We start from the raw sequence: 284,459 nt of genomic DNA on the forward strand, positions 1-284,459 counted from the left end.
GGCAGCCATACACTGTGTGCACGTACATTTGCAAATGCATACAAAAATAAGCCAAATTTGTGTCCCGCTATCATGCTACAGTCATTGGGCATTTTATTAGGTACACTTGTTCAACTGCTCATTAACACCATCTAATCAGTCAATGACAAGGCAGCAACTTAATGCATTTAGGCAAGTAGACATGGTCAAGATAGCCTGCTGATCTTCAAATCGAGCATCAGAATGAGGATTTTGAACATGGCATAGTTGTTTGGATTGAGCTGAGTATTTCAGCAATACCAGATCTACTGATCAACCATCTCTAGGCTTTACAGGCAACAGTCAGAACAAAAGAGAAAATACAAAGTGAGTGGCAGTTTTTGGAGTGGAAAGACTGCTTCAAGGCGATTACCACTCCCTACAGCCATGGCATGCAGAAGAGCATCTCTGAATGCACAACGTTGAAGCAGATGAGCCAAATCAGCAGAAGGCCACGCTGGCTGCCACTTGTTTAAGATAAGAACAGAAACCCGAGCCTACAACTCGCACAGCCTTGCCAAAACTGTTCAACAGAAGATTGGAAAAATGCTGCCTGGTCTGCTGAGTCTTTTATTCAAAAATAGGGCCAGAATCTCAAATATCAGTTTCTATTTGCGTATTTGATGCTTTTATTGTTAGCTTGGCCTGTATCAACTAATTTTTGCAACATATTGTACCACTCTACAGCCTAGTAAAACCACATTTACTGCTCGGTGGAGCTCATTTGCTGTCTGACCTACTGAAGAATAAAGAACTTTTTCACTACCCAATGGAGGCTGTATGTGTTTGAGTTTATGTGTACACACACGCACAGTGGAAAAAGACAGAGGAAGACAGTTGTGAACTTGTCTCTTTCTTCTGTGTCTTGTGTAAGTGTGTGTGCACTCATGTGCATGTCTGCATGTCTAAATTCCAGCGCAGCTCCACACAGGCCTCACATTGTTCTGGAGGAAACCTGACCTCTGAGCTCAGTATGACCATGATACATCTACAGCTCGTGTGTGTGTGTCTGTGCATATGTAAGTGTCTCCCAGTCTGTGTATGAGTCTGTGTGTGTCGTGTGTGACCTTGATAGGGGTCACCAGCTGTGGTGTGGATGTAGGAGAAAGTCTATCTTAAACAGCTGACAACAGACCCCCCCCCCCCCCCCCCACACACACACACACACACAGAACATTCAATTAGTCATCATTAGATTATATGCATTTCCTCCTTCTTATGCCTTTTTATCAGTGTTTTAAAGGTGCTCTGTGTCATGGCAGGAAGAACTGCATCATATTTCAGTTCATTTAATTACACACAATATAGAAATTGACACAAAAAGCCCCGTACATTGTAACACACAGGTGCACCATGGAACTGAGGCACTCAGACAAAGCAGGATAAAACATTAACAGCATTAGCTATGATAAGGTGACAACTTTAATACCCTGTCTGTCAGTATGTGGGCTGTAACTCTGTCAATAGGACACCAATAAAGGAAAAGAAGAAAAAACTGAAAGAAGAAGGGAGGGATTTAGAGAGACCTTGAGGCACAACTGACAGTAGACACTCTGACTCCTGCTGAGGAGGCTTCTATAGAGAGTGTCAGCTCATCAGAAAGGGGGGATAAGGTAATGCATTGAACAACATACACAATAGAGCTATGTGAGATGCTGGGAAGATGGCATGTGAAGGTGAGATCAGGATGACTTAACAATTCTACAGTGGGCCCCATTAGTGAATAAGCATGGTTGGTCACACACAGGGCGTAGCTTTCTCACCGTGGGTAGTTGGTGCAGTACTGGGTATAAATGTGGAACTCCTGACTCTGTAAAACACAACAACAAAAAGAGCAAATGAGTCGATGCAGCTTTGTAACATGAAACGAGACAGACTGAGGAGTGTAGAGGAGAAACGTGTCAGACGGTATGATGTCATGTCACACTTGTTGGCACTGTATCTTAGTGGATGCATGAAGGTGCATAGCAAAGCGAAAGCACAAACCTGTACTTTGAGTTAAATGCTGGTGTTGATAATGGTAAGAAGCCAACAATAAAAATGCTAACACAGAGCAACTTAGCAGGTGTAAAGTCCACCATGTCATCAACAGCCGATGGGAAAGTATATAATTTTAGAGGTATTAACCAAAGCTGACCTGATGATTATACCAGATGAAAGGGGAGGGGAATTAATGCCCGGATTTTATGGCACTGGCAACTGCATAGTTGTTGAGATAGTGTGGAGTTTGCTTTGACTGTTTTTTTGACACTTTATTATGTGGTAGCGAAATATCTTGTAAGTCTGTGAGGAGAACAATCACACCTCTGAGCATTTGGTCTGGATTTGTGCAATTTACTAATAATATCATGTCTGTCTGCCCAATTTTAGGTCTTTGAAAAAAGAATTAGCTGGCTCACAACAGTCACACGAGGTCGGCATTTGTTTTTGTCAGTGTTGCACAACTCCTTGGTGCTATTATAGTTTTATTTGCAGACTGTGCTGCTCTGTTTTCTCAGAGCAATAATTTCTCTGTGAAAATACAGATTTTAAAGCAAGATAGTGATTAAAACAAAAATCTTGTTTATGCAGGGCAGAAAGTCAAAAAGCAAAGCTTGTTGAGGAAGACAAGGAAGATGGCTCTAATGGGTTTTCATATCATGCAGATTGATATGATTTGAAAACACACGACGCAAGAGCGAATACATTCAAATTAAACCCAGCAGCACTACTAGCCAAATTATTAGCAGTAACTTAAAGTATGTGCGGCTGTGATTAAATGGGCTCAGACAGGAAAGCTGTGGTACTGCATAATCCCTTACAGGTCAATATGTATCCACATGCTTTTTCGCCTGTTTAATCAGTGGTTATAATACATCTGCAGTGGATTGTGTCCACTTTGATGAATTGGGTTATTTCATGTTTACTTAAAGCCCACAGACAAGGCTTCCACTCTTCCTTCGTTCACTGATCCTAATTTAACCTCATCCCTGTAGCTTATGATTAGCTTCCATCCTGGCCTTTAATTCTCTGTTTATCCCAACAGCCCTGAGCACTCAGATTAAATATCCCCTCGTACCTTACCCACCTCCCTTTTAACTGAGACTTTTCCCACCTCGCATACCTCCCTGAACATCAAAGACATCAAAGACAGCATGAGTTATCAAAGCTAGTCTAAACCTCTTTGCTCTCATCCTCCCATCATCCCTGCCTGCTCCCGACGATTATTTCTACAACACATTTTGATATCTTCTCTTCACCAATCTCTTATGGATATTCTCTTCTCCTCGATCCCTCCTTTCTCCCTGCAAGCGCTTCCTCTTCATCGCTCCCCTTTATCATATTCTCTTGGAGGCCTTGTGATAAACTCGTTTCTCTTGCGTAACGTGAGAATGTAACTGAACTCCATTTGTGTCCGTAATCACTAGTAGGGTGCAGGATGTGTACAGCTTTCAGGAAGTGTTAGCATAAACATGCAGAAGAAGTTTGCTCTGCATGTGTGTGAAAGAGTGCACATTATGAACCAGGACAATGTGATCGCTGGATTCTTAATAAACTTCGAGCACGTACCCACTTTGGATGTGTGCGTGTTTTGATTTGAACTAAATACGACGTCCAATCAGCTGGAAGCAAAGAGTCAATCCACCTCATGCACACAGTATATCCCACCAAAATATACTGAACAGAAGAACACGTACATAAAGACACAGACATCCTCCCATGATTTGTTAGCCCGAGGTGCTTCGTGGGAACCTTTCTTAATTGAAGAGCAGAGCTCTTCTCCACGTCTCCAGCAGTCTGCCGCCACAGACCAGGCCTAAACACAACCAGATGTGCCACCATCGATTTCTGATGACACAAACCAACACACTCCTAATACACACTCCTAATATCCTCCTGCACTGTGAACACAAGACCACAAAGTGCATAACGTCTGCTATATAATATAAATTTTAGAGCGCACGCATGAGCGCAGACATGCCAAAAAACACCCGTCCGTGCACACTCTTTGAACCTAACCAGGAAACCAGAAGGCCTTGAAATAACTCATGCCTATAATACACTATCCTTTAAAATACATATAAGCTATCTTAAAATCATATACTCATCATGTCAAAATATCCAAAAGTTATTAACTTTAAGCTGCTTCACATCACGAAAAATAAACACACCTCTCTGAGAGATCAAGATTCAAATTACACAGAAAAGACTTGTACTTATTTGAACTGCGGCCACTAATCGGTATGCAGGGAGACAGAAAAAGTTTAAGTTTGATAGATGGCTACGCGCCCACTCATCACTTTAATAGCAAGGTAATAAAGCTGCAGGTTTTATTGTTACGAGACCGGACTGGTCACAGTGAGTCATCAGGTATGCGCTGAACTCAGAGGATCATTAGGACCAAAAAAAATTCAGCGTAATTGTTCTCTCTTTGCTTCAGTCAGCATGTAGCAACCCATAAAATGCTTTAAAGGCTTACTCAACACATAGCACAGCGAAGATTTAGTCAAACAGAAAAGAACATGAGGATAGATAGCCAATTATCCAGAAGGGAGAGACGGAGATTTACAGCTAGATCTGTCTCCTCTTCAAACATTGTGCTTGCATGTGATCCTTGGCTGCTGAGACTAGAAAGGTATTAGCAGTGTTTGTGTGCGTCTCCGAGTGTGTGCATTTCACTGTAGATAGCGAAAGAGAGGTTTAGGAGTTTTCCAGGGTTTTTGAAACCTTGACTAACCTTTTTTTTTTAGCAATAAAGTGGAATTTGAGCTACAACCCGTTTACCAGAAGCCTGTGATATCATTAAGGACACATGCACAAACACAGAGCTCTAACTGTGGCTTCTTAATGTTAGAGTAGTGGGTTGGTCAGTGGAGACTAAACATTTCCAGGTGCTGGTCCAACTCTTGACCACCCCCCTATACAACTGTATTAAAGCTACTTGATGACAAATCTACACTAAACTAAATCCTTTAAAAACAAACACACACTGAAATCCAGACATGAATAAATATCGGTAACAAGCGTTTTGAGCCACTCGCAATACAAATATCACTAAACAGAAGAGCCTAATGTGAGACTGTTAGCGCCCGGGTTTAACTCTAACATCAGGTGTGCAAGTTCATTGCTAGTTTTAGTCCCTTCAAGGTGAAAATATAGTGCTTTCAACCTTTAAGGCTTAGTAACAGGGTGTGAAACTATAACGCACATACACATTTTAAGAGAAACCAGTTGAATCAATCAACCAGTTAGATATGAGCTGGAAATTTCTGGCGTTTTGTGAGAAGAAGAGGAAGCTTTACATATTGCCGTACAACTATAATTAAACCGTGTTCAGAAATGCTGACAGCAAGACGGGGCAGGAACCTGCTACCACTTCCAGTAAAAACAGAATATTTTAAATGGTTTTAATGGGTATCTGCGAGTCTTACAAGAGCAGTACGTCAGCAGTACGGATGTGTTTTCAGAAGCCCGAGGCTTGCTCTCAAGCTGGCTGTCTCCCAATTTATCCACTGCACAAACAACCAATAAATATCGCACGATTTTTTGCACATTGCAAGCGGTACAATCGTCTGACACCAAGACATCAACAAAAAGCTTCTTTTCCCTACATGAATGCCATTTTATTTTGAGACCTCTTTTTGCTAACTGTAAGATTAATCAGCTGGTTTCAAGATGTCATGAGGCTGGTTTGTTTATAGCTCTCAGTTAATTATGCAGCCATAAAACCAGCTTGTCTCAACAACAGTTGCTGCATTTAGAGAGTCTGTGACACTAACTGTGACTTTTTTTGTGTGTACATGGTCAGACAGTTGCTCTGCGGTTTTGGGTGTAATTGCAGAAGGAAAGGGAGGGAACGCAAAGTGTTTTACACAAAGTGCTGGTATGCAGCACTTTATAATGGGACATAATCGTGCCACCAGTTTGTAGGGCACCGAGAGACAGAGCAGGAGCTGAATCATACAGAAAAGAGGACCTCTGACACCGTGAGCAGAGTCTGAGTCCATTTTCCTTGATGAAAACTACAATTATCCCTCTTAAGCAAAAAGGTGATTAGGTGCTGTCATTCCTCCCCGCCCTGCTGTTCCTTTTAAAACTGACATTCGCACTGGCACAATAATGCTTCTTACCTCAATGCACTTTCTAGGAAGTTCATTTTAGCAATGTCATCACCTGATTTGAGGAAGGTATCGATAATTTCACATTTCTAGTTTCTCATTTTCTGTCTCGTTGATGTTGTTCTGTGTGCGTGTGCATGTGTCCAAAGCAGCTGTATGGACAGGTTTCAACAAGCAGAGGAGGAGAGCCCATGCAAGCAAAGAAACAGACAGTACAGGGTAGTACTTAGGACCTTTACTTAAACCTATAAAACTAAGCAAAAGTACTCCACTGCAAGTAAAAGTTCATTCAAAATCTTTAGTTTTTCCACAATATTCTCTAATATTAGATATTCTGTTAAATAAACAACAGTTAAGCTTGGCTCTCAATGGCTATATAAATGAAAGCATCTGAGATATTCAGAGGACAACTTCTAAAGATCTGAATTGTGACATTGTTTCTTTGTATAAGCCTAAAAAGCATTAAACTATTACAATATGTTGCATTTGCTGGAAACTAGCAAGTATAGCTGTTAAATAAATACAGTGGGGGGTAAAAAGCTAAATATAAAGTATTATAAAATGTATGTACTCAAGTACCTGAAAGTGCAGCACTTGACTAAATGTATTCAGTTACTTCCAGTACTGTGAACAGTGAAACTGATTACCTTGGATACAAAGCACTCTGCGATGGCCACGGGGTCTGCGTTGCACTTCTCAAGATCATGAAGAAGATCCCTAAAGCAAAAAAGTTCACAGCAGTTAACACTGTATTCCCGGGATTTACATTTTATACCTTCTTTTGTTTCTTCCTTGAATACACACACATATAAATGACTCTCCCGTGGTTCATTGTTCCAACAGTTGTGCTGAATTTCACGAGTAAAATCTCGGTGTTCAAAATGAGGTGATAGGCCACTGAACAAATTCAGAACTTCCATGAATTCAAACAGGGAGCAGCTCCTGTTGTGCAGCTGTAAATTCAGTGTAGGGACAAAAAGAACGAAAGAAACAGCCACTCCTGAAGTTATTGTTTCATGGCTAAAGCATGAGGTCATTGTGACCTCTTTTAACTGCTTTTATGTTTCCGTTTACTGGCCAGTTTGACTGTGTGGGGCAGCTGAGAAATGAATAGGTGGGAGTGAATGTTTGTGTCTCCAGACCACCATGACTGATGCTGGACCTGCCATCTCATCTGAATACAAAACTCACACACTGAAACACACAGTCTGGAGCGGTACTAGAGGTGACAAGCATGCAGACTGGGACTGATTATACACACACACACACACACACACACACACACACACACACACACACACTAGAGGCCTGGCTGCTGCAACAATGCCTTTCATAGAACAACAACAGGTGGCACAGTCCATTTTCAGTGTTGGGGAGGCTGCTGGCACATTATGCTCACCATCCACTTTATTAGGTACACCTGTTCAGTTGGTCTTTAAGGCAAAGAGGTCATAAAAAGAGCCAATCACATGGCAGCAGCTTGGTTCATTTACATATGTGGACAAATGCAAATAGACAGTGGAAGATCGGAAAATTGTTGGATGGTAGGGTCAGAATATAATGTAATCCGCATGAAAGCCTGGATCCATCCCGTCTTGTATCAACAATTCAGACGGACAGTGATGTAACAGTTTAGGGGGTCCCTTAAACCTATTTGACTTCTTGTTTTAAAACCACCACAGCCTACCTAAGTACTGCTGGTTTCATGACCATGACAATGAGTTCACTGTATACAGTCCACAGTCGCCACATCTCAGTGCAGTAGAGCACCTTTGCTCTATAAGATGTAGTGAAACGGGAGAGTCACATTATAGACGTGCAGCTGACAAATGTGCAACAGCTGCGTGACGACATCATGGACCAAAATTAAGGCAGTTCAGAAGGGGGTTCAACCAGGTACTAGCAAGGTGTACCCAATAAAGTGACTGGTGAGTGGAGAGACAAAGCAGTTTAGAGAAGCTTTGCGGCAAATCCAGGTTGATTTTAATGTCTAATGTCATTCTATCCCAACAGATACTGCAACATTTTGCAGCTGATGGATGATCTTACAGCTGAGTGAGAAGCTGGTTATCATTTTTAGACCACGATGATGCTTATGATATTTCATTAGCCCTTCGGAGAGGCACCAATTAAACGTAATTTTCCATTAAGACCATAGCGATGCCATAACAAAAAGAGTAGATTTAATAGAGATATTTTATAATATTCTCGATATTAGAATAACATCTGTGGCACAAACAGATCTGTAACTCAGAACTCAGTAACAGAGTGAAACTGAATTTCAGTCAGGCAACTCACATTTTAAATGGTTTATTGCAGTAGCAGCAAATAGTTAGAGTCACAAATCTATTATGGATGGAAAATTGGAGTGTTGTGTATTTAACCCCTGAATATGCTGTCAAACATGTTCAGGAATAGTTGAAATTACACCAGCATATCCTGGGAATTATGAGAGACACAATTAATAAAGTAATATACACCTCTCATAAAAGTACAAACATGAAGCGAAAATTTAAATGAGCAGAGCTGCTAATGGATGCATTAAAATAACACAGACGGTTATACCTGTGAGGAAATAATATATTTTAATGTAATTTAAAATGATTTTTTTTTTTGCAATATTTGGCTAATGAGTCATTTTAGTAAAGATTCCCAATGATATGAGAAGAAATTAGAGCCATTTAACCAAGACTGGGTGTTATGTGAAATAAGGAAACACAATAATTTAATATCCAAATTATTTAGCGACACATGATCTCCGTTTCTGATCTCCAAAAATTCAGAAACCAACAAATATAGGAAATCTGAGTGTCTTTGCTTTATGCCACACAGTCTTATTCATTATATTATATTTTCCTGATTATGTCTGTCGCTCTGTGTTGTACCTGTTAAAGTGGTAGATGTCCTGGATGTTGCCAAATAGTGACTTTTTGTCCTCAGAGCTCAAGGCCAGTCGAGACTGGTTACTTATGCACTCCAAGTAGTCCTGCAGAGAGAAAGAAGCAACAGTCTGTTAGGAGGTTGGCGTCTTGATTGGGACCAGCCTCGGCACACATACAGCAGCCCACCCACATAAACTCTTGCAGACACCGGAAGCTTTCAACCTCCCCTGGACGGCTGACTCTGGAAACAGAATCATACTGACAACATCCAGACACACTCAGACTCTCTGATCTTTATCTTTAGAGTGGATCTTATAAGTTATAGGTTTTGTTTCATCATTTTAAGAAGCCTTTCCAAAAAAATAAATAAATAAAAAGGGTTGTTGGGGAACAACTACACCTGCTAGGAAAACCAATATTAAATCCATGACTGAAACGAATCTGATTTGTTTTTAAATATCATTCTTAGGTTATCAAAAAATATGTTTAGGAAAGATTTTATGAACTATGTTACTTTTGCAGAATAAAGGCACACCGTTATGAGCCAATGAGTGATGGGTAAACTGGGGGTTCTTCATAATCAGTTTTTTTAATGCCATAATCCAAAAAACAAGAAAACAAAACAGAAAACTTACTTTTAAACGATTTAAACTGCAGTAATATAGTAAAAACACTTAACCCTGGTGTACTATGTTCAACTAAAAGCCAATTTCCTCTGTTGCTGATTCGTGTCAACACTTTGATAAGAGGATAAAGCAGGTCAACAGCTTGTAGCCCTGAAACTGTCTGGCTGTTGCTGGGAAGAACAGTTTTAAAACATAAAAAAAAAAAAAAAAATGTCGCCTCAGGAAGCTTTAACTCTGTGGCGCTTATCACCGCCTCCATCAGTGACATTAGTGATGAGTGCTCATATGACTGCTATTAAACAACAGCACTGCCAGATATCCATCTGGCCTGAAGAAAGAAAGAGAAAGGTGAGCGGCGACCGGTAGCTGGGAGCAGCAGCATTGAATGGAGCTGTGTGTTTTGCACGGGGACTTTTCACTGCTTTTTATACATTTCAAAAGAACAGAACAAATAGATCAACTGATCTTGCCCGTTCTGCAGGCAACTAAAAACCAACACAACACTGCTGCAGTTACTGAGAAGTGCAGTGCAAATAAACACAAAAGATTTCATCTAGAAAAGCGACAGTTCAACCCCAAATCAAATTTATGCATTTTCCTTTTGACCTGCCCAGCTTTGGCAAGGTGTCTTCTTTTGTATACAGTGAAATGACATCTCCAAATTCGAGAAAAAATGTATTTGAAAAACACAAAATGAATCTAAAAGAGCCTCTTGCTTGTGACTGAGTTACAGGATTTAATCTTTAATGGTGCTCCATGTTTCCTTTGGCTGTTGGGCAAAAGACACGCATTTCATTTTATTTATTTTCTTTGGTGCTTTGAGTAACAGTTTAATCCGTCTCCATTAAATCCAGGAGATGGCAGACATTTCTACAAACAACATCTCAAAGAAGGCCGCTAAAACAATATAGATTGAATTGAAGGGGAAAAATATATTAACTTGTTTTTGGGGTGAACTGTCCCTTCAAGCTACGAGCACATAGAAATAGAAAAAGTGCTTTTAAACCACATTACTGTCTGAAACTGGGAAAATCTTACAACACTGAGAAAAGCGCCAGGCTGCCTTCGACATGCACAAACACAACTCGCCATTTCAGTGCAGACAATACTTGTGTGTTTTTAAGAGACCAAAGACAGGGAGGGAGAGGTTGGTTTTTTGTTTTTTTAATGTTCTCTCCCGTCGGCCTAATTTGCAGTCGGTTGCCAAGAGTTTCTGTTCCAAGTATTGTTTTATGCATTTATTCATTATTAGTTTAACTAGCTCAAGTCTGAGCTGCAATCCATTAAACTGTGTTTGGTTAGGCAAAGGCATAGAAAAACAGAAACAACTGGAAAAAGTGATCTGAATGTAAAGAGTGTACAAGTTTTTGCAAGAGCTTTAGGGCAACGTTTTAGGGCAAGGATTTGAGATACAGAAAGAAATCGTGCTTAAAAGGGAAGGCGGTGATTATGTCTAAGGTCACATAAAGAGGTCATGTTAAGATTTTGTTGATGTTGGCAGTAATGTGTAAACTGATAGTTTATTAGCCACAGGGTCAAAGATCTGACCTGGCCTGACCCGCTCACTCATCACACTCAGCCAAAGCCTCTGCAGGCTCAACAACGGGAAGCGTTCACAGACACACACCTGAGGGTTCACTTCCTGCTAAGCATCAGGCTTCACATGTGCAAGCTTAATAACTTTATTGTGTTAACCATTAATCTCCTCAAGCACACACTCCTTTTCCACAATCACACGCAAAAAAAAAAACAAAGTTGTCCTTCTGCCCTTCAGTGGGAAACCGTTTCTCCAGACACTGATGAGGGCAAACGACAGAAAAGGGATGTTCCCGGATCATTTCCGGATCGTGACATTGTTGGCTAATGAGGATTTAGGCTCATGCAAACAAACATCATATTCACCAATTTAACAACACTTAAGGAGCATTTTAAAAAAAAAAAAAGAAAAAAAAAAAAAAAGAAGCCTGCAAAGTTGCAGAAAGATGAAACACAGTTGAGCCCAGGGGAGTCTGGGTAAATATTTGTGTTAAGGCCGTCACACCCTCCTACAGCAGCATTGGATTATTGAAATGCAAGATGGCTAATGATGCAGGACAGTGCTGAATACTGATGAGCTGTTGCTGTGCTTGTGGTGGCTGCTAGCTGTGCTTTTCTCTTCACTGTAGGTTAACTGTGATGTTAAAAGCCCTTTTCACACATATACAATCAGTGCAATCCATCCCCGATGCACTCATTGAAACAGTCATTAAAAAGGTAAAGTAAGGCTGAATGCATGTGTCTTTTCCAAAGTGCTAGTGACAAATTAGCTTTCTTGAAATGCAAGTGTGGTTGAGTGCTGGGTGGTCTGATCCACTGATGGCAATCGGCGGGCTGCAGTAGTAGAAGCAGTAGAGGGTTATTAAGTGCAGCTTCTAAGCCCTGTTCAGTGTTTTCTTAACCTACTTAGGATACTGTTATCTTGGAGCTAAATCCCTTTTCCTATTTTCACCCTCTATCCCATTTCCTCACCTCTGATAGGAGGAGGAGGAGGAGGAGAGGGTGGAATATCAGGAGTGAAACACCAAAAACACATATCACAAAAAAAAAAAAAAAAAAAAAAAAATAATATGTGTGATGATGGATCCATTGTGCACTCCAAAGCCAAAATAACACAACCTAGACATACAAACACATGCACAGACACTTTGGCCTATGAATCGACAGCTCGCCAAGGGCGGACAATGTGGGAAAAAGTGGATGAAGATTTCAAGCCACCACTTTATAATAAAGCTGCAGGATACAACATGCACCACATACATTCAACACAGTGAATTTTTTAGTTTTACATAGAGCTGAATACAGAAACCAAAAGGCAGGAGAGGCCAAAGAGAGCAACCTTTGATAAAAAGCTCTACACCCAATCCTTAACAAAGCCACTCAGATACTGACTACAGGCAAGGTGTATCCTTGCAGTTCAAAGCCAGCCAAACACACAGACACACACACAAACGAGTGCATTAGCTCGAGTGTGTGTGCATACAGTATGTGTGTGCCTCTGTGTGCAGCACAAAAGGCGCTGGTGTCATGTAACTCGCCCAAACTCTGGCTGGTGACCTTATTGCATTAAAGTTTTCCAGAAGGCACCAAGCAGTATGCGTCATGTGCATTAAATATGTATTATCTGGCAATTTAAAGCCTTCCTGAAGAGATCAGGGTCAGGCAGTCACTGGACTGACATCCATTTAATGATTGCCTGTGTCAGGAGGCACTTCTTTCACTCAATTCCCTATTCTCTGCTTTGCTGTTATTCTCTCTCTACTCTCCTATCAAAAATAAGTCTAACAACGCCAAAAATACATCTTAAAAATGTGTTTTTTTAAGTAAAACTACATAAAATTTGTCCTTTATTTGGCTTTATTCATTTCAGGACCCCTGAGATCGCCTTTATAATCCATTAAGGTGGCTGGATCCCTTGGTTTGAGACCAGAGACATAAATTACCTCGCCACCTTGAGCAACAGTAAGCTTGAACATGTCTGAAAAGGGAGAAATCGGTAAAAACTATCTAATAATAATCATTTTATATATAATTGATATATATTTTAGTAAGACACACCAATAACTTGCCACCCCCCCCCAAAAAAAAGTAGTTGTAGTCTTTCTAACTTTTTTCCACATCTCTCTCTTTGTTTGATGTTCTGCCAAATATGCTAATACTCTGAAGCTTTGAAGTTTCTGTGCATGTGCAGGATCCTTCTGTTTCCAATTTCCTTCACATGTCATGTTGTGTAGCCAAGTTATATATTATTTGGAATTCTAGTCCCTTACCTCTACAATGCTACGTAGGTCCTGTACGTAGGTTCTCTCTGTGTCCAGTATTTCCTGCACCACCCGGTCCACATATGTTCTTGGTCCCTGTTTCGCCCGCTCCCCTCCTTCTGGGCTCAGCTCAGGCTCTGAATTTTCAGTTGGAGTCTGTCCACTGCTGTATCTTCCTTGCCCTGTCCCTGTGTCCGTTGCTCCATCATTTCTGTCATCTTCCTCTCTGCATTCCAGTTGCCTCGCAGGGACCAGCTCCAACCGAATCGCCCCAGAGTCCCGGTCTGCGGTCATGGGGTTACAGTGCGGGGCAGCGACAAGAGTTGTGCGGCTGCCCAACGAGCAGTGACTGTCCCTGGAGGAGGCAGAGGAGGATGTGGAGCTGTAGCTGATGGGCCTTTCGGCGCTGTCGGGAGAGGAGTCCATGCTGAGGGCGGAGCAGTAGCGAGAAGAAGCGTGGCGGAAGGCTGGGTTGCGGAGGCAGCGAGCTGGGATGTCAACGGAGCTCAGGACTGACCCGGTGTCCGGGACCTCAGGAACAGGAGGCAATGCATCAGGTAGGTAGCTGTAATCGTCTGGAAGGAAAATCAAGCAAAGGAAGAGATTCTCATTAATTCACCAGTGCTAAGATTACATTCATATTGCTCTGTGTTCATGTCCTAGATATTGGCTTTGCCATAATAATACTAATAATAATAATAATGATGATGATGATGATGCCCCCAAAAGAAAAAGAAAAAAAAGAGTGAAATACAACAAGGACAACAACAGTAGATCGTACACACACTCACACACTTCCTCATTTATTACAATCAAGCCCCTGACTTGGAAGACTGCTGAGGGCTCCATGGAGTCTGGTTAGAAAAAAAATACTGAAAATGCCATGGTTTAAGTTTTATGGCATTGCATTGTCAGTGAGTTGGCCAAAGATTGTGGTGCAAATGGGTTGAATGCCTGATCGAAATTACATTTTGGGTGACTTTCTATTTATCCTGGACAGAAGAGAACCAGAGATGTAAAAGCTAGACATACATTACATAAACCACTGTACTTTGTCTTGGTGTTTAATAATACAGTTCAAAACTGCACGTCCTCATTTGTGTATCATCATCCGTCTTAAGTAATCTATGGTAACACAGCCACAGCATTGAACAGGTCGTACAACATGCCCCAGCATAAGTCACACAAAATAATCAGATTTTATTTTCATAAACCAAGATAGCACACTCTGTGGTCTTCACTTCTTTCCAGCATACAACGTCCTCTTTTCGGACAAAGATTTTAAAAGAAGAATCTCAATCGGAAACTTTAAGCCACAAGGATGGACATAATAGACACTATACAGAAGAAGTTCAAAAAAAACTGTCTAAATTAATATTCATGGGGAAAAAAACTCAATCGCTGACCTACACTAAAATTCTGATTATATTCACTCAGTTGAAAGGCTGTGCTGCCCTCTTTAAACACTTAACACTACGACTTTTATACTCTTCACAGTCTCCGTTTAGCATCCCGATTCCTTACATTCCTACTGACCACGGGCCAACTGACCACCCATCACCAACCTTCACAGATTTGCCCCCACTTGTATCCAAAGAAATGCTTTGACTCACAAGGAGCTGACAGTAATTCCAATTCCAGATGAGAAAACATACACAACCACAGGAAACACAACCCTTTGAATTCTTATTTATTTGCATAGACGAGGATTTTATGTTTGTGTGAGTAGACATTTTTGCAAGAATACAAAAAGATTACCAGTGTAATGCTGAAAGCACGCCACTTACAGTTATGAATGAAACCCCTATTTCCAAGGCAGACAAGTTTGTGTGTTTGCGTGTACCTACAGGAGTCTACTTGGCATCCAGCACATGCCAAACTGGCTCAAGACCTTGTGTTTGCGTTAAAGATATGATTACCAGCTCCCAAGGCCCCACAGTCAGGGCAGCTGAAGTGAAACCACAAATGCAGCGTATCAGACAGAAGCCTTCCAAGTTTCCAAGGTCTTGCTTCACAGAAAGGCTTTGATGGCAACAACCGAGAACAAATGTGATGAAGCAAAGGGAAGAACAACGTGCAAGAGCCTTATAACAGCTCTGTGGGGGTTTGACACCATCAAAGCTAGAAGCACCAGTGAACCGGCAGCTGCCATGTTGTGGCAACAATGATATCCAGCGCCGTTCAGGACAGCGTAGCTCGCTTGCTGCCAGTAGCACCTACTCACCCTAAGCCCATCTCACTTCAAAGGCTCAGAGATCACAGGTTCAGGTTCAAAAACATGAAACGTGAACCTGAGAACAAGCTCAAAGAATCCTGGTAAAAACCCGCTCTCTCACCTTTCACACAGGTACCTCGGACGCTTTTAGTTACAGCGACAGCTTTTTTTTCCCCCCTTTGGTGGCTGCACACTAGTCAGACTGGTCCCGTGATAAGAAGATCACACTGGAGCAGCTTTTATAACATCAATACTGAACCTGTATGTAACTTTACTGGATCAAGGTTCAGATTTTTTGGACACATTTTCCATTTGCAAGATAAATGTCTGTACGCACTTCTGAAAGCCATCCAGTTCTGTGGGGACTTTTAGCTCTAAAATTTAGAGCTAAAAGTCAGTTTCATTTAGCAAGAATTAGATAACACACACTCTGCAAGAAATACATTGGGCATGGATGGAAATAAAAGAGATAGCCTAGCTATGAGCCGCTTCAAAATATATCATCCGTCATCTCTTTATAATGATCTCTAATTGGGAGCAAATTAATGTTTCTGCCTTTCAGATTTTCAAACACACATCAAATGGGAAGTGTGATCATCTGTCACCGAAAGTTTCAGACGTCCAACATTGTGTACAGACCTTACCCCCCATACAGGTCTGAAGGAATCTTTCAGTTCCTTGAAAGGAAAAAAAAAAAAATTCCTGGGACTGAAAGTTCGTCAGAATTTACCTGGAAATGCAACTGAATAAGCACATTTGCTTACAGAGTCCTGTGAAGCTGTAGGGACTGCAAGGTCTGCTGATAATGTCTCATAATGCTTGCGACACACCTTTCCCGTGACACGTTTATCTGATCCTTTATTAACAGATACAAACAAGAGCTTTAAGTCAGAAAAATCACTTAAGCCATGCGATATTATCAGCCATATGTTTCCTCACGCTGTCAAGCCAGTTTTCTAAATCCACCTCTCAAAAAAACCCAACAATGAGATCTAATGAGCTCCATCATATCTTTCTCTACTTTTAATTTTGCTCCGCTAGTGTGCCAAGAAAAACAGGAAGGATCTGGAGCGCCCAAAAACTGAAGGAGCATGAAACTGCACTTCCCTCAGACAAGTTTGGAACAGATTCCCTGTGCATGTGTGTCCATGCAAATTTCTGCAGTGCCAAACCTGACTCCCCCCCCCCCCCTAACGAAAACATCAGATAGTAGAAAAAGAATTTGCTGGGCAAAAACAATTCACAGAAAAACCAAAGGGCCTTGGCTTTTTTATAAACAGCGCCCTGCTTTCAAGTTACCATACACAATGGCCAAAGGGTTGTATAACACATCTCGCCATTAATAGGTAACAGACAGTTTTCTTTGCACTTTGACAAATCTGTGATACATCGTTTCTTATCACAGCTGCTAATGTATGTGTATCTATAATGTGTGTGCATGTTTCACACAAAATGCATTAGGTTTATCACTCCAAAGATAAGACTAACTAAGCTCATAACTTAATGGTCCTTACACCAGCCATTGCAGCTAGATATGGTCAGGCAGTGTGCGCACACGTGCAACCTACACCCATACACACAGACGCACGCTCATGCGCAAACATACAAAGAGAGCAAATACAGAGAAGCCAAGCTTGGAGTGAAACCCAAACATCACAGAGAAGATTGCCCCATCGTGTGTTTGCCCAACCCCTCCTTACCACCTCCCAGCTTCATGTTTGGGGCACACCCTGTCCGTTTCCTGGGTGAAATGGCTCTCTCACACACACACACACACACACACACACACACACACACACACACACACACACACACACACCAATGATGGCCAGTCTTTAGTTACCTCCTGTCCAGATTATGTTCAACTTGATCCTTGTAAATGATCTCTAATTATGGTCCTAAGCATGCAGGTTGGGACTGTGTCTCCTCTGTGTGTGTGTCAAATGTCTGTGCATATGAGGATTAGGCTAGTGTGTGAGGGCCAAGTTTCCTGCCAGAGCAGAGGGAGAGAGAGTCAGTGAGTGCCGGAGCAACCTGGCTTCAATCTCTGGCTTTCATTTAAACTTTGTAAAGCACCCTGGCACAAGAAGCTGAGGGGTGCTTTACAATTCAGCTATTCTTAATATGTTGACCATCACACCCATCTGTAAGGCAGACAGCAACAACTAAAAGGAAGCAGACCGAAAACTGTGCAGACACAGTAAAAAGAAACCGTGGTAAAAAACAATGAGTCGCATTTTGTGTTTTACTGTTTAAAGAATGCAATGGTGGTATTATAAAATGATTAAAAACAATCCCGTTCATCTGGATTTTATTTACATTTTTTTCTTCACATGCAATTTAGTGGTGAATGAGCCCCATATAAACTATTAAACTTATCAGAAATTACTGACCATGAAAATAGTTTTTCATGGTCAATCTCCACCTCAACCCTGCAGAAACTTGGGAAATGGACCATCTCAGTCTCTCCGTTTCTTTTCAGTTTCTGCAGGACAGAATGAACTGAATTTGACATAATATGTCTGCGTGTAGCAGCGCATGCAAAAAGCAGCTTATGTTATGGATAAGTATGACTCTGTGAGACCAAAACAATGACAACAATGGAGAGGGAACCAAGTCAGTAACTTGGAAGTCAGAAGCGAAACAAAGAAGAGCCTTTCTTAATCGGTTCTGCTCTTGAAGATCAGGTAAACTTCACTAACTCATTGTTTCATAGAACATAAAATCTACTTTTACATATCTGTTAAATATTTTATGGCAAGCAACCATATAACTAACTAAACAGTCTCAATAATTATTTTTAACAAGCAATACTGAGGAAGATGTAAATCTGGATAGCATAACTGCCTGTTGTCTACTTTGTAAAATGCACTGAAGTGGTCAAAAACACTTTACTCCAAAGTATAAAGGAGTCAACACCACTTCTCCTCATTAACGTGCATTAAGACCATTTAAAATCCAAATTTGTGGAATCAATCACATTCACAAGACTGCCACTAGCACACATCAAAACACAGAGTGTATTCACATGCTCATGACAACCCGCCACAGCGCCAGTTTTGCTCCATTTACAAAGTTAGCCAGACAAGCCTCACTACCAGTCCAGCTAGGTTTAATGACTCATGCGGCACTCAACTTCAGTAACACACTTTATGGTCACCTGAAGTGTTCTTTGTTCTGGAGAGGTCAGTAAACAGCTGTTAGCAACCTTCTCTCTTTATGGCCCTCAGGATCCTTACAAGTAGCTCAGCAGGCACAAACAGCTATGTGAGTGCTTTGTAAAGGACATGTGAACCTCCAAGGGGTAAACAAGTTGAAAGTATTATGTCATCTTCAGATTCTGGAGTGAAAAACAATTCACATTGTTTATTTTAAGTTAAGTGGTATCCCTAATCACTGGGTTTGTACACGAGTAGTTAACTGAGCGCAGCAGTTTGGGGATTCCAGAAACAAAGCCGCCATGCTACTTCCAGGGAGGATCCCTCAGCAATAAAACACAGGCATGTGAATACGAAAGAGGGGATTTTTTTTTTTTTTTTAACAAAAAACTGGACATATGGAAAATACCCACTTGGTATGGCTAGCTTGGTTTGGTGTGAGTTAAAGCAATCTTACAGAGTGAGAGGGGGACTCACGTAGGAGGGGAAACAAAGTGCCAAACAAAAAAAAAAAAAAGGCAGGTATGCTGTGAATTAGGCCACATGTGCACAAAGATCTGTTTATGCACACACACAGATGTTCACAAATTTATTTCTGCATGCAAGTCCGCAGCAATATTTCAACAAATGAGACCCTTATGGGAATGCAGAGGCAGAAAGTACAAACGGACTTCTTTAGAAAATGAACTAAACTTCTGAAAAGTCAAAAATAAATTCACCAAAAACAGAATACGGTTTTGAAAACAAATTAAGGTTTGTAGTAGCTTTGTAGCATTCATCCCTTTCCTCTTTCCTGACAAAAAGTATCCCGATCAAACCACCTTCCTTAGAGCCAACTTGAGCCAAAACTCATTACAAGCAAAGACAGCCACTTCACAACCCTCAAGAAAATGCTCCAAGCCACCTGCTTTATGAGGATGATTCAAAGGTTAAAGATTAACACAGATAAAAAGGCATCAACATGGTCATTTGCAGCATGACAGCATGGAGAGACTGGGCATATCAATAAGCTCAGGCTGCATCCCCCTCCCAACCCTCTGAATCATTCCTGCTTCCATTTGTTTGCTCACTCCTTTCCCCCCCAATTTAGGTCATTTTCACCAAATTCTCACAACTATCCTACCCCTCTCCTAATTCCGGCCATTTTCTTTCTCCCTTCCTGTCATTCTTCTCTTCCCTCCTTCTATTATGCATTGAAGCTTTGAATGTGTTTGGCAGCTCATAAAATAAGTCGGCCAAGTTCGCTGTGTTTAAATATGAGCTGCACATTACATTCCTACAGGCTCAAACCATGCTTCTGCAAGTATATACTTTACTATGTAAAAATACACATTGACCAGCATGCATATAGCACATGGCTGCAGACCACCGGGGCTCATATTTGCTTTTGGAGCGCATGTGTTCATAACACTTGCCTTTCACGCTCAGAGCACTTATACTCCGATAAATGCAGCTTTCCTCTTGTATAGCCAAGACTATATTCCAACCATCGTACTGTTGGAGCTGTGGGAGGGTTTAAAATGAATCTGTACAAGTTCACCAGAAAAATATTTACCTGTAAAGAACCAGAATTTGAAGACAGGAGTGAGCGCACCAGACATGACTTGACCACACACTTTGCACATCTCAAAAAGCCTTCAATCAAAGCTGTTTGTTCGTGTGTGTTCTTGTTTATTCTTCACCAAGCCTACCAGATGGCAAATGAGTTCAATGCCATGCAGTCTGTTGCTGACGTTGCATTTTTCTGGTATCCAAGGACTTTAAAAACGTAACTAAATCCAGGATATGCTATGATGAGTGACGAGAATGTAAAAGGCAAGATGGAAGTAAAGCAGCCCAGTGGTCTTCACTTTGGCAGCATCTTTGTAAAGTCGTCAAGCAATCAGACTTGTGCGACTGCAACAGAGTGAGAAACGAGGAGGAGAGATCCCAGAGGAATGAAAGTAGGAAGAAAAGATGAGAAGAGAGGCCAAAGGTCGAAAAACACCCACTCCACTGCTTTTTCTCTTTTCCATTTCCCACTCTCGCTCCCATGTTGAATCCTGCCTTTTGTGGCACTTTAACCAACACATTTTATCTCCATTTTAAAACCAATCTACCAAATTCTTTCATCTTTTTTACAGGCTATGGAGAGGTTCCCGATCTTCCGCTGCGTCCACTTAAGGTCAACCTCTGTTTCTGATAGAGACGTAGACTTGATTTCAACTGACACTAAGGACCTTAAAGTGTCAGCCTGGATTTCACACTGCAGTCAAACAAATGTAGAGAGCAGAGGAAGAAAAGGGGTGGGGGATTGCAGAGGTGGGAGAGACAGAGTGAGGCGAAAGATGGGATTTGAGACATGGGGTGGGGTTTCCACTGAACAGCTTCCCAATGGACCAACAATGACCAGGACATGTGTTATAATGCAGACACTTTGGAGGATTGATGGAGGAAAATGAAGCCTTCTTTCTTCAATGTGTTTCTGTGCACATCCGCCAGCCAGATTTAAAACATCACTTTGCACGTTATCGCTGGTAAAGCCTGAAGCTTGAACTCGATCTGTGACTCGGCAGACCCCTGGGGTTTCATGGCCTCACGAAAATGGTTAAAGTCAAAGTCAACACACACAGCTGGCAGGATAATTACAAACAAATGCCTTCTTCTTTCACGTAATTACATAAAACCCTTTAAATGATTAAAACAGCCACCACACATAGGTTCATTTACACACATTATGTACACAGATTAACACATTGTATCTCCATGTTTACAAGATGCGAGTTAAAAGCCGAGACTCTCTGTTACCGACACTGCGGACTTGAGGAATGTGCAGTGTGCTTTTAGTTGACAGCACCGGTGTTTAGCTGTGGGAAAAGCATTCACCAACAACCCATCCCTATTTTCAGACACTCAGTGTCGCACCCACTCCTGGGACACTCACGCGACCCTTTGCCGCACACGCCCTTCAACTCCCTATGAGAGTGACACACTAGCCTCATTCTCTGACCTAGCTGGATTTCAGCCTGCTTTCTGCAAAGATTCATCAGTTCTCAATCTCTTTCTACATGAACCGTGAGATCTCATTTGTTTAAATTGCCCCGAACCTCCACCCGTCCAGCCGCTGTGTGCCTCTAGCGCCTTGTGCCAAGTGCTCATGATTGGATGGGGGCAGATGTCTGACCAGATGACTGGACAAGCAGGGTGCAAGGAGGACGACGGAGGGGTCCATTGTCTCCTGCACCTCTAAACCAAAGAGTTTGCTCTAAACAGTAATTATTCCCCCTCCTCTTCCTTTTGCCCATTTGTAGCCTCACCCCCAACTGCTGTCTTCAAGGCTCTAATTTGGGTCACAGGCTGTAGAATGGCATCTCAACACTCAGTCCAACCTACACCCGGGGTCAGAGGACACTGAGACATGTGTTGGCTTTCAGAGACATGAGGATATACAAGCAAAGTAGAAAATGATTTAAAAGGTAGTTTACATGTGGATTTGAACTGATGCTTTGAATGTAGCTACCGGTGAAAATCTACTTTGGTAAATAAACACACAAAGTTTTGTAATGTTCTGCAGCAGCAGATCTCTATTTGTAATTGCCAACAAGTAAATACAATTTCTAACCACTGTAAAAGAACACCAAAGGCTGTGTGTGTGTGTGCGCACCATCACCTCAGCATCACAAGAAGTTTAACTCAACACGTCTGCGAGAAAACAAACATGCTTCACTCAAAGCCAGAGGTGAGGACAACAAGCAGAAGACGGCGTTAACTGAACAGCGCTGACAAGAGACCAACGCTCCAAATACACTTCACGCAGCGCTGTCAGCTGTGGACAAATATTACACACACCCAGTAAAAGACCCAAGAGCATAAACAAGCAAGCCTTCAGAGGCCAGTAAGCATACCTTGTAATCATATCTCGCTGTCTGATGTTTGACCAGTTGCCACTTGAAAAGGGCTGCTGTTATACTTTTTGAGTTTGCTGACCAAACAAATGTTCACCACAGATTTCATTTCACCAAATGGAAACATAACCCAGATATTCTTCAACAAGAACGTGGTTTTAATTCCCGTCAAGAGATGTGCAGATGTGAAAATCCCATGCAAAATCCAGTCCCATCACTTCATAAATAAAATAATAAAATAGATAAACTCTTGGGAAATGTGTTTAAGTTGACTTAGAATAGATTAGACATGAATAATAAAAAAAGAGCTGCTGCTTACCAGTAGGCATTTTGATTTAGCGCTCCCTTTAACAAAATGCAAGTGAATGAGTTGACAAATGGGTTCAGAAATGAAAGAAGGATTTCCAACAAGAGTCACATATTCAGATTATTCCAACAGTATTCCCAGCACAGTCTGGATTTTTTTTTTTAATCTCCTAGTTTTCCAAATTTTTCCCAGTCATTGTGAATCTTTTTCCAGGGATCCAACATGCAGTCCGCTCCACTAAAACACACAGAGGTACAAACACTGAGGTTGGATTTTCTCCTGAACACACTCCTCAGGCTGATGTTCTTTCTTTTCTTTCTTCTAGTTCAGCTGGCCGAGGATCTCTGCCTGCCCTTCTGAATGCCTCTCTCCCTCCCTCTATTCTGTGGCAATGCATCTATTTTGTTCATGTGTGTGTCTATAAGAGTTCATGTGTGTGCCTGCATATGAGAGAGTCTGTGTGTGTGTGTCGGAGTGAATGGCCTCTGCTCTCCTGCTCCCTCCCCGCTGGGTATTCCCCTCCCCCTGACTCCTCCTCTCCCTTGCTTTCTCTCTCCTGCAGCAAATTATAAGGAGCTGGGAGTTCCACATTAAGTGCCTCCTCTCCCCTTTTCCTTCTTTTATCTTTTCCCCTACTTTATTTCTCCCCGTTCTTTTACACTTGTACTGCAAAATAAAACTTTTAGCATGGTCCGCAATGCATTGTAGGCCAGGCGGCACCCTTTTTGTGTGTGTGCGCGCGTGTCCATCACGCTCAGCGGGCAGCTGAACTGCTGTTGTTAGTGCACAGCTCCACAGATCACACTCATATACGCACGTTACAAGGAGGGGGGAGGGGGTTACGACTGATCAATAGGCTGCGAGCCGGCTCAGACAAAAGCTCCTCGTCCACCGCACGGCTCATTGTGCCCAGATTAGAGAAAGGCTGGAGGGAACGAGAACACAAAATCTCAGAAGAGGAAGGATGTGGACAGTGGATGCCATGTTAAACTTGATTTTATACTTTTCCACTCTATCATGTCGTCTGCGGGCTGTGAAGCAGTCTAAAGTTTCTAAAAAGTTTCTAAAACTTTAAGATCGTTAGGATGAATATGTTTTGGGTATAACAGAAAGCCTTCATATCAAACTGCAGGTGTGTAGTAGTTAGTAGGTGGGAGGGTCTTCTTAAAAAAAAAAAAAAATCTTTTGGATCTTAGACTTTTTTTGGACTGAGTAATGATTAGGGGCTAAAGCAAATGATATCATTAATTTTAATCATTCACATTAAGTCTCCTCAACTGTATAGCATTGTCATTTTTAATGGCTGGAATATCCTTTTAATGTTGCTTTAACACAATGGCTGAAAAAGGATGTTTTTAATAAAAATCTATTTCAAAATGCTGGAATATTTGGTTAAGGATAAAAGCTGGAGTTGTGTTTCTGTGGACATACACAAATGTTTTTGTGAAGTGAAAATAACCCCCTTCCTTCCAGGAACTTAAACATTTATCATTCTCTCATCTAATTTAGAGGGACACTCCAAGAAACACACGTGAAAAATTGAGAGTAAATCCTGCTTCAGACTATTAAAACCTCATTAATCATTAGATGACAAGTGTTGAGGCTTAATACACAGCCGTATCTAAAAGGAACATAGTGTTAGTTTAGGCACACCACCAAGTCAGAGTCGGCTGCAAACTGAGAATCGGTTGATCTCCTTACTTATGGCTCTGTCGATATCCTTGTACACATCCAATTGGTTAATCTCCAACAGCCTGCTCCATCCAGCGCACAGTTGGTGCACGACTGTGAACTGCTTTGCCGTTTCTGTCAGGGCTTCAAGCTGTTTTCCACATGGACACAATAGTTTCAGTTTGTTTGGTTAGCTTTTTCTCCCGTTTTCCTGCCTTACATTTTTGTAGCTTTCTCTCCTGCAACATTGTGACCACTTTCTCCACCTCGTCTGAACGGGAACATGTTTTCTTATGTAGGTAAGGAAATTGGGTTCAGCAGTATTCAGATAGTAGGTATTGTACACAGACTGCAAAGCCTGTTCGTTTGGAATGATTCTGATTTGTTAACATAGGCATGTTAAGAAGAGCTAAACAGGCTGCTGCACACGTTTCGTAAGTCTGACAATAATTTACAAACTTTGGTTTTTTTGCTCTGTGTAAGAATGTTTCCATACACATTTGTGTTAGAGGTTGTGACCAGCAGATTTAATGTCTTATGGGAACTGATTTGTTTTCCCCATCATCTACTTTTAAAAGATCTTTAATCTTAAATTTAATAAAGGCTTTGCATAACAAACAACTTTTTAAAAGCAGAATTTAGTCCTTTTTCTTGCCTCCTTAGGATCCCACAGATTCATCATGCAACCCTTGTGGATGTCACAACACTTAGCTTGGGAAGTTCACAGGACGCTTATAAATCAGGACATGCCGTGTGTCCCATCAGGATGGCACACGTGAGACAATGGACCATCAGTTTCACACACTAAAGCAAATATGTTGCCTATTTGTTGTCCCTCTTAAATGATAAGGACTGGTCCAAGCAGCATGGGGTCCTGCTAACGGCCAACCTCATCTCGTCACAAATACTAGAATAGAGACCCCCTTGGACTTTTCTCTCTCTCTGCTTCTCATTCTCACACGCAAACACAAACACACAAGGGCCAGACCTAAAGAAGCACGACCCCTCTCTCTAATGACTTGAGGGATCGTTGACCCACGAAGCCCCTGAAGCTCCACTCTAAATCCAAAACTATCCACCTGCCACTCCCCCTCTCTGCTACCTTTCACCCCTCACACACACAGTCCATGACGAGCACTTCCAGCTTGGCAAACATGCAGCAGGAACTTCGAAACTCCTCAGTTCAGCTAAGCACGACTTGCTGATGACAGAAACCTACAGCCGCATTGTTCCTTATCTGATGCCCCCCTTTATGCTCCTCCCTTGCGTAATGTTAACTAAAAAAATAACAGTATAACTTTTATAATAAGTGTGATTATCACTGGAATGTAGACATCGCTTTTAAGAGGAGATGTAAGTATTAAAGTTTTTGGGGTTGCCAAGATAATTCGAGCCATTGTGCTGTAGTGGTCACTATGGCAACCTCGAGGTATCCATCTCCATGGTTGAGCGGCATGTGGAAAGACAGTGAGAGAGAAAGAAAGGGGGAGGAAACGAGGGAAGAAAATGCTTATTGTCAATAAACCGTTCCATTCCTCATAACACTTGGGCAGTGCAAACACTGGAGGAGGGCACAAGGTTCGTACACACTCTTATCAGCTTTTACTGCCACACACACACACACACACACACACACACACACACACACACACACACACACACACACACACACACACACACACTCTATCATAACAGCACTGTAAACTCATGACTTAAAAGACCGGAGGCACTTGAAAATGTTTTACTGTGTGAGTGTGTAATCAGAAATTTTAAAAAAGCAAAAATTCCAAAACCTCTTTTGCATGTCCTGGAGGGAGGAGGAAGGACTGCAGGCGGAGAGAGGCGGACAACTAATTTGATGGCTGTTATTTCAGTGGGCAGTGGGTGACTGAATTTGTGCTTGCATGTGTGTGAAACCAGGTCCAATCTCCAACTCTGATAGCCTGACCGCTTCTTCATTTTCTCAGCTGTTCACATTTTAAAGTCGGGGAGGGGGGGGGGGGGGGGGAATGTTTCTGTGGTAACGAGGAAATGTAAAGTGAGAATACAGCGGGAAACAGATTCAGAGGACGGGAACGACCGTGATTAATGACAGGAGTTAGTGGGTGGAGAGGTCATTCATATACAGTTTCCCCCTCCCTGTGTGACCCTGTCTGTCTTTGTCATTACTGAGATGGATCATCAGCAGACACATATACACAGTCTTTTCTTCCACTCACAGACTCTGTCATAAACACTTAAAGCCTTTGTTCTTGCCGCCAGAGCTATTCATTAACCCTTTAAAAAGACAGCGTTGTCCCTTTTCACCCGAAAGGATGAAAAAAAAAAATCTTCTGTCTCTCATCATCTATTTTGTATCCAACATATCTTCGAAATTAATATCCAACAGAAGCAGCATCACTATCACTTAAAACACGTCTTCATAGGAGACCTTTGTCATCACAGTTCGAATAACAAACCATGTGGTCAAAGTAAGGGAAACATCATTTCCATGGATTGAAAAATGTTTACTCACAGCTGGAAATAAAGGAAATGGGCAACGTGTGTCCAAAAGTTGGTTGAGCTCTCCTGACTTCCCTTTGCTGTTCGGGGGCTTTGTCACATGAATGTAAACAAAGGTAATTTGGAGGCATTTGCAAAACATCTGATGCCTTTGTTCGCTGTTTTAAGTTGTTCCAGATGTTATGTTAATGTTTATATTGATTCAAATCTTGTTTAACCTCTCCATGTAATAGCAGCTGTTCAATAGGTCCAATAAGCATATAGAGTTGTGAAGCAAAAACTTGTTGGAAGTGGACCTAAGCAATCAGTAGCGAGGATAATTTAATGTTCACAGGGAAGTTAAAGTAATGGCTCCAAGAAGCGTCAGTATCTATCAAGGAGTAGATATGTAGGCAACAAATACTATATTGGGAAATTCTGTTTTAACAGACCTTAAGGGGGCAATCTTGGAAATCTAATGTAGCTCAGTAACAATAAGATCCCTTCCAATATAATCATGAAAAATAAAGCTGCACCCAGCAGATGATTAGTTTAGCTCAGCAAAGACACCAGAAACAGCAGAACCCGCCTTAAATCAAGATAACAAGCCAAATCCACCTACAGTGCCAGCTCCTCCACACTAGTGTATGCTTAATGTTAAGAAACAACAAACAGGAACTCAAAGTGGTTACATTACAGTTGAACTTAACAGTCAACGCATGATATCGCCGGTGTCGGTGTTGTTCCTGTTCCTACAGCATCAAAGTGATGTTGGTCCAGGATCACCATTGCAACAATCATATTAGCATTAGCCAAGAAGCTGGCTAATGATATTAAAAACTACCACCAGTGAGCCAAACTAAATTTAGGTTAAAGCAAACCTAACTTGAGAATATATTTATGAAGTTGCACAAATCACATAAAAAAGAAAAACACTCAAAATGCAGAGTATTTGTCCTTGAACAGCGTTTTATATAAACAAGAGCTTTTGTTTCTCGTTTCCCCGCATTGCAAAGCTATGACATCACAACAAGATGATTGGTCAGCTGCAATGTTGATCCTGGACCAACATTATGATGTTGCAGGTTGATGATGATGATGATGATGATGCAGGAACACCACTGACACAGGGATATCAGATTCATCTCAGTCAACATTCAGCAGCTTGTACACAGCTACAGCCATCTGATCCATGTGTGTTGCCAGTTTTCTGTTGCTGCTTTTCTGGCAAATGCAGTAACTCTTTTGGTATCGACCTGGACTGTTTGCCTGCATGCTACCTACACGGTCAATATTACATACAAGTGGACTAAAAGCAGATAGAAGGCTTGATGTTGTCCCCTGCAACATCAACATGGGGAAGAGATTACTGAACGTTACTGAAAATTACTGAACGTTCTCACACATGTGAACTATAATTGAAAGGTATACAAAATAAAGTTGTGACAATTTGAACCAAGCTTAGCTGAACTGCATGATTTTGCAACAACTGACCCACATGCATCCCAGTTAAGTATTTTGAAGTGACACAGACTGACTGTTCTTAACACACCACCTGTGATGTGAGAAGTTGTTGTCCTGTTACTGCCTACGGTCTATAAATCATGAACAGATGTATGGAAATTCTAGCATTTGTTGTGTTAGGACTAATTTTGTGAAACAGGAAAGCAGAATCTGCGATCCCGATTATCTAAAGTGATGCGGTGATTTTCCCCCCACTTCCTGATTTATAAGTCTTTCTGATTCTCGGATGGTATTCCCTCAGGCTGCAGCAGTCCATTCTCGGTGCCAGAACAAGTTCAGGAATTTCTGCCTCATCCCAGCCAGAAATCTGACTTAAGCAGCAGATACAGCTTATATAAGAGTAGGAATCCCTCAAAGTTGGCCAGAGAAGGAGCGTCCAGGAAAGCAAAGGAGTGTCTTCGCCATTCCAGCAGACAAAACAACAACAACAGCGACACAGAAATAACTCAAGCATTTACGTCAAGAACAACAACGTCAACAGCAACAGCCGCAGCTAATGATAGAGCTGGGTGGCACCAGGGGCTTGAGCAAAACTCTGGAAAAGTATTTATGATAGGAGGGATTTTCAGTATGTTTGGATTTTCATCAAGAAAAGGCAGATAAATGAAAAGAAGCAAGATTTGTTGAGCGATCTTTCACAGGAAAATTATACTTAAAAATGTGACAAAGTATAAAGCTCTGAAACAGAAGAGAGAGTAATGTGCAGGGCCACAGTGCGTGTGTGTTACATGTATATACACAGAGTTATTGTGCGTTAAGCTAGTATGAGAGCATGTGTGGCGGATATCAGGAGGAAGCGGTGTTTGGCCTCAGATTAAAATGCAGGACCTGGGGGTCCTGCCTCAGGAAAGGAGACCAGACAGGGGGATTTTTCTCACATTAGGGAAACACATGACACAAGCCTAATAATATACACATATATACAAGCGATCCACATATACAAATTTAAATAGAAGTTAATGTATTATTGTTGAACTATCAAAAATGATCTTAGAGGTACTCTACTGCTAAACAGATTTAAACAATATTTAAAGTCATGCTACACATGCCAGAGATTTTAACTGTAACTTTATTGGGTCAGTTCACTTTCTTCTGGGGGAAAGCAAAAATATAAGTCTAAATCTGTGCCCATCAGAAGCTGGGTGCTCCAGTTAGGGCACCTCAAATGAGGACAAACCACAAAGGAGAACACACGAGTATATGCTCAGATACACACGCACACCCACATACACCAAACACTGTGGCGTGTCTGTGTTATTGCATCGCAATATAAAGTAACAATGTTTCACTTACAAGCTGTAAAATGTGATTTATGTTGTATTTAAAGCTGACTGTCAAACACTCACTGTGTCCACATCTTTTTAAGAACGCATTTCTAATCAAACTGCTGTGAAAATGATGACAAATCTATTATAATTGGATCTAGTGGCATTTAGAAGATAGGGGAGAATAATACAGCAAATTCAGGATCACAGATTTAAAAAACACAAAAATAATGGTCAGCATCCCTCAAGCAGAAACAGAAACTAACTACAGCGGGCTGCCATGCAGTCTAATTAGACAAGTTGGCAAAACGTGCTATTAGAGTCATGCTAAATTGAAACTTTGGGATGTATAATTGCCGGCCAGACTGGGTTTGGAGGAGTAACGTCTGCAATTATGATTAAATAAAGACCTGGGCTTTTAAAAAGGAGGAAACGACACAAAACGTGGTGTTCTGTAATGTCTGAGAGCAGACACACTGAGGCATAACCTTATTTACAGTAATTATCAAAGCAGTTCACGCAGCCAAAACCAGAGGCCAAACTCTATGCCTTGTCAGTTTACTGATCCACAAAGAGGCTATGATAACCTGTCACTCACCTCAGACAGACCATTTCTACGATTAGCCTTTCCTGAGCTGCTGGTATCCCAGTATCCTTTCACAGGTTAGATCCATTTAGAAAGTTTCACACCTTCTTAGAAACGCTGACACGAGGTAGGTAAGGCTTCGCGTCAAGGCGGCCCAGTCCGTGGTCCACACTTCTACAGTATGAGGTCAGTTCAGAGAGAAAGATAGACACCGAGTGTGAAGAGGGAGAGCGAGGGCGGGTGTGGAGGGGGGGGGACAGATGGAAGCAAAACGCAACGGAACTGACTGCCCACTGGGAGGGGAGGGAGTCGGGAGGGAGTGGGGGGGAGACTGGGAGAGAAGAGCTCGTAGATCCAAGCAGCCCACTTCCTGACCAATTACTGCTGCAAGACTGGTCGCTCTCCCTCTTTCCAGCCGGGCCCTCGCTCTGCCCCCTCTCTCACTTTGCGGTGTGGAATCGCCGCAAGAACTGGAGAGCTGCCAGCGCTGCAGGCGACACATGTGACAGAAATTGGAAAAAAGCGAGCGGTGCCGTCAGTGAAACTGTGACAACATGCCTAGAGACCGAACAGAAGCAATGGTGATGAGGTGACTGGGCAATGTGAAATAACAATCGGGAGTGTGGGTGGGCGACATGATCCGATGCTCAGGGAGAGAGGGAAGAAAAGAAAAGAGGGCAGCCCAAGGATGAGCTGCCTCATCTAACCCCAAAAAACACACCAACAAGTGGGTCACGTCGCATACAGCAGCACTCTGGAGCCTCGTGTTCTGCCCCCTTGTTGTTCTTTACTCCTTGGAGTTACTTTCAACGGTGCAGTTTATGGGATGCTCGAGGTCAAGGTCAGGGCACAAAAAAGGTAAAACTACTTAAAAAAAAAAAAAAAAAAAGGTCAAGAAAATATATTTCATGGTTTAGAGCTTGAAGTGCAACCTGCTGCGAACAGGTCTGTATGAGCACACACAACAAATATCCAAGCCAGTGGTCATGGTGTGTGCGTAAGTCATTTGGTTATTGTTCTGCATCCTAACAGAGCAGGATGGAGGAAAGTCCCTTTTCTGGAAGCCAGTGACTGTTGTTCCTGCCTCCTGGTAGCGAGGCTTCCTGGGATTGATAAAGCAGGTCCAACCAGCACACACACTTTCTTACTTCCACATTTTTCTTTTTTACTGCTCTGAGATTTTCCAGGAAAAACAAAACTGCACGTGGTGCTACGGCAGTCGCATATGGTGGTAAACACTGACCTTTGATAAGAAACCAACTAAAAACACAACTCTAATGACCTTAATCTTCTGAAAAATACATTTGAGTGAACACTGGAATGTGCAGAAACTACTAGCATACATCAAACAACCCAAGCAATTGTTTTAACCCTTATCTGTGACCTACTGTAGCAATGACCACACAAACAGGACTGATGTGAGTCACTTAACTGGCTGCCATTATTCCAACCAGGAAAACACACAGACACTGTGCTAAGCCCTTGCAACTGAACACCACACCTTGCACTTTAAAACCTGAAGAGACAATGACACGTTCGAGCTTTTAAAGCTTTTAATTCTACTTCGATGGCTGAAGTGTTGGGCAGCTTCTCAAACCCAGAAAAGTAGACTAAAATAACTGAAGTCAGTAAACTAATAATTAAAATCTGGGATTAATGGTCAAAACAGTACTTAATAGTTAAAGTAATGCTTGCTTATATGCATTTTACTTTGATACTATTAACAAAAAACATTAATAACAGACCAAATATACTTGGAGTATCTTAGTTTTCTTCTATGCAAATGTATAATGTCTCATTTACAAGAGAGACCTGTTCCAGACAAACATTAAAATTACAACAATAAAAGAAACAATAAAAAAAGCTAAATTTGTCTAACGCGATGCTAATATGTTAATAATGACAGACCAAAAAAAGTAGGTCCAGTTAAACTATGTATCCTGTGTGAAGTCGTGGGTGTTATTCAGCCGTGTGATTATTCAAAGGAAATAAGTCATATCCCACTCCCCAATACTGGGCATGCCTGTCCACAAGCCAGGAACACTACATTAAATTTATGTTTCTTGTGGACAACGTTAAGAGGTCAATATATTTTGGTCTGGAGGGGCTAGTAAGAGATTATTAGGTGTTGTTGAGTGGATATTCTGAGATGCAGGGACAACTGCAACAGCAGGAATGTCCCTCCCCTCCTTTCCCGCTACCATTTCCTGCTTATCTTAAGCTTCTTGTTTACAAATGAACAAATTAAACAGGATGTGATGTCATTATGCAGGTGATTCACACTCATGCAGCTTTTCCAGGGATTTCCTCCGGTCATGTAAGTGAAGGAAAGTACATGTTAATGAGATCATCATCTTTTCATTTTGTTTGTTTGGTGGCCTTCCTATTCTGATCTCACTCTGAGTATGTCTCAATGTTACTTTCGAGACAGACACGTCATTTCAGACACGTCATTTCTTCTGTATTATTATTCTGTATTCACAAAACCGTGAAAACTACTCATACTAAGAATGAAAGTAACCAATTTGTTAAGTCATCACCACTTTACATGGGCAGCTGTAAAATACACAAAGTTAGAGTAAAGTTTTTTTGCGGGACTTTCACTACGAGAAACTGATACTAGGCCCCCTGCTATAAATATGAATGGGACATCTTAGCAAGTACATGTGTTTGGGATTAAGATTAAAAGCTTTAAATTACAGTTCGAAACCGAGCAGAGGCCACAAGTCAGCCGCTGGGCTGCTCTCGTCAGAAGTACGAGCCAAAACACGACTGCTCGGACGAAGATAAAGGAGGGGTGAGGAAAGCTGTCTGCATCTGACTACAGCTGATGGTGAAATGCTGATGTGTGTGCAGGCGCCACAATCTGTGCGTCTGCCTGCATCTGTTCAGGCATGCGGGTTTGTGAAGGATAAAGAGCCATGAGTGTGTATTGGCTGGATCGCTTTGACCTGTGGAGGCTTTATTTTCCCTCATATTCATATTGGGCTAATACACAGTGCCAGTGAAAACCCTGGAAGCCGAGCCCTCTCCGGCCCTCTTCTCTCTTAGGGAACCTAAGATGTCACTGCACACAAAAGGAGCCATGAAAGCCGTCCAACTCAAGCAGGGGCTATTATTTACAGTACCAAAAGAAAAATCGCTTCTCTGTCAAACGCTACCCCCCCTCCGCCACAAGCGTCAGCCGTCTGTCTCCTTGTAATGCTTCCCTTTTTTTGCCCTTTTCCAGTCCCTTCATTTCTCTTTAAGTCTTCTCTGTCTTCCTCCTCTTTTCCTTCAATCAGCCCTCTCTCTCTTTATAGCCCTCTGTCTCATAACATAATAAAGTAAATTGTGGGTTTTGCAGCCAGTAAGCCCAAAATTAGGCGTAAGCCCCAAACTGAAAGCTTTGCCAATCTTCACTGAGCCATTCAAAGCCAACAGAAAAATCCTTCCTGATCATATAAATCCCTCTAAAGAGAAGAAACTCCACTTGGTGAAGTTTGCTTAAAAAAAATAAATAAATAAGTAAAAGCTTTCCATAACAGCTTCACTTTTCTAAACTTCACAAATCATTTGAAACTAACAACAATTGCAGATTAGGCAAATTACAAATTTCAAAAGCAGCTGGGTCTTTTCATGCCACTGAATGCATTAAATTAGCCGTATCCCATCTAAACTAAACAAATGCTTCCTTTGAAGTGTGTAACAAATAAAAATGCTTTGATACTATTAAAAAAAACATTAATAACAGACCAAATATACTTGGAGTATCTTAGTTTTCTTCTATGCAAATGTATCATTTACAAGAGAGACCTGTCTGGAACAGGTCTCTCTTGTCTGGAACAGGAGACAATACAAATACAAAAAATTTTCCCCTAGCAACAGGCATTTGCTGAATGTGTGACTTTAGATGGATCTCATCCCACAACGCTTGCTTCATCTTCATCCCCCAAACACCCAAATGGGAAATCTCATATAAAGCATAGGCAATACATCTGCAAGCCACTTTGCAACCCTCCTATGTCTGATTCAATCTCTTTCATCAATCTGTTGTCATAAATGTTTGCTCTGTTCTGCACCGAGGGAGCTGCTCCCCCACTTTCTGTTTTATCATATAGGTAAATTTAAGAAAAAGACAACCCTGAACAGAACATACAATACGAGTTACCGCAGATTTAAACTACAGTCTTCAAATAATACTGGTAAACTGGCACTAGACCATCTTCACACTATCCCCATTTAACTTAAAGTTACACAGTACAGATGAGTAATACACATTGAGTGCGAGTCCTGCTCATGCGTAGGAGAAGAGATCAGAGAGATATTCATTTCTGTTATTTGCATGGCTGGTTTCTAATGTTGCTTAGCAGCATTATCCTCAAATCTGTTGTGGTATCGACTGGGCAGCCGACTCCTGTTTCAACTTGTTGATTGGAAGCTACTGTATGAAGAGTAAACTGTGGTCCAGTTACTGGCTCAGTGTTACTGCCGGTTGTGCTGACAGAAGAAAAAAAAAAAAAGTGCTGAGGTCACGTGCTACTTAATAACAGCTAGAGAACAAGACTAGAAATATGTGACAGTCTGACCAAAGAACATTTTCAAAAGGATGTGGAACAAGAAAAGTTTCTGCCCTTGTGTTTACTGTAAGCACAGATGTTACTGACAGGTCCTAACTTGACACAGATGTGACGGAGAGGGCCCCAAAAACATGGCAGCACCCAAAAATATCCTGACACAGCACTGAAGGAAAAAACAAAAATGAAGAAGCCAATGTGCAAAAACAGCTAAAGTCTCAACCTAACATTGTGCAAATAGTGAAGTGAATAACACTCATTATCCTTTCAGGTTTGGTAATTAAAGTTGCCATGGAGAAGTTTATTATTTGGGTTATCTGCAGAGAGTGCACACAGACTATCTGATAGAAGTGACTGCACAACAGAAAGATGTTAGCAGTTTACCGTCTACAGTATTCGTCTACATGTGCAATCATTCTACAGTCTCTACGGAGTTAGATTAAGAAAATCTTATCACAAGCTCCAAAATCAGCAGCTATTCTCTATATGCTGACAGAATGCATGTTTGTGTTGCATTTAAAGTTATAAACTATCCAGCTCCCAACATATGGAAAGATAAGAGTGAAATTCAGGCACGAGCCAAAAGGCGTTAACCTGGAGATACTCCACTAGATTTTATTCTATTTTATCTCACATCGTCACTGTAATTCTACCTTTAATTATCTCCTACCCTCTTTCTCTTGTTATCTGCTGTGAGGCTCGCTGCAGTATTTGCCACCTGTATAATGTTTCAGCGAAGTGTGCTGTTAATATAGGCCAGGACTTCAATGACAACACCCAGCCGCCCGAGCCCGGGCCAGACCCTAAACCTGCAATGCAAATGCACACGCAAGCACGCGCACACACTTCCCCATGGAGCTGTAACAGAACTCAGGATCTAGGACATGACAGAGAGGAGAGTGAGAGAGATAACATTAGATAGAAAACAGCTTAAAACTGAAACCATCAAAAGGAGATTTACTATTTACATAATCATTTATGCAAGATAATACACTAATAGAGTCAATACAGTTAATCTTACTAATCGGTGACTCATCTTAAACAGCGCAGATTACAGTAGGTTGTTTGGAACCGTTTGTTTTTCTCTATTAACAAAGGGAACAAAGATGATTATTCTTGTATCCTTTTGTTCACTTCATAGATTAATGACTCAAGCCATAAAATAACAACAGTGCATCATAATAGGACGTAAGGTAATGTGTAACAATTCTGCTTCTAACTGCTCCAAATTTCAGATATTATACCCAACTATTCTACTGCACTCTCATTCTCCACTTTATTAGGTATGGTTGTTTAATGCAAATATCTAATCAGCTAATTATATGACAGCAACTTAATGGATGTGGCAGCTAGACATGGTCAAACCAGCCTGTTGAAGCTGAAATGGAGTATTAGAATGGGAGAGCAAGGTGATTTAAATGCCTCTGAACGTGCCATGTTTGTTGGCAGCAGGTGAATATTTCTAAAATACCACTCCTGTCAGTTAAGAACAAGAAACTGAGGCTGCAATGTGCACAGGCTCAGCACATAACCACTTGTAAAAAACAAAGGTATGCAGAAGAGCATTTCTGCATTCAAAATAAATCAAACCTTGAAGAAGATGAGTTACAGCAGCAGAAGACTACACTCAAGACCCCCCTGCACTACATCCTTCATGAGGGCGTGGGTGCTGGCTGTGATAATCCTGACCAAAAAGGACAAATGAATGAGAATGAAAACAAACTCTGCATGAATGTGCTTGTGATGTGAAATGAACCACAGAAAGGTGCAAGTCTGTCTGTTGAGAGGCTACAAGAGAGACGAAGGGAAAGCTAGATAGAAGAGGGAGTAGGCTTGTTTATTTTTAGCACCGGTCCCCATGTGCACTTATCACCAGGATGTGATTTAGAGACGAGTTTCTGAGCTTCACAGCTCATTATGAGCTGTCTGTAGGGGCTTATAAGGACCTGCAAAGTTTTTACACAGCACTGATGAGCCTTTTAGTACTTACTGTGTGTTCTCAGGTGAGAATCACTCAAAAGAAGAGAAAAACTCTCCAAAAACAGACACACCGGGCATGAAATCAAAGCCATACAAAATACTGATGTTCTGGGAATGTATATAAAAGTCCACCAAACGGCACCTGTGGAGCGCTCGACAGTGCAACTTCCTATCGTACATTTCAGTCACATCAAACAGGATCTCACAAACACACGGAGTCCACTCATGCAGACGTAAGAGGCTATTTATACACCACTTCCTTTTATTCACCCAGCTCATTGTTCAGACCACATCTGCTGAGGACCAAGGGCACAATGGCCAATCCATATATGTAACACACACACACACACACACACACACACACACACAAGAAATATTGACAGGCCTTGTTCAGGATCCAAATAAGAAAAAAAAGCCGATGCCACCTGTTACACAGAATGACATTCTTGCACTAGCACTCTATACGCGTGCACAAAGCCGTACTCCCGGATACCAAACCCGAATTAATTCATATATGCCTGCATGCAAATCAGCACAGACTTGCTGTTCTGCTGACTTCTCCTGGCATAACTGGACACCGGGTTAAGTGCTGAAGATGTCATCTCGTGACACAATAGAGCCCTTCATTCTCCAGCAGCTGTGTTAGGCCCCACGTCTTTGTAGGGCCTAACACAGCTGCTCCTAAACAAAATAAACGAAATGCATGCGCAATAAACTCTGATTCCCCAAATACTATAATACCTCAGCCCTTTCAGCAAGTTACTTCCTATGAGCACAAGAACTGCTCAAAAAGGCCTCTCCAGTGTAAACAGCTTAGACCATTATCTTCCCAACCCTCCACCAGCAAGCCACAGGGCTACAGTGGTAGGACAGAGTAGGGGAACAGGAAACCGGTACGGCTTCATTTTCAAGCCACTAACCCACCATCCTCACCACAGAAACCCATAAATCAGATCCAGGTAGACAATAATATAAATTAAAGTAGTTAAAAATATGACTCATAAATTGACATCAGCCACATAAACACATGACCTATAATGTGATTTTCTAACCTGGCTTCCAAAATGTAGAAGAACACCAGTTGAAATCTAGTGATTTGCTAAATAAAATAGAATAATTCTGCATTTAAAAACAGAGTAAGACCTATGGGAAGAGACATCCAACTCGAGCTCAACAGTACCATCAAGTGCCAAAAAGAATCTGCCATAGCAAGAAACAAACATGCACGCATACACACCACAGGAAGGTGGTTAGAGGATAAACACACATCCTTAAGTTTTCATTTGGGGGCTGTACTTGTACTTTTTGGCTGGCACTGTTGGAATGAAAGCTGCTCCCGATTCCCCCTCCCTCTACATATTTTCTCCTCGGTACAGGAAACAGTCGTTTGTCAACACCACAAATAAATTGTTGTTTGTTTCCTGTCTTGGACGGGGGATTTCTTTTTCCTCCTTTTTTGGACCAGCTTTACAGATCTTGATCTGCTGTCTGTCCGTGTGTGCTGACATGTGATACATGTTTTTCCTAAGCCAAGCAAACCAGAAAAATATGGGACTGAGCCTTTTATTTACAGAGAAAGTAAAACATACAGAGTCAGCAACAAGGGTTGCAATTTAGGCTCAAGAGATGTTTTTCCTCACTCACATTAATCACAGGTTCATTTGACTCAGTTACAAAAAATAAATAGATAAAAAAAATGAGTGGACTACATTTTCACAACAAGTGCTAAGTGTTGAAAAATGTCCAAAACTAACCACTTAAACTCATCATAAAGCTCATTTAGAAACCAAATGCCCAACTGGCTCCACTAATCCTTTGCTTATTTGGGCATCCACAATGTTACACCCCAGTGCTCAGAGGGAGTCGGACCCCTGCCCCACTCCAGACGGGGGTTTCCCTGCCAAACGCTGCGCAACAATAAAACAAAGCCATCGCACTGGGGCCAGAGGAGGAGGAGGGGGAGCAGGGTGGGCATGCAGGGATGCGGGGTGGGGTGGAGGGAGGGCGGAAAGTGAGAAGAACAGCTGCTGAGTGGGAGAGCTGGATGAGGGGGGAGCATAGGAGAAAAAAAAAGAAAGCTGGAGGAAGGGAGGGGGGGCTTCTCTCTTTTCTATGTCAGTGAAATAAATTACTTTTATATTTGCAGCCTGTTCAGGCTAAGCTATCGTTAGGAATAGACCCCCCTTGCTTCACTTTATGGGCCACCTCTGTTCTCTTTAAGCATTCGCAAATTTACAAAAGATGTAGCTCATAGCCACACTATTCTCTCCAGAATATTGGATTAGTGTGGAAAGTCCACATCTGCCATCTTGTCATGCACATACTCTTTTTTTTGCACTTTACAGATAGTCCTATACCTCTGTGTGAGGAATTTTCCATATTACAGTCAGTGTGTCACTCTGTGGTTGAAGTTGCTGAGTGCTGAAAGATCAGCTAAATACAGGAATGGAGATGAAAACTAGGAACTGCTGTTAAGTCAAGAGCTAGAGACCAACTGTGTCTGTGTGACAAGCTTTTACTCGCCAGGATTGAACCTTTGCCCTTCTCTTATATCAAGGTTTAATATCTGGAGCTAATAATTAAACATACACTACAGTTATTTGCAATAACCATGGTGTTTTTCCCCCAAAATTGTTTTGCCCATCTTCATTCTTCTCTTGTAGGCCAGACAACTCAGCTCCGTGACGCTCATCTGTTTTTGCTACTGCCACCTAAAGTGACCAATCACAAGATTAAAACAACTGACAGATGAAAAACATTGATTCTGCTGTTGAATTCAGGTGTTTTCGGACCTGTTTTATATAAGTGTATAAACTCATGCACCTAATCATGCAGAAATTAGAGACATTTATGAAAGAACAGGTCTATTAAAAAGTAATCAATTAATTTGACTGTGAAAATGCAAAAGGATGCCACAACTGCAACAACTCAGTTTGTGAAATTACTTCTTGTCCAGATAGTCCACCATCAACTGTATCATTAGAGTAACATCAGCATAAAAACTGTGCGCCAGGAGCTTCATTGCATGGGTTTCTATGTGCAATGTACTGGTACTTGGTACTTTTTGTCCAGTGTACCAGTTGTAATTTCTGACAACTAGTGGTGATCTGGAGGCAACGATGTGATAAGACTCATGAAACACTCACGCGTTGTTTGATACAATGCCCTGGGAAAAAAAATGTAAAAGTCAGAAAAGTACAGTCAGCTGGACAGATAGTAATTCTTGGTTTTTTTGTTTCTGTTTTTTTCCCCCCAACATTCTTTTGTTACTTTCATTTGCCATTGTAGGCCAGACAAGTAAACAGCATACTGAAACACCACGAAGCTCATCAAATTCAGCAGAAGCTGCACATTCACAAACCGAATTGTTTACAACTACACGTGACAATGTTGGCTTGAGGTACCCTGAACTCTCTTCCTGCACAATAAAGTGATCACTGACTACGTCAGGCCTGATTACGCTGTTAGAATGCAACAAGAGAAACCTTATATTCTGGTATTCATGTGGAAGACTGAGACACACCGCTAACTTAAACACTGCTCTCAAAAAAATAATAAATGTCTTTAATCCTTTTCCAACACTACATGGAAAGAGTTGTGTTGCTCTCAGAATAGTTGTCTTTATGACAGCAGACACATGTTGATGTCAAAGGGCAATTCTTAGAAATGTTCTCATAAATTTACAGCATAATGCACTCTGATTGTTTTAGTACTTTATATATATTCAGCAACACATCATAACCTCATTTTCAAAGTCCATTTGACAGCCTGCTGTTAGCTACTCGAATGTTTTGAAGACAAAACAATGAGGCACAAATATGTGAGTTGCACACTTTACACACCCTTCTGGATCACCTGGTTCGATCCATAGGTCACACACCTGATGTTCAAGTTAATACAGCCACTGGGAACATCCGAATATAACCATTCACTTCACTTAACCTCCCGTAAAAACACAAGTAAGCAAATGAAAACTTTCAGATTTGCAAGTGTAGCCCCAAAACAAAACGTATTTGGGATATTTTGGCCAAATAAAAGGAAGCTGGTTAGTCTATAATTTGGCCCATAAGCTTAAAAAAGGTTTGTTAGTTTCAATTTGCCAACTTCCTTTCCACAGCTTTCCATTTTTTTCCTCAGCATTTTTTAAACAGACGCACTCTTTTTCTTTTGCTCTCCGCCTTAGTCAGCTGGCAGTACTTTTCACATGTACATTAAAATGAATACGTGCCAGAAATAGCGCAGGGTATTTTTGGGGTGCGACTGAAGACAACAAAATCAGCAGGGAAAGAAGCCAGGCCACACAGAAGGGGACATGAGGAGAAGGGAGGGAGGCACTCAGCCCAACAATGGCACACATTCATTTTCTGCTTTAGCTGGGTGTCATTCTGTAGTTGTTAAGTGCGACACACCACACAGAATAAAATTCTGATAGGATGTTAATATAAAAAAGTGCTAAAGTCTAAAGCTAATGTGCAAAAGGATTTATTCTCTAAACAACAGAAGGCCGACTAATTGCTTGGATTGATAGCACACCGACTACTCAAACTCTGCCTTTATTTTCTAGTATAAAATTACACCAAGTAGAAAATAAGTAGTCATGTTATTTGCCTTATCCTTTCTCCCACTTCCTTAAAATAGCCTTATTATCACATTGTTGGGTATGTCTATAGACTCTGAGGTACCACATCTACTTATCACAGGGTTGGCGGTTGCTCTTCCAGCCCACACGACAGCGTTTGTGATGATCAAACAGAAATGAGTCAAATTACGTTTTTATTTAAAGTCTGTCAATTTTATCATTTCAACTATTGATAATTAGTCTTTCTTGTTTGTTTTTTGAAATACAGACAAGCTTTCTTCTAAGATGGGAAGCAGAAAAATAAACGGGTAATCGTGAAAAACTTGATGAGAAATGCAACTAGTGCGGCACATGACACAACACAACCAAACATTCAAAATGTTTTATTCACTGAGCCATTGAAATAGAAAGTATAATCTCCCAACAAAACCACCCTTGTCACTTGCATAGCTTTAACCTCAGTCATCAGACTTTAATCTCTCTTATTCATACCTGATGAAATCTCAGGTTTTTTTTAGTAAAACATTGACAGACATAATGCCCAGGAAAATTAGGGGAATGCACCAATATTTTGAAAGGTGCCGTCACAATCACATTGATTAAGTGAGATATTGAATAAAGACCATTAATGTATTAAAAAAAAAAAAAACCTCAAACACTTACAAACCATTTGAAATGTAAAATCGGGGTGACACGTTTTATTATAACACACCAAATCCTGGCAAAATCCTCGTACATGACCAGTTCAGAAAGTTGGCACACAGGTACACACACAGATACTGACCTTTGAATCATTCAAGCATAAAAAGGAACCCAACTCAATGGGATGAACCAGTGTTATTGTGTTACACATAATAAACAACTTGGCAAAGATACCTTTATGAACTTGTGTGGAGTGTGTCACAAAAACAATTTGTTCCCATTTCTTTAGCCGAATCTACAAAAAATGATGCCATTCTTAAGGATGGGAAACATTTCTAATGGGTATTTAAATGTAACCAGAGGAATTCATTTTCTACCACAGCATTTATCTCTGCATAGTTTCCCAATAAGAGTTCCAAACTGATAAACTTAGCAAGAATATGCCCGCCTTCTTTTTAAATACAGATGAACATGATAAAGTTTGAAGAAAACGCCTCATGGGGGTTTGTTCTCAGGGCTGAGTGTGGGAGCTTGGCTTAATCCTGCACTAAGACTTCACCAGTTAGAAAGCAAACAGCTACTCTAAAACTGCCTCACCCACTCAAAGGTTTGCTTTTACTGAACATCACCTCACATCCTACACTTATAATTTCAACTTGCAGGCCTTTCTTTCGTCACTCCGCTGAGCAGTATGGCATGGCCAAAACTGGATAAACTACACATGTGGCGAGACGATAAAAACATCAAAATACAAATATGTGTTAGGCAAATATGTATAAACACCTAGCTGTAGAATAAACCTTGCATTTTTAAAGATATCTTATGTAAATAATTATTGGTTGATTGGATGGGAGTGCTGTGATTGCTGTGTTTTTAATGGATGAATAAACTGAACCTTGAACCACCAATGGGGTGAAGTAGACACACACACACACACACTTGCACACACCACAAAGGACAAAGTGCCATAATTACCCACTTGATAAGCATGTATGTTTACATGCCCTTATTATAGTGAATTAGCTCTCTACTGCCACACACTGAGTGCAGACCAGGACACAGATGGGACTTGAGACGCACTTAGTAAGAAATGCAAACCAAAACAGTCAACCCCTGATAATGTATACACACCCTTAGCATGCAGTGATAGTGTCAATGTACAATAAGTGAGTATATGGATGGAGCTCCATTCCCATATATGGACTTCAATCAGGATTACTTTCTTACAACCTGTAATTAGACTCCTTCATTTGGAGCAGCATTTCAGCAAGTATTTCAGTCTCACCCTGGCCCTGACCTCCAACCTTTTAGCCTTTGGTTTACACGGTACAATCAGCAGGGAGCAATGGACTGGGACGTGCAAGTGCATAGGCGGATCCTTTGAAAAGCCGGCGCAGTGGACACAAGTGTACAGTTGCTGTCAGTAAATTCAAATAGTAATTCTTTCATATTTAAGATGTGGTGTAAGTGCATCCGGTGAGTTGTTTGTACTGAATATTTTAAGTACTACTCAAGCTTCAGAAAGCTCAAAGGTCTTTGGAAACTGGTGCATGAAAGTGTGTGTAGCTTTACACATATAATAACTTCATATTTTGCTTCCAAGGAGCCAGATTTTATTGTATTTTTATTTAAATTTTGGTCTTGAGCAACAGTACTGCAAGACTTTTTCACTTTCAATTTCAGTCTAGCTGTATATAGAAGACATTTTTCATGTTTGTTTGAAGTCACTTAACACTGACCTATAGATCATTCAAGCATGAAAAAGGAAAATAACCCAAGAAACAAACCAGTGATGTTTCTACATATAAGCAAAGCTGGCAAAAGTACAGACTTCCTTTACTTAAGTAGAAGTACAGATACCAGCGTGAAACTACACTCCAGTAAAAGTTGAAGTACCGAAGCAACTTTTGTACTCAAGTAAAAGTGAAAAAGTACAGGCTCAGAATTGTAATCAAAATAAGAAAGTAAAAAGTAGCTCCTTGAAATTCAGATTCAAGCTAACCTTTTTGACTGTGTGACTTTCCCTCCACACCTAAACAGTAATCAGGAGTCACAGTGGGATTTAGCAGGTGGGGAACCCAACAACAGATGTTTGACAAGCTGTCATTGCCGATGACCATTCCCTACACTGACACTATACTGTTTTTACACTACACAATATAAATTTGGAATTCAGTTAATTAAAATAAGCATATTCACCTTAAATGGAAATTCATCTCTGCTATGCTTGATATAACCTCTAACCTAAATCTAACCATGAGCATCACAGCCACTGTTCAGCAGTCCAATATATTGCTTTACTGTGTATTCACCACAGTACTGCAGACTAACCTGATTATCTCCTGTCTTATCTTTGTTTTCTTACTCCATCTCTCAGTGAAGTTAGCTCTCAGTCAGGCAGAACCCTTTGAAGTACAGCAGCTGGAGTTTTAGGTAGCATCACACTGTGTGACAAACTGCACACTGTATAAAAATGTAGGGAGTAAAAGTAAAAAGTTTTCAGACAAAAATACTCAAGTACAGATACCTGAAAATTCTACTTAAGTACAGTAACAAAGCATTTGTATCTGTAAACTTTGTTACTAGCAATGTGTCAGAAAAACAATTTGTTTCTATTTCTTTCATCAAATCTAAAAATCTGCAAAACATGACAGAGGCTCTTAGATGTGAGGCTGCATTTGAGCCAGTGGTGTTCGAGATCTTATGAAACTGATGACATTATAAATGCAGAAAAGTACCATGAAATGCAATCGGGAAAGCTGATTGGTCATTCTTCAGCATGACAAGGAACCCAAACCCAAAAAAGACGGTCAGACCAAATATCAACTTTCAATTTAATTAAATTGTGAAAACTTGCTTTCACTCACTATGAAACTGTGTTTGCTTATGTGCTGTATTTCCATGTATGTTTGCACATGTTTCAATAAATTGCTGCACACATGTCCCAAATTTCTAAATATAAAGAAATAAGGGTGGCACAACACTTTTGTACAGAACTTTATATACTATACTTCTGTTCTATACCAACCAATATGAATTTTTAAACATTTAAAATTAAATTACATATTGGGGTCATCGGCTATTTTACTATATGTCTACCTTCATCCATGGTAATCTTTCTCTTAACACTTCTTATTCAACTAGGTGGGTCTTAAAGTTGCTGTGAAGCCACACTTAAAGTATTTTCATACTTGCACCTCATGCCAAATACTAAAGTCAGTGGGCCAAACTTTCCCTCTCCCCGTCGCAAACCTTGTAATTAGGTAAAACATGTTTTTACAGCATATCTCTAAGTACTTTAAGTAGTGGTTAGTAGTATAGAAAAAGCTTGAGCAGACACACGCACTTAAATCACAGACTACAGGTATGTCTCCTGGAATGTCTTTGCCTGCTGAGCAAATACAGAAACCCATCTCTGTTATCAGATGCACAGAATGGTTTGTGACACACAGCGAATTTACACAAATAATCCCAGCCACGCTTCATTTAACATGTGAAGTAGATGCATGAAGTGTGCAAAGGGGGCATCATTTCTATATGTGCTCCTTAGACTGCTCAGGTAAAATGATGCAGTTTGTAATCCCAGTGTCTCTTTTCCTCTGTGTAACAAAGACGGACACACGCAGTCTCATAAACATCTAAACTAAAAGATCTAAATAATACTAAGCTATTAAGATGCCATACCAGTCTGTCTATATTGCACAGTCTGACAGTGAACACGACTGTTTTACTGTGTATACATCATTAATTTAATTCCTTTTTAATAGTTCAATATCCTTTAATTCAAAATTTAATGAAAAAAACAAAAACAAACTATCTCCATTAATGAGATCAATTGCATGATCAATTTTGGACAAGTTTTAGCTGTTGAACAAATGTCACACATGGTACTTATGGCCAAACAGCTCTTTGGTCTTGTCTGTTCAAACGACATTCACCATCATCAATCAATCAGCTCAAAGTTTTGCATGTCTGGTATTTAGCACTCAGATAAGGAGGTTAGCCCAGTTTTATAGCTAGAGAAAGTCCTGACAGCGGACAGTATCCTTTTTAACTTCAAGAGAATCTTTCATCCTCAAATCTCAAGAGTACAGTGAACTATTTTCCTGCAGGTGTTTCCATGAAACCACCTGGTCGCTTTTTCCACTGTCAGCACCTACTACAAAAACACTTTATGCAAAGCTCTACACTATGAATAGAAAGATGGAAGTCTGGTGGTAAACAGACAATCCAGTAACCCAGACCAGAGGAATAATAATAATAATTTAAAAAAAAGTATATTTTGGTTTTGAAAAGGAAGTTTAAAAGTTCTCTGTCTCGCAGTAACAACAGTCCAAAAATATCCCGGTTCAACACAAAGCAGGTCTCTGCATGTCCAACAGCTCTTGTCAGGGGTTGGACGTGGAGACACACACACACACCTTCCTATAAAATAGGAAGCACATGGTGATATCCATCAACCTTTTTGTGGACTGACATTCACGCACACAGACATACAGACAATCACAGGCATTTTGGAAATTATAACAGGAAGCTGCAGTCAGAGCAGCACAAGTTCATCCATCAAAGCAACGGGACGACATTTTTAAAAACACACAAACATGCGCGGGGGCGATCAGAACTTGTCCAAATAAACCAAACATTCATGTGCGCCCTTCTCCTTACGCAGCTTTGCATGTGAAAGGACATGCTTTGCATTTCAGACAAGGCCAACACCACTGTTTGCATCTCCACTCACGGCAGGAAGAGTAAAAATGACAGGCATTTGTTCTCGGTTGTTGTTATTAAACACTTCACAGATGAGCACCTTTTGATGGAAAAGTGGTGGTAAAGCTTTTCATGTTTTTTAGTAAAAGGTTGACAATACTGCCTATAATTTATGCTAAATTTAAAGATTTTAAGAGTGTGCACTTTGTATGTCTCTACAAAGAAGTTTAAATTAGAGCTGGATGTGCTGTTAGCAAAGCTCATTTCCTTTTCCTGTATGACAAGCAAGAAAGGTCATTCAGCTGTGCAGCTGAAGCCCACGTTGCCTGATTAAGACAAAGTCAGGTGATGATGGAAGCTGGAGGCCTTTTGTTGCTTATTTCACCAGTTTTCATCCGCTCACTGTTGTAGCAATCTTCATGCATACTATATACAGAAGCCATTGCTGCTTCGAGTTCGAGGGTAAAAATGATCTATAAACAACAGTGAAGAAAGTTATTGAAAGGTCAAACAGCTGACGGGTAAACTTTTTGCCTCATATTTTTCAACCTCTTCTCTTCACATCTTCCTTTGAATCCCCTTTGTCAACTCCTTCACGCCTCAGCTCCTACATGTGACCTCCCAGCAGGGAAGGTCGCCAGCAGCAGGTGAAAGATCACGACCCCCAACACAAAGACTCGCTGCCCTCTTCCTCGGCTTCAGCAGAGACTGGAAAAACAGCAGCCTATCACATCTCTCAACACTGACAATTTACCAGGAACAATTACAAAATACCAACAACAGTAGCCTTAAGCAGGGAATGGAGATTCAACAAGTCCTAAAATCGAACTGCTGTGAAATTGCATCTATACTTGAGGTTGTTTAAAATGAAACAAAAGGAGTGGAGATGAAAACAACAGTGGACAAAATAGGTCATTTCCTGTTTGTGTTTTTAATCAGCTCTGCTTCTGTATCGGTCTCCCAGAATGCACAGTAGCAGCTCTTCTCATCAAGAATACATCACATATGTGCCAAGGCTCCTATGGAAGCACAACTGAGTCCTTTCCGCCTGGAGCGCGTTTGAACTCCACATGCTATCTGGATCTGCTTCAGGCAGAACAGAGATAAAAGTGTTGGATTACAGTGGACATCAGGAAGGTATGAATATTATCCTTAAACGCAGCCATGTGTACGCACACAGTCGCCACACATTCAATCTTTCCTATAAACCATCATGCATATTTCGAGCGCACATCACCTGGACCTTAGTTTAAATGTGGGGTGATTTATGATCAACTTTGTGAGAAAGAAACTGGATACAGCGTGGGACCGAAGGCATTCTCTGGAGCCATCTGTCTGAAGGTACTTTGGTAAAAACATCACTCAGAGAGAAAGCTACTTGACAGGTGCAGCTCATCCTAAACTCAAAGATAAGATGAGCTACATAAGCCTACATATTTTACAGTCTGATTAGCATTTTCATCCTTCGGTCTACGCTAACATAGATCCCTATGGCGGCGTAATACGTAATCTTAGGGCCACAGTGTTATTAGACAAGCAGAAGACAGTAAATCAGCAGGACTAGATTACAGGATATGAGGTCCTGTCTTTCCTGGGTTTAACATTACACGGGGGGTGAAGGTGCTAAGGTCACTAAATCTCAGGTTACATTCTCACGAGATTTAGAATAGCACAGCACCTGCCGTCCTCCTCTGACTGTGACGAAAGAAGGCAACACGGACGGCTTAACTGAATATTTCCACGTGACTCAATTTTGCTGTTATGATATTAATAAGGGATGTGCATTTCTGTAAAAGATTATATCTGTGATCAAAATATCAGTTTTGCTGATACCTGATTTTTTTTGTTTATCTTGCGCTCGTTTTCATTTGTGCCTGAGAAACAAATGAAACAAATGGATAAATCGGGGATCGACCCACCGACCTTCCACTTGGTATACAACCCGCTCTATCACAGTCAAACATAGCAAGCTATGAACTTATTAGAAAAAACTGCAAGATTTGATAGCCACATTTTACAGTACAAAATTATTACAGGTAAATAAACTAACATCATAAATGACTGATTCTCTGCAACGACGATTTAGTGTTACTTGGGTAAACACAACTGCTTTTCAGAGATGTGCAGATACCTGCTGCTTTCTTTGTAGACAAATACTAACGGGTGGCTGGTCCATCCCCTTCCCTCCCCCTCATACTGGAGGTGAGGGTACAGAACAACACCAGGGAGACAAAGACCATTAATTCAAACGCGCAGGTGCCATCTTTAAGTCCTGTATCCATTTTTCAATAATGCATCCATGGGGGCAACGTGTTGCATCAGTAACATGTTGGTTTCCTGGCAGCTGGAACAAAACTAGCCACTTCCCTCATTTCCCTCAACCCGCACATAAGCAGCAGCGGTATCAAACCTTTCATCTAACCCTCAACAAGTGAGCAAACATCCCCAAAACCTAAACTATCCCTTTAATCCAGCATACAACAGCAGGAACAGTCACAGTGATGACAACAGTGCCTTGTCAGTCAAAGCTGCAAAAGCTTAATATGTTATTTGTGGTGATGTTCTGCATTAATCATTATTTATAAAGATTAAAGTGATTCAGTGTGAAAGTCACCTGTGAGTGGCAAAAAGAGAGAAAAACACTGTGGTGACATTTGACTTCCTTCAGCCATCTGCTGGCGTTTCATAAGAGCCTGGAGTGTGTCCAGAACTGTCAGCTCTTTCTTAGTACAGAGAGCATCAGTTTTTAGCAAAACCGATTCTTTGTAAGATGATTTTTTTAAAGATCAAAGACCCAAACATTGTTAAAAGCAGAACTTCACCAGACACATAGCTTACCACTAGCTACATGTCATTACATAACCGGTGTTATTGATTCATAGTCATTCTCATGCAACCTGTTCCGCCAGCAGTCTCTTCCTTATCTCCTATCAGCGTTCATCTGCCAGCAATTATCTTCCAGTCCTGCGATCTGACCTGCAGGCTGTTCACACGCACAGTAACTCCTCTGCGCAGCACACCTGTTTCTGAAATCACTCCGCTGATAACAGCGCGGGATCCGTGTTTCAACTTCACCTTAGGGCAATTCGTTAGACTCACGGGAAGGGATTGATGGGGGACCTGCTCGAAAAGTGCACCGAGGCAGTTTCCGCTCGCTGTTTTCTGTTGCGGGTGTCTTTGCAGAGGGCACATGAGCAAATCCTCGTCCTCCTGCAGCCACCGGAGACATGTCAACCTTGAATTGGAGCGCTGAAAACCCTCCTCGACACTTCATTAAATCGCAGCCACGCTGGCTCACCTGTTCACTTTGCCAGCGCCCTCGTTTACCTGGTCGTAAAACCTCAGTGACGTTACCTTTGCGTGGCGTCATTTTCCGGCTCACTTTATCAGCGTCGATACTCAACAGTTAAACTTTTTTGGACTTAATTAAAATAAATAATAAATAAAATGAGCTGTTTAGATGTAAAGGTGAAGAAATATATTTATAATTTTAAAAAAAATTATTTAAGATTTTTGTGAAATTTTTTTCATTAGTTATGTATTTGTTTGTGTAATTTTGTCTTTCTTATTCATATAACTCTACATCAATGAACATGTTCATTGCTTACCAACGTGATCGGATAATGTTTAAAGTCACAGCCCCCATTTGACAGTTTCTGCTATGAAATAGGATTTACTGTTAGTAAGAAGGAAAACAGGCCATCTATGTAGGTTTCAACTTCCTAGAAGTCGCATCGTTCTACTTCAGGAGAGGTCTCGGGTTTGACTTCTTGGGAGACAATCGTTTTATTTTTTAATCTGCACGTCAAATATTATAGAGACCTACAGTTGCTCTATTTCATTAAAATGAAAATACTGTTGGCATTTTTCTGTAGTTGTACAGTCATTTGAAAAATAAAAATTTTTACACTCCTATCAAAAACTAGGCACTAAGATGCATGTGCAACCACCTTCAGCAACAATAATTTGAAGCAATAATTTTCTCTATGTATTTATCAGTCTCTGACATCGTTGTGCAGGGATTCTGATACAGTCTTTTTATGATGTTGCTTCAGTTCATTGAGGCTTTGTGGGCGTTTGTTTATGCACAGCTCACTTATAGGTTCCACCACAGCATTTCAATCAGGGTGAGGTCTGGATTTTGACTGTGTCATTGCAACACTTGGATTATTTTCTTTTTCAACCATTCTGCTGTAGATATGCTGCTGTTTGGGATCATTGTTATGTTGCGTGATCCTTTTTTATCTAAGGTTTAGCATTCAGACTTTAATCTAGACTCCTTTGGTTTACAGAGGAGTTTGTAGTTGAGTCAATAATTGCAAGATGCCCAAGTCCTGTGGTTGTAAAACAGGCCCAAACCATCACCCCTCCTCCACTGCTTGACAATGGATGTAAGGTGTTAATGGTGGCATGCTGCGCTTGGATTTCTCCAGTCACCGTGCTGTACATTATTTCTTCAGTCTTTCTCTAATTGTCCTTTTATTGGCCCTTTTAATGAAAAACATTAAGCAACCAGTAGTTTGATGACTTCAAAACACTTTATTTTAAATCTCTTACACATTATTTATAGTGACTGTCTTTGTATTTTGTACTGGGAAAACCAAAACTAACCTCTTATCTTCCCACTGTCTATTGTTGGGCATAAAACAGAATGCGGGATAGGACATATCTCTAACAGCGTTGTGGTTATTTCTCACATTCCTGCCTTTCCTTACTGCTTACCTTGCTGACAGACAGACGGTAGTTTTACATCTGTAGCTTTTATGTGACTCACTGAACAATATTCTTTTGTCTGTACAGTTTTGATAATTCTTTTTTCATTTTGATTTATAGGTGTCATGCTCTCTGGTGAGTATTATCTTTGTCACTGGGGAGGTCATGGCCTGAATGATTATTCCACAGAGGACAGGCTTAGCCACTGAGCTTTTCTCTGTGATATCAGCTTTCTCAGAATAAGATGACTTCATTGTCAACTGAAACTGCTGAAGTCCTGAGAGTGAGGAGGATTTTCCCTCAGGTAAAAGCTGACAAACAATGCCAAAGCTGTCTATTTACATTGCTGTCCTTCTAGTATGTCAGTGTCTAGTTTTCAGTGGAAGAAAATATAGCTTGTTAATTGCTGTTTTTCCCTGTACATGTAGAGACATGCCTGATCATTTTTAGCGTGGAAATCCCTTAGTCCGTGGAAACAGACATGCACCTAGCTATAGGGCAGATTGAGAACAATTCCTACTATGCTGATGGTGACAGATAAAATCTGTTCCTTTGGTTTCATTTTGAAAGCATACACGCACTGATGCTGCTCAGCTTTTGATTTGACAACATGATTTTATCATTTTCAGAGTGAACGCCACTTTTAAGCACCGAAATATTAAAACAGCATCTGATAAAAATGTGTTTAATCTCGTTTCACATTACAGGCTTCAAAGCGACTGATGTGTTATGTGACATTCTGTGACACGAGAAAATTATGTGCTGTTCAAAACAGAAATTTATCTCAGATGACTCTGGGACACTCAAAACGACTTCCTGACGACCTGATAAAGATTTCCTGCATTTAACATTGTTTATGCGTTTTAATTATGTGCATACATACAGATGTTGTTTTATTTTCGCTGTCCGGCCATCTATTTTTACCAGTTGTCTTTTAAACATTTTTTCTTTCACTATTTTACATCATTCCTCACGCAAATGTTTTTTAACATTGCAGCTGTAACCATTAAATCTTAAAAAGTTAAATTACAGAGAAAGGTTCTGGTAACGCATTGGCCTGAATACCATATAATTATAAAACAGAAAGATTTTGTTTATTCACAGAAAAATGTCATTTTTTCTCACTGTGGATCCATTTGAACAAACAAACAGAAAAAGGAACTTTTCTGTCATTTAATTGTTTATTTATAACTTAATTACTTTGTTGCAGTATGAGTGGTGTTAGGGTGGGGTGGGGTGTCTTTATCAGTAGGAAAAGCTGTAAAATGTAAATACAGTTAAAAGTCCTAATTGGAGTCTTCATCAGGCCAATTCTGGTCTTGTTGCCACTGATGAGCTGTCCTGTACTCACTGGTGATACTATGATGCTATCTGATATGAGGAGTTTGTCACAAGGCAGGATGCAGGGTACACCCTGGAGAGCTTTCTTGACAAAAGCCTGTTGCTTTTGTCAAGAAGCTGGAGTACACAGAGAGAACCCACGCAGGCACAGAGTGAACAAACAAGCTCCATACACAAAGGCCTTGGCCAGTCACTGGATTTGAACCCAGGACCTGCTGCCCGAGGCCCTTCTGCATTGAGTTTGCATGGTCTCCTTGTACCTGTGGTACGAGCAGAGCCTTCTGCAGCTCAACGTGGCAAAAGACCAAGGAACTGATTGTGGACTTTTTAGGAGGACCAGGAAAACCTTCACCCCCGTTTCAATCCAGAGAGGTCAATGTGGACATTGTAGAGGACTATAAATACCTTGCAGTACACATAGACAATAAACTGAACTGGGCTAAAAACACCACTGCACTCTACAGGAAGGGCCAGAGTCGACTCTATTTTCTGAGGTGGCTGAAGTCTTTCAACATTGTTGGACAATGCTCAGGATTTTTTGCGAGTCTGTTGTGGCCAGTGCTAGCCTCTATGCTGTTGCATGCTGGAGCATCAGGTTGAGGGTCCCAGATGCCAACAGACTGAATAAACTGATCCGCAAGGCCAGTAATGTTGTGGGGATGGAGCCCACCCCTTAGGGTGGTGTATGAGAGGCGGATGTTGTCCAAGATAAGGACAATGTTGGATAATACCTCCGCCCACTCCATGACGTGCTGGCCAGTCACAGGAGCACGCTCAGTGAGGCCATCTCCCTGTACTACAACTGCATTTAATACACTGTAAACACTGCAATAGTTACACCCTTTTGCACATATTCTACAGTAAAATAACAGATGACAAAGTTCACAGGTTAGAGTCAAATATATCACCTCTCTAATATTCTCACCTTGTATAGATTAGTGCCATTTCTTAAATTTGTAAAGTTTGCAATATATTGTATTATTTAACCCACATAATAATTTACATAATTTCCTTAGGGATTATTAAAGTATTCTGATTCTGATTGTCCTTGAAACAGAATTGCGAGTATACATCATTTTCAGAGTGCCGGTCCCTGTATTAGTGAGTGAATTGCATAATAGTCCAGTGAAATGGTTAATTAAATGCTTATCTGTGGCAGACTGTGGAGGAGACATGGGCAAGAGTGCTGTTGATCTGAGTCACGCAATAGGAGATAAATGGTGTCTGGTGTTTGTAGTGTCAAAGGGCAGTGTGACAGATGAGATGCCAAAAATAGACTAGGTGAGTTTGCGCTCATATAGACAAAGGCAATAAATGAAGGCAAGATGAGGGCAGCCATAACAAACATCATTATAGACCTGACTGAGATGTCATCATCCCATTTAGGATTAGAGAGCATATACAAACAATGTACGTTTGGAATATCTTTTCATTAAGCCTTGCAGACACAACACTACAGAAAAATGCATTTCAGGATCAAACGCTCAAAGCCGATAGTTTTAATCTTAGCCCTTCCTGTTTGACTAATACGGATATTTTCAGTGTAAAACACTTTGGCATGAGTTTCACAATTCCCAGACACTTTTTTCCCCGAGGGCAGAACTGTATACAGTGTTTTTTCCCCTCATATGTGTACACACAAGTCATGGGAGACACACACAAGGGAAAGCTTATCTCCACCATCAGCTGAGAAATACTGGGCGACCCGCTCTGCTGCTTTCAGTCCAGAGCAACGACTGTGAGACAGAAAGTGAGAGAGAGAGCGCCTTTGTGTTATCAGACGCTGGGACAGAAAAAGCTGTCGAGTGTGCCAGGATTAATGGACATTAGCACATGAAGCCATGAAGAAAGCAGGAAACGCCACAGGAAATGCCTCAGAGGGTGTGTAATGCCAACTCTGATCACTGTCCGTGTGGCACCCGCATTATGTATGCTGATGCAGTGGGAAAATACTGGTGGCTTTTGTACTTACAGTAGCACATGAGTGGGAGTGCTAATTATGTTTAAAAAAAACAACCTCTGAGATGCTTTAGAAAGAAAGTGATTGCAATAAGAAAAATAGTATCACAATGAGTGCCAGAGTAACAATAACGTAATTAACTGTGAGGATGAATCAGATGGATTGGTTACTTTTTTATTAATGAATGGCAGTTTTGAAAATTAGATTCTGCATGTCTGTTACCAGTTTGAAGTTCAATTTAAAACTGAGGAACTTCCTTAAATTATAAATAAAATATCCTCATGTAAGAAAATGTAACTATCTACATTTTACACTAAGTAATAAAAAACAAAAATAGTTTACTGTGTAAAACTCGACCCCTGGTTTATTTATCTGTTGCTGTGTGAAAATGGGAAATTTGGCCAGAGCGAGCATGACATCTCTTAGGCAAGCTTTCTTGTTATTTCTTGTCTTCAGGAATAGTTCTCAAGGTTTGAAGGACATTGAAAAGCTCTTTGAATATTGGCTGCCTCTTGTTCTGTTCTCTGTCAAGATGATCCCACACTGCTTCATTTAATGATGAGGTCTGGGATCTGGGGAGGCCAGTCCATGACTACTGATGTTCCATTGTGTCTTTTCTATCCAGGTGTGCTTTTCATGCACTGGCAGTGTTTTTGTACAGTGGCGCCCAGAGACAAAGCACGTGCAAACTCCAAAACACAACGGAAGTGCTCCAGGACGCTAGGGTCAGTGTTGAGCTTTTGTTACCTATAGTGGCTACACAATTAATTATTTGAATATATATGAGTGTGGTTGTTCTATCCTTGCAGGTGTTTTCCACCAGTGTTTGCAACAAACTTGCTGTTTATTTTGCAAATCGAGCTCAACACTGATCCTAGCGTCCTGGAGCACTTCCGTTGTGTTTTGGAATTTGTACGTGCTTCGGAGTTTGTACGTGTTTTGGAGTTTGTACTTGCTTTGTCTCTAGCGGGCCACTATATCTTCTCTTTGATGCCCTTTCTTAAGAATGGCTTCTTGACACTGAGACTATTTCTGATGAGGCTTCAGTGAATAGTATCAACTGATGGGTCAGATGCATCTTTCAGCTCCTGTGTCATGTCTTTGCTGGATTTTCCACCTTATTTCTTAAGGACATGACTGTCAGAAAATTTTCATTCGTTATAGAAAAACTTGGTTGTTGTTTTAATTTTGCTTATCTGTCCTCCACACAGTTTCCTCACTCTTTTAAGGACAGAATACACACAATGCCACTAGATGTAAAGTTTTCAGCTAACATGTTTCACTAATAATTCTAGCTCCTTGGAAGCAAAACACAAAGAAATGAGGGGCGTCAAGACTTTTGCATAGTACCATATCACTAATTATACACCTATTATATTTTGACATGTCTCCAGAGCAGTTTTTGGATTTTTGTTCAAGTCAAAGTCCCACCTGTAAGACAAACAGAATTTCCATGCACTTTGGCTGTTCACTTTTTATTTAGATGATTTTTGTATGTTTCTATGACATATGAAAAACAATCTAAATAATTTCAAAAACTTTTATTGCCAAATAAATAAAACCCAAACTTTTGGCCACAACTGTAGAAAAGATAAAAGATGAGAGGAATATATCTGTACAGTAGGTATTTTTATTTAAGCTGATTATATTTTTCCCTTGACTTAAAGGTTCATCATCAGGAGGTAAACAGGAAGCCAGATCAGACGAAAAAGTATGAATAATGCATAAAAGAAGTCATTGAAAACTAAGTTGATTTAAATGGATTTCTCTGGGATTTGAGGTGGGTTGAGCTGTGCAAAAGCTGCTAATCAGTGGCTGAACCCAACCATGTCAACAGTGAAAAAAGAGAATGAACAAGCTGCTATCTAATCTAAATAACTGCAGGTGGTCTGTCATCACCATCTTTAACCTCATCGAAATCCCAGGAAATACTCTGAGTTTACAGTTTTACCATTCTGCTGAATTCACCGATTAACGATGAAACAGCAAAACTCTTTTCTTTCTGTTAAACCAACCGTGAAAGGCTGGATGTAGAAGCGGGTGGCCCTGAGGTCCCAGCATAAACCGCATCTCACATTATAAAGGCTGTAGTTATGATACCAGGATGTTGATGAGATAATTTCCAGAACATGTTTTTATGAAATGTCTGTGACCAGTTTGTCCTTCCGTACCAGCCAGAAGTTTCCATCTCATATATAACCGGAGATGTGTTGCCCACACTTGTTCTGTGACCAACAATGGAGAATGATTGCAGAAATGATTCCTGACTTGTGCTGTTACGTAAAAACCATCAGCGTGAGAGGAGCACAGACACACCTGCAGCCCCGCAATCCATTAGTGTCTGACATTCAAGAGAGAACTTTTCTGCAGACTGCTGTTGATTCATGGGAAGAAAATGAATCACTCTTTGTCGCCTCTCTTTTCTTATTCTTTATTTTTATTTATTATTCCTGCGTGGGCTCTCTCCACATACTCCAGCTTTCTCCCATAGTCCAAACACATACACGTTAGGTTAATGAATGATTTTAAAGTGACTTTGGGTATGGCGCAGATTATAGTGTATAGAAATAATGCACTGTGCTATATGGATATACGTAAAAACAAAAAACCCAATGCACGGTAAAAAAACAAACAAAAAAACAAACACTTGAGGTGCTTAGTGAGATTTATTGCACTATACTAATGCCAGTATATGTACATTTACCTTCTCACAAATTGTCCAAAGTTGCACACAGGGGTTAATGGGTAAGGATAGTGACAATTTGTAAAAAGCAAAACAACCCCCCTCCAAAAAAATGCATTTTAAATGTGGGAGTGCAGGTAGATTAACAATTACAGAAACATAAAACATCATTTTGTTAATTACCAGTATTATAAATTAGAGGAGCGGTAGCATTAGCCTTACATTGGGTGGTGGCTTAAAAAATGTTTTAAGCACTGTATGTGACTGAAGACCAAATTACAAAGACTTCTTTATTTCCCCTTCCTTTCTATGCTTACCTCTCACATCCCTTATCTCTTATATCCCTTATATTTGTTTAGTTAACATTGGCTTCCCTTGCTCGTTGTCTGGGGTCAAACAAAAACCGCTACTAACAATTGCAAATTTAATCCTCGGAGTTCCTTTCGGTGTTCTTCGGAGGGGATTTTGAATATCTCTCTTTAATCCATTCATGAATCAGTAAATGTTGTCAACAGCCAGAAGTTTTAAACAATAAAACACCACATAAATCTGGATGTTAATAACACAAATGGGCTGGCCAAGTATAAAGGTGAGGTTTCCAAAGTTATCGAGCTGTCAGCATAGCCGATCTTTAAATAAGGTTCCACTTTGCTTTGAAACAAACAGAAGATTTGAGTTAAGTTTTTCATTGTGATCGGTCTGCAGGACAAAAACCTTTGATCTCTGATATCAGCCATAGCTCTTTTTAAAAAGCTGCTCATTTAGCAGCAGATGTGGACATTTTAGCCAAGTGCCTCTTTTTTTTTCTCTACATGAACTTGACAAGTTCACTTTAATCAGAAACTGAGACTCAGTCTACCTGTACTGAACTCTTTCAGTGTGACAACCCCATATAACTTTCTACTCAATTTCCCAGAAACCCGATCTACTACGAATACGTACAAACATACATTCCCCCTAATCTTGCTCCATCTTTCTTTCTCTCCACTGTCTCTTGCATTTTAGTTGCCTTACATATCACATATCGGGCAGAGGAGAGCAACTCTATCCGCCCATTTAACTTCATTGCAGACACTCTGGCTGTCACAATCCTCTTGGTTGTTGAAAAAAAAAAAGGTGGAAGATGGGGAGGCCGTTGGAAAAGGGAGCCTGTTTTCTTCATCAGCCTTAACCTTGAGAAAGAGATTAGGGGAAGTCTAGGTCATCAAATCTCAAGAGCTTCTGGTTCACCTCAGACAAACTTTGCTTTTGTCTGCCAGAAAGGGAGCAGTGTTTAAAGCCTCAAACAAGGACCATTATTATCACAATCTGAAACTTTTCCATCTAAGATTTACTGGCAGACGGAAGTGCTTTTTGGATTTGCCTTCTTTATACAAACTTGTGAGTTGCAAATGCTATAACATGCCCGCACAGCTAAATGAAAAAGCCACAAACTGTAACGAATTCAAGAACTGAAATACTGATAAGTTAAAAAAAAAAATTCCCCTTCCCCACAATTTCCTTACTTACGTCTACTGGTGTTTAGCCATGCTGACATACTTTTATTTGTACAACTTTCTGAAACATCTTTAAGATATGTGCTATCATCTGAATGCAATAAATCCATTCAATTATGCAATTCAGGATTGTGGAGGGAATTAATCATATCCCAGCTGTCATCAGGCAGAAGGTGGAGCACACCCTGAACATATCACAAGTCTACTGCAGGACTAACACAGAACAAAAGATAACCATTCATACCTATTGACATTTTAAAATCATGGGTTAATTTAACATTCATGTCTTTGGACTCCAGGACAAAGACAGAGTACACAGTGAGAACATCTAAACTGCACTCAGAACAGACCATGCCTGGATTTTTTTAAATCCAGGACCTTCACACTGTGAGGTGATGGTGCCAACCAATACATCCCCTAATGTCCCTAATGTCATAGTCTTCAAAACATTGATATTAAGTATTCTACCATTTTCCTCAACTCCATTTCATGCTAAATATACTGACTGTAGTAAGAAGCGCATCTGTGATAAACTCCAAGTTGTTTTTGGACATTAATGACAACATAATTGGTGATTTTACACTTATGGAAATGATGTATTATGGAATGGGTGTCCTTCTGAATATCCACACACTCAACATCAGCAAATATATTTTGACTTAAATCAACAGCAAGCTTTTCCTGGAAGTTTTCCAACGCTTGGCGGAGGTGTGTTGGTGGCCAGGGAAGGAACGTGCCCTCCGGTTGTTGCAAGTGGCTGCCATCAGTCTCTCCAGAAGACCATCACAGCAACTTTCATGGGGCAAATGGGGCTGGAGGACCAGTCCTCTGCCTAAACCAGGTGGCTGCAGCCTGGCCCCACACTTAGAAAGGCTGGATTGCTGAAAATGGTAGTGCTAGAGAAATTTGTGGGGGGGGGCTACCGGCCAGGACAGTGAAGTGAGTCTGCTATCACTAGCCGGTGAACCTCGAAACTGCCATCACCCTGGCCAAAGACCAGCTGGCGACCTGTCCGGCTCAGTCATGGATATTCACAAATACCCCATAGTACTGGTGGAAATGAAAGATCGGGGGGAAATGCATAGAGTAACGGCTGCGGTTAGCTGGCGGCTAGCATACCCCTTAAATCTCAAAACTGATTGGTTGGGGTTTGGTAGCTCAATAGGGCAGTATGCAGGGCTGCACACACAGCCAATAGGGACACGTGGCGTTTGGGCCGCGTTCAGCTTGCCGGTTCCAGCAATTCGCTACACAGAAGATAATGGCACTATGCAATTCGCCCTTTGATCAAATGATGAGAGCTGATAGTCAAATAGTGCGCCCTGACATTTCCACATTTTGTAACGACAGACCATGTTGAGCGTGTCGTGACACTTGTAAAATGGAAGAACACATCTACTTGTTGGTCGCAGAAGAGCCACTGAGAAATGATTTTTTTAGGTGGCTCGTTACAACTCGATGGCTGGTCACCTGGAATAAGATAAGACTCTGGACCCAAAAATTGACCGATTTTACTGGCCAAGAATCTGTTTGGATGTGCGCTGATGTTGTGCGTCCAGTGGTGTCAGCTGGTGAACCAGCTGGCCATTCCAAAAGTGCCTTTATGCCCTTACTGCCCTTAATGGAGGTACCATTTGAGCACATTGGCATGGACCTCATCTGACCATTTTATCGACGAGAAAAAGTAAATCTTTCGTTCAGCTGTTGTTAACTGATCTTGACTTTGTTAATTAAACGTTGTAAACCTGCTTTCAGTGTGTCCTGTACATGAGTTCTTTCAGTAAACCACAGCACGGTGTGTTTTTTGAGCTGATGAAGTTAAGCCAAAACAAGAAACATGCAGCAGGAGACAGTAACTTGTTAAAATGTTTGTGGCGAGAATAAGGCACGGCGGGACCACGGAGTATCATTCGGAGCCATCTTTATTTACATCTCACCACAACAATCCCCAAACCCCCGAGTCCCCGTGTTTTTAACTAGGCGGGCGTGATTAAGGATGCCGTGCAGGTGCGTCCGCCCTCCCTGCACGGCACCGCAGACCACGCCCCACCACATACCCCCATCGCCTGATTGAGGCTGGGGAGCCATCCGGCCGAACCTACTCCCCCACCGCCAGTGGGAGAGGGAATCAGCCCGGACAGCTGGCGCCCCCAGGCCCCGGCCAAGCGACGGGGAGGTGCGAGTTCAGGTGGCCGCCTGCGAATCCAGCGGTGCAGGCCAAGCTGGTTCGGAAGTCGGACGCGTGGCGTGTGCACCCGGCGCGGCCGGCACAGTCGTGAGCCCCAGCTCACAGGTGGCTGGGCAGAGGTGTGGCGTGTACTGGCCTCTGGTGGTGGTGAGGCCGATCTGGTGAGCACGGCGATCTCAAGCGTGGCACACGCCTCGCTCGCCAGTTCCACTCGAGCAGGCTCCCCTGGCACGGGGACCTCCAGCTCCTTGCGCGGTCCATCCGTCACTGCCGTCGCTCCCCGCTGGAGCAGCCCATCGCGCGACTCCTCCGTCACTACTACTCCCTCCGCCGCCGCCTGCTCCCGCTGGGCGGCCGCCATTTCGGCCACCATCTGGGCCAGCTCCTCCATTCCCTGGCTCCGATACGGACCCGCCGTGCTGCCTCCTGGGTTTCGGCACCAATGTGGCGAGAATAAGGCACGGCGGGACCACGGAGTATCATTCGGAGCCATCTTTATTTACATCTCACCACAACAATCCCCAAACCCCTGAGTCCCCGTGTTTTTAACTAGGCGGGCGTGATTAAGGATGCCGTGCAGGTGCGTCCGCCCTCCCTGCACGGCACCGCAGACCACGCCCCACCACAATGTTATAAAAGGTACAATTAAAGATTTTCATGGATTTTTCAAGGATAAATGTCTAATTTGATCAAAAGTTCTATATGCCATTTCTGGAGAGAGTGCAGTGGAAATGTTGTCACTTTTGGACTTTGCTACTTGCAGCTAAACATTTGCAGCTAAATAATGTATAATGTAAGCAGAAACTGCAACTGAATGAGGGAATATTTGTCTAAAAACTTAAACTGAACTAGAAGGGTACCAGTGCTCCAGCTTACCATCTTTACCTGAGTAAATCTGTTTGTTGAACAATCTAAATGGTTGATTCAGAAACTTCTGTGACATCAACTTAACTGAGACTCATTACAAATTTCACAAAACACAGTTGAATACTTAGTTAATTAGTTTTTATTAGTTATTTTTGTTTTTGTTGTTACGTTAATTTTAATAAAAAATAAATAAATAAGTAAATAATTGTCATGGTCCCCGTGCCTGCCCAGCCGGCCTCACAAGGCTACACTTGTGTTTTTTTTCTCTTTCTCCCCCTATCTCTCTGCCTGGGCGGAGCTCACAGCTGGCTCCCGCCCTTGGCTCTCACAGCTGTTGGCGATCAGCTGATTATCCGTCTTCTATTTGAGGCTGGGTCACAGATCCTCTCATCGCGGGATGATTGCGCTACTGACGTTAGTCTACCTTTCCAGCTCCCGTGGTCTTACACCTTTATGCCTTCGTGATTTGTGAGTGATATCTCCCTTTCCCTGTTCCAGCTTATCTTCCCGGACCTGTGACCTCCCCGCGGTACGAACGTGTGTGAGGATGTGAGCGAGCGTGAGAGAGAGAGAGCCTTCCCCTAATCCCCTGGAACCCTGAATTTCCCGTCACTGTATATATTATTGCATGGGTGTGTAAATAAATTGTGTTTTGAGACATCAACCTGCTCTGCGCTTGAGTCCCTGCTTTCAGCCCGTGACAATAATATCTTTATTTTATTTTATTATTAATTTATTTGTTGTTCCCAGAGAGCAAGCCAAACACTGGTCCTGACTATCTCTAGTAGTGGTGCACTACTAGTGAATGACCGGTGAATGTGGGGCGACGGTGGCAAGAAAAAACTCCCTCCTGGAGGAAGAAATCTTGGGAGGAACCAGGCTCTCTGGGAGGACCCTTCCTCCTAAGGGCAATACTTACCAGCGGTCTGAGACGACGGTTGTTCCTTCTCAGCACGATGATGGCTCTAACTTGCTTCCACACCCTGTTTTAGAATGAAGAGAAAAATGATTAACAAGGTAATAGGACATTTCAAAATTCTCTCAGCTGCTGTGTCTTCTTACGTTTCTCTTGTAAAACAGGATGTAGGCAGACTGCTGCTGTTCCTCAAAAACTGCCGATCCAGTTGTGTGGAGCACCCGTGCATCATTATAGGTGAGCCAATGATCTGATGTAGACTGTGGGCTCTCCTCAGGATGCACAGAATGACAGATGTAGTGTCCTAAGATCACATTAAGACAAATGAATCCAACTTCTAAAAGTCAACTGATTCAAGCAAACAGTGGTTTGGACTTAGTGCTTCTTAAAACATCAAAAGCTTTTGTGTGTGAGTCCTTCACTCAAAAGTAGCATTTTCTGTTTGTAACAAGTCAGTTGTTTTACCTGATTCTGTGCCTCCATAGTGACTAATGATGCTTATGAGTTCATAACGGCCATCACCCTGAGAAGGAACAAATCCAAAGATCAGTTTCATAAAGTCTCACATCAGTGCGATAATTAAGCTGATTCTCTGAGATGTTCTGCAGTCTGTTTTTACCTGTTTGGATGACACCACCAAGTCCCTCTGCAGCCTGACGGGGTCATTCACCTTCTGAAGCTTGTGGGTTTTTGTAAAGCCAAACCTCTTCAGGTGAAAGATGAGAACTCTGGCAGAAAAGAAAAAAAAACCCAAGGTACAAAATAAGAAGAATGAGTGTCAAACACAAACCGAAGATGGGAGAAAATGACTGCTCAAGTGTTGTCTTAAAAACTCTGATGTTTAGTGCGCCACAGTTTGGAAATCAGGTCAGTCGATCAATTCTGATGTGACCTTACTCACCTTGGCAGTGTATCAAAAGACTGCTTCACTTCCGAGGTCGTCCCTCCACAGTCACAGGTAAATTCGATTTTTTGTTCCTAAACAACGGCAAAGAGAAAACAGGCTTTATGGTAGAAAAAAAAATCACAACCTATGCGCACACACAAGATCAGTGATACTACATCTCTACTGGAATTTGTGATCTTACCTTCAAGTATGTCCCTAACATGTCCTCAACAGACCCCTCTGGAACCAGGTCAAGGGACAAGCTTGTAAATTCCTCCTGTTGTGATGACTGGTGACTGCAGCTACACATTTAAGGAGTAACGTAGTTAAAGTAACGATCAAGTAGGTGGAAAAGAGGTATATGAAAATGTTGCAATCAGCCCTGTGTTTCTGAAAGACTGGCTTACCTCTTGCATGTCCTCATGTTTTCCATTTTGAAAACATGATGGTCTTCTACTGGGCAGGTATAACTTCGGCCCAGGAGAGCTGCTTCCCTCTTCAGGTGAGGTGAGAGGCTTTTCACCTCATTGAGGAAAAAGGTTAGGAATTCATGAGCGTCCTGAAAGAAAAACACAGAGGAGATTTAGAACATAAACATTAGAAGGTAAAGCAAAAAACAAAATGTCCAAATAGCTGACGCACTTTCTGTGCACTGCCTTCGTATTCAGGAACCTGTTGGCTGAATGCCTTCTTAAAAGACATTAGGCGGCGTTTTTTAAGGTCATAATCTCTTGATTGATGACAGTTCCTGATGTTCATGAGCCTTCTGTAAAAAGGAAAGGGTAAACAGACATTTCTGGTGTTAGATATCTTTGTTCTTCAGGTTTCTGAAGAAAGTAGAAGGTTGACGTAGCGCACCTTAAGAGCCGAGCTTCTGGGACTGCTCTCCACAAAGTCTCCTGACGGCTGACATCTCTAATGAACTCCTCATTGTTGAAGAGGCTCTGCAGGCAGGAGTTCATGTAGCAGCTGTTTACAATGTTTGGAAACCTGCCACACATACACAAAGTTTACACTATCAGTGTAAAATAACTCATTTCCACTTTGACAAAGAGAGCTTTGGTCCTCGTGCACCACGTGTACTCACCCGAAGCGGTCCACAGTCTGAACTTTATTTTTCTTTTTTTTTCTATCCTTCAAATTTTTCCCTAAACTATTGCAAAAAGGTAAAAACACAAACACACAATTAGGAAAGATGTCAAGAAGCTAAGCAGTGTATGTGCATGTATGCATGAGCTTTGAAGTTTAAACATTTTGGAGGACGTTTTTCTCTTACATGTCAAACACCTGCTCCAATCCATCCTCTTGTGCCAGAAACTCCATAAGCAAAGTGTCCCAACTCAGGTCTGATGGCTCACTATGTTCAGTGGTGTTTCTAACCTGGTTGGAACTTTCACCACATTCCTTATGGGTGCTGCTGCATGCAGAAAGAAGAAAGGAGTCAGGGATGCATAGCAAGCACAACAGGACAACAAACAAACATTGTCTCTCTGGAGAAAAGCATTCAAACATCTAATTCTTATTGTGATCAGCAATCGGCCAAAATATTAAAAGCACTTACCTGGGATTGTCTGTAGTTATGACCTGTACTAGGTCCTCTGAACTGTTCAGTGGAGGCTTGATGTCCAGTTCTTGGCCTTTTGTTTCTAGGCAGTCTTCTTTTGGTGGTGCTGCCTCAGCAAGTGTACAGTCCTGCTGCAGGTTCTTTAATCTGCAAAAATATACAAATATATAGAAGATTAAGTATCAAATCTGCAACCAGAAGGATCCCAAAAGAATTTTTCTTTAAAGTGAGAAGATTAAAGTTTCCCTTACTTGTCACTCTTTTTATCAGGTTCCCCTGTTGTTTCTGGAGCAACCAGTTCTCGACCTTTTGTTTCTAGGCAGTCTTCTTTTGGTGGTGCTGCCTCGGCAGGAGTACAGTCCTGCTGCATGTTCTTTAATCTGCAAAAATATACAAATATATAGAAGATTAAGTATCAAATCTGCAACCAGAAGGATCCCAAAAGAATTTTTCTTTAAAGTGAGAAGATTAAAGTTTCCCTTACTTGTCACTCTTTTTATCAGGTTCCCCTGTTGTTTCTGGAGCAACCAGTTCTCGACCTTTTGTTTCTAGGCAGTCTTCTTTTGGTGGTGCTGCCTCGGCAGGTGTACAGTCCTGCTGCATGTTCTTTAATCTGCAAAAATATACAAATATATAGAAGATTAAGTATCAAATCTGCAACCAGAAGGATCCCAAAAGAATTTTTCTTTAAAGTGAGAAGATTAAAGTTTCCCTTACTTGTCACTCTTTTTATCAGGTTCCCCTGTTGTTTCTGGAGCAACCAGTTCTCGACCTTTTGTTTCTAGGCAGTCTTCTTTTGGTGGTGCTGCCTCGGCAGGTGTACAGTCCTGCTGCAGGTTCTTTAATCTGCAAAAATATACAAATATATAGAAGATTAAGTATCAAATCTGCAACCAGAAGGATCCCAAAAGATTTTTTCTTTAAAGTGAGAAGATTAAAGTTTCCCTTACTTGTCACTCTTTTTATCAGGTTCCCCTGTTGTTTCTGAAGCAACCAGTTCTCGACCTTTTGTTTCTAGGCAGTCTTCTTTTGGTGGTGCTGCCTCGGCAGGTGTACAGTCCTGCTGCATGTTCTTTAATCTGCAAAAATATACAAATATATAGAAGATTAAGTATCAAATCTGCAACCAGAAGGATCCCAAAAGATTTTTTCTTTAAAGTGAGAAGATTAAAGTTTCCCTTACTTGTCACTCTTTTTATCAGGTTCCCCTGTTGTTTCTGGAGCAACCTGGTTTCTTCTCTGTAGAAAGAAACCAAAAGACAGGACATAGCTGTGTGCTTCATTGCTCTTAATTGCTCCCATTTCATTGTGATGAATAAATGCTTGATGATAGTGACTCTTTCCATAAAACATACCTTCCAGAATTTGAAAATAGACCAGCGGGACTTTTTCTGTGGCTTTACAGTGGGGGTCTCTGCCTCTGTATCGCTGTCAGTTTCCTGTAGAGAACGAACAAACATAATGTTATTAAAAAAGAAAAGTCACTTAAAATTAACAAATACATTTTAAGGAAAATATGCATTTCATATGTCTTCTGTAAAAGCAAACCGAGAAACAGCAGAAGAAGTGTCTCCATTTTATTTTCTTCTTCTTCTTTATACCATTTTCATGGTTAGGTGTTGTGGCAGCAACAGAAGCATCCGGGACGCTGATCGAGGACAAAAGTGTAAATGTTATTTTTCAAAGTGGAAATTTTTAACAAGGAGCGCATCCTGGATATTGCAAATAAAAAATAATAACTGTTATGAAATACCAAAATGAACAAAATCATGTATTTTGTACATTTACACTCTATATTTTCAACTAATCTCTGAATCGATATAAATAATAGACAAAACTAGAAGTAGTAAAAACGATATAAACACACAAGGCGGAAGAAAAACAACAATAAAAGGGAAATAAAACAGCTCACACTAAACCACTGCTATAAATATCTCCGGCAACATTGGATTAAAGAGTCACATTTCTTTACCTCTGTTGAGACGTAGAAGGAATTTCCTTCTCTGCCACGTTTTGGTTTTTTGATCTCTGTTTAGAAAGAAGAAAACCAACATCAGTAATGGCATAAAACAAACATTCCAAGGGAGGCTCTACATGAAAAGTGTCCAGTTAGAAAATTTGGTATTATTTTAGATTATTTATCAATTTAGTGAGCTATCGACTCATGAAGTGGACCGATATGAATATGTTTAAATAAATTAAAAACAATTTATTCATGCCTCAATTTGAGTTTTAAAGTTTATGGTATGAAATACAAAATACTTCATTTGGTTCAAAATTCAGTTTTTACAAAAATCATCTATGAAGCTCCATTAAAAGCTTCAAAATGCTTATTTACTGTAAGAAAATATACAGAGAAATGTGCTACAAGTCTCGTCAAACTTACCTTTCTGAGAAAAAAGCGTTTGAACATCTTTGAACCTAATTTGATCGCAGTGAAAATCTTCTGTGCTATGCAAAAGTTCAACTGAAAACAAGTTCAATAGTTGTATATTTATAAGCTTTCAGCATAGAATGTTCATACCCTGAACATATGTCATCATAATGTATGGGGCTAGTTTGCATATTTTGGAATGTATGCTCATTGGAACTGTGTGGTACTCGTCTCCAAGCAACCCCACTGTACATGCTTGAAATGTACAGTGCAATGTGCAAAAAATTGCAAAAATAAACAAGACAAGACAGTGCAATGGATATGTGCAAAATGCTGAGTATTGTGCAAAAGTAACTTGGTGTGTGTGTGTGTGTGTGTGTGTGTGTGTGTGTGTGTGTGTGTGGGGAGCAGGGCGATATGACCAAAAATATTTATCACGATATACATTTGAAAATTTGCGATAACGATATAACTGACACTAGACAAAATACTTTACAACTCCACGACTTTATTAGTGCAAAAAAACCATCAATGTATTTTCACTTAAACAAGCAGCTGTTTTTATGTGCATTAAAGTTATATAAAAATGTAACAATGCAAATTCCTTGCTGACAGTTTAACCAAAAGGCATTTCCAGTGGAAATTGGCCGACATATCCTGAGCATAACAATGTATAATATCCACTAAACTTAAAAAGAGGTTATACACACACAATACAGTAATATTATGTTGAAGCACAGTACGTATCACTCCGCGAGGCGCCTGCCTAATATAGCCGTAATGCTCCACTTTCGCTCTTCTCATTCTGTGTCGCCGCCATGTGCGTATGTAAACATAGGCACTGCGCATGCGCGTTTTACCCATATTCTATCACGATATTTCATTTTCCTATCGTTGCCCAAAATTACACCGGTATTACCGTGAACGGTATGATATAGCCCAGCCCTATATGTGTGTGTGTGTGTGTGTGTGTGTGTGTGTGAGATACTGCAGATAAGTGCTTGGTAGCGATGTGTGAAGGTGTGTGTGTGTGTGTATCAGTCCAGTCACTGAGTGTTCAGGAGTCTGACGGCTTGCTGGTACCTCTTTCGAGAAGGCAGCAGGGTGAAGAGTGTGTGAGGTCCTCCATAATGCTGGTGGCTTTGCGGATGGAGCGGGTGCTAAAAGTGTCCATGATGGAGGGGAGAGGGGCTCCAATGATCTTCTCAGCTGCTCTCACTATTAGTTGTAGGGTACTGCGATCTGATACGGTGCAGTTACCATACTAGATAGTGATGCAGCTGCTCAGGACGCTCTCGATAATCCCTCTGTAGAAGGTGGTGAGAGTGGATGGTGAGAGATGGGCTTTCCTCAGCTTCCGCAAGAAGTAGAGATGCTGTTGGGCCTCCTTAGTTATGGAGCTTGGGTTAAGGGACCAGAAAAGGTTCTCCGCCAGGTGGACATCAAGGAATTTGGTGCTCTTGACGACCTCCAAAGAGGATCCAGTGATGTTAAGTGGGAAGTGAGCTCTCTGTGCTCTCCTGAAGTCAACAATCATCTCTTTTGTTTTGTCCACGTTCACAGACAGGTTGTTGACCCTACATCTCTACAGATGGCCCCTAGCGCAACCCTTCAGCCTACTAGTAATTGCACCTATTGTACAAAAGGGTTAGGGTTGTGTATGGGATTTCCTATGCCCCCTGAATGCACCATCGGGGTGCATGTCCGCAACTTTAGTTCAGAGACAAACGGCAGCCAAACAACGGACAGTGTGTGCGTTCATAAGACCGTAAGTTAATGTTTTACTTCACTCAGTTGTGTTGGTGTTCAGCCATGAGTGTATTTGATGACTTACCAGCAGTTTCTGCTTCTGTTTATGTGACATTATGTGTGTTGGTGGCCAGGGAAGGAACGTGCCCTCCGGTTGTTGCAAGTGGCTGCCATCAGTCTCTCCAGAAGACCATCACAGCAACTTTCATGGGGCAAATGGGGCTGGAGGACCAGTCCTCTGCCTAAACCAGGTGGCTGCAGCCTGGCCCCACACTTAGAAAGGCTGGATTGCTGAAAATGGTAGTGCTAGAGAAATTTGTGGGGGGGGGCTACCGGCCAGGACAGTGAAGTGAGTCTGCTATCACTAGCCGGTGAACCTCGAAACTGCCATCACCCTGGCCAAAGACCAGCTGGCGACCTGTCCGGCTCAGTCATGGATATTCACAAATACCCCATAGTACTGGTGGAAATGAAAGATCGGGGGGAAATGCATAGAGTAACGGCTGCGGTTAGCTGGCGGCTAGCATACCCCTTAAATCTCAAAACTGATTGGTTGGGGTTTGGTAGCTCAATAGGGCAGTATGCTGGGCTGCACACACAGCCAATAGGGACACGTGGCGTTTGGGCCGCGTTCAGCTTGCCGGTTCCAGCAATTCGCTACACAGAAGATAATGGCACTATGCAATTCGCCCTTTGATCAAATGATGAGAGCTGATAGTCAAATAGTGCGCCCTGACATTTCCACATTTTGTAACGACAGACCATGTTGAGCGTGTCGTGACACTTGTAAAATGGAAGAACACATCTACTTGTTGGTCGCAGAAGAGCCACTGAGAAATGATTTTTTTAGGTGGCTCGTTACAACTCGATGGCTGGTCACCTGGAATAAGATAAGACTCTGGACCCAAAAATTGACCGATTTTACTGGCCAAGAATCTGTTTGGATGTGCGCTGATGTTGTGCGTCCAGTGGTGTCAGCTGGTGAACCAGCTGGCCATTCCAAAAGTGCCTTTATGCCCTTACTGCCCTTAATGGAGGTACCATTTGAGCACATTGGCATGGACCTCATCTGACCATTTTATCGACGAGAAAAAGTAAATCTTTCGTTCAGCTGTTGTTAACTGATCTTGACTTTGTTAATTAAACGTTGTAAACCTGCTTTCAGTGTGTCCTGTACATGAGTTCTTTCAGTAAACCACAGCACGGTGTGTTTTTTGAGCTGATGAAGTTAAGCCAAAACAAGAAACATGCAGCAGGAGACAGTAACTTGTTAAAATGTTTGTGGCGAGAATAAGGCACGGCGGGACCACGGAGTATCATTCGGAGCCATCTTTATTTACATCTCACCACAACAATCCCCAAACCCCCGAGTCCCCGTGTTTTTAACTAGGCGGGCGTGATTAAGGATGCCGTGCAGGTGCGTCCGCCCTCCCTGCACGGCACCGCAGACCACGCCCCACCACATACCCCCATCGCCTGATTGAGGCTGGGGAGCCATCCGGCCGAACCTACTCCCCCACCGCCAGTGGGAGAGGGAATCAGCCCGGACAGCTGGCGCCCCCAGGGCCCGGCCAAGCGACGGGGAGGTGCGAGTTCAGGTGGCCGCCCGCGAATCCAGCGGTGCAGGCCAAGCTGGTTCGGAAGTCGGACGCGTGGCGTGTGCACCCGGCGCGGCCGGCACAGTCGTGAGCCCCAGCTCACAGGTGGCTGGGCAGAGGTGTGGCGTGTACTGGCCTCTGGTGGTGGTGAGGCCGATCTGGTGAGCACGGCGATCTCAAGCGTGGCACACGCCTCGCTCGCCAGTTCCACTCGAGCAGGCTCCCCTGGCACGGGGACCTCCAGCTCCTTGCGCGGTCCATCCGTCACTGCCGTCGCTCCCCGCTGGAGCAGCCCATCGCGCGACTCCTCCGTCACTACTACTCCCTCCGCCGCCGCCTGCTCCCGCTGGGCGGCCACCATTTCGGCCACCATCTGGGCCAGCTCCTCCATTCCCTGGCTCCGATACGGACCCGCCGTGCTGCCTCCTGGGTTTCGGCACCAATGTGGCGAGAATAAGGCACGGCGGGACCACGGAGTATCATTCGGAGCCATCTTTATTTACATCTCACCACAACAATCCCCAAACCCCTGAGTCCCCGTGTTTTTAACTAGGCGGGCGTGATTAAGGATGCCGTGCAGGTGCGTCCGCCCTCCCTGCACGGCACCGCAGACCACGCCCCACCACAATGTTATAAAAGGTACAATTAAAGATTTTCATGGATTTTTCAAGGATAAATGTCTAATTTGATCAAAAGTTCTATATGCCATTTCTGGAGAGAGTGCAGTGGAAATGTTGTCACTTTTGGACTTTGCTACTTGCAGCTAAACATTTGCAGCTAAATAATGTATAATGTAAGCAGAAACTGCAACTGAATGAGGGAATATTTGTCTAAAACCTTAAACTGAACTAGAAGGGTACCAGTGCTCCAGCTTACCATCTTTACCTGAGTAAATCTGTTTGTTGAACAATCTAAATGGTTGATTCAGAAACTTCTGTGACATCAACTTAACTGAGACTCATTACAAATTTCACAAAACACAGTTGAATACTTAGTTAATTAGTTTTTATTAGTTATTTTTGTTTTTGTTGTTACGTTAATTTTAATAAAAAATAAATAAATAAGTAAATAATTGTCATGGTCCCCGTGCCTGCCCAGCCGGCCTCACAAGGCTACACTTGTGTTTTTTTTCTCTTTCTCCCCCTATCTCTCTGCCTGGGCGGAGCTCACAGCTGGCTCCCGCCCTTGGCTCTCACAGCTGTTGGCGATCAGCTGATTATCCGTCTTCTATTTGAGGCTGGGTCACAGATCCTCTCATCGCGGGATGATTGCGCTACTGACGTTAGTCTACCTTTCCAGCTCCCGTGGTCTTACACCTTTATGCCTTCGTGATTTGTGAGTGATATCTCCCTTTCCCTGTTCCAGCTTATCTTCCCGGACCTGTGACCTCCCCGCGGTACGAACGTGTGTGAGGACGTGAGCGAGCGTGAGAGAGAGAGAGCCTTCCCCTAATCCCCTGGAACCCTGAATTTCCCGTCACTGTATATATTATTGCACGGGTGTGTAAATAAATTGTGTTTTGAGACATCAACCTGCTCTGCGCTTGAGTCCCTGCTTTCAGCCCGTGACAATAATATCTTTATTTTATTTTATTATTAATTTATTTGTTGTTCCCAGAGAGCAAGCCAAACACTGGTCCTGACTATCTCTAGTAGTGGTGCACTACTAGTGAATGACCGGTGAATGTGGGGCGACGGTGGCAAGAAAAAACTCCCTCCTGGAGGAAGAAATCTTGGGAGGAACCAGGCTCTCTGGGAGGACCCTTCCTCCTAAGGGCAATACTTACCAGCGGTCTGAGACGACGGTTGTTCCTTCTCAGCACGATGATGGCTCTAACTTGCTTCCACACCCTGTTTTAGAATGAAGAGAAAAATGATTAACAAGGTAATAGGACATTTCAAAATTCTCTCAGCTGCTGTGTCTTCTTACGTTTCTCTTGTAAAACAGGATGTAGGCAGACTGCTGCTGTTCCTCAAAAACTGCCGATCCAGTTGTGTGGAGCACCCGTGCATCATTATAGGTGAGCCAATGATCTGATGTAGACTGTGGGCTCTCCTCAGGATGCACAGAATGACAGATGTAGTGTCCTAAGATCACATTAAGACAAATGAATCCAACTTCTAAAAGTCAACTGATTCAAGCAAACAGTGGTTTGGACTTAGTGCTTCTTAAAACATCAAAAGCTTTTGTGTGTGAGTCCTTCACTCAAAAGTAGCATTTTCTGTTTGTAACAAGTCAGTTGTTTTACCTGATTCTGTGCCTCCATAGTGACTAATGATGCTTATGAGTTCATAACGGCCATCACCCTGAGAAGGAACAAATCCAAAGATCAGTTTCATAAAGTCTCACATCAGTGCGATAATTAAGCTGATTCTCTGAGATGTTCTGCAGTCTGTTTTTACCTGTTTGGATGACACCACCAAGTCCCTCTGCAGCCTGACGGGGTCATTCACCTTCTGAAGCTTGTGGGTTTTTGTAAAGCCAAACCTCTTCAGGTGAAAGATGAGAACTCTGGCAGAAAAGAAAAAAAAACCCAAGGTACAAAATAAGAAGAATGAGTGTCAAACACAAACCGAAGATGGGAGAAAATGACTGCTCAAGTGTTGTCTTAAAAACTCTGATGTTTAGTGCGCCACAGTTTGGAAATCAGGTCAGTCGATCAATTCTGATGTGACCTTACTCACCTTGGCAGTGTATCAAAAGACTGCTTCACTTCCGAGGTCGTCCCTCCACAGTCACAGGTAAATTCGATTTTTTGTTCCTAAACAACGGCAAAGAGAAAACAGGCTTTATGGTAGAAAAAAAAATCACAACCTATGCGCACACACAAGATCAGTGATACTACATCTCTACTGGAATTTGTGATCTTACCTTCAAGTATGTCCCTAACATGTCCTCAACAGACCCCTCTGGAACCAGGTCAAGGGACAAGCTTGTAAATTCCTCCTGTTGTGATGACTGGTGACTGCAGCTACACATTTAAGGAGTAACGTAGTTAAAGTAACGATCAAGTAGGTGGAAAAGAGGTATATGAAAATGTTGCAATCAGCCCTGTGTTTCTGAAAGACTGGCTTACCTCTTGCATGTCCTCATGTTTTCCATTTTGAAAACATGATGGTCTTCTACTGGGCAGGTATAACTTCGGCCCAGGAGAGCTGCTTCCCTCTTCAGGTGAGGTGAGAGGCTTTTCACCTCATTGAGGAAAAAGGTTAGGAATTCATGAGCGTCCTGAAAGAAAAACACAGAGGAGATTTAGAACATAAACATTAGAAGGTAAAGCAAAAAACAAAATGTCCAAATAGCTGACGCACTTTCTGTGCACTGCCTTCGTATTCAGGAACCTGTTGGCTGAATGCCTTCTTAAAAGACATTAGGCGGCGTTTTTTAAGGTCATAATCTCTTGATTGATGACAGTTCCTGATGTTCATGAGCCTTCTGTAAAAAGGAAAGGGTAAACAGACATTTCTGGTGTTAGATATCTTTGTTCTTCAGGTTTCTGAAGAAAGTAGAAGGTTGACGTAGCGCACCTTAAGAGCCGAGCTTCTGGGACTGCTCTCCACAAAGTCTCCTGACGGCTGACATCTCTAATGAACTCCTCATTGTTGAAGAGGCTCTGCAGGCAGGAGTTCATGTAGCAGCTGTTTACAATGTTTGGAAACCTGCCACACATACACAAAGTTTACACTATCAGTGTAAAATAACTCATTTCCACTTTGACAAAGAGAGCTTTGGTCCTCGTGCACCACGTGTACTCACCCGAAGCGGTCCACAGTCTGAACTTTATTTTTCTTTTTTTTTCTATCCTTCAAATTTTTCCCTAAACTATTGCAAAAAGGTAAAAACACAAACACACAATTAGGAAAGATGTCAAGAAGCTAAGCAGTGTATGTGCATGTATGCATGAGCTTTGAAGTTTAAACATTTTGGAGGACGTTTTTCTCTTACATGTCAAACACCTGCTCCAATCCATCCTCTTGTGCCAGAAACTCCATAAGCAAAGTGTCCCAACTCAGGTCTGATGGCTCACTATGTTCAGTGGTGTTTCTAACCTGGTTGGAACTTTCACCACATTCCTTATGGGTGCTGCTGCATGCAGAAAGAAGAAAGGAGTCAGGGATGCATAGCAAGCACAACAGGACAACAAACAAACATTGTCTCTCTGGAGAAAAGCATTCAAACATCTAATTCTTATTGTGATCAGCAATCGGCCAAAATATTAAAAGCACTTACCTGGGATTGTCTGTAGTTATGACCTGTACTAGGTCCTCTGAACTGTTCAGTGGAGGCTTGATGTCCAGTTCTTGGCCTTTTGTTTCTAGGCAGTCTTCTTTTGGTGGTGCTGCCTCAGCAAGTGTACAGTCCTGCTGCAGGTTCTTTAATCTGCAAAAATATACAAATATATAGAAGATTAAGTATCAAATCTGCAACCAGAAGGATCCCAAAAGAATTTTTCTTTAAAGTGAGAAGATTAAAGTTTCCCTTACTTGTCACTCTTTTTATCAGGTTCCCCTGTTGTTTCTGGAGCAACCAGTTCTCGACCTTTTGTTTCTAGGCAGTCTTCTTTTGGTGGTGCTGCCTCGGCAGGAGTACAGTCCTGCTGCATGTTCTTTAATCTGCAAAAATATACAAATATATAGAAGATTAAGTATCAAATCTGCAACCAGAAGGATCCCAAAAGAATTTTTCTTTAAAGTGAGAAGATTAAAGTTTCCCTTACTTGTCACTCTTTTTATCAGGTTCCCCTGTTGTTTCTGGAGCAACCAGTTCTCGACCTTTTGTTTCTAGGCAGTCTTCTTTTGGTGGTGCTGCCTTGGCAGGTGTACAGTCCTGCTGCATGTTCTTTAATCTGCAAAAATATACAAATATATAGAAGATTAAGTATCAAATCTGCAACCAGAAGGATCCCAAAAGATTTTTTCTTTAAAGTGAGAAGATTAAAGTTTCCCTTACTTGTCACTCTTTTTATCAGGTTCCCCTGTTGTTTCTGAAGCAACCAGTTCTCGACCTTTTGTTTCTAGGCAGTCTTCTTTTGGTGGTGCTGCCTCGGCAGGTGTACAGTCCTGCTGCATGTTCTTTAATCTGCAAAAATATACAAATATATAGAAGATTAAGTATCAAATCTGCAACCAGAAGGATCCCAAAAGATTTTTTCTTTAAAGTGAGAAGATTAAAGTTTCCCTTACTTGTCACTCTTTTTATCAGGTTCCCCTGTTGTTTCTGGAGCAACCTGGTTTCTTCTCTGTAGAAAGAAACCAAAAGACAGGACATAGCTGTGTGCTTCATTGCTCTTAATTGCTCCCATTTCATTGTGATGAATAAATGCTTGATGATAGTGACTCTTTCCATAAAACATACCTTCCAGAATTTGAAAATAGACCAGCGGGACTTTTTCTGTGGCTTTACAGTGGGGGTCTCTGCCTCTGTATCGCTGTCAGTTTCCTGTAGAGAACGAACAAACATAATGTTATTAAAAAAGAAAAGTCACTTAAAATTAACAAATACATTTTAAGGAAAATATGCATTTCATATGTCTTCTGTAAAAGCAAACCGAGAAACAGCAGAAGAAGTGTCTCCATTTTATTTTCTTCTTCTTCTTTATACCATTTTCATGGTTAGGTGTTGTGGCAGCAACAGAAGCATCCGGGACGCTGATCGAGGACAAAAGTGTAAATGTTATTTTTCAAAGTGGAAATTTTTAACAAGGAGCGCATCCTGGATATTGCAAATAAAAAATAATAACTGTTATGAAATACCAAAATGAACAAAATCATGTATTTTGTACATTTACACTCTATATTTTCAACTAATCTCTGAATCGATATAAATAATAGACAAAACTAAGTAGTAAAAACGATATAAACACACAAGGCGGAAGAAAAACAACAATAAAAGGGAAATAAAACAGCTCACACTAAACCACTGCTATAAATATCTCCGGCAACATTGGATTAAAGAGTCACATTTCTTTACCTCTGTTGAGACGTAGAAGGAATTTCCTTCTCTGCCACGTTTTGGTTTTTTGATCTCTGTTTAGAAAGAAGAAAACCAACATCAGTAATGGCATAAAACAAACATTCCAAGGGAGGCTCTACATGAAAAGTGTCCAGTTAGAAAATTTGGTATTATTTTAGATTATTTATCAATTTAGTGAGCTATCGACTCATGAAGTGGACCGATATGAATATGTTTAAATAAATTAAAAACAATTTATTCATGCCTCAATTTGAGTTTTAAAGTTTATGGTATGAAATACAAAATACTTCATTTGGTTCAAAATTCAGTTTTTACAAAAATCATCTATGAAGCTCCATTAAAAGCTTCAAAATGCTTATTTTACTGTAAGAAAATATACAGAGAAATGTGCTACAAGTCTCGTCAAACTTACCTTTCTGAGAAAAAAGCGTTTGAACATCTTTGAACCTAATTTGATCGCAGTGAAAATCTTCTGTGCTATGCAAAAGTTCAACTGAAAACAAGTTCAATAGTTGTATATTTATAAGCTTTCAGCATAGAATGTTCATACCCTGAACATGTGTCATCATAATGTATGGGGCTAGTTTGCATATTTTGGAATGTATGCTCATTGGAACTGTGTGGTACTCGTCTCCAAGCAACCCCACTGTACATGCTTGAAATGTACAGTGCAATGTGCAAAAAATTGCAAAAATAAACAAGACAAGACAGTGCAATGGATATGTGCAAAATGCTGAGTATTGTGCAAAAGTAACTTGGTGTGTGTGTGTGTGTGTGTGTGTGTGTGTGTGTGTGTGTGTGTGTGTGTGGAGCAGGGCGATATGACCAAAAATATTTATCACGATATACATTTGAAAATTTGCGATAACGATATAACTGACGATATAACTGACACTAGACAAAATACTTTACAACTCCACGACTTTATTAGTGCAAAAAAACCATCAATGTATTTTCACTTAAACAAGCAGCTGTTTTTATGTGCATTAAAGTTATATAAAAATGTAACAATGCAAATTCCTTGCTGACAGTTTAACCAAAAGGCATTTCCAGTGGAAATTGGCCGACATATCCTGAGCATAACAATGTATAATATCCACTAAACTTAAAAAGAGGTTATACACACACAATACAGTAATATTATGTTGAAGCACAGTACGTATCACTCCGCGAGGCGCCTGCCTAATATAGCCGTAATGCTCCACTTTCGCTCTTCTCATTCTGTGTCGCCGCCATGTGCGTATGTAAACATAGGCACTGCGCATGCGCGTTTTACCCATATTCTATCACGATATTTCATTTTCCTATCGTTGCCCAAAATTACACCGGTATTACCGTGAACGGTATGATATAGCCCAGCCCTATATGTGTGTGTGTGTGTGTGTGTGTGTGTGTGTGTGTGTGTGTGTGAGATACTGCAGATAAGTGCTTGGTAGCGATGTGTGAAGGTGTGTGTGTGTGTGTATCAGTCCAGTCACTGAGTGTTCAGGAGTCTGACGGCTTGCTGGTACCTCTTTCGAGAAGGCAGCAGGGTGAAGAGTGTGTGAGGTCCTCCATAATGCTGGTGGCTTTGCGGATGGAGCGGGTGCTAAAAGTGTCCATGATGGAGGGGAGAGGGGCTCCAATGATCTTCTCAGCTGCTCTCACTATTAGTTGTAGGGTACTGCGATCTGATACGGTGCAGTTACCATACTAGATAGTGATGCAGCTGCTCAGGACGCTCTCGATAATCCCTCTGTAGAAGGTGGTGAGAATGGATGGTGAGAGATGGGCTTTCCTCAGCTTCCGCAAGAAGTAGAGATGCTGTTGGGCCTCCTTAGTTATGGAGCTTGGGTTAAGGGACCAGAAAAGGTTCTCCGCCAGGTGGACATCAAGGAATTTGGTGCTCTTGACGACCTCCAAAGAGGATCCAGTGATGTTAAGTGGGAAGTGAGCTCTCTGTGCTCTCCTGAAGTCAACAATCATCTCTTTTGTTTTGTCCACATTCACAGACAGGTTGTTGACCCTACATCTCTACAGATGGCCCCTAGCGCAACCCTTCAGCCTACTAGTAATTGCACCTATTGTACAAAAGGGTTAGGGTTGTGTATGGGATTTCCTATGCCCCCTGAATGCACCATCGGGGTGCATGTCCGCAACTTTAGTTCAGAGACAAACGGCAGCCAAACAACGGACAGTGTGTGCGTTCATAAGACCGTAAGTTAATGTTTTACTTCACTCAGTTGTGTTGGTGTTCAGCCATGAGTGTATTTGATGACTTACCAGCAGTTTCTGCTTCTGTTTATGTGACATTATGTACAAGTGGTAGTTCGCTAGCATAACAGATTTGTTTACTAATTAGCTTCTAGGAGAGAGATTCGTTGTTATCGTGTTGTTGATTCTGTGCTCCGTGTAACAGATGATAAACCAATGTACAGTTGCCTTCAGTGCATAGTTGTATGCGGTGTGTTAATGCATAATGTCTGACTTTAAGTTTATGTAACCAGGCTGAAGTATAATGTCAGCTTATTTAGCTATATACTGTACTTGAGTACACCTCAGTTGTATCTTTATGTTTATTATGTAATCTGATTCCTAATTGATTGTATTATTATGCTTTGTCTGCAGAAACCACACATACACACACACACACTCTATCTCGCCCAGCTGCGGGCACATTCTCAATTGAAAATACAAAGAATGACAACTTTATTCCTGGACTCTGCCTGTTTGTTCCTCTCACATCTGAACATTTGCAAGTGTCCTGACCCGACACTCTGAAGTGATTGCTGCCAGCTCAGATTTCTTTAACCCTTCTGAACACCTATGGTACAAATTTGAGCAAACTAGGTGACTTCCTTCCTGTCACCAAGTTGTAACATTCACAAGATTTTCAGAAAACTTGACCTTTGACCTTGAGGTCAAGGTCACTGATATTCAAACTGAATATCAGTAGATGCACCATTGGTATTAATTCAAAATCCTATGCCTCTTGTTCTGGAGTTATTATCTTGACCAAGCTGAGTATACAATTATGAAAGAATTATTTTCCATTTTATTTCACTATCTGTAAATACGGCAAATAAACAGTATTTGTGACAATTACTAGTAAAGCGGTTAGTGAGAATCCACATCTGATTACAGTATAATACACTGCTTATTTATGTAAAATCATCATCAATAAATGTGTTCAAAACAGAAGCTACACTGGCTTTAAAAGTTTTTGTTAACTCTGGCTAGGGCTAGGGCATGGCATATACCGTTCACAGTAATACTGGTATGATGTTGGGCAACAACAAGAAAATGAAATATCGCGATTAGGGATGGGTACCGGTGTTCTGACATAAACGGTAGTAACCAGACCGAAAAGCAGCGCACATTTCGGTGCTTTATTTCGGTGCTTTTTTTTCCTGAGCTGTGATACACTTCTAGCCAATCATTTTACGTTTCCAAGGATAGTAGGCGGGGCCAGGTACGTACGTTCTTTTATGCAGAGCTACAGATTAAAAATGTCCAAGGCGAAGCGGTCAAAAGTCTGGCTGTACTTCATAGCAAAATATGCAAACTCAGCAGCCTGCAACAAGTGCTTTAAGCTGATACTGTGATACTGTCAAAGGAAGTAACACCTCGAATCCGATGAAACACCTGGCGACGCGTAGCGTTTTTTTTTTAAAAGCCGAGAAATGCGCCGTATTTGATGGCAGCAGCAGCCGTTCTTCTCTGCGTGAGTAGCTTAATGTTGTTTGTGTGTAATTTACGTTGAGTAGGCTAACCACGTTATTACATTAATGCATGTAAGGTGAAGTAGCAAACATCATCATAGCTACATGCGGCTGTCTTCTTGGTTGATGGCAGATACTCCCTTCACCCTGGCCAAAAAGGCTAAAATGACCAAAGAAAAAGAGGGAAACAGCTAAACATGAGAGGTTTTTGGACAAGGTTTGTATTTTTTCCATTGTTTAAGCACTGCTTCCAGCTAAGAGTGATACCATATATGCCCCAAAGCTGCAGAAAAGGCTAACATTGTTATCTTTTTACAAAAAACCAGCTGAATATGAGAGGTTTTTGGACCAATTTTGTGTTCTCCATTCTTTAAGCACCGGTTTGAGCACCGTTTGAGCACCGGCACCGTTTCAAAAGTACCGATTTGGCACCGGTATCAGATAAAACCTAAACGATACCCATCCCTAATCGCGATAGAATATGGGTAAAACGCGCATGCGCAGTACCTTTGTTTTCATACGCACATGGTGGAAAAAGCGTGCTGGCGACGGAGAATGAGAAGGGCGAAAGTGGATCGCTGAATGAAACGGATGAACCAGAATTGGTTTGTAAAAATGCTGCAACCTCAGTGGTGTGGAACTGGTTTAGCTTTCGTCCATCAGATACACAACAAAGCACATTTTTGGTAGAGCATGCTAGCAGGCCGTCGTTATTACCGTGTTTTTTGGAAAATACGGCACACTTAAAATCAATCCTTTGATTTTTCTAAAAATCGACAGTGCCCCTTATCATCCCGTGTGCCTTATGTATGAATTCTGGTTGTGTTTACTGACCTCGAAACGATTTTATTTGCACTGTTACATTTTTATATAGCTTTAATGCACATAAAAAACAGCTGCTTGTTTAAGTGAACATACATTGATTGGGTTTCTTTTGCACTAATAAAGTCGTGGAGTTGTAAAGTATTTTGTCTCGCGTCAATTATATCATCAGTTATATCGTTCAGGGGTTCAAGGGGGTTCAAGGTTCTTTATTTGTCACATGCATAGTTATACAAGTATAACACACAGTGAAATGTAGCCTGACACGCTCCTCGACATGTGCAAAAATTGGGGGGGGGGGGGTGTAGAGGAAGAACATTATATATATATATATATATATATATATATATATATATATATATATATATATATATATATACATATAGTATGTGCAGTAGTAGCAGCAAGCAGGTGAATTCTGTACATTAATATGAATAGACATCTGACTATTTTACAGGATAGACAACATAAACATATTTAAAATTAAAGGAATTGAAATGTACATTGTGCCTTGGTTTAGAGTGTCTGGAAGAGAGTCCTGTCTCAGTCAATTATAGATGATGTGAGAGGGCGGGTGTGTGTGTTTAGGGCACGGATGGCTTGGGGATAGAAGCTCATTATCGCAAATCTTCAAATGTATATTGTGATAAATATTTTTGGTCATATCGCCCTGCTCTAACTCGGACTACCTGTCCGCTCTTACCTGTTTCTTTTGCTCTCTCTGCTGTCTTCATCCTACATCCAACTTTACAGCTATTGTTTGGGATGATATGATGAAACTGAAGGGTGGCTGGGCACCTGGAAAAAAAAAAAAAGAGGTTGGATGAGGCTGCAGCTCGTGTCCCAGCCTTACTGGCATTGCCCCTCAAACCTGCTGCACCACCCCTTCCCTGCAGAAATGACAAGAAAAGAAATGACAAATGATGGGTCTCTGATGGGCAAAGACAGACAGACAGACAAAGTCCCTAGAGACACAATTTCAGTCAGTTCTATGCCAAGTTGTTGTGAATAAGGGTAAGTATGGAATTGAGTGCCTTTTTTATGTTTGAATAATTCATGCTGGTGTTACAGGGCTTAGTAAACAAAAACTAATTTTGATGAAAGAAGCCAAGTACAAGGACCTCAAAAAAGCCTACAATGAGGTGTGCCTTTTGGAGAAAAAATACAAAGAAAGTCAGGTTGGCTCAAAGCATTTGTACAGTACTGTATCCGAGGAAATCGATGATATTAAAGCCAAGTTCATAGAAACTTTATATAGCTTACAGTGAAATTATCAAAGAAACCTCAGCTACTTACCTGCTTTTGACTAACAGTTCTCTGAGTTTTGCTTCAAAGAAAGTTTTTTGGTTTATTTCAGCTGTTTTCAATTGATATTGACTTTGTTAGTTAAACATTGTTAACCTGCTTTCAGTGTGTCCTGTACACGAGTCCTCTTAGCAAACCATGACATAGGGCTGCTCGATTATGGCAAAAATGATAATCACGATTATTTTCACTGAAATTGAGATCTCGATTATTTGACGATATTTATTTAACCCTTTAAGACCTACTATAGAACCAAGTCCGCCAGAGCTTATATTATTTTTTTACATGTTGTAGTGCCATTTGTGGGAGCATTTCAAGTTGCTATACAACTGTTATAGCCCATATTTTAATAATATGTATGCATTAAGTCCATAGTAACTACATTAATTGCAAAAAAGTGCAATAAACTACAAAAAAAAATTGAAAATCGTTTTTGTTTGTTTTTTACATATATTTCTACTTGGAGAAATTTAAGAGGCTTAGCCCTCAAAACTTTAAATACAAAAAAGTTGCAAAAAATAGTTTACAACAACAGGAAATTTATTTTGAGTGTCTTCAAAGTTTTATTTTGGAGATACAGCAATTTTTATATACACTGCAGGAAAAACGAAAAAACAATCCTATGATGCAAATTTGCAAAGAAAACAGCAGGTGCATCAAAATAAACTATTTCCAGCAGCGCAATTCGAGTTCTAAGCATCCCAGGAACTATTCCGAAGAGTCAAACATGACCAGTATAGGCTTTTAAGGCCTACAAGTAAAAAACTACATTTTCCGCGAAAATGATGTCACTTCCGGTTTCGGCCAGGGAATGGCGGACATGTGATCGTTCGCGCTGACGTCTGTTTCACTGTGGGAAGTGTTACGAACAGCTGATCGGATCGGCAAAGCCTGTTTCTGGAATATTGTGTTTTTGTTCCTGCAAGCGCTTTTTATGCAGTTTTTGCAAAGCTTTATGTGGAAGGAAACCGTGACCGAGGACAAGCTGATGGCATCAGATGTAAGTACAACTCCTCTGGTTTCATATGTAAAACAAATTATTGCGCTAGCTTACACGGTTCAGGTTCTACAGGGATTTAAAAATAGTTACACAAAACGGAGCGTGCTGCTCTGACCGGCTTTAAAGGGTTAACAATGACTTTAAAAAATAATATAAAATAGTGTGCAACACCACTGAAGTTTTTTTTTTTTTAACCTCTCTTTTCAACCAACAGCAGTCACTCTCCTCTCCAAATAACTTCTGCTTAGCTTTCCGAGCTTCCCTCAGGTCCTCTTAATCAGCGGTCTCCAACCTTTTTTGCGCCACGGACCGGTTTATGCCCGACAATATTTTCACGGACCGGCCTTTAAGGTGTCGCGGATAAATGAGGGAGGGGCTAATAATCGGCTCAGTCATTTTTAATGATCGTTGAAAGCCCAGATCGTAATCGTGATTAAAATTCGATTAATTGAGCAGCCCTACCATGACATAATATCTTTTTGGAGCTGATGAAGCTAAGCTAAAAACTATGGAGGACCACAAGAGCCACGCGCATCGAAATAAAGAATTCTGTGCTTAAATATTGAATTGTAGAATAAATTCTCCATTTGTAAATTCATTTTTGAATTCCAATTTAATAAATTGCATTTCAAAATCCATTTTTGATTCCTGTTCGCTCAGGGATTAACCTTTGGATTAGCTGTTGGATTAACAACTTCATTTTAAAAATACTGCAGCTATTCAAATTTGCCACACTGTGGGATGTAAGGAGCTCTCTGATTGGTCCATCTCTGAGGCCGTCTCTCCTGCATGAAGTCCAGGCGCTGGTTTTCCAGTGTGTGCATCTGTCACACCATCAATGGCTGCAGTATGGAACAGATGTGGGTGTGTCCTCATCTCCCAGAGGAGTCCAAATCATCATCAAACAGCCCTACAGACAAAAACAAGAGGAAATATAAACAACCAGACTATCAGCAGTGATTTAACTACTTTAAGATCTCTGAGAAAATCATTTACAGTATATATCACTGAATTTAAGGCCTTTAAAATCACAGAGCATACAGAAAAAAGTACTAAACTGAATCAATTTCAGCTTTTGTTTTTCATGATGTATATTGTATTAATAATTAAATTTCATTATCTGTGTCTTTACCACACATTTGCTACACAGGTTTAGATACTGTAGGTTAAGTGAATGCTTAAATTGCACTGATTAGAATATACTGGACATTCAAAGCTAAGATTCAGCGCACTGTGTTAGAGGCTGGGATTTGATGAATTTATCATATATACAACCTTTGATCATCATTTATGTCCAGTTGAGAATGAATCAGTGCACTCACATATTAAATGAACTGAAATCAGTAGTGTGATCTCCAGTCTTGATATAAGGAATGACAGAACTGACAGCTGTTATTTTAATCCGCCTGTCTCAGTTGTTTTAACTCTAAGTATCATAAAGTAATGTGGTAACATCTGGACTGACGAGTTTACTGTCAGCATTTTAATCGCTAGTTTAAAGGCTGTAGGCTGCAGCCATTGCTCTAACACTGTATAAACGTAACAGGCCTCAGTGCTGGTTCTAATAGTCTGAGCTGCTTCCAGCTTTATTTGTGAAGAGCACAGCAGCTTACAAAATCACGTAGCTAGCTCGTACAGCTGCCACGTAAAAATTTCATAAGCTAAGATGACCTTAAAATAATGGGGCTAAGTGCGGTGATGCTAGCGTTAGCCATGTTAGCACGTTACCTTCAACAGGTGGTCAGACTGCATAAACAGGCACTCAGTCAGAGGTTGCGCTCATTTTGCTGCAGGGTCCCTTCATTCTTCACATATCCGTGTTGAGCCGAGTGTAAATCCCGAGGCTGAACGGCCTTTGTACAAGTACACACGCTTAGCATGGCGAAGCTATGAGCTAGAAAAATCCAGGCAGACAGCCTGTGTCTGTCCAACCAATCAGAGAGCTCCTTACATCCCACGGTGTGGCTAATTTGAATAGCCACAGTATTTTTAAAATGAAGTTGTTGATCCAACAGCTAATCCAAAAATTAATCCTGAGCGAACAGGAAAGGGAAATGGATTTTGAAATGCAGTTTATTAAAGTGCAATTGGAAAAAGGGTTTTGAAATGAAGTTTATTACATTGGAATTCAAAAAGGTTTTTTGAAATGAAGTTTTTAAAAAGTATTTTAAAAATCAGTTAATTAAATTGGAATTCAAAAATGAATTTACAAATGGAGAATTTATTCTACAATTCATTATTTTTGGCTCTTGTGGTCCTCCATAAAAAACAGTCATCATGTAGCAGGAAGCATGAAGTTAAAATCTTGTAAGTGGTACAATAAAGTTTTCATCCTGAAGTGATATCATTGTTCCAGGATAAATGTCTTGTCTGAACAAAAGTTGCCACTAGTCAGGGAGATGCTAACCAGGTGCTGGGTTAGTTCAAATCCAGCCTAGAGCATTTCTATGTGAGATTTGCATGTTCTCCCTGTGCCTGTTTGCTCTGTGTTCTCTGGTTTCCTCCTACACAAATTATTTACAGGTTAGGTAACTGGTCATTCTAAATTGGATGTAGGCGTTCAATGCTTGTCTGTCTCGCTGTTTTATCTCTGTGACATGTGTACCGGGCTTGCCCCATGACATCTAGGTTAGGCTACAGCTACTCTGTGGGGGAAAATGAATGGATGGTCTCGTCTAAGTCATGTACCCAGATTAATTTTGGGGTAAATTATATAACGCTATTGTTTTTCTCAAATTATGGAGCCAAGAATCATAAGGATGATCACCATGTTAAAACTGAGGCTTCAGACCACATTACATAGGTGGTCCATTTTATTATACAGTATTTAGTTCAGCCACAGTTAAACAGAGATGACAGATCACATCAGATTTTCCTCAGTCCAGCATATCACTGATTTATAAAGCTTTACTGAATGATTTCTCAGCATAAAATTATTTATTACAACATAAATGTTTATGCCACTCTGTCTAAAGATCATTTGCGCCAGACTGGATCCGGTTACAGGCTTCCCAGGTGAGAGTTCTTGTCAAAAATTTCTAAAAAGAGCTAGAATGTCACCAATACGCTCTTCTACATCTCCCTCCCTACTTTATACATAGCGGACAGATGGAACTAGGCTATCGGTTTGCTAAAGTTAGCCACGCAATTAGTTCACACACTAATTAGCTGTGAGAGGCAGAGGCACACCAGATTTCCCCAGTGTCTAAAACCCGTTTCCCAGCCTGAAAAAGAGTAAATGAGGTCCTGGCAAAGACAGCAGAAAATATCCAGAAAGAAAAACATGGCAGCTCATACAACAACATTTATCAAAGAGTGGCGTTGTTATGGGAAATGTGAATGGAAATTTTAATCCTTCTTTGTGGGAGAAACAAATATTCCACATTGCCTAATCAGGAGTAACTCAAACATCTATATCTGTTTTATATAATATCATAATATATATATCAGCGGGAGAAAAAGAAAGAATTTAGATGGTGTCTAAACTTTCCATGAACCCTCCCCCACTTTTGTTTATCACCAAATAATCTTGTAAAAATTAGACCATCTTAGGGCTTTAATTTCATGTAAATATCTCTCATCCTGCCCTCCTTGCTGCTGGGATGAACTGTGGTTTCACTTTAGGGCCAGGGGTTCTTTAAAAAGCCAAATTCCCACATGCTTCTATTTGTTTTTACTGCTAGCCAAATGTTTTACTTCACTGGAAAGAGAAAATAATGTCTGGTGAGTGTTCCTGCAATGTGTGGGCATGTGTGGAAGCACATGTGTATGAGTGTATACTGAGGGGAAACTGCACGCCCGAGAATGTGGAAGAAATACAAAACAATTAAAGCTCTGTTAAGAGAGTGCAGTGCTGGCAGGCATCTCATATCAGGTGCAGCAGAGACCCAACAATGGAATGCTCTGAGGTGGTGAGCAGATCGATGTCAGACGTCTCACTTGTCATGAAAAAGGCCCAGATGCTTCACTTGATGGACAGTCTGGACACATTAGCCATTCAAAATGGACACAAGTCATGAGAAGGTCAACTTGATGCCTTCAACCTTGCATGAAATCCCTGCAATTTCCCTGCAAAGTCTTTGATGAGAATCATTACTGTTTGCTCTGATTTTTTTCTGGCCTGGTTCACTGATCAGGTCACGCAGTAAGAGCCAGTTTTATCATTTCTATTTATGGTAATGCCTCCAACAAGCACAGCTATAGTCTTTAAACCAAATCTCATTTTCATCAATGGCATCATCTCAAAGCACATTACTTTTCAGTTTCAACATTTGACAAAAGTAGCAGAAATCACACATTTTCATCATCTGGGCCTTTTGTTTTAGGCAAAGAAGGAGGGAAATATTTGAAGCTTCCCATTCCAGGGAACATTTTGTAACAATCAGGTTTCTGAGCAGTGTCCAGCAGACTTCACATTGTTTCTCTAAGGGGGAGAAAAAAATTCTCTGGCATCATATGAAAGCGGGGGAGGCCTGATTGGAACATTAGCTATTCATGCACTTGTACTTCCCTGGGGGGACGGGATCGGGAATCCCACCCATTTACCAGAAAACGAGAACGTCTCAAGGAAACTGATCCCGATCTGATGGATCTGGGTGGAGCTCTGTTAAGCTGTTTTTCCTTTCACTTTTAGACCAAATCTTTTTCAGAATGTAATATTCTAAAAAGAAAAAAAAAATACTTCTTTCTTTTTAAGATATTTAGCTGAAACTCCTTTACAGAGCTGACTGACAGTTGACTGACAAGTCAAAATTTAAATTAAAAGAGAGAAAAAAGTTCAAATCTAGTTCTTTTCCCTTCTTGATTTTTTTTGTATGATCATTTTCATCTACAAAAACCTAATTAACCAGCCGATACATTAAATAGTCTGTGAAGACAAATACAAACAAAGCATATATTTAGTATTTATTCTGTTTCTATCCCACACATCAAGCGAGCACAGAGTAAAATGAACATTCATTCAGGGTTGGGCTCTGGATGTACCTCTGTTTCTCTTTTTGGTACTGCGCATGTTTGCATGCATACGAGTTAATCGGGGCATTTACTGTATCCTTCTTCAGTTGCTTGCTTGTGAGTTGTTCATCATTCAGTTTTGTAGTCAGTAACTGAAAAGCATGCTCTGTTGTGTTGAGATCAGGTGATCCACTTGGTCACTGAAGAATATATCATTTCTTTGTCTTGAGAAACTCCTGCTTTTGCGGTATGCTTTGGATTGTTATCCATTTGCAATGTGAAGAGTTGTGTTCTGTTTTGCAGCATTTAGCTGAATGTGAGCAGAGTATAACTCTGTACATGTCACAATTCATCGTTCACATCATCAACGGCTGTTTTATCCTCTTTGCAGACCTCTTTCCATTCATGAAGCCTTCTAGATCGTAAACTATGATATGTTTAGCTCCTATAAAGCATTCTTGATTTGTTGTGAAGCAGTTTTCCTTAACCATGGAAATAATTCTGTCATCATCCACGTCTGAGGTATTTCAGTCCTTCTGGTGTTGCTGAGCTGACCACTTCTTTTTAAGAATGTAGAAGATTGCTGATTTGGCCGCTACTGAATCTTCCAATGAATAGCCATGAAATGCAAGTTCAATATGTGGAATCACCTCCATTTCTTTTATCTGCCTAATTTGTCATGGAATAATGAGAGAAATTGCCCCTTTTGCCGTGAATTGTCTAATTACATGTTAGCCTCTGAAAAATGGGCCCTATGTCTAAAAATGGCCATATATTTCTGGCCCATTTACACCAATGAGGTGCCATAAATAGTGTAGGAATTCTGTGTGTCAAAGACCCTGAACCCTACAAGGCCCTAAGGACTGAAGGCATGCGTGAGCCACTACCTCGTAACTTTCCTTTTTCTTCAGTGACAGAGAGCCTATTTATGCCCACATTTTGAGAATAAATCACATTTGGGAAACATTTTCATGAAACTTTTTCTTCCTTTATGAGCAGTGATGATAGCGGCCTCTCTGAAGGCATATGCAGACGAATCCAGAGTTTGTGTTCAGATTGTTTGTGCAAATCCAAGCCAGTGAGAGATAAGGACAGAGACAGAACGGCTGAGACAAATGTGCGTCCACATAATCCACGTAACTGTTTTACCTAGACTGAATTCTAGACAGATAGATGAATGAACAAGGTGCCAGAAAGTCCCAAGGTTTTGAAAACTGATATTATCACCACCACCTTACTTGATAAACCTCAGCCACCTAATGCTCAAGGTAAACAAAATCAGCCTTCAGGAATTTCCCCGTTCCCATAAACTTATTATTCAAACCAGATCAAATCCACTTTTTTGTTTCTTCCTCTTTTATTTTTTGTTTTTTAATTTTAATTTTAATTTTCATAGTTTCTTTGTGGTTTACTTGCAATTAGTGCGCTACCAATCCGTTAACATAAGCCACATACAAATGCTATGTTAATTGATACATTTATATACTGTTGTAAAGAGGGGTTCAGCCACGGTCAGACATCTGAAGGGTCAGGGGGTTGTTGCAAGTAAGTTTCTGTTAAACCTCCAAGAGTGATTCTATTTTCTGAGGCACCTCTGACACTCATCTAGACCTCAACAATGCCCCCTTTCTCCTGTCTGCCTCACGCTTGGCTGGCCTCTCTGAATACGACCCAGGGTGAAATAATCCATACTCCTGATCCCCCACACAGCACTTACATAAAGAGCACCCACCTAACCACAAATGCAAAGCTACACATTTTAGTCCTTAAATGTTTTTAGGAGCTCATTGAAACACATGCATAACCTGTATAGAGTTGGCAGCCGCCTGCAACTTTAAACCTCAACAAACTATAATTGAGAATTCACATTTGCAAAGGACAATAAATAAAGCACACATAAAAAACGAGTTGGTGCACATAAAAGATACAGAAAAAGTGTATCTCAACCTTCCTAGCTTCCACAGAAGTGTATGGAAAACTTAGCTAAAAGCGCCATCATGTGGAAATGTTTGGAAATACACAGGCTTTACCATCAACACTTTCAGCATTACACACACACACACACACACACACACACACACACACACACACACACACACACACACACACACACAAAGAGAGAGATAGATAGACCATAGTATCTAGTTTCTTTGGATTATTGTAAAGTAAAAAAATAAATAAATAAAGGTGAGGGTGCATTAGCGCACGCAGCATGGGTGTCTTACACATCTGTGATGTTTCATTCAGATGACATTACCAAGCCACTTTCTGCATGCATTACATTTTTATGGCTCCAGAGTAAGGATCCGGGTGCTCTGGAGCATTATATGAAATGCCAAAGGAGACCTGAAACTCCTGAGCAGCTGAAATCTTACACCAAGCAAGAATGAGAAAACATGTTACTGTCAAAAATAGAGCTTAGTATTTCGCATTAACAGTTACAGAAGGGTTTCAACATTTCATATGCTGTCCCATTTTAAATATAGGGATCACCGGAATTTGAAATCATTGCATTAAATTTCCACAAACCATTATGATTTTACACGGTCCCAGCATGTTTTGAAAATGTGGTTGTGAATGAAGAAATGAACTAAAATAAACTGCAACATGTTCATCATGATGTTGCCTCTGAAAAGTAAAAGGTATCTGTCCTTTACAACTAAATGTTCTGCGTTGATAACGTACAGCAGGGTTTAGCCCTAAATAGCACCATTGTGGGCATCATAGCACAGAGGGAGTGAGTTAGGAGGAGGGCAGGCCTGCTGCACTCTGGCTGGGATCCATACTTAACACATAATCTATATTATCTTTAGTCTGCATGTTGACACATTCCGGATACGCTCAGTAAATAACCACAGAGACAAGTAAGACTTCATTTTCTTGTATTTCGCTGATGGGAAATTTTTAAAGTTTATTGATATGTTTTGTTGAATACTATAATGAATACTTTGCTTGATTTTTGTTTTATTGATCGGTTTTTGTCTGGTTTTGTCTCTTCGTGCTTTAGTGAAGAACTGATGAGGGTCTTTTTCCTCCTGATCTGTCATACCAGTATTTTTTGTGAGCTTTTGCTTTGAAAAATTAAATCTGCCACCTCATAAATACGAAGCAATATTTTTTGAGTAAAACGCAACTCAGATATTCAAATACATGAAATTAAAGGTTTATTTATTCAAATAATTGATCATTAAGGCAACTGTACTTGGCATAAACTGTATGTGTACAAGTGAATGTAATTCGACCAGATTCCATTAAATGTAACATTTTATATTGTACTTATGCAACAAAATTACATCAGTACAAAAAATTTACATGTAATGTAACTGCTTAAAGTCTTACACACACACACACACACACACACACACACACACACACACAGCTGCTGTCTTTGTTGTCTAGGTAATGTGTCCTGAACCGATTCATTAATAATTCATTACTTTTCTTTTGAAACTTACACCCTTGTATTTTACACCACTTTCAGAGTAAGGGTATCCCCCTGACATTGGCCTCCATCGAGCAAGTTGTCATGTTTTGATAAGAGACCGAGGGTGGTGAGGTCATCGTCTAGACTCCTTATCTTTACAGCCATTTAAAGGGTAGGAACCTTTGGTGGCTCTTTAACACATTTTTGAAGATTTGGATTTTGTCACTGTTTTAATGCATTTAACTATTTAATTCTTTAAAGACTTTAAAATTGATTGAGTGTATATTTTAAAAATCGAATCTTTTAAAAAATTAAAAATAGGAAAGAATACTTTTTTTTTTGTTTGTTTTACAGCACTAATTGAATATAAAAATATTTTCGTATCCAAAGTCCTATTATTACTTTCCTTGTGTTTTCACCTGTCTCATCACTTTTCCCTCCCTTTTCTACGTAGCCCTTGTGGTTTCCCGTTCTTTTCCCCGTCACCTCTGTTTATTGCCAGCATTCTTTGGATCTTCTCTGACGTTTGCGCCAGAAAACTCCGGGAAGATGATTATACACTGTTTTATTTTAGGCTGTTTATTTTTGGGATAACCAATGTAAAAGAATAGTGGCGATGTCTTTGGTCCAGGCTGTGAAACGATCACTTTACACTTTTAGAGAGGTCCCAAAAATTCATTGCATTGACAGCACGCCGGTGCATTAGTGCATACTGTTGGCCTGCTCATCTGTAAAGTTTCCATTACTACTGAACAATATGCAGTTGTTAGAGTAACTGCTGGCATTTGCCTGTAATTCCTTAATGTAAAAGAATGGGCCAGCCACATTCTGCATTTATCCAAATGGCATGTGACATTTCAAACTGACTTGCAGTAGTATAGCTCCACGTGTCTTCAATAGTTCAGCTTATATTATAACATGCATATGACTGTGTGCATGTGTGTCAAGGCAGAGGACGAGGTTAATCCATCTGCTCAGACAGCCGAAGGAGTAAATAGTCTCAATTTGGGAGGAGGGAAGAAACACATAATCTCATGTCCCGCCTGCCCCTCATCGAAGCCGGCAGTAATTTGGACTAGGGGGTGTGGGTGGAGTAGGGGGTTGTAGCTTGGTATAGCCATGTCAGTGAAAGGGCACTTGGATACACATAAAACACATACAACTATACACACATACACCCAGGGCCGCCTCCAGAAATTTTTCATAGGGGTGGCCATATAGGAGTCACTGAAAATATTGGGGGTGGTACACCAAAAATAGCATTTTCAGTTTTATTATGCTGTTGTCAAATATTAATTACTTGAAAAATATAGCAAAAAACAGAGTAAGAAGATAATGATATGCCTAGTTAATTTCCTGCTATTAAAGTTGTTAGATAGAAATGCATTTTTCATTCCCTGTGAAGAGCTTAGATCTGCATCTTTGACATTTCTCACCCAAATTGAATAATTTCTTTGCAGTTGAACCTATCACAGCTATTGGCTACAGCTAAATGCTTCCCTTTTCTTCCAGAAAACTGCTATACTGAAGACTGACTTGAGTATCAGGTGACTGAAAGTTGCTACAACACGAGGATGGAGACAGAACCAAATCCAGAAGAAGGAGCCAGCGCTCCAGACAATTCCAAGGAAGAAGGAAGTCTGGACACATCAGGGTTTGAAACAACTGCTGAGCGTCTGGTGGAGCTGATAAACAGCATGGAGGTGATGCTTTTGGACGTGGAGCAGTTGAGGACCACCTGCAGCGAACAGGTTTCTGAGCTGACGCATGCGGCAGCAGACCTCAGGAAGCAGCAAGAGGACCTTAAAGAGAGCTACTCCGAGCTGTCCCGAGAAATACAGGAAATCGTGGAATCAATGGACGACCTGTTCAGCACCAAGAGTGCCTTTGAACCTCAAGAGAAGCAAACAGAAGCTGAACCAGCAGCTTTGAGGGACAAAAAGTGACTGGCAGATTTAGCTTCTCTTTGTATCGTGTTTGGGATTGTGGTTTTGAGTTTGGATGCTTACATTTTGAATGGATGGGTCGGTGATGGGGCGAGATGCTGAAGTTTGACATCGCTGAATCGTGCTTTATTGTCTTTGTTAAGGTTTTTGTCATTGATTGCTAAGTCTAGCAACAACAATATTTTTTCTTATTTTTATAATATAATATCACTGACTTTATGTATATATATATATATATATATATATATATATATATATATATATATATATATATATATATATATATATATATATATATATATATATATATATATATATGAATGCTGGATTTTCCCTTAAAATAATAGTTTCATTCAAACATTAACAATATGAACCCAACAAAGGCACAGTTTATTGCCTTTCTTTTTTGTTTGATTGCTATGTACTTGCATCTTAAAGGCGATGACAAGAGACTATAACGGCTCCTCTAGTATTGCAGCTCATTGGCACAGGAACGTTGATGTTCACTGATTCCCGGTGTTCCTTGTCCTCCATGCTACGTTCACATCCAGGCCATGCTCCACTGTGGTTTCTTGCTAAAAATAAAACTAAATAGAGCTTTAAACCTATGTTTACCTCCCACTAGCTCCCCTGTTGTGATTTACTCGTCTGTATTTAGTGGTTACAGGATGTGTGAAGGAGACAATCAATGGTGAGACACTTCAGAAAAGGCAATCAATGGAAAATTCTCTTTCACACTGAGTCACGTTTTAGTGCGCTTCGCAAATAATACAACTTTAAGATATGTTGCAGAGACGTATTTAAATTGCACGTGATGACACATGTAACCTCCTTTATATTATGAAATGAACCAAACTTTGATGATGTTCCATTTCTGCATGAATCTATACATTGCCTCTACATTTGCATAATTTCTGTACCTCCAAAACATTTGTGTGAATAAAAAGACTTGATGTAAATTAACAACATGAGTCTCGGTACGTGGAAGTTCTAACTTCAGACATTCTGCTCCAGCAAGAAACATATTTACGATCAAAACAGAACAAAAAAAATAGAAAACCAGTGTTTCTCTTAGTGGTTGAAATCTGACACTTTATGGGCTGTGGTGTCAGTAAGCAGTGAGAGGGTGATGGAAGAAGAAATGCTGGGTGTCATTGCCTGCTGTCACTGCTGAAGTGCACATCCCACCGTGCAGCTTGTCAGCAAGCTGGGAATTCACTTCAATCAGGTAATTCAGTAATAAGATTTTACATGTTTTTTTTATCCAGCTTTTCATTTGTATTTGCATGGAATAGATACTTGTTAAGACATTAGCAGGGGTCCTGAGGGACTCAGGTTTCATCTGATACACGTTAATCTGTTAATGGATGAATGAACTGCACGCACATCATTTGTGTTAAATGGAATTTCTTGCACTGTAAGTTGCGTTAATTAATTGCTATCCTCGTCAGTAGTTCAGCAGTGGCTTCAGGTGAACATGAATATCCTGCAAGTCCTGGGACTCCTACAGCTGCTGGCTGTACCTGCTTTTACAGTGAGTTTTTTTATGTTAACAATATTAATAGTATTGTATTATTACAGATTCATATCAACAGTACCTTATGACACAGGAAAATATTCCTTTGATTTTTTTTTTAAGTGGTAAATGATTTATTTTCTGATGTGCAAGCATGATTAGTTCAATGTGTCACAGAACAGGTTTGTAAAAATGTTGTGTAATGTATAAGTGTTAGTTTGTGGCTAAATGCTATATTTTTTTAGTGCGTCTTGCATGCGTTTAGTGTGTGAGTTAGGGATTTGTGTCAGGTCCTGATGTCCCATGTGGGAGCACAACATGTTCCAGAGCCTGACTTTGAGTTTCTCTTATTTGCTTAGTTGACACGTTCGACCCACGACTACTGGGGTGAGTTTGGAGCCTATGGACCCTGCAGCCGCAGCTGTGGCACAGGGGTGGCAGTGAGAACCAGGAAATGTATTACTTCAAGGTAGGGCAAAGAAATGCATGAAGTAAAGAGCCTCATATTTATATTCATTGCTATTGTGTTTTGAATATGTGAACTTAAGGTAATTTTGTATTCATTTGTAACATTACAAAAGACTCTTTGTTAAGTCTAATTGTTGAATGTTGCCATTGTGTTTCTTAAATTTGTACAGTCTTAGTTCAAGCAGTAGGATCAAAGCCATTCCTTTAATCCTGACCACCTCTCCAACCACTCTGTGCTGGGGGAGGTTTATTGTAGATACATCCTATCTGAAAGATCTGTTTCTTTTGATGTAAGCTTCCTGGGTTTACGACCCTTTGGTCAGCAGGAGGTCTGACACACACACACATTCTCACATAACACACACACACACACACACACACACACACACACACACACACACACACACACACACACACACACACACTCTTACAGAAGTTCACACATATACATAAAATGCTTTGTCTTAGAACCAAGGGGGCGTGGCTTTGTTCTGACGTGTTTTGTGTGAACTGTCTCTCAATAAAAGGTAGCAGGAGGAGGTCAGATCTGGGGGTCATTTTCGTGGTGGACACAGACGAGGCCTCCCTTGCGCAAATAATCGATCGATCGACTGTCTTGTTTTCTTCATGATGAATAAGTCTCTAGAATTAGCGGGGCTTGTGGAAACACAGACCCAACACTCTTCTTATATCGTTTTTAATTTGTGTCTTTTTTAACACTTGAGTGTGCAAATGCCATTTATTTCATTTCCTTCTGCAGGACAGATGGTGGACATAACTGCATAGGATCCTCCAAATCATTCCGCACCTGCAATACACATGTAATTATCCTTTAAACCCATTTAAAAATACTTTCACAAAGAGAAAACGGATAGTATCTTGTTTAAATGTTCGATTTCCTGTCATGCAGGAATGCCCAGTGAGCTCAAGGGATTTCAGACAGGAGCAGTGCTCCCAGTTTGACAGAATGGACTTTAATGGCAAACGCTACACATGGTTGCCTTATTGTGGAGGTACATGTACAATATGTACAACAATATTTAAGTGTTTTTAGGTTTGTGACTCCCTAACCTTTTCTAGCAGCTAATCCATGTGAGCTCAACTGTGTCCCGAGAGGAGAGGATTTCTTTTACCGACACAGAACTGCAGTGGTAGATGGGACCCCGTGCTATGTGGGCCGCAGTGATATCTGTGTGGATGGTGTCTGCAGGGTGAGATTTGGAGCTGCAGATTAGACCTATGCATGTGACTCTTACTTAGTTTGAATATTTGGGTTTCAATGTACCAAATAATCCAAGAGCAGGGTGTGACGCTAGAATAGAGCATAAAAATGAATCTAAATAAGGTTGAAAGATCGCCTGTATATTTTTTACTTTTAAAGATGCAGATTGTTCAAAGCAAAGAAGTTTTTTCTTTATTGCTAACTCTTGTTTGTCAGCCAGATTTAGAAAAAAAGATTGTTGAAGTTAAAGGTAGAAAAAGAATACATAAGATATTTCTGTTGTTATCCTCCCTTTCTTTGATGCAGTCTTTTAGTTTTGTTTTAGTCATAGAGAATTTTACTCTCCTAAAAGGCGATTTATAGGACTCTTTTCACTTTTGTAATACCTGTTGGTTCTTTTTCTTATAGTTATTTCCTAATAATTTGTCTTTTTTTTTTAGATACTGACCCGTGGAGAGTTTATGGGCTTGGATGAAGACACTAACTCAGTACACTCCTCTGCTCCAGTTGTTGTTGCTGCTCCTCGTCCAACAGAGACATTCACATATGTCTATAGAGCTAGTGTGTTTGGCGAGTGCTCTGCCTCGTGCAGCGGAGGCATGCAGCATCGTAGTGTGGAGTGTGTAGTTGAGGACTCAGTGAACCCCCATGTGGTCGACGAGACTTACTGCATTGCCCAGCGCCTGCAAAGGCCACCGAGTCAGCAGGCCTGCAACATGCATCCATGTACTGCAGAGTACAGCGTGTCCAGCTTCAGTGGAGTATGTCTCCTACGGTTAAAAACTATCATATTTGAACTATCCTAATGATATGAAACAGTTATGTCTACTTAGACCATCTTTGCCATTTTAATTTTTTTTTTGGCTGATACAACACCTATCTTGGATAAAGTATGACCTTGTTCATATGATTGTTACACTGCTTGTATTTATCAACTCAAATCAGTTAAAAATATTAACTAAATTGTTGCATTTGATGGTCAGTGTTCAGCAACCTGTGGAGAAGGACAGCAGACAAGGGAAGTTGTTTGCGTTGGACCAGGAGGCGAACATCTGCCTGATCATGCATGCAGTGGACTGGTTCGACCTCCTTCTGTCCAGGCCTGCCGCAGACCTGCCTGTTACACACGCATAACCTGGCATATGACAGAGTACGGCCTGGTAAGGGAACAGAAAGCAAAAGAAAGCTTTAACTGTTATTTTCCTTTCAGCGTTACTAGCTTTGTTTATCTCGCAGTGTTCGAGAAGTTGTGGTGGTGGTGTGAGGGAGAGGAGAGTTGCCTGTTTTGACACTGATTTGAACCCCTACCCTGAAGATCGTTGTGGGTTAGCTCACAGACCACATTCTGTGGAGGAATGCAACACGCAGCCCTGCCCTGGGGTGCAAAGTGAGTTACATCTGAATGCAGCAAGTTCTGATCATTTTTACTTTTATTTATTTATTTTATATTGTCAACCTTGTTTCTTTTCCAGCGGCCCCAAGTGTGCAGGACCCAAGGCCAGGTGGAAGCACTATTAGAGGATTTGTGCCCCATATTCCAGAAGAACCTTCAGGTATGATGAGTGCGGAAATGTTACCATCTTTCTTTGCATGGTTGAGCATGCAATTTCTTTATATGTGGCACTACAACATAAGATCACCCTTGTGTGTAATAGAACCTCATAGAATCATATCATCCCAATAGAGCACTTTTCTCTCAGACTGCAGGCTTGCTTGTAGTTTCTAGAGATTTTAAAAGCAGAATGGGAGGCAGAGCCTTCAGCATTCAGGTCCCAGTTTGGATTTGGGGGAAGTTTACTTTAAAGACTAAGCTCAAAATGTTCTTTTTTTGATGAAGCTTATAGTTTAGGCTGGGTTGGCTGACCCTGAAGCAGATTGTAGCTATACTGCTATAGGGCACAGACTGCTTCAGGAACTTGTCTACTCACCTCTTTTCATTGCCCACATGTTTACACACCACTGCAGCACCAAATCTTTGTCTTCTCTGTCCCGTAGTCTGTATTTAGTCCTGTCTCTATGCTCTTACCCACTATTGCAAAATGGTTGTTCATATGGGGTTGTTTGATTTTTGGGGTTTGCCTTATAGTACAAAGCTCCTTCAGGCATTTTTTCTTGTGATTTGGTACTACTGAATTGAATTGAACTAATTTGAACTGAACTGATATTACAGTGCTGAATAATGAATTAATGAACATTTAGAGACACTCACCCACACAGACATAGCAGTGTTTCACAACTCAGAGTGCATTTTATATATGTGAAATCAAAGCCACTGTAAAAAAACAAAAAAAAAACAAACGTTTCTTAAGACGACGCAGACAGTAATTTTAGTATTGTAACACAGTTGAGGGTTCTTCACGCAATAAAGATAATGTACGCTTTCGGCATGTTGTAATTGTTGCTGTCTAGACTATGACTGTGCTGCCCTCCCATTGCCTTCTTGTATTTCATAGACAAACAGAAAATTCCAAACTTGTTTTAGCCTAATTTCCAACTTAGATAACTGGAGGTAAGCCACAAGCTCAAACACAGCCATTTCTTTTTCCTTCTACGAAGTGTTTTCTGTATTATAAAAGCTGTTTTTTTTAACTAAAAACAACAACAACAAACTTTTCATGACTTATCTTTTATTACCTACAAAGATGACTGAGAACCTACACAGACTTATTAAGAAATGTTATTCAAAAGCTTTTAAAATTAGAAAGGAATGCATGCATACAGTATATTTGACCTCATTTGTTTACTTGCTTTAGTTTCAAGGCCAGCTACAAACAGTGTGTATGACTCTTACCCTAATGAGGTGAGACCTCACTGTACGCAGTCGCCTTACGGCTGCTGTCCTGATGGCCGTACCTCTGCCACGGGGCCCAGGAACCTGGGATGCTCACAAGAATGTGTCCGCACTAGGTAACATGAGTACCTCTAAACACTATTTTGCAGAAAATGATGTGAAAGTGTAGAGAAATCTTTTCCCCATTTTCAAACTGAAATTAAAAAAGAAAAATCATCGTCTCTGTTTTAGGTATGGCTGTTGTTTGGATGGGGTGACACCCGCTCAAGGATTCGGACAGGCTGGCTGTCCTGAGTACCAGACTGTGGTAGGAATCACATTATTAACTAATTTTATGAGCCAGTCACAGTTAACCTTTCTGAATAATATAACAGCTGTGTATATAAATCTAGTGATGACCTTCACTTAGTAACAAAGTATTTGCCAAGTTTACTAAATTTGAGTGTTCACCAAAAAGATATGGTCAAATAGAAGCACCACAGGGATAAAATATCATGTGTTTTTAGAGCATTATTCACAATAACAACCATAAGAAAGTATCTTTGTCTCTGCAAAACAATTATATAATCATATATGTAACGCTTAATATTTCTTTCACCATTTAAAATGTCTAACAATTGCAGCTCTTTTTCTGCAGACCACACTACAAATATAATGTATATATTGCTTTGTTTTCTCCTATATCAGCAGCACCCATCACCCACTCCTCCATCCACTGGCTATTTGTGCTCCCTGCCTCGTGATGAGGGCCCCTGTGAGACCTGGACGGTCCGGTTCTGCTATAATCCTGCCACTGCCAAGTGTACCGAGTTCTGGTATGGAGGCTGCCAGGGCAATCCCAACAACTTTGTGTCCCTGGAGGCATGCCAACGAGAGTGTGGAGGTGTGGCGAGGGTGCCTGTATCCACATCTCCAAGAGAAACTACAAGGAGAGCGACACTCAGGGACCTTCTGAGAGCAAGGCCATAACCACACATGTCACTGATATCTCCAAAAGTGCCCAGTCATGCTCTCTGTTTAAAGAAAATCAAGTGATTTTGGTACACAAATGTAGCCTATAGTATACACACCAAATAAAGAAAAAAAGAACAACAAACCACATTACATATTTCATTTAAAAATATGATTTGCCATCACAAATATTATAGCTATTTTTCCTGGTTTCACTGTCTTTCAGTTTGTTTTTGTGATCTCCACTATGTCAGTGTATGTGTTGTTGCCCTGTAGGTCGGGATTCAAACAAAAAATTATTTCATTGTAATTACTCAAATTAAATCATATATCCAATTAATAAATGTTCAGCTATGTTGTAATTTTGAAAAAAAAATGCTTTATTTGCATCTTCATTTCTTGTAGGGCATCATTACTGACATGTCAATACACGAGCAGGATAATAGTAAAAGCTACTCAGAGGTGCTCCCAAGTTCACAAGGGGTCACCACAACAGCTAGCTCCACTTGTATGCTGGATGTCTTTCTTGATGCAGACCTGAAGGGTTTTGTGTGTCCTCCCAGGGATGAACCAGAGATCTCTCTATGTTAAGTGAATGTGTAAACAGCAAAACAATATAATGACAACAATTTAAATTTACATTTTCCCCCATTAAATAATCAGCAAGTGAGTTCACAAACTCATTAGAAAAGTAATTTATTGGGGGGCCGTTTTCCCACAAACTTCTGTACAACTAGAAGTCTTTTATGCAGGAGCCTTGCAGGGGCTGACAAAGCGTTCAGCCCCTACTGGCTATTAAAAGTAAGGCAGCTTTAGAGCGCTTCTCTGCTGGCTACACTTTTCAGATGCACAACCTGGGTCCATTTAAATAATGTCTATGATAATTAAAAAAAAGAGAATTTAGAAAAAATAATGTGTACCTTTACAAACAAAGTCTGCTGAAAAAAAATCACATTTTAATCATTACTGTTGCATTATCGGACTTTTATTTTGAAGCAAAAATTATACTTTGAAGGGACTCGATTTTACAACCGGAAGAGGTCTTTTTCACTTCCCCTAAATTACTTTTAGACCAAACAGCTACATCGCACGGGGTTCTGAGAAGTTACACCGAATACGAGTTTTTTCAGTTTTGCATAGCCAGTAAATAGCGAGGCTTTGGGTTGAAAACAGAGATGGTAAGTGTGTTTTATTTTACATCTAAAGAGCTAATAATTCTCAGTTTAGGCCACAACTAGCTTGTGCTAATCACACACAGCTAAGCTAATAAGCTTCGAGGCTAACGCTTTGCTATTCTTATCAAACACGCATTTTTGCCCACCGCTTCGTTGTTTCTTAAAACTTAATTTCACCATCTAATCAAATTACATATTTCTATTAATGTGAGATGTGGCTGAAGTAACGTTATGGTGGATGTTTTGTAAAAGACTGATGAAGTCGGTGGTCTGCAGCTGAATGACCATCCTTACACTGGTGTTGGAAAATGTCTGGGCAGAAGGTTACACAAGTCTCAAAAACTCGCAAAAAACTCGCATCAGCTGCCCAATTAAGGTGCTTTGGTTTGACACAGAGAAACTACGTGGTGGTGTGTATTAAACATTATCAATCATTTTACAGTCGCACACAATTTTGCTTGTCCAACCAACCAAGAGACCAGAGGGCCGCACATACGCTGACTATGAGTCAGTTAATGAATGCATGGAGGGTGAGTCTGTTTAATGTTTTCATTCATAAATCATCTCGCAGTTTTTTTAAATATTTACTTTCAGTGTAACTAGTAGTAGCAGCAGATGCAATTTTATTGAATTCATCATCTATTGTGATTCCTCATTCTTTTAAAGGATATTTTTCTCATAGTAAATACATACGAATGATAGGCCAGTGAATAATAAATTAATCCTGGTACCAAGTATTGTCTGTGTATGGGATTATGTGGTTCATCTTAATTTGTGGAGAAAAAAACAAAAACCCAGACTGACAGTAATCACTTTCTAGTTTCTGGAAAGTAAAAAAGAAAACATGAGAAAAGACATATATATTAATTATGTGACTCTCTTTAAACTATGGACTCAGGAAACAAAATTCTTTTATGTCAACTAGGGCTGGGCCATATTATACCGTTCACGGTAATACCGGTATAATGTTAGGCAACGATAGGAAAATGAAATATCGTGATAGAATATGAGTAAAACGCGCATGCGCAGTTCCTTTGTTTTCATACGCACATGGCCGATTGTTGAGTGAAACAAATGAACCAGAATTGGTTTGTAAAAAATGGTGCAACTTCAGTGATGTGGAACTGGTTTGGTGTTTGTCCGTCAGATACACGACAAAGCACATTTTTTTGCAGAACATGCAAGCGGCTGTCGTTATTGTCGTATTTGTCGGACTAAGATGCTCTTAAATCTGGGAGTAATCTGTGTCCTAAACTCCGTATACTTCAGGTCAAACAACACTGCAGCATCACTGAGAGTTAAAAACTGTCTAAATTCTTTCATCTTTAATAAAACGATCAGCATTGCTGCTTTACCAGGTGTAACTATGAAGTTTAACTTCCAGGCATCCATGAAAACAAAATTTATTACATTTAACGAGTTAGAAGTTAGCAGGAAGTTAGCTAGCGGAAGTTAGCTCGCTAGTTTCGCTAGTTACCTAAGCATGATATTGCATGTTCTGACTGAGAGATTTCTGAAAAAATTCAAATGTACAGCTCTGCTATCACTTCCAACATAAATGAAGACAGGAAACTAAACAGCAGTGACATTTGTAGGGTTACTGAAGTTGGGCTAGCTGGTATATAATGATGTGCTACGTGATCGCTAGCGACACAGCTATGTTAGCATAACATAAACAGTGAAGCTGGAGGACGAACACTAACACTTTTCCACTTATAAAAGTTAACGTTAAGGTTCCTGATAGTTAGAGACAAATTCAGTCGCATGGCAGGATGCTGTAAACGGACCAAACTTCAGTCAGGAGAACAACTGAGATAATCCATCCGCAATACGAGGTTAGTCATTAATATACTGCAACAACATGGGAATAGAGCAGCTGCCAGAGAATTCAACATTAATGAATCAATGGTACAGAAGTGGAGGAAGCAAGAATGAGTTGAATAAAGTTTGATTTATCTGACTGCTTTGTTTTGCTTAATGTGCCTTATAATCCCGTGCACCTTATGGTCCGAAAAATACGTACTGCACACTGCAGTTTAATGTTGCAAAGCACCTCTTTTTAACTTCAGTGGATATTATACATGGTTATGCTCAGGATATGTCAGCCCATTTCTACTGGAAATGCCTTTTAGTTAAACTTTCAGCAAGGAATTTGCATTTGCACTGTTACATTTTTATAAAGCTTTAATGTACATAAAAACCAGCTTCTTGTTTAAGTGAAAATAAATGGAAGGTTGTCTTTTTGCGCTAGTAATGTTGTGGAGTTGTATTTTGTCTCGCATCAATTATATCCTCAGTTATATCGTTATCGCAAATTTTCAAATGTATATCGTGATAAATATTTTTGGCCATATCGCCCTGCTCTAATGTCAACATCATTTTTATATAGCACAAATAACATGTAAACTTGTGCTTACTATAAAAGTTTAAAAATAACATCAAAAAAACTTAGTAAAAAAATAAAGAATTCAAAGGTTTTATACCTGTTTTTGAATGTTGACACAGCTCTAATTGACCTCAGGTCAGCAGGCAGCTTGTCCCAAAGAACAGGGTGACTGTGACTGAAAGCGCTCTCAGCACACAGACTAAAAGTATACACTGGAAACCATTTGCTTTACATTAATGGGTTTTGAACTGCAGTTGAGCTCTATTGAACAGAGATTAATCAAGGTTCACTTACACAAAGAATAATCATTAGTATGATATTCAGAACTGACTGCGATTAAAAATACGTACATTTACTCAAGTTATGCATTCCGTAGTAATGGGGTTATCATATACCTTTTAATGCCTTTATTATCTGTAAAGTAAGAGGTGTTTACAATTGTGTTGTGTGTCTTGAACTGCAGTATACACTTTTCAGATTCAGACTACTGTATTAATCCCAGAGGAAATGATGTGGTCACTGTTGCTTCAAGACAGTAAGACCAGTAAATAACAGATTAACGTACCAGTTAAATATAAGGTATTTCAAAATAGCTCTAATAAATACAGATACAAATACAGAAAGTGACGCCAAAGGTTTGTTTGTTTTCACTTATTACTTTATTCCCTTTATTAGGGCCTCTTTATTTATCTTGTCTTTCTCTTTCAGTGATTACTGCACACTGTAAAGTCTATGTAAATTACGCTTGTTTTTTGCTGTTTTAGCTTTTTCCTGTGGATTGCATTTTGTTGTTGTTGTTTTTGCTTCCATTCAGCATGTCATTTGCCTCTTCCCCAGGTGTTTGCAAAATGTATGAAGAGCACCTCAAGAGGATGAATCCAAACAGTCCCTCCATTACTTATGACATTAGTCAGTTGTTCGACTTTATTGATGACTTGGCAGATCTGAGCTGTCTTGTGTAAGTATAATTAGCTGTGTATGAATTTGAATGCAACACAACATTCCCTTTGGATGCATTGGTCACGTTTCAATAAAATATTTTACTTTTTATACAGATACAGAGCTGACACTCAAACATATCAACCATACAACAAAGACTGGATTAAGGAGAAGATATACGTCCTCTTACGGCGTCAGGCTCAGCAAGCTGCAAAGTCAGTTTGACAGGGGGAATTATTTCATATTGTACCAAACATGAGGAAGAGAGATTGGGGGGGAAAATTGGGGGATGTGAAAAAATTTGGGGATTTTCTTTTTGGAAATGTCATCCTTGGCAGCATGTGTTTGTAATTTTTAACGCAAAGCCCTTTTCAGACATGGTTCCACCACTGTGCTTAAGTGACGGCACTTTTTCCATTCAGGCCACTTTTTGCAGTTTCATTCAGACACGTAAGCTCTTTTCACATGTGCACTGCAGCCTGAAGTCTTTCTTGACATTACCTGAGAGAGGTGCATGTAAGAACACAAAGGTGTGATGCAGTTGGATTGGACATTGAATGGATTTCAGCCAGGAACAAAATTCATGTAATTTGCATAGGAACTTAGTCATATTATAGTCATATTGTGTCCTTTCTATAGGATCATGCAGCTCCCTCACCTAAACCACATGGAAGGCTTGCTTTTGTGTTACATGTGAGAAAGAAATTTACACAATGTCCTGATGTGCCTGTTCCAACATTTTAAGTTTGTGTGTGAAAACAGCTATACTGGCAACTGTGGCAAAAGTGTCATTGATCTCGCAGGACATTTGCCATACATGAATTCATTCGTATTCATTACCTTTTGGAAGTAGTACATAAAAAAATCTGATGAGGTTAGTAATTTAATTATGAATCTGATGTGTGCCATCAAAAAAGACTACATGTATGAAAAGGGCTTCTTTTCTTTTTCTTTGTAAAGACTGCATTGCCCATTTTAACAAAGGGAATGTTTTCACATTGTTTTCATTGGCAAAAGAGGTTTGGAATAATTGGGGTGAAACTACATTTTGGGCTTTATACTGAAAAATTGGGTCATGGTTGGGAACCTGCATGTTTAAGTTGTTACACTATGATGGGAAGAATGGAGAAATACTCCACGAGGTAGAAAAACTTTTTTTTGTGTGTGTTTTTCAGTTTCCCTAAAAGTTATGTGAATTTTATTTCATTTTTTTTTCCTATGTACATTTTCCTGGGTGGTTGAATTTCAAGACGTTGTGGACTTTGAAAGCAGCCGTTTTATTTTTGAAGTAGATCAGTGGCTGAAGACTGATGATCACATGATGACCCAGGATATTTTTTACTATAATTAATGGACGTTTTTGAGTTTTCATTATGTTTTAAAAGCCCACCATTGTGATATAAAACGTTTTTGTAATTCTGCTGTGTTGCATAACAACTGATTTCAACTCTGCATTTCTGTTTTCTTTTATTGAAACAAAATAAACGATTGTTTCTGACTGGTGTCCACTCGTGTATATGCGACCATTAGTGCGATGAACACTGAATTTTTATACACAATGATAGTGTGACTGGCAGGTGAGTATCGCAAAAGTTAGACCCATTCATGCTGGACGTGGCCTCAAATACAGTTTATTTTCTCTGTTACTGTCTCTTTAAATGTGGCGGGCTGCCCTGTTGTTGCCGTGCTGGAAACCCCGTACTGACTGTGAAGGGACCCAAGATGGCTGAATACTCACGGGGGGCACTTAGCAATTATCTGAGCAAGACATCGGCAATGAATGGCAAATAGCAGTATAATGTAAAGCGTAACCTTCAAGTAATTATACGACTCCAGTTTGTTGGTTTGCACAGTTTTGGGGATGCATGAGTAAGAGTAAGGAGAGAGTGGTCTCTCCGCGGCCCCGAGCCAGAACATGGCGGAACACTTGGGAAAGAAATAGCAGCTAACGTTAGCTAGCTGGCGTATTATTTAAAGAAGAATAGAAACATTGTTCCAGGCTTAAAACGGGTGTCTGTTGTCCGCAAGTATAAAGTAATGTTATCGACAGCTAACTCTATAGTTAATCTGCTTCAAATGGTAGTTTAACATTGGATATGTGGAGCATAGGTACTTAGCGTACTAGCTAGCGAGTTAACTCGTAAGGGTTGATAGCTAACGTTACCTGTAAGCGTACAAACTGTACATATAAGCAGGAGTGTTTCGTGAGCCAGTCCTCGTAATATCTGTTTCTTTTTCAGTACTCTGTTCTCAGCTGTATATTGCAGTGACATTCGTTGTTTTGTCGTTTAACGCGTAAGATAACGTCCTCCGCTCTTTAATTTTGTCGTTAGCTTCCTACAATGGTTTGTACGCGGAGTCTGCGTGGCGCCTTGCCTATAGCGCTGGCAGTGTAAGTTTTGAGGCAGCTCGTCAAGAAATGCGAGATATTGCAGTAGTAATTTTAACAATTATTGCAGAATCCTGCTGGAAACTTGTTGAGGCGATCCACTTTTAAGTTGCTTTTAGAACTTATCCTAAGTGACCCCCCGCCGATTCATATTTAGTTAATACTCTTGTAGAAGTGAGCAGCTGTAAAAAGTGAATTGAAGTTGTGGCGTTACTAGGTGAAGAAAGCACCCCGTAAAAGGCCCGGAAGGGGAGAACGGGTTACAAGAAACTGCCAGGATGACGGACACTCGTCGGCGAGTCAAAGTCTATACCCTCAATGAGGACAGACAGTGGGATGACCGTGGGACCGGGCACGTCTCGTCGGGCTATGTGGAGCGCTTGAAAGGCACGTCTCTCCTGGTGCGAGCAGAGAGCGATGGTAAGCGAACGCAGGAATACCACACGAAGATTGTAGTAGCTCAGTTATTACTACAAAAACAAGACGTTCCGCACTCATTTTAACCACCTGTATCACCTGAAATTTGTACACGTATTACTTATTTGAAGCAAATGCAGTAACCTACAATTTTGGGCTACCTTTGTTTTAAACCTGACAGGTTCCCTTCTGCTGGAGTCCAAAATTAACCCAAACACAGCCTACCAGAAACAACAGGTCAGTACATAACATGATGAACATCCAAAACTGATTTTTTCCCCCCCCATTCTGCTCTGTTTATTGTAAATTGGCTTTGTTTTTCTTTTGAAAAGGACACATTGATAGTGTGGTCAGAGGCTGAAAATTATGATCTAGCACTCAGTTTCCAGGAGAAGGCTGGCTGTGATGAAATCTGGGAGAAAATATGCCAGGTTAGTGTACTTAATTTGTGTGGGTTTGAGTTTTTCATCTCCATTAGTTTGTGGGTTTGATGCTATTTGTGTTCCTGGTGATCCCTTATGTAGTTACATCCTGAGGTGCTAATATGTTTGTCCGCACTTGTGTTTTATTAAGGTGCAGGGAAAGGACCCTTCAGTTGACATCACACAGGATGTGGTGGACGAATCGGAGGAGGAGCGTTTTGATGACATGTCATCCCCAGGTTTGGAATTACCACCATGCGAACTGAACCGTTTGGAGGACCTGGCCGAGTTGGTGGCCTCTTCTCTCCCATCACCACTGCGGCGTGAAAAACTAGCACTGGCTGTGGAGAATGAAGGCTATATTCGCAAGCTCCTGGAATTGTTCCGTGTTTGTGAGGATTTGGAGAACAGAGAGGGACTGCACCACCTGTATGAAATAATGAAAGGCATCTTCCTGCTGAATCGTACTGCACTCTTTGAGGTGATGTTTTCTGATGAGTGCATAATGGACGTCATTGGTTGCCTGGAGTTTGACCCAGCACTCCCGCAGCCAAGGCGGCATCGTGAGTTTCTCACTAAAACAGCCCGGTTTAAGGAGGTGATCCCCATCTCTGATCCTGAACTGCGTCAGAAAATTCACCAGACATATCGGGTGCAGTATATTCAGGATATGGTGCTGCCCACGCCCTCTGTTTTTGAGGAAAACATGCTGTCCACCTTGCACTCCTTCATCTTTTTCAACAAGGTGGAGATTGTGGGCATGCTACAGGTGAGATAAGCAGACATGTAGTAGTATGATCTAACAGTATGGGGTTGTTGTTTTTACTTTGTATAAACACTACATTTTAAACAAATGGTTTAATTGAAGCAAGTGTTATAAATAGGTAAACTTGTGAATATACTGTAATCCTCACAAAGGAGAATTTCTTTTATGAAATGTTAGTGAGCCTCAAATTACAGTAATTATAGGATTGTACATTGGTTTTATTTTTGACTGATTGTACTTTTACCCTGTCTGAGATTGTCTGGCACCCTTTTATGATCATGTGACCTTTGTGTTTTTATCCTGTGTCAACTCAGCATTGTTTATGTATGGCTGTCTCCATGGAGGCACAGTAGTGTTGTGTAAATCTGTTATGCTGCGCTAGAGGAAAACTGAAACGGGCACATTGTTGACTCTGGTGTTCTTTGCTATATCACGCTCTGAAGTCAAACACTACAGATATGAGTCTTTGCTTCCTTAATTAGCATAAGGCAGGCAAGCTTAAATCAAACCGTTCACTAACCAAGGTTTTAAAAAATATTTAAAGTGGTAGTAGATGTCATTGAATGAGATGGTGTTTTCAGCATAAACATATCAAAAGTATTTTTATGACCAGATAGATCACATTGTTTATGCTCCAAATTTCTCATTGACAAACATGATGCAATTCACTTTTGTTTTCTGTGTAATTATGTTGGACTTGTACTATTGTAAACCAATAACAGCTTTGTAACTTGTGAAAATTGGGTGTCTGTCATACATTGACATATTAATCATACTCTTAATACTGACTTCTAAAATCTCATCTCCCTTTTTTGATGTCAGGACGATGAGAAGTTCCTGACAGACCTCTTTGCACAGCTAACAGATGAGGCCACAGATGATGACAAAAGACACGAACTGGTATACCAGAATTTAATAATTTATTTATTTAAAGTTGTTGCAGTCACAAACTCTTAAGATCTTTGTTTTGTTGACCTCTCTTTGTTTATTCCTTTTAGGTAAACTTCCTAAAGGAGTTCTGTGCATTCTCTCAAACATTACAACCTCAAAACAGGGATGCTTTCTTCAAGACATTATCAAACATGGGCATTCTACCTGCACTAGAGGTTATTCTGGTAAGTCCAGTGGCATTAATCTCAGATGAATAGTTTTGTGGTTTTCTCGCACTAAAATAATTTGTCTGTTGACGTCAGTAGCTTTGGTGATGTTGCAGCCTTTTGCATTTTGATCATGGGTGATGCCTTCAACTTTCTGATGCAATAAAATTGAATTAAGGGACATACTAGTAGTATGTCCCTTAATTCTATAACAACAAAATCTTCTTTTTTTGTTATAATGATCTATAATTATTCTATTAAAAAATAACTGGAACATGCTAGTTTGCTCATTACATTTATTTTTTGCTGAACAGTACTTGAAGGTTGCCAGGGCATACCACAGGAACACCTAGTTGAGAAAGCAGAATCAGACTCCAGCATGTGATATCTGTAGCATTAAATGTGTTGTGACTGAGAAGATAGCACATTTCTTTTGTATGCATCCCTTGTCAAAAATAAATTTCAATTAAGTTTTATTTTTTCTTTTAGTTAACTCGTGTGTTTAACTTCTCACATGGAATTTGAGTTTAAATGGGCTTAAAAGAAGTGCTATGTGATAAACACTGAGGCTTAACATACATTGAACATGCATGCAGTTAGTCATCAAAGTTGTGGTTTCAGGGCATGATGGGCTTTTTGGCTAGTAAGCTAATAAGATTTTTTTTTTTTTGGTGGTGGTACAATTCATATTATCTGCTTGTAAAGTGTATGTGAGGAAGGTCAGGAAAGACCTTCTGCTCATATAGCCATTGGGTTAATGGGGATTCACTGTCCAAAGAATTTGTTAGACATTACAAGAACTACTAAAGTGCAACCATGAGTCAAACTCGAGCTTAATGATTACTATTGTGAGTTAAAGCAAGGTCAGGCACTAAAGCAGAGAGATTTACAGATTTTAAAGTGTTTTCTTGGGGAATGGGGGAAAAAAAGGGGGGTGGGCAACTTGATTAACTTTACATGGGGAAACCAGTTTAGCACCTCACAAAATGGCAACAATAATGCGTAAACGTGCAATTGAGGTGTCCTTTCACTGTATGGGTCTTTTCTCTATAATTTGCCACTGACCTTTTTATTTTTGTTATGTTTAAATCGATAGTTTTTGTTCTTGAAATCTTGAGTTGGGTTTTGAATTGTTTGCTCTCACTATATCGATACAATTACATGTACTTCTTAAACCTGTGCACACAAGCTGATTTTGAAGCTGATCATGACTTTTGTTTTCATTATATCACTCTTGATTTTATCAGAGAGAGAAACAACAAAGGTTGTTCCTTTTTTAAAAGTTATTACTTTTGAACAATTTTAAAGTACATTTCAAAATTTCCTGGCGTGCAAATCAAAAATCTGCTGATAAATATAATAAATAGATTTATTTTGAAAAGGGAATGGACGATGTTCAGGTGCGTGGGGCAGCCACAGATATCTTCTCTTATCTGGTGGAATACAACCCCTCCATGGTACGAGAGTTCGTCATGCAGGAATCACAGCAGAATGATGATGTGAGTATATACACAAAGGCAACATGATAAATAGGAATGATGTCCATTTATCACAATGATGCACATAAACTAAAACTTATTTGCCTTTCAGGACATCCTCTTGATCAACCTGATCATAGAGCACATGATCTGTGACACAGACCCAGAGCTTGGTGGTGCAGTGCAGTTAATGGGTCTGCTGCGAACTCTGGTGGATCCAGAGAATATGCTTGCTACTGCAAATGTGAGTGTGAATGCTGCTTTTACATAGTTTCCACTATGTATGTATGTACTATTTACACTGACTGTAAAACAAACCAAAATCTAAACAAAACAAAATAAGACCATTGCGCAGATAAGAGTTGGCTTTCAAAATGTGTAAGTGCTTAAATACAAAAGAGAACAAATGTTATGTCTGTGGGTTCTTGCGCTTTGGACAAAGACAATAGTCCTATCAGTAAAAAAAAAAAAAGAAGGCAGATTTCCTTGTTAATCAAGTTACTGTCTAGTAACTGAAAACATCACTGCCACCAATTCAACAGGTTGGCCAGGATATCTGCAGCTTCACTTTCTTGCTTGTAATTCTTTTGAACTGGAGTGAAAAGCTCAAGTACATTTTAAAAATTTAGCAATTCAGCAAAGTATCTGTTTCCTTATTTTTATTTTATTTTTTACAGAAAACAGAAAAAACTGAGTTTCTGAGCTTCTTCTACAAGCACTGTATGCATGTTTTATCAGCTCCACTACTGGCCAACACCACGGAAGAAAAACCTAGCAAAGGTACCGAGTTTTTGTTAGATTTCTTTTTTTTAATCTACAAGTTTTTATGTTGCTAGCTTTCTCACGTTCTTTCTTTCCTCCTTTAGATGACTTTCAAACATCCCAGTTGCTGGCCTTGATTTTGGAGCTGCTAACATTTTGTGTTGAGCATCACACCTATCACATCAAGAACTACATCATCAACAAGGATATTCTCAGGAGGGTATTGGTGCTCACAGCCTCCCGGCATGCTTTCCTGGCTCTATGTAAGTCACAGTTCTTCCAACTATATCTGTCAAAGTAGAGAACGATACAATTAAAGTCTGTTTGACAAATAAGGACATCTATTGCTTAATATTGAACATTGTGTTTCTCCCTGCACAGGCGCCCTGCGTTTCATGCGAAGAATTATTGGTCTAAAGGATGAATTCTACAATCGCTACATCATGAGAAATTTTCTCTTTGAACCTGTCATCAAGGCCTTCCTCAATAACGGCTCACGCTACAATCTCATGAACTCTGCTATTATTGAGATGTTTGAGTATGTTCGTGTGGTGAGTATTTTTCATACCAAAATTTAATAGGTAAACAACAGTATATATTTAACACAAAAGAACCTTGAGCGACATGATCAGCATATAAATGATGTCAGAGCGCCATAATAGCGGTCTGTACATCTCATGGTTAACTTGGTTTGGGAAGCTGGAAGGAAAAATATGTTTGGTTTCACTTGTGTTACTGATTTTTGTTCCTGTTTTTTATTGCTTCTGCTTCTCACATTTGAAGAGCCTGAAAAACCTGTACTGAAAAAACTGGTCATGTCTTACAGGTTTAAAAAACCAATGTATGGCTAACTGATGTGCAAACATAGCTGTAATTATTTGTTAGGCATTAAAAACGTATTCTCTCTATCTTAAGTGATTTTATATTTAATCAGAGGAACTGATATGTGTACGATGTCAAACTAAATCCCTAAAAGTTTACAAGTATTGAGTCCATTCAAACCAAACTGTGACGTGTTTTAAGGTTGTTTGGTTCTGACCAAAACAACCATGCCCAAGACTTTTGAGTAGATGGTGGTGAAGTTAGCTTGGGGTTTTGTCAATGCAAAAACAAAGCAAACAACAGAAGAAAAAGCTACAGGTTTACAAACTCATCACCTGATTTAGACCAGAGTAAAGGAACTATAGGTCTGAAAATGCTCAGTCCAGTTGTTATGTGTGCATTCATTAGAATTAGTTCTAATCTGCCTTTTGTATTTCCCTCATTGGCTTCTTTCCAACTTTTTTTTTCCCCACTCTGCTTTATCGAAAACTGTAAACTGCCCATCTTTTTCTCTTTCCATACTTTCCCCCTCTGCTACCATTTCTGTGTTCTCCGCTCCCGATTGCCATTGCTCCCAGGAGGATGTGAAGTCTCTAACGGCTCATATAATAGAGAACTACTGGAAGGCTCTTGAGGATGTGGACTACGTCCAGACATTTAAAGGCCTAAAACTGCGGTATGAACAACAACGAGAAAGGCAGGACAACCCCAAACTTGATAGGTAAGAAGATTTTGTCTTGACTGCTGCCTTTATCTAATTATGTATTGACAGACAATGTTTGTCTGACACTAAATGGAAAAAGTGCGTGTGACATCTTGAATGACTAATTTTGATGAATTTTTTTTTTTCATGAATTGTTTTTTTCTGAAGGCAGCTTTGTTGAGTCATAGTGCTATTTTGAGCTGCTGTGTTGTAAATCGTGCCCAGTTTATATTCTTTTGAAACGCATCCTTACACTTGTATTTCACCAACTGTACAAAAGCAAGTTTCCACTTATAGAGAAGGTTTTGCAACTTAACGCAGTCTAACCGTTTATAGTTAAGCAATAGACCAGTTGATCATCTATGACTCTTAAAGCGAAACTGGATGGGTTTGTTTTGTTAATCTGTAATACTTCTGTTAAATTTCATGTTATAAAATATCGACTTAATTTTTAAACGAATGTGGTGTATGTTTTATAACAGCTTCTTGGGCTATGTGTATACTTCATGTGTATGTGTATACTAATGCAAACCACATGTTTGTGGATTACATTAGTTCTGTAAGAGGAAATTTGACTAACTAAGAGCTTTCAAAGAATAGAAAATCTTTTTTTTTTCCTGATTGCTGAACTGTGCATTTTCTTTGACAGCATGCGCTCCATCTTGAGGAACCACCGCTTCCGACGTGATGCACGGACGCTGGAGGATGAGGAGGAGATGTGGTTCAATGCAGATGAAGATGACCTTGAGGATGGCGAGGCAGTTGTTCCTCCCTCTGATAAAATGAAGAGTGAGGAAGACCTCATGGAACCAATTAGCAAGTTCATGGAAAGAAAGAAATGTACGTGCAAGGAAACTTGTGATGTTTGGTGGGAAATTGGGGTTGGAAAGAATCCATTCCTTTTGTTAATTATATAAATTAATGTTACTAGCTGATTATTTCTGAAAACGAAGCCCCTGTAAATTTGATACAAGAATAGATTTTATAAAGGGTATTTCAGGGTTATAGATGTAATGGCAAATTTTAGGTGAAAAATACATTGTAATTGGGTTGTCTCAGTTACATTGATAGCTTTAGGTGTAGTCATGGGGAAATCACCAGTGTATATGGTTCTTACATTATTCCTCCCCAGATGAAAGTTGTTTGTTGTTTGTCAGCAAGAAGCAAAAACTACCAAACTGAATTTCCTGAAATTTGCTTGTAAGGTGTTGCAGAGCCAAGATAAGTTAATTTTGATTTTTTTAAAATGGTGCATTGGGCTTTGCACATAATGTGTTCTGTTATTGTCTTGTATGGCATTTTGTAAGGATTCACTCAAAGAAAACTGTTTTCATTTGGTTCAACATAGCGGTGCCACTCAGAACCAGTTTTTACATGCTGGCTAGGTATATTTATAAGTAGTGAGAGACGCCTAAGAAGGAAAATATGTCTTGCAAAAGCCTGTCCTGATTTCTGAGGAGACAATTATATTCACCCCTCCAAAATTTTAAAGAATTTTAATGAGAGAATGACCTTTTCTTTATCACCTCATCATGTTGACCCACAGTGAAAGACTCAGAGGAGAAAGAAGTATTGGGAAAGTCGAGCTTGTCGGGCAGACAGAATCCCAGTTTCAAGCTTTCCTTCTCGGGCTCCACTAAAACCAGCCTCTCCAGCCCTCCTTCATCTGCCTCACTAAACCCAGGTTCTCCAGGATCGCCAGGGTCTCCAGGCTCTCCAGGCTCAGGCGCACGGAGCTCACCCTCCACCACAACTGTAACCACAAAGGTACCTGTCAACATTTTTTTTTTTTTCTTAATGAGCAAAGTTAAAAAAAAAAAAAAAAAAGATTTGCACAGTGTTGGCAATGCTTTAAACACTTAAGTGAAGGATTTAGTAAGAAATGAGATTTAGCTATGAATCTTCACACTTATACTGTTAAATTTCTCACAACTCCCCCTCTATTCTTGTTATATAATACAAAAACTGGACATGATAACCATTGTGCCACTGGACTAGGATATTTTTTTCTAGCTGACTTTATTTACATGGTGGAAAAATAGAGGGGGGATGGAGATTATCAGAAAGTGTGTTATTTATGGATTTAATAGATTTCTAAAAATGGAAGACTCGCTGCACAAAATCAGGACAATTAACACCAAATTATATACAAAAATGGGGGGAAAAAATGCAGTGAGTTTAGTAGTTGTGAAGAATTGCATGCAATATTGACATGTATGTGTAATGGGCATATGATTGCTAGTTATAAAGAAAGCAGTGTTGAAACATGTCTGCAAATAATAATTGCAGTTTCTGCAAACTGGGTGTCTCGTTTCTGCTTCAGGGAGGTTTGGTGGGACTTGTGGACTATCCTGATGATGATGATGACGAGGAGGAGGAAGAGGAGGAGGATGGAGAGAGTAAAGAAGACCCTCTGCCACCCTCAAAGAAGTCCAAGCTGAGCTCCTAAAGAAGCGTCACTGTCTCAGCTTGTGCACCGCTCAGGCAGTCTCAGCGCATAGACTTTACACAGGAACGATCAAACTTGTAAACAAATTGAATGAATGAAAACCACCGCTCAGTGTCAACGGGTGGCCACATGAGGAGCAGACTGTGAATGGATCTGAAGGCTCCTCACACTAGTCCAATTCATACAAGTGCCAATCAGGAGACCAGGAGTGGAAAAACCGTCTGAAAATGGGAAGAGACGATTGAAAGTTTGGAGAGGGGAAAAAAATTTCACTCAATAAATCTTCAACGGACTCAAACAGTATGAGCCATGAGTTTGGTAATTTAGCAACTGGAGGAAAAGACCACATACAACACAGACAGAAATCCCAGAGAGCTCGCGGGCTTGGACCATAACCCACTGACCCCCACCTGCCCCCCACTCAGGGAAGGACATCACAGTGGCCCAAACGGGTCGGCCAATTCAGACCTAGAGCCACCACTCGCACCCCCGTCCCCTCCTCAGAATCCACTTCCTTCCTGTTCCTTTCTCCTTCTTTTCTCCCCTGCTCTCTCCCTTCTCTTTGTCTGTTGCTTTTTCTCCCTTTTTAAGTTAGCATATAGGACCAGATGGGAGGCAGCATGTGGCAAAGCGCTGTCCTTGTTGTCATTTGATGATGTCATCAGTGTCGCCGTTCCTCAGCGGACGTTGTTTCTCCGAAGAGGAAAAAAAGCCAGCAGTTTCTTCATTATTTTCTTTTATGTTCTGTATTTGTCACAGTCTTTTTCTTTTTTCTTTTTTTTTTGTAAATGACTACAAAAAAAAGACCTGCCTTTAAATGTTCAGGACGTTTTCAGTCACACTTGAACAGGTTTTTAAAGACCTCAGTAGGTGAGCTAGTTTTACCCTTTTTGCCCTTTGAAACTGCAGATTTTTTGGAGAATTTGTAATCCCGTCTTGATTAAAGATTGAGTGGAATTCTAGATGTGATGAATTTTGTCATATCTTTTGTTTTTCCTTTCTTTTACATGAGTGTACACTAGTTGTTCAGAAAATTTGGGACCATTAAAATGATCTTTGCTGTAAGATGTCCTACTACCCTTTGTTCTAGTAATCAAGTGTTCCTGGCTGCATCTACTTTACTATATATTACAGTTTTTGGCTCCTTGCTAGAAGATGGGTGCCCCTGTTTCTGTAGCGCAGACAGTTCTTTTTGGTTCACAATGGTTCCACAAGCTAGAAGGTCAAACTGAAGAAAGATCTGTAATTCCTGGGACTAAAGTATTACCATTATGTTCCAACTAGCAGACAAGGTATCCCAAGTTTTTTGGGGGTGTACTTGGTTGCTGATCTCCTAATAATCCACCAGATGGCATCCTTGGTCCATGAGAGAATCAACTATGTGAATTGTGGGTTATTTCAACTGTGCTTTGCAGTCCTTACAGAAATCAGTCATTAACTCCTCCACAGAGAAAGTATTAATACCTTGCTGTTGTTTTTAAAATACTGTGTATTACATGTGGCATTTTTTAACTTCTTTGTTGAGACGGTAATGGGTGGAACATGGGTGCTTGATATACCACACTGGGGACAAATTGTTAAAGATGTATTTAAAATTATGTATTTAAAAGCAAGGTCAGATACACAACTGCAATTTTGCAAGTAGACTCCATTAGAACATGTTATCCTGTTGGTATTATACCAGTATGATTCATTCTGCCAACTCATATAAGTGACTAATATGAGGTTATAATTTCTTTAATCAGTCTTAGAAGAGGTATTGCTAATCATCTTCATAACTGAAAGCACTTTGCAGCACTTGTAGCCATGCAAGTGTTTTGTTTTTTTTGGAGTGGGGAAAAAAAAGTTGATGAAAAATGTCAGCACCCTCCCGTTTATGTGGTCACCTCAGTGGGAGTCTGAGTACAACTCAAAAACAAACAGCATCAAGGCCACCAAGAAGTCACTGTGTTGTCCCTCCAAGTGCATTGTGGCCTTCAAACATTGTTTATTAATTAAAACCCAACAGAAGAGGATCACTCGGTGCTCAGCGGGCAACGAGAGCCGTCGCACAACGCCTATTAAGGCCTCCATTCACATGAAAGCCATCTCCAGACAACAGCAGCTTTTGAAGAGCAGCCCTCCCTGCCAGCCTCCGTTTGCTCCTCAGCAGGAGTGTGGCAGAGTGTGTGTATATGTGTGAGATCTCCCTCTTTGCCACTGGAGAGGCCAGCTTGGTCTTGGTGCCAGCCACTTCTTCACCAGAATGCCAGCTCCACTTCCAGTGCCAAGTCGTTCACCCGGCTCTGCCCGCCTGTATGTCTGCCAGGCTGAAGAGCCCCCATCAGGGACGCTGCTGTCCAGCTTCCTACTGGGCCAATGAAAAGTCTCTTTGACAGCTGTCTTGATCAGCTCCACTCCTAAAGCATACTGTCTGCCAGTTGTCAACTTTCTATACATTGATCACATTAGTATATATCTATGCAAATGCTAAAAGTAGCAGAACAAATGATAGTATAGATGAGGCTCACTACTATACTGTGTGCATACTTTCATAAGAAACAAAAAAAATGGTGTATTTCAAACAAGGTTGAAATTTATGAGTTATACTTCCTGCCACCAAATATATACCTCCCTGACAATGTGGTGGTTTTGATCTGTAGTGATTGCAATCTGCTTTTAATGCTTCGCTTTATTCCATCTGGCCTCACATAACATTTGTTTTTTGTCTGTACACATACCTGTTTATAGAGCTTTTGATCTTATCACCTTATTAAGTTTGCTCAGCTGCTCAGAACAAAATGTCCTACCTGTCAAGAACCCTGGAAACGTGTCCACCAACTCCCTGTTCTGCAGCAGTGAACATTTTTATTACAACTGATGCAGATGCTGTGATACAATCAGGAGCATCAGAGAAACAAGCAGTGGAAGCAAGGGAGGGAAGTTACGAACATACGAAAGTCACGTTATTTTCAATTAAAACGATCAATTTAGTTTATAGCCTAAGATAGCTATTACAGACCACTTTAGCAGCCAGTTTCCCAAAATGGTCCAGAGCATGCAAAGTGCAACTTTTGGACACTCTCAGTTATAAATAGCAAGGTGTCTGACATTTATGGCTCTCTTTTAGGGCTATGATTTCTTTGCTTTAACGAAACGAGAGCAGAATCAGTAGGGGGCGGTAGAGACCACTTGTGGATGCCAATCAATGCATAGATTTATAAACGTAGAAAGGTAATCAACCTTATTATGTGCACACGTGTTTGGTTTCCTCCATGCCATTTATTTATAAACAGACTCATTGTTTTTTTTTTAAGTTTTTGAGAAGCACCTTTAATTGTTCAGTGGGGGATGGGGAAGGAAAGGGGAGTTATTTTATCCCGTGTAATCCTGGTAACTACATCAGGATATATGAAAGAGGAAATGTGGCACACATGCAGTTTTTGGAAGCCTGGCTGAGCTTGTCTAAACACTCACACAAAGTCCACCTTTATGTCTCCCTACCGGCCCGGGCGTCGCGGCAGACAATGACCTGTATTTCCCGGCACAAAGTGCTCTCTGTGTCCGCCGGAGCTCCCCCGCTTTAATGGAGGTGATTGCCCGTGTTCAGTGCAGCGCGTCCTCCGCTGTGCGTGATTAATCACTGTGTTAAACGCTGGAGCTGGGCGTCCCCCGGGCGGAGAGAGGGCCGGTAGGCCGACGTGGAACCCCGGGGGCTGGGGGGCAGCCGGGACGGCCTCGGGTCAGCATCCGTCGGCAGCGAATAAAAGAGTGGAGAAAAGTCCTCATCCGTCACATATGGTTTACATTAAAGCAGAGGTGAGATGCAGTCACAAACAGAAGTCCAACATACTGTGACCTAAATGTTTCTGAAGTGGTGGCAGAAAAAATATGAGGTCTCCAAAGTTACATCTATATATCAAGATCATTTCAAATAACGGACTTCTTGGAGATTGTCCCTCCTCTCCTCTGGATCATGCTAACAAGCTTGCATATTGCTGTAATGTTATTTACCCCGAAAACTCCATCTAGAGCTGACGTGTTGATTTACAGTATAGTGACATCTGCTGAACCTGATGATGATAATCTGATCAAAGCCCATAGTGTTTATTGTAGTGTTATTGGTATGTTTTGGGCCAAATATTGAAACGGGTAATTTGTATTTTATTGTGAAGTAATGAAAACCAATGACCTCTACATGCAGTCTTCAACTACAGTAGTTATTTTCTGTCATCCTGAATGATTTAAAGCAATATCAGGAGGTGAAAGCATTTTCCAACATAAATTTTAGACTAAAGCATACATAAATAAATAAACTTTTTTGGCGTAATTGCTCTTTAAATCTCTTCTATGACCCATGGACTCAGGTCGGGAATGCTTTCCACCCCTCAGGTTGGAAACTGCTGTCATATTCCTTCTGTCTCTCCTCATAACTTGCATCCACTGCAGCTTAACAGTTAAGTTCAGTGCAGCTAAAATGCCTTCTAAATGTGCACCATAAACCAGCAGTAAGCCCGTGCTTCCTTTGTTTCTCGGTAGCAGACCGTGGCCCCTTCATAATTCTTGTCACTCTAAATCAGAGATAAATAATGAGCTTTCCCATGGAAGCGATGGAAAGTGGAAGAATTTGGGGCTGATCTGCTATTGCTAAATGTTAAGTGGTTGTTATTGTGCCTCGGCATGGGTCACAGGAAACATGGATGTGAATGTACGAGCTGCTGGGCTGCGTGTTAAATGGAAATGTCACAGTGATAAAGAGCGCACCTTCCGCGCCCAAGAGCGTGTGCTTGTTTTTGTGCGTGCATGCGTGTGAGAAGACTTGGTGGCATACTTTGCAGGCGCACTGTAAATCCACAGCATGAGCTGCAGATAGCTGCACGCTCACTGACACACACGCACACAAACACCCACACTTGAATCTATTCCTACTTTCCAGGAGTTTACATCTAATGCTGCTCCAGTAATGTGAGCTCACACGTCGGAATCTAGCAGATAAAATCCCCACCCGCATAAATTTCTGACCCTATTAAAAGCACGTAAAACTCACACTGAATAAAATAAAACCGACTTCACCGGCCCTCTGGGCACGTATAGTGTCCCAGACTGAAGGTGTTGAAGAGAAATTAGGCTGAGCAGCAGAGCGCTGGGAAACACAGCAGTTTCTGTGAAGGAAAACGCTGGGAGGCGCAGACATCCAACATGTAAAAATCACCCAGGGCAAGGAGGTGAATGGGCCAATCATGATGTCTGAGATATTGAATTTACCTCACGTAATGTGGCATGAATGAAGCCCTTAAAGGTATCAGTTTTCAGCCAATAAACAGGGAGAATCAGACACATGGTTCAGTTGGAGTTGAACATGTGAGGCCAGTCACAAACACCCACCCACCCACACACACACACACACACACATATAGCCAATGCCCCGGTCACCCAGTCAGGCTGCTACTGTGAACATTAAAATCACCATTCGACTTAACAAATCAAACCTTTCGCTATATGTTAAGGTCTTGACAAGCTTTGATTTCTGTCCGTAACCCAAAATTAACCAAACAGAACTGTTCCAAAATACAGTAGCAGTCGAAATCATGCTTGACATTCACTATTTGAGTCCGCTTTTGTATTTCCACAGACTGAAAGCCTGTGCATTACCAAAACGCTTATGTTTTTTTCTGCTTCTTCTTCCTCCATTCAGCCAGGCCTGATGGCTCCTGCTGCTGGAGTGTCTGAGACTTTGATGGCGGCTCTGTGTCGTGTGGCGTTGGCGTCCGCGCTGTGCCAGGCGGCGTGTGTGGTCAACAGGCAACCGAGAAGCTGCGGGGAAGCGAAAGGGCTGTGGGTCAAGGCAGAAGCCCCTTTGGTTCGAGACAGGGCCTCACCATGTATCTCTTCTCCGTCCGCTCTTCACGCCTTCTATTCATCTTCAGATTTCTGTGTCTGTCTCCCTGGCTGACCTTGAATAACTCATACCTACAGTACGCATGGCATATGCCTCTTTCACAATTTTCTGCATCCTGCAAAGACTTATTATATCCTTCTCACACACTTACACCTCATCTTTCTCTCCTCCCTCCCTCTGTGGCCTAGGGGCATATGGTTTGGCTGGGCAAGAGATAAGAGAGACGTGTCAGCATGAGGTACTGAACAAACACATCTTTCATTTCTTCCTTTCTTCTCTCCTGCTTTAAGTCCACTTCCCTGTCCTAGTCCTTTCTCCTCTCCTCTTTCGTCCCTCCTCTTCTCTCCCGATCTCCTCACCTCCTTCGTCTCTGTGACGGCTGGGTACAATTAGGAGCAGAAAGCCTTTCGTCTTGTCAGGGAGAGACTTTTGTTATATTTGCGGCTGATGGAGAGGGGAGCGGAGGGAGAGAATGGGCTTCAGATGCTCTCTAGGAGTGAAGATGAGGGGGGAAATGAAGGGCTAGAGGAGAAGAGACAGATCTCCTCATGCTGAATGAAAGGCCTTCTTTCCTCTCTGGTAGGGCACATCAGAGACATGCTCTCCTTCACTTTATGGAGGGGAAAGTGGTTTCCACCAAACTCTGCTTCCATTTATCTTTGGCTCGCTCGCCCTACTCGCTGTACACACACTTCCTCACGTGTTCACATTTGTACGGCACATGCACGCACATGCACGTTCTGCACGCATACTGGATTTGCTTTGATTCCTGATTGCTTTGGTTTCTGCGGTGGCTTGATCAGGTTACTGTTTAAACTCTGTGCCAAGCCAGTGTGTGTGTGTCTGTCTGAGCCTCTGTGTGTGTGCGTAGAAGTGTGATGATGGTCCCTCAGTCAGTGGTGGGAATAGCACAGTTTCAGCTGCTATTATTAGCCCTCTGTTCCACAGGCCTGATTCTTTTCCCTGTCTCTTGTCTGACACCAGCATTTCATTATTATCTGGCTCAAGCGCAGGAACATCCATGCTCCCAGTGCTAGCTACAGCTAGGACGCTTTCATTCCAACAAGGCTTTTTATAGGCTGCTACTCTCGTATACATTATGTCCTTTATTGTGTGAAAGACACAGGGTAGACAGAAATGGGTTAAAGCATCATTTGGTGGGTGCGGGTACTTTAAGATCTACTACAGCAGTGTAGCGGTCACAAAAACACATAATTTGTTCATATTTCAACAGATGAATCGATGAAAAATGGCAATGATAATGCATAAAAGCATAAAATTCAATTTTTGCACCAGTTTATGAAAACTTGGAAGTGTGCAGTCTGTACTTGAAAAAACATTGAGCTGAACAGGCGGAGGACAGAAGAAGTAGTGGCAGGCTTGTCAACTATCTATTGCAGATGAATAGTATCTGACACTTATGTCCTTAATAACAAAAATCCAGCAAAGACTTGGGATGCCTCTAAACCCTGAGTGGACCCATCTGCTGTTTGCTGAAGCTTTGTCCAAGATTTCTTCAGTAGAAGAGTGACTGTTCTTAAGGAAGGGAAACAGGGATAAAAGGCTGATGTATGATAAATTACACAAGAAATGGACTGAAAATCAGAAGCACCAGATCTTATGGAGTGATGAATTCAAATATGCATTATTTTCCTTCAAGAACCCTGGAGAACTTTTCCTAAAGACTACTTAAAGGAAACTACAAATAAGCTTGCTCTAAGAGAGTTTAGGCTACGTCCAAGACTAAAGGCAATCATACCAAATACTGGCTTTCAAGCTCATTAGAATTATACAAACATGGTTTTACTGGTTATACATGGGTATGCTGCACTCCCATGCATGTTTACATGCTTCAATAAATTGCTGCACCTTTTCCCATTTTCATATCAAAAACATAAAGACTTGAGGAGTGACTCGAGACTTTTGCACAGTACAATACATAAAACAAAAAAACAAGCTTAGTATTATTATTATTTTTATTATTATTTAGTGTTCAGCCGCCCATCAGAGTGCTGTTTCCAGCCCATACTAACCCCGTGATGTACTAGTTCCCAGAAACAGGTGACACACTTACTTTGCCTTTTGTTGCGCACTCAGACACCAGCAGACAGTTGACAGATGCACCCTTGACCGGTGAGCATTTCAAGGACACAGTCCTCACACTTGAATAATTTGAGCACAGTCACTGCTCACACATATGAAGACAAATGCATACACACACTTGCTCGCAGTACCCAGCGCACAACCCCCCACCACACTTACCAGTCTCACAGAGTGGCTTCCATTACAGATAAGTGCGGCACTGGTATTGACAGGGTCATGAAGGACCCTAGCTGTTGTGACCTTTGAGACTACTATCTGTTTGACCAGCCAGATGGTCAAAGTGAGAGAGGCTCAGTATTTTGAAAAGAAAAAAAAATGCCACAACAGGGTTTTTTTAAAAACACCTTGCACTTCAGAGAAAGATTTCAAAAGAGAAAAGCCCCATTAGTAACATTTCTAATATGCTTGTATGATATAGTATGAATGAAAGAGGAATTTCCCTGTTAATCATTCATGTCTGTGTTTATGTTTGAAAGTGTGCGCGGGCAGCTCTCTCTGGATGTTTTCTCTGTATGTGAGCCGTGTGGCTCTCGACAAAAATAAACTTCCTGTGAGAAGCGCCTGCCACAGGCCAAAATCATTCTATAGCCCCTCTTTTCTCTTGTGTTTAATTCCTGACCCGAGACCAGTGTGATGTTAGTTTAGCAGTGCTTAAGATGCGTCCCTCGAGCGGCGAAGCCAACCAGGGGCAAGAGTGCTGTGAGTTTAGTGTACATGAATGACGAGTCCTCTGTGGTTTTTAACTTTAACTTCGAGTTCAGAAGTTCAGTCTGTGAACGTAGAAAGTTAAATCTATGAAACTGTCTACAGGGCTGTCCCTGACATTTCAGAGTCGTGAAATTGAAGATATTTTGGGTTAAAATGTCTTTGAACTTCTTTTTTTGTTTCTATAAATCAGTCAGTGAGTGATGTCCAAATATACGAGGGATGAACTCTAAATTTGTCTCTTCCTGTAAGAACATCTGGGTCTCTCTTTCTCTCATACTCACACACACACACACACACACACACACACACACACACACACACACACACACACACTGACGTCCCCCAACCGACACACAGATTCATGTATAGGATATAAACTGTTATCCACAGTTTCCCTTTGTCATTTCATCATGATTTTGGGTGAGAATTTATGTGAGATAATAGCAGTAAAACAGCAGTGTGATGTCACGTCCACAACCACAAGACTTTATGCTCCCACATTGTTGCGCAGTTAGTTTGATTTAATAAATTTTGGTTTGTTGTTTTACTACACATCATGACACTACATTGTATAATAAATGATGGCATGCGCAATTGGTTTTCAGCTGTTTTAAGCCAAAGGGCCAGCAAAATGGACTGAACCATCGTCTTTGTCCACATGGGTGAGAATGTGGTTTCTGTATATAAGATTATTTATTGCACCTGTGGCTAGTATATAGACTGAGCTGTCTTTCATTGAGTTAGGTCACTTTGTTTAGGTTTTGTTAGGCATTGTTTTCGTGTAGAGTTCTAATCAGTTGACCTCTTTTTTTTTTTTTTTAGACTGACATATTTCTTAAAATAGCCTATTTAGGATTATATTTCTTGATATTGTCTTTGTGTTTATGGGGTATAAAAAAACCCACATTTTAAAAATTATACCTATGCCTGGGCATCCTTCGACTGCTTGGTCCCTTACAAGCAGGAAGGAATCTATGAGAAACCATATTTCTTCTTCCTGTTAGAGTACCAGGCTTTATGATTGAGGAGGTGGTGATGGCGGTGCTCTTGTGGTTTAGTTAAATCCTAGACCCGCTGGTCATGTTGCTCACGAGGTGCTGAAGCTTGGGGATCTGATGCTGGCTAATGGGCTGAAACGGCTCACTGTAAATGTCGCTGGCTTCCTGGGTGGTCATCTTTATCAGGTGGGGTATAAACCTAAGTGGTACTGAAAAGGTTTTGACTCAAGTCCAGAAAACAGTCCTTAGCTGACCACTTGGAAAAATGTGAATAGCCAGAGAATTTGTAGATTTTCTCTCTATGGAATTCTCAATTGATACAGAAGACCTGTTGTTGTTTTATTTTTGCTTTTTTCTCTGCTTGGAGTTGGTGTCCTTGCATCGGATTGTCAAGTGTGTGCAGGCTTTGTGGTCAGTTTTCATAAACACACACATTGCTAATGTTGTATCTGTCGTATCTGTCATCTATCTGCAGATCTCAGTGTTATCTGTCCTATAGACACCCTACCCAAATACCACAAGCTAGATCCCACACTGGAGAGTCAAAGTTCACCTGGTTGGGATCTGACCCCTGTGTGACCTCTTCTGATGTGATTGATCACTAACACAAAAGAGTCCCAGTGGTCAGTGGTCACTGAGGTCCCGGGCCATCCGTTAGCCACAGCAGGGGCAGATAGGGGAAAGGTTTCCGGGTCAGGGGTCAGGGAGATGCCACATGCTCGGTCGTCTGTCACATGGTTTGGCCCTCTTGGATGACACTGGACGGCTTTGAGAACCCAGTCCAGTCTCCCTGTAGTCCACCCTTCTGGATAGATGTGATTCATACAGGCTATCAGTTCCCTCTGATGAGGCCAACATATGACTTATGGGATGCGCCAGACTTTACAGAATGCTTAGATGCCATGTGGTTGTAAACCAGGGCAACAAAAAGAAGCTCATTTCGGGCTGTCTTATATCTATGTGATATACCATGGAAGTAAGTTATTTGTATGTGGCTGTTGTTTAGTCTGTGTAAAAAAAACAAACAACAAACAAACTTAAAAAATTCAATACCACATTTTATGTTTTCCTGTCTTTGTACACATGCACATGACCCTCCAGCCCCCAACATCCCCTCATTCAACACACACACACACACACACACACACACACACACACACACACACACACACACACACACACACACACACACACTTATAAAGTGGAGGTGACCCTGTCCAGACGGGATATGAGGCTCAGTTCCATGGCAAAGCGCTGCTATTACTGCTGAGGAGGGGAAATGTGAGCCAGCTTACTGTCCTAAATCGATGGACTCGCTTCTGCTGTCCCAGGAGTCTGCTCATTCTCTATCACTGTCACCACAGCCCGTCTATCTCTCTTCCTCCACATCTCCCCTCTCAGTTTCTTATGCTCTTTGTTGCTTTCACGCCACCCCCTCCTCCTCTCCCCTCTGTTTTAGTGTTTGTATCTACAGTTTATCTCTTCTTATCTCACAGTAACCGATATGCAACATGAAGAAATCTGATGGACAGAAATGAAGAAATGTGAAGCCCACAGCAATTAATACACAACAGTTTGCCTGATGCAACATGTCTGATAGCACCAGTCATTATCCTGTGTAGCCTCTTCCCTCTATCTTCCCTTCTTGTCTTTCCTTATCTTATTTTTTCTTCCGCTGAAACTTTAATAAGTGTTCGTCTTTCTGACTTATCAATTCACAGCGGAAATCACTGCTCTATCTTCCTGCTGCTTTGGAGGAATGGCAGATCAGCTTTTCATTTCAGTTCAGTTTAATTAGTGTGTGGTGGGGGTGGGGATAACACAAGACGTTTAGGAGATGCGGGATGAGGAGGCAAACTGTAACACCCACTGTAAATAATGTTTGTTGCTGTTTGTTTCATTGTATACGCAGGCATGTACTGTACATCTTTGTTAGTTTTCACATGTGTAAACACATTTAAGCTATAAAGACAGGGAGTAGGATTGTGTGTACAAATACATCCTTCAATGCGTATATATGAGACTTTGTGTTGTGTTTGCATGTCTCTGTATACTTGACAATGAGGTTTCTTATACTTCCTGTATAGTTAGGACCAGCTACATGTTCAGATCCTGAGAGTGTGCTCCTTATTTTAAAGTTGCTCTGCCGGTAAGACATGATATTAGGGAAACTTGGCCTACATTACTGTGCAAAATGTTTAATCCACTGCTAACTCCTTTCAGTTTGGTTCCAAGAAGCCAAACTGTTGTAATCATTTTTCAAAATGGTCTTGAGCAGCAGTGCTACAAAAGCTTCTCTGAAGTTTTTAGAAGTTTGTCTTTAGATATTGGCTGCCTTTTGCTCAGTTTTAGTCCGGCCCTTTTACCTGACCATCTCTAAAAGGAATTTTTGGTTGTTTATGTAGGGTTTTTTTTAAGCCACGTAACACAGACCCATGAATCATTCAGGCATATAAAAGTCGCCTAACTCAAGGAGTGAATCAGTGTTCATCCCTTGAGTTAGCAGTCTACAAATAACAGACAATTTAGCAAAGAGCCCATGCTAATCTAACAATTTTAAATTCTATTTTTAGGAACTTTGTTGCCAGTGACAAAAAGGCTTAAAAAATAGTATTTTTAAACAACAAGGCAATTACCCAAGAGCTAATATCGGTAAATCTGGCATATCTCTATGTACTGTGCAGTGTGTCCTTAAAAAAATCTGGGTAAGTTAGACAAGCAGATGATTTGATTCAACAGTGAGTGTCTACAGCCATCTGTAAAGCACAGAGGAGGATCTTTCATGGTTTGCATATCACTCCCAGACATTACTGAAGCAGCATCGGATAATCTCGAGAAAGAAAAAACAAAAGACAGCCAACATCTAAAAAAGAGCTTTCAATGTCCTTCAACATGCCTGCAGCACTGTTCCAGAAGACTGTTTAAACTTTACCTAAGAGAGTTAGGGTTGTGTTGATAAATGAAGGTGGTCATACCACACCAAGGTTGAATTTTACAAACTGTTTTTGTATTTTTTTAAAATATATTTCCATTTATGTTTGCATGTCTGTATTTTCCATTTTCCTACTAAAACATAAAGATTCAAGACTTTTGCACAGTACTGTATATGTGTTAACACTGTGGCTCCATAGTGTAGTGGTTAACACATTTGCCTAACATCCAAATGATTAATGTCTGGAGAGCGGGAGGAGACAAGTCCTTTGGAGGGTTACATCAGGAAGGGCATCAGGCGTGAAAAGCTGCTAAATCAAATTTGTGGAATCATCCATTGTGGTGTCCGCTTGTCAATAAGTCAACAGCCCAGAGGTTTTCACTATTCAGTGACATATGAGGAAATGAAATGGCTTTGCCAATGAGTGTGATGGGTTAATAAACACGTTAACCCATATATACTTGTGGTCAGAGGTTTTTGCACTCATCATGGGCATGAATGGTAATTTGGGTGTTTTAATGATTTCTTTGAACTGTTCTTTTTCCAAGGTGGAATGGCTCTACAGCATACATCTTTAATGACTTTTAAAAAACACAAGTTTTGATTTATTTTGCATTATCTCAATATCACACAGGGTGAAAAGTATACATAGAGTTTCTGTTGTAAACATCTACTAAGGTTCAGTAGTTCAGTCTTGACCTATAAGGTAGTTTTAACTATAGGGCTGTTTTTTTCCAATTTGGATGGGTTGGATGGGCTCTGTCAGTTTCTTTTCTCGTGCTGTCATAGCAGAGATGAGATGGTCAGAATTATGAAAACAAGATTGAAGAATTTTGTTTAAGATAAGGATTAGTAGCAGGGGTAGGCTGAGGTTAGTTTAAAGTTTAGTGTCAGGCATGTAAAGGCCTGAGTCTAGAGATGCAACTCCCAGAAGTACAAACTTGTGTGTATGATGATATGCACAGCTAAATTCCCTTCATTATCACTTGGGGAACACTTTGCCTTTGCACAGCCATGACTGCGACCCTGTGTTTCAATTCTAATATAAAAAAGAAGGCAAATTTCAGCCAGGAGGATTTTCCTGTAAACGTCCTCCTCTGGGTGAGAGCCATCAATCTGCCTCTGGCAGCATTCAGGCCGGAAACAAGGATCACATTCAGTCAAAACAGACCAGTGTTTGGTTTCCACCGTAGAACACGGTTGGACGCCAGTGGCAAGACCCTCACTGTGTGTGTGAGTGTGAGTGAGAAAAGAAGTGAGAACCTCTGGTTTCTTTGACAATTTGAAACACAGGTGAACTGTGAACCCCTTGTATCTAATTTGTTAATTTGCCCGGAAGCGAAGAAAACCTTGACAGCCTTGCTTACTAAATGGAGTGAACTTTCATCTCTCGACACTATAATTGCGTGCCAGTGCCAGTTGGTGAGCTGCACAGGCACACGGAAGACGCCTGGTCTTCTCAACACATGTTACTGTGCTTTGTAATGAGTTGAAAACTCCCATCTGTAGCTTGCTCTCTGTTCTCCTTTCTTCTCTGGGTCAGAGAATATAAGCCATTAATCATCACCTGGGTGTGTGACAGCCAGCGTTTGATTGGAGGTTTGATCCCAGCTCTTTGACAGCCTTCTCTCTCTGGCTGGTGTTGCTAGAGGGGTAAAGGTAGGGAGGCAGGGTGGCAGGGATGTGCAGGGGGGGTTGAGCACACTTCACAGGAAGCATAATTGGCCGTGAGTGAGTGCTTACTGGATCAGCAGCGAGATCCCTGACTGAGCAGTGTGTGTCAGCTGCCCTGGACCCCCTCCAAGAAGCTGGGGATATTTTTAATTTACCTCCTACATCAGGCCTCAGGAATGCCCCCCTCCCTCCCCACCTATAGATTCCATACCCCACCCCCTCTCCCTTTCATTCACTCTTGCTCTGCTTCCCATTATCTTTATTTGAAATTCAGATCTAGATTGTCTCATCAGAAACACATGTTAGCGGCATACTTGTGTATGTGCGGAGCGTACAGGAGCTGCCGTGTGCATGCCAGCATAGGTACATGTGATCTTAAGCACACAGATTCACATTATTTCACTCTGAAAGCTGATACGTGGGTTCACTGTGAAATGGGCCCAAGGTGCACTCCGGAAATACCTGAAAGCAGAGCCAGGATGCATGTTGTTTTATCCAGCACTGCCAGGTCACAAGAGTTCAGACTTTCTTCACAGGCATGCCTTTCTGATTGATCTGGATCGGAACCAATGACTGGTCCTGCCCTTAGGAACAGTAAATCTACTTTGTTACTAATACATAACCAGGTTGCCGTTGTTTAGATGCCTTCTGAAGGGGCCCTGCTGCTACCGCCGTCTTACTTTGAAAACATCACAAGGACAGTTTAAGGGCTTTCTTGGCTTAGTTTTTTTGTTTCTTAACATGGCTGTTTTTCGAATCTTCAAAAGTGATGACACCATGATGTAAACATTTCTGTCTTGGTCTATATCAAGCCCCTCGGTGCCACTACTTTCAAAATACTTAGAAATACAGGAAGTATTTCTTCTCCACCAACTACTTGCTCCCAGGACGGCAAGACCTCTAGGAGGCAACTATGTGGTCACATACATAAACATACAAGGCAGAAGTTTCTGGTTTAGATGTTATGGGAAGTCTGACTTCAGATTTAATTGTTTTCCCCTTTAAGAGAAAAGATAATATGACTGTTAATCTGACACCTTGCTGACAAGGCAGTCCTGTAAGAGAGGCCGAGAACATTTTGAAGATCAGAAGGTGAGGAAAGGTTTACATTTTCCTTGACTCTCACCATCAAGGTTAGAGGGAGGTGAGCTAAAGCAGGGTTCACTGCCAAGGTCTGCATGTGTATTTCTGTGTGTGTGTGTGTGTGCCCTCTTTTTATGAACGTTCACCTGAGGAGAGGCTGTTTCCGCTGTCACGGTAAATTCCTGTGCAGATCTCAGTGTCAGCACCGGCAGTGGTCTGTCTTTGGGGTGGTCGCACTCAAGAGGCCCCCTGTTTCATAGCTTCTGAGGTCGCCCCCTGCCATGCCTGCCCAGAATAAAGTCTGCCTTTGTGCTCTGGAAACATCATTGATATACCTCAGACAAGCAGCTTATATTTCAGTAGCCAATAGACATTGATGAGCATTTGTAATTGTGGACAAGAAGAAATCTTTAATTATTTCTGTTAATTTGTACACTTAGGTATCCTATTCTTATGTAAGATTAAATCATTGGTTGTTCTATTACAGTGCTTAAACACTTAAAGTTAACAGTTACCTAGAATCCTTCTTAAAGGAACAAAAAGCACAGCTCATGTTGTTCATCATAGAAAGAGACTTATTTTTCTTATCAAGGACAAATCTTGTCAGGTTAATTTTTCATACAAAGTTATTTCCAGTACCAGGATATTCAACGTGTTTGTTGCATTGCATTGTTGTCACACTCAAAACCAAAAGTGAGCATCATCACATATAACAAAGAAGATGAATTGAAGTGTCAGTCTTGCTCCAAGTTACTTTATAAATATTTTGCTTAACAATAGGGATTTTTTGCAGCGTACCATCAAGGTGCCCTTAGAAATCCCCAGCAATTCTGAATAGCCCAGTGGCCAATAAAAAAAGACTGGTTGTCTGGGCAGTTCACAGCTGTTTGGGTTTTTGAACTGTGGAATTGTGCACAAGAGAGCCTCATTCATGCCCAATACGTGAGTTTACTATGAGCTCAACTGTCTCGTAAATTCACTGAGAGATTCCGTGAGTACGTTTCATTCAAATCATGTGCTCTAGTTTAAAAGCATTGTGCATCCCATTAGACAGTGATAATAATCTCCAGCCAATTAGGATTGAAGAACCAGATAATTAATGATGTTCTTTTGTCACTGCTTTCATTATTCCGATCTTGGCTTGTGAAAAAGCCACCGACTTGCATATGTGTGCAATAAGTGTTTTATTGTTTTTGTGAACTGGGCTGTGGAGGGGGATTCAATGTGTGTGATGAGGGGGAGGAGGGAGGTGGGGAGGATTTGTTGTTATCTAATATGCTATGTTCAAGCTGATTTTTCCACCTCCAGGTGTAACAAAGCAGGGGAGGCAAATGAGGGAGGAGCCTATGTAAATTAATTTCCTATTGCTGTTTTCTTTGTCTCTAACCCTTTCTGCTTTCCAGTCCTATGTACTGCGCTTACGCTGTTTCCTGCTACACCCCACAGTCAGTGTCTTTCTCCACATCCCTCACTGCCTCCCATGGTTTTGCTTGATTTTTGTTCTTCAGTCTCTTTGTCTATACATCATTAATGCTATAGATACATGACATCACTCTGGTGCTTGCACTCATTACTGTAATAGCCCAGCGTGCTCTGCTTGGGGAGGGGAGTCCAGACAGATTTTCCTGCTGTACTCTGCATAGGTAGTGCATCATCTCCCTTTGTCTGTCTTTCTCTATCAACCCCAACTCTCTTTGTGCCTTTGTCTTACAATCCCACCTTTCTTTATTGCCCCATTCCTGCCTTTGTCTTTTGTTTCTTTTGTTTGAACTGTGACACTCCATTTATTTCTCACTGTCTCCCTCTTTTTCTGCCTCCCCCTCCTCCCCTCTTCTTCAGCCTCCTAATTCCCTTTACACTTTGCCACACACTTCCCATGTCTCACGGCAGTTAGTTGAGCGTAAGTGTTGGAGCCTGCTCTTTGTCTTAAAGTACACTAATAACGATGACCCTGCGGTCTGATGTGCAGGATGTCTTCCACCACCACGACCCCTCTGGGAGGTGTCAGTAGCACTCTCTGATGGGGAACGTGTATATGCGCATATGGGCCCTCATGCGTGTGTGTTTCACTGGTAATGTAATGTAAATATCTATCACAGGAGAGGAGAAAATGGAAGATCAAAGCCGATAGGATGTAGGAGAACAGACAGCTGAGTCTAAATATGTTTGCCCTGCAATATTAGCTATGGGTCTGATGTGTTTAGAGATGGAAGAAAATCCTAAGAGGCGCTGATTCCTCAAATATGAACTTAATAGATGCAGTTGATGCAAGCATTAGTCTGGCTGCTATTAGTCTGGCCATGTGGAGTGGGGGGTGGTTGTGGAGGTAGAGGGGATTGTCCACTAAGCAGAAGGTCAATGGTTTCGCTACTCCAGTCTGCATGCTCAAGTGTCGTTTGTGTAAAACATTGCTGTATGCTTGGATGTGTGTGTGAATGGGTGTCAAGAGTGCTTTGAGTGGTCCACAAGACTGAAAAAGTGCTCTGCGTAAATATACACCACTCCATTTACCATGTGCTTCTGGAAATTTCAGGACTGCATCATCAATTTTCATGCATCTGTCAAGTTTTACTGTGATATCGGAGAAGGCAGGAGAGCATCTGAAAAGAAAAATGTGAGTCGAGCTCCTCAAGTCTCAACGGGGCAATGAGAAATGATGGGTGGTGACAATACACCCTTCAACAAAAAATGCGCTTCCTCTTCAGTAGCCCTTCCAATCGTGTCCCCAGGCCTCTCACAGCTGTCTGTACCACGAAGCTCTGGCTTGAGAACCTTTGAGGCTCCAGGAGGCCACCAAGCTGCCCTCCCCAAACTGTCATCCCGGCTGCTTCACCCTGAGCCCTTATGCTGGGCCTCTGACCAGGAGCCAGGGGAAAGCATAGGGCAACTGCACTAATCTTTTCATATGATGTGGCCTGTAGAAAGGTCTTGATATGAACTGAATGTGACAACAGCAAATTACAGCCAACAAAGGGCACAGAGGCCTGAGGGAAGCTATCACACAGTGGACTCCACAATGACTAGTACAAAGCTACTGTCCGCCTGCATTAGCTGTGTCTAACTTTTATTTTGCTTGCTTTCGCCATCTCTTGGTCTCTTCTTTCCTCTTTTACTACTGTCATTACCTCCGTCCAACTGAATGAAGTTGGACGATGTCAGTTAAGTGGACACGTGTGGACAAACTGTCAGCCACTGATCTAGCATGTGAACTCATTTTGTATTTACATGTGCTCATCCTAAACGAACTGGATTTAGGTTCTGCTTTGCTCATACCATGCTGAGATGGTTGTTTGTCTGCTATTGATCACAGCCACTCGTAATCAATCCCTGCGGTCTTGCTGCTGCAGAAAAGACGCATAAGTAATTTGAGCATTGCAAGAGATGTGACCAGGAATAAGCCTGACCCCGTCTGCTCCTCCACAGTGTATTGATCCTGCGTTGCTTTTGGCAGATGTATGATGCCAGTTGCTTGCAATCTCATCAACGTGGCAGTAGTGCGCACCGGCCCTGGGTGGTCACTGTGGCAGTTTACGGGCATTACGTAACCCCCCACGGATGGAGTTGTGATTGGAGACTGATAAGATTTTGTGATCCCTGTAGAGGATTTAACACACGCCTCACTTCATCCCTGATCCCCCTTCCACTCAGCATAAAGCAAATTACTAGTAACAATCTGTAGTGACAGTAGCGCAGGCTTCTAGTACAACAAGGACAATGCCTCAGCTCCCTCCCTCCCTTACTCCCCCAACAATTATAAGTACCCCACTGGGCTCAAAGAAGGCTGTCGGCCTCAATTTCACTAAACTTTACACGTCTAAACAGTGTACTTAGATGGCAGTGAAAAGAAAAATGTTTTTCCTTTTTTGTCTTCCCCCCCTTTGTCCCGGCAGTCCTCGATTGTTTCTAATTGATCGTGCTATGAGGTTCATATTCATTGCAATTTTCCCATGCATTTGATGGCCTGTGTGCTCATTGGATGGACAGGGGTCTGGGAAGGTGCTGACATAAACAAACACATGCCAACATGACCACCTATGTGAGAAGTAACATGATTTGACAGCTGAAAATGAACTGACAGTCCAACTTTGATTAAGGCATCTTGCAAAAAAGGAGGAAAACAGTTTTATGGGATTTTCATAACATCACCATAGAAAGGTAGACGTTCTCAGCCGTACCTCTGTACATACAGAAAGGAAAAGACATAGGCATAGGAATCAATGTATGCATGTATGCCACTTTCTGTTTCCTGAAGGTCACCTCAGCACTGACTGTATTAGTAGAGCAGGAGTGGGGGTGGAAGTATAAGAAGTAAGTGGAATAAGACAGAAATGAAGAGTAAGCACAAACAAAGGAGACAGGAGCGTGTTAGCTCCTAATCAGGACAAAGACACCAGATCAAGAATAAAACTGAATATCCACTTTTTGAAATCTGAAGAACATTTCTGACCTTAGTTCCTGCTTGCATTATAAAAAGAACTAACTGTCAGGAAGCACAGCATTGCTGTCTCCTGTGAACCCTTTGGCATAACATTCAGCCTTCATCAATGTTTTCTTATGAGTTGTGTAACGCCACCCTAACAGTACTGGCTCGCCCTTGACTGTCACTCTCATCATCTCCATCACTCCTTAAAAATGGATATTGAGTGGAAACCTGCAATGAAGAAACGCTGTACCCTTAAAAAATGCCTGAGCCACTCTGTTAAGGTCACCTTGTGTTTCCACAAGTGTTTCCCTTTGCACGCAATGCATTGTCCTCCTTTGAGCTAACACTCGGTGTGTTGAGAAACAATACAAATTTAAATGAATTTGCCCTGCAGTTGACTATTTGCATATCTATGTAACTAAGGATGCTCTCACCATATTTCATCGATTAACATATCTCGAAGCTGTCTGCAACAAGATTAATTAAAGCCATTTATCTCCTAAATGTCCCTGCTGTGCCTAAGGACATCACTATTTGTCTTTGTGATGATTACTGTTCAGGGCAGTAGTCTTCACTGGAATGCCATCTAAAGAAAGTAATCACCACTATTGGAAACAATAGAGCTGTGAAAAATCATCCCTACGTGCATTGGCTGGCTTTAAGGCGCCAGCGCTGATGATATTCTGTACATCATCCCACTGAGTCGACTATCCTCGCTGAACCTCCTGTTGTTTGCATCGATTCTCTCTCCCTCCCTTCGCTTCATTCTCTTGCATAATAGCAGCCGTGAGCTCGTAGTAGCAGCAGTGAGCTCACAGCGGCTCATCCCGCCCACCCAGCCCGGCTCGGCTCAGTCGTTACTGAAAAGCTTCCAGTATTTCATCATCCTCTCTGTCTCCCCTCAATGACCCCAGCTGCAGCTATACTCTCTGTCGCCTCAGGGTGGCAGCGAAAGCATGCATTTTTTCTTCCCTTCTCAGCACAGACACATTGTCCTCATTGACTCTGCGTATGTGTGTGTGTGCGCCTAACGGCTGGCACAAATACCAACCGCCCGGAGTCTGCAGTACTCTCTTTCTACAACAGTCTGGCACTGGCTAACACCAATAGACACAAGGGAGGAAGAGAGCGAAAGAGAGAAAGGAGACCGAGTGAGGGAGGGGAAGGAGAGACACTGCAGGGAGAGAGAAAAAAAGGACAAAGAAAAAAAGAGAGAGAAAGGGAACGTTTAATGCAGAGAAGGAGGAGGAAGAGGTAATGTATAGAATGATGAAGTAAGTGGTAAAGATGGAGAGAGACACAATAGGATGCTCTGGGACGTTGAGGGGTTTAAGAAAAGGATTTAAGAAAAGGAAATGGAGTGGGAAAGAAAAAAATACAAATGTAATATAGAAAAAAAACAGACAAGTGGCTGATAGGAAGAAAAATGAGGTGAGAACACAATAGGAAGGATATAAGGGGAGAAGAAAGTAAGGCAGAGAAGGTAAAGAAGGGAGACAGTGATGAAGTACCTACAGAGCCTAAAATATAGTTTTTTGTCTATATGTCCCAGGAAAAAAATGTATCTGCAGTGCAGAGGACATTGGTCTACTGTTATGACAACAGCTGTCCATTGATATGTAGGTATATCTGTGTGTATGTGCGTGTCCTATTTCATATAGGTGTAGCTTCAGAAACACATATTCAACAGACTGGTCTGGCCACAAGCAGGATGGTGGCAGAATATGCTGTAGTACATGTAAAGGGGGCATAAGTGGGTGTGTGAGGAGGAAGAAGAAGGGCTCTTAAGTCAGCACCTGTCGTGTGCTGACCCCAAAGGAATACTCTGTGTGTGTGTGTGTGTGTGTGTGTAATAGTAAAAGGGAGATGTATTGGAATGCTGCCGAATCCCCTGAGGGCCCCACCACACACACACACACACACACACACACACACACACACACACACACACACACACACACACACACACATACACACATATGCGCACAGTGTGCCCACCATTCCCTCAATGAGTCTTCATAGCGCAGAACCCTGTGATCCCGGCACTTATCACATAGGCAGGCGCAAGAGGAATACACAAGCAGATGCGTACAATATGCACACTGCAAAGTGCGGGAAGGTGCTGGAGGTGCTGTACACACAGGATGGAAGACATTGGCTGATGTCCAGTTGAGGATTATATCACTTCCCCACTGCTTTCTACTTGAATACAGGGAAATCTAGTGGAGCCCCAACTGTGCCAGCGCTTCCCCTTCCTCTCGCTGGCACCTCTGCACCGCCAGCTGCACTACAACTGGGGATTCAGGCGTGTTAGTAATTTACACAATCTTAATCCAACGGCAAATTCCATCTGTAACAATAGAATATCCCTGTGTCCCGAGGAGTGTTTTGTGAAGAACACTTGCTCATTTTCATCCCCATTAAGTTTTGCATCCATAAAACACTTACACACACAATTGAACCCTTCCTTGTACAGTACCATTGGGAATTTTGAGGCTTAAGTGTGTTGCTCAAGTACATGTTAAGGGCTATTTAGGGGAAAGTTATTTTATATATCTATTTTTAATAGTTTTCACATTTTTACCTCTTAAATTGCTGTAAATATTCATGGTCACATATCATTTTTATGTCCTGGAAGTGTGCGGTAATTTCCTGGTGCTGTAATGGCAATAAAACCATTTGATTCCAAAAATGATAGGTATAATTTTTCAGACATTAACCCTATAAAACTTAAGGATCCCCAATAAAATGCATTTAAGTGAGCTGTCTGGACACCATTGCACTGTGACCTCCTGCCATGACCTTTAACCCACAGAGTGTATACACAATGGGAAGCAATGAAACAAGGGATATGGTAAAGTAGTGGAACTCCCCAAGGTCAAAGACTTTATGGGCTAGGAAAGAAAAAAAGAGGAAGGGATGAGGAACAGGAAGGGAAACAGGACAAGACAAGAAAGATGACAGGAAGTCAAGCTAGTCTGAAAAAATAGTTTATCACTCACTGGCACATTAACATATACCATGCTCCACATATACCTTCATTCACACACACACACGCACATACACAGTAGCCTACTTCCCCAGTGTTTTGGTCAAAGCGGCAGAGTTAAGATCCCCAAAGTAATTATGAAATTTAATTACAATTCCTTAGGGAACAGTATGGAAATGAGCTCTGTACCAAAAGGCTGAGAGTTGCACAGCACAGCACAGCAGCTAAGTCAGGGACAACGCTGGAAACACCAAGCAACGTCACGACAGCTGAGGGATTACACAACGGAGCTGACATTTAACATGGCACCTGTGACAGGAGCGGCAGTGTGTCGCTCACACTTTCAGTTTGTCTGTCAGTATTCCGGGTGTGAACTTCAGACACAAAACTTTACATCTGTGGTAGCATTTGATCCGAATACAGAATAGAGGCTGTACTGGAAGCCATAGTATAGATTGCATTCTGTCTGATTGACAAAGTGTGATAAGATGTGAAATCCGCGGGGGTTGAAAATAGAAAACACCCAACTGAACCGCGGTCAACAAGCCATTAATCCTGCCTGGCAAACACACAGATGTGCGGAGAGCAAACACAATCCAATCACGTCTCCAAGCCATGGAATGTGGACAGATGCAATAACAATATATGACATCAAAGCATGCATGGTTGTAAGCTCCAAGGGGTTGAATAACCCCTCAGATTAGTCCTGTAAGTCATGGCAGCCCCCTCTGTTCACAGACCCAGACGTCATAAATGTCCCCAGACACTGAGAACCAGCGTTCGGGCTTGGCCTCACTAACCCTAGGTGGATGCCGGTGGGTTACTTAGATTTGTAGTCATCTAGCTCCCAAGTTTAGTCTTCGAGTGTTTCACACTCAGCGTTCTAACAGCACAGGGGTTATGTCTTAGATGATGAATCCAAGACCAGGGATGACCAGAATGAATCAGATCAGCTGCCTGGGGGATGGTTGGGTGGGGGTGCACCCATGAGTTGACATTTTCCAACAAAGGTCCCCATGATCTTGGGCAGCAGAGATGTACTTGACAATGGGAGGAAGTTATTAAGTGTTCATCATTTTTTTTTATCCTGCATGATTATTGATGTATGTAAATATTGGCCCACTCGAGGCATCCTAATGGCTCAGACAAAAGCAGAACTAATCCCATGTAATTACAGGGCCCTTGAGTCATGTGTTTGTATCGCTTCAGTCTCTCCGCTCTGAATGATCTTATAAATCATGAAATTAGAAGGCACTGGAGCAGCACAAACCGCTGCCAACACTTAAGTAGAGACACCATTCCTAACACTCAACTTTAAATTGATTTCTTGACTGTGAACACAGCGCTCTTATAGCATTCATTTATTTTCTTTGCTTTGTTCTTTTCTTTTCTTTTCTTTTCTTTTCTTTTCTTTTCTTTTCTTTTCTTTTCTTTTCTTTTCTTTTCTTTTCTTTTGTAAGCTTGGCTAAATATAACTATTTATTGTGGCAGTAGTCCTGTACCTGAATCTCAATCCAACTGACACTGTTCAGACATTCCTTGTTTGGCACAAGGCCTATTTCTTTAAAGTCCTCATAAGTTGTAGAGATATTCAACTTCAGAATAAACAGACCAATAAATTAGAGAATTTTCTTTTGAGTTTCAAATGTTTGCACTCATCACTTCAGCTCCTGCTGTCACTACAAATGCTGGCTTCTGGCTTCTTGGCAGCCAATCTTTCTGAACCTGTCTCGCTGTACATGGACGAGACGTCTGTGCTCCTGTTCCGCTAACAACAGGTGTGTCTCTGAATTGAAGGCCACCCTATGGGGAAAAACACGCTGATAGAAAACACACAGAGGCATGCACACACACCCAGACACACAAAAGGAGGCTCAGAAAAAAGTGAAGGGCAAAAAGTGGAGTTGGTGAATGAAGCAGGTTTAGATGAAAGAGGTTCTTTTGACATCACCGGGCTGCTGAGCCTCTGCTGGCAGCTACAGTCAGGGTCCGTGCCAACAGGGCAGATGCTGAGGCCCTGCCACCTGATATGGTAGGAAAAGTTTGAAAAGCACGAGAAGAGGAAGAGAAAAGGATAAAAAGGTGACAAGACAATGGAGAGTGGGAGTGACAAAAAAACCCAATGGTGTGTTCAGACAAGAAAAACATCAAGAAAATGAGAGTTTTGTGCCATTTCATCCTTTTGCTTGCATTTTCCTCCACTCTGCTTTCTCCCTGTCTATTACACACACAATCGCACATGCACACAAATTGTCTCACATTAGCATAATCCTGCCCATGAGCATGGGAGTTATGGCTATGCTCCCAGGAAGGCGGCGACTTATGTTGTGTGTTTCTAATCATATTACAGTTAGCCCTAAACTGATGTTCTTGGCACGGTTCCTGCTGATACACATGCTAAACTCAGCCTCCAGCACTGGACCGCCGGTGTTAAACACTAGCTTGATATTTAAAAGAGTCCTAAAGATTTTTGTCTCTTTTTGTACAGTTGTTGATTCTCTTTATCATTAAACATGTTTTACTGCTCTCCTGGTCCTGCTTAGTGTGGAATTTGCAGATGTTATAGATGAACTTTTCCTCCTGGCTTCATTTCTCAACAGAAGTTAGTCAACTTCAAACAGAATCTCACCTTGTGGAAATACTCCATTTAGTTCACATGAGGGCTCACCTGAGTTGAGCATGTCGGCAGGTTGAACTCGGCTGCCTCAGACATCTGTGTTTCTCGCGTGCAAGTCTTTTGCAACGAAATGTAACTTAACTTTTATTTGCTATGTGTGTGAGTGCAGTCATGTAGTAAAGCGCTGAAATCACAGAGCGCATTCTTATGCTTTTTACAACACAACCAAAGCAAATATGTTGTTGGACCAGCTTGTCTAAGCTTTAAGGCTCTATGAGGTAAAAATGGGAACAAAAGAAAATTAACTTGTTATTGAGGCTCCGAGTGCATCTTGTTAAAGGCTTCTATTGCTCTAATACCATATTTAATCGAGGTCATGCACTTGTCACCAGGAGGCTTCGAATCGAACTGAGACCAGCTGATAAAAACTGGGGTTAGTTTGTCACCCAAACTGGTTCCTGTCAATGGCTTTTTAGTGAAAACAGACACTGCAGTGGTGCTCCTCAGTGGTTTACACTATGATAAACATTTGTGAAAGAAAAAATGATTAACACATGCTCATCCTATATGATAGCTGTGATCGGTTTATTAGAAGACTGATATAGAGATTATAGAGCAGCTAAAATTAAGACCAGATAAATAAACTCTAAACAAATCTTTTAATCACATTTAAAGAGCAGAGGAAGGAGGTCTGTGTTGACTTAGCAGCACATAGAGATCCCCTTGTTTGCTGCTCTTTAAGTGAAGTGGAACACACTAGTTAAACTCTATCAGATGCCCTGAGTGTTTTATAATGTTCAACATAAGGCTCTCATCTGTTCTGTACCCCACACAGTTGCATAGGCATGATACGTGCGCGCGTGCGAGTGCACGTGCACGTGCGCACACACAATTGTATCGATACTATCATCTCATCCTACACATGCTCTTTGATGGTCTGCACACGTCCTGCGTATGATCCTCAGAGGGTGGAGTTGAAGATGAAGCTTTCTGCAAGTCACAAAGAACCCTGGAGCGGTTGTGGCCTCGTTGCCTCGGAGGCAGGCTGATTCACAGCTCCATCACTGCACAGAGGATATCAATCTTCATCATCAGCACCTGACAAAGAAAGGAATTTGCAGACAGGAAGTCAGCCGTATTTCTAACGGATGCAGCCTTTCTTGAGACCGCACATACACTCGCCATGTGTTCCCGGCTACTGGAATTGGTAGCCGAGCGCACACACAAACACACACACACACATGGGTTGAACTCCTCGGCCCCACATCTCGTCCTGCATGACATCACGGCACCATGTGAGCCTGAGTGACAGGCGGTCTGTTTGTTTTCCTCTTCAAGACGGAGTCTATTTCCTGTGCTCCCTTTGTTTTAGACCTTAGATTAAAAAAAAAGATCTCCCTTTTAAACTCTGTGTTTACACTGTGTGAGCGCTTTGAGGGAAAGCGCAAAGCCGCCACACAGTGGGTGGATTATAAACTTGGACTGAGTTTCAAACAGACTGAATTTATAAACACAGAATTCCCCCACACTCAACTCACGGGTCCCAGCCTGCTAGCATATTACTGCGGATCAAATGCAGACGAGGCCTGCATTTGCACTTTGATGCGTTCGTGTGTGCAGACGCTTGCGTTGGGCTTGCACCTACTTCGTTTTATGCTTCTCACGAGGCACGGGAAGTCATTTTAACGCTTTACCTGGCGTTATCAATCACATCACCTCGGTGTGTTTTATTGGCACTGTTGGCATGACGGTGTTCCCAGCAGGAGTTTGGTGGCGTGATCTCTGGTTGCCACGTGGTGCTGAGGCACGTGAGGGGGGACGACCTGGGATCTCAATGTCCTATCGAAGGACTACAAGTGCCTCAATACCCATTATGTGCCAGCTGTTCAGAATGTGGAGTAATTGCACTGTTGGCAAGGGTCCATGTGGGCCCCTGTGTTGTGCGCCCCGCCACCCCCACCCCGGGCACCCTGCCAAACCCTCCTGTATACTGCCTCCCTGACCCATCCTACCATCACCCAGCGGCACCCCACCCCTCACCGAGGCCCACCCGTAAACCTCACTCCCCAACCCACATCTTCCCCTAAAAACTCTTCCACCCATTACCACCAGCGCTCTGCTCCACATTCCAAGGGGGACACTGGTTAAATCTAATCCCATAATAAGACGCTCAGCTGTCCAGGAAAAGAAAGAGAACTTTCCTCTGGTAAATTCTAGATTTCCTTTTTCTTTTTCCTCTCCCTTCTTTTCACCCCAAGTGGAGGCAAGATGACACTTTGGGCCCCCTTGGCCAGTTGCTTTTGTCTTTCTTCAGGCTTGATTTATCATTTCGTTCACTCCCTAACTCCCTCCGTCTTTTAGTCACTGGTGTAAGGTTGCCTTTGTGCTGGACTGAGAGTCCTTAAACAGATACACAGGAGGGCCACACTTAGTGAAGGGCCACATGTTTGGGTTTTTTTTTTATCGCATTTATTCCAAACACACAGATGCAAGTAATTTTTAGATTACATTGCCAAACCTTTTGCTGTTCTCCTGTGTGTTGCAAAGAATAAAATCTGAATTTGTACCATTAATGTAAAATAAGGTCAATAAGAAAAATATGTTTATGTGTCAAAAAGAATAAATTGTTTAGAAGTTGTTGTTTTTCATATTTTTATTTAGTGCACTTGGGTCACGGGGCTTATCTGATTATCTTATAATTATGGCGTGTATTCAAGGGCCTTTAGTGAGAATTGCACTTTTCATTATAGTTTAGGCCATAAATATTTGCACAATGAAATAATTTATCTCAACATAACCACAGTGGATTTGTAAAAATGTGACTAAATCACAGACTTTTAGCTTCAATTCAAGTATTTTTTTTTGTTCAGATGTTTTCTGCGAAATTCTAATTTGGGCTTTTGCTGTTTCTCTGATAGGTTTATTTTTGTTTTTCAGCCTAATGATGGCTTCCTTCATTTGCATCCACATCTGTTTGGACCTCATATTAAGAGTTCCTATGAACAGCAAATTCAACAGTTGGTATCAGCTCCAGATTTGCTTCATCTGTCAGGAAATAACAAGGGATCAGGTCTCACCTTGCCAATTCTGTATTGTATTGTATCTTTTTTGTATTGTATTGTATCTTTATTTGTTTCAGACATATAAAACAAAAAACAATATATACACACTACATATATTTTCATTTACAGATACGAATATATATGTAGATATACACACACACACGTATGTGTTCAGATAAACAAAATATATAATGAAATAAAACAAAATCGTCTGACATAATGTAACAATGTTTGGTCTGAAAAGGAGTAGGAAGAAGTATGAACATACTTATTAATTCCTACCCCTGCTCAACATCTTATTGATCCCACATAATTCACCTAATTCCCATCATCACATACTCCACACGATACACGAGGAGAACCTATATAAACTTGGCTACCGTGATTGATATAATTTGGATATAATTTGATATTTTTATACATACAATGGGTGATCATCTTTATCGGTATCATATTCTTCCAAAATCAGTTTTCGAAGTATTTTCATGAACTTACTAATTCCTGAGCATTGCTGTAGATCTATAGTAAAACTATTCCACAGTTTTACCCCATAAATAGTGACACAAAAGGTTTTAACCTTTGACCGTGCTTTAAGAATCCTTAGATTCAATTTCCCCCTCAATTCATAGTCTCCTTCTCTGTCATAGAACATCCTCTGTATATTTCCTGGTAACATATTGTATCTGGCCTTGTACATAATTTTTGCAGTTTTATATTTTATAAGATCCATAAACTTCAGTATTTTTAATTTCAAAAACATGATGTTAGTATGGTCTCTAAATCCTGCTTTATTAATCATCCTGATTGCTTTTTTTTGAATTTTACATATTGGTTGAAGTGCAGTTTTATATGTGTTTCCCCAAATTTCCACACAGTATTCCAAATATGGCAATATAAGTGAACAATAAAGTACCCGGAGTGATTTGGAAGGCAAAAAATATTTAACTTTACTTAGTACGGAGATGCTTCTTGACAGTTTGGCTTGTATATGCTTTATGTGAGGTTTCCAGCAGATTTTGTTATCTATTATCACACCCAGAAATTTTGTATCCGAGACTTGCTCTATTTCAACATTGTTTACTAATAATTCTGTCAATACATCAATTCATTTTGAGCCTCTTCTAATGAAGGATTGTGGCTGCAATTCCTAATGCAATGTTAATGCAACAGTTAAAATAAAAAAAACAAACAATAAAGCTCTTGAAGGGGCAAAATTGCAAAATCGTATTACTTTCCAAAACCTTATGGACCTAACTCTGTATGTATGTGTTTATTGAAAAGCCTGTGTGAGAATTACCCTGATGAACACACACTAGAGCTTTGTCTTTACTGCCAAATATTAACAAAACCAACAACTGTCAAAAGGTAGCATTAAGCATCTTATATAAGGGTTTATTTATTTACTTCAAACTAGTATGTTATTTCGTGGCTAGTTTTAGTTTCAAACAATTGTCATATTGTTTCCTGCCCTCTTTTTAACTGTTTCTTTTTTTATTCCGTCTTATGCTATTGATCTGACTGACTGTGAAGCACTTTGGTCAATTTTGTTGTATTTTTATGTGCTATAGAAATTTTTTTTGATTTGATTTGATTTACTTCAACCGCATAAATAAACTTTTAAATGATCGTTTTGTATACTTTTAGAAAACTTGTTCAGAACATCAGTTGTTTTACAACATTTGTGCTTTGTGACAACATTTCTACATCCACTTTGCTTGTGAGCTTTATAAAATGCAAAACAACAATCATCTATTAATTTATACAGACTGTGATCTAATTTGACTGTGTACGTTAATGTGATTACAAAGATTACAATGGGGTGTTCATGTAAAGACTGTCTATAGTGGAGTATTATCTTAATCCTGTGGTAATTAAATATGCATTAATTGCTTAATTGTTAATTATTTTTTGCTATATTGATAAATAGGTTCTTCAAAAGAAGAGTCCCAGAATTTCTGTGTGTTTGAGTCAGTCTGTGAAAAACAACAAAATAGTGTGTGTGTTAAATACGTAGTGTGTTCAAATGCGCCTGTGCTCACATGTGGCTAAGTAAGAAGTGTATGTTGAGGGTTTAGTGTATCCATGTAGAAATTGCTAAAACGGATTATTTAGTTTATTCGCCTTGGAAACTGGAATAGTGAAATATAGATGAAGAGAGATAAAGACAAAGGGGAACAGACAGAGAGAGGAAGATAAGTAAGAAGAGTTGTTCGCCATGAACTCTATTATTCTGCTTTCATGGATCAGGAGTTCAAGAGAAAAACATATTTCCTTTTTAGTGATTTCAAAAACCACACTATCTCTTTAAAGTCAGTTGTTTGTTGTGAAAGTTAAGTTAGGGATGTGTGAAATGTACACCCGAAGTACAAAGACAACATATATGATGTTGAAACTAAGCATATCAGGGACTACATGCTTATATACGCTTTTTCCAAAATTACACCTTCTATTGTCTACTTTTTCTTTAAATTGATCCACAGTGTACAAAATGAACACTGTGTTGTATTGCAGAAGACTTTAACCCAGCAACAAAAAACACAAACATATTCAAAAAACATTTACAAAGGTGGGCCATTTTCTCAAAGACAAAGGTAAGAATTGACTTTTTGGAACTAGTGGAGTTGCTTCTTGCTAACCATTAATGAGAAAACTGTCTTCTGACATTTACACATCACTGCATTGGTTCAGGACGAGTTCAGTAAGTGAGTATATCAAGTGCAAAGAGAAAAATGTAGCTTCCAAAATGGCATGGATAGTTCTGTTGTTTCTGAAAACAAAGAGGGTCATTAATAAACAGGTGATGCAACAAAGGGGTAAACGTGCTCCTGTCCCACCTTTTTGAAACACGTTACTTAACTTTCTTTTGTTAAAAAACACTAAGATCTGATATTTGGTATCTTTATTTCTGTTAGATTAATGATTACAAATCATTTAATTTTGTTTGCATTTACATTTCCGCCCCGACTGTTTTCATTTGGAGAAATGAAGAATGAAGCAGAGGGAGGTGAAGCCTTGCTTGTGGTCGTTATAGAGGAAAAACCAAAACAACAGATGGACTGTGTAGTGTCTGTAACCCAGATTCTGTCACTCTAATCCTGTCCTCACTGCAAGAATGCCCACGCTCGACAAATGACCGTTCGGATTTGAACCTGGCTGATCTGAGGATAAGAAAGTGGCTAAATGAGTGTTGTGTAACAAAGTGGCTAAATAGGTGTTGTGTCTGTCACTGGGAAAGGTTAGGATTACGCCTTGGATGATTACGACAAGACAATAGTCAAGGTCGACTTGTTGATTAGTCTGTAATTGTCACTTAAGTCTAATTTTGATGTTGTAAAATCCTTCAAGGAAATTAAAAATGTATAACCAGAAGGTCTGTTGTTGCACAGTGCACCAGCAGTAATGGAGGCGTATGCAGTGTGCAGTTGGAATGGGGGTCGTCGGAGAACAGGGGACCTAGTCAGCTGTCAGGACCCTTAGTGGGGTGATGGCGCGGCATCCATCAGCTGATTTAGTGGATAGTCAGCTGACAGGATTAGAAATGGGGTGCGGGGTTGGTTGTTGGTGTCTAGGCTGAATCAGTCAGCTGCTGTCACATTGTTGTTTGGCCTTAAAAAAGCAGGTCAGTGATAGGATTACCAAATCAAACCTTGTTACTTACTTCCCATCTCCCTCTGTGGGGCACCGACACCTCTCCGTATTTATGTCTCCTTTTTATTTTTTTAGTACCTGATGCATTTCCACCCTCTTTTCATCCTTAACCCTCTTCTTGGACATTCTAGTCCCTCAACATTCTTGAAATTTATTCTCTGCCCTTTAATCCCCCGCTCACCCAGCCTTTTATTTATCCCTTTCCCCTCCTTTCATTACAACCACAGTTAGGCACCCTTGCCTGTTCAAGGTCAAAGACGGTATGTCAGGACTTTCAAAATCAGGTCTGAGGTATACAAGGTTCTGTGTACAAGGGATTGCACTGTAAATGAGTTGATTAAGAATCCCTAATGAATACCTCTAATCTGTTTCAGGATACCAGTCTTAAGCTCAGCTGTTATGGCAGGTACCGAGAATGAGCAGAAGAAGTCCATGAGGCGTGAGATAAAGGAAATTATCAAAAAAACTAAATGTTGTTTGTTAGAATATGAACTTTGTAAGGGCTGCTTTGTTTTGAATAAAAGAAACCTGCTTGCAGTGGTAAATATCTAATCAACAATTGCTAGACACAGATCAGTCTCTGCATTGATTATATTGGTAATGCAGTAACTTTCGTGACTGTTTTTCAAAAGTTTAATGAAATTATTACTGTTGGCTTACAATCAGTACTGTGAAATTGCCTTTGGTATTGAGTTGCTTTCCACACAACAGAATCACAAAAGCCTAGTATTTCTTTTCCTTCACAGTCAATGATGAAAGGTTAGCGATTCTGTTGTTTCTACATGGAATCAATACAAACCCAGTGCTGTCGCTGCAGAACAGGAGCCAGACAAGGACTGATTATTCTGTAATAGGATCAGCAGCAGCTTTGCTACAGAATCTTCAAGGTTACAACTCTCACCCAAGGGTGTGATCTGACCAAATCAGCAGGTGTTTGAGATTAGATATTATGTCATCACGAGTATTTAGAACAATTTCTTTTTGAAATATAAAGTTCAAATGTAATCAATACCTGCTTTATTCAGCAGACACTTTGATGCATCTCAACCTCAATTCCAGATCAGGTGGGTAATAGTCAATTAAACACAAAGTTATATGCATGTGGTGTTATTGCCTGATTGGATAATCAATGAAAAAAAGTGTCATGGCCTTGATGAGAGGTGAGGCATGAGGGTAACTCCATGCCCTTGAAATTGAGCTGTGACAGAGGTCATGTGCAAATGAAATGGCAACCAGACGAAAGAGGCCAGCTGAATCAGCACACTTTAGGATGTGAGGCCAGAGGTAGAGACCTTATCCAGTGGACCTGTCCTGTCAAGACAGCCATAAACTGTGTCTTTCAGCAGCAGAAACTCTGTAGTGAACCTAATGCCTATCAAAGGTAGAAACAGACAGAAGTGAAGCAGCAATCATTATAAGTGAGTTGGGGGTTTTCTGTTTTTTACATTCTCAGGTGTTTGAACTGCAGTTTTGCCAGAAATAGTATTGTCATTGAAAAGTAATTACAACTGAATTTCACATACATATCTAATGGGAAATGGTGTGATAAAATTTTAGTTTTTTATTTTCAACAAAAGTGGAGTAATTCATTCGCTTGAAATACTAGTAGTACTAGTAGAAAAAGCTATGTCCAGATGAACAGAATACATTTTTTGGGATTCCTTACTTGGATGTTTGAGCATGCATCAAGACACTAGTACTTTGTGTTTCTCCCTATAATGACTAATAATGACTAATAATGACTGTGTGACGCTTGACAAGTAAATGATTTTTGATTTGATTACAAAACAAAATTATTATCCCATAAACTTAAACTCTCTTTATTAACCCTTTAAGACCTACCATAGAACCAAGTCCGCCAGAGCTTATATTATATTTTTACATGCTGTAGTGCCATTTCTGGGAGCATTTCAAGTTGCTATACATCAATACAACCAGTATAGCCCAAATTTTAATAATATGTATGTATTAAGTGCATAGTAATTACATAAATTGCAAAAAAGTGCAATAAACACAAAATAGTTTCCCACCACAGGAAATTTATTTTAAGTGTCTTCATAGTTTTATTTTTGAAATACACCAATTTTTATATGCTGCAGGAAATACGAAAATAAATATTATAATGCAAATTTGCAAAAAAAACAGCATATGCATCAAAAACTAATAATAAACTATTTCCAGCAGTGCAATATGAGTCCTAAGCATCCCAGAAACGACACAGAAAGTCATAAAGTCAAACATAACTTTTTAAAACACAAGTATAGGTTCATAAGGCCCTGATGGTAAAAAACTGCATTTCCGCAACATGACGTCACTTCCTGTTCCGGCCAGGTCATGGCGGACATGCGATAGTTCGCGGAAGTGTTACAAACAGCTGATCAGATTGGCAAAGCCTGTTTCTGGAATATTATGTCTTTGTTGCTGCAAGTGCTTTTTATGTAGTTTTTGCAAAGCTATATGTGGAAGGAAACTGTGACTTAGGACAAGCTGATGGCATATGATGCAAGTACAACTCCTCCGGTTTCATATGCAAAAAAAAATATTGTGCTAGCTTACGTGGTTGCAGTGCTACCGGGATTTAAAAAAAGTTATGTTTGAACATTTATTCAAAATGTTAACATTATGTTTTGTAGTCAGGACACAGTTGCAGAGTATTCTACTAATATTAGCATAAAGTTAGTTGACTTAGATGCATTATACTATATACTAGATACATGTTAGCCAAATATAATGATGCTTATGATACTAAAAATTGTACCGTTAGCATTTTGGTATTGAAAAATGTCATAATGTCAGTTTGCACAGTTTAACAAACCACTAGACTTCAAAGTATAGATTCTGGCCGTAATACACATCTGGTAAAAACCAAACACAGCATATCATCAAAAACACTCCATACCTATTGTCAAGCACGTTGGTGGAAGGGTACTGATTAGGATGTTTTGCAGCCACAGGGCTTGGACACCATCACTCAGTCAACCATCAACATGGATATCAGAGTATTCAATTCAGTTTGTTTCAAATCACAACAACAGTCACCTGGGTGTGCTTTTTATGTAAGGTAAACACCCTCAATGATACAATAATATTAGAAACAAATGTGAAGCTGTCTTTCCGATTGCTAAATGATCCCGGCACAGCAGGAAATGAAATGCTGTGGGAGGACCTTAAGAGAACTGTGCATAAATTAATACCCACAAACCTCAATAAACTGAAACAATGCAGAAGAGAAGAGTGTGCCAAAATTATTCCACAACTATGTAAGCGATTGATAAAGTCGTAGATAAAATGATTACTCCAGTTATTGCGGCTAAATGTGGTTCTACAAGCTAATTACTCGTGTGGGATACTTTCACAGGACTGTGAAAATTAATTATAGATTGCTATGAAAGATGTTTTTTTTGTATTAATATTTTCTTCCACCCATACTCAATACCAGCAGAAGGAAAGACTGTGTAAAAGTGAAGACGCTTGGTTGGCAGCAGAGATTTTCTGTGGTGCATTTTAAAATTTGTGGATTTCTTGTGTTTTCTCAGCACTCTGGGTGTGACTGGCTGGCAGTTTGCTGAACGCATACAATAAGAAGATGGCAAGTCTAGTTTGGATATGAAATTGTTGTTTGAATCAAGCACACTTTGATGTAGTTGTTCTCTTGTCGCCAACAACTTGAGGTGTTGATGACAATTTATTTGTTGCCTTTCGATAAAAAAGAACCAGAACCGTGTAATGAATAAAATGCTGTTAAAATAGCTTTAAACATTAAAAACTTGACTTCATAAATGAATGTGAACAATAAAAGAGATTGCAGACGATGTTTACTTAGAAATTTATGTTTAATAAGCTGGAGTTTCTTTGAAAGTGACGACAGACTGGTGTGTGACAAACCGCTGAGATACCGCACTTTCAATACAAACCTGTCACTGACTCTCAAGCTGTCATCACGTTACTTTAGCACCCTCTATTCTGAGTTCACTTTTAAAACGTCTTGTCTTAAAAAGGATTGCTGAAATATTTAAATCAAAAGTTACAGGGCGGGTCACAAGTTTTTTTTTTAAATTTTTGCCTCGGGGGCTTCAGTCTATATTGTTAGAATCAGTCACTAATTCAGTCTAGAGAGCAAAAACTTTACTCAGAAACACAAGACAAGGATAAAAGCAGACAAGATATAAACCAAGTGATGAAATGTGGAACGGGTAAAGAAGAAAAACAAGAACAAGAAGGGTGGTCAAAGACAAAAGCAGTAGGAGAGGGAAAGAGCAGAGAGGGAGAAACAGACAGCCTTGTAGATGGGAGCGTGGGCGTTTTTATGGTGGCATGAGTGGAGAAATCAATAAAAGAGGTGAAAAAAGCCTCTCAGTTTTAAGAGCCCTATCACTGCGGCAATTAAAGGAGTCTTCAAAGAGTTGCTCTAATCAGCAGTTAAATAAAGATAAAACCAGGCGGCGCTTTGGATGGCCTCGCTGCTGTAATCTAACACCTACTGCCCTGAACTCAGAGGCCCCATGAACTCAGTGTGTGTCTATGTGGGTGCATGTCTGGGAATGCACATTCTTGTGCATTTATGTGTCTTTCCTCCGCTCGCACATACAGAGTGCTCAAACGTGTTTTTGACAGCTCCGTGGACTCTTAAAAGGCAGATTAACCTGTATAAGCTTCCTCTCTACATCCTTCTCTGTCAGTCTCTCATGTTTGACCTCTGTCTAAACCAAAGTGAAACAAAGCAGATATGTATGCTCAGCCTATATATTGCAGTTACAGTTTACCCTCTGTACCCATGACCCTTCCGCTTACCTGCCGTCTTATCTGCTGCACCATAGACTCATTCTTCATGTGTGTATGTTCTCACCGTGATAAGGTGCTGACTGGTGAGTCAATACTCAAGCCTTGAGTCTGTCTTTGCGAGCTTCTCCCTGCTTAAAGAGGCACTGTGTGGACCGAGCCCATTCCAGGCGGAGAGAAAGGTTTGCTTTCGGCATGCAGAGGCCCAGACAGATTTTTGATTAGGGCTTTTACACAATGTCATTTGATGTCATTCCACGACATTAAGGTTTACAGAGTGGACTGATTTATTTTGATTTTCCTGTCTGCAGTTGTGTTTATGAACTTTAACGTGTTTTGTGCTGATTGGGGCAAAAATACACATAGCATTGGTTTTCAATAGTCATTTTCAGATTGCCATTATAGCCTGATTTGCTATGCATGGTGGTAAGAAATGCATTATTGACTCTCCTAACAGCTCTTGTACTTATTGATAGTCAGTTTTCTCCAAGCTAGTCTCTGTAACAGGCGAAATCCGATTCTGTGGGGGGAAAAAAATCAACTCACTAATGTTATAAGAGTATTCCGCTGTCTGAGACTTACGATATGATTACATTCTCAATATTAATGGCACAATATTATGCTCTTTTAAAATGTGCATTGTTCTTCTACTGGCACGCATGGCACCCACATTACTGACAGTGAAACTTGACCCACTAAAGGTTTAGGTGTGATAGTAGTGAATAATGTATAAAGCTATTAGCATTATTCTACAGTCCCACTAGGGGAAAACACTTGTTGGAGACCTCTTAGCTGTCATGGTTCTGGGTCATGTTGACCCAGCTTTCTGTTTTTCATGCTTTGGTGTTTTTCTAGATTATGATTTATGATTTGATTTATCAGTGATACTGTTTTGATTATGATTATTATTTAGTAGACTTTGGTCAGTGTCAAGTCTGTCTCTCTCTGTCTAGTCCGTGTCTTAGTAAAGTGTGTTTTGTTTCCTGTTTTACTTTGAAGTTTCTTGTTCCTGTCTGATGTCAGTGTTCCGGCTTTGCTCTCCCTGTCTCGTTAGGTCTTATTTCTCCCAGCTGTGTCCCCCTTCTGTCTCTAATTCCTTGATGACTCCATCAGTGTATTTAAGCCCAGTGTGTCTTTGTGTTAGTGTTGCGTCGTTAACGGCTGTTCACCCTCACTTGCTGTGTGTTCGTGATTTCCAGTCCTCCTGCATCTCAGTTTAGAGTTTTGTTTGCTTTTGTGAGTTTTATTTTATGTTGAAGTTTTGTTCCAGCAATAAAGCTGCATTTTCAGTTGAAACCTCATTTCCTAAGAGTCCTGCATTTTGGGTCCACCACTCCTGCCTGCCTGCCACACAGCCGACCATGACATTAGCACAATAGTGTGCAATAAACTTGTGATCTCAATGTCTTTGAAATGGTTGCCTGGAAGATTTGGAACAGGTCTGCAACTACTCGCAATCAGCTGCCGACTTTAGAGCGACTTTGGTGCATCAAGATGATAAAAAAAAACCCCCAGTAGGATGGATTCAGTCTGCTATCTGTTTGCATCAGTTTGTGCCTGAATGGGGTCAGTTACAGCTTGTTTGTGATAATATGGGAATTAACTATTAACTATAAACTGTTCAAAAAGAAATCCTGATTAACTGCTTATATTCAGAGTCCAGCCAGAACTTTAAAGGCCTGAAATTCCATAACTAGTGGCATAATTGCTGCAGGATGGCCGTTCAACTTCCAAAGATATAGGCACTTGGCAACCTTCCTTTATTATTTAAATATAACCAGAATAAAACAAGCTGGCAACCAACTGAGCAAGCCCCCTATTGCAGAGAGACACGCCACACACAGGTAGCGCTGATTGCAACGTGTTGGTAATCTGTGTTTATGAATTCGATAGTTGCTTGTTAGAGCGATTCAGCCTGAGTTGGACCACAATTGTTTAGAGAGAAGTCTTCACACACTAAGTAAGCTGTCTATTTCATCCAGTTATTATGTTACACAAACCCTATCATACTCACTGAAGTAATTACTTAAACTACTATATTACAAATGCCTATACTATTCTACTATAGTATGGTGTAGACTATACTATAATACCTAACTATAATGATGTACTGTGCTTTAATGTGTGTAAAGCACAGTACACCTTTGTAATGAGGAGTAGAGTGAGAATATAATCATTTGAAATCCTTAATATTTTTATAATCTTAGATTTATAAATGCAAATGTAGTTTTAATCAAGAATTCATAGTTATTCAAAATGCTAAAATGCACTTGAACCTCAGACCTGATGCACATATCAAAGATCACGCTGCTCTACACACCTGTAGCTGTGTGTTCTTCTAATACTTCATTCTGTCTTCCTTATGCTCCCCAATTTCTTTTCCCCTCCTTCCTATTAACCCTGTCACCTTACACCTTGGAGCACATCCCCGTGGTTAAGTCGGCATTATAGGGAGGCTCATTAGGGCAGCATTAGTGTCGGAGATGGACAGAACAATATAGCTCGGCAGCTGGATCAGGGAAGCCAGAGAAGACTTCAAGCTATTTTTTTTAATCTTCTTTTTGGCCTTTCGGTCTCTTCATGCTATTGTTTAGGGATGCCTCAGTTCTGACACAGGAGGTCAGAGGTCACCATTGCACAGGAACCGTCCTGCTCCTTCTCCCCAATGCACTGTCACTACGATTCACCACTCACACGAGTCCCTGTCACTCGGCCTCGACACAGCCGTCACTCACATGGTTGCGAATATGCACAAATATGCTTGCAGGCAGACGCATACTTTTATCCCTGGCAGCTCTCTTTTCTACTTAAAAACCACAGCCCAGGAGATGACAAAACATCAAACAGTATCTGCTATTTAGTAAACGGTTTCACTTTTGAGCTACAATACTGTGCAAAAGCCTTGACCCACCCCTAACTTCTTTATGTTTTGCCAGATGTTCGTGTAATTTTTAAAAATGGTTTCGAGCTTTCTTGAAATATTTCTTGGACATCAGCTGCTTTTTCACTCTTTTACAGTCAAGTTCTTGTATCCGACCATTTTCACGGGAATTTGTGTTTTTTGTTGGTTTGTTAAAGCCTCTAAACACTATGAATTATTCAAGCATAAAAAGGAATCTAACTCAAGAGATGTTCAAGTATTTCGTCTACTCATAACATTCAATTTAGGAAAGAGACAATTTAAAATTTTTATCTTTAGTTATTTTGTAGCTAGCTGCCTGTTCATAGTGACACTTTATTTGTTCCATTTTCTTTAGTTGAAAAAGATTAGAAAATTTTTAAAGATAACACAGTTTGATAGGAAATAATCTTAATCTCACAAAGACTGCAATGCTTTGCTCTGTATAGCAACCAGAGGTTTGATCCCGGGACCTACACAACATCCCACCATCTATGCACTGCTGCTGATGGATGAAATCCTGCAGCAAATTGTGGCCATGATTTGCTGCAGTAAAGACTCAGTGACTTATGTGGACACAGAGGAACTGCTGATTTATGTAGGGATGCTCATTTTAGATGGTGTTTACAGGTCAAAAAAAAAAAAAAGATTCCAATCTGCAGGGTGCTGCTGCAAGCCCCTCTCATCAGCAAGGGCAGTGTGACTTTTGCCTGGACAGAAAGAGAAGAGCTGGCAGCACCATGTGGAAACCTTACATGCAGAGACCAGTCTTTTTCAGCCAATGTCAGCCTCTGCTCCACCTCAGCTGGAGTCCCTCTTCTTTAAAGAGTTAAAATCCCAAAGCTATAAATAATATTTGATATTTATATTTCAGGCTTAAGTAGTTTTAAAAGACTTTGTTGTTTAAAGTGGAAAAAAATATGACTATATAATACTCTTACAGCCATTTGCAGGAAGATGGCATTTTCTTATCTTTCATTCTTTTACAGTTTTTGTAAAAAAATAAAATAAAAAAAAATCTGACACTGGCCTAAAAAATAGTAATCTGGTAATAGTAATTCTTGTCAACATGTACGGACAGAGGTTAGGAAAGAGGGACAGCAGTGACAGTGCTTGATCCTAAACCCACTTCCAATGCAATATAAGTGTACTTGGATAGAGAAACACACAGTGGAACATTGAGTGAGTGGCCTCCTCAGAGTCCTCAGCATTATGAACAAAAAGATCCAAAGAAGAACTTTGAATGTTCCTCAAGGAGCCTGGAGAACTATTCATATGTTTATTGTAACTATTGCAGCGTAGTAGCAACTTACAGTGTTACAGTATCTCCAGTCATCTCTATGACACACCTGAAAAAAGCTGTGAATGTCAGGTGAGTTGTTTTATTTGGATGTCCTTCAAATTGGAGTACGAGTGCTGGACGTCTTGTGGACAACATGTAGGATATGGAAAAACAACCTTAGCATGAGAACCTTCTTGTTTAATATTCTTTTGATATGAAGGGTGAGTGAAAGTTTTTTATTTTTTTTAAATAATATTAATAATCTAATATTGATGAAGTAATTTTCACACAATAAGGTAAATATTCATATGAAGATCTTTTAATCTATCAAATAAATAAAGCTGGCGATTACTTTTGCTTTCACTTTTTTATCTGATACGGCTCTTCAGGTGGCTTATAGTGATTTAGAGTTAAGTTCAGATAAACATTAGCATCTTTTCCATGTGAAGCAAACCAGTGTCATGCTCACAGATAGAGACTTAGCAGCCTTGGCCCTGTGACACAGATAGCACCACTTAGGAAACCACTGCCCACATTCCCATCACCAGCAAATGGGTCCCCTTCTAATCATTAACACACAAATGGACCGTGTGTGTGTGTGTGTGTGTGGAAATGTGTGTTAGCTGAGCACTTTGTGCTTGACATAAAGCTATGATAGACTCAAAAACCTGAGACCCACTTAGAGCTTAGGTTTAAATTTAGCAGCACATGATACTTGCAGTCATGTTTGCAGTCTTTCCCTTTGTCCTTCTTGTGGATTTCTGTGTACCAGTGTTTACTTGTGTACTTAAGAGTGGATGTTTGAATGGGTGTGTTTCTCTGTAATTGGGAAATGTCAATTGGCCTCATCTTGCAAAGGTGCGATAAGTTTTATGATACAATAAGAAGTGTTTGATCTTTGCAGCAGTACGTAGGTGTCTTTGTGTGTGTGTGTGTGTGTGTGTGAGTGAGTGAGAGAGTCAGGTGAGAGAGAGAGAAAGACCAAGATTAGAGATGTGCTTCAAAAAGTGCTCCCTTTGCATTTATATCTTCTAAAAACTACTACAACATACAAGGATTTTTCTCTGTGGCTCCTTAAGACTGTTGAGTCCAAAAAAAAGTGAAAGCGCAAAAGAGAAAGAAAATGAAAAGAGGAAGTAGAGCAGGTGATGAGATGAAAAGCAAGTAAACGGCTTGCTCAACAGTATCAGGTGTTCAGTTGTGTCCGTGCAGAGGTGAAAAGGTGTGTGTTTGTGTGTAAGGGTGCGAGAGTGAGTGCAAAAGGGTCTCCCACATGGTTCCAGAAGTGATTGTTGGCTTCACCTCTGTTAGGCGACAGGCGCCTTTAGGCAACAGGTGAGGGTCAAAGTTCAGATCACAGAGACCCAGGATCTTATCTGGGTCAGCAAAAAAAAGGATTCAACAACACAGATAAACAGAACACATGCATGCACAGACCAAAACATTAAAACAACAAGAGTAACAGAACATTTAAATTTACTAATTTGAACACAAACACAAAAATAAAATTAAGTCTTTGTGTGAATATATAACAATATTAAATGAATAGCCCTCTCTAGATCGCCCAGGCATGCTGTTTTAATGATTGTTAGTTATATCTCTAAAGACAGCCCGTCCATATATTTTATTAAAATAATATTTGTGCATGTATATTTATAGATATCAATAATTAGATATGTAATTATTGAATAATGAAATGCAAGGAAATAACCAGTTTCTTTTAGTTTAATTGTACTGATTGACAGCTACAGATCCCAAATATGATCTGTCAGAGAGAAATAGTCAAAAGATTCTTACACATGCAGTATTAAAGTGTATATATATATATATATATATATATATATATATATATATATAAAATATGATTAATTATCTAATAATATAATCAGCAATGCAACTTTGGTGTGAGGATATGAATCATGCACAGTATGTAAGCCTTTATTTGTTATTTCTCTTCTCTTTAACTATCAGTTTTACTGCACATATCAAAGAAAAGGAGAAGCAGGGAGTGGTGCTTTTGGTCTGATTATAAGAATGAATGAATAACTTCCTGCTGCTCATAGAGAATGCATTTGTTATCTAGCTTGGGTGTTTTTATCAGGATCAAACAGCAGCTCAGGCATTAGCTCCAGAGGACTCCGCTCTTTTATCTGGCAGGGATAATAATTCTATTCATGCAGAAAGCAGGAGCAGCGGAGCTAGGCTATGTTCAAGGAAAAATTGTTAAGGCGGGGGATTTGGTGATGGGAATTTACCCACATAAGTCTCACACGACACATCTAAAACATTTAGATGCAAGCTGAGCTTCTTGCCCTACTCAAGAGAACCTTGGCAACCATCACTGGAAGAGAGAACCTGTCTATCAAAGGTTTGTGTACATGGAAGTTGAACAATTACTCTACAGTCCCAAGTTTTCTTTCCGTCGGGGTACTGCCACCTCTTTCGGAAATTTTCCATTCTGCTCTATTTCAAGGGGTAGATGTACACTTGTTCCAAACTGACTTCCAAAAAATATCCCAATGAATTTGTTTGTTCCCACTTAAAGGCGTATTCCATGTGTTTATGTTCCACAATAAAGGAAGTTGGAGTCCATGAGAAGCTGAAGCAAGTAGGGTTGTTAAAAAAATAGCAACAGTTTATTGTTTTATCCAAGGTTTTGTCCTAGTCTATATCTATATCAATTCTAGTTGCCAGAAAATTTGTAATGTTTTTGAACTTTTTTTGTGTGTTGTGTGTTTTTTTTGTTGTTGCAGATTATAGGGACATAAAATGGGTCATTCTATGTTCATTGGTCATGAGTTTTTTTGGGTTGCTGTTAGGCATATTTTGGACAAAACCAAATGTCTAAGTCTCGTCTCTCCTCTCACAGAGCTCCTAGGCTCTGGTGTTCTGCAGTTTTAGGGGACTTCCGCTCTCAGATGAGGGTGGCCCCACTCTAGACCTAAGTCGGCTCAAAGATCATCTTGAGACAGACAGAGCGCGTATGGATTAACATAATCCACCTAAATCAACTCCCTGGATGACAGCCAGACTGAACACTGTACACAGACAGTACACCTAGACACATACTTTCTTTCTCCCCTTCCCCTCCTCCTCCCAGTTTGTACGAGAAAATCTCTGACATGATAATTACAAGAGTTGCCCTCTTACTTATAAAGCAAACTATAAATAATATGTTTCTCTTTTACTAGCTGAACACACCCGCACACACACCTGATCATCCCTTTCAACCTTGGGCAAGCACAGAATGCAGAAACACACCCATCAATTTGGTAATATTGCCCCAATTGAGGGTCGAGTGCAATGGAAGACGTACCCACGGTGTAAATTTTCATTGCGTATTAAATCATTGCCTTCCCACCCTGACAGTGTCTTTGAAGTGTCAGGGAGCATGCATTTTCTTTGTCAGATATATGGATTTCTTGTCCAACCCCCTTAATTTTAGTACAACACAATGCAGAGTGAGCGACAGGGAGGAGGGCGGTGGGAAGTGGGACCGTGTCGTTTGATGTGTTCTTACCCTATCCAAAGTAAAATATCCCTCTAGCTTTGATGTGTTACCTTAAAAGCCCTCCCCCTCCTCTTTGGTTCCCTTGTGAGAAGCTATAGGTCTATAGGTGATCATGTGTACACAAATGCTTGGTTCCTGGCCAGGTAGATGTGCATGCATGAAGGTTATGTGTTTCCATGCAGCTATGGATGTAGCGCTGCTTGCCAATGTCTCTTTATTTTAGACGTGGTACTGCCGGGATTCGACAGACTTTGGGAGATTTAATCGCCCTGGGAGTTTGAGTGAGCTAGAGGAAATACCCTTAACAAGCAGAGTCAGAGTGTGATTAGCGTTCATTTTTTCCTTAAGTCTGTTAGTTTATGTGTGCGCCGGTCTGTTCTGGTGACTCACATCCCTCAAGTAATGACACATTATCCTTCAACACACACGGTAAGCTCCCGCTACTTTACGGGCATGATCAAAAGCAGTAGTCATACATGTTTCATCACTCTTAACCACAAACTAATGCCAATCTTTGCTTTTATGACAAACCTCAAACTTTAAATCCAAGTTGTTGCTTTTAAGATAAATCCTGCAGCTATGTCACAACCGGTGCCTTCATTTATGTTGAACCCCCTCAAATGTCGAAGGCCCAATCCTGGCTTTTCGTGACAAATCTGAAAGTTTAATTTTCAGTACTCTTGCATTTATACTAAACTTTTAAGCCCAGTAGTTTTGTTTATGATGAACTTCTAACCTTAGCCAGTCAAGATGGCTTAGTGTTGGTACTAGTTTGGTTCGGTAGTAATATGGTTCCCCCCTGTGCCCTCCCCAGTTGGACACTAACGAGACGCCGTACACTGACCTCTGCAACAGCTCAAATTAGATGTAAATTGTGCCTGATTTTTACGGGGGTCCCTAACGCGATCCAGATCCCCCGCCATTGCAGCCAGCGGGTCAACGCCGTGAGAATGTCTCGCTCCCTAACGACATTTGGAGTGGTCGATGAGAGGGGTCGTGGGTAATGGTGACCTCACTGGCCTACACTTCACTTCCTTCTAATTAGAGCGCTGGGCCAGATCAAAGGAGCCAACCGCATCGCAGCGGGAGGGCTACTGAAGAAGAAGGGCGGGTAGTAAAGACGAAGAGGAGGAGGAGGAAGACAAGAGGGCAAGAGGAGGGTGAGGTAGAAGACTTTTCTATAAGTAATGGGGTGCCGTGAGGATGGGGGAGAATGTAAGAGTTTTTTTCATTAGTCTTGGAGGTCAGTGGGGCACTCAACCTGTGTGCAAAGGTATGGCCGCTTTTCTATAGGTGGCAGGAGTGCCTTAAAGAGGAAAGACTAATAGAGAGGTAGTGGAGGGAAGAAATGTATTTGTGTGAGAGGTATAGAAGGAGGAGAGGGGGTTAGGGTTAAGCTCAGGAGAGAATAAACCATTATTACATGGCCTTTCAGGAGAGCCATGCACTTCAGTGCTGGCCTGCTCTATGTCTGACCACAGCTGTGGAGACGGACCCAGACATACAGGAAGTTGAGAATTTAGCACTTCCTAACCCGAGGACGTGTGTGGTTACAGCCCCCAATTTGAACATATGGATAAATACACATATTTACACAAAACACGCACACACAAACTCTATCCATCTCTTTGAAAGCTGTGGATGCACATAATGACAAGAACCAGATTGCATCTGTCTCCACGGTTACAAGGGAGAGCACAAGCAGGCTGGGTTATTACATATATCTAAAGCTTTAAGTAGCAACATTTTATTCAATGAGAACAAAGTGTGAAAGCACATGGTGGGGTCATTTTCTTGGAAATCATTGCTGTAGAGGTAATAATGGATTTCTGTAAAAATTTGATGCAGTGTAAATTGTTAGGGGAAAAACTCCCTTTTAACAGAAAGAAACCTCCGGCAGAACCAGGCTCAGGGAGGGGCGGCCATCTGCTCCGACCGGTTGGGGTGAGAGAAGGAAGACAGGATAAAAGACATGCTGTGGAAGAGAGACAGAGGTTAATAACAGATATGATTCAATGCAGAGAGGTCTATTAATACATAGTGAGTGAGAAAGGTGACTGGAAAGGAAAAACTCAATGCATCATGGGAATCCCCGGCAGCCTACATCTATTGCAGCATAACTAAGGGAGGATTCAGGGTCACCTGGTCCAGCCCTAACTATATGCTTTAGCAAAAAGGAAAGTTTTAAGCCTAATCTTAAAAGTAGAGATAGTGTCTGTCTCCCGAATCCAAACCGGAAGCTGGTTCCACAGAAGAGGGGCCTGAAAACTGAAGGCTCTCCCTCCAATTTTACTTTTAAATACTCTAGGAACAACAAGTAGGCCTGCAGAGCGAGAGCGAAGTGCTCTAATAGGGTGATATGGTACTACAAGGTCATTAAGATAAGATGGGGCCTCATTATTTAAGACCTTGTATGTGAGGAGCAGGATTTTAAATTCAATTCTGGATTTAACAGGAAGCCAATGAAGGGAAGCCAGAACAGGAGAAATCTGCTCTCTCTTTCTAGTCCCTGTCAGTACTCTTGCTGCAGCATTTTGGATTAGCTGAAGGCTTTTCAGTGAGTTTTTTGGACATCCTGATAATAATGAATTACAGTCGTCCAGCCTGGAAGTAATAAATGCATGAACTAGTTTTTCAGCGTCACTCTGAGACAGGATATTTCTAATTTTAGAGATGTTGCACAAATGGAAGAACGCAGTCTTACATAGTTGTTTAATATGTGCGTTGAAGGACATGTCCTGGTCAAAAATCACACCAAGGTTCCTCACAGCATTACTGGAGGCCAAGGTTATGCCATCCAGAGTAAGAATCTGGTTAGATACCATATTTCTAAGATTTTCAGGGCCGAGTACAATAACCTCAGTTTTATCTGAATTAAGAAGCAGAAAGTTAGCGGCCATCCAGGTCTTTATGTCTTTAAGACATTCCTGCAGTTTAACTAATTGGTGTGTGTTATCTGGCTTCATAGATAGATAGAGCTGGGTGTCATCTGCATAGCAGTGAAAATTTATGCTATGTCTTCTAATGATGCTGCCTAAGGGAAGCATGTATAGTGTAAATAGAATTGGTCCTAGCACTGAACCCTGTGGAACTCCATAATTAACCTCAGTGTGTGAAGAGGACTCTCCATTTATATGTACAAATTGGAGTCTATTAGATAGATATGATACAAACCACTGCAGTGCAGTACCTGTAATACCTACAGCATGTTCTAATCGCTCTAATAGGATATTATGGTCGACAGTATTGAACGCTGCATTGAGGTCTAGCAGGACAAGCACAGAGATGAGTCCACTGTCAGAGGCCATAAGAAGATCATTTGTAACCTTCACTGAAGCTGTTTCTGTGCTGTGATGAGCTCTGAAACCTGACTGAAACTCTTCAAATAAGCCATTCCTGTGCAGATGATCTGTTAGCTGTTTGACAACTACTCTTTCAAGGATTTTTGATATGAAAGGAAGGTTGGAGATTGGCCTATAATTAGCTAAGACTGCTGGGTTTAGAGATGGCTTTTTGAGTAAAGGTTTAACTACAGCCACCTTGAAGGCCTGTGGTACATAGCCAATTAGAGATAGGTTGATCATATTTAAGATCAAAGAATTAATTAATGGCAGGACTTCTTTGAGCAGTTTTGTAGGAATGGGGTCTAAAAGACATATATTCTAACTATATGTGCTAAAGCAGCAGTCCCCAACCTTTTTTGCGCCACGGACCGGTTTATGCCCGACAATATTTTCACGGACCGGCCTTTAAGGTGTCGCGGATAAATACAACAAAATAAAACTAGTACCGGTACTGAAAAAAAGAAGATTTATTCATAACACACCTGAAAAGACCCAGGAAAACCGAGTTAACGATAAAAACGATAACAAAATAACGCTGAAAACCGATAAAAACCCTGAAAACCATACATTTCACACCTGAGCCTCAACTCTCTCGGCCCGGTACCAAACGACTCACGGACCGGTACCGGTCCGAGGCCCGGGGGTTGGGGACCGCTGTGCTAAATAATAATAATAATAATGGATTGGATTTATATAGCGCTTTTCAAGGCACCCAAAGCTAAAGTACTGAGCCAGCTCTTATTTCTTTTTAGTTTTCTTCTAAGGAGCCAGACATTCTTGTAACTTTTTTAAGTGGTCTTGAACAATAGTTCTCCAGGCTTTCTGAAGGTCTTTTGACATTTTTTCATTGTACATTTTTACAGGAATATGTTTTGTTTCTTAAGCTACTTATGACTTATTCGAGCATTAAAAAAAGCACCCAATTTAAGGCATGAGCCACTATTTGTGTCTACACATAACATAAAACTTAGCTTTAAATTTGCATTTTAAATTGTATATTTAGCCACTTGTCTATAGAGATGCATCTAACCCTTTAGCTGAAGGGTTGTGTTCATTGAAGCCTCATCAGAAATTGTCTCAGTGTCAAGAAGTCATTCTTAAGGAAGGAAAACAGGTAGAAAAGGCTGAGGTATGCCAGACTACACAAGAACTGGATCGAAAATCAGTGACAACAGGTCTTCCACAGTAAGTCCACAGCCATGCGCAAAAGATTGTGAAGACTTTGTCCTGGAACAAAAGGCAGCCAACATCCAAAGAAGAGCTTTGGAATGTCCTTCAAGAAGCCTGCAGGACTACTCCTGAAGAGTACAAAGAGAAATTGCAAGAAAGGTTGCCTAAGAGAGTTCCTTTGTGTCACAAGTTTCAATTAATTGTGCAATATAGTTCCCATTTTCTTTTATGAGGAAATTAGGGGTGGTTAAGACTGTTAAACAGTACTGTAAATTATTTAATGACTTTTAAAAAATGTTTAGAATGCAGTAAATTCCTGCAGATTAAAAATTTAAATGCCGGTTAAGAATTTTTTTCAGGTATTCATTAAAGGGAGAGTTTAACCTAAACTCTAATTTCTCTTTTTTCCCCCTATGTGCTGTTTCTCCATGTAGATTTTTTTTGCTATCACCTGGAAGGATATAACTCCATTCCCTTGAAAATAATGCAACTAAATGGAATTGTGAGACAAATGCAAAACACATTAGAAATGTGCAGCTAAAATTACAGCTTTACCTAATTTCATATAATCAGCCTGAGCCTTTCTGGACAGGTGTGATTTATTTTGCTCCTGAGTTTTTCAAAAAATCTTTTGGTGCTTTAAAGTCCACAAGGCAAGTGCCATTTAGTTCCAGCATATCCAAGAGCAGTTGTATAAATCTAGATGTGATATTTTGAAAACTTATTCATTATTTGTTTCAAAACTATCTGGACAATTAGAGCTATGATCAAGAGGAAAATTATATAAGTTTGATTTTGGAGAGAACTGCCCCTTTAAAGTTATGTCATGTTATGTTTCAAGCTTACCGTATTTTCCACACTATAAGGTGCACTTAAAATCCTTAAATTTTTTAAAAATCGTCAGTGCGCCTTATAATCCGGTGCACCTTATGCATCAATTCTGGTTGTGCTTACTGACCTCGAGCCAATTTTATGTGGTACAGGTGCTCAGAAATCTGTCAAAAAATGTTTTAGTACAACTTTGGTAAGCTAAGAAGCCGCACCGATTGATGGATTACAGCTATCGTAGTTAGGAGCCTTGCGGAGTAATCTGGGTCCAAAACTCCATCTGCTTCAGGTCCCAAAGTCAAACGAACACTGGGGGATCACCGAGAGTTAAAAACTGTCTAAATTCTTTCATCTTTGATAAAATGATCACTGTTGTTGCTATACCAGGTGTAACAATTAAGTTGAACATCCAGGCATCCATGAAAACAGGATTTTTTAATTTAACAGAGTTAGAAGTTAGCAGGAAGTTAGCTCGCTAGTTTTCACCTAAACATGATATAGCATGTTCTGACTGAGAGATTTCTGAAAAAAATTAAAAACGTACAGCTCTGCTACCACTTCCAACATAAATGAAGACAGAAAACTAAACAGCAGTGACTTTTGTACTGTTACTGAAGTTGGACTAGCTGGTATATAATGACGGCTACGCGATCGCTAGCAACACAGCTATGTTAGCATAACAAACACAGTGAAGCTGGAGAATGAATGCTAACTTTTTTCCACTCAATAAAAGCTAACGCGAGGGTTCCCAAATGTTAGGGAAAATCCAATTGCATGGCAGGATGCTGTAAACGGACCAAACTTCAGTTAGGAGAACAACTGAGATAATCCAGCCACAATACGAGGTTAGTCATTAATATACTGCAACAACATGGGAATAGAGCAGCTGCGAGATAGTTCAACAGTAATGAATCAAAGTTAGGGAAGTGGAGGAAACAAAAACAATGAGCTGAGTACAGTTTTGTTTCGCCTAATGCCCCTTATAATCCGATGCGCCTTATGGTCCGAAAAATACGGTATTTGGTAAGAATAAGTTTATTAATTTCAATCATACATGATAATAAAACATAGGAATCCAACTACTACCAATAAATACACAGAATCGCTAACATAACGTGGGTTACTGACCTGGTAGCCTGGCTGCCCCTGGGTGGGTCCGGGATGGGGGTGAGGTTCTGGGGGCGCTCCGTCTCTGGGCTGGGGCCATGGCCGGGGGCTTGGGTCCTGGTTGGTGTGTTGCCGGGGTTGTGAGCGGGTGGGTGCATGGGGGCCCAGCCCTGGCGCAGGGTGCCGCCGGTGCGTCGAGCCACCTGGGGGGCTCTTCAACTGGTGGGGGAGATTGTCGCATCTTGCAGGAGCTTTCCTCTCTTCAGGAACTCTCTCTGCAGGAAGGGGAGATACAGGAGAGGTGGAGGAAGATCTCAGCCTGGGCGTCTATTGTCTCATGTAGTCTGGAAGATGAGTGGAAGGTGGGGTGGGTGCAGTTTTCTCTGTGGTGGGGTTGGGTGGACTGTCCCGGGCTCTGTGGGGCTGGGAGGCGCTGCTGCACTGGGCCCCGGTCTGGATGGGCCTGGCCCCCCTTTCCCTGGCGGGTCGTGGAGTATGGGGGTGCCTACTGGGGTCAGCGGGGGAGCTGGCCCCAGGGAGGGGTCACTTGCCCCTCCCTTCCTTCCCTCCCCATCTCCAGCTGCCTCCCTCTTCCCGCTCCACCACAACCACCCACACATGCAGGGCCTTGGAGTAGGGGTATGTCACCAGGGTGCAGAGTTGGCTGTCCGACTGCGGTCTGGAGTGTGGGGCCTCCCTGCTGCTGCGGAGTCGGGGCGGTCTGCCTCTCCCCTCCGCAGGGAAAAGGGTAACACCACCTGGGTCTGGGTGCAGTTCCCCCCCTCCAGGGGCAAGGGTACCTAGACCCGGTTTGTAGAGTACGCTTGGGGAGTGTGATCGTGTGTACAGCGTCTCTTTATGTCTGTCTCCACGTTGGTTGAGTGTGGAGTAAGTGCATATGAGAGCATGAGGGTGGGAATGGATGTTTGTATCTGTGTGTGCATGTATGTCTGTGTCTATATGTCAGGTTGGGTATCAGACGCCACCTCTCTGGGGACATCTCAGGCCCTCCAAGGTTTGGAGGTCTATCTCCCCCCACCACCACTTCCCCTGCCAGTGGTGGACTCCCTCAGATATCGGTGCGTTGGTGGTTCTTTGTGTCTGGGGATGGGCATCCAGGTACACACCGGCTCACTCCTTGGTGGCCGCTTATCGGGGCCTGGAGTCTGGGGCTCGCTCGGGCCACTTCGGAGGTGGGGTGCCCCCGGCCTCTCGGCCTGGGGCTCGGTCACTCAGGCACGGCTGGCTGCCGGCAGAACTCACGGGCGCGTCACTGCAACCCCCCCTGGCTTCTGCTCCGCGGCTGCTGAGTGAGCCCTCATCTGGGACTCTCCTCAGCTCTTTCTGGGACAGTGGCACGGCTGCCCCTCTGTTAGTCTTCCTTGGTCTCTTGTGTTCTGGGGGCCTCTGGATGTCTGGAGTTTTGATCTCCTCCATACCTACTTCATGCCCTGGAGGACGGGGCTGTGGCCCCCCCACACCCTCTAGCAGATCATTACATGAAGGAACCTTTAAAAAAAAACAAAAAACAAGCACGTCCATGCTCACAGGTGTACACACGGGTGATCACACCCACAAACTACACCCTTTTTGGCTCCTACCTCAAAGCACACTGTGTTCTGTTGATCTTATGTGCTGCACAATAATGTTTAATATTTAGTATTTACTGTCATATTCCCATATATCATTGTGATGTTGTTTATTCTATTACTCTTGTTCTCTTCTGCTTGTTTTCTTTTTTCTTTCTCAGCAGGTGATCCAGGTGATCGATATATGCATTTTTTTCTTTTCTTTCTTTTTTGTTTCTTCTGCCCGTTCTGTTGGTTTTTGTTTTTTGCCCTTCTCCCCCGTCCCTCTTCTCAGCTGTTTCTCTTTCCCTCTTTCTTTCTCCCCTTCTTTCCTCCAGTCAAGTCTGTCCCGTATTCAGCAAGTGAAAATAAAATAAACAATAAAAGGTGAATCAAATGGACCATTATGGCAAGGCTGGGATGGTCAATTTGGTAAAGTAAATCCGTTGGGCATCTTTCTTTGCCTTTAGACAATAATTCTGATGGCAAAAGAGCCAAACGGGACAGGCCAAAAAAAAAAAAAAAAAGTTTTGTGGTTTTTAGACGAAGTTCATGTTGTTGACTTAATTCCATTCTCTTCCTGGCAGGCTCAGGAATGAGAGTCCACTTTTTTATAATTTGGCAAGGTAATAAGTTAAATTCAAATTTCTGTCTTAACTGCATAGCACAACAGAGAGGTAAAAAGAAGAGAAAACAGGCCTGAAATGGATGAAAAAAGCATGACTCGTGACATGTGAACTCCGGTTCTCTTTGAAACTTTCGTTACTAGGATATGTCTTTTTTTGTATGTATCATACCAGTTTCATCAGTAATACCTATGTCTGAATAATTGAGCATTTTTTACTACAATAATAATAATAATAATAATAATAATAATAATAATAGTGATAATAACTTAGATTTGTATAGGGCCTTTCAAGAAACACAAGGACGCTTTACAAAAGAGTATAAGTAAACAAAATATATGAATAAACAAAACTGCTTATCATTAAATCTCATTGAAATTTAATTATTGCTTACTATATGTTTCGATGCTTGTGAGAGCAAGTCAGCAAAACAAGCTTTCTTCTGTTTCAACTCTGAAAAACTTAAGTGCAGGCCCAGGGTAGTTCTGATTTTCCTTACATGTTCTTGAAGGCACACATGGGATAGAAATAGTTGAATTTCTGTATGTTGGAAGCTATGTGTAAGGGATAAGCAAAGAGTGAAACTTCAGCCTGGGATGTTACCGGTTCTTTGATGGAGCCAGAATTCCAGGAGACTCTAGTAATACTGGGATAAGGCTGTGTCATCCCTGTCACTCACCTGGATTTATCAGCAGGAAATCTTGAAATGAGACGGCATTCCTGTCCCCTTCAGGAGCTCAGACAAGCTGAAAAGCAGACAAAGAGGGCCACAGTCACAGATGAGATGTGACTTGACACTGTGCAGACTACCCTCTCACACTTTGTCAAAATATATATAATCTTTCAAGATATGTTTTTTTATGACTTTAAACAAACCACAGAGAGATTTTGTTAAAACAAACTTCATAGATCACAGTGATTAAAAACCTGTTTGTAAAAGTCAAAATGAGACCTTTTCCTGCCAGCCCACTAGATCCCTCGGGGCGAACCAGTGAACTATGTACAGCCCCCTACTATTGATGTTGACATGTTCACTGACCTAGTCTATCAACACACACATGCATACACATACACATAATTGGTCTGCCTCTCTCGTGCTAACCCGCACTGATATCATCTGTGTTGTCTGATATGCTCTGATCTGACCTCAGTATATGCCTTGGCTGCCCTCTGGTTCTGTATGTACCCATCAGAGCACAAGAAGCCCTGGAGGCTCACTGACCCCTGTGATGAGCTTCTCCCCAGGATGCTGCAGGATAGAAAGCACTCCTTTCATTTATGGGCTGTAAGACCAACCACAAAAAACAGGGCATAAACTAAGTTTCCAGATTATGTGAATAAAAAAATATTTCATAGACTGACAAAGAGCCACATTCATGGAAACTCATGTTGATGAATGAGTCCCTGAGTATAGGAATTTTTCTTCTATTTCCTTTTATGACAAACCACTGAAAAGACTAAAGTTATTCAATGTTATGTCTGTAGCTATAGATTTTGGGGGGGGGGGGTGTCAAAGAAGAGTGACTCTGATCAGTTTTAATTACTAAATAATGAGGGAATTGAAGTGAAGTGACTTCTGAACATCTGGACATTTGTCGCTTGAACCAGAACATATCTGGCTTATTTTCTACTGTATGAAGATGCATGAATTATCTCTTGATTGATTAATGGATTCATCAAATAATCATTCCACAGCTTTAACAGTGCAATTTCTTATAATAAATATACCATTAAATTTTTTACAGTTTTTCAGATTTTAGGATCATCTGCTTTTTCTTTGGCTGTTTATTGTATATATACAAAAAAGAAATGTTAATATAAAATAATTCTGGATAAAGCCCTGTGTCCTTAAGTGGGGACATTAAATTTTGATTATTCTACATGTTATGCTGTACAACTGCTCAGCAAAATGTTTTAGTTATTTAGAGTCTGACATTGGTGACTTTAATTCATTATGCAGTAAAATAACCAATCATCCTCAAATGAGGCCTTTAAAGGTTAAAGAAAAGACAAAACAACCCAAAAAACAAAACAAACAAAAAAAAATGCTAAAACTGGATGTGTGGTTAAAAAGTACAGAAAACAAGGATAAAAACTTAAAACCAAAAACTAAAACCACTTTTTGTTGCCTGCTATGAACAGTGGTGTAAAATAGGAAACAAAAAGTTTTATCTGCAGGAAACTATTCAGTCCTCTTCAGTCATCTCCCTCAAAACACTGTCACAAAATGTTAAACTCATCAAAAAAGAATTCATCATTAAAAAAATGTTTACTGCATATATCAGTATTATAATAATCTTAGATGTAACATGATAGCGTGTGATTGTTTTCTTTTTTATTTTAAGCCCTGGCATGTTGGTGACAGATGCCTTTATAAACACGCGCAGGAAACATGACTGCGCTGTACTGGTGCTGCAGAAAACACACCTGTGATGTTTCACTAAGAGTCATTCAGGCATGAAAATACGATTGCAAACACGCCGACTAACAGCCAGCTATCCACACCAGCTCATTATGGCAACAATTAGTGGGGTAATCAATTGGCTAAATTATACACCAATAACTGAGACAGTATTGTCTGAAGAGAAACACAGTGCCCTTCATCAGTGCTGTCCAGCTCGAATGCATCATTTTGGGCTTGACCCTTAGGACCCCTTGAACTCCTTTGCGCTCTTCCCCACCCCTAATACCTTCCTGTTTCCATTAACAGGCTGTGGAGGTCACCCTGTGTAAAGGTCAGCGTTTAAGGGTCACGCTGTCACTTAGGCGGGAGCAAAAAATAGGTGCCGTGTGATTTTTAACCAGTGAAGACCTGAAAGCTTCAACATTGTGATGAGTTATGTCTCCACATCATTAACTTCCTTTACATAGAGAATGGCATGCACTCCAAAGCACCCACATGTATACATTAGACTATGTCATACTATATACTGACTAAACAACTGTGCAGATGTCCCAAATACCAAGTTCATTGTTCAGAACTCAAAAGCAAAGTAACTCTAAGAAAACAGTCCTTTAAACTAGCCCACAGGAATCCAGTGATAATAGCTGTGAGGAGAGGTGGCCAGGTTGTTAAAATGCTGGTAAAATCCTTGAGGTTGGATTTAGCGCTGTATACGGGGGCTCTATGACGGATGTTTGCTGGCACAGACACAGGCGTCGCTCACGATACTAATAGTGCAATGCAAATCAGAGATGCTCTGTTAGTGCTGCAGCATAAATCTGTCACATGCCTGCTACCACCGTATCCAGGAGCTGAATGGGCCTGCATTGTGGGTTGCATTTTCAAACAGGGCCTTACCTGCGCTGTCTGGGCGATGTGACTGTTATGGCTCTGGTGAATAGGATGAGGTGATATACCTCTTTATCTGACATGCAGATGACAAATGGTGCACTGTACTGCAAGTGTGGGATGGTGTTTACAGTTATTTGGTAGCTAAGAGGTAATATTTTACCTTACAAGTGTGTTTATGCATGATTGCACAATTAACATCCGCTTCATTTGCCTTGGAAGTAAGTTCAAAACTCATTCACATTTAAAACCCTTTTAAGAAACAGAGAATGTAGAGCATCCAAAGTCACTGAATTTCCAAACATCAGCCTTTGTGTCTTTTATGACTCGTAATACAGTAAATGAACAAATATTTGAAAGCGTGTTGGGGCAGATAACTTGGCACTAAGGTTTTATTTGTTTTAGAACTTTTGGCCGTTTTGTGTTGGCAGGATCAATGAAAGGTAATGCCTCACACCAGTTACTTTGCTCATCAGTAAAATGAACATTTGGGTTCTTGTTTTCATTCCAAACTAATGCACACTAAAACCATCATTCATTAGCCATCAGCGCTAAATGTTTTTCACTGCAAGATGGGGGGGGGGGGAAGCTGTTTGACCTCTCACAAGAAGGAAAAATGGTAATAAATCACACCTGTGTGAGGCTGTCTTCCTCTTTGCGAGAATGTGTGGCTTTGGAGTTGCCCGTATCTGCTGCTATAAAGATTCTTGCCTCCTGACCCGGAAAGGAAGGCCTGTAATAAGAGCCATCAAATCATGTGATTGATCGCTCAACAAAACCGAGAGGTGAGGACGCAACAGGCTGGATGGGCCGCTGCTTGCCAGCATCAGGGATGGTATGTGGGTGTGTGTGAGAAAAAAGTGAAGCTGAGAGAGGGAGCTAAAGAGGGAGAGAGACCTGTTTAATAGGCTGGGGGAGCGCATTTTCTCTTTTCAAGAGCGAGATGACAGATGGAAAGAGCGTCTTAGAAGAGGCCAGGGGAAAAAAAGTGGAAAAATGAGACTAAAGAAGCTGACATCAAGAGGAAGAGAAGGTAGGATGAGTAGAAATGAGAGGGATCAACGACAGAGACCCCATTAACCTGCAGCCAGGTGTAAATCACACATAGAGCTGCCAATCTGGGTCTGACTAAATGCAAAAGGAAATTATTTGTTCCTCTCACTTATCGATTCCTGTGCTGTTTCTCGTCAGCTTTGTCCCAAGGTAGCTAAACGAGAGTAAGGTGACATCAACATGATAGATGTCCTGCATGCACAATAAGCAAAGAGGAACAGGGAGTGGTGGAGTTGAACAACTGTTCATCTTCCATTGTGCATACCTGATGTCATACTGAAGTATTTCCAGCTCAGTTTGCTCAAAGCCATTAAAGATAATTGGCTGCACATGTCCCTTTGAGTAGGTGCAAGCTCATACTGCAGGGTGTCCTTGTATTTGTTAAGTTTATCGTTGTCATTTTTTTTGTGCGTGTAGAAAAGTGTCGCTTTTTCACACAGAAGCTGTTACATGCTGGTGTTATAATCTCATCTAATCCGATTAGATTCAAGTATAAACGTCTGTCCTGCGGGTGTTGAGGGACAGGGAGATAGACTCACACTTATTCCAAGACCTCATCGCACCTGGACTTGCTGACTTCCAGACGTCACACTTGACTGAACGGAAGTCTGGTCCCTGATAAGGATCGCGGGCCTCGAGGATCAGGGTTTAACAGACACAAGGAGAAGAGAGTGAAAAGATGATAGACTGAAACTGTGGGAAAATCAGTGATGGTTAAAAGCCGGGTCGGTATACATGTGTTTCAGGATGGTGGGTGAGTGAGGGATGCAGGGTTTTGAGCTTGGATGGGGTGAGTGACAGAATGATGATGGGGGCGGATTGGTGCCTAAAGCTGTTTTGTTTTTTTCTTTTAAGGTCGGAAGAGCTGATTGATTAACGTTTTCAAGCCCGCGGGGGAAACTCCTGTTGAACTTCCTGTACTTTTCTCAGTTATTGCCTCAAACTGAACAAAATTTTCCTCTAAGGAAAGAAAAATTAACAATACTTTACATTGTGCACTCATATTTTAGATTGACTCTATGAAAAAGAAAGCATTGTATCTGCTATATGCAGAGGTCATATTTGAATTTACATCCTGGAACTATGACTCATATAAGCTGCCTTACCCTCAGGATGCACAGGCAGCAAGACGGTGCACTGTAAAAAAAATCTTTACGCATGAGTCAAAACTTACAGGAACAATAGAGTTTTTGTGAACAACTTGTGGAGCAGCAGGGGTAAGAGACGGAGAGCCGAAGAGTGGTTCGAGCAGAAGTTGTTGTGCAAGTTGAGAAGGAATGCAAAGTGTTTGAAAAGATATTAGATAAAGCTGGCAGAACATTCTCTGTGTTTGGCTGTGAAGCACCGTTACGAACGCCAAGCCTCGTTCCTCCGACTGGGCCCAGTACTACAATTGAACAGAATGCCTCGTAACACACAGTGTCTGCTTGTGCACACACACACACAAACATTGCCCAAGGGGCCGTTAACAGGCTGCAAAGCAAGATGAGGTCTGGGGAATTTAGTCACTGTGTGAAATTGGTTTCATTAGTTTGTGATTGGTGGATTATATAACAACAGTTGCAAGAGGATTTGGACGTCTGGGTGCTTCCTATTTTAGTGCATCTTATCAGTGCTGTGAAAAAGTCAGTCAAATAAGATGATGTCATTGTAAAATATTCAAAAATGTTAAGAACATGCATTTTTTTTCAACACTTTCCATAGTACTTGAAAACTACCTTTGGTGTTAGTTCCTGCTAAAGTGGGCCCACATTTTAGGATCACATTTTCCAACAATGACAGATATATGAACACATAAACAATCCGGTCGTTAAGTGATGACGTGACGAATCCTACTTCCGGGCCTAAAGTAGTCTGCGTTTAATATGGCTTTTGTGTTGTTAACATGTTTAATGTTTTGTATTTTCTTCTATTTAATCTCAAAAAGCTCCTAAAACAGTCAGAGATCACTGTTGACCTCCCTCGGCTTTTATTATCGCTAATCATTTATTTAAGCTCAGTTTTTAAAACCTTAGGATGTAACTACAGCCCAGCCCATGCAGCAGTATATGAATGACTAACCTCGTATTGTGGATGGATTATCTCACTTGTTCTCCTGGCTGAAGTTTGGTCCTTTTACAGCATCCTGCCATGCGATTACATTTGTTCCTGACCACCGAGAACACTCACGTTAACTTTTATCGAGTGGAAAAAAGAGTTAGCTTGTTTATATTATGCTAACATAGCTGTGTCGCTAGCGATCACGTAGCACATCATTATATACCAGCTAGCCAAACTTCAGTAACCCTACAAAGGTCACTGCTGTTTAGAGCTGGGCGATAGAACAATAACGATATGTATTGCAAAATAACTTTTCCTCGATAGAAAAATTAAACTATTGCGATAGGCCTCATCTCTCTTGTCCTCTTAAAAAAAAAAGAAGAAGAACAGCCAATCCAAATTAACTAGCGCAGAGCCGAACCAATCACTGCCGCAGCGTCACGTCACGTGACTTGTTACGTACAGGACAAGCGCCAAGCCGCACATGTGTATTTGTTTGGGAAGCAGCCAGCCGCCGTGCCGCCCGGGTAATGGAGGAAATGAGTGTGCCGACTAGAGAAGAATCAACTGAGAGCGTGACCGAAGGTTACCGAACAGAAAACAGATGATGGTTCCAACGCCAGAGAGATTGTCGAATGGAAGAGCCATAGAAGTTCCGTAGTGTGAAGGTATTTCGACTATTTCAAGTCTGACAAAAAACAGAGTAGCGCGCGCTGTAAATTGTGCCGAAAGCAATACTAGAAATACAATAAAGCGGTGCAGCTCAATCTCTGGCTGGAAGCGCTAATTTGTCATTCGGCTTTTGTCAGACTAAAGTAACGGTTAAAACTGTTTGAAAAGCTAAGCTATACAACAAGGAGAGATTGAGAATTTCCTTTTAGTTCTCAGTTTATTTGATATTGACAAAGTTAGTCAATTTTGTCTGTTCTTCTGTAAAACAAACTAAGATTTATTTTTAGAATTAATATTTTGTTTCTAAGTGGAATTGACAATTTAGTAGTCTGTTTCGTTTGTTCTATTTTGAAACTTAAACGCTTTAGCGGCTGCCTTTTGTGTAGTTTGCCATTTATTTATCTGAAAAAGTCTCATGTTCCTTAAGTACATCTACTCTGTTGAACTTATTATGGGAAATAAATATTTAAATCAAAACAAGCTGCTGATTATTTCACATTTTACTTGTGAGCAACGGCACATTTAAATCTTACAAATGTAGTTATTTGGCTTATATCGTGATATATATCGTTATCGCCTGAAATGAAAAAAACATATCGTGATATGAAAAAAATCTTATATCGCCCAGCTCTACTGCTGTTTAGTTTTCTGTCTTCATTTATGTTGGAAGTGATAACAGAGCAGTACGTTTTAATTTGTTTCCAAAACCCCGCAGTCAGGACATGCTATATTGTATTTAGATAGAAGCTAGCGAGCTAACTTCCTGCTAACTTCTAACTCCGTTAAATGTCATAAATTCCGTTTTCATGGATGCCTGGATGTTAAACTCAATTGTTACACCTGGTAGAGCAGAACGCTGATCATTTTATTAAAGATGAAAGACTTTAGACAGTTTTTCAACTCTCAGTAATGCCATAGTGATCGTTTGATATATGGACCTGCAACGGAGTTTAAGCCCAGACACGGCTAGTGACGGCAGACTTAACGAACGGATAGAAGCTACACTATGTCATCTGTAATCATCTTTAAAGTCTTTAAAGGGAATCCAAATTCCACTGAAATAAAAAAAAAAAGCAATTACAGTCACGTGGTACTTTTAATGTTACACAGCAGCAGTAAGAAATGGATGTTTTTGAGCCGGTAGCTTTCCTCACTATTTATAGTAATGTAATTGTGAGTGCTGACTATTTCAGTAATATTTTTGGACTTGTTTGTGGGCCAGGAACCATTACAATGTTTTTTTTGTTTTTTTTTAACTTGAGTACATTTATTTTCTTTTGTTTTTAACTGTGACATTATGCAACTTGAATCTATGTCACCTTTGAATTCAAACAGGTTTACTTACTCTGCATATCAAGTAGTATGTCTCTGTTTGAAGGTGAATTTTGCAATTTCTTTTTTCCAGAGTGTGATGCAACTTATGATATAGCTACCGGAACTACAAATGTTAGGCCTGGAATGTAAGTCCTTCCACTTGGGCATCTTAAGAGAAATGGTTTTTTTTTTGGTTCTTCTTTTTTCATTATACCACTTCAAACTGACCAATTGCATTGTTGAAGGAGAGAAAAAGGGAGGAGAGGCTGGGGTATTGCACAAAAACTGGACTAAAAATCAGTGACAACTGGTCTTGTGGTTTAATAAAATGAAATGGAAACTTTTGATTCACCTTAAACAGAAAGGTGAGTGTCTACAGCCATCTGTAAACCACAGTGGAGGCTCTGCCATGGTTTGGGACGACATTTCGGGCAGTGGTATTGAAGAGCTTGCAAACTGATTGAATTATGAACTCAGAAACAAACTGTCACATTTTGATCCACCATACAAAACAGAGAAAGAACAAAAGAACGTAGCAAATGGATGCCAACATCCAAAGAAGAGCTTTGAACGCCTTTCAAGACCCCTGGAGAACTGAATACTACTTATAGGAATTATGAGAAAGCTTGCCTAAAAGTGTTCAGGCTGTGCTAAAGAACAAAGGTGGTCGTACCAAACATTATCTCCCAAGCTTGTTAGAATTTTTATGATATTTCCATGTATGAAAGCAGTAATACAGTCAAAGGATGATAAGAGAGAAAACATAAAGTCAAATGAAGAAAAAAAAAAAAGCATGGTGATGTGTTTTTCTGACCTCTGAGCGGAGACATAGCCATGGGAGTAAGGGGCTAGTGATGCATGTTAAACTAGTCACTCACCATCCACGCAGGGAGACTCCGGACCACAGAATGTCCCGACGCAGCGTTTTTCATTTTCCATACATTGCATAGAGAAAGCTCAGAGGCTGACAAGGGCAAACACAAACACACATACACAGTCGCACTAAGGCTCTGGAAATCTGCTGACATGTCTGCTTCGACCAGGCGGCGCTCAGTCTGTGGTGCTGCCGAGCGGTTCAGCTGTGACAGCGACGGCAATGACACTCCTCACCCAAGGGTGAGCAGAGGACAGAACCAGGCTTACATGCAGTGGTTTATAGATGCAGCGAGGATAGGAAAATACAATTAATCACAGAGCTGTCTGCTGAAAACATGCCAAACGACTATACGTCAAGTGTAAAATGTATAAACCGCCAGTTCATCATGCTGTCTGGCGTAGCTATTTTTAATCCTCTGAATATTTTTGCCTTATTTTATTCAATTTACATTTTTTAAAGTTGAAAGGATGCTAATAAAATATTTCTTCATCTTCATCTTCATTTTGTTTTTTTGCTGACACACCTTCAAAACTCCTAGACTGGAAACCAGACATCAGCCTTTTTGCTGTTGAGTTGTTTGGGTTGAGTAAGGGAAAGTGGGTCACTCTGAAACACCCTGGGGAAGCAGAGGATAGATGGAGGGGTACACACATATGTGTGTGTGTGTGTGTGTGTGTGTGTGTGTGTGTGCGATAGAGAGAGTTGTTTTTGAGTTGGGGGAAAGAAGAGATGATAGTAGACTTGAAAAGGGGATTCAAGAGACTCGGAGGATTCTGTTTACTGTTAAACCCCCTGAATCTTACTTCAAAATCCCCTGTATGTCAATTTACAGTGTTTTTCTTTTTGGCATACACATTTCTACAAATATTAGTGTAATTGTGTCATAATTTAAATTTTTTGCTCATTAACAGGAGTTTTTTTATTTTATTTTTTTAGTTCTGTAAACAAATTGTGGTCAGTGATAAAACGTAAAAGTCTCTTTTTCACATCATGTGCTCAGCAGTACTTCTACAATAATACAGGAGGGGCGCTTATGGCTGTGTGGAAGGGCAGGTAGTGAGCAAAGGTAGTGTTGGTATCAGCGATGCATTGACTCTAATGTTATTGAGTATACAAACAAAAATTCAAAAAGGTAATTTTAATAAAAAGAAGAAAATAGTAAGACATTATTAATTATTAAGCTGCCCATGCTTGACTTGCCCATGAGCAGATGTGACAAAAGTGGTAAAGGAAAGACAAAAAAAAAGGGAAGCAAGGGCGAGAGGTGCAGACCGAGGAAGGAATGAAATAGTAATGAGATGGGCATGCAAAGGCCACTACTTTTCACTCTCCTTCTCACACCCCCTGCTGTGATAACGTCCTGCCTTGTCTCATCCTCCCTGTCTTGCTCTGTCCTCGCATCCCCAGCCTCCTGTTCTGTGAGTTTCTCGCTAGTTTAACTTCTCCTGTTTCTGTCATCTACAGCAGGGGAGAAGTAGCCAGGAGGGGTGAGAGACACTGAGAGAAATGTGCGAAAGAAGGAACACTTTCTTCCAGTCTGTTGTATAAAGCCATCAGTGTCCCTGTTAAGCCTTGCCATTCCCTGCGCCGTCTGTCCTCCTCACCCTCTGTCTAGTTATCAAAGTGTTTATTCAGCTTGGCGTTGTTTCCCCTCTCCTCATTTTCAGAGAAAAATCAGTTGGCAGAGTGTGAGTCACTGCATTCACAGGAGGACACTGGGAGCAACTGAAAATGAAAAGACATTTGAGGGGTGGAGGGGGTGAAATGCACCCTTTGCTTCATAGTCACCAGTGGGAGGGTATGAAGGCTTCCATGCCAGCGAGAGGTGGTGCAGGAATTGAAACAGGGGCCTCTCCGGACCGTGCCCCTGCTGATTGAGATGTACCCCACACAGGCGCGCCATACTTCGGTGTAGATCCGCAGTGCAAACGCCCTCTGTAGCCTCCACGGCGCGCCAGTCCGAGTCAAGAGCCTGCTGCGAAGCAGAGTGTGGGGGGATGAACTTGACGTGCTGCTGGATGGACTCTAAAGGATCCTGCGGGTGGAGGGAGGAGCAGGGTGGATGAGAGGGAAGGCTGAGGCGGGCGCAGGGTTGGGATGGGAGTACCGCTCTGTGCCAGGGTTGCCCGGGTTACAGGCAGACAGAGGAGGCATGATATTCTCTCAGTGTCTTAGAAGATTTTTTGTGTGTGATGCTGTCTGCTTTTGTGTCGCTACACCGCTGTGAGGATGCTCCAATCCCCGCCGCTCCAGTGTCTTCACTTCTGCCCTTTGATGATCAGCGCATACATATATACATAGTTTTTACACACAATCGCGAACACACACACACAGACTGGGGGAGAGAGAGAGTGAAAAAAAATCTCCTCTGTACCACGTTTCTTTGATGCTATAGGACAGACAGACGCACACTCAGATTACACCGTGAGATGAAGTTGCTCAGTAATGTCTGGCAATTGGTTCTGTTCAGTTGCTCTTATGATGGCCTAATCACAATAGTCTGAGAAATTATGGCCAAGCCGACAGATTGATTGTATGTGCAGTGAGGTGCAGTGTGTGAGTGATTATGTGGGTCTGGTCTGTATTAAGGCTCTGTCAAGGGATATAAGGCAGTTACTGTACTATGAGCTACTGAGATGTTCTGGTATCCATTTGGATGAATCAGCACTGATGACTGAACTGTACAAAGAGACGGGGTGCAGTCAGATAACTACTGCTCGTCCCTGATCAAACAAACCACCAGCAGAGACCTCTTTTATGTGCTCTCTCACTATATTATCGCTCTTTTCCTCTCTCTGATCTTTTTTCTTCACCTCCCTCTATCTCTTCTCACATTCATAAGTTTAGGATTTTTTTTCTTTCTTCCTATTGCTTTTTTGCCCTTCTTCCCGGCATTACATCCTCGCTCCTATTTAATTGCCATCTGCCACTTGCAATCAGCTTTATTCAAATACCCACAATTTCCAGTGTCACAGACGGCAGGTCGGGAAGATAAAGAGAAAGAGAGGAGATGAGAGGAGAAATGATCCACGATTCATCAGGAGCTTAAGAGAAAGAGGAAGCACTTTCCTCCCATGTTTTTGGAAGCATCAAAAATGATTCAAGTGGAACTTTAATAGAGGAAATGTTATACCGGCGCACATATGTAGAGTGACACAATGAGAGATGAGGGGGATCAAAGGTGGCCTGGCAACAGAGGAGGCCAGATAATCACCACAAAACCAATTATTAGCCAGGGCTCACTTTACACAGGTAAGAAGTATTTGTATGTGCGTGTCCTCGATCATGCTACATGTACGCAGAGAGCTGTTTTTTTTTCACCACGTGGATCAATGGTTGGTGTTAGAACCTGAGCCTGTTTAGGGTGCGCTTTGATAGGGAACACGGAATAAAGACGTGGAAGGCAAAGACACAAGAGCAAAGTTGGCAGGTATTGGCAGGAATGGGATATTGTGCAATGTTGCAGTACATAGAGTTTCTCTATCTTTAACGAAGGCCTCAGAGTGATCTAAATGTTGAGTAACCCCGCTCTGGGAACCAAAACGAGTCCACTCCCTTCTTCAGAATATAGGAATACAGCTGAACACCGTTCCAAGTGAACGTCTGAATTTAGAATGTATCACTTATGTCTGAAATAACATTAAACTGATTCTTCCAGTCTGATAAATTAATTGATTTCCCTATAAAAATATAAATAGCCTTTTACTGGCTGCGAATGATCACTGGAAGGAGGAGGAGGATCTGACTGCTTACAGTAAAAGCAAAGAGTCTGCTTTATTTGACAAAAATCTATTTCTGTTGAATTCACAAATCTAATTGAATCAATTCACTAGTTCAATGAAGAGATTCAGTGCAGATAGAGGGGGTAAAGGGAGGACCGAAGTGGAAGAGAGGAGATTGACGGTCTTAATCCCTCCTCGGTGGCCTGGCTTTCCTTCTGCACAACAGGTCCCATAATTACCCTCTCTTCTGGCAGCTCACACTCACAGCTCTAGCAGCAGGGAACTGGCTAATACTCTTCATCCTCATCTCACACACATAGACTTTGGTCTTGGATCTGTCTTGAGTTGGTGACACGCAGCAAGAGGACAGACAGAGGGGACAGTGTGGTCCCTCTGACACTTGTCCAAAATCCGTAAGAAAATCATTTCGCTGGCAGAAGGTGTAGTCAAGTGGCTGTCGGGGTCGGCCACATTTATTTTTTCTGTCTCCTCCTGTCTGTCGATCTCTCGCTGCCTCTGTGTGCAGCTCAGCTAATTAACACAGTCACACAGCCAAGAGCGGTTTGGCGGGAAAAATATAATGGTTTCACTGTGGGTCTGACAGAACGTGAACGAGAGCAGCGCCTTGTGTGCGTCTGCTTTAAGGCTACTTAATACTGAAATAAAAAGTAACACGGGGTTTAGAGAGATTTTAGGTCACAAATAAAAATACTAAACTTAAAGTGAAGAAAACAAAGTAAATGAGCAAACCTGATTTGGAAATGAACTCAAACTGACATGAAATGAAAACGCAAAATGTGAATGAAGAACTTTTAAACTAATCATTTTGGTGTGTTTAAGCTTTTCATAACAATTTGAAGATAGCAGCAATTAGAATACATAGTGCAACAAAAGGATAGGACATATAATACAATACAAAGTTTTCTGCACCTAAGGGCTTTAAATTCTTTACAGCGTGCTTTAACACGAACCAGATTTATTTGCCAGTTTCACAGTGACCGACAAAGTATAAGCAAAGTCATAAATGAGCTTTTTTTTCCATCAAGAAGAACAAAAAGTCCTGCAACAGAAATGATCAGAGGCCTGTTTTCAACAAAATCAAGCCTGCATGAAGTTTAAAAAAAAAAAGAGAGAGACTGAGACAGTCTAAATCCACAGGAGCAGCGCTATGTCATTTGCTCCACACACTCGAGACACCTGAAGGAGGATTTGTAAATAGGCACAGGATACACACGATCGTGGTAGAATGCACCAGAGGAAGGAACGGGCAAGGAATTAGTAAGCACTCTTCAATGAACAATAACAAAGGTCAGTCCTAGAGTTCTTTTGTGTGGTTTCACCATCATATACTGTTTGTACCTCCTCAAAGTCTTGTTTAATTGTGATTAAAATCCCCTAAAGCAAATTTACTGACATCTTGGAACATTTATGCTTTGCATCAGCTTTGCTGCTGCTGCTGCTGCTGCTGCATTGGTTTGTGGATGTACGCTGGCTGCCTGGAAAATTACCTCTAAGAAAACATGAGGCTAAGGGTAAAAAAAGGGGTGGTATTGTCAGGAATATATACCAGGATCCTTTCAGTCAGCATTGCATTACTTGAGATGGAGAGGTGATGTAGAAATATATTTACTGCAATAAAGTGCTGGATCTCAAATTTGAACCATTTGAATTCATTGAATTCATTTATTTATTTGTGCATGTATCTGTATAGTTGCAGTTGCATAACAACCACACACTTTTTTCATTATGGTTTCCCTTGATGGTTGTATTTTCAATGCTCAGATTTACCCTTGCCTCCTGCATTACTAGATAAGTGTAACAAGCTGCATGTTGTAGGCTGTACTGTAGATTTTATATGAGTACAAAAGTGTTTTTTCCCCCCTAAACCTTCTTGCAAATAAAACAGAAACGCCTTAGCCTTCTTTTCACAAGTAAATACTCGGAGGCAATGTGCCACAACATTATCTGAAAACTCCGCTTCCTTTTCTGATTTGTCTGTTATCTGTATGTGGGCTCAGAAGATATTTTCCAGACTGAAGTCTGGTAGTGAAACATGAGCTGGTGAGTCTGGCTGCATGACAGTCCTGCTGTACAGTTTAGTCAACAAAGACAAAGAGCACTTCCACAGATGCACTCAAACTGCTGTTTGGCTGTGCATCTCCTGTGATAGCCTAAAAAAGAAGAAGGAAAGCAGAGGTGTGGAAGTAGTCTGATCTAAGCCTAACTGTAATCTCCTAATTTAAGACCAGCCTTCTGTTTAAAGTGTGATTTTTTTTTTGTGATTTTTAGATATTAAATAATTTCAATACTATGTGCATTTTAGCTCATTATTCTGATTTTATGCTTCATTTAAATTAAAAAAAAAAAGTGTACTCTTATTTAAATTTTCGGCAGCTTCTTTTATGTTTAATGAGGCGACCATGAAGAATTGCTCAAGCCATTAATAATACATCAAAATTGTCTAGGTCTTGATAGCTTCTGAACATGATGTCATAACGTGTTCCTGAATCAATAACGAACACTATGCACTTGAGTCATACATATTTTAGCGTCAGCAACGTATTACCCTAATAGCTCAGAGCTCTCTTCCTGTCTTTAATTCTTTTCATTATATTTTCCTCCAGAGTAAATGATGATCACTGGCCATCTCCTTGCACCTCCGCAGCCATATGTGTTCACAAACTTAGCAACTTCACGTGTGTGAGATTTTAAATTCACAAAGGTTTAATATTATTCAGTAAGATCAATGGGTTTTTGTTCTTTTTCAATAGCGTTTAAATTTAGTTGTCATTTTGAATGTAACTCTGATTTAGACATTTAATCTCAATTGGCATTCATTTCAGATGAAGCACTTCCATGGAAGTTTTTATTCTAATGTTCAGGCCGTTATCTGCTATTGATGATATTGTCGTGTAACTTAAAATTTGCATATCAAGGCAAATACTTGAGATTTTTGGCATCGAGTGAAGCGAACCAAGTCAAATCCATCTCTCTAGTGAAGGCTAGGGTTGAGGTTAGGGGTTAAGTTGAGTGTGTGTGTGTGTGTGTGTCGGTGGGACTGGGGTGCAATGGCGTGTCAAAGAATGGCCATTTAAAATAGATATGAAGATTAATTGAATGGTTTCCCAATAATTGAGCTTATTGGTGAAGCATAAACCTTTGTGGAACTGTTAGTTTGCTTCCCATTGGCCCAACATTTTTCATAATATACACGATCCTGGATAAAATGTATCACGGTCCAGTGGAGCTCTCTCATCCTCATCGCCATCATTCTGTAACTCAGTTACTTCTGGATAAGATAACCGAGATCCTTAGTTATGCAGCCAATGCTCCCCTCCCTTGTCCCACCCACCTCAACCAACCATGACCCCCCCATGGGGGTCATACAATGACTGTCATGCATATCATTATTGGTGGAGGCCCTCCTTCCCCTCTGGGGGTCCGCTCATTGACCTCCCGACAAAGGATGAAAGTGTCCCGTCTGGGGAGGGGGCTGACCGGGCTGAGGTTGAGGTGAAGAGCTCTGCGTCCTCGTCCGGGTCAGGATAAGACCCAGCAGGGCTTTCTTCACACTAATAGGCACGACCCCTGAACCCCACACAAAGAGCATCACTTCAGGAGCCATGGGCACTCAGTGTGGGAGAGCAAGGAGGAACCAATAGGAGCAGGGTGGAGACTCTAGGTGCCTTTGAGAGAGTCTGACCACTGACTTTACAGAGGAAGAAAACAACAGAGCAGGAAGGAGTAAAAAACACAAAAAGAGAGAGGGGAGATAAGAGGAAGACTTTGTGTTTTTGTTTAAAGGAAAGGGGTTGTTGGAAAGGTTTAAAGGGCTGATCTGTTAGTGCAAGGGTTCCTTTCCCACTTTTCTTCTCTTTTTCTTTCAGTCTGTTAATGGATGAAGTTGGAGGGATTAGTGGGCATTTCAGATGTCCTTAATTACCTACTGGAGGTTTGTATTTTAAGTGTCCACAAAATGGTTGCAACAGTGTCTCCACTCATATATAAATACATGAGTACATACAGAGGTGTATGGGAATGAAGATCATGCACCTAAACATATTTAAATGCCTACAGCTATACTCAGATTTAGATCAGGATATTCATCTACCTGAACTTTAACAACTGGCCGGTGAGTGTGTGAAGGACTTTTTCGTTTCTTCAAGGATCTGGAAAGGATCTTGGTATGATCCACCACAATTGTTTCATGTGGCTGTCCAAGCCTATTTTCTGTTGCCAAGCTCACCAGTGTGTTTTTATCCTTTTTTTTTTTTTTAAATGACTGTACGTCATGCAGTGGGCTATAATATCTTTATTCAGTCTCTTGTATTAAAGCTATTAAAGCTAAATATGTAGTTTAAATCCATATTCATCTTTTAGCTCAGTGGTTCTCAGATTTAGTCAAAAAATTTGACTCAGGACAGCACAAGATTGTCAACAAATTCTTATTAGGGATGGGGGGACTTCTTCAGTACAAACCATTCATTCAGTTTTGTTTCACTCTGTTGTTCAGCTGGTCATCCACACCCCACAGTGTCCCCAGCAATGAAGCCCTCCCCTGTAACTTGTTAGTAACTGTGCCATTGTCCACACATAATTGGACCTAACTTAATAGAATTCAAACCTACCTAGAACTGTTGCGAGCCCAAACTTTCCTTCATAACATTTAGACAAGTGTTACACTTGGAGTATTTTAAACAGAGAACAGCAGACAGTACTCACAATTTACTTGAAAAATAACTGAATAATTAATTCAGCTGGTTTTCCCGACCCCTTGTCATTTATGTCCATACCCTTATGTGCATGTTATCATGGAAAGTCAGATAACAGGTTTGGGGCGCAGTAAAGATCCTTTTAGGGATGGTGAGAAGAGACTGCTGCCATGGGGGGTATAATGTGGGAACCAGTAGCCCCTCCTGCCCTTCTTGTTTCAGCTCTGTTGATCAGAAGGGAACCAAGGCGTTGGGGTTACTGTACCTGCAGGGAGCTGGTGTGTGTGTGTGTGTCTGTATGTGTGTGTGTGCGTGTGTGTGTGTGAGGGAGAGAGAGAGAGCATGGTCCACTTTTGGTTCTGGTGTAATCCATCTACAATACCTCTGCATATCCTCTCCCTCCCCTCTGGCTACACCTTTGGCCTTCAGGGTGACAAGTTCCAAACAAAAGCTTTCAGCATCCTTGCACAGAAACACATCATTTTAATACAGGCAGGAGGACTGGACGAGAAAGAGAAATGGAGAGTGAAAATTTCAAATGATACCAGGCTCTATAACCTTTCCAAGGTGGGCGAATAGATTTCTTTGATTTGAATTGCTTTTGTGACCATTGCTTGTTGATGTCCACTAACAGTGCCACTTACCGTGACTCTTTTTGGACAACATATAGCAAAAATACGATTTGTGATGGGATGGTGCAGTTAAATTAAATGTCAGCCACTTTGTCTGTTGTCAGTGTCACACACCTGATTACACAGCATCCCCTAAAGATACATCCACTATAGGAGCACAGGCTCTCACACATTTCTGCAGTGCATGGAAAGGATACTTTAGTATTAAGCAATAAATGTGATTCAGAATGAGTTGACGTGGCCTGATCATAACAACTCGATGAAAGATAAAATAATTGAATCCCCTTTTTTTTCTGATCGGCTATCAGCTGTGGAGAGAAACGTTATCACTCCTGTAATTAATGACGCCTTAATTAAGGTGCTGAAATTCTGCCTCAGGTCATTAGCTCGAGGCAGGAATGCTGGTTCTGCCGAAAGCCAATTTCCCCTCAGCTGTTACATCACTCATCAGTGCAAGAAGCTCATCTATGACAGAAAATACAGCAAATAAAAGTTTTATTTTAATAAAATAATAGCGAGTCTTTAATTTCATTTCTTCAACTTCTTTTTCCTGTATGAGTCACTTGTAAGAAGTGATTCAGCTTTAGCTACCCTCTCAAAACAGTTTTGCATTTTCACAGCTTCATACACCTATACTTCCTCCAACTAAAGGTGCTGTACACTAATACATGCTGTGCTCAGTCTGCAAAAAGAGTCACTCACCTTTTCTTAAGAGAGTCTTTTAAAACTTTCTGCATAATCAGTGAAACCCCAAATTTTCACACTTCAATCCAATCAGAAACACTCATCATATATAAAATTCAACATTGTGCATGCTAATATCTTGTCTTGAGATAGCGGACACCACACACACACACACACACACACACACACACACACACACACCAACATGGCCTGGAAGAGTGTTATGTCAAGTACCTCCCATCATGCTTTGTTCCTGTGTAGTGAAGTGAGTGAAGCGAATGGCAATTCTTCATTCTCACCCGTCCCTCCCACCCCAACTTTCATCCTCTCCTGCCTCCCTTCCTTCTAACCCCATCCTCGCTCTCCCCACTGCACTAATCCGTATTGAGGAAGCCCCCCCCACACACACACACCCTAAAGCTTCCTCCCCCATTTCAATCTCTCCCACCTTAAAAGTCTCTCTGCTTCTCTTTGTTTTCATTTTTATTTCAGGTTTTGTTTTTTGTTCCCCTTCTCTCCCCCCCCCCCCCCCCCCTTTGTTCACTCCCACCATTCTTCTTGTTTGAGCCTTATGTTTTCCATATTTTAAAAATTCAAAACTGGAGACTGTGATTCACTTCAGGGAGCGACTTAAAGCTCAACACGGTCATCCACCCTCTCTTTCTTGCTCTGTCCCTTCAGCAGTACTCACTGTACCAATCAATCAATCTCCATTTCTTACATTCCATCTCTCCTCTCCAGCATCCTATCGTGGATGAGAAACAAAGCGGGCTCCCATTATCCTCCACTACAACCCACCCACCCACCTACCCTTCAGCTTCCGACCGGGCCTGGCTGGTTAATCTTCCCGAGGCGTTCAGTGTCTAACCGACCCCCCTGATGCCAGCAGACAAAGAGAGGGCTCCCTAATTCTCCCTTTCTCTCCTTTACCCTCACCCCTTCACCACCACCCCCCATCTACATTCTCCATCTACAGGGCCCCAGAACCAGCGGAAAGGCTTTGAAGAAGGGACCACCCCCTCCCAGTTTCTGCCTTCCATCCCTGTAGTACCCCCACACCCCTTAAAAAAAAAAAGAAACTGCACCGCTAAGGCTGTCAGGGTGGCCCTTCCTTCTCTACCCCATTGTGGGGTCCTGTGTACCCGCTTTACATATCCCAGAAACTTACTCTACCCAGTCACCCTCCCACCCCCACATCGCATCCAGCTCATGAAAGACCGACTTGCTCAAGAATGTTGTTTTTAGTTCCTTCCTTTTCTCATTGAGTGGGTGATTGGTGATGTGCCCGGTTTTGTTGCCCGTATCAATGGTGCCACTTGATGACAATTTGGCGGGCGAGACAACCATTTTTAATCAGACGTTAATTTATTGCGCTGCACCATTGCTGGCGTGACTTTGGCTAAAGGAATGAGTAGGCTGTTGTGTAGCTTTTTGTTCAATGTTTTGTTGGGGAGTGTGGCTAACATTAATAGGGTGTAGCTGTAGTTCCTCTTCAGAGAGACTTCCAGTGCGACTTAGCCTTGAGACTATTAAAAAATATATTAGCTGACATACACATGTGTACTAGAATCACTTGATCCTGTAACTAGTGAATGACTGACGAGGTTGCAGCATTTTCAAATTGCATAATTTTGAATATTTTAATTTTTGCATGACAAAAGTGCCGTAGACATCTGAAATCTAGTTGGACTAAAATGCTAGACAGTATCAAGAGACAAAATCATATCGTTAGCTTCATAGCATAATTGCCTAAGTCATTGACTTAGTCCAATGACTTAGGCAATTATGCTATGAAGCTAACGATATGCCGCTGCCAGCAGTTGGTAAACATCAGAACACGTGTAACCTGCAGTGAAACCTCTCTACACTACTGGTGTTGGAAAAAGTGTTCTTCGAACAGATGAAACCAAGATGAACTTTCACCAGAATGGCTAGACAAGAACAGTATTAAATGGGGTGACTGGTGGTGTGAATTGTTGTACATACACACACACAATGACTCTAAATCCAAAACTGAAGCCCAAGAGACCCATGGATAAGAAAAAAAGGGCTTCTTTAAAGAAGGAAACCCAACATTTGGTGATATTCTTAACTTCAGGTATTGATTATACTTCATTCCATGTAGTGCTATATTTATAAATATGGTTGTGCTTTGGTAGTCCAGTCATTTATAACCTTGCAATAACAAAACTGGGAAAAAAAGACCATAGTTCATAAATAGTTAATACAATATTTTTGTTAGACCTTGCAAAATAATGCCTGAAGACTACAGTTTATTCATGTCTTCTTATCTTGATTTGAATTATGAACAAGTCTATTGTGTATCAAAGTCAGAATGACAGTAAGTGTTTAAAAACATGTAGAAATTCAAACAGAAATAGACAGACAAACAAATTGCGCTTTTCACATACCTGCACCACGGTGAGGAACTGACAACTAGAAATCTGAGCTTGCACCGTGACCAAACAATCACTGGCGCTTCTCTCCATCTGTCTTTCTCTATATTCGTAGTGCTTTGCTTAAAGTGTCCAATATCTTTTTCCAACTATAAACTGTCAGCCAGTAAGTCATTCAGTTTCTGTGTTTTTTGCTGCTTTTGTTTGATTCTAAAGGCAAACTTTTCAAGTCCAGTCTTCTCCCACTTTCCTAACCCCATTACCAGTTAAAGTAAAAGGTGGTGGGGGAGGGGGGCAGCAATGTCTGTGGGTGGACACCTGAATGAATGGCATGTGCATGACTAAAAAAATGATCCTACTTCAAACAACAGTATGAATCAGTAAGGTATCAGTAACGTCACCACCCACTCAAAAGCAATAAAACAAGTGTGAGGAGGAGTGTCTTACAAGAAGTGAAAGCAAAGTGGTAAAGAAAACGTTAACCATTAACAGAACTGTACTTAAACGTCTTTTCCTGGGTTTTATGAATGAATGTAGCCTTTGTCCTGAATTAAAAATTAAACCAAGCTAGATTGTGTCTCAGTTTGATGCTAAATCTAATTCTGCTGGCCTGCTCAACCCTGCGACTGTCCCAGTTATGTAATCAATGTGCTTCTAGGTGCATCTGAGGAATGCATAGGGGATTTACATAGATTGGGGTGCACCATGAGGGTTGGGTCCTGCGGTCAAATGAGACAAAAAATCCAAGGGTAGGATATGAAGTCAGTACTTGAAAATACCACCATTGTGAGGAAATGCAGGCCTCGGGCTTTTACTGGATACACACAGAAGGTGTGCAAGCCCTTTTTGGATCATTGCCTAAGCTGAAGATATACGATTATAATCCAACTGTGATGAAGACTTACCTACTCATTCATGTGCGTCTACATTTCATTTACAGTAAATGCCCGCAACTTACAAAGAACAGCAATACAGGAAGTGTTTATTGCTATATCTTATCTCTGTAGGGTCCAATAGAGCTCTACAAGGAGCTAAAGTTCTAATTTAACTTTTACAGCCCATTATTTGCAGGGTACCGGTATAAAGAAAGAAAAAGAGAAACGGGAGTTAAAGTGTGTGTACAGGGCTGTATACATGCGATAAAGACTATAATAGAGTGCTTAAACATCGGCAAGAAACAAAGGGAGGAAAAAGATGCAAAGGTGGAATTCAAGAACTCCGTGATCCCTGTGTGTTGTGGGCATGTGCGTCACTGAGTCAGTTAGAAATTTCAGGAAGTTCAAACGGCTGATTTATAAGGTGTCATTGCTGAGTTGATTGGTTTTGGATTAGAAGGTGTAGCAAGACTTTGCCCCAGGGCTACTTGCTTTGTCTGACACTCGTGGAAGAGAAAATTTTGGGGAGTTTTAAGAACTATAAACAAAATGTAGATGGATTGCAGAAATGCGTGGTTCTGTAATTCAAAGGTTTGCAGGGGGAGAAAAGATGCAACTTACCAATTCAGTTAAATGAGGTGTTCGGTGTCAGATGTTTGAGTAAACACAGAGCAAAATATGACAAAATATTACATTCACGTGATCACTCATGCTGAAATTGTAAATGTAGGAATGAATGCTTCAATTTTATTTTCTGTTTTTGTGATGCTACAACTTGCTATGTTGACACAAAACAGCAGACACAGACGAGCACTCTGCCAAATGTGTGTAGCCCCTCTAGTAAAGGAGTCACATGCTCAAATAGATGTCATTTGGCATTGTGTGGAACTGTAATAACACACAGAGTGTTTCAAAATATCTCCCTGAATGGGTACCCCTTGTCCTCTAGGCCTGCAGTGCTGTAATTGCAGTCTCGTAAAATTGTTGTTTATTGCCTTTTATCTCTTAGAAATTAGCTAGCGGCTTATGGAGACCTTCAGTAGTGAAGTGGCTGCTTGTTTAAAACCAGAGACTGCAAATCAGATGTGACCTGGGGAGCCTAAAATCTAATAAATTGGACGCTGTTTTGTAGCCAGAGCTTTCACGTGTTACGCTTTTGCTTGCGATATTTAGCGATTCTTTCAAGCTTCTTGCTGGTTGTTGAGAATATTAAAGGCAATGGAAATCATCTGAAACAAGCCCACACTCTTCACCTGCACACTAGATACGGATTACAGTATGCTAATATTAATGTGTTGTTGTGGCAGCAACAATAGATTAATTTTAGCATTTTGGTATTGTTGTCACTAGCAGACCAGATTAACTCTAAGCTGGTCGTTTTTGTGGCTATTCCACTGCATTCAGCATTCATTTCTGATCCTGAACATCCAAATCAAACACTGGATTGCACTAATAGATAAATAATTGAAACAACCAAAGCATTTTACAGTTTTTTTTCATCATCCTAATTTATTGTATTAAATGATAAAGGGACCAACTGCTGAGTTGCTGTCATAGCAGAGCAAACCTGTTTTCAGTTTGTCTGATCCTTAAATCACTAGTTTCTACTATAGCTTTAATGTGGGTTGTCAGAGCACATTTTCCATATCCTTGAACCATGCAAATGAACTTTTTTCTTAAACATGAGGGGGGCAACAGCCATTAATAAAACACTTATTGTAGTTTCTCCATACCTTTAACATCATGCTTTCATATTTCGCTGCCATTCGTTACAGCCTATGTACTCGTGAGGCATATTGGACACTCATGAAACATGAATTTTGAGCCTAATATAAACCTGTTATGTACATAAAATCACAATTTAATGGCTGCCCACATCTAATCTGTAGCATTTACTTTGAAAGGGGGAATAATTTCAGGCTTTGAGGATGATAAAGAGTGATGGAGGGTGCTGTATGGAGAAGCAAGCATGCGTTTCCCATATCAATCAAGGCCTATGGATGGTGAGGCTAGTTAGCAGCTCGTGATTGTTTTGAGGCACTTGGCTGGGGTTCCAGTGTATCCCTGAGGCCCGTCCCTTTTGCTCGGCCCAGTGGGGGGCGAGGTGGCGCCTCGGCAGCCTCAAATCCAGCCCACGTTCATGCGTCCGTTCGGATCCATCACTGCAGGGCGGAGTGGTGGGGCAAGGGCCAGTCTTTGTCCAGCGCTGCATTCTTTGGCCCTTTGTGCACAGACCACAACCATTTAGGGATTTTAAAGGCTCGTTTGCACAATTCCTTTTGTCAGCGACCCTCTGCACAGAAAAGCAGTAGAGGGGGGAGAGGCCACTAGTTTTTCAATGTAAAAGGGGAAAAAAGATGGAAAAAACTAAATGAGAAAAGGGAAAAGGAATAAAAGAGGGGCTAAAAAATGGGGTTTGTTGATGTTCTTTTTTAATTACATGGTGTGGCAATATAAAAAATCGGGGGCCCTTGGCACAATAAATATGCCCCATTTACCCCTCCATTTAAACACTGTCTCACCGTGTCTTCATGAGAGCTTTGGAATTTTTCCATCAGCAACAGGCAGGCATACTTTTCTCATGGCACCGAAGTACATGTTGTAATGGGAATCCAGATACCAGCTCAGACACATCACATGTTCTCATTGAGTAAAACAAATACTAAGCAAAACACGATACCGCGGACCCCTCCTGGCTGTCCATAAGAAAACAGCTTCTTATCAAAGCAGAATATTTTCCCTGCTCTCTACATTCTTTTGAATGGGACAGGCCTCCAAGAATCCTTGGCTGGTTTGTTTTGACTGTGATAAACCTTGTGTATGCGTGTGTATGCTTCTGTTTTCTTACCCAAATCTAGTTGAGTCCTTTATGACGTCATAGATTTGCAATGAATCAGTGATTTACTTAGTTAAACATGCAGTACCGCAACACTTATATCGACAGTAACATGCAACATTGTATTTAGGCATATTAAAACACTACCATTTTTTCAATCTTGTTTAGAATAACCAATATTTATATGTATTGGATCAATATAAAAATTGATCCTTTAATAATCGCAATGTTAGTTCAATGGATTTCCTTTTCAGTACGAGAAGTAAATATAGTAAAAAGGCATTCAGCATACAACAAGTCACTGACAAGTAGTGAAAATGTATTTAAATGTACTATTTGACAGATTCTGCTCATCCATCCTGACTCAATGGTGATTCTGTTGTGTTACAATGTATCAAATCAGAGTTTTTATGTGGTATCAACTACTTCCTTACCCTCAGATGTATTTTCTAAACCAAACTAAGCATTTCTAGTATTGAAGAGTGGCTGATGTGAATTATACCCTGCTCTTGACTATATTTGAGATGGGGCAACTTTGGACCTGACTCCAAAATTCATGTGTAAAAAAATTTTAAAAAATCCTTAAGAGTGTGTACGCTCTGGTTCAAAGCCTTCATTTGGTTTTCAGTACGCACAAAGCCAATTTTAAGGTAAAATATTTACTTACACATCTAATAAATGCTAGTCCTAATAGACTCTCCTAACGTTTTTTCATTTGTAATCAGCTTGCTGATAAATGGGATGCGTGGAGGTGATTTTAGATTTTAGCAAATGTGAAGAAGGTTTTGTGTTTATGTTTGTGTTGTTGTTTAGCGGTCAGTTAGCATTACATTGCACATGAATAGGTGGCCACAGGGGGTAGATGGCAACAAGCTAATCTGATGCTATGGCGAATCCTTAAAGACTCTTCTAGTCCTTTAAAGCACATTGTTATCATCCTGATTGGGTTTAGCACCCAACCAGAAACCAACGCATTCCTTCCCATTGTGTTTCATTCACCAGAAAAGCTGGAGAGAAACAAAAGAGGCTGAGCATCACAATCTGGCCCTATTGTTGCTCATACAGTGACTGGCAGAGTCTGTTAGAAAGTTTTATTGACTGACTTAACACTTGGCTGTGAGGAATTTCAAGATTCAAATACTATTTATTTTTATTCGAGGGGCTTTCTCTGAGTGGGTGCAGATCCTCTGAATTGGGAGGAGAATCAGTAAGGGTCATTACTTCTGGTTCAAGAGGTCAAAGTTGAAATGACATCCAATGTGGTGATGAAGCAAGAGGAAAAACAAAGTGTTGCTAAGCAACGAGCAAATGGTATTTAGGTTAAGATCAAGCTTTTTAGACAAGCTTTACAGGTGGTCTTGAAAGAAACTTCTGTCGTGCAAATTTGACAGAAGGTTACTCAAGATGTTTGAAATTACAAGTCTGGACAGATGTGACTGGCTTTTCTTCTTAATCTATAGGGACATACGTTTTCTTCTTTGATGTATTCTGTGTCTTTTACCACTTGGACTTTTACCTCATCTTTTCTCAAGATTGTAAATATGCTCTGAGCAGCTTACTTGCACAGGCGTGTTCTTGCGGGATTCCAAGGACTCTGTGTAAAGAAACAAAATGCCGATTTCTGCAATGCGTCGACTGATTTTGTCTTGCAGTATGAGTGAATCTGAACCTGTACAAAAGTAGGGCTCAAGTTTGTCAGCAAGCACCCAGATCTATATATGGATGCACGATGGCACAGCTTTTAAGGAGAAGATGACCTCTGGCTTCTGTAAGCACACATCCTGACCCTGCTACCTCAATATTCATCCCAGTTCTCAGCTGTTGCTTTCCTAGTTCTCTCTTACTCTCTGTTTTTTATTATTGTATGGAGCTGGCCCTTCCAGCAGCAACCCACAGGAAGTCATTCACTTCCTAATTTTCTGCACATCAAACAGGGGTCACCACGGAGACGCAGACCATAAATTCACCCCACCCCTCCCCTCCGATGTGGTGTGATAGTGCAGTAACAGCTGCCTCTAATTGGGGCTGTAGGTTCAAACTGCTAACATATGACTTCCCTCCCATTCAGTAACACGCTGTCTGCCACTGCCAAGGCCGCAACACACAGACCAGATCGCCGGCACAGAGAAGGATGAGGTTTCAGACAGAGGAAGACAGAGAGAGTAGAGATAGTACGGGAAGCTTGGTGTGGTTTTGGGATGAGCTCTGAAGTGGTCCAATGTTTCCCCATCAACCTCAGAGACCCTCTGTTCAATGGGAGCTCACCCAGATTGAAAAAGAGAAAGAGAGGGGGATGAAAAGAGAAACAGTGGCAGACTGTGATAACAAAGGCAACCACAGTATGGTTTTGTGATGGCTCCCTGGGCGAAAACCAATGAATAGTGCGATCTGGCTGGGCCACGTGTTGCGTGGTCACTAAAATATGGAGTGCTTCTATGAATCTTTTCATGTTTAAAAAAAACCCAATTATTATTTTCTTGCTTTCCTCCAACTCTAGGTCTGGCTATAGGATCAGTTACCAAATAGGTTTCTTTTTTCTGCCAAATGACACTTTAATATATGTACAGATAGATAGATGCTCAAACTGATGTTCATGTGTTAAAGCCATTGAAACATAGTGAGCTATTTGCAACACATGACCATGGGAGAGGTGTCCGAAGAGGAGTCTATAATCCAAAGGGCTCAAGAGGCTTTAGTACCTGCCACTGCAATGTAAATTGGTCCCTCAGAAAGTGAACGAGTCGGCCTATTGTCTCTAATGGCCTCTTGTTAGAGATGCTGCCTGCAGTGTGAATTTGAGTTTGTATACCCGCTCCAGGGTACGTGCATTTGCACTTCCTAGCTTCCCTTAAGTTTACTGCATTTAGCAGGAAACACAATTAGCCCAATCAAAGTGAAAGGAGGGGGTCGGGAGTGGAGGGAGGAGAGAACGTTTTATGAACATGGGTGGTGAAACAGCAGCATTGTGAAGGCAGAGGATATGAGGTGCTGGGCGGCAGCTTTTTGATGTAGAGGAGTCCTTAGCAGGCATCTGACTCTTGTTAAAGTGCACCGACGTACAATTAAAGATATATGGTCCGGGACAGCCGTGTGATTTGGATACATTAGAGGATGAGATTTTAAAGGGAGCTGTTTAAAGGATGGCCAGTAAATACTATTCAGCACTAATGTGTGCTCTGATGTATGCCGTGAATTAGGTATTTTTTAAGAGTGCCATTTTTAAAAGCATGTTAATGGATGTCTATTAAAAAAAAGGATGTTAGGGGGATTAATTACAGGTCCACAAAATGTTGTGTGAGCAGATTTTCATTAGAGGAACAAAGCTACCAATCCAGTTTGTCTTTTATTCTGCCTGTCAGGTTTTCTTGTTTCTTTCCGCACTTCATTTGCTCAAGATACAAAACCTCATTGCTTAAATTCCATAGACATGTTCAGTGAAAGTGTCTCTTGAAACTAACAGGATGTCCTGTTAGTTTCAGGGAACACAAGATTTTAGAGAATGGCTGCCTCACTGTGACATTAAGTCTGCGCCTTGTCTGAATCTAGCTTAGCAGATTAATATGAATTTTGTTTTAATATTTCTAAAAGTTACCTGAAAACAGAATCTTAAAACAAACAAACAAAAAACAACAACAACAAAAACAATAAATATTTAAAGGGTAGAAATAAAATCAAAGTATTATACGCTGAACAAACAACTCATTCCTGAAGAAACTGATTGTTAGACACGTTTGACGCTGGGATACTCATTGGCTGCTGTCCTAAAGTCATTCCAGGTTCCACTCCTGTTGGTTAAGAACAGAAACTGAGGCTAAAATCTGCAGATCCTCGCCAAAACTGGAGAGTAGAAGACTGGAAAAATGTTGCTCGGCTTGATGAGTCTCGATTTCTCCTTTGACATTTAGATGGTAGGGTCAGAATTTGGCTTAACATGAAACGACATGGTGTGAAGGATATTTTTTGGCACAGTTTGGGATGTGTTGGAATAGGACATTCACATCATGGATGTGCAGCTGACAAATTTGCAGCAGCTGTGTGATGCTATCATGTTATCATTGACCAAGAATCTATGAGGAATGTTTCCAGCACCTTGCTGAATCTGTGCCACAAAGAATGAAGGTACTTCTGAAGGTAAATGGGGCTTCAACCTGTAGTAGCAAGGTGTACCTAGCAGGGTGTCTAGTACAGCTTCAGTATAGATGTCATGTCCTGGCCAGTTTAGGCCATCTGCCAGACTGGAGGTGTGAGGATGTGAGTGGGTGCTGTTTGAGGTATAAAAAGGCAAGGGGACTAGCTATTTAAAAAGTTAGTGAATCAGGAAATTCCTCAAACACTCTTGGGGGAGGGGGTGGAGGGTGGCTTAAGCTGACCCTCTGTTTCCAGCGCTCTCATACCCTTATGTGGACTCAAAAGTGGGCTCACTGGATGTCCCTTAGTCAGCACAGGCAGGGGGTGCAGACAAAAGACCCATTCTGCCAACAAAAGGGGGCATTTAGACCGTCACATACCCTGGTGGCTCCAAGGGTGGGGATGTCGGGGGTGCTAGGGAAGCCAAGAGAGCAGAGATAGGAGAGTTTGAAACTTCAATGGAAAAAAGCTTGGTATAGAAAAGGGTCAGTGCTGTCCAAAAGCTAAGCTTACCTATGGGCAGGGACAAAGGTCAGGGAATAGATACACAGAGGAATCCCTGTGGTAATGCTGAGGGAAGCAGAGCCAAAGGGGGCTGAGCCTAATGACTTAAAGACTGTGTTCAATAATTCAGCCTCTTTATTTGTTTCAATTATAAGATTACTTGGCACAGTCGGGCCAAAAACAGCAGGGTCATCTGGCTCATTTGGCAGCACACTTCTCCGGCCAATCAAATAAGCACAAGTGCACAGCCCAGGTAGAATACAGTGTAAGGTGGGTGGTGTGACATTATGGTAATTACCTGAAACAGTTCCATTTAAACTGCTGTTCAGCATCTTTGTGTTAAAGACCTTTAAAGGACCTTTAAAGTTTTTAACCTTGTTTATTTGTCAGTATGATGTAAATGATGAGGGTGAGCATTTCCACCTTGGAAGTGTAGTAACAGTTTAAAAAATTCTGGTTCAGACAGCTAGCATTTTAAACCAAACATCCCTGGGAATCAATCCTGTCAGCTTGCGCTGTGATGCTAACATCTCAAACTGGCAATAATGTTTATAATCATCTATACTTTTCTGATGTTGTTGGGATTGATATGTTAATTTCCATTTAGATACATGATCTTCTTATTGTTCTTCAGAATCTGAGTATTTTAACTGTGTTTGAGTAAAGGTAGCTGCAGGCTACAGCCTTGTTGAGTTAGCCATTTTGATTAGCAGAATGGATTCGTTTCAGTTCACATCTACACATAAGCGCAAACTCCACGAAAGCAGTGGAAGTTATACAGTGTTTCGAAATACGGCACTACTTTTAAAGAGTGACACCCTTTGATCAAGTGCTTGCCTAACATATAGTGTAAATATGCAAATTGTGCTAACCTGCAGCAACTTCAAAGATCGACTTCCATTTAGATAAAGCACACACAAGCTCAAGGGGAAAGTAAAAAAAAAGGCACTTTCATCCCCATCGAATGGAGGACATTTTTTTCCTATCCTTATACAGCTCCCAGGTGCCCTGTGTGCCCTCCCTTCCCTTTCTTTGGCCCAAATCAAAGGCTGATACTCTAAACGCGATGAATGACATTGATCTTAATCTGTGAGGAGTAAGGGTAATTTCGATGGGTGTGTGTGTGCGAGTGGAACAGAGAGAAGGTCAGGGGGTCTGTGGAGAGGGGGAAGATGATCTCTGTGCTCCAGCAGGGCACAAAGCGAGGGCGCAAGCTACAGGAGCACCCTCCCGTACAATGCACCCTGAGGATCGTTAAGTGATTGTGTTACAGAGAACAGGTGAACTGCGTCTCTCTGCCTCGTCTTTTATATTTTCCTCTCTATTATGATTTACAGGGCTATTCTTCTCCCCCTGCTGCCCCACCATAACTTGTGCTGTTCTTTTGAAGGCAGGCCTGATCACTGCTATTGTACCTGGCCGGCTTTGAAGTGCCTAAGTCTTAAATGATGATGAGACAAGGAGAATGCTTTTCTCTAACAGCCAGGGTAAAAGAGGCTCTTGTTTCTGACAGGTGTCCTTTATAGAAGGGAGTGTGCTGGACTGGTGTTTTGTTGGGGATCGGGTTCCACCCTTCTCCATCACCTGCTAATTGAATAGCATTAGCTTGCCATCTGTGGAGATTTACTGGAAATGACCTCATTGTTGTGTTTAGATTACAGATTAGTCAATAATGAGGAAAGATGTGCATTGTAAATAAAATCCACTGTTGTGGAATAATAAAACAAAATAATTTCCGGCTTGCTGGTGACAAATTCTGTTATTGTCATTTCAAAATAATCATCCATCTGAGCTTTTGTAAACGGTTTTTACTGACCCAAACAAATGTCTTACTTGATATGATAACTCATCAAAATGTTGCTTTTCCCCAGGATTTGATTGAAGATTCACAGTTTAGCTTATTTACAAATTGTCTTACAGTCAGTTTTGAACTCAGGTGTGAGACTCAAGCCATAATTCATACCATGTATAGGTAGTTATTTTAAAATACATTGATGTGGAAAAGGTCTGTTCTCTAGGCATGTTACATTTTTTGTTGTTCAGAATGGAGAAAGCCTTTGAGACTGTAGAAGGTTTATGATTATTGATGATCCATGTCTTATATATAATCCATAGTTCGGTCTTACTATCCCATCTAGTTCCCTTCAAGATTTATACACTCCCATGTTGCATGCTGGGGTTTGTTTTACAAACTGTTATTAAGTACACTGATAACTACTTGTTAGCCACCCTTCAGTCTCCTTTCCTCAACGAGCTAATCTGCCAGTAAGTTATATTTTCTGTAAGGACCTCAGAGTATCTCCCAATATCCTATCAGATATCATCAGATTTGTATTGAGGTTTCTCACGTGGCGTCATGCGCACATTGCTCATGAGTCGTCTGACATACTGGACTTGATACAAAAACTGTTTGCTAGGGAAAAATGTGCATTCCTCGATTCGTTGTCACTGGCTCCTGGAAGTTGCTTTTACTTTGTTTGTAGATAAGTCTGTCACTTCCATCCATAGCAGTCAGTTGAGAGATACACATTTTTTCCTAGCAACAGGTGGTTGCCATGGGGTCGCTGGCCAATCCGTAGGCCTGTGTGACTTTAGCAATAATTTTTCCAGTCGGTAAAACTGAATTTTGGCTGTAGGCCTGTGTGACTGGAACCTTATTCCCTTGATCCTACATTGTCACTATGATAGTGCCAAAATGGCACATTTTTGGTCTGTGGTCATGTGCCCACAAAATCTCAACACTAATCTACAAAACCTGATTATTATATTTTATCCATATCAAATTTAATGTATCATCATGTTGTCTAGCAACCACCTATCTCCGAATCTGGCCATATCTAGCATTTATGCACCTGTAACACCTTTTAAAAGTGCAATATTATTTAAGTTTCACGACAGAAGTTCTAAGTTCATTGTGTCAGGTATAATCATTCACTTGACACTGCCCTCGCTGTGAACATTTATTACCTAATTTATGCTACTTGGCTGACAGTATGTGGTTTTACAGATCCTTTAAATACAAAGAGATAAAAGCTCAAGTGACATTGTTGATATAAATGAACTGCCAGAGAACAAGCACATAATCCCAAAAGATGCCAAGGACTTTTTCATGGTGCAAAGAGGTGATTATCGCATATTTAATCTTAAAACTTGTGATATGTAGGAAATGATTCCTTGTGAATCAGCTGAGTTGAATAAGATCAGAATCAGAATCAGAATCAGAATGGGGTTTATTGCCAAATGTTGAGCAGGTTTACAACATTAGGAAATTGCTGCGGTGCTTCAGTGCAAACATAGTGTCATAAATAGCACTTAAATAGACATGGAAAAAAATAAAAGTAGGGATAAGAATTAAAAGTGCTACGTGGGAAGATATGTGCATGAGATATACATGAGATATATACATGAGAATAAGAATTAAGAGTGCTACGTTGAAAGATATATACATGAGTGCAGGTGGTGATCAGTGCCAAACATGGAATGATGCAGTGAACACAGCGTAGGGTCATGTGTTAGTGGTGGGAACAGTCATATGGTTATTGTTCATGTGTCCAACAGCAGAGGGGAAGAAACTGTTCTTATGGCGAGAGGTTCTGGTGCGAATGGACCGGAGCCTCCTGCCTGAGGGGAGCAGGTCAAACAGACTGTGTCCAGGGTGAGAAGGGTCAGCTGAGATCCGAGCTGCACGCCGCAATGTCCTGGAGGTGTACAGGTCCTGCAAAGATGGGAGTCTGCAGCCAATCACCTTCTCAGCAGAGCGCACAACACGCTGCAGTCTCTGTTTGTCCCTGATAGTGGCTCCAGCGTACCACACGGTGATGGAGGAGGTGAGGATGGACTCGATGATTGCAGTGTAGAACTGCATCATCGTCCGTGTTGGCAGGTTGAATTTCTTCAGCTGCCTCAGGAAGTACATCCTCTGCTGGGCTTTCTTGATGACGGAGGTGATGGTGGGCTCCCACTTCAGGTCCTGGGTGATGGTGGTACCCAGGAAGCGGAATGAGTCCACAGAGGTGATGGGGGTGTCAGTCAGGATGATGGGGGGGAGTGGGGCTGTGTGCTTCCTGAAGTCCACAATAATCTCCACTGTCTTCTGGGCATTCAGCACCAGGTTGTTGTGGCTGCACCAGGACACCAGACGTTCAACCTCCCTCCTGTAGGCAGACTCGTCCCCGTCCGAGATGAGTCCAATAACGGTGGTGTCATCTGCAAACTTGATTAGCTTGACAGACTGGTGGGTGGAGGTGCAGCAGTTGGTGTACAGGGAGAAGAGCAGAGGAGAAAGAACACAGCCCTGAGGGGAGCCGGTGCTGATGGTCCGGGAGTCCGAGACATTCTTTCCCAGCCTCACATGCTGCTTCCTGTCCGTCAGGAAGTCAGTGATCCACCGGCAGATGGGATCAGGCACATTCATCTGGGAAAGCTTGCCTCGGAGATGGTCTGGAAGGATGGTGTTGAAGGCAGAGCTGAAGTCCACAAACAGGATCCTGGCGTAGGTTCCTGGGGAGTCCAGATGCTGCAGGATGAAGTGTAGGGCCATGTTGATGGCGTCGTCTACAGACCTGTTGGCTCTACATGCAAACTGCAGGGGGTCCAGGAGGGGGGCCGTGAGGGTCCTGAGATGGGAGAGAACCAGGCGCTCAAAAGACTTCATGACCACAGATGTCAGAGCCACGGGTCTGTAGTCATTTAGTCCAGTGATCCTAGGTTTCTTGGGGACAGGGATTATGGTGGAGGACTTGAAGCAGGCAGGCACATGACATGCCTGCAGTGAGGAGTTGAAAATGCCAGAAAACACTGGGGCCAGCTCGTTTGCACAGTGTCTGAGAGTGGCAGGAGACACACCGTCTGGGCCGGGAGCTTTTCGAGCATTCAGACTCTTAAACTGCTTCCTCACATCTGCTTCATGAATATGAAGAGTTGTGGTGGGAGGAAGTGGTGTGAAATCCTCTTTTGTGTGGGGTGAGGAGGGGGGTGTTGTAGGTGAACGGTTTGAAGGTGGTGATGGCTCTATGGAGGGGGGAGAGGTGGGGGAATTAGTGTCCAAAGTGTCTCTATTGTTGGGGCCGTTGGAGGTGTGAAGGCTGCCTGATGGCTCGTCAAAACGGCAGTAGAAGTCGTTAAGGGTGTTGGCTAAGAGCAAGTCATCAGTGGAGTGGGGGGTTTTAGGCTTGTAGTTTGTGATATTCCTAAAACCTTTCCACACAGAGGCCGAGTCATTCTCTGAGATCTGCTGCTGCATCTTCTCAGAGTGCTGATGTTTAGCAATGTCCACTTCTTTAGTGAACCTGTACTTGGCCTCTCTGTAGCAGTCCCTGTCTCCGCTTCTGAACGCCTTTCTCTTTTCCAGCCACAGCTTTTTGAGTTTAGGAGTAAACCAGGGTTTGTCATTGTTATAACTCACCCTGGTGCGTGATGGCACAATGCTGTCCTCACAGAAGTGGATATAGGAGGTGACAGTGTCCGTAAACTCGTCCAAGCTGTTAGAAGCAGCCTTCAATGTGTCCCAGTCTGTGGTCTCCAAACACGTGCGAAGCTCCTCCACAGCCTCGTTGCTCCACAGTTTTTTAGTCCTCACGACAGGTTTGGAGAGCTTCAGCCTCTGTCTGTACGCGGGGATTAGGTGGATCATGACGTGGTCAGAAAGTCCGAGTGAAGCGTGGGGCACCGCGCGATAGGCCCCGCTGATCGTGCTGTAACAGTGGTCCAATGTCCTCTCCTCTCTGGTCGGGCATTTAATATACTACTTATATTTTGGAAGCTCATGGCTCAGATTGGCTTTGTTAAAGTCCCCAAGAGCAATGATGAGAGAGTCCGGGAATGTCCGCTCCGTGTGGAGAATCTGCTCCGCGAGTGCGCACTGAGCTGCCTGCGCATCTGCGTCTGGCGGGATGTAAACAGCGGCCAGGATGAATGAAGCAAACTCCCGCGGAGAATAAAACAGTTTGCAGTGGATAAAAAGATATTCCAGAGAGGAAGAGCAGTGCTGAGCAATCACTGTCACATCTGTGCACCAGCCACTATTGATGTAGAAGCAGAGACCTCCACCTTTGGACTTACCGGAGAGAGCGGCCTGCCGGTCCGCGCGCAGCAGATGGAAGCCCTCCAGCTTGAGCGCGCAGTCTGGGATGTTCTCACTGAGCCACGACTCCGTAAAACATAAGACACAGGAGGAGGCAAAGTCTCTGTTCATGCTTCTCATCAGGGCCAGTTCGTCAATCTTATTCCCGAGTGAGCGTACATTAGAAAGGAAGATCCCAGGAAGAGCAGTTCGCAGTCCGCGTCTCCTCAAACGCACGAGTGCGCCGGCTCGCTTCCCTCTCTTTCGGCGTCTCGCTTTCCTGGTCAGAGTCAGCAGTAAATCTGCCGCAGATGCAACAAATATTGGAAATAAATCCACAGGCGTTGTAGTCCTGTAGTTAAGGAGCTCTTCTCTGGTGTACGAGTATCCAGAGGAGTGCCCAGACACAGAAGAAATGCACAAAAACAAAACAAAAGTAACGCACTGAAGCACCAGGGCGACCATCCGCGGCGCCATCTTGGTTAGAAGATGTTCAAGGACAGATTTTTTTAATAGCTTCTTTTAACTCATGAACACCAAAGGTAGTGTATGAAATCAGAAATAGCAACCAGAATGGAACCCTGACAGACTTAATTCATGTGCAAACAAATTACATCAGCTGTTATCTCTTCATTAACTCCAGTCTAAACACTGCATCCTTGTTTGGTGTGTGTGTGTGTGTGTGTGTGTGTACTGATGTGTGGGTGACACTGCAATAGTTGGAGTATGCATAGCGGTTTGTGCACAGTAGTGCATGAAGGCACTCATATCTGTGTCTGTGCGTGTTTGTGTAACACAGTTTTGCATCAATGATTCCAAATCCAGCCTCGAGTGCACATTCAGATAGAGGCAAAACGCAGGCCGCTGCTGGGCACGGCCATCTGGGCCCAGCCCCGGGCGGGTATTCTCTGGAGTGGGGGGTGTTTGAGCTGTTGTGGGGGGTGGAGGTTTCACGATAGTATTACAGGATGGTTAGTGTGTGATTAGGAGGTAGAGTAGAATAAATATACCCCTCCTCCATTCCATCCTTCCGCCTCAAGCTTGCGGTATGATGGAGAGGGGGAGACTGAACACACAGCTGTCCTCAGCCATTATCAGTGATGGATGAAGCCAGAGCAGAGCATCAATGGCATGCTGCACACTCACTCGAATGTGTCAGTGTATTGGGCTGTGTATCTTATTTAACTTTGTGTGCACAAGAGAGATAGAGGAAGAATGGAAAGAGAAAAAGGAATTTGGATAACGTACTGGAAATATCTTGATGATGTAATTAATCACTCATTTGTTGTAGATGGCAGAATAAGTGAAACAAATGAGGAAATATAAGCCTGATACACCTTTTACAGCAAATCGTGTATTTTGAGTTGCTGAGGTGTTATCTCTGACCATGATATCCCATTTTCTTCAGCAGCAGGTGGTTGTAGCAATGGTTCCAGCACAAAAACTGGAATTTCCAGTGCTTTTATTCAGTTTTTCCCCACAGAGTTTTACAGTGGCAGACACATAATTGCAATATTAACCAATTACATTTGAGACAATGGAAAGCTGTGGTGTCCAAAAAGGAGGAAACTATTGTACATTTAAAATAGTTGCAGACAATTAGGAGGAAGAGGTCAATTGTACAAATGCATATTCTTATTAAACGATGTGATCTTTTCAGCAACCAAGCTTGAAAACTGTTTTGCCCATTCAGGATTGATGAAATCAAATCAAAACATCTGAAAATAAAAGGATTAATAAATGCACCAACATAGATAAAAAGGACAGACTAGAATTAGGTCTCATCTAGCTTGCGTGCAATTGACCAACCAGCTTTGCAAGACAAGTGGAAATGGTTTTATATAACACTTTTCTAGTCTTGCTGACGACTGAAAGAGCTCTACCGCGCATCCATGGCCAGTTGAGAATCATCTCACTCAATCTGATAACACTAATAAAGGAGCACTTTAAAGTGCCATTTTTGGCCGTAGCTTTGTCCTTATATGCGCTTGTATTTATCAATGAACAGCTGTTTACCTGCCAGAAAACCTGAGAAAAACCCCTGACCTGAGTATTTTTCTGAGTTCAAATCAATATCAAACAAGGACAGATTGGAGGACATTGGACATTGAAATGTGTGTGGAGGAGTTGTAAAATAAGACATTTGTTTGATGTATAATCCCAGATGGATGTTAAATGTTACCAATAGTGCAAACGTCCAGCAATAACCAGTGCACTGGTGGATTGTATCTGAAGTGTCTCTTTGAGGGAGGGGGCATTAAATCAAATCCAATAATGTTCCCTGCTCCTGGTCCACCAATTAAAGTAATCAATGCCATGCCTGAGTTACCACAGCATCATAGTCTCAGGCTGTTCTGTAGACCTTCATTCCCATCAGCCCGGCTCGTGAATACTACTGCCTTACTCTTACGACCGTTAAAGCTCTCTCTGAATCTGATTCTTCTGTAATTAACCCCTGTGTGTAATCCTGAGAGCTTGCTGATATCCAAAATGCTAACTCGATCCCCAACCAAGGTTTCCCTGATTAGATTAGCGTGCGCTGACTCATATTCGAACAATGCTGTCGTCTGACTCAACAGCTGTCAAACACAAGAGATGGGCATAAGCCGCCAATTAAATATGCTAATGTATTTCATCCTCTTAGATAGGCGAATTATGTGTGTGAATAGGCTGGATTCAGGCTATTTGTCCTAATTTTCTTCAGTAATTAAAAGCTTTATTTCACCACTGTCAGGTTGTCAGTGCATACCTTTCAAGAACGGTAACAACTGCAGGAAGAAAGGGTGTAGCTGTGGAGTGAATTTGTTTTAACCAATTTAATAAGACGCGGTGATTTGCATCTGAGTTGAGTCTGCGTGCAGAAGCAGGCTGGTATTATTAAAATTGAGACTGGTGGTTCTATCTGAAGCTCACTGATCCATCGAAAAGAAGTGACAGCAAAGGCAGACAAGCCTGTAATGGACTGGTCATGGACCAAAGGCCCACCAGAGAATATCTTCTTACAAAGACACAAAAGGGCTTGTAGAGAATGCATACAGAAGGAAAAATAGCTAAACTATCAAATTTTCACATGGTTCTTAATGGTCAGAGTGAATCACATAACATGATGTCTTACAAAAAGAGACAGACCCATCTTTTATTTCCTTCAAAATTGACCGTGACGCTTCAGTAGCAGTTGCTTTGTTTTACACACATCTATGATCTATTGTCTGAAATCCTTTTCACAGGTCCAGATTTGCCACCTACTGACCCCCTCATCTTTTTCTCTCCCCATGTTGTGCAGATGAACACTGGTCCAACTGATAATGATGGGGGATATTGAAAGACGAGTAACCCTGCCGTTTCCCTCTCTCTACGATTCATTAACCCGATTTCCACTGAGCTCTGTCCCACATGTGTCAGCGCCTGCTGAGGATTCTGCTGACCCGCGCGGCCCCCGTCCTCTGCCCTGTCGCACACCAGCTCGCCATCAAACCGACAGATAACTGTCGAGAAGCAAGCAAGGTCGGCCCTGAAGTGTTGATAGCCTCCATGCATATCCTATAGCCACTTTGAGGTCCCAGATGTAGGATAGCAAATCTATATTGCTTTATGTTAATTCAGGCAATTATTTTAAAGTGAGCAAAGAAGGCATCGATGCTGTTTGTAAGAAGAATACATGAAAACATCAGGTATCTAAGCTTGTAGCACAATACAAAAGGTCACGTGTGGCTTCCAAAGAACAGATTGCAGCAATCACATGTCATTGCAATTCACTATTAATATCTAAAATAGGCATTTTGGACTTGAGTTGTTTTCATAGTAGTAGTAGCACTATAGTTTCTCTTATGTATTCCATTTCATGCTGCAGAGATGATTAATTAGACTTTGCAAAAGTACTCGCATGCTTGCTAAAGTAGAGAAAATAAATCACAAACTCTTCATGCCTTACATGTGTGAAACAGAGGGAAAAGAAAGAATAAATGAAGTTCAAAGTGGTAGACTGCACTCTTTTAGATTCAGTAGTATCAAAAGCAACTGCTACACTCTCGTGCTGTTTTACACAAGCTTTAATCCAACTACCCTTGTTTGAACTTAGTTTTCTTTTTAGAGCAACAACAAATCCAAGTTTAATGTCTGTATTGTTTCCTTGTTGGCGGTGTGGGGGCAGGCTCTTGCTGAAAAGGCAAAACACTCCTAAACCACTCGCACTACATCCCCGTACATCCTGTTCTCACCCCCAGTCCAGACCTTGTGCACAATCAGTCAACAGCACTTGTTTCCAAAACAATTCTGGTTTATCCAGATGTTCCCTTTGCAGTCTTCAGTGACTTTTTAATTAGGTAAGGTGTCTTCCCCTGACTCTTTTATATATTAAGTGTGTCCACAGGGCATCAGCACACTACAACCATACAGAGGTTTGATCTTTCTTTTTTTACCCAATGTACTTCTCATTTTTATGACAAGTACATGTATGTTATTCACAATGTCTTGATTTCAAACGTTGATTTGATTGGCTAGTAGCATCACTTATCAACTCTTCAGTGCAAGCAGTTCAGTTTGGCAATGTTATTCAACATGAATCTTAAAGATTTAAAAATATTTGTCTAATATGTTCACATAGAGTCTAAATATGGACTATATTAGTCTCTGTTGGTTTGTCCACTAATTGGAGTTTCTGATAAAGCACTTCACGTTTAGCGCCCATTTTTGCTGTACTGATCGTGCGCTTTTGACACAGTTTTGAAGTAGCTGGCAAACCTTGCCCCAGTCAAACACATACTCATTGATTGGCAGCAAAGCCCGCAAGGGAGTCTGGGAGGCTTGATCAATACATCTCTCACTGAGTTCTACCTTAGTACCAGAGAGTTTCCCAGCCAGCCATCTATTAAGCATGTGTTGGTGCATGCAGAGGATGGTTTAGTTTACTCTAATTTGTTTTACAGGCAGAGGGTGTTTATTGGACCAGAAAAACATTTGTTATCTTTTTCCTCTGGAGGAACAGTCATGAATCAATCTCACTTCAAATGTACAAACACAGAAGCGCCCCGGTGATTACCCCAAATAAACACACGTACAATGGGATAAGTGTACACACACGTATGCACAGAACAACATCGGGATTGCGCAAATGCACACAGCATTCCTTTGGAAAGATATACATGGAGAAAAACATTCTTTGAAAGCCTCGTAATTAGTTTAACACATAGGACATCATGTGTTTTTGTTTCCGCTGTATATATTCACAGTAGTTGTATTAGGTGGCTTATTTATACTAAACACAGCACACTTTATGTTTCATCTTGTGCCCCACCCATATGTAAAAGGATTTGTATAACAATGATGAAATGCCGGTGCTGGTGACTCTTATAAATCAAGCAGTAAAACAACGGTTACACACAGCAGGCTAGTAGTAACATGGAGCTCAAAGGTCAGTAGTTAATTCCTTTACAATTACTCGTTGCAACACAGTTATACTGAAGACAAAACAACAAAAACAACTTGTGTTTAAGTGTTCTGCAAACAAGTGTCTGTGACAAATTAAAGAAGGTCTTTACTTGTCCAGAGATTGTGTGTATAGATTGTGGTATAGATTCAAGAAACATTCCTCAGAGATTTTGGTCCATCCATGATGCAAATCTCCCACCACATCCCAAAAGTACTCTACTGGGTTGAAGTCTCACAACTGTGAAGGTAATTTGAATACAAAGAACTTGTTGAAATTGACATGTTTAAGACCATTTGAATGTCACTGCAAAAACTAAGAATCATCAGACCATTTTTCCAATTTTCTGTTGTCAAACTTTGGTGAACCTATGTGGACTGTAGCCTCAGTTTCCTTTCCTAAGCTGACAGGAGTAGCACCCAGCTTGGTCTTCTGCTGCTCCAGCCCATGAGACTCAAAATTCGTCATTGTCCATAGTCAGAGATACTCTTCGGGATAACCTGGTTGTTGGTTTTCCCAATATGTTCTGCCGACCAGAAATTACAGGAATACGAGTGGGTGGATCTCTAATTAGTTTTTAAACCCCGTTTACTATTGCCAGTGTCACTCAGTATAAATCAGACCACTCATTCTCTTCACGCCACCGGGTCAAAAGACAGGTTTTTAATTCTCGGCTACCCCTGGATAAGAAAACACAATCTCCACATCGACTGGTCAGGACACAAGGTTACAAGCTGGAGTCTATTCTGCCTCACTTTTCTTCAGCTCTGTTCTCAGGAACATCAGAAGCATCTCCTGCTGTACCTTCACCACCAGATCTCACCTCAGTCCCCAAGGAATATCATGACCTCCAGGAGGTCTTCAGTAAGGATAAGGGGTTGTCCCTTCCTCCCTACAGAGCGGAGGAAAGATGCAGTTTGCATGTTCTCCCCATGTTTGTGTAGGTCCAGGTACTACAGCTTCCTCCCACAGTCCAAAGACATGCAGTTAGTGGGGATAGGTTAACTGGAAACTCTAAACCTCCCATAGGTGTGAATGTGAGTGCGAATGGTTGTCTGTGTCTATGTGTTAGCCCTGCGACAGACTGGCGACCCTGAAAAAGAATAAGCAGCAGAGAATGGATGGATGAATGCTAAGAAAGATAAGACACTCCGTCCGTGTATTGACAATAAAGGTTTGAATAGGATCACAATTAAAACCAAATACCCTCTGCAGAAAAACTGTCCCTGCAAGAATTTAAGCCTGAAGTGAAAGGCCCACTCCCACATCCCAAAAACACCTTCGGTGGTTCCCTCAGTTTCACTAACTTCTGCCGTCTCTTCATTCAGAATTACAGCCAGATAGCCACATCAATCACTCATTTCACTTCCACCCAGATGCCATTTATCTGGTCTCTTGATACTGAAGCAGGCTTCATTAAATTAAACTTGTTCAGTTCCACACTCCTTTTGATTCACCCCATACCACAAAACCATTCATAGTGGAAGTAGACGCTTGGCTTGTGCCTTCTTCTTGCCTCCCTCCAGCCAAGAGAAATTATGATGTGGGTGACGAAGAACTGTTGGAATCCAGGCTCCAGGATGTCAAGCCCAATGCCTTGTCCCGCCAGTTCGTCACCAACACTGACCCACCTGAGACTGCCGCATTCCTTCCTGCCACCTGCAAGGTGCCTTTCGACTCCTAGGACGTCGAAGATGCCATCCGCGAGGCCCTTTAGGATGAGCCTGACCTATGTACCAGTCCACCTGATCGCTGCTACGTCCCGACTACAGCACGTTCAGCAGTCATCCATTGGGCTCACACCTCTAAATTCGCCACCCTGGAGTAGGTAGGACAATTTCATTAATCAAAAGTCACTTTTGGTGGGAAAGTGTGGAAAGAAGTGTCAAAGGCTATGTAGCTGCTGCACCATCTGTGCACTCAATGACCATCAGGTTTGCTACAACAAGTAACAACCCCATAGCTTTAGATTTTGTTACCAGGCTGCCTGTTTCCTCCGCAAAGTCCGTAATTCTTTCTTTTATTGATAGGTTTTCCAAGTCAGCCCATTTTATTGCCCTAGACAAACTCCTAATTGATCATGTATTCAGGCACCACGGCATCCCTACGGCAATTGTCCTCAATCCACTTCACAGGTCTGGAAGACCTTCTGTACTGCTCTTTGAGCCAAAGTCAGCCTCAGCTTTGGATATCACCCACAATCTAATGGACAGACCAAGAGGCTCAGCCAGGTGTTGGAATCAGCCCTCCATTATGTCACCACACAAAACCCGGTAATTTGGTCTCTGAATCTTCCTTGGTTAGAGTATGCACAAACTGACTTAACTCATCTAGAGCCTTTTGAAGCCTCTCTGGGTTATCAGTCATCCCTGTTTCATGAGAATGATGTTGATCTTACATTTGCACTCCGACTTAGGAAATGGTACTAAAGGCTGTCGCTACACAGATGAGAACTAAGAGCACCCACTTCAAAGTACACTCCAGGCCAAAAAATGACTCGCTGCTAGGGACGTTCCCCTCAGGCCATTCACCCACAAGCTCACCCCAAGCTACACTGGACCCTATGAAGCTGAGACTGTCACCAGTCCTACGGCAGTTTAACTTAAACTCCCTGCATCTATGTGCATACATCCCACGTTCCATGTTTCCCAAGTCAATCCCGTGGACTCTAGTCCCCTGCCCCCGCCACATACTCTTGTCTTGTATTTGCTTCTCTGTGTTAATAATAAAGCTTGTGAAAACCTTAACACTGTTCCATTTGTGTCTGCACTTGGGTCCACTCCCACATAATGGCCTCCGAGCCCTCTTGACACTAGTAGCTTAATATTCTTTTAAACTTTTAGAAGTTCAGCAGCTGACAGCAAGTTCAGGCTGGTTTGTGGCATTCTTGTGGCTTTAACTGTTAGATGTCATAGAAGCTGAGGCAGTTGGCACAGCTGGCTAATTGTCTGTGGCTCATAACAATGACTTGAAAGAAATATGTAACTTATGTAAGAGGAAGGCACTTAAATGATCAATACCCCCTAAACAGCTACATTCAAGATCAATATAGTGTAAGGATTTGCCAGGGGAATGGATTAATGGAGGAAGTGTATAAATGTCAGCGTAGACACATCACTGAATATATGTGCATTGGATGAGTGTTGAAACAAAATTTACTGGCCCAGAGCTGTTTGCGTAATTACTGATGTGGTAAGGCTTTTCCTCTTTGTTTTCTTTCTATTGTTGCCACTCTCTCTCTTCCCATCTTGTCTTAATCATTACCTTTTCTTACTTTTTATCGCTCTTTCTTTTTCAGTCTTTCTTAACTGCCCTCCTTCACTTTTGCTTTCTTGTTGTAGGTGCTGTGTTGTGCAGCCAAAGCCGTTTCTTCCTCAGAACGCACTCTTGAAAGGCTATTCATGTATTCTTCAATGACACCCTATTACATTTGTGTGAGAGGCTGTGTGTGTGTGTGTGTGTGTGTGTGTGTGCGTGTGTGTGAGTGAGAGAGAGAGAGAGAGGGAGAGAGGGAGATGCAGAAAGAAAAATAAAGAGAGAGAAAGGTATTCCAGGGGGGCCATGCTACAGTGCCATCTGTATGCAAATCTCCTCAGACTTTGGTAAACTTTGATCAAACACTCAGGCCTTCTTTTCTCTTGCTGTACTCCCTCCCTCTTTTCCTCCCTCCCTCTCTTGCTTAGCTGTCCACTATGTGTTCTGCAATTACTGTAGCTCCACAGCTCTTTGTCACGGCTGCATATTACTCAGCTAGGGCAATGAGTTCCCTGGAGGAACTGCCTCCACCACGCGCACACCTCCATGTTTTCTGCCCCAATACCCCCCGATACCCTCCTTGTTTCAGGCTGTACCTACAATAAGCCCAACACACACCATTTCTGAGCACCTGCGACCGTGCTGGACTCCATAACAGATGGTGACACCCCTTCACCCCCATCCCCTGCCCCTTACACGCATGCACGACACACACAGATAAAGGGGCTCTCGCCATACGGAGCTTATTGTGGCACATGTGTGATGGGCATGCCATTGCGCAGAGCTTGGCCACATTTCATGCACACACACACACTTGTGCATGGATACATACGCTATTGTATTCCTACATTTAGGAAGGTTAATATGTTGAATACAGATCTGGTGTCCAACAGCACAATGGAAACGTTGTGGCTAGTCTTAATGGCGGGGGTAATGAAGATCTCAAAGTAGATGACACAAACCCGCAAAATGCCACACCATCTCCTGTGTAGCTTTAATGCACATCCATCAGTGGGGTCTAAGCCCATTAGAGTTGCATCGTGTGTGTGTGTGTGTGTGCCTGTGTGTGTGTGTGTGTCTGAGCAGTTCAGGCCAGGCAGTCAGCGGGCAGAGAGATAATGGATATTAATCAGGCAAAAGCCATGGCCATATGTCTGTTTAACGCAGAAGATGGCTACTCCCTTCTAAAACAATTAGCCTCATTTTAGAGAGCAGATAGCTTAGCAGGGAGCGTGAATGGCTGTCTGTTGCTCTGTGTTAGCCCTGTCATGGACTGGTGACATGTCAAGGGTGTACCCTTAGTCTCGCCCAAAGTCAGCTGTAATACCCCACTAATGTCAGGTTGGCTAAGTTGTTAAGGGAAAAGGTTGTTAAATTGCAACTGGAACATGTGAGATTCAAGAAGAAGCATGTAAAACAATGCATGAGCATATCTGAGCCAGTCAGGTTTATCTGTATTGGCAGGGGGTTTGGTGCTGAACACTATGAGGTGAAATTAAAGTTAATCTTACCATCTGAACCAAACAACTTCTCTCTGCTGTGATATGTTGTTTTTCTTTTTACCCCCATTTATTTTTCTGCGTTATTGTCTATGAGCTTGTTTTTATCCTATAACCAGACAGGATAAGTCATTAGGCAGATGGTAAGGGGAAGTCCCATGAGAGGACACACACATGCACGCACACACAGGGTCTCCTATCCTGTACGCACACATGTACAGTTAGTATGCACAAAGACACCAGACCCCTGTTATGTAATCCACCAGTGCCACTCCCCCACTGAGAAGCTCAGTGTTGTACTGTCTCAACTCCCAAACAAAGTCATCTGTCTTCATATACCCCTGTCTCTCACATAGGCCTCATACCTTAGGACCATCTTGGTTCTGCAAGTAGCTAAATGACAATTGTGCTTCTGAAAAATTAAACGCCGGAGTGTTCGTTCTAGAAAGGAAGTAATATATCACTTTTGGTGAAAGAGAAACAATCATTGATCATGTTGTCCTATCTATTTTTTTAAAGGGATTACTGCAATTCATCAGCAGTGTGTATTTTATGTTGTATTAGTGCACTTCTCTCTTTCTTATACCCTCTGTGAGCACACTGCTGTGCTAAATGGCTATACAGACCGTGGCAACAGATTTCTCTTTCAGCCATCTCCAGAGAGCGCCTGAACAGGCTCGTGAAAGGCGCATATTTGGGCTAAGGCCCAACACAGGATGCACAGAGGGAAGGAGGAGAGGGAAAAAGGGGAAGAGCAGGTGGGGAGGGGCAAAGCCATGTGGCCTATGTTGGTAAACAGTATCCAGCCTTGTCCTGGCATCGTGGCAGGCAGCGCACAACACCGGAGATATCAGGCGCCGGGGCCACACACAGACCACAACAAAAGGTAGACACACATTTGCATTCATACACACACACACTCGGGCAGAAATACACAGACTACTAACAGACAAATAAAAGCCTCACTCTCGTGTCTGCCACTCAGCAGCTGCTCCAGTTTCCATAGCAACAGCCTGAACAATGTAGTAGGAAGAGCTGCGCTGGTGAGAGAGGAAAATAGAGAGGTGTGTGTGTCTGTGTGTGTGTGTGTGAACTGAAGTGAGTGAGTGTGTAGGTGTGTGTGTGGGTGGGTGTGAGAGGCTATGCAGGGGGAGGTAGCTGCAGGGTGCGGAGACAGAGAGCATTCAGAAGACACTCGCTTTCTTTGTCAGGATGAGTCTTTGAGAGCAGCACAACAAATACAGAAATGTGGAGGCAAACAGGGAAGTAAACAGATTGAGGCAGATATGAAAGGGTGACGAGGTTAAAAAAAAAAAAATCCACAAAGGCAAAGATGAAGATTTTATGATATCTATTTATTTTTCAAAATGAGGTATTTCAAAGTGCTATGAGTTGCAGCACTAAATGTACATTTTAAATTGAGAAAAAAAAAAAAAAACAAACACAAAAAAACAAACATCTTATATCTGTTTACCCAGTTCTATGCACCCGATAGCAAATATAAACAAAAAAAAAGGAAGAAAGAAAAAAAAGGCCAGGTACATGAGGATAGAACACATTTTCTGTACAAAAGAATTATTTGAGATAGAAGAAAAAATGACGAGATAAAGTGATATCTACCAGGAACTCATTTTCATACGAAAATATAAGTATCAAATTTAGTATGTATCAGGTTCACACTAAAAGCATAAAAGGTGTGTTGAATTAGTAATATAATACAATACAAAGAAAGGGAAGAGAAAGAAAACAATATATTGTTATATTACAAAGTTTCATGACTCTCAAAATTGAGGCCTTACAGTACTTTTAAAGGTATATAAACTTCCAGTCTAAATGTTGGCAGCTTTCTGACATGTATATATATATAAAAAAAGAACAAGGACAAACTGTATTACAAAACAAGGCAGATCTGAGTGTATTTTGTCTGTACACTATTGTTATATACAAAAGTGTCGGCTAGCAAGGTGCGCAGTTATACATCCACTGACTTGGTTTGAGCACCAGTGTGAGAAGAGTGAGGGAAAGAGGACCTGTAGTGGCATTGTTTATGTGACACCTCAGTCATCAGTCTTTTCAGTTTTGCAGTGGTGAAGGCAAAGTAAGTGTGCACTTCTTCTTGTACATGAACTCTCCAAGCAAAGTGCCCTCCAACACCCGTCCCTGTGGGAATAACTAGATTCCAGGCTGGTGTCACAGTGAGTACAAAAAAAGTACAAATAGAAATTATATTTTTTCAAAAACAGAAGAAGGGAAGACCAAAAAAAGTGTCCTCTCTCCTTCCTCATGCTTTTTTGTTTTTTTTTGTGTGTGTGTGTGTGTGTGTGTGTGTGTGTGCGCGTTTTTAATCTTTCTTTAATGTGACTGGATTGAAAAAAAGTAAACCCTAAACATTCTTAACGTCAACAAATGTGCAAAAAAAGTGGCGGCAGTGAAAGTCCGAGCATCCCCCCGCCCCCGGCACCCCGCCCCTCCAAGGTGTGTGTTGACATCTGAACATAAACATCCTCTGAGATGTTGTGTTGGTGTGTGCACGTGTGCAACAAATATGAAGGCCTCTGTGTGCATCTTCTTGTGTATCAGACTTGAGTTGATGCAGAGGGGTGGGGGTGGGGGGGGTCGTCCAGGGTATATTGTGAGTGTTTGTGTTGTAGCACTTGTCTGTTAGCGAGTCCTTGCGTGCTCCAGCCTGCGCATCAGCTGTTGCCTCCGGACCTGGAGCCTTTCTTTCTCTTGCTGGAGCCTCATCTCTTCCGTCTCTAGCGAGTTCACATATTCAGTGGCCTTCTTAAGGATGAGCACCTTCGCCGCCTTCTCATTGTGCGCCAGCTCCGGCACGTGGTCGCGCAGCGTCAGGAAGCTGGATCGCAGGTCGTTGCGGCGCTGGCGCTCCAGGATGTTGTGGTTGCGTCGGCGCTCGCTGTCCTCTGAGTCGGAGCTGCCTCTCGGGCTGCTGTCCCCGCTGGAGCTGCGCTTGCTGCGCACCCCTGATGTGCTGGTGACTGAACTGCAGGATGAGGAGGAAGATGAGGAAGATGAAGAGATGGTTCTGGAAGGAAGGCGCGGGGCATCAGACATCTTTTGCTTCTTTGGAGGCGGGGTTGGGTCATCGTCTGAAGCATAGGGTGAGGGGGCTGCGTAGTTATGTTGCTGCTGGTGGACTGAACTTCTCTTCAAGATGAGCTCCTGAGGAGCCCGGCTGACGAATCGACTCACCACACCGGAACCGGACCCTGAGACAATTCCTTTTGCATCTTGACTTTTGGGGTGTACAGAGATGGTGACAGTGCCTGACGCCATGGGTGATGCCTTGGTGATTGTAGAGCGCCTCTTCTCTACTGTGACTACATCAATCTCCTCCTCATCTTCTTCTTCTTCTTCCTCCTCCTCTTCTTCTTCTTCGTCTTCCTCTTCTTCGTCTTCCTCTTCTTCGTCTTCCTCTTCTTCATCTTCGTCTTCCTCTTCTGAGAAAAGAAAACAACGTGAGTGATTAATTGCTCTGACACAGCACTATTCCATCTGTGTGTGCCAGCAAGTGGCAGGTATACATGTGAGCGAGATCAAGGTGTAGGAGAAAGAATGTTGCTCAATACTGTTTGCACAAGCAGAAACCTCTTAATGCTTAGTGTCAGTGATTTGGTAACTAATCTATTCTGCAGGAATTGACACGTTCAGTGTCAGCGCTGAGCAGACAGGCTGGATTTCTGCATTTCATTCTCCCTCCCTTATTCAAAACTTTCTTAATCTTCTCTGGAGATAAGACAGCTTTAGTCTGGTGCTTTCAGTCTATCGGCACACCTCCACTCACACTGAAAGTGTGCCAGTAGAATCAGATGCATTAAGAACTTAGGTTTAACTCTGACCTCTAAAGTTAAAAGCCTCATTTCCACCTGAGCTCTTGATCTTAATACATGTGCTAATGTTGAGATGAGCAGGTGACCCTTATCATCCAGGGGTGCTTTTGGAGGTGACAAGAAGTGACCAACCAGAAGCAGAGCGTGAGACCCCATTAAAATGCCTTTGTTATAATGGCTCCCATTATCAGCTCAGGAGCATCTGAGGAGTGTGGCATTTTACAGCTTATGGTAACCCACTTCAGACACTACTGCACCAGAATGTCTGAACACATGCTGCACACACACACACACACACACACACACACACACACACACACACACACACACACACACACACACACACACACACACACACACAGATGTTATTCCTGTCATCACAACAAAGCTGGCCACAGCTGGCTGGATGAGGGGGTGTCCCTGATTTTGCCACATGTGTGGCTGAGATTTAGCTCTTGTTGTTTGAAATTCAGAATGGAACAACTCTTTAATTGAGGTGGAATGGAATATAAAGAGAAGAAAATCAATTCATGTCTGAGCAGATATTAGTTTCAGTTTGTAAACAGGAAAATGAAGAGGAGCAGTGCCTGACCCTGCTTTTCCTGCGAACTGCTTCTGTTTTTTGTTTGTTTGTTTTTTTAAATGGGGGTCCTCACAGTTTATCTTTTAGGGTCAGTTTCCCCTTAATGTAAAAGTGCAGAAGGCGTGCTGCACAACGAAGAATGGGTCGCTTCAAACGCCAGAAGCGCATCGGGGCGGCAGTGTGCGCTGGACGGTGGGGCGGCAGGCGATCGGATCACCAGCCTTTAAGCTCCAGACCTGGAGGGGCGCCAGGGAGACAGCTGTCGAGATGGAGCGCTTGTTCAAAGCTGTCACCCCCCTCCCACACACACACGCACACACACGCCTAAAAGAAGCTCTCCTCCGTCCTCTTTTATTCGCTGTAGAGGAGGTGTTTGGCAAGGTTGGCTGAGTCTATCCTCTGTGCCAAGCTGGGGGACTTTGTACTACAGTTCCACAACGAAAACACGCTGATAAGGGCTGGTGTTTGTTTAGGGAACTTATAAAAGACCGGTGATGGAAGTCTTAGTTTTTAAGTACACATAACATTCATTACCCAATCTAAACACATCTAACATTATGATCCTGACACAAATCCCGTATTTCCGTTTTAGACATTATTTCTTGTTTTCTCTTTCTGAGTATTAATTTTAGATATCCCCTCATGTCGGGCGGCAGTTGGCTCAGACTGTCTGTCTCAGACTGTGGAGTAAGTGTCAGTTTGTCACCCACTGTGCGCAAATTGTCCCTCAATTCATGCGTAATGAAAGCGTTCACGGTACCGTGAACCTGACACTTTATCAGCTCATCGCATTATTAAACACCTTTTCATCTCCTCCCACAACCTGGTCTGACTGTGTGTGTGTGTGTGTGTGATGTCTTTTTGTTTTGCTCAGATGCCAGCTGAGTTCAGTAAGTCACAGAATTCCCCATTTTACCGCCATCTGCCGGATGGAGACCTTGTTGATTACATAAACCTCGTTCACTGTGTCACTACTCCACTGCGCGATCGTGTGTGTGTGTGTGTGTGTGTGTGTGTGTGTGTGTGTGTGTGTGTGTGTGTGTGTGTGTGTTATGTCTAACGAGGTAATCCGATTCTAGACCAGTCATATGAACAATCTGCACTCACTCCGATTTGTTAGGGTAGGGGCTTACAACAAAAACAACAGCAACGAAAACAACCAACACAATACTACTACTGATAATAATAATAATAATAATAATAATAATAATAATAATAATAATAATAATAATAATAACAACGTCTTCAAATCCTTACCAGAGTCACTAGGCGCGCTCCCGTGCACCGTGGATGTTTTAATGGTCCCAGATGAGTCCCTGGTGCTGTTTTTCTTGTTGATCGGGAAAGGGAACACTACTGTGGGGTCCACACACTCTGACATCGAGTTGCGGCTCACCACCTCCTGCGCCTTGACGCACACACTCCTGCTGCCTGCTGTCGCCGTGGAAATAGCTTTGCCGAGTTTCTCCGTAACCACCCGTTCCAGCTTTTCCCTGGCAGAAAAGCCACTCCACATACAGTCCTGGATGATGATGCTGTTGGGATTAGAATCCAAAGCGGAGCCGAACAGATCGTCGGATGCTCCCCATATATCGTCCCCAGGCAGGAGCAGCAGCTCGGATGCCCAGTCCAGTGGGTCCCCTAACCCGAAGCCAAGGGGGTCTGCTTCCAGCGAGGCAGTTGCCGGCTCTCCCGGTAGCGCGGCGCGGCTTGGAGAGAGGGGCGGAGTGGGCAGCAACTCGAATTTCTTCCAGATGTCCTCCCCCGGTGGCGCAGAGTCGGGACCGCAGAAGTAGAAGTCCTCATCCGGATAGAAACACGGTTGTAAGGAGTCAAACTCCAAATCGGAGTTTTTACTTATGATCGCCGGCATTCTATCCCACAATCGAAAAACCTGTGAAGAGACAAAAGATGATTTAGTCCTCAGTGAAAGAGCGTCTCGTCACATTCCTTCTCTCCTCTATCACACCTGAAAACGGCACTGTAGAAAGAGCATGAGCCAAAGCCCACACACAGACCCAGTCTGCTTGACTGAATTCCGCACTAACTCTTTTGTGGGGTTTAAAAACCACAAAAATCTCAGAGGAGAATGTGCGTAAATGTGACCATGACGCACAGGCGGTGCAAAATGACTTTTGACGTACGATTCGCTAAAGACCCCCCAAGAAAAAAGATTAAGAAACAAAAAGCATGCTTACCAAAAAAATCAATCAATCAAATGACAACAATGAAATCGAGCAGACACTATGTTTTGCCTAAAATGGGAGAGAATAATAACACTCGTACGTTAAGCTGCTGAAGTGTTAAGACACTCACCTTGTCCTGGCTTGGGATGATGTACGAAATAAAAATTTCTCGTATCTCGCAGTCAGTAATACAGAGACCAGAATGTGAGCAGTCATCTACTTTGGGAGCAAACACAGTCCTCTGACACACTTTCTGGATGGCCACAGAGTGTTATACACTCAGTAAAGCGCTAGGAAGCTCCTCCCTCTCAAAGCGGGGGTCGGGCTTTCGTTTTGATGGACGCGGGAGACAGGAGCTTTCTTTCAAGGTGAATGGAGAAAACAGCCTAAACATCGTGAGCAGGAACGAAAGCCGGGGGGGATGAAAAAGGTTAAAGGATGCAAAAGAAAAGTGTAAATGAGAGAGTATTCTCATCATGCATTATTGATACACTCAGACAAACTGTCTTATCTGTTCAATGGGGTGTCATAGGAAACTGAAGTAGAAGCAAAACAAAGTGCAAGCTGGTGTTAGTGAGCTTTACCCCAAGTGTTTTATCTCTGTTTAAAATTAATTAATTGATTATTAATTGAGCTTTTGAGTTGAGAAAACAAAATAAAACAAAAGAAGAAACATTCTGGGATGGAAGTAACAAAAACCAACATAATACATTAATCTTTTATAAAACTCATTTTAGAACAGGGTAAGACTCAGCTTTATAAATGCAATCCATGTGTTTATGTATTTGTTTAAGTTGTTACGAACACGAGTCAGTAATTCAAAATTATGTTAAGAGATGTTTTCCTGCACAGCAAACCCTCCTGGCCGTGTAGCTGTCCTGTAGAGCTCTAAATGCCATCTTCTCTTTTGTCTGTGGACCACCAGCATCTCAGGATGAAAGACAAAGTAGGGCTCACTGCGCCCTCACACGGACACACCCCAAAACAACAGTGGAAACGCGCTCTAACACGACCGAGCGAGCAAGACAAAGACATAAAAACACCAGATCGGGTTTTTTTCTCTCCGCCAAAATTAAAGACAGAATGCAAGTCGGGAAAAATACCAAACTTCTCCTGGGTTTGAAGGAGGAGCATTTTCAGGGACAACCGGCTGTGCAAGAGAGATTTCAGCTGTCTCCGGGATAAGACAAAATTCAAGAAGAGCTTGTTACGTAACCCCAAGCAGTGGTTGTAGTTGGAGTCATTCCCATTCCCTTTTTAATGACAGCTTTAGGAAGAATGGCGCATCTGTAATTATGCGCACAGGCACAGGCGTACACACACAGTCCTGATACTGACTTGCAGAGAAAACGTTTACAAAGCAGATTCCGGTTCAACGCCAGCTGTGGGCAGGAAGAATGACGGCTTCCAGTTATTTTCAGACAAACAATGGAAGATGATAAAAACAGCATTTAATATTTTGAGATTCTATCCTTTTTTCCTCTTATGAACAATTGATATTAATCATAAACGTGACTGCAATGATATATTTCTTAATGAATTAAAAAAAAATGATGTTTTAAATTTAGAGCTACCAGACATTTCATAACAGAAAAAGTCCATTTTAGTTTATCAACAAACTTTTTTTTTTTTTTTTGTGAGGGGTTGAGGTTGAGTTCAAAGGACTAAAGCCAGCGAAAAGTGAGAATCTGCAGCTGTTTGGTGTACGGAGTAGTAGGGAGTTTCCTGGGACTTGTTATGCAGCTCCCAGGAACATGGAGAGATGGGGGTTTGGAGTAAGAAACGCCATGAAATCATGGTTCTTGCCAGTTAGATCCTTTTTATTTCTCTCAAACTACTGTTGAGCTTGACCCTTCGGCAGCTTCCTCTGCTGTGAAACAGGGCAGCGAGTGGGAGTGAGAACAGAAGGGAAAGGGGTTTTTTTGTATTTATTTATTTATTTATTGTCCACTGTGGATCAGTTGAGCACAGGAAGCTGTTTACTGCTCCTATGGACCAAAAAAAAAACAAACTGTCAAAGAAAAGTAATGCTGGTTTCATGGTGTTATGAAGTGTCTTGGCATAGAGTTAAAACACTTGCTGAACCAGATGAGATGAAGAGATGCACACACACATTTCTTTGCATTGAAATTGCCCAGATGTTCTTAAAATGTTATCACCTGTTATTTGAAGTATAACAGAAGAAAGCTATTCTCATTCCCAGCCTAAATAAGATAAAGAGGCAACTCCAGCTCTTTCCCTGAAGTTGTCAACTATAAATTAATGTGTTGCTTAATAAGTAGCTCACTAGAATCCATAATTACATAGACAAAAAGACAGATTTGCCAGAGGTGGAAAAATGCTGGAGGAATAATGCTTTCCTTGTTTTTATGACAATTTGCATGCCCAGTGCCCCCTCCCAGCATTCACCACTGGACCGGGACATGGATGGTTAAGCAATTAGGCCAGTTTTGATAAAAGATTCATAAGTCACCCCAGTGGATAGCGCAAATACAAGCATGTTGTGAGTAAATTCTACTGCTTTGACAGGCTGTGTACGGTCAGAGAGCACTCATACGATATTAATATTTGAATTGTGCGCATCAGAATGTGTGTGTGTGATGGCTGCGTACGTGTGTGTTGATTCTTACTGATGTCACATATCATTCAGAGCAAACATTCGGTGATGTAGTGGACTTGAAGATATAGTATACGTGATCACATCACCATGACTTGCAAATATTCACAAGCCTTCCACGGTGTATGTTCTCCTTGAGTGTTTTGGAAATGAAATACAGACTTGTTTACTTATTTAAAACATTGTATACATGTATGTTAGATGTGTATGATTAAAACACATGGTTTATTGACTTTAAGTCCTAATTTAAACTAGGCTTCTGTTTTAAATCACTCCTGCCCGGTGATATTGAAAATCTGTATGTTTCATATGGGTATTTCAGCATGTGTTTGCAAGTATCTACATCTTTAAGGTGTATTTAGAGTCGAGACAGTCGTTTCACAGTGTCATCACTAGAAAATCCTTGTACAAATCCAGCAATTTCAGGTCATAAATTAACCTGTGCTCTGCTCAGTCTGTGTAAGGCATTGAGTCTCTTTTTCTGTAATCGTGTCAGGTCAGGTTGCACAGTGGCAATCCTCTGCTAAAACAAACCAATTCCAAGAAGAGGCCGTATTTGTTCTCGATCCACACCATTAGATTTCAGCTCCAGCAAGTCCCCCATCCCATAGACCACACCTAAACAGCAGAGCCTACACACCCACCCCTTCCCCCAACACCTTCACATTTACCTAACCCCCCCAAGGTAAAATAGGTGGTAACCTTATCCCTAAGGTCCACCTGAGGAAGCAGTGTCTGAGATCTAGTGGCATCTAGTGGTTAGGGTTACAGAATGCAGCCAGAATGCCCTTCGCTTCACCCTCCCCTCACAAATGTTTTAAGGAAATTTCACTAAAAATGCACACATACACAAACACACACATGCAGGAGACTCTCTTTAGAGCCAGTGTTTGGTTTGCCCATTTTAGGCTACTGTAGAAACAAAGAGGTGCAAAATGTAACGATTCAAGTAAAAGGGCCTGCTACATCTGTAGAGCTAGAATAGATTGGGTGGAGGAACAGCTGGGAGACGATATGGGTATATCAGTATAACAGTCAACTCCAATAAGGCTGATTTTTTTGAATGCCTTCAGAGTTTGATGATCAACCTGCGGAAACTGTATTTAACAAATATAAACTCATTTAAAGGTTTTGGCTCTTGATGTAACTTTGAGCTTTGGTGCTTTTTTTTTTTTTACAGATTTCTCTTTAGTGTGTGTGTGTCCAGAAGTCAGGATGTAAAAAGCAACTTAGCTAAGTCCCCAAAAGAAACATAAGGCTGCAACATGCCCTTTTTCAAATGCCTAGCAGTGAAACAGCCAATCACAGCCATTTACCAATAGCTTGATCTAGGAAAGTACTAACCCCTTTCTTATTGCTTATAGCAATCGATCCCCCTGCACACTGCACCTTTAACAGAAACCTTCACAGAAATCCAACCGCTTCAGTCTCATTTGAAGTTACTGATTCACCCTTTTTTTCTTTATTTCTTGGCACTGGTTCAAGAGGACAGTGTAATATATAATTTATGCTTTATGAGTTTTTAATCCTCTTTAGAGTCAAGCTAGCATGCAGTTTAAGGCCAGCCAAATGTCATGCATGGACACCGTGGTTGATTTTCTGTTAAGGAGCACGCGTCCAAAAGTCCTGAGTGGAATCTGACCGTTCACATGCAGCAGATGATGATTCAGGTTAAAGGAAGCCTTTTATTTTTAATGCTGCCGCCAGTTATGACTTCACCAGGATTTTGTAAGACACTTAACTTTGTAAGGGAAAGAAGGAGCGAGTTGCAACAAAGCCCTGAGGAATTTCTATGAGATTTCTATTGCCATTCCTCGGTGAAAAACCCCACCAAAAACATTTTTCGACCATTAGAAAGCCATATAAACCAATATGACAGATATGCTTGGAAAAATGTTTGTTTTCCCATGTCTATTTTTGGTCCTTGTTTTCCCATCAGGACTATTTTGGGAAGAATAAACTTGCTGAGGAAGTAGTTTGGCCTTTAGATATTACATTTTGAGAGTGCCAAACGTGTGCCTGTGTGAAGAAGTGTCTTGTTAGATCTTGCCCTCAAACTGTGTCTTAAGTATGCCTACAGGTCTACCTGTGCAATTAAACTCGGCACATCACATGATTCATGAAGCATGTAAACATCACTTTTTCCACTTGAGTAATGCTTCTGAATATTATTTTCAGGTTTTCTACTGCAATCTATTCCACCCAGGTTAATGCTTCCTTTGTCGTGCTCCGAGATCCTTGAAGGTGCGAGAGAATACAACAGCACACTGACCCCCTGGGAGACATTTCCACGTAAAGTCTAGAAAGCCACAGAAAATATTTTGCAACATAAAAGCAAATTTGCATGACTATGTTTCAAAAGCAAAGCCATTGTAACTACAGGTAATGTCATCATATCTCAGTGTGAGAAAAGATACAGCTTGGCTTCATTGAAGGTTGCTGCCAGGGGAGTACAGAAACACATCAACTGTTAGGATCTTTACTTGCCAGTGTCAGCTCAGGAATGCATAAAAAGATGTCATGCAAATGATGAGCAGGCATCCAGCCACAGTGTGGGAGCTTATTCAGAGATAAAGTGATATGAGTATCTACTTTTTTTGTTTGGGTTTTCACCTTTTTTTGATGATGTTAAAGAAAAAGATTTCAAAAGGTGTTTGCACTGAGGAACAATCCCATTGTGAAAGTGGGACCAGATGTTACCTACATCGTAGATCTCCCGTATCAGGGAGTTGTTTATTTATTCATTAAATTGATCAGTTCTGGTTTTCAACAGTTCCCATAAAGCGTAAAATAGGATGCAGAATTGGGTGTAATTGTCCATCGCTGTTGTGGCATGGATCACATTGCAAGTTATGGATCAAGTCGCGACCGTAAACCAAACTCCAGGCCTCCCAACGATGCACAATTGGAAATCAATATGAGATAAATTAACAGCATGGGTCACGCTAATGTGATCCACTGAGTCTGATCTGATCTTTTCACAGAAAGGTGGAAAATTTATCCATCACTCCATCACTTGGACACTATCACAGGGAAAATGCGCGCCCACGGCCCCGCTGCACCTATTTACACAAAGCTCGCCAGACACAGCCTGGGAGCAGGGCTTAGCCGTTTAAAGTGGTGAGTGTAAATTCAGTTTTGCCTTGACAGCTTTATAGGCCCATTGTTGCTCTCTTGTGGAAAAAAGGGAGGATTTTGGTGTGTTTGTGGAGCTGTGAATCAGGGGAAGGAAGCCTTATTTAACTGATATTGGTGTGGGTATCAGTCACACGCACACAGAAAAACCACAGACTGTTAAATAAACTCCAGTCTGATAAGAAAAGCCATACAATAAGCAACTCTCCGATGCCTGCTCATTAGAAAGAGAGAATGGCCACCTGACTCAGCAGTGTCTTTCAGCTCGTTGTTGTGTTTTTAGACAGCAGTGTCACTGTTTTAGTTCATTCTGAGCATTCTCATCGGGGTACATTTGGCTGTAGCACACACCTGTTTTTTTGGAAAGAGCTGGACAAACATGGACCACCTGCTTAGGACAGACACATTTAGAAACTAAGTAGTGAGCTTCTTAGAGACACCCCAATAAATTCCAGTGGAGAATAATCCGTATGTAATGAATATGCAGATATTGTAAGATGACAAGATTTGTTTCTGGTTTTTGTTTCTCTTCCAAATACTGTTGACCAATCACATCTGAGCAGTCTTTGGTTGCATGCAATTAAGCAGTCCACGTGAAGAGCAAAAGAGGGAACGTATACAAAAATGCATTCTTAAAACCAGTGACAATCATCTGACAACAATTTCGGTTCTTATTTGTTTCTTTTTCGAATTCATCAGCTTCTTAAAGAGTGTCCAGCAGATTAGACTGGAATGAATGACAAACGTCCGGTTCCCAGATGAGTTGGACAAAATCACACCTCCAATTGAACTTTAATAATGTTTGCTATCTCCCGAATATGCAAACAGGCAGCTGTTTCAAATACGTTTACCACAAACACTCTCAGTGCGGTGTTTACACCTGCTTTCTGCTTCTCTTACTATTAAAAAGGTTAAGGTTGCTGCCAGAATTCAACCCAAAATACCTCAGATTCACCACTCTCATTTTCATTTTGTGCACATCCTACAAATACAAATATAAACAAATATATCCTACAAATATAAACTTTCCTTCTTCAGTTTTTTGCAGCAGCAACCACAATAGCCTTGTTTAACACAGCATTTCAACACAGGCTATCTTAAAACATTAACGGATCTTGTTTTGTGTGCTAACAAATCAGCAGTACACGTGCTGAAAGTGACATTCATGACTGCGGGTGACCTCCGCTGACTGGTTAGTGCAGCTGTTGCTTAGTTTTGATAGCGGGACAGATAAGGCATTATGCATTTGTGTAATGATAACATTACCAGCTTGACTGTGACTCAAGATAAACGGTCATGTGGGTTTTGAAGGGGGAAATGGAGCTAGATAGCTTTACGCTAAGTGACTTGTTTATTGATGAACACCGATGGAGACAGCGATATCAAAAGTTTTTGTTTGGATTTGTCTTTACCTCACACATGCAAGCACTGCATGTTCCCTAACACCACCCTCATGTCTATGAACAGGTATTAAAATCTTTCACTTCCCCTCCATATTATGTATATTCATAAACAGATAATCTGCACAGTACCAGCTCTTGGCCCCAGTGAACCTGGGAAAGCTCTGATGGAGGTCAATGAGCTCTTTTTAGCATCCCCCCCCTCCTCCTCGGCCCGTCTTTATCTCCTTGCGTTTGTTTTGATCCTCAGGGGTCATTAGCAAGACTAAATGTTTGTCTGCTCACAAAGGGAGATGGTTAATATGTTTCAACGCATCCATTTGTCAGGCTTCTTGCCTCTTGCTGCACAGTGTGTGAAAGGAGAGCTTAGCATCTCAACTGGCATTTCAAGACTTGCAAGCATTTCAACACCTCCGGCAGGAGAGGCCCACAGTGCGTCTGCGTGTGTGTTCACATGTGAACATTTGTTTATGCACGTATGTGCGTGTCTAAATACATTCCTCCTCGAGGGTTGGGTTCCCAGCCTCCTGGTCTATATATCACCCTTGAGATCATCAATGTGCAGTTTGAAGAGACTGAAAAAAACCGAGAACTTTTTGCTTCCTGCAGACATGATCCATCCTGTCGGTCTGCTCTAGTCAGATTAGTGTGACTTACGAGAATTAGGAAGGGGTTGAGCAGAAGAGAGAAAATGAAGAAAGGAGAAGAAGAAAGACAAAAAAGAGAAGAGAAGAAAGAAGAATTATTTGCTCGCAAAGGCAAGCAAAGGAAACCAATGTAATAAATTTTAAGTGAATGGTTGTGTTGACAGGAAGTAGTGTCGTTAGCACCGTTTTAATGATATCATTGGTGATTTGTTGAACTCTGGCCTAAACAGGAAGTCGGCCGTCCAGAAAAATGTCTGTGCTAGCAACGTCCAGCTATCAGTGGGCAAAGGATCCATTTGTCTCTGCGATGAGTGATTCTTTCCTCCTGTGCTGGACCCTCCGACAGTATTCAGAGCTCATAATTTTAACCACCAAATGTTAGGTCTGTTGAACTGCCACCACACTAAGACACATAAGGTAAGAATATTGAACGATACATTATGATAAATTATTTGGTAAAACTGAAAATTAAAACTGCATAATTGAAGCTATAATGAAATGTAGTAGAGATGCACAGTCTGGAAAAACCTATAAATGCATGAATGTCTAATGATTACATTACATACAGTAACTGGCCACTTCATTAGTTACATCCATTCATCAACTGATTGACAAAATCTTCAAATAAAAAAAATGCATTAGCTATCTAATGCATTGAGGCATGTAGACATGGTCAAGGCAACCTGCTAAAGTTCCAACCGAGGATCAAGATTAGGAAGAAAGGGGAGTTTAGTGACTTTGAATGTGGTATGGTATATGCCAGACAGGCTAGTTGGAGTATTTCAGAAACTGCTCCTCTACTGGGATTTTCACACAAACAACCATCACCAGGATTTACATGAATGATCCAAAAAAGAGAAAATATCCAGTGACAGCTCTCTGGGTAAAAATGCCTTGTTGGTCCCAGAGGTCCAAGGAGACTGGCCAGACTGCTTCAATCTGATAATGAGGTGACTCATAAAATCCACTTGTTACAACCAAGGATTGCAGAATGCACAGCATGCGAAACCCTGAAGCAGATGTGCTAAAGCAGCGGTCCCCAATCTTTTTTGCGCCACGGACCGGTTTATGCCTGACAATATTTTCACGGACCGGCCTTTAAGGTGTCACGGATAAATACAACAAAATAAAACTAGTACCGGTACCGAAAAAAAGAAGATTTATTCATAACACACGTGAAAACACCCAGGAAAACCGAGTGAACGATAAAAACGGTAACAAAATGACGCTGAAAATCGATAAAAACCCTGAAAACCATACATTTCACACCTGAGCCTCAACTCAAGACCGGTACCGGTCCGAGGCCCGGGGGTTGGGGACCGCTGTGCTACAGCACCAGAAGATCACACCAGGTGCCATTCCTGTAAGCTAAGAACACAACACTGAGGCTACAATTTACAACAGAAGACAAGAGAAGATTAAAGAAACTTGCCTACTCAGATCAGTCTCAGTTGTGCTGCAATATTTGGATGGTATGGTGAGGATTTTAAGCAATATTAAAGCTTGTATCCTGCCTTGTCTCAACAGTTCAGCCAGCTACTGCCAGTAATGGCGTGTGGGTATATTTTCTTGGCATGTTTTGGGTTCTTTTAGTACCAGCTGAGCACAAGCATTTTTTAAATATCTCAGCCTACCTAACCGTGCCCATCCCTTTTTAACCACAGTGTGCCCATCTTTTAATACATACTTTCAGCAGGCTAATGTGCCATGTATTGGACTAAAAACTGGTTATGCCTAATGTATGAAATACAATAAGAGTAGCATATACCAGTAGCATGTGTACGGTATGGAATAAGCGTGTGTTTAAGCGCCTCGTTGCTAAACGGCAGCTATTTCCTAATGAGATGTAAATGACTGTAGGAGGTGGTCCCCCACTCACTCAGTGGGACGCCTTTCCACTTTTGAAGTCCTGATTTTGGGGGTCTAGGCGTTGTCATAGTGATGCTCCCACTGACGGTCCCTGATGGTCTCTAGAGAATTGGCTTCGGTTGGAGTATTGACAGGCATGTGGCAGCCTTGGTTTATTTCTTCTCTTTTCCTCTCCTCCCCTCACTCTCACATCATCCTCCCTTAAGCTTTTAATATGAAAGCATGCCTGGCACACAAAAATGATTGTTGTAAGCAACAAAAAATGTCAATTCCCGTTGGCATTAGACACTTAGATTAAAAATGTGCAATGTATGCAAAGCACATTATATATAGAGGCTTTGTTTGCATGATGTGTTTTGAAGTTTATGAAGTTTGAAATGAAAGCTGGGGATATAAATACCTCACGTGAGGAAAAAGAACAGAAGAGCATTAGTATGTAGCTCCCAATTGCACATTTCTTTCTTTCTGTGCATTCAGTGACTTTGAGTCTCCTCACAAAGGACAGTTGCGCTGCAGGAAAATGAACGTAGAGGGCATCGAGTTCAGTTTGACCACCAACAAGGTAATATGCCAGACATACCATGCTGTTCCATCTGTTCATGGTTTAGTGCGCATGGAAATTAAAGGCATGCCACCTGCTGGAATGCAATGCTCATTTGTTTATATGACACATGGATGTTACGCACAGAAATGCACATACTGTAAGAAATGGACAGAAACACACTGTGAGATGAACAAGTGGCAGACATAATCAGAGAAAGAGATAATGGGATGATTAATATTCAAGATTCAGGGACACTGTGTTACCACTACAACCCACTGACCCATCAGATCGCCCTGTCTTGTCATCATTGATCATCCTTTGCTGTCAATTGATGTGATTGTGTTGGAACGGAAGGTCTTTGCGGATGAATTCCTGACAGGCACCAGTAGCCTACAGGCCTGTGACCTTTATGCCCTCCACAAGGTCAAGAGCCTCACCCTTCCCTTCTAAAAAAAACTTTCTCGACAGCCTTCCCCCCTTCCTCCATCTTTTCTGACTTCCATCATGTGATTCACTAATCAATTAAGCTGCCTTTTTGTGTGAGGTCATGCCAACGTTTCCTCCTCCTTTTTCCTCTTTAAGTGCCTGTGTTCTTTTTAAGGTATGTAATTAGCAATCTTTTATATATATTCTCTCTCTCTAAATATATATATGTATACGTATATTTATATTTATCAAACTGTTATGACAAACTGTACCTGGACCGAAAAGAAATCAGTTTAAGGTGGAAGTCATGGTAAGGCAGGTAAAAAAAAACTGATGAGACTGAAGGAAATACATTTTTAATAGCATCACGTTTTCTTTTTCTTTTCTTTATTTCAGTGTAATTTTTCAGTGTAATCTTTAGATTAGAAGAATCTTATCAATATACTTGTCCTGTATAAGATCTGGTGCTTGATTGGATGTTATTGGTATTAGTCATGGTCATGTGGCTGTTCTCAGGCGATTTAAGATGATGTTGCCTGGTGTTACCGTCATGCAATAAATAAGGAATTTGTAATTCTGCTGTGTGCAAACTATTATTTCTCTGCACCTTTCCCACAAGATGAGGAGGATGTGTGAGGATTGTTTTTTGTTCATTTATTGAATATGCAGAGTATGCATGTCCAGCAAATGGTAAATGGACTGATCCTCATATAGCACTTTTTTACTCTCCCGGAGCACTCAAAGCGCTTTATACAACATGCCACATTCACACAAGCACTTCTATGCTTTCTAACTAACATTCAGACTCCAATGGATGCATCGGAGAGCAACTTGGGGTTATTATCTTCCCCAAGGATATTCAGCATGCAGACTGGGGGAGGCAGGGATAAAACCACCAACTTTCAACCAGCAGATGACCTGCTCTACCTCCTGAGCTGCAGAAGGAGTTGAAGAAAGAGTTGTTACAGTATATGGACAAAAGTACTGGGCCACCTATACATTGCACTTACAGGAGCTGCTCAGCCAATCGAAACATCCCAACAAACTTTTACACATTATGAGCCTTACCACTCAGTTACACTTTACAATAATACCCCTTGCAGCCGATCATCGAATATTTAGAAGAAATGACATTTCATGACTTGCTGCTGTGGTGGCATCCTATTTATAGTACCACCCGCCTGTGGCAATGGGACTGGAAACACTGGAATTTACCAATTAGCAACTGTGTCTTACAAAGAGGCTTGATGGGACTGTGCCTCTGAAACAATAATGATATGCTGTTATGTTGCAAACAAATAATATGATATTGCAATCAACTGAAGTTTTGCCAGAACTGAAGAATCACCTGGTTCCTTTGAAAAGAGATGTGATAAACTGTTGTAGCTGTATCTTATAATCGGCATCTCTGACTGTTACATTCTTGGACATTACACTTCCATCTTTTCTGACCATACAAACTCACATCCTCCAAGCAGGACCGGTGTGTGTGTCTGTATGTATGTGTGTGTCCCATAAGATTTCCACGAGGCCACCGAGGCCCATTATCTCACTTAGTAATCACTGTGCTAAATTTAACATGGGGGATAAGGGGAAATCAGGCCCAAATCAAAGGGCCTGTTATCTGCTCAGTGCTTATAGCGCAGATTATGAAACATCACGGTGATCTGATAAACATATGGGCAAAGAGCAGGGCACAAACATCTGCATGCCTGCTGGCCACACAGGAACAGGGAAGACTTTATCCCACTGCAAGCCCCCAGTGAAAAAGAGGAAGCTGGCCAAAAGGGAAGTGTAGACACAATATTAGAATGTGTATGTTTGTGTGTGTGAGAGAGCTAGTTTCTAGTAAACCTCCTGGCAATGACATGCTTGGCAAAGGGTTGAGGAAACAGTCCCTAAGTTACCTTTGGACTGATTGTGTTTGAGTTGCGGAAAGGAGGGAGGGAGTGGGTGTTTTTGGTAGATGGGTGGGTGGTGAGGACTTGGATGGAGGAGAACAGGAAGACAGATTGCCTATGGCGAGCAGGACTTCCTGTTAGATCCAGGTCAGTAAGTTGCAGCATGACACTAGGAGGGGAAATGGTCTGTAATCGCAACAATCAACGTGATTAGCGTGAGCAAGCTGCAGTGCCAGACCTCAGTCTGCCACCCAGGTTGTTGCTAGCCTGCAAGCACCCTCAGCATCGCTGCATGGGAATGGTCAGGGTGGGAATGCAGGAGACTGGATCCCTTTTCACACCTCAAAGTGTCACAATTTTATAATAATAATGGATTGCATTTATATAGCACTTTTCAAGACCCTCAAAGCACTGTACAATTCCACTGTTCATTCACACACTGGTGGAGGCAAGCTACAGTTGTAGCCACAGCTGCCCTGGGACAGACTGACAGAAGCGAGGCTGCCATATCGCGCCATCGGCCCCTCTGGCCATCACCACTAGGCAGTAGGTGAAGTGTCTTGCCCGAGGACCGAGACTGTCCAAGCAGGGGCTCGAACCGGCAACCTTCCGATTACAAGGCGAACGGCCAACTCTTGAGCCACGATCACCACAATTTTATATTTGATCCAGTTAATTTTGATATATTCCAAATGCAATTTTGCAAGCATACCTCAGCAATCTATATGGCATAGATGCATATGCTACCTCCTGTCATCATCACCCATGAGGGCTTTAGTATTCTGGTTTTATACTTCACATTAATTTGTTTAAAGATGGGACAGGTGTGTCTGCCACTGTAATGTCATATCTGCTGCAAGCTTTACAAGAAACATGTATGCGTGTGTCTTTTATCTTTTTTTTTTAAATCTTTCGTCCTCTTCAGTCCCCTCTCCTGTTATTTTCAAAAACACCTAAAAAGTGTTGTCATGTTGAGTATACGTCTTTGTTAGACCTTATTTCAACCTTCTTTGCAGAATGTGTTGCTGCAGCTCATAAATCTTGTAATTACTCCAAAAGCTAAAACCCTACAAAAGGTTTTCAGACTTAAAATGAACTAAAACATGCCTCATTCTGAGTGTAAAGACGCAAGAAAACGTCTGTGGCTAAAAAGATGGAGAGATCCCTTATCCCTTAAGCCATTAGTTCAATATTTTGACCTTATTTAGAATATGAATTGTGGGAAAAAGACAACAACTTCCTCTTTTATGGGGTCAGAAAAGAAACCAGTGTTATGTCAGAAACAAACAGCTTGCCTTTGGGAAAGAAATCCCCAATAGTGTATACTAGTTGTTTTATGTTACAGCCCACTTTTGAACAACCAAGATCAGGGTTAGGCAAATATATAATGCAATCAAATGCAAGGACATGAAAGGTCAAGGTGGATAGGTAGAAAAATGTCACAAATCTCATTCCTAAAGTTACAGAGTTACTGGCCCGATGGAAAAGACTGCCACAAATCACAAAATTTAGGCCCAAGATATGAAAATAAACATAAAAAACATAAAATGAAAGCTCTTTTGTAGTTAATTAAGAGAACAAGAAAGCAGCCTTGTGCCCTGCTGCATCTAGTGAGTGCTCGTTTGTCTGTGACTTAGCATTCCCAGAGTATCCATCTCTTTGTGTCTAAACAGGCTGTCAATCACCACGCTGGCACTTCCTGTTTACCTGTCCCATTGACCTCCTCTTTGGAGAGTCACCGGTGCTGAGTGCTCCAGGCAGCCCTGAGGACATGCACTCACATGGCCAGCTTCAAAGTTAAGGCAAAGTTTACCCAGAGTTGAGCTTCCACAGGCTGCCCCGCTGTTCACTGGGGTTGTGTGCTCAGATAAGAAGGCTGCTTCCTGGTCTAAACATACACAGACAAAGAGAAAACAAAGAAGAAGGACAGGCAGAAAGAAAAAAAGAGGAGGCTTGGAGGCAAACAGCGAAGTCTTATCGCAGGTATCATTTGTTTGAAAAGTGAATCAATAATTTAGAGAGAGTGTGGATGTGTAGACGTTTGGTTTATGACGATATGTTGTCCAAGCTATCACATGAAACTTGACAGAATCAAATAGAATCGATGGGGCGTGGGGAGTTTGTAATTCTAGGTCTTTTTCCACTACAAAAATATTTGTACACCCAAGTCATTACATTTTATTTATATAGCACCAAAACTAAACGACAGTCAGCTCAAGGTGAGGTAAGGACATCAGAAAATTAAAACACAGTCTTTTAGGTTTTCATTACATTTTTTGCACCGTTTTTTAATGTTGTTTGTTTTTTAAAACTCACACTTTAAATTGTACTCAGGCTTAAGGTTACGGTGAGGCCACTTTGAGTGATGGTTGTATATGAAACTGGCAGCTGTAGCTGCTAGCTAATGCTGTGCCTCACCTCAGCTAATTTTAGTCACTGAACTCCCCCTCTTCCTATGTGGTTAACTATGCTCAGCGTTTCCGAAGAGGTCTTTGTTAAGGTTTTTTGTGAGTGAAATTGAAGTATTTTTTTGTAGGTCACTTAGGAATAATTAGCATGGGTCTGTGTGGCCTGTGTATGGTCACTTCTGGCTGCAAAAATAACAAGATGTGATGGCCACAGTGCTAAACTTCAAAAAGAGGGATTCGGAAACACCATTTACCCTCCTGTTGTATTAATTACATGGCTGCAGAAGCAGTGTTTGCTGTGGCATTAAACCATACTATCACAACAGTCATCTGGCCTAAACCACCAGGAATAAAAATATTTAGGAGAAATGGTAAATGGCCTGTATTTATATAGCGCTTTACTAGTCCCTAAGGACCCCAAAGCGCTTTACACATCCAGTCATCCACCCATTCACACACTGGTGATGGCAAGCTACATTGTAGCCACAGCCACCCTGGGGCGCACTGACAGAGGCGAGGCTGCCGGACACTGGCGCCATCAGGCCCTCTGACCACCACCAGTAGGCAAAGGGTGAAGTGTCTTGCCCAAGGACACAACGACCGAGACTGTCCAAGCCGGGGCTCGAACCGGCAACCTTCCGATTACAAGGCGAAGTCCCAACTCTTGAGCCACGATCGCCCAAGCAAATAGCATTATGTAAATGATACACAACAGCAACAAAAGATATGAAAACGGAGACGGACAAATTCGAAAAGTTCCAAATTTAAAATCTTATGAGTATTATGTAACATCATGAGGAGCTGTGTTTTATTTTGCCTGAGCCGCTCTCATGGATGAACAACATGCCACCATCATGTGGTGTTCTTCATAATTTAGCATTAATTGAGACTTAAACTACAGCAATTCAGCAGCCCAGCACGTTCCCGTCGTTAGACGCAGTGCTGACCGCACAGTGAACTAGGAATATAATGGCTGTTCTGTTCCTGCCATCTCTCAATGTAATGGTACTGTAAACTAACAACTCAAAAGCCCCTTGAGCCACATTGCCTTGCTGCCGTGGTATTTCTACAACAAATTAGAGGAAAACTTAAATATTGGGCCGCCTGTCAGCATGATGGGTGAAAGGAAAAAAGAGGCAATTAAAGGCTAATGTATTTCAATTAGTGGCTAACTTTTAAAGGAAAAGCGGACTTCCGCATGGAACAAGTCCAAACATGGGTCATCAGAGAGTGGGTTGCTTTTGGTGTTTGGGGTTTAGGGGCAGTGTAAGCATCAATAAGGCCATGTAGCTATTAGCAAATGAGAAGTAATGTCCCCTGAATGATGGTGGTAATGATGCTGTGGACAAAACATTGGATTTTGATTGGCCTCTCTCTGTGAATAGGTCCCAGTACACACAGGAAGTGCTTGTTTGTTCCAAGCAGCACTATTTCCTGTCGGACTGGCTGTGTGTGTGTGTGTGTGTGTGTGTGTGTGTGTGTGTGTGTGTGCGGGGGTGGGGTGGGGGGAGGGTTTCCACTGTGATAATCAGTAGAGGGGTATGTGCGTGCATGCACCTTACTTCTCAATTTTCCTTCTTTAGTTGGCGGTTCAAAGAGCCACTCCTCGCCAGGGCGGAAGCTCCTCTCAACCTAGAATGAGATCAGTGTGCATCCAACAAGGGACTTCCTCCCCACACAGGAAGTGGAGGTGCAGCTGAGAGGGAAAGGGCTCTTCCTCTGCCACCCCCGTTCCTCCAAGTCCTGCTCCTCCCTCGTCCTCCTGCATGATCCGTGTTTTGTCTCAGAAATAACATAAAGCATTGCTCACGCTCACTCCCTCTCCCCTTTTTCTGACCAAGCAGGAAGTGCAGCCTGTTATGTTTACATAACAGTGGTCCTCTCTCCCGCCAAAGCCACCCAATGGCCCCTGGGAAACGGGAATCCCCAGACTTCATCTGCTCACATTTGTGAAGTGGACATCCATCACAGATTGACAGAGAAATGTGTCTGCATGTGTATATGGGAGAGAGGCTTCCGGTGGGAGCAAAGAGAGAGAGAACAGAAGAGCATCTGTGCTAATGTTGATGATCCTTTCCTGAGAAGGTTTTCCTTTTACTTAAGTTGACCCCTGCTGCAATGGAAGAAGAACTGGATGTGCTCTTGTTCAAGAGCCCCCCATCATTTCCCATTGTGCCATTTGGCTTTGGCACTTATCTCTTTGCACATGATTTCAATAGTGAAGATTTGCACTCAATGTGCGCTTGAAGCTGGGAGATATGAATGCCATCGGTGATGGATAACACACTATGTCTGCCTTGTTCTGGGGGGAGATGTGCACACTCATGAGGCTCATGTGACTAGCAATGGGTCGACAGAGAGAGGGTCTATCCATCTGAGGCCCCCAGAAAACTGCCCGTTGGCCATTATGGAACAAATGAAGACTTTTGAGTGTGTGGAAGGGAAGTGGATATTTAGTTCACTGGTGGCAGGGCTAGATTAATGTGTTTCTGTCCATGGATTTAATTGTGTGTAACAAAAGTCTTGATGTGGTGTTACAATCAAATGTTCAGATCATTTTTTCTTTCATTATAAATAAATTTGAAAATTTACAATTCCCTTTAAACAGAAACACCTCAGAGAAAAGTCTTAAAAATAAGAATACAGCAGAGAGAAAAAATGGCAGATGCCTTTGCAAAACTACAAACTTTCTGACTTTTCTTTTTTACGTTTTTGTGTCAACTGCAGAAACAATTGGCCTCGTAGAAGAGCAATTTTGGATCCTTGCTCAAAACAGATTTATCTTGTTTTTCAGTCTAATTATCCAGATTCTTTTAACTGTGCAAACTTGCCATAAATCATTCATTTCAGACTAATGAATCCCACCTGTTCATAAAGAGGTGAACGTTTGTGACTCTTGAGTGGTTTAGGCTAGATGAAGTTAGATGTTTTCAAGGCAGGGCAGTGTGTGCCTAATCACTGAGTATTTGGAAATAGTTCAGCTTGTTTCAGGTAATGTTACACTGTCTTCAGACAGCATATAGACTCGGACAGCTGTTGGCGCAGCACAACCAACTGCTAGAATATAGACGCTCCTGCAGATCTATTTGTTTGCTTGAATAAAAGGATTTCCTGTTTTGCTTTGATAAATTGCTGCCAAGTAACTCTATCCCATTTGTTTTTGTTGTTTTGTGGATTCTATTCAGTGCATGTGTTCACGTACTATATCTATGCCCGTGTTTATCCACACATTTGTTTAGAGTGTGAAATGCTTCTACGCGTCCTGCTGTTGAAGAACTTGTCCTTGGCTCTGCAGATCCACTCACAGAGTGGAGAGTTTGAGTAGCTGCCATGAGGACTTATGGCCTCAGGACCTGTTGGTGGAGGTCAGAGAGTACAAGAGGCGACAGCTGTAGAAATGTTGAGAGCCCGGTGCAGCATGAATACTGCCGGTTATAGCCAGCATCGCACGCACACACGGATACATACACACCCACACACTCAACACACACAGCGATCAGATCCTTATCTAAAAGATACATTGTTTGGAAGTTGCTGGAGGACCGCCTAACAGGATATAGCCCACTGTTAGAAAGTGTGTCTGTGTTTGCGCGTGTGTTACACAGGATCGTATAGGACGTGATCAAAAAAGCTGAGGCCTTTTATTGCAGTTTTCGCCAATCTGCAGCCTGTTTGAATGGATTTCCATGATTTTTGTCAGTCTTTGAACTTGTTTGAGTTGTTGATGTGGTCATTCAGTATCCAGGAGCCTCTTTTGTCTTCTATAAGTCAAACTGCTACTATCAAAACTGTAACAAATAAAACAGATATAACTACACAGAATCTTCTAAAGTTTTTGGTGCCAGCTAACCCTGCAGTGGTCGAGAGAGTCTCCATCAGATCCAGGCTCAAGAGGGGGCAGGAAACCGCCGTGGCCAGTTTGGGCTTAAGAGGAAAGAGAAGAATAAAAAGAGGAACATAGAGAGGCCACCAACAATAAAAATAGAAAAAGGAAAACTATGGGAGAAATTGTAGATAATCACCATTAATAGTGGCATGTAAAGGCATCAGTAATGAAAAGAGCTGAGTGAAGAAGTGCTCAGTCCATCACAGAAAACCCCCAGCAGCATGAGTCTATTGCAGTGCAACCAAGATTTGCTCTAGGATCAGCTGATCCCGTCCTAATGTCACCATATTCAAAACCTGCCTTTTTCAGAGAGGAACGTTTTAAGCCTAAAATTAGAGGCGGTGTCTGTCTGCTGAACCCAACTTGGAACCTGGTTCAACAGGAGAGGAACTAACAGCTGAAGACTCTGCCTCCCATTCTACTTTTAGGTAGTCTAGGAATCTCTGAGAACAAAGTGCTATATTTAGATAAAAGAGTGCTCTGATGTATTTTAGATACGATGGGGTCGCATCAGGACTCTGGACTTTGTATGTGAGGAGAAGTGTTTAAATAGGAATTTAGAATTTAAGAGACACTTAGACAAAAGGCATTTAGTACTTTTGCTCTTGCATATTACACTAACTGAAAGTATTGCATCATCATATGGACTTAAAATAGTCCAACCTGGAAGTAGCCAAATTAAATATTGTCCCTATAGAGACAAATAAACAGATTAAATAAATAAGGGGGTCTAGCATTCATATTCATGTAGTCACCTAGCAAATGAGCATTGTTTTACTAAATGATTCATATCACCTTTTCTCATTGTTGGAACCAGTCAGTGTTAAATGAAGCAGTAATGAGCAATCAGCAAGTTAATACATTAAACACAGCAAGCAAGATAATCAAACTGTTAATGGAGACTTCAAACGCCATAATTACCTTTCAATTTCTGAAAGTGTTCTTTTTTAAAAACAGCTGCTGGAAGCAGCACATTTAGGTTAGCGTTTAGAGTATCTCTTGTTTGAAGCTAATATGAACGGTTGCTTAATTTCTAGAAATTTCTGAATGTAGTGGGATAAAACTGTAAGGGACCTTTCCTCATTGAAGACCAGAAGGTTTTCAACATTTGGCTATATGTTATAGAGTTATTTAGTGTCATTTTTGTAACTTAACTATGACATGGTCATGTGAGCTTCAGATACAGATGTACCTGCCAATCTGCTGATATCAAGACAGCTATTGTTAAAAAATAAAATAAAAATTGTATTGATATGTTGTGAATTTGAATCTTTTGTCACCAAATTGCTATCCAGTAATTTATCCAGTAATTAATTGTTTCAATTTACTGAAAGGCCATTTTGGCCCCTTACATGCAAGGCCCTCTTCTCTCCAGCGGGGAGTTGGATTGCTGACCTGGATGCCCAGAAAGAGGTGTTGCAGCTGGAGCTTTACTCTAGAGAAGATGCTGGTGCTGGTGGGAGCAGCTGTTGTGTGTTAGACTGTCAACACAGTAATGAAAAGGGAGGGGTGGAGGGTGTGTGTGTGTGTGTGTGTGTGTGTGTGTGTGTGTGTGGGGGTGGTTAAATCAGGCACAAGGAGTTTTGGTTGAAGTTTGTTCTCATTTTACATTAGTATCTGCTTTGCTTTACTTAAGAACGTTTGATTACGAGTAACATTAATCCGGCAGAAAAATAATGCCAGACACCCCCAGAGCAGTTTGAGGGGATTGTGTTTGCATAACAATCTTAGCCACATTTTCTGAGGTTTTTCCGTGTTGAACATCTTACGCCCCAGCCAAGCCCACCGGCATGTCAGAACACTGAAGTCCACTTCAAGCCCTTCTTCGCCATCATCGTCAGGGTCTTGGATCACTGAACCGCCCCTGTTCCTGTTCTCATGGGAACTTCCCCTCCCTTCAATGAGCTGCCTGGTTCACCTCTCAGCACTGCCTGCTCTAGGGTTAACTCCACAGGTCAAAGGTCACAGGATCACAGGCTCCACAATGCCTCAGATTGTTGATTGTTGATCCTAATGCTGGTGCTGTGAGGAGGGGTAGGATTGTGCGTGTGTGTGTGCAAGTTTGCGTTTGTTTGATTGTGTGTATATGTTTCTATTTGTGCATGTGACACAAGTGCCTCTGTGCATGCGTGTGTGAGCGTGTTAGTTTTTGTGTGTGCATCCGCCGATGTTTGCATGTGTGCAAAAAAGGAGAAACCTGATTGGCTGGACCACCGTAGCAGATGAAACTTGATGGACTGCAGGCTCCCTAAGCTCCTGTTGATGGGGATTTGGAGGCCTGTCTTTGAGGGGGGAAATTCAATTTCCTCCCCCTGCTCACCAGAACTGTTTGGATAGCTTGGCCTGGGATTGGAGAGGGTGTGTGACACTCCAGATTACCCACTCACTGAGAGGCAGCCGGGAAGGTGGTGTCTGATCTGCAGCATGGCATGACTCAACGCAAGAGGAATGTGGCACAACAGAGAGCTGTCAATCTGTCAGTGTTTTTAGTTTTATTTATTTCATCTGTTTCTAAGTGCGCTACAACACATCCTAAGAATTTTCATGTGAATATAAATGCTTTATTTAACAGTGGATCCCATGAGTGCAATCTGTATTCAAATTAATCCATTATTGACATCTGCTTTATTGATTGAGCATGATCAATAGTTTTGTTGAAAATAATTTTGTTAAGAACAGTTTAGTGATAAGTCCCACAGATTAATTATTCTTTCTTCTAGATTGCAACTAACAAAATTGTAAGATATGAACAGGATATAGCTACACAGTTACTGCAACTTTCTACAATTTTTGCATCAGTCAGCTCAAAAAATAGTTCTTTTTTTGTTTTTTACAGAGGATCCCCATGAACATGCATTTGGCAGGGGTGGAACAGATCTCCAGCAGAACCAAGCTCAAGATGGGCAGGACGCAGGAAGAAAATAGAAGAAAGAAAAGAAGAATATAGAGAGGCTACTTAAAATGAAAAGAGAAAATCACAAACTATAGGAGAACAGAGACAGTTTATATTAAGTGATATATTTAGTAGTGTACATACCTCAGACTTAAAGAAAAACTCTAAAGTATTTGTATGCACTTGCTTTGGTTCTTGTTTTGTTACTTTCTGCTATCCTGTAAGTTCTCTAATAATGCCACACAAAACGTACCTCGAATACAGCCATGCAAAAAAGAAGGTTTTCACAAGACACCCTTACTGCTTCCATAAGAATTTAGAGGGTAAGTAGCAGACAGGTGCTTTTACTCAAATGCACCTGATTAAGTGATCATCAGCGAGTATGACCACCTTTGCAAAAGCGTAACTTTTGACTGTTTGCTGGTCTAAAGCATCGAGGTGTGTGTTAACAAAATGCTACAATCTTCCCAGGAGCAGATACTTCATCTGATTCAACCCCCAACTGTGCAATGCTCGGAGAAATTGCAAAAAGTCCAAGACCTATATCTCATACTCTAAAGGCCTTAGCTAGCATTTAAAATGTGGTTTGTTTGGAAGCATTTGCATCCCTCTAAAAATGCAGCTTAGGTTTGAAAGGTTGGAGCTGAACAAACCTCAAGAGTTCAGGAACAATGTCAAGACCAAAGTGGAGATATCAACACAAACACCTCGCAACAACCGCCAAGCGCGGTGGTGGAGAGGTGATGATTGCGGCTTGTTTTGCAGCCTAAGTCTAGACTTCAGTCTCACTAAAATGCGGTTGGCCCTTAGCACTTTCCCCCATAAAAACAACACTTGATCACCTCCCCTGTACCCTTTATGACAAGCTCTGACTCCTCTATATATATCAGTAAAGACATGCTTGGATGACCATTAGAATAAATAGAAGGGTTTTTCCAAGGGTAGCCAACTTCCATATTTGCAACAGACTACTTCCTGTGACAATGATGACAGCAGCAGAGAACATTTCCCTAGTTTCAGTAAGATTATTTCAGCAGTTCAGAGACGTTTGATGAAAAATGACGCTAAAAGAGTGTCCAGTGCAATTTATTGGTCCTAACCTGTCTGTGTGTGACGAGACGAGAGTGAGAGCAGGCTGTCATTGCAAGCATGAGGTAACGGCTGTCTTCATGCAGCTAAACCTTTTTTCATTCTTGCTGGTGTTCTGTGCAGGATAACTTATATAGGCTTCTTTTTTGCTTCTTCCACATCCCCATCGCTTCACAAAATTATTGTTGGAAAATGATTGCATTTTATATAATTGAACAGCTGGGTATAGTAATGCACTGACAAAGCTGTGCTAAATAACCAAACTTTAAATCATGTATTCCCACTTGGTGCAGCTAAAGGAATTTTCTTTAACTGGTCATACTGGACATCTAGTGAGCCTTTTGACTGATAACATGATTTCTATACTGCACCGAGGGACTGCACGGACTATGCATACAAACACACAAAAGAGCATAAATACAAACCTATTGGGGATTATGTTCCACCTCATAAGGAATGTCAATTACCTCAGCTTTGTGTTGACTGTTGCTGTTTGTTTGCCCCCGCCCGAAAGCTGTGATAGAAATCAAGAAGGTGGTGTTGTGCCGATGACACTTGAGCCGTTTGCCTCCTCATTACCTCCGGCCGTCCCTCTCTCACCTAGCCGTAAAATGGAGGAATGTCTTTAAAGTCTCATCCAGTTTTACTGGAGTGCTGACCATTTCATCACATGCAGATGTTGCCATATGTGTTGTTTGCACACAGATGTTTGTGTGTGTGTGTGTGTGTGTGTGTGTGTGTGTGTTCCGTGAGGTAGAGAGACCGAAAGGCTTATATGCACTTCATGGGTCATAGCATGTTACCACTCTTGGAAAACCCTTTTGTTGGGTAAGTGTGTTTTGCTTGAAGTCTCAATTTATTGCCAGAACAAGAGGGAAGAGTAAAGAACAGGAAGAATAAAAATAAATAAATGGTGGGTTATATTTCAAAACATGCAATGTCATTAAAAAAAAAGTCATGGTGAGGAGCAACAATGGAATAAGTAGCAGTGAACTTATGTTATAGTCTTTGGTCATTTTATTTTGTTAAATACAGGCACACCAACACACACATTACAAGAAGAAGCACCGTGATTGTTTATGTAGTTATTCTAACACATCTTTGAACACGACTCAGCCTGTCAGAGTCAAAGACGAGAGCCGGCATGACTAAGATTATTTCAGTGATTATTGGAATGAAACTTCAGAGATAAAGGGGGGTGGCGAGGAATGTGTGCCTACTGTAAACTGGCTCTGTTTTCAGTATACACACTGTAATACCTTAAAAAAAAGAATAAATTAGACACAAAAATGCCAGTTGTTAAGGCAAAACGGATGAGAAGTCTTTAGTTGGGAAACAAAAAGAGTTCACAAACAGCAGGCTAACTCAGGAGCTTGACGTCTGTATAATACTGCAACAGTTTAAGTTTCAGCTCATGTCAGGTTTAGCAGAATGTAAGTAAGGAAACCAATCAGCAGATTAATTTTCTGTTCATTCATTCTTGCCTCTCTATTGATCTATTGGTATTGTTAAGCACAATACATGAAATACAATTAAAATCTGAATAAATTCAATTAATTCAGACACTAACAAAAATGGTTGAAAACTATTAAAATGATATTTGGTTTACTTGAATATTAGACTGATATCTAATTAACTTGCAAGTATTTTCATAACTTATTATTATTAATAGGCAAAAAAAGGAAACATTTCTCTTGTTTCAACTCCTCAGATTTACATATTCTCTCATTTTCTGCTTTTAACTTCAAGTTTAATGTCTCTCTGAGTGTTGGTCAGGAAAAAGAGACATTTGTGGAATTTAGAAGTGTTCTTTCATTTTCTTTTTCTTGTCAGTTTTCTTTGTCAGTAAATTTGTACCCCTAATTAAACAGCAATAAAAAATGCAGTGTCATATCAGGGTGACCAGCCAGATAAGCGTAGTTTGCTTTACACTGGCTTTCCTTTCCTTTCCTTTCGTGTTCCATCTCATTTCATCTGTACTCATCTGAACAGCTCCTGTAACTAATCAGGTGTAAACCACACGTCTGGGCAGAAACCGGATGCCACTGGTGTTTCAAGTATCCCTCACACTTTGTGACTTCTGCTTCTGTGAGAAGGAGGAGGGGGAAAAAAGGGGGAGAGAAAAAAAGCGTGTGCAGATATGAAAGACTTATCAATGTCTTTGATCTGTATTAGTTTATTTGGCTATATATCAGTCAGCCTTCACTAGCCTCCTCTTGTCTTCCGGCCGTGACTTCCTGTTTCAGATTAGTTCACCATCCTGCCCACCTCAGCGTTTCATGCAACAGCACTCGGGGATCACAGGTCAGAGGGTAAAGGTCGAGCAAAGAACGTTATAACAATGTCCAGACTTTGAGCAACTGACCAGTGATTTGAAAGAGTGTGTGTGCATATGTGACGATAATGAAATGGTTGAAAGGAAACTGTCCGTCAGTGGGAAATCTGAAAACAATTTGACTGCATTAAGGCATTTAAAGCGTCTCCACTGATTTCCCCATTGGCTTCTCATCAGTACCCCACGCACACAAACACACACACACACTGTGTGCAGTCAGCCTTACACAATTATGCATTCACTTGTCTTTTTGCTTCTTCATTTACACATTTGTTTATTCATGTCCTGATTTACTGCCGCCTTTGCTTTGATCCAGCTGTCACCTGCTTTGTGACAGATCTTTTTTCCCATGTGTCACTGTGTATGGATGTACACATTTTATATATTGGATGTTTTATATAAGGATGTCTTATAGTTAACCGACCTCCACATAGCCAGAATCTGCTTCCCCCCTCTAATTTACTCATCTGTCAATTGCCCAATAACACAAAACACATGATTTATAACCAGCTCATTTTCTGGAAATGCAAAAGCTCCTGTAAATCTGCATCTTTACATTTTCAAAAGTCTGGACTAAAGGCTGAGCAGCATACTTTTGGCGCGACGCAACATCTGCCTATTTGCAGAGTATAAAATGTTTATGAACACTTTCTCTAAATGCTGCTCCTGTTGAATATGAAAATATCCCTCTGTTTATGCATCCCCACCCACGTTTAGCATATGTTCATGACTAAACCATTCCACAGCTACCACCAGGACAGTGTGTAAGCCTCTGTGCTCCATAAACAAGGCCTTTTCTCTGAAACGCCAAACCATTTGCCTTCGGCTCGCTTTAGTGGTTCCCATAAAGGAGCCCGCTGATGCCTCTTTTAATTGCAGCATGTAATCTGACTTAAACACAAGGCTGATAATAGTACTGTCTATGAGGAGGTTAGGATTAGAAAGGCCCCTGATTCCTACCAGCTCTCTTATTATCCTCTCAGCCCTGGCCGCAAGGAACCGAATGGCCGACATGCTTGTTTCAAGCAGTGCCAGTTTCTCTGTGACTCATCTAGGTTGAGAACCATTTGAGGAGAATGGAGCCCCTGTTTTGGTGTGTCAGCGTGCTGCTTGTGGCTCTCTGACAGATTGCCGTGAGACGTGAAGGCGAATCTGCCTCCACACTGTGCGAGTATGGAAAATACACACGTCTTCACCTCAAGTTATGCAGCCTGACCAAACTCTCAGGGAGCTGCTGTAACTGTTCAATTTAGACTGCATATTTGAGGTCAGTGGAAGTAAAAAAAAATACACAGTGAGGCATTCTTAAAGGTGGAGATGACATTTTTACTGTCACTGCAGTGCTCGGCATTTCCCAAAGACATCAATATCAAGCTCTATTCTTCAAACATAGAAAAATAGAAGATGTGAATAATCGCATCTCGCATCCTCCTATCATTTGATGTATTGCAGGAAAGAACTGAGACGGTTCCTATTACATATTGCTTTGGAACTGCTCCCTGGATTGAAAGGGTGTTTGAGTGAGAGTTCTATATATGGCTGCAAGTATGCTTTATACTGTGTCTAGGACTACTTTTCATTTAATTTTGATTGTAATAAACACAAATATGGTGAGAAAATCTATGTTAAAAATTGTCTGGTTGAAAATTCTGTACCTTTGACCTTTCCTCTGTGACTCCTAACCCTGTCTCCTAGTTTTCCCTCATCTATTTGCGTCCTTCTGTCTATATGACAGAAGGACGCCAAATTGGACACAAAACTGGACTGAAAACCAGTAGCAACAGCACTTATGGAGTAATTAATCCAAATTTTAAATATGGGTTGGGGCTGCATTGCATCCTTGTCAATATTGATAGAATTATGAACCAGAAAAGTACAGTTTATTAGTTTACCATCCACCATGCATCCACTTTCTGGAATGTTATCTAGTTTTTCAATATGAGAATAATTTTCAACACACTGTCAATATTAGAAAACCATACCTCAAAAAAAAAAATACACACACACACATTAGAAGACTTTGAGTCATGGATTTGCCTCCCCAGACTTCAGACCTCAACAGTATTGAAGCAGTGTGGGATCACAATCTTAACAGAAACCAGAACAAAAGATAGCCAACATCCAAAGAAGAGGTTTCAATGTCCTTCAAGAGGGAAAATTACCGTATTTGTTTTCCCACACTATAAGGTGCACTTAAAATCCTTTAATTTTCTAAAAAATTGACAGTGCGCCTTATAATCTGGTGCGCCTTATGTATGAATTTTGGTTGTGCTTACTGATCTTGAACCGATTTTATGTGGTACACGGCGCTCCAAAATCTGTCAAAAATGTTTTTGTATGACTTTGGTAAGCTACGAAGCCGTACTGCTTGATGGATTGTCAGAGCATTACGGCTACCATAGTCAGGAGCCTCGTGGAGTAATCTGGGTCCAAAACTCCGTCCGCTTCAGGTCCCAAAGTCAAACTTACACTGCGGCATCACTGAGAGTTAAAAACTGTCTAAATTCTTTCATCTTTAATAAAATGATCAGTTTTAAATGCTGCTTTACCAGGTGTAACGATTAAGTTTAACATCCATGCATCCATGAAAACAGAATTTATTAAATTTAACAGAGTTAGAAGTTAGCAGGAAGTTAGCTCGCTAGTTACCTAGACATGATATAGCATGTTCTGACTGAACGTACAGCTCTGCTATCACTTCCAACATAAACGAAGACAGAAAACTAAACAGCAGTGACGTTTGTAGGGTTACTGAAGTTGGGCTAGCTGGTATATAATGATGTGCTACGTCAGGGGTAGGCAACTCCAGGCCTCAAGTGCCAAACTTCAATCAGGAGAACAACTGAGATAATGGTAAATGGTAAATGGCCTGTATTTGTAAAGCGCTTTACTTGGCCCTAAGGACCCCAAAGCGCTTTACACTATACAGTCATCCACCCATTTACACACACATTCACACACACTGATGATGGCAAGCTACAGTGTAGCCACAGCCGCCCTGGGGCGCACTGACAGAGGCGAGGCTGCCAGACACTGGCGCCACCAGGCCCACTGACCACCACCAGTAGGCAACGGGTGAAGTGTCTTGCCCAAGGACACAATGACCGAGACTGTCGGAGCCGGGGCTCGAACCGGCAACCTTCTGATTACAAGACGAACGGCCAACTCTTGAGCCACGATCGCATAATCCATCCACAATATGAGGTTAGTCATTAATATACTGCAACAACATGGGAATAGAGCAGCTGCAAGAGAATTCAACATTAATGAATCAATGGTACGGAAGTGGAGGAAACAAAAACAATGAGCTGAGTAAAGTTTGACTTATCTGACTGTTTTGTTTTGCTTAATGTGCCTTGTAATCTGGTGCACCTTATGTATGAAAACAGACCCGTTCATCGACAGTGCGCCTTATACTCCTTATACTCCTTATGGCCCGAAAACTACGGTGTTCTTGAAGACAACTTAAAGAAAAAAGGAGGTCATACCAAAAATTGACTTTCAGCTTATTACAATTGTACAAACTCTATTTTTGTTTTATATATGCTGTATTATCATGTGTTTTTGCAAATTTCAAAAATCACTGCGCCTATTTCCCATTTTACTAATAAAATATAAAGAAATTAATATAAAGAAAAGACTTTTGCACAGTACTGTATTTTAAGCACTCATTTTCTGTGAGTTATTTTATATAAAAGTAGCAGCTAATCGAATACATGCAAATATTTGTACCCTAATTCCTAAATACTCTTATAGATTTATAGATTAGTTTTTCATGTGCTCGAACACCGATGCACCAGGGAATATTCACCCCAAACTCTCTAATCAATGAACATGTTTAATTCTAATCATCTGCTACAGTCACCCGCCATATTGATTCTCAGTCCCTAGACTCGGAATTGCACCAGCTTTAAAAGAAGCAGACTTTGCACATGCTAGATGTCCACGCTGCCACACTTGTGTATTCAAACACATAGATTGGAGCTGTTTGATGATGGCAGGAGGAACCTTTGTGTTTATTGATCCTCCTTTGTTTGAAGGACAAGGTCAGCGGGTCATCTGTCACAGAGCTGGAGGCGACAGTGACACGCACACACACTTCAAACAGAACTGACGGCCCATACAGCGGACAGACGTATTTGGTTAATGGGGGTCATCGGGGAGTTTAGGTTGTAGTTAGGGCACAGCTAACATTGTTAGACATTTGATCACGTTGGATCGGAGATCACGGAGGTTACAGGAGATAATTCGAACTACAAAGGTTGTCTGTCCTGTCAACAGGTTCCTAGTGATTTCTTCACCTTTTGCATCATCTAGCTTAAACCCTGCAAATGATTAGACTGTGGACGATGGAAGTATCTGGAGTGGTTAAGCTGAATAATCAGTATCTAATAACTGGGGGTGAGTTACACACGACAGCAATCAAGACTCAGTGCACAAATATTTGGGTATTGAAAGAAACTGAGAAGGCCTATTTTAAACCCACATCACTTTATTCCTGTTATATCAGCACTTGAGCTGAAATGAGAGAGCGCGTTACTTGAGTGTGTTACTGAATGTGAAGCACGCCGCTGACACAGCCTGAGAAGCATTCCTGCTATGCTTTATTCTGTTTCCGCGCCACTACATCCTCACTTTGACATTTGGCTGTGATAAGAGGAAAGCCTTGAATCCCACACATATCCACAGTGAATTCCAACCACTGGATTCTAACTCCACTCCCACACTGCAGCATACAGTAAAACTGCTGCGTAGTCCTTGGACAATGCTCGGATTCAGGCTGTATGCATGAGGCCTTTTCTCATTTCCTATCGCTAGCATCTGCAATGCTAATGACTGGCTGAGTGTGTTTCTCCCTGGCAGAGAGAGGTTGCATTTTCTCTATACAGCCCTGTCTGCAGATTTCTTTTTTTCGTGCAGATGCGTAGGCAGCACAACTTAAGCTGCATCAAAGCTCTAGACGTCAAAAGAAGCCGTATGTCTCAGCTGAGCGCAGAATGTTGCACAATCTTGGTAGTGAATTGAAAGATCACTTACAGCACGTCTTTATGGTTGTTCCATTAGATATTCATCGTGCAGAGAAAAGCAGTACAGTTTTCACTGTGTGAGCTGCAGCTGTGGGACACTTTGTTGTACTTTCTCAGATGTGCAGCTTGATTTCCCTTCAGGTTCAGATTCCACCTTGGTATTAAACACCTCCTTGTAAAGTCATAGTCTACTCCCACCACAAGTTCATAGGAACTCCACCGGATTTACTCAACCTGAGAAAGGTTCCCAATCATTCTTGACCATATCCTCCCCTTCATGCATTCACTTCTCCCATATTTTCAAATGTCCCTCTCCATCTCTCCCTCTAAATGCTCCCCATGTCTCTCTCCACCGCTTTCAGATTTACACACACAATCTGAGCGGACAGGGAGATTTTTTTTCTCCCTCTTTTTTTGAGCCCATAGACTTTGTTGTATCAGTGTCAGTTTTGACTTTCCTTCCTCAGTAAGGAGGATTGCTGGTGGCGGAGAGCCGCGCTGGAGGTGACTTCCTGTTTAACAGCTGGGCCCTTGTTCGGCCGAGGCTTCGGCTGCACTATGATAATCTCCCATGAGTCTTTCCACATGGGCAGAGAAGCCGCCTTGTCGCACCACTGTTTTTCCTGCTTTCCAACAAAGAAGAAAAGGTGATTGTGTTAAGACCTCTCAGCCCCTTCTTGGGGTCCAAATGTTTGTGTAGCATGTGTGTCTGTGAGTGAGCTGTGAATCATTTTGCTACCGGGATGAATGCATGAATCAGCCTTTCAGTAAGTATGTAAAACAGTGGCTGGCTGAGGTGTACGGATTTGGAGCATTCAGCTGTCACCAGCTGACCTCACCACAGACACACTTTGTGCTCAGACACAGAGGAAACAGGGCTTCTCTCTATCCCAGTCCCCCCTTTGGAGAACACTTACACCCCAGTTGGTTATCCTTCTGTGCTCTGTGTCCATGTTGGTTGCAGGCAACTACCATCCTTTTAAAAAAATCTTTTTTTTCCCAACATTCTCTGCACCCCCCCTTGCCATGACCTTTGGCCAGTCACAAGCCACAGAGCGCCCCTGGGCACAGGAACTCACCCGCGCAGAGGTCACCTGAGGTCGCCTTACTCTGCCTGGATCCTTGTGTGCACTGATAGGACTTTGATGGCTTATTAGGGAATGTAATGGTAGGTAAAATGGTGGGAGTCCCAGCCTCCGTCACCTGCTGGGAAAGTTGACTATCAAGGCTGTTATTAGAGGAATTACAGAGGAAGTAAGAAAACACAGATCCAGACTTTTCTTAATAATTAAAAGTAAGGATCTGGGTTAGTTTTTAGTCAAAGGATGTTTAGATTTAAATCTGTGCTGGAAAGTAAATCGGCTGTACTTTTTTGAAGCTGTAGAGTTTAGTTTTATTCTTGGATTTACCGTTCTGTTTAATCCAAGTGATGCTTTTGGGGTTAATAAATAAGTCCTGTTGTACAAGAAGACACATGCAACCAAAGAGTCACACTGCTGGTTTCACACAGTGCTATTCTGAACTTCATTTCCAACTGAAAGGCAGATGACACACGTGCAGCTATGATTGGACGAGACAGCTGCTCCCAGGATGTACAGAGGGCTTTGACTGGCCTTGGCAGCTGCCCACGCCGAGCTTAGTTTTAGTGCTTGCTAAGTGTGTGTGTGCATTATCAGTGAGGTCACCGTTTTACCATACCGCACTAATGCTTTTGAGCTGATGTTTATCCCGCTAATCAAGTAAAGGCTTTGACTGCTGTGGCCATCACTGAAAGGAGGGTTGTTCAAAAAAGCTGAACTGTGCGTTTGTGTTCAGCACCTGATTTAAACATTAATGAACCGCACTGTGCTCAGTGAGTTTCAATTCGCAGAAGTGATTTTTTGTTTTCAGTCTAAAAAGTATAATTGTATATTTCAGCATTTTTGGGGGCTCTGCGTCAGAAGTCAGGAAAATGTGCTCCAAACAGAGTCCAGCGGCCATCGTAGCTCACTTGCAGAGAAAGAGGTGTTGTGAAACATCCACTTACCAGTTGTCGAGAACAGTGTGCTCACAGTAGATCCCTAAAACACACAGGGGATGTGAGAACTCTGAACAGACGGAACCCCAAGAATGCCAAACATCTACACGCACACACACACACACACACACAGTTATTCTTGATCACAAAGTGATACAACACCAAAAAGTCAACAGCTCCCATCTTTCTTTTTGTCTGCCGTTTGGTTAGAGATGTGACAACAGCTGAAACAGATTACATAATCGTCCCGATGCTGTATTGCAGTGCCACCGCAGCAGAAGGAGAAGTGCCACCGTCGGCCCCACTACAGATGGCAGTCCCGACTGCCCACACCTGTGAATCATTATGATTCAAACTGTTTATTTGGCTTTTCTTAAGTGCTACCAGTGTTTCCTCTGCGCATTTGTGTCCCCCCACTGAAAAGGAGAGACTCCCACCACCTCCCACCACCCCACCTAAACAGTATGTCCCTTTGGGCGATGCAAAGTTTCGACATGACCACCAACAAAATAGTCCCAAATTAACCCACAGGACACGCTCCATCTTCCACCCTCACCCCAACCCCCGTCTTTTCCTCAGGCTGTCCACTTCTAGAAATACTCTGGCACTTTAGCACAAATAAAGGAGTAATTCAAACAAGCCTTTGAAAAGAATATGCTGGCCTGTTGTTTGCTTGGGTTTGTTGGGGGGACAGTTTCCTTTTTTTTTTTTTTTTGCCTTTTTTTAAGGACAATCTCTCTCTATGCTATTTTTAATTTATTTGTGTGTTTGTTGTTGCCAACACAGAAGAGGAGACTGCTATCTATTAAGTTAAACATTGCTCTCACTCATCCAAACAGCAGCGTTCAGCGGGTGACTCAAGCCTGTGGTCAAAATTTATGGCTGCACGCTCCAGCTTTAAGTTGGTAGGATGATACACCCGAAGCTCTGGCCTTGGCTGATGTCGTCCGTGGTGATAAAATGATTTTCCAGCCCCAGCCCTTTTCAGACAGATTTATTTGAGAGTAGAAATTCACCCAGAGTGGTTCAAGAAAAACTGGAGCACTAATGTACCTAAAAACTCCATCTCATTAACAAACGGCGCAGTGCCAGCACCATCCTGCCGGTGCTTGCAGGTGCTAACGAGGTCCACTCAATTTGCTAATGAGATAATAAGCTAGCTAATGAGGCCCTGAAAGAAGGTCATGATGTAATGGAATACCCAGCTCACACCAACACAGCAATATCAAAGATGAACTCTTCTGGGGAATTAAAGAGCTTAAAATGAATACGCAGTAAAGTGGTCTATTATAACTCATCCCTGATGGGGATGTTTCTTAATAGGAGCTTCGATAGGAATAGTCGCTAAGAGCTTATGATAATAAAATGGGATAAAACAAGAGGGAGGGAAAATTGCCTAACGTTTGTGTTTGCAAATTGTCTGAGACACTGTGAATGATTAGCTTATACAGATATAAAGGCAGCTGGTTACAAGGAAAATTACAGAATGACAAAATCTTTTTTGTAATCAGTGTGGACCTGACAATAACTAAGCTGATCCATTAATCTTATGACAGTTTCAAACTTGTGTCAAGGCTCTGATGTTGTTTTCATAAGCAGCCAGGGGTGAAATATGTGTGTACAATAAAAGTGTTTAGCCCATATTTGTTAGCGGAGTGGGTGGGGGGTGAACCACTAAAAGAAATGTACTAACTTACCACAGTAATTTTGCCACACTCAGGTGATTACTGTATTTCTTCTGCCTATATGTCTGTGTTACCCCATGCTTTCCTTTGCACATAAAAGTGCACACACACTATATAGCACATAGGGTTTTCTGTGAATACATGTGTGAGCAATGTTCCCTTTGATCAGTTTTTCTATGATTCAGTGGAAAAATTCCCTGATTGCTGTTGTGCTGCTTTAGAAAACGTCGACGCTGGTTAGCAGACATAATCCTTTGCGCCTCTCGTTGCACTGCCTCCCCATCAAAAGAGCGCTGATTATTTGGAACTCCGCTGGGAAAAGGAATGGAAGATGGGAAGTTGGTATGGAGGAGGCGGAACAGACACACCCACTTAGAAAAAGGAAAGTAACCAGTGAAGTACGGCTAAATGAAAGAATATGTGCGCTACTGGTCTTCGAGGCAATTAAGAGCACCCTAGATTCCAATCACAGCCCAGGTAAACAGAAAAAAAGTTTAATAAATATTAAACTTTCATAATTCATAAACTTTTGGGGTCTACAAACTTATTTATTTATTCACCTAAAACATTTCAAGAGCCCAGAAAAGCTGAACTATAAATCTACTATATAAGCCTCTACATGTAGGGGAAGCAGCACTATAGATCAATGAGCTGATTCAATAATTTCATGCAAGCAGCCACATCTAGGTACATTTTGCTAACATCTGCATATCCCTTACAAACTAAATGTTTCATTGTAGAATATGCAGCTTGCATTTAATTGCATACTACTCCTTGGATGCTTTTATTAAAGTGCGAGGGAACTGACATTGCATTATATGATTCCTCATATCGTATAACCACAAAACAGACTTGATGTTGTTTGCAATATTCATAATAATAATAATAATAATAATAATAATAATAATAATAAAGCCAGATGACCTGACTCACTGATGGCAAAGCATTCTTAGTGTGACGGTGTGTGCGTTTGGAAATCCCAAAATACATTAGGGAGTGTATCCGCACATTCTCTACTCATGTTTTCAATCTTCCTGTCCATTTGTCCATCATGCAGCAGTGTAGCGCTTCCTCTCTGTTTCGCTGTGGTGATGAGTGCAAAGCCAATAAAAAGTCAAACAGGAAGCTGAGCAGAGACTCTCTGATTGTTATTGAGGTGTCTGGACCAGGAGTCCCAATTGCACATCCGCTGTGCTTTTTCCCCTTTTATTAACACACACACACACACACACACACACACACACACACACACACACACACACACACACACACACACACACACAAAGATAGACAACAGCTAAAACAAAGTAAACAGAGGCGTGGAAATGAACTTGTTCCAGTCGTTATGCAGACGTTCAAGGAGATGGAGCACGCAATCATTTTCAACCAAGTCCCCACGTTGTCGTGCACAAAAATATGCAAACATATATATATATACCCTGTGGGCTTATGATGAGTGTGGAAGTGAGTGGAGGTGACAACACAGAGACAGGAAGACCTAGCTGCTGAATATGTAATGGAAACATCCCAAGTGTGAGCCAAGAATGACTGGAACATTAATGTTTTGTTATTTCCTACACAGCATGCTCAAAAGGGTGCGGTGTAGGAATGGCGCATCAAAATCAAGATTAATCACATAGCCAGATTAAATAATGGAAGGGCCTCAAAGGGAACTGCACACAGTAAGTTTAGGTGGTCTTGTGTCCCTGACAGGGTGGGATGTGAAAGGCTGGTGACCCACCAGGAGCCACCCGGTGAAAGGCCAAGGCCTGGGCTGTAACCCTGGAAGGAAGTGTAGGTTCTGCAAAGCATATGAGGGACAGGATGTGTCAGGGAAGTCCCGAATAGATTGTTTCATTTGCCATTATTGTTATTAAGGTTAAAGAAAGTGTCTTTATCAACTTCTTATATATTCATTTCCATTCTTTAAACAATATATGTTTATACGTATCCCTATGGTAATAAATTAAACTGCAAACTCTTTTAAATATTTTTTGTTTTTTTTGTTTTTTTTTATTTGATTGGAGATATTTGAACATCCATCTTTACTTTCTATAAAACATTAAGGCTAGGTGAAACTAAGGATGCACTTTGTATTTCTTTTGTTGATGCTATGGAGAATGCCAATATCAACATAGTGTGATATGCATTAAAGAACATTTTTGTACCAACAAGCTGATTTCCAAAGAACTATTTGCATAATGTATCTGGCATGGTGCTCAATGGAAACCTAAAACTTTTGAGGAAACTGGAAAAGCATGGTGGAGGCTGTGTCATGATTTGGGCTACACGTCAGTCAAAACTGACAAATAACGAATGAAGAAAAGTATGATCACATTTTGATCCACCGTGCAATACCATGTAGAAAGCATCTGATTGGCGGTAGCTTTGTTTTCAATGTGACAAGGATCCCAAACACAATGCCAATGCAGCAAAAGCATACCTGGGAAGGAAAGATAAATCACAGTGTAACACTATCAGTCATGGATTGGCCTCCCCAGAGCACAGACCTCAATATTATTGAGGCAGCAAACATCCAAAGAAGAGTTTCGAATGTTCTTCAACAAGCCCGGAGAACTATTCCTGAAGACTACTCAGGAAAATTACAAGACAGCTTGCTTAAGAGAGTTCAGAATTATCGCATTTATACCAAATATTGATTTTCAATTTTGTTAGACGGTTTTTGCACAGTACTATATTCTGTTGAAGTCTACATCGCATACCACTAGCAGAACTTTACATCTCATCCTACAGGGAGAGCAAATATATCATAGGGTGTGCAAACAACAAGCTATTTTTGCTTATTTGTGACTTAATTCTGAGTTAACAGTAAAGAAACACATTTTCAAATGAGTCAACCATTATAGAAATACTTTCCCTGCTTCTCTCATTCTTTTCTAAATTCTGTGAAATTAAACACTGGGGTGTCCTTAACTCTCTTAATGTTACCTTCACGTTACCTTAATGACAGCAAAATGTGACGGGGAGAGGGGGTTCCTGAAAAAATCTTTACATATAGGTAAGATTTTGTACATGGAACTGAAGCAAACGCTTACCATATACCTCAGCATTCACTCAGCTGCACTGACATTCCAGCATCAGTCACATTAGCACCAGAGTGTGTGAAAGCATCTTTTGTATGTTTCTCACTCCCTCATGCTGCTGCACCCTTTTTCACTCTCTCAGTGTGTTGTGGCTCCAATAGCGTGCTTCTCCCTGCTTTTACGCAACATTCAGCGTCACATGCGACCTTGTGCCAGTTTCACTGCAATGTGCCAACCTTTTAGGCAGCAGTACGATCCCTCCAGCCTACAGTATGGACATATATTGTGCTCTCAACTACATTCAGTTGTGTTTGCTGCTAATTACATGCATATAAAGTGCATGTGGGGAGGGTTTGGGGGGGGGCCCAAAAGCAATTACTTATTTCCACACTCTCTGCATAATCTGTTCGGTCATACACACCTCTGTACACAAGCACACACCCTAATGTGTCTTCATAAGCCAAAAACAAGCCGCTGTTTTATGGCCTCTGGAATATGTTTATATCATAAGTGAGTTTATAGATTTGAGAGCATCATAAAAAGTGAGTGAGTATAGGAGCTGCATGCCAGACCTCAAGCTCGGTATAAACAGCTCAGTGTGTCTTAATTGAAAGTCTCACAGACACACAACTTGTTTTCTCTGGGAATCATCTGGGGAGAGGCTCTGGGGTGTTGCTGGATCAGCAGCTACATGCAGAAGCTTGCGCAAAAAAAGCCAGCAATTATGGACAAATGGTTGAGATTTAATTTAGTTTCAGTTCAAATTTCTCACTTCGTTCTCTCATCAGCCTGTAAAACCCTTGAGAGCGGTGGCTCCAGTGAAATAGGTCACAACATGCAAACTAGAGGTTTGTGTCATAATCAATTGGCCAAAATCGCTGACTCATTCTTTTATAAAACCATCAAAGTGATGGTGTAAATTATCGTCTGTGTGATCTGACAAAACCACTCTGCTAACTGAATAAATCAGGTGTAAATAAATGAGGAATGATAATCGGCGACATGTAAACAGGCAGGTCTTGACCCGGTCGTTGATTTTGGAGCACATTCCCATGTTATCCGTGGAACGCCATGACCTGCAATAATAAATGAGCGGAGTTTTCTAATTTGGCTTGGATTCTGTCAAAGGTCAGAGAGCACCGCCTCTGTGCCATTGAGCCCTTTCTTGGGGGTCAGTGGAGGTGAGGGAATAGCCACAGGCAAGAGCACACAAATGCAAACACTCATGCAAATACATGAATGCACTCTGCTCGTTTCCAGCAAGGTCAACACATAGTTGTTGGTGCTTTCAGTCATTTGAATTCATATGGGCTGGACTTCAGAGGTCATAGCAAGTGTCAGCTTTATTTCTTTTAGTCCGCACTGCTTGGCACTGTACTATAGTTGTATATAAGAGAGTCCAATTCAGACATTGCATCTCTGGACAAAGGCAAGCTGAGCAGATCAAAGCTGTTCCTTTTGCTCTGGGTTTTTTCATTCATGCTCACACAGAAAGGCGGCACCCCTCTTGGCCCTCTGACCCTATGAACTGTGCGTGTACAGAGCCAAGGCGGAACTAAACGGGTGGCTCCGGCGGCGTCATGAGAAGAGTTCGCCGTCATCCATGCAGAATGCGTGTCAGGAGATTGGGTAACTCTGCCAGGGGAATAAAAGGCAGGCAGCACACACTACACACATTGTTGAAATAGAAGACATCTCACTTACACGAGACAAGTTCATAGTGTGTGTGTGTGTGTGTGTGTGTGTGTGTGTGTGTGTGTGTGTGTGTGTGTGTGTGTGTGTGTGTGTGTGTGAGATGGGTCCTGTGTGGATAAACAAAGAGGCATCTGCACATTTGCATTCATGAGTATTTCCCTATTAGTGTTTATGTATTACTGTGTATATAAAACTGTGTGTGTCTGTGGACATGTCTGTTATTGCGTGTGTTCAAGAGATTATCTGTATATACTTCTGTGTAAGGGTGTGGTTATGGCTCTGGTACTAAGCCATCTACAAGCTAAAAATATTTAGCTGATGCAAATAAGTTCTCATTGCTCAATGAGCCACAGTTAGAGTTGCACTTGTGGGTATGTGCTTCCAAGCGTGTGTGCATCATTTATCATCTGATCTTTGTTTTTCCTCCAAACCGTGTTTGTGTTTACCTGTAGCTCTTATCTGATCTTTGACCACAGGCCAAAGCCACAGTAGGATTCTGTTTAGTTTATCTGAGAGACTAACTGCTGGGGACCGACTCACGTGTCCCAGTGGGGACCGAAACAAAGGCAGAAGAGAAGAAAATGTGCCATAGACATCACAGTGAAGTATACAGACATAGCTGAAACATTCCTGCCTTGAGTTATTATTCAGGAAAAGCTTCTGGTTTGCTAACTATGGCTGGTCATGATGGATGTGACTTTGGCCGTTTCTCTCTGTCTCTCTCTCACTTGTTAATCCAAATCCCAGCATCACCCTGGAATTGCTATCGACTTCCCCACCAGAGCAGAGGCAGCTCAATGCCACTTGAAAATACAGTTTTGCAGAAGAGGTGGAGGAAGATCTCAGCCTGGGCGTCTATTGTCTCATGTAGTCTGGAAGATGAGTGGAAGGTGGGGTGGGTGCAGTTTTCTCTGTGGTGGGGTTGGGTGGACTGTCCCGGGCTCTGTGGGGCCGGGAGGCGCTGCTGCACTGGGCCCCGGTCTGGATGGGCCTGGGCCCCCTTTCCCTGGCGGGTCGCGGAGTGCCTACTGGGGTCAGCGGGGGAGCTGGCCCCAGGGAGGGGTCACTTGCCCCTCCCTTTCTTCCCTCCCCATCTCCAGCTGCCTCCCTCTTCCCGCTCCACCACAACCACCCACACATGCAGGACCTTGGAGTAGGGGTATGTCACCAGGGTGCAGAGGAGGCGTCCAGGTACACACCGGCTCACTCCTTGGCGGCCGCTTATCGGGGCCTGGAGCCTGGGGCTTGCTCGGGCCACTTCGGAGGTGGGGTGCCCCCGGCCTCTCGGCCTGGGGCTCGGTCACTCAGGCACGGCTGGCTGCCGGCGGAGCTCACGGGCGCGTCACTGCAACCCCCCCTGGCTTCTGCGCCGCGGCTGCTGAGTGAACCCTCATCTGGGACGCTCCTCAGCTCTTTCTGGGACAGTGGCGCGGCTGCCCCTCTGTTAGTCTTCCTTGGTCTCTTGTGTTCTGGGGGCCTCTGGATGTCTGGAGTTTTGATCTCCTCCATACCTGCTTCATGCCCTGGAGGACGGGGCTGTGGCCCCCCCACACCCTCTAGCAGATCATTACATGAAGGAACCTTTTTTTTTAAAAAAACAAGCGCGTCCATGCTCACAGGTGTACACACGGGTGATCACACCCACAAACTACACCCTTTTTGGCTCCTACCTCAAAGCACACTGTGTTCTGTTGATCTTATGTGCTGCACAATAATGTTTAATATTTAGTATTTACTGTCATATTCCCATATATCATTGTGATGTTGTTTATTCTATTACTCTTGTTCTCTTCTGCTTGTTTTCTTTTTTCTTTCTCAGCAGGTGATCCAGGTGATTGATATATGCATTTTTTTTTCTCTGCCCGTTCTGTTGGTTTTTGTCTTTTGCCCTTCTCCCCCGTCCCTCTTCTCAGCTGTTTCTCTTTCCCTCTTTCTTTCTCCCCTTCTTTCCCCCAGTCAAGTCTGTCCCGTATTCAGTAAGTGAAAATAAAATAAACAATAAAAGGTGAATCAAATGGACCATTACGGCAAGGCTGGGATGGTCAATTTGGTAAAGTAAATCCGTTGGGCATCTTTCTTTGCCTTTAGACAACAATTCTGATGGCAAAAGAGCCAAACGGGACAGGCAAAAAAAAAAAAAGAAAAAAAAAGAAAAGAAAATACAGTTTTGCTGCAGTTTGTGACATGCTGTGCATTAACCACAGACTATAGAAAAGATGGATGTAGCCACCCTGATAGCCCCTATTAATTTGTCTGCTACCGCTTTGAAGCCCCAAGTCTGGCACCTTGGCTTTCCCCATCTTTCAAAAGAGGGTAGAGGTTCGAGCATGATAAATCAAAACATCCACCAGGACTGTTAGTAGCTGAGGTATGTTGCGGGTAATGCAGGTACCAGTTTTTAATGAAAAGAAAGTGAAGAATAAAAACAGAAGCTATCGCTCTTTCTGCTGCATCAATACAGCTCTTTTAAAAGTCTGCTGTGAGTCCAAATGTGATATGACTCTACACGCTGTATGAGCACTTAAGCATAGCCAAAAATAAAAGCTCTTTTAATAAATGCATTTAGAGATGTGTTTAGTATCATATTTCATGGTAACCATTAAAATTTTTCCCCTAATATCTTGACATAAAATCAAATGTCATCCATGAAATTCACATCAAAATATATTTGATGTCGCAAACCACTAATTTAAAGATATAAGAGATGTAGGGATTATGCTCCCTAGCTGTTTCTGCTTTAGTTGAAAAGTCTTTGTTCTTTTTTATATCTTCATCATCATCATCATCATCATCATCATCAATGTCGATACCATGACGTCTAGCCGTATCCTTTTCCTCTGTACCTCGCAGTGCTAAAAAACAACAGTCATCCAGACAGCGCACACAGTCTGTCCCATTATGGGTTTCCTGACTCACATTCCTGCCAAACGACCCAGCCGACTGATGCCCGGTGCAGGACGTGCATTCCCATCCTCACACTGATCCGCATACATGCTTCAAACCATACCCATACTATGAAAACATCCGGGACCTTAGTGGAACGTCGCCTGGCGACCCCTCATGTCTCTCAACCAGCTGCCTCACATAATCAGGAGCTTTGAGGAGACACCCGGGAACAGCGGCATTCCCCTGGATATCATTCCCATTCTCGCCAGTGTTGCTGTCAGCATGGGTAAAAGGGGCTCAGGTTCGGCTAGAGCTACAGTAATGGGATGGACAGATGTTTAGATGTGAGGGACCGGGTCTCCCCGGGGACCCTTACAGCAGTACAGTCTGACAGAAAGCAATCAGCTTGATGTCGGGGAACAGAATACTGCACTGTACATTTACAGAAAGAACTGCAATATGAGCCAGGGCAGAGATTAAGATATAGGGATGGATAAGGAGAAAAACTAGCTGAAAAGTGAGCAAAAAGAGTGGAGGTATGCAGCCCAAAAAATGACTGAGCCAGGGACCAAAAAGAAAAAGAAAAGAGTAAATATGTAAGAAAACCAATGGATTTAGCAAAAGCAGGAAATATATAAAAGCAAGAAGCACTGAATTAGGTGCAAACATTTTTGAATAGGCATCTGAGTTAGACTGTGAGTATGACAGAAAAGGGTAGAGTAAATGGAAGTGAGGGAGGGGGGAGCACAGATAAAAATGAGTCATGTTCACAGCAGTGCAAGGGGAAACAGCTGAGAGATTTTGGGGTGCGTCTTTGGCTCTGATCATACTTTTATTTTGGCTGAAGTAAGGTGATACTGAGCAAAAAGAGTCTCTCTCTCTCTCTCTCTCTCTCCCTCTATCTATTTCTTCCTGCCTCTCTCACCCCCACACACACACACACTCCTTCTCTATTTCTCCCACCCCTCCTCCCATTCGTCCATGCCAAGTTTTTCATCCCGGGAGGTGAAGTGAGTGTTTCCACATGTGGTAGGCCAGTGCTACCAGTTTGGCATGTAACACTGACTCAACACAAAGCCCCCTTATAGAAACACAAGAACAAACAGGAAAGAGGGAATGATTACCTCATAGCACTTCACTTTTAACTTGAAGGCTCGGATTAACAAGAAAAAGAAGCGGTGAGAAGGAGAGCAGAGACAGGTCAGAGTGTCCCTGAATATGCCACAGTATTTTAATTCATGTTATCTTAGTGATCCTTTTTTCTTCGGTCCAGACATCCACTTTAAAAAAAAAAAAATCTAAAGATATCATCTTTGTTCCTAAGGATCATTAGCATGACTCAAATAACAGTAATATCAATCCGCTAGCAGCTGCAGTTTAATGAACACTGACAGAAAGGATGCGTGAGGAGTTCAGTTTCTCTTTTCTGTTCGGGACAGCACGGCTTTGTTTAGACTGGAATGTTTTTTTGACAGTGAGATATTTATTTCCAGTTACTTTGTAATTCTATTGCAAGATGCTTTGTGTGGATTTTGTGCAGTTTTTTAGAAAAGACATTTTAAGATCTGCTTCAATTTAAAAAAGGAACCAGAAATCCTCTTGTGATGTGATCAAACCAGCCACAATGCCAATAAGTTTTCAGACCACACCCATTGCTGTCCTCAGCCTTTATTTTGATGGCTTTGTTGTGACACTCTGATGTTGAGAAAATCTGTCCACAGACAGACAAACAGCGTATAAACTCCTGACGAAGCAGACAAAACCATCTTTGTGTTATTCCCCATATAGTTCGTGTCCCCAGCACCACATTTTGCCGAATACACACACACGCACAGTCTCATAATGTGAAAACAATACGAGCTACGCTATCATTGCCAGTAAATATTATATGTTTGCCCACCACTTGATGGTACGTCATACGTGAGGTTACAAATATATGAAAACGTAAAATGCTTGTTATATTTCATTTTGTCAGAATTGGAAGAACAAGAAAAGCTCTCTATAATTCCAGCTTGGAACTCTGCCTTATTTCTTGGTGGCATAGATTCAACAAGACACTGGAAACATTCCTCAGATTTTGGTCCATATTGACACGATAGCGTCACACAGTTGCTGCAGATTTCCCCGCTAAACAGTCATGATGCAAATCTTCTTTTCCATCACATCTCAAAGGTGCTTTATTGAATTGAGATCTATTGAGTGTGGAGGTCATTTGAGTACAGTGAAGTCACGATAGTCAAATCAAGAAACTTTTTCGAGTTGATTTGAGCTTTGTGACGTGGTACATTATCCCTCTGGTAGCAGCCACCAGAAGATATCCTTCAGTAACAATACTCATTTAAGTTGTGGCTTTTAAACTATTAAATGTGTCAAAAAAAAATGCCCCACACCATTGCACCCACGCCAGGTGCCTGAACTGTTCACAGAAGGCAAGATGGATTCACAATTTCATGTTCATGTGCCAAATTCTTAGCCATCATTTTGAATGTCATGTTACAGCAGAAATTAAGACTCATCAGACCAAGCAACATTTTTCCAACCATCTGTTGGTCAGTTTCGGTGAGCCTTTGTGAACTATAGTTGACAGGAGTGGCACCCAAAATGCTGCTGTAACCCGTCTGCTTCAAGGTTTGAAATGCTTTACTTGTAACGCGTTACAAGGGATTACTATTGCAAAAACGGTAAGTAGATTACCGTTACTTTCCCGTAGGAACGCTGCGTTACTGCGTTACGAAAACCGTGATTTTTTTGCAAGAATGTCTCATGACAGTGACGTAAGCAAGTGCGCCGTTCGTGACAACAGCTGTGTGCAGATCAACAATGGATAATATATCGAGTGCGGGAGAGAGTATGAGCGTGCAGCGTTTAAAGCGTGGAAGTTCTGACCTTACTTTGAGTTTGATTCCATAAAAAGTGACAAAAACATTAGCGTCCGTTGTGCCTGGGAAGAAAACTTCTTTTTACAGCGAAAAAAACCCCCTAAACTTCCAAGCAAGCACCGAGTGCGCTACGACGTAATGGGAAATTCACAGAGAAACTCGCGGATTCTTCCACTGACCGCTGCGGCACACCTGCACCAGGGTAAACCTCCGCCTACCCGACTCCTGCTTTACAGGTGAAAATAGAGCAACAGGACTGCTAGTCTTTGACTTTATTTATTTTCTGCTGTGTTTTACTTGCATCTATTTGAAAGAGTGAGTGTAAACACACACGAAAAAATATTTTATGTGCTGGAATTTGCAGAAAATAGGTTTAAATGTTAAACTAATTTCTTCCAGTCAGAGAATGTTGCATATATAATTAAATTTTTGCTTGATGCATAAAGTTAAAAGATTAAAACTAATAAAACAAGTTCTAAAAAGGGACTTTTCCATTTGATTACATTTTGTATGATGGATTATGCAGAAAAAGTAGAATTGGCCAGACAGATCTATCGCTTTATTACCTATTCAGGTTGTAAATCGTGTTTTTAAAAAGTAACTAAGTAACTAAGTAATTAATTACTTTTGAAAATAAGTAATCAGTAAAGTAGCGGGATTACTTTTTGGGTAAGTAATCAGTAATTAGTTACTGATTACTTTTTTCAAGTAACTTGACCAACACTGTTCACAGTACTCTGTCCATTCTTCTCTGATCTGTGGCATCAACAAGACATTTATGCCAGAGAACTGCTGCCCTCTGGTTATTTTCTCTCTTTCAGATCATTCTCTATAAACCCAAGAGATGGTTGTGTGGGAAAATAAACCCATCTGGCACCAGCCACTACTACCATGTTCAAAGTCACTTAAATCACCTTTCTTCCCAATTCTGATGCTCAGTTTGAACTTCAGCAGGTCATCTTTACCTAAAAGTGCACTAAATTGAGTTAGGTGTCCCTGGTGGCCAGAAAGAGTATTTAATCTGGAAACAGCACTTCCAAAGGAGGCATTTAAGTTGCTATAACAGTAATCTGTTAAAGTGTCTGTTCTTCTGTGCAAGAGCCTGACACCTATGCTTTTCCTGTTTAACAAATGTCCACCCTGAAAACTGATAGCATAGCATTTGTATCCTTTCAAATTCAGATAAATGTCTGAGTCAAAGAAGCGACCTGCAGTTTTTTTTCACAACATTTTTTTTGTACACAAAATAAATAGTAATGTCACTAGCACTTTTGAATTTTGATCATTTATTGAATGAAGGCTCTTAGGACACTGGGAATGGGACCTGAAGGCTGCTATCTGTGATGGAAACTGAGCTTGGTGGAATCGGGGCAGTAGGCCGGGCAGAGGAAGGGATGAAAGAAAGTGAGAGGATAGTGCACACACACACACACACACACACACACACACACACAGTTGCCTGCACACACACTTTTCTCTGTTGTCCGTTAGTGCCTGCCACCATCACAGTGGGGGGGCTGTGGCCTCTGCATAGCCTGAGAGTGCTAAAGGCTAATCCTACAGGAATGCTCCAGGAATGTGAAAGTTGAGTCAGGGATCGAACAAGAGAGGGGCGGAGAAAAAGTGGTGGTGGTGGTGGGGGTCAGAAAGAAAAAAAGGGGGGACTTAGAAAAAAGGTTTGCATTCAGAAATAATGAAATGAAAGAGAGAGAAAGAGAAAAGGGGAAGGATGGTGGGAGTGGGGGTGTTCAGAAAGAGAGGTGCAGAGGAGGAGGAGACGCTGAAAGAAAAAAAGAAGAGTCTGATAAAAGAAAATGAGAGTGAAAGGGAACAAAGATAGAAGAGACACAGGTTGGCAGAACGGCTGATTGCAGAGTGTCTGGTTCAAAGATAAACAGAGGGATGCTTTCTTTTTTCATTGAAATAGCTGTTACAGAAACAAGGCCAAGAAAACCTGCTGGATTTTTTTTTAAAGGTATCTTCTGTCCGTCAGTTAAGCAGATCATTCAGATAGTTTCACTGGAAGTGTGTGAGCTTGTCTTGTCATGAAACAAGAAACGAACTTTGTGCATACTTTCATCACAATGGCAGTTAGGCGTCCACCGTTGCTGCTTAGCTGTCAGGATGAGTTTGTACTTGCTCCCACTCTTTGCTTCCTGGTTCCTGCGACAAATATGGTTTTTCCAGCGCTTCGGCGTGCTGTGACGTACCTTTACCAGCACAGAATGGAATGTTCTCCCATGGTCTTTGACACCCTCATAGGTATTTCTCCGAAAGGGTGGCAGAGACTTCCCTATAACATTTTTGGCACAGGTCCATTAACAAAGACAAAAAGAAAGTATCTCTTTGTGTACCACATCCATGCTTGATACTGAAAGTAAAATCACAGCATAAAAACAGTAAGAGGACTGTATTAAATATATATATACACATACTTGAAGGGCAGGTGTGCCCAGGTGTGCTTGTGTAGATAAGCATTTGCATAAAAAGAAAAGCTGTCTACACTGCAGTTAGGTGTTTTCTTTGACTGGTTGCTCTTGTGCAACAGTAATTACAGTTAGGGTTACGGTTACAGTTAAAGTTGCTGACAAAACACAGCAGCCAGCACTTGGGAAATGCAGCTGCTTCATTATCTTTATTTGTGTGCATGGGTTTGTGTACATATAAGCAAAAGTGTTTGTGCTGAAAAGAAATAAAAGATGCATTGCTGATAAGACCGTTTAACCATTAATGCTGAATCGCTTTAACATAAACTCTCATATCATACTGAAACTTAAAGTTTTGAACTTTACATGTGTAAAAGTTTTGAAGAACCCCTCATTCCTTTATATTTTGTTCCCAAGGTGTCAGACCGTTTCAGTCCAATCCATGTACCTGGACATTTTTAAGACAAATGTTGTGTTTGTTAAGCACTCAACATTATGAAAACTATGAATCACTGACCTATCGATCGTTCAAGCAGAAAAGGGACCTAACTCAAGCGATGAAGTAGTGTTGTGTCTATACATAATAGTCAACTGAAATTGTATCTTTAGGCAATTTGCTACTAGCAGCCTAACACCGAAAAACACAATTTGTTTCCATTTCTTTAATTGAATCTACAAAAAATGCCAAAGATACTACAGGATGACAGGCATAAAATAGTGTTTTGCACCAACAATGTGATTCCCAAAGAGCTCTTAACAAAATCATGGCATATGTTTGAGGAAATTGGACAAGTGGAGGACAAAAGAAGAAGAGGCAAGCCTGAAAACCTTTCTATGGCAGATGCACAGTATCTGAAAGTCATGTTACTAAGAAAGAGGACAAATTCCTCTCTGGAGGGGAGAGGGAGGGGAAACAGGAGGACAAAGGAGGGAACAACTAAGCTGTAGTGCCTCTTCACCTCACTGTGCAATACCTTTTGTGCAATACTTTTGTAAATAGTCAACGGTGCAATAGACTCAATACTTGAAATGTGCAATTCACTTGTATTTTTATTTTTATTCCTATTTATTCTATTTATCCCCTTCGTATATTTTATTTATATTGTCTCTGTATTTATATATGTGTGTGTGTATAACTCTGTAACTTCTGTCGGTGCTGTGCTTTTTTGGAAATCGAATTTCCCAGAGGAACCCACCCGAGGGATTAATAAAGTTCTATCTTATCTTATCTTAAATTCGGCAAAGACCTAACACAAGACCTGAGAGATGATTGCCCTTCAGCTGTACTGAAAACCAGTGGGAATGACATGGCTCTGATTTCTTATGACGTGATGAAGTCAAATTTTTTCATCATCAGTAGGTATAGTTGAGGTCAGGAAAACAGTGCAATAATGAGTGGCTATATTCATCTGTTTGTTTGTCAACCCCTGACATGGTTTGCAGCTGCATAGTCAAAATTGATGTAATTATGAATGCAAAAAAGTACCATCAGATTTTGACCCACTGCGCAATATAATATGGAAAGTTTCTGACTGGCAACAGATTCCCTCTTTCACCATGAGAATGATCCCAAACAAACATCCAGTCAGTGGAAACATACCTGGATAGTCATAAGTAGGCCTCCACAGAGCCTGAACCTCAACAAGAGAAAACAGCCAACATCCAAAGAAGAGCTTTGAATGTCATTCAAGAAGCCCGGAGAACTATTCCTGAAGACTATTTAGGGAAATTTCATCAAGGAGAGTCATCTTGGAAGAACTGAACATGATTTATTGAGACAGAGAAATGTATTTTAAGATTAGATGGAATCCCAGCAGTGACAGGACTTAGGACAGGACCTCCTGGAGTCTAGACGCTGGTGATGGTAGTGAAGATGAAGACTGAGGACTGAATAGAGCTCTGGCTGATGTGTCTGAGGTGGAGATGGGGAGGAGGTGGAATGCATAAAAGACAGTCTGAAAGGGAGAATGACAGAGAGCAAATATTTAAACCACGCAAAGCGGAGGCTGATTAGCTCAAAGAAGGCTGGCGAGAAGATGATTGGACTAGAGTTGTGATGTCAGTATTGAGACTGACAGCGTGGGAAGCGGTAGACGTGTAAACAGAAAAGTAGCCGAACACCCAGGAACCCAGACATTCCTTAATGAACTTACACATAAGCTTGATTACAAGAAAGCTGTCTGAATGTCTGCTACATAATGCATTGAGAATAATCACGTAAAAATATAGTCTAGTGCATCAGCTTCATGTTATGACTAGTTATGTGTGTTTGTGTGTATTGTAGTAGAAGCTGTCAGGAAGTCCTCTCATCATTAGGCCCTCTGGCTCGGTTTGGTTCTGTGGTCACGGGTTTCCCCCAGAGACAAACTTCTTCAGTTACCCAAGGACAGCCTTCAGACATAAAAACAATACCACAGTGGGAGAAAGAGAGAGTGAGCATTGAGGGTGGGACTGGAGGTGGTAAATAGTGAATGTTTGAAGCCAGTGGAGAGTGAGTGGGAGAGGAAGAGAGCAGATGGAAGCTGAGTGGTGGTGAGAGATTTTAAGAGCCAGGGATATAGAGCAGAGACAATAGGACAGAAAGGGACAGAGTCATGCAGATGGAGGAAGTCCCCTTATAAAAGGTTTCCTGTCTCACTGAGCTTCCCTACTTCTGATGGCTTTTCACTGTGGCCTGCTTGACACCAATTAAACTTAGTCTGGGACTAAGTGACCCCCACCCACCCACGGTGGACACAGGAGACAGACGGCCATGCACTTTGATGGCTTTGGGCTGCATAAGACGGCTTCCTATGTCAGAACACAAACACACTAAACATGCAGACAGCCAGCAGCCAGATATTTTTAGATCTTCTGACACTTAAACTTGCACTGAAAACAGAATTTTTTTTTGTTTACATAAAAACTGAAGAAAAAAAAACCTCTCAAGGAACAATTAAATCACACAATGGATCATGATGAATGAAATATTCAAGTTACCAACAAGAATTGTGTAATATGTTAAGAACCAAATAACACAAGAACAATCAGTGGAAACCAAAATAATCAACCCTTTTCGGACTGGATTTAAAATCATATCAATAATTAACACTTAAAAGTGAAATCTCAGATTGATCCAGCTTGTGTCATAATACAGCCAAGTCCTTCTTATGGCTCCCACGTGCCTGTATGCATTCCTAACATCGTCTGGGCATGTTCCTGATGAGACAGCAGATGGTGTCCTGGGGGATCTTCTCCCAGACCTGGATTAAAGGAATGAATGAGCATTTTGACAGTCTGTGGAGCTCTTTGGGAGCATGACATGCACTAGTCCCAGAGGTTTTCAATTGGAATCAGGTCTGGGGAACATGAGGGCCAGTCAGTGGCATTACAGCCTTTGTTACTGATGGCATAACACTCACTAGAGTCTTTCTTCTCTACTACATGTGCGTAGTATGAACCTGCTCTGATCTGTGAAGAGAACTAGGCACCGGTTCTGCTGTTCACTGATGAATCCCATCCAAGCTGCATGGAGCTGGTCTCTGAGGAGAGGTCCCACTAAAAGGATATCAGGCCCTTATGATACCCTTATGGTCCCTGTTTCTGAATATTTAGTCAGACACACACACGAGTAGTTCTCTTCCTGTTCCTCCTCACAGAAGGGAGCAGATACTGATCCCACTGCTGGGTTGATACCCTTCTACAGCTTGTCAAACTTTATAACACAGCCTATCTTCTGTTATCTTGTCTACACTCTTGAGACTGTGCTGAGAGACACAGCAAACTTTCTTGTGACATCATATAATGATTGTGCCATCCTGTAGAAGCTGAACTACCTGTGATACCTGAATGGGCTGCCATCTCATGCTACCAGTAGTGAAAACAAAAACGAACAAAAAGCAAAACTCTTCCCAGAAGAATAAGGGGAGAGCAACGGTCAGAAGCCACTACATGCAAAACTATTTCCTTTTGGAGAGGTTCTCTTGTTGTTGGCTCTCTAGTGCACTTGTTATCACTGCCATTTGCGCCAAAGCAGGTGAAGTCGAGTTCCAATCGCTTATGCTTTCTATCTGGACAAACTGGGTTCCTTGTAGTTTAACTGACTTTGTGTTAAAGTGTGATGGTCATGTGATCAAATTTTTTAGACCAGTATATAAAGTGACAGCAGATGCACATTTTATCATTGACAAATTGATGTTTAAAGTTCTTCTCAGACATTTTAATATTAAACCTTTGGAGCTTGACATGCCAGTGTTTCATTAATCCTGCTCCTCACATACAAGGTCTTAAATAATCAGGCCCCATCTTATCTTAATGACCTTGTAGTACCATATCACCCTATTAGAGCACTTCGCTCTCGCTCTGCAGGCCTACTTGTTGTTCCTAGAGTATTTAAAAGTAGAATGGGAGGGAGAGCCTTCAGTTTTCAGGCCCCTCTTCTGTGGAACCAGCTTCCAGTTTGGATTCGGGAGACAGAAACTATCTCTACTTTCAAGATTAGGCTTAAAACTTTCCTTTTTGCTAAAGCATATAGTTAGGGCTGGACCAGGTGACCCTGAATCCTCCCTTAGTGTTGCTGCAATAGATGTAGGCTGCCGGGGGATTCCCATGATGCATTGAGTTTTTCCTTTCCAGTCACCTTTCTCACTCACTATGTGTTAACAGACCTCTCTGCATTGAATCATATCTGTTATTAACCTCTGTCTCTCTTCCACAGCATCAGATGGCCGCCCCTCCCTGAGCCTGGTTCTGCCAGAGGTTTCTTCCTGTAAAAAGGGAGTTTTTCCTTCCCACTGTCGCCAAAGTGCTTGCTCATAGGGGGTCATATGATTGTTGGGTTTTTCTCTGTATCTATGAAGCGCCTTGAGGCGACTTTTGTTGTGATTTGGCGCTTTGTAAATAAAATTGAATTGAATTGAATTAACATTTGAGGGTTGGTGAGCTGTTGCCACACAGCAATTGGGGGTTTACCACGTGAATTAGCCTTTACGTCTAAAACAAGACCACTCCAATCAGTTTCAGAATATAACCTAACACGCCGATACTCCTGCAGCAGAACAATTGCCAGCTTTGCAATTTGCGATTGAATTCAGGAAAGAATTCTCTATTTGTGAGAGCCTGAAGGACCAGAAGGATTTGGGATAAAGTGTAAAGCATTGCGAAGGAAGATTAGAGAATGGGTGGAGGCCGGGTGAAGGCTGGTTGTAGGCAGGGGTTAGATGAACTGAACACTGGGCCCAAATCCCGGACACAGCATGGCACGCTCCAGGCTTCATCCCGCCCCTCTTCAAAGAACTCTGAAATCTCTCCAGAGCCACTCAGACAAATTACAGTAATAAACAACAAGTCACCCCACCACAACACATACACACCTCCCAGGGGGAAAACTAACAGGCAGGATCCCGTTGCCCTGGCGACTGAACCCTGACCAGCCCGCCCTGCTGCTGCCCGTCTGTTTCCAACTTTGTTTGTTTATTTGTTTACTCAAAGACACCAGAGACAACAGCAGCAAGGAAGGTTATCGTCACAGAGCTTAGACCGAGAGGAACTGGAAAAAATGGAGAACCTCTAATTACATGTGATTTTGTGGGGCTAGAGTATTTGATTAGGAAAGATAAGCTGGACTCTGAGTGGGCCCTAATGACTGACTGGCCTACGGGAAATCTGGGTGTGCTTTGTTCATTTGTCTTCTTACTGTAAGTCACAAGTATCTATAAAAGCTGTAATTGTATCCTCATTTTACACAGCCTGCATAAAGATTAAAGAAAAACCCTTTGTTCTCTCTCATGTCTGTTTTCAAACAAAAGTCCATCTTGATGCTAAGAGATATCTGAAAGCACCTCGGGTACACACTGACTCATTCCACCTAGCTACTGGTAAGTATTTTCCAAGAGCCCTGTTTTGGAACTGATCAGTGACTCTTATCTGCTTTTGCAATTTGTCAATAAGAGCCTGTTAACTTGTGTTTTGATAGGGGAGGAGGCTAAAACACATTCTGCATGTCATCATTCCCACCCATTTTTGTCAGCAGTAAAACCTTGAAATGTATCAAAAGATAAAGAAATTTGCCACTCATGTACTTGTCCACAGGTAGAAGTCTTTACCATGCCTCCAAGGCCGACAGCACTCAGAAGGTGTGGAATTTGACAGTAACTCACAGCCTTCTACTGTAGCTCACATTCACATGGAAGCGCTAACAGAAAACCTATGAAGGCTCAGGAGAAGAGTGGGCGATCAATCACAGCTCTCTTCTTTTATCTGGTTTAGCTAAGAGGAAAGCCAGATAAACACTCTCTGCTACGATGTCTCCAAGGTCAATCCCCGTGTGACATTTAAGCCTCACTGGAGATCCACCAGACACCCAGGTGACAGAGGGGGAACAAGATGCACAGGCGGAGAAGAAGAGGCAAGGGCGGATAGGCTGAAAGGCGCAGATCTTAAACGTAAATGTTTAAGTTCAGGAGCTGAGAGGGTGTGTACCTCCCAGAGCTTCTCTCGGGCTTATCAATCACTCTGATATCAGACAGTCATGGAAGGAATGTCAACAGCACTAACCTCTAACCCCACGTGTGAAGGCATTACAGTGGAGCGCTGACCCCCAGGCAGCACTGCTCTAATGGAGATTTTATGGATGGTGTTTCACTTTATAGAGACTCAGAGCCTTACAGGGCGGCTCTGGGAGCCAGATGTGTTATATGGACAAAGTGGGTCAATTACTTGAGAATGAAAGAGCACTGGAATGCTTTTCTCAGGTAAAGGCACTAATATGTCAGTTAAATTTTACTCAAAGCAAAGAAGAATACTCACATAAAACAGCAAGTCGGTCTCCCACAAAACACATTTTCATTCGGCTAATTTGCCTGTTGTGTTCACTGTAACAAATTACCGTAAAAATACAGGAAATGTTTAACAGTAATGTGCCGCTGTTTGTGAATATACAGTCAAGTGGGGGGGAAAAGGTTTTCACAGAATACTGTGCAGTCCTGTGAAAAACTAAGTGCAACATTACTGCTTCCACAGGCAGACCGTGCAGTGCACAAAGAAACTCTAAAACACATCTCAGACTTTACTGGAATCATTTAGTAAGTTAAATGTCAAAGTTTATTATGGTAAAATTAGTTTATTTTTAAAACTATGGCATCTATGACTTTTTTTTGTAAAGGTTACCAGGCGAAAGCCTCTTCTCAGTAAACACACAAAGTAGAATTTGCAAAGTTGCATCTGACAAGCCATCTGGCCCAATGTTCTTTGAACAGATGAAAGCCCATAATTCACAGTACTTCATTTGGAGAAAACCAAATTTAACATATGAGCGCAAACACCTCATGAAAAATGTCAAGCACGGTGGTGGTGGGGTGATGATTTGGGTTTGTTTTACAGCCAAATGACCCGGGAACCTTGTAGTCACCGCGAACTCCTCTGCATACCCAAAGAGTCAAATGTGAAGCCATCTGTCTGACAACTAAACTCAGCTGAAATTTACCTCTCTTAAGAGAGCCGTACACACATGAATACTTCTTTTAAAGAAGAGAGGGCAATGATTCAACCTCAATGATGCAAAATTCTGATCAAGCCATCCAGGAGGTAAATCGTTTCTTTTTCATGACTGTTTTCAGATATTGCAAATACTGACACATTTTATAAAAAATATTAGCAGCAAGCTACACTACATGATTTGTATAATTTATTATAGTTGTAATGGCTGTATCCGATTTTATATCACACTTTGATTGTTGCGAATGATGTCATTTCCACTGTTTGTTTGACCAAGAACAATGTGAACGTCGGAACGGGCCACAGTGACCGAGTGTCCTGCAGCAATTTATGACATCCCTCGAGTGTTCATCTTCAGGGTCGTTGTTAAATTGTTGAATACAGCAGACTCGCCATAACTATGCTGTGGAAGGAAGTTGAGAAATTAAGGAAGCTGATATGTTGTCTGTCATAGTTTAAGAAAAAATGCTTGTAATCTAATGGAATAATTGCCTTTACAACTTGACTTTTTATATACAACAACAAGCAACATTTTTATACATATACACAAGACAATAATAATAAGAACAATAAGGAAGCTCTGAAAAACTATGAAGGTTATGGTGATAGTGATCAAAGTAATGACGTCAGATGTACTCATTACTGTGAGAACAGCTGTGAAGACGGTGTAGATAAGCGGAGACTAGACTGATCAACGACATTCTGGTCTCATTACTCTTCCATTAGTCAAATTTCAGTTTAACCCATAGGGTGCATTAGACTATTTCCTGGGTCAAGACAAAGGAAAGAGTCTAATGTACATTGTTTCTGTGAAAACACCTGTCCCAGTTCAAATCCCTGAACCATAGAAAAGTGACTAATTCGCTTCATACTGACTTAATTGACAGGAGGTGACGAAAAGCGGGGCGTCTTAATACGACTGTAACAGTATTTCCAGATTATTTTTTGTTTCTGCAGATCTTTTTTCAACAACTTCTTCTTCTGGGTTTTGGGTGACAAAGAATAAGAGAACCAAAAAGCAAGTATGGGATTAAAAAAATGTACATTTTAAATTAATTGCTCCAACTCTGTGTGGAAACACTCTTGGGAAAACAAGAAAGAAACAGAGAGACACAGACAGAAAGTGAAGACAGTGAAAGGAATGATAGTGCAAGACGGAGAGTTAGTGCAAGAGAGCGAGATAAAGGGACAAGAAAAAGGCACAGAGAATGAGAGAGAAGAGAGATCAAATGTCAAGTCCACTGTGGTCCATTTTGCCCGGAGACAGCTGCAGCCACAACTGACAAATCCAGAGGGGCCCCCTTCCTCTATAGGCACCGGGAAAGCACCGGGAATTATCAAGCGTCTCAGCTCTCTCCGCTCCTTAGGGAAGCTTGCTCTCACTCTCTCCCTCCCTGTCTCGCTCTTTAGTTAAAGGAGAAGAGGGTCATGGCCAGTCCCACTTTCAGAGCCTCCACTGATACCCCTGCTCCGCATTAGTTCAGCCAGCTCCCCGGGAATCCTGAAAGAGGGTAAATCCTGAAGATTCAGGGGGCATGGTTCTCTCCCACCCTCCCATGCTTCCTTCTTCTACTTCCATATGTTCTCTCATAATGATTTGTATGCGCGTGTTAAAGGAATGTGGAAGTAAGAGGTGGGGGAAAGTGTGAACAGCTGTGATGAACTGTCGTCTGGGGCATGATAATATACCCATGTCATTAAGGCTGGACATTGCTACAGCTTACATCTGTATGCGCGTTTAGGTAGCTTTTAAAACAAGTAGTTCAAAGGAGGCCACAGCTTGGCGATACCCGCTGCGTCTGTTAAATAAGGAGAATAAAATGAAAGTGAAATTAATACAACCTACTGCCAGAGAGAAAGAAAAAAAAGCAGCGGATATTGGTGTATTAAAAAGGGGTAATCGGGTGTGTGTGCTGGGAGGAGGAAGGGGGAGGGAGGAGCAGTAGCTACAAGGGTGAGAAAGGTAGGAGGTTTTGATGTTTGGAAAAGGAGTGCAGCAGGGGAGCACATCATAATGTATCTATTGAAGTTCAGAGCTCTGTGTTGGATACAGTACATCTGTACCCCATTTCCCTCTTTTCCCCCAGCTGTGCACTCTCACGTGTACAGGAACAATGAGACCCAGGACCATAAATTCCCTCATTCTGTCTCTCGCTCCGCATAAGTCTCCCCTAGCATCCATGTTTTGCGCATTTAATCTCTTCCGCTATCCTTTTCCTTCTCTCTTCCGCACCAACAATGACACTCCTATTTTATCCCTTCCTCTCTTTTTGATTTAATGCAGGTGTTGCAAGCTCTTACTGTTAAATTTAACGTCTGCCTCAGATTGCTGAGTTGGCTGCAGCCACTCCTCTCAGGCACAGCTCTGCAAAAAGCTTGAATTAATTGATTTCCTCTCAGTAAGAGGGGTCACGTCTTCTGCTCTGGTTCCTGACATCCCTTACTCTTCCCTCCCCTCACACTCCCCATCTCCTCACCGCCTGACTCTCAGTGTACCATTCTCCCCCCAGTCCCTAAACCCCTACGACCACTCTGCAATGCAGGAGAATGGAAGTATCAGTTAGCTCCGTCAGGTCCGCTGGGGTCTGTGTGCGCGGTAAATGAAATATGGTAGCTGTCGCATTAGGAAATCCATTGAAGTTAATGAGGGCCGGTGTTCTGTGCGGAGCCACATCTGCTGCTGGTTAGGCGCCAACAGACCCCCATCCAGACATTACTATTGGGACCGTGGTGGAGATCAGAGGGATGGGGGTTGATACAGATGGGGAAACTGGACCTGGGGTATTGAGTGGTATTGGCCAGCGGTTGGCTTGGGATAGTGGCTGAATGGCTGAGAGGCCGTGACCTCCAGGTTACTTGTCTGGGTGGCTGGATTGAGCATCGAGTAATGGATACTACATTGTTATCAGAGTGATCAGCTGGCTAAGCTGTAGCAAAACCACGGAAATAGCCATTCCACACCCAACATACAATGTCAAGCCCCCCACAGGTGTGACTTTCTCAGAGTATATGATATTTCACTGCCTACAATTATATAAGGTGGGTTGTTACATTGAAGGTTAAGCAATAAAACAACTAAACTGTCTTACATTATTGCTTGGCAATGAGCTGTGAAGCAGCTCTCAGTCATTTGTTACTGTGGGATATTACAGGTTAATGGAGCATAATTTTGACATGGTTGCTCACAACAAAATCTTGAGTCATCCCTTGTTTCTTCACATTTTGCTTCCAAGGAGCCAGACTTTTTAAAATAATTTTTAAGTGGTCTTTAGCTACGGTTTTCCGGGCAATCTGCAGGTCATAGAAGTTTTTCTATGGACAATGAATGGTTTTTCACTCATTTTCAGTCAGCCCTTGTTCCTGACCATTTCCAAGAAATGTTTTTTTGTTTTTTTAGTTTGTTAAGTTTCTTTATTAAGCTACTAAACACTGACCTGAGCCATTCAAGCTTAAAAGACACCAACTTCATTGGAATGAACCATTGGTATGTCTAGAAAATTTTTATCTAAAATTGTATCTGTAGCTTTGTAGCAGCCTGACAAAAACACATACTTTGTTCGCATTTTTTTAGTTGAATCTGTGAAAAATCTCAAAGATAAGAGTTTGACAGACCTGTTAGCCAAAAACATGTCATATCTCGGTATTGTGTGCCCTTAAAATATCTGAGGAAACGTTAACAAGTGGAGGACAAAAAAAGAACATCTGACACAGGACCTTAATAATGCTGTTCACCCAATTATCATCAGAAATGGTGGCTGTCACGAAGTGATTCTTAAGGAAGGCAAACAGGGAAAAAGATCCAGGTATGCTAAATTACACAAGAACTGGACTGAAAATCAGCAGCCACAGATCTTATAGAGTGATTATAGAGTGAGTAAAACATACCTGGATAGAAAAATACACTATGAGTCATGGACTGGCCTCCCCAGCATTCAGATCTCAGCATTATTAAAGCACTGTAGGATCATCTCAACAAAAAACAGAACAAGTCAGTCTACATCCAAAAAAGAGCTTTAAATCTCCTTCAAGAAACATGCAGAAGTATTCCTGAAGACTACTTGAAGAAATTACAAGAAATGTAGCCATGCTCAGCTGAAGAAAATAAGGCAGTCATAACAAATATTGACTTTCAAGCTTGTTAGAAGACTGCTTTATATACGGTATTTCGATAAATTTTTGTACACGCTTCAATAAAATACCCCACTTATTTTATTTTCATACTTCTTTGTTATTGTTATTGTTTAAAAGATTCTCAAATATGGACTAAACAATGTATTTATCATTCTATTACCCATTTTCCTAGTAAACTATAAAGAAATGTGGGACTTCTTGAGACTTTTGCAGGGACGCTACACAACAATCAAAGTCTTTACCATGAATTTTAGGATTTATCATACAATCACAACGTACAACAGCTGACCTGCACCCTTAGGTGTGTGGCCTAAAAAGAGAGATAATGACAAGCAAACAATAAAGACGAGATAAGTAAACCTAATGTGACAGAGCTGTCCGCTGCTTAAACAGTAGTCACAGAGCTCAAAGAACAGAGTTTTGTCAAGGAGTGACAGACGCGGCAGGGTCAAAAGTTTAATGATAGCGTGTGTGTGAAACATGGTGAATGGGCAGTGTATTGACACGCAGACAAACGGTTCAAAGCTGCCTTGAATGGCCGGTCACAGCTCTTTAAGATCAAACTTTGAGTGCCCGACTGATGGGTTTGGGGTTGCCAGTTCAAACGAGGCCTCGAGACTGTGGAATCTGCTCTTTTCTAGAGGATTTTTTTGTTATCGGGTCAAATATTTGCTAATTAGTTTTACTTTACCTGCTCAAAGATCCAGATGGTAGAGGGTTTACTGTATCAGATCAAAGAGTATTTGGTTTTCGCTCACAGAGTTGACATTTAACCACTCATTCAGTTCTCCAAATAGTTGAATTAAAAAAAATGCAAATATTGCTTCACAGTGTTATGTTTTTTATCATGAGCAGAGATGAAGAGCATGGAGACCTTTGATGTATTTAATATATATTTACTTACGGCATGTTTTTTACTGCAAAAACACCAATCGAAACACTAGAATCAGACTCTACATACATAAATTGTGTTTTATGTATGCAAATTTGTGATTGATTGATAAAACTGACCTGACATCGCCTAAAGAAAATGACTGAATAGTGATTAAAAAGGGGGTGCATAGTTTATCTCTGGCTATAACAATCAGCAGAAGAATGAAGGTGAAGAAATGGTCTCTTAACCCCTTGTCAAATCACAAAATAACCCACCCATCGTCAGCCATAGCAGGGGGTCAGTACATGCACTGAGGTGTCAGCTCATTTGTCAGCTACAGTTCAGTTCGGGGAGCATCTTCCCTGTGCCATCATCCATCTTTGCGGTGAATTCTGTGTGTGTGTCGGTGGTGTGTGTATGTTTCACGCCATTTGTCAATAGTTCAGAGTGCATCTTCATTCATTCATCTTCAGCAAGCATCTTAAGTGTGCATTCTTTGTGTCCATTAGTGCTCGCCGTGCATAATGGATGAATGGGTTGGGGTCTGTCTTCTTGCCTCAAACTAAATGTACAACTTTCCACAATAGTGTTAAAACAGCCCTTTGATCCGCGAACATCAATGTACACAAACACTAACTGCTCTAGTTTTATATCGGTGGTATCAGCGATATAAGATTGATTTTGATATATGAAATCCTGTCACTGAAAGGGAGGGAAATCGAAAACTTCGATGCCTCTTGAACACCGGTTCCAAGTTTTCCAAAGCATCAGAGTCGTACGCGTCTATGCTTATCAGTTCCTTTATCGGTGCCTGTGGCTGCTGCGATTGCATACTTATTGCAAATCAGCAATGTCATACACGTGTATCATGGTAGTGAGGACAAAGCATTGCTTCACGAAGAAAGATTATAACAGTGCTAATTGCAATGGCTGTAACACGATTATTTCATATGCATGCTTGAGCTCCACTGTGCAAGATGACATATGTACAAAACTTAACAGCAGAAGGCTCTTTATACATTGAGCTGCCAAATACACGCTCCTACACCTAAAGTCGACTTTTTCTTAGTGTAAAGTCTGTAAAAATGCAGTTAGATCTTAACTTTTATTGCACACTTATACATTTGTTTTATTCAATGGGAAAAATTCATTTTTTTTTTAGAGCTTTTTAGAACTTTGTTGTTGAGAACATTTGTCTTGAGTCTGCTTTAACCTTAGCAAACAGGGTTAGCCATGTTACCTCACAAGACCTTATATAAATCACTTATTTGTTTGTTAACCTTATTGACCCAGGGCCTCGCAGTGTAGAGCTTGACTGGGTTTTGTTCTAAATCCTTTGGTTCCCTCCCACATACAAAAGACCAGCATTAAAGGGATGCTGAAGAAAGAAAGACTCCGTGTCTGTCTTTTAGTCTGTGTTTTCATGTATAATACATTGGCAATGCATGAGAAATTATAAGGTCCAGAATGTCATAATCTAAAGCAGTGTGGTGCGTCTGGGAATCGGTGATTATGTGCCTCGGCAGCTCTCTCTCTCTATTTATATCAACAGCCTTTCAGCTGCTGCTAGATATGAGTGAAAAAAACGGATCTGACTGCTACCCAGTCCTGTGAATCTGTGTTCTGCCTGCATACTTGGCGTTAGATCAAGGTGAATCAGGCATGAGCAAGGGAATGAGCTAAGTAAAGTAAGACTGTGTTGGTGTGTGTGTGTACACTCTCAGCCCTCATTAGTAAACGCCAGCCTTGCGTTCACAGTATGAACACACCATTTCTCCCCTTCCCCTTGCTCTCGGCCCCCTTTAAACTAAATGAGGTTAATAAACTCAAGACTTTACTACCATCACCAACGCCATCCCTCCACCACCTCCTAACTCCTTCTTCCTTCATCTCTACCTCCACCTCTCCCTGCACTCCTGAGCCAGCACTCCTCCACCTCCCTTTTTCCTCCTAAGCCTCCCTCCCTCTTTTATCTCAGCTGAAATGCTTTCTTCCTCTTTTCCTCACCTCTTTTTATTGTCATTGTTGCGAAGCAAAAGCTCTGGGATTTCCTCCCTCTTTTTCCCAGGACAGAGCTGCAATTACAGCTCAGGAGAGAAGAAGACCAGCTGTGCAGGGGGACCGAACTGAGAGCTGCATACAGGTGTAGCAAGAAGAC

At 41.5% G+C, this 284,459-nt stretch overlaps 8 protein-coding genes and 2 long non-coding RNA genes across 14 annotated transcripts in view; 6 read left to right on the forward strand and 4 right to left on the reverse strand.

The window, feature by feature from the left end:
* The window catches only part of LOC146692061 (pleckstrin homology domain-containing family G member 1), a 33,739-nt gene extending 10,281 nt beyond the window's left edge, over positions 1 to 23,458 (reverse strand). The window contains exons 1-5 of the mRNA XM_085432002.1: positions 22,998 to 23,458; positions 13,431 to 13,996; positions 9,002 to 9,102; positions 6,764 to 6,833; positions 1,782 to 1,828 (exon numbers count right to left, since the gene is read on the reverse strand). Of these exons, the coding sequence (XP_085288128.1) occupies positions 1,782 to 1,828; positions 6,764 to 6,833; positions 9,002 to 9,102; positions 13,431 to 13,996; positions 22,998 to 23,007 (794 nt within the window). The 5' untranslated portion in view covers positions 23,008 to 23,458. The remainder of the gene's footprint in view (positions 1 to 1,781; positions 1,829 to 6,763; positions 6,834 to 9,001; positions 9,103 to 13,430; positions 13,997 to 22,997) is intronic.
* Positions 23,459 to 62,345: 38,887 nt separating this feature from the next.
* On the reverse strand, positions 62,346 to 68,132 carry LOC146692062 (uncharacterized). Of its 2 annotated transcripts, none has more exons than XM_085432004.1 (21): positions 67,977 to 68,132; positions 67,563 to 67,618; positions 67,139 to 67,238; positions 66,946 to 67,029; positions 66,774 to 66,829; positions 66,541 to 66,669; positions 66,308 to 66,436; positions 66,075 to 66,203; positions 65,842 to 65,970; positions 65,588 to 65,737; positions 65,303 to 65,440; positions 65,114 to 65,179; positions 64,885 to 65,016; positions 64,669 to 64,792; positions 64,434 to 64,585; positions 64,229 to 64,328; positions 64,042 to 64,118; positions 63,760 to 63,868; positions 63,606 to 63,663; positions 63,287 to 63,444; positions 62,346 to 63,207 (listed from the first exon to the last, which is right to left on the reverse strand). In XM_085432004.1, exons 1-21 carry the CDS (start codon positions 68,001 to 68,003, stop codon positions 63,190 to 63,192), a joined length of 2,121 nt encoding a protein of 706 aa, XP_085288130.1. In that variant the 5' UTR covers positions 68,004 to 68,132; the 3' UTR covers positions 62,346 to 63,189. The 2 variants fall into 2 exon arrangements, with proteins under 2 accessions (XP_085288130.1, XP_085288129.1); XM_085432003.1 differs by having other exon boundaries at positions 65,303 to 65,443; positions 67,977 to 68,130.
* Positions 68,133 to 72,299: 4,167 nt separating this feature from the next.
* On the reverse strand, positions 72,300 to 77,828 carry LOC146692063 (uncharacterized). 2 transcript variants are annotated; one of them, XM_085432006.1, is made up of 20 exons: positions 77,697 to 77,828; positions 77,282 to 77,337; positions 76,860 to 76,959; positions 76,667 to 76,750; positions 76,495 to 76,550; positions 76,262 to 76,390; positions 76,029 to 76,157; positions 75,796 to 75,924; positions 75,542 to 75,691; positions 75,257 to 75,394; positions 75,068 to 75,133; positions 74,839 to 74,970; positions 74,623 to 74,746; positions 74,388 to 74,539; positions 74,183 to 74,282; positions 73,996 to 74,072; positions 73,714 to 73,822; positions 73,560 to 73,617; positions 73,241 to 73,398; positions 72,300 to 73,161 (listed from the first exon to the last, which is right to left on the reverse strand). In XM_085432006.1, exons 1-20 carry the CDS (start codon positions 77,721 to 77,723, stop codon positions 73,144 to 73,146), a joined length of 1,992 nt encoding a protein of 663 aa, XP_085288132.1. In that variant the 5' UTR covers positions 77,724 to 77,828; the 3' UTR covers positions 72,300 to 73,143. The 2 variants fall into 2 exon arrangements, with proteins under 2 accessions (XP_085288132.1, XP_085288131.1); XM_085432005.1 differs by having other exon boundaries at positions 75,257 to 75,397; positions 77,697 to 77,827.
* Positions 77,829 to 91,811: 13,983 nt separating this feature from the next.
* LOC146692064 (uncharacterized) lies at positions 91,812 to 95,418 on the forward strand. Of its 2 annotated transcripts, XM_085432007.1 has the most exons (3): positions 91,812 to 91,929; positions 92,547 to 92,661; positions 94,002 to 95,418. In XM_085432007.1, exon 3 carries the CDS (start codon positions 94,064 to 94,066, stop codon positions 94,433 to 94,435), a length of 372 nt encoding a protein of 123 aa, XP_085288133.1. In that variant the 5' UTR covers positions 91,812 to 91,929; positions 92,547 to 92,661; positions 94,002 to 94,063; the 3' UTR covers positions 94,436 to 95,418. The 2 variants fall into 2 exon arrangements, with proteins under 2 accessions (XP_085288133.1, XP_085288134.1); XM_085432008.1 differs by lacking the exon at positions 92,547 to 92,661.
* A 494-nt stretch (positions 95,419 to 95,912) lies between these two features.
* Positions 95,913 to 101,727, forward strand: paplnb (papilin b, proteoglycan-like sulfated glycoprotein). Its single transcript, XM_085433213.1, has 12 exons — positions 95,913 to 95,969; positions 96,311 to 96,420; positions 97,180 to 97,240; positions 97,330 to 97,432; positions 97,500 to 97,630; positions 98,082 to 98,402; positions 98,625 to 98,801; positions 98,878 to 99,028; positions 99,114 to 99,194; positions 100,395 to 100,548; positions 100,664 to 100,739; positions 101,120 to 101,727. Exons 1-12 carry the CDS (start codon positions 95,913 to 95,915, stop codon positions 101,399 to 101,401), a joined length of 1,704 nt encoding a protein of 567 aa, XP_085289339.1. The 3' UTR covers positions 101,402 to 101,727.
* Positions 101,728 to 102,406: 679 nt separating this feature from the next.
* On the forward strand, positions 102,407 to 107,381 carry erh (ERH mRNA splicing and mitosis factor). Its single transcript, XM_085432011.1, has 4 exons — positions 102,407 to 102,561; positions 103,001 to 103,088; positions 105,782 to 105,902; positions 106,000 to 107,381. Exons 1-4 carry the CDS (start codon positions 102,559 to 102,561, stop codon positions 106,106 to 106,108), a joined length of 321 nt encoding a protein of 106 aa, XP_085288137.1. The 5' UTR covers positions 102,407 to 102,558; the 3' UTR covers positions 106,109 to 107,381.
* A 177-nt stretch (positions 107,382 to 107,558) lies between these two features.
* On the forward strand, positions 107,559 to 118,255 carry ppp4r3a (protein phosphatase 4 regulatory subunit 3A). Of its 2 annotated transcripts, none has more exons than XM_085432009.1 (15): positions 107,559 to 108,692; positions 108,871 to 108,926; positions 109,022 to 109,120; positions 109,263 to 109,880; positions 110,700 to 110,777; positions 110,876 to 110,992; positions 112,357 to 112,473; positions 112,565 to 112,696; positions 113,130 to 113,232; positions 113,319 to 113,477; positions 113,596 to 113,765; positions 114,615 to 114,757; positions 115,389 to 115,579; positions 116,286 to 116,506; positions 117,063 to 118,255. In XM_085432009.1, the coding sequence occupies exons 1-15, from the start codon at positions 108,551 to 108,553 to the stop codon at positions 117,186 to 117,188; spliced, it is 2,472 nt and encodes an 823-aa protein (XP_085288135.1). In that variant the 5' UTR covers positions 107,559 to 108,550; the 3' UTR covers positions 117,189 to 118,255. The 2 variants fall into 2 exon arrangements, with proteins under 2 accessions (XP_085288135.1, XP_085288136.1); XM_085432010.1 differs by having other exon boundaries at positions 114,618 to 114,757.
* Positions 118,256 to 122,869: 4,614 nt separating this feature from the next.
* LOC146692068 (uncharacterized) lies at positions 122,870 to 210,273 on the forward strand. Its single transcript, XR_014915389.1, has 3 exons — positions 122,870 to 123,142; positions 123,255 to 123,304; positions 209,499 to 210,273. It is a non-coding gene; the product is annotated as an uncharacterized LOC146692068 (long non-coding RNA).
* Positions 210,274 to 217,730: 7,457 nt separating this feature from the next.
* mycn (MYCN proto-oncogene, bHLH transcription factor) lies at positions 217,731 to 223,276 on the reverse strand. Its single transcript, XM_085432012.1, has 3 exons — positions 223,145 to 223,276; positions 222,086 to 222,722; positions 217,731 to 219,855 (listed from the first exon to the last, which is right to left on the reverse strand). Exons 2-3 carry the CDS (start codon positions 222,699 to 222,701, stop codon positions 219,056 to 219,058), a joined length of 1,416 nt encoding a protein of 471 aa, XP_085288138.1. The 5' UTR covers positions 222,702 to 222,722; positions 223,145 to 223,276; the 3' UTR covers positions 217,731 to 219,055.
* A 51,709-nt stretch (positions 223,277 to 274,985) lies between these two features.
* On the forward strand, positions 274,986 to 276,682 carry LOC146692070 (uncharacterized). Its single transcript, XR_014915390.1, has 3 exons — positions 274,986 to 275,498; positions 275,610 to 275,678; positions 275,893 to 276,682. It is a non-coding gene; the product is annotated as an uncharacterized LOC146692070 (long non-coding RNA).
* The last annotated feature ends 7,777 nt before the right edge of the window (positions 276,683 to 284,459 follow it).

This window comes from Copadichromis virginalis, linkage group LG15 (genome assembly GCF_057382275.1).
Source record: "Copadichromis virginalis isolate Kocher_CV1m ecotype Utaka linkage group LG15, C_Virginalis_male_GT1.1, whole genome shotgun sequence".
Taxonomy (NCBI): Eukaryota; Metazoa; Chordata; class Actinopteri; order Cichliformes; family Cichlidae; genus Copadichromis; species Copadichromis virginalis.

What these genes read in the sequence shown, in the direction of transcription:
- LOC146692062 (XM_085432003.1), bottom strand. Translation starts at nt 68,003, where the DNA reads ATGTTCAAACGCTTTTTTCTCAGAAAG. An exon ending in CCTTCTACGTCTCAACAGAG is followed by an intron (nt 67,239 to 67,562) that starts GTAAAGAAATGT and finishes GTCCTCGATCAG; the next exon opens with CGTCCCGGATGCTTCTGTTG. An exon ending in TGTTAGGGACATACTTGAAG is followed by an intron (nt 64,119 to 64,228) that starts GTAAGATCACAA and finishes GCCGTTGTTTAG; the next exon opens with GAACAAAAAATCGAATTTAC.
- LOC146692063 (XM_085432005.1), bottom strand. Translation starts at nt 77,723, where the DNA reads ATGTTCAAACGCTTTTTTCTCAGAAAG. An exon ending in CCTGATAAAAAGAGTGACAA is followed by an intron (nt 75,692 to 75,795) that starts GTAAGGGAAACT and finishes ATATTTTTGCAG; the next exon opens with ATTAAAGAACCTGCAGCAGG. An exon ending in CCAGAAGCTCGGCTCTTAAG is followed by an intron (nt 74,747 to 74,838) that starts GTGCGCTACGTC and finishes TCCTTTTTACAG; the next exon opens with AAGGCTCATGAACATCAGGA.
- LOC146692064 (XM_085432007.1), top strand. Translation starts at nt 94,064, where the DNA reads ATGGAGACAGAACCAAATCCAGAAGAAGGAGCCAGCGCTCCAGACAAT.
- paplnb (XM_085433213.1), top strand. Translation starts at nt 95,913, where the DNA reads ATGAATATCCTGCAAGTCCTGGGACTCCTACAGCTGCTGGCTGTACCT. An exon ending in TGGCTGTACCTGCTTTTACA is followed by an intron (nt 95,970 to 96,310) that starts GTGAGTTTTTTT and finishes TTATTTGCTTAG; the next exon opens with TTGACACGTTCGACCCACGA. An exon ending in TATTCCAGAAGAACCTTCAG is followed by an intron (nt 99,195 to 100,394) that starts GTATGATGAGTG and finishes TACTTGCTTTAG; the next exon opens with TTTCAAGGCCAGCTACAAAC.
- erh (XM_085432011.1), top strand. An exon ending in AGTTAATGAATGCATGGAGG is followed by an intron (nt 103,089 to 105,781) that starts GTGAGTCTGTTT and finishes CCTCTTCCCCAG; the next exon opens with GTGTTTGCAAAATGTATGAA. An exon ending in GCAGATCTGAGCTGTCTTGT is followed by an intron (nt 105,903 to 105,999) that starts GTAAGTATAATT and finishes CTTTTTATACAG; the next exon opens with ATACAGAGCTGACACTCAAA.
- ppp4r3a (XM_085432009.1), top strand. Translation starts at nt 108,551, where the DNA reads ATGACGGACACTCGTCGGCGAGTCAAAGTCTATACCCTCAATGAGGAC. An exon ending in TCTGGGAGAAAATATGCCAG is followed by an intron (nt 109,121 to 109,262) that starts GTTAGTGTACTT and finishes TGTTTTATTAAG; the next exon opens with GTGCAGGGAAAGGACCCTTC. An exon ending in TGTTTGAGTATGTTCGTGTG is followed by an intron (nt 113,766 to 114,614) that starts GTGAGTATTTTT and finishes CATTGCTCCCAG; the next exon opens with GAGGATGTGAAGTCTCTAAC.
- mycn (XM_085432012.1), bottom strand. Translation starts at nt 222,701, where the DNA reads ATGCCGGCGATCATAAGTAAAAACTCCGATTTGGAGTTTGACTCCTTA. An exon ending in GAGCGCGCCTAGTGACTCTG is followed by an intron (nt 219,856 to 222,085) that starts GTAAGGATTTGA and finishes TTCTTTTCTCAG; the next exon opens with AAGAGGAAGACGAAGATGAA.